The 279625-nt window shown below is 43.6% G+C and overlaps 10 protein-coding genes and 1 pseudogene across 22 annotated transcripts; 4 read left to right on the top strand and 7 right to left on the bottom strand.

The window, feature by feature from the left end:
- Positions 1 to 22404: 22404 nt before the first annotated feature.
- GNE (glucosamine (UDP-N-acetyl)-2-epimerase/N-acetylmannosamine kinase) lies at positions 22405 to 74596 on the top strand. Of its 7 annotated transcripts, none has more exons than XM_080671337.1 (12): positions 22405 to 22541; positions 36937 to 37142; positions 42273 to 42724; positions 49515 to 49667; positions 53843 to 54055; positions 58717 to 58804; positions 60101 to 60311; positions 65405 to 65534; positions 65873 to 66094; positions 67931 to 68113; positions 71014 to 71130; positions 71947 to 74596. In XM_080671337.1, exons 1-12 carry the CDS (start codon positions 22491 to 22493, stop codon positions 72180 to 72182), a joined length of 2262 nt encoding a protein of 753 aa, XP_080527463.1. In that variant the 5' UTR covers positions 22405 to 22490; the 3' UTR covers positions 72183 to 74596. The 7 variants fall into 7 exon arrangements, with proteins under 7 accessions (XP_080527463.1, XP_080527465.1, XP_080527464.1 ...); XM_080671342.1 differs by lacking the exon at positions 22405 to 22541 and adding an exon at positions 30941 to 31101; XM_080671339.1 differs by lacking the exon at positions 65873 to 66094 and having other exon boundaries at positions 22438 to 22541.
- Positions 37478 to 38444, bottom strand: LOC308249557 (zinc finger protein 42 homolog; annotated as a pseudogene). Its single transcript has one exon. The product of its transcript is annotated as a zinc finger protein 42 homolog (transcript).
- Positions 74597 to 80358: 5762 nt separating the features above from the next.
- On the bottom strand, positions 80359 to 103376 carry CLTA (clathrin light chain A). 5 transcript variants are annotated; one of them, XR_013960762.1, is made up of 8 exons: positions 103014 to 103376; positions 95392 to 95429; positions 92936 to 93053; positions 87659 to 87770; positions 82934 to 82987; positions 82687 to 82767; positions 81761 to 81796; positions 80359 to 80804 (listed from the first exon to the last, which is right to left on the bottom strand). XR_013960762.1 is itself a non-coding variant. In XM_080671332.1 (7 exons), the coding sequence occupies exons 1-7, from the start codon at positions 103222 to 103224 to the stop codon at positions 80633 to 80635; spliced, it is 741 nt and encodes a 246-aa protein (XP_080527458.1). In that variant the 5' UTR covers positions 103225 to 103376; the 3' UTR covers positions 80359 to 80632. The 5 variants fall into 5 exon arrangements, 4 of the variants coding, with proteins under 4 accessions (XP_080527458.1, XP_080527459.1, XP_080527460.1 ...); XM_080671332.1 differs by lacking the exon at positions 82687 to 82767; XM_080671333.1 differs by lacking the exons at positions 81761 to 81796; positions 82687 to 82767.
- Positions 103377 to 113094: 9718 nt separating this feature from the next.
- Positions 113095 to 114861, bottom strand: CCIN (calicin; the record flags this gene model as incomplete). Its single annotated transcript, XM_080671463.1, has 1 exon — positions 113095 to 114861. The coding sequence occupies one exon, from the start codon at positions 114859 to 114861 to the stop codon at positions 113095 to 113097; it is 1767 nt and encodes a 588-aa protein (XP_080527589.1).
- A 7859-nt stretch (positions 114862 to 122720) lies between these two features.
- Positions 122721 to 140480, bottom strand: GLIPR2 (GLI pathogenesis related 2). Its single transcript, XM_080668624.1, has 5 exons — positions 140115 to 140480; positions 131447 to 131555; positions 131022 to 131125; positions 129151 to 129228; positions 122721 to 123401 (listed from the first exon to the last, which is right to left on the bottom strand). Exons 1-5 carry the CDS (start codon positions 140125 to 140127, stop codon positions 123241 to 123243), a joined length of 465 nt encoding a protein of 154 aa, XP_080524750.1. The 5' UTR covers positions 140128 to 140480; the 3' UTR covers positions 122721 to 123240.
- A 10902-nt stretch (positions 140481 to 151382) lies between these two features.
- RECK (reversion inducing cysteine rich protein with kazal motifs) lies at positions 151383 to 221618 on the bottom strand. 2 transcript variants are annotated; one of them, XM_080668667.1, is made up of 22 exons: positions 221443 to 221618; positions 210964 to 211022; positions 203873 to 203947; positions 202916 to 202952; positions 198684 to 198769; positions 196902 to 196949; positions 194895 to 194936; positions 183586 to 183619; positions 181090 to 181287; positions 179805 to 180072; positions 175548 to 175727; positions 175042 to 175254; positions 173069 to 173205; positions 169811 to 169951; positions 168146 to 168337; positions 166231 to 166353; positions 163473 to 163644; positions 157454 to 157646; positions 156042 to 156252; positions 154761 to 154834; positions 153857 to 154012; positions 151383 to 152940 (listed from the first exon to the last, which is right to left on the bottom strand). In XM_080668667.1, the coding sequence occupies exons 1-22, from the start codon at positions 221540 to 221542 to the stop codon at positions 152731 to 152733; spliced, it is 2949 nt and encodes a 982-aa protein (XP_080524793.1). In that variant the 5' UTR covers positions 221543 to 221618; the 3' UTR covers positions 151383 to 152730. The 2 variants fall into 2 exon arrangements, with proteins under 2 accessions (XP_080524793.1, XP_080524792.1); XM_080668666.1 differs by lacking the exon at positions 194895 to 194936.
- Positions 221619 to 229766: 8148 nt separating this feature from the next.
- LOC308248982 (cerebellar degeneration-related protein 2-like) lies at positions 229767 to 231088 on the bottom strand (the record flags this gene model as incomplete). The annotated part of the gene is given in 3 exon segments (XM_080669496.1): positions 229767 to 230972; positions 230975 to 231022; positions 231026 to 231088. Coding segments are annotated over 3 exon segments (1317 nt in total).
- Positions 231089 to 234484: 3396 nt separating this feature from the next.
- On the bottom strand, positions 234485 to 235435 carry LOC308248084 (olfactory receptor 13C7-like; the record flags this gene model as incomplete). The annotated part of the gene is made up of 1 exon (XM_080668070.1): positions 234485 to 235435. The coding sequence occupies one exon, from the start codon at positions 235433 to 235435 to the stop codon at positions 234485 to 234487; it is 951 nt and encodes a 316-aa protein (XP_080524196.1).
- Positions 235436 to 247162: 11727 nt separating this feature from the next.
- LOC308249451 (olfactory receptor 13C7-like) lies at positions 247163 to 248119 on the top strand (the record flags this gene model as incomplete). The annotated part of the gene is made up of 1 exon (XM_080670952.1): positions 247163 to 248119. The coding sequence occupies one exon, from the start codon at positions 247163 to 247165 to the stop codon at positions 248117 to 248119; it is 957 nt and encodes a 318-aa protein (XP_080527078.1).
- A 4925-nt stretch (positions 248120 to 253044) lies between these two features.
- On the top strand, positions 253045 to 254004 carry LOC308249450 (olfactory receptor 13C7; the record flags this gene model as incomplete). Its single annotated transcript, XM_080670951.1, has 1 exon — positions 253045 to 254004. The coding sequence occupies one exon, from the start codon at positions 253045 to 253047 to the stop codon at positions 254002 to 254004; it is 960 nt and encodes a 319-aa protein (XP_080527077.1).
- Positions 254005 to 262385: 8381 nt separating this feature from the next.
- Positions 262386 to 263345, top strand: LOC308247790 (olfactory receptor 13C7-like; the record flags this gene model as incomplete). Its single annotated transcript, XM_080667386.1, has 1 exon — positions 262386 to 263345. The coding sequence occupies one exon, from the start codon at positions 262386 to 262388 to the stop codon at positions 263343 to 263345; it is 960 nt and encodes a 319-aa protein (XP_080523512.1).
- Between the last annotated feature and the right edge of the window lie 16280 nt (positions 263346 to 279625).

Here is a 279625-nt window from a genome sequence, read left to right as displayed (position 1 = left end):
CTTAATTTTTTGAGGAAACTCCTTACTGTTTTCCATAGTGGCTGCACCAGTCTGCATTCCCACCAACAGTGCATGAGGGTTCCCTTTTCTCCACATCCTCGCCAGCACTTGTTTGTTGATTTGTTGATGGTAGACATTCTGACAGGTGTGAGATGGTACCACATTGTTTTAATTTGCATCTTAGGAAAACATTATTTTCATGGATTTTAGATTTTCGTTATGTTTCAATTTTTTATATATATATATATATTTTTGATTTTTTAACAGAGAGGAAGGGAGAGGGATAGAGAGTTAGAAACATCGATGAGAAACATCGACCAGCTGCCTCCTGCACACCCCCTACTGGTATGTGCCCGCAACCAAGGTACATGCCCTTGACCGGAATCGAACCTGGGACCCTTCAGTCCGCAGGCCGACACTCTATCCACTGAGCCAAACCGGTTAGGGCATGTTTTAATTTTTTATAATAAGAATGTTTTATTTTTAGAAGCAGAAAACTATCAAAGACAGCCATAAATGAATGAATGAATGAATGAATGAATGAACGAATGGAAGCTACCAGAAAACAAGTTTTACCTCCCTCTTCTCTTTCATTGAAACACAGGACTGACTAGTTGGTAGGTCTGCAGCTAGCAATTCATTCCTCTGCTGCAGGAGAACTGCCAGCACCACATGCTTCTCTTCTCTGGCTGCCATGCCCAGGAGTGCAGGGAGGACGGGGAGCAGGACTGTGGTTAGGACCTCCATTAGTGGGACACAGGCACCTTGAGAGTCCTGTCTGTCCCTGGTGAGGCGTGCTCAGACCTCACTGCTCCCTCAGTTCTCCCTGTCTGAGCGCAGCTCCCAAACCCTCACCTACCTGCCTCCTTGTTCAAGCTTCCTATGCCTCCTCCTTCATCCCCATCCACTGATCTTCAGTGGTTGGTTCACTTCCCAGTGGGGAAACTGAGGCACACTAGGACAAGGGCATTTACCCAAGGTCAGCCAGGGGCTACAGGCAAAACCAGGGCTGGGACCCAGATTCCTAGTAGCTGGTACCGTGTTCTTCCCATGTGTGGTTCATGCAAGGGGACCTTTTCTTCCTTCACCCTCCCCCAACCAGCAATGCACCTACTAGCACTTCAGCAAGTAAATGGGGCGTGGGGGCGGGGGGCGGAAGAGGGCTGTTTTATTTGTTTTGGGCTTTTTTTCCCCAATATTTTATTGATTTTTTTTTTTTTTACAGAGAGGAAGTGAGAGGGATAGAGAGTTAGAAACATCGATGAGAGAGAAACATCGATCAGCTGCCTCCGTACTGGGGATGTGCCTGCAACCAAGGTACATGCCCTTGACCGGAATCAAACCTGGGACCATTCAGTCCTCAGGCGCTTTATCCACTGAGCCAAACCGGTTTGGGCTGTTTTGGGCTTTTTAAAATATATATATTTTTATTGATTTTAGAGAGGAGGGGAGAGGAAGAGAGAGATAGAAACATCAGTGATGAGAGAGAATCATTGATCCACGGCCTCTGCATCCCCACACGGGACTGAGTCTGCAGCCCGGGCATGTGCCCTGCCCGGGAACTGGACCCTGATCTGGCTCATACAAGTTCGACACTCAGCCGCCGAGCCGCCAGCCGGGCTAGGCTTCGTTTTGTTTTGCAGCACTGGGTCCCTAAGAAGAATGGAGAGCGCACTCTTTCACCTCTGGCCCTGTGCCAACCTCCGCAGAACCTGGAGGCTCTGCCACATGGCAGTGATCTCCCCACACAGCCCACGTCTCCTGATCCACACGTCAGCGGGGGGCGAGGGAAGTCTTCCTGGTGCCGCAGACACGGTGATGGAGCCCTAGGCCCACAGCTTGCAGTCCCCAGAGGTGGGCCGTCCAGGGCGGTCCCACGGCAGACAGCTGCCAGCACCGCCTCTCCCCTCTGGCCCACACCCCTTCCTCTTCACTCCTGCCCACACCCTTCCAACCCCCAGGACCGACTTAGAGAAATGGGGTGGCTCCAGAGTCAACATGTCCTTGACACATGGCCAGTCTTCTTAACGAAACAGGGAAACCGCAAAGTTCAAGTGGATGTTTAGAACTGAGCTTTGGCTCAGACACTCCGTGATCAAATAGCAGCAGACCTTCCTGGGGGGAGTTTGTCAATAGGCAGGGCAGCTCCCGGCAGGTGTTAGGTGTGAGGGACAGGCAGGAAGGAGCCAGCTGATGGCAGAGTGAGACACACCTTAAGGAAGGAACAGGTGTCTCCAGGCCGCTGCTGGTTCAGCTCTCACTGAGATCTGTGTGCTGAGATCTGTGTGCTGAGATCTGTGTGCTGAGCTCTGTGTGCTGAGATCTGTGTGCTGAGATCTGTGTGCTGAGATAGGGTGTACAGTGAGTTGGAGATGGGGGTGGGGAGTGTCAGCCCTGGCCTTCCTTTTCTCTAGGTCTCCAGGGCCCTCCCCACATCCTTCTCCCTGGCTCCATCCTGTTCTAAGTTGGCCCAGGGCAGCACACAGCAACAATGGGCGTTGTGTCTTCTGAAAAGGATGTTGAAATGGAACTCCACAAATCTAGTGTTTTCAGAACCTGCCCTTTGCTGGCTGGGGTTCTGTGTTCTTAGCCTTTCTGTGGGCCATAAACTCACTCCTCAGGCAGGACGGTGAAGCGACAGACAATGGACGCTTCTCAGAATGATGCTTCTAATGCATCAAACAAGCACACAGACTTTAGAGGGAACCAGTCATGTGGAAATACAGTTATTGAAATATAAACACATTTATGATATGGGAAATAAATGCTACTTTATTAATGCATTAAATGCCAAGATCTAGCAGTAGGCCTAATAATGGCTGTGATTTTTTAAAATATTTTTTTATTTCAGAGAGGAAGGGAGAGGGAGAGATAGAAACATTAATGATGAGAGGGAATCAATGATCGGCAGCCTCCTGCACGCCCCCTACTGGGGAATGAGCCTGGAACCCAGGCATGTGCCCTGACCGGGAATGGGACCATGACCTCCTGGTTCATAGGTTGATGCTTAATCACTGAGTCACACTGGCCCATCACGACTGTAATTTTGAAAAAGGGATGAATGTAAGTGAAATTTCAAGACCTCTGCAACAACTGTAACATAATAGAAAAGTATCTGTGATTCTAATTGTGACAAAGTGACAGGTTCTCTAATACAAGATGGTTTGTGGCCTACATTCTTAATGGAAGGAATATCTAAATGGTAGTTAGAGGTTAGTAAAAATCAGGGTGTAATTTTTTCCTTACTGCATTTACAGACACTCTCAGTTCTATCTGTGGGCCCCCAAGTCAAGGCTCCTGCCTGCAACACGCCCTCTGCTGGGTAGTGCTGGCCTGGGCCCCACAGCCAGGCCCCCGCCCCCCTTCGTCTCCCCTCCCCCGCTCCCTCTCCCCAGTCCTTTGGCCTCTCCTAGGTGCTATTGCCACAGCACTGAGGGCTGACATTTTCAGAGTAAGATTGACTTGGCAAGATGCTGGGATTGTCTATAACTCCCCCAGTCCCCCGCCCCCCTGCCCCCCCCCGACCCCCCTCCCTACCATGACCCAGCTGGGAGACAAGCAGTGTCACACTCCAAACCCAGGCCCATCAGCATCCACCAGGCCAGGGACTCTCCCAGAATAGCAATGACTGCCTCTGCCTCCCTCAGCTCCAGAAAGGGTTCATGCACAAAAGAGCAGCCCGTTGGGCCTGTGATCCAGGAACTTCCCAAGCGGCCAGTGTCGGGGAGGAAGGAGGCAGCAGAGCGCTCCCCTGGCCTTCCTGTCTGTTCCTCAAGGGCTCTGCCTGGTGCTCCCCGACATGAGGGGCTTCAAACGTCATTTGGCAAAGATGTAAGGGTGCCTTCCCCATCACAGGCACTGCTAACACTGGAGAAAGAGGATCCAACGCGAAACCTCTCCCTGCCCAGGTCAGACGCTGGCTTATGTTTATTGTCTCTCTGTCCTTTGAACAGTAATCAGAAAGGCTCTTTGATCAGATACAGGGGAAATAAAGGTCACGCTATCTCCTGCCCACAGACCTCCGAGGTGGAGCAAATGCTGACCCACAAAAGGCAGATGTCTGCTTCGGCTTTTTTGCAACAAATTTAAAAACCTGACCATAAGACAGACATCTTTCTGGATGGCTCATCTGGCCCCCAGCCCACACCCTGGTCACCTTGCACCAGACCTCTAAGGGAATCAAGGCAGGGAGCCTCAGGTATTTCCTTCCTTCCTTCATTCATTCATTCTTCGCCCATTCACCGAATGCTTGTTGAATGCATAGGTATGTGTTTGACCTGGCACTGTGTATGTGGATGCAACCAATCTCAGCTCACAATCATTGTATTCCTTTTTTTTTTTTTTCTTTTATTAGTATTTATTTTATGCCATAAGTTTTTTGTTTCTTCTGAGATATCTTTTTCCTTCTGTGTAACCTCCTCTTCTGGTTTAGGAACAATCTGCTCTTTTTCAGTAAGGCGGGAGAGCGCGTGCATGGGTTAGTCCACCCATGAGCTCGGTAAGTTCTTCGCCACGTCTTGGGAGCTTTGCTCCCCTGGATGTGCTCAATGGCCAGAGAATCTGCGGCTAAACCTTAAGTTAAAAATAAATAAATAAATAAATAAAAGGAAAAGAAAAATAAACGCTTAAGTTCAGCATTACTTACTGCAATTTTTAAGCATGTGCAGCACTCATAATGTGACTGACTCTGTGTCCAGCCCCACTGTTTGGCCTGGGCACACTTACCAGCTCCACATTGTAGTGGAACGGCACACATTGTCTATAAAACGATATCCTTAGATACTTGATGGCTTTTCGGACATGCATACCCGTGATGGCCTGGGCAGGTTCACTAGTGTTCTGAAAGTGAACACGAAGAGTTTGCATGGCCCTAACCGGTTTGGAAGAGTGTTGGCCTGTGAACTGAAGGGCCCCAGGTTCAATTCCAGCTGAGGGCATATGCCTGGGTTGTGGGCTCGATCCCCAGTGGGGGTCCTGCAGGGGGCAGCTGATCGATGCTTTTCTCTCATTGATGTTTCTAGCTCTCTATCCCTCTCCCTTCCCCTCTGTAAAAATCAATTAAAAATATTTTTTTAAAAACAGTTTGCATGATTTGCATGACTTTGTGAGGTTTTCTGGATCTAGCGATCCATTTTCAGAGCTCACCTCAGGCTGCTTGCAGGAAGAGGAAACGTGTTCTCTTTTTAAATGGTCTTAAAGCCATCATCTTGTGATGCTTTTTGTTTTTTCTAGAAATGCTTCTCAAAAGAAGGTAGCTTGTATCAGAAAGAAATTTATTGGTAAGCCTGTGGGTTTTGGTTGGTTGTTAAAAATACAAACAGCCAGAGCTTTAGTTCTGGCCTGAAGAACTGAAGGGCGGACACCTGCCCTCCTCTCCCAGTGGCCGGGGCCTTCTGGTCAGCAGATGGGACCATCCTAACCTGCTTTCTCAGGACCGTCCTACGGAAACCCTGGCTTCAGGAGCCTGGTCCTCCTAGTCTTATACCAACTCCTGAGCAGGAAGTGTGTCCCTGCTTCAGCCTTGAGAATGTTTGCCATGCTCTGAGGCCCGTGGGTGCCTTTCCTGCCCACAGTGACGTGACTGCCCTCTCCCCTGTATAGGCACTCCATTGTTTATGCTTCTGACCTGATTATGACCATGTGCATTTTTTTTTAAAATGTATTTTATTGATATTTTACAGAGAGGAAGGGAGAGGGATAGAGAGCCAGAAACATCGATGAGAGAGAAACATCGATCAGCTGCCTCCTGCACACCCCCCACTGGGGATGTGCCCGCAACCAAGGTACATGCCCTTGACCGGAATCGAACCCGGGACCCTTCAGTCCGCAGGCCGACGCTCTATCCACTGAGCCAAACCGGTTTCGGCGACCATGTGCATTTTATTACATGTAATAAATACATATATCTCAAAAAAAAATGGCTGCCGCCACAGAGCAAGCAGAAGGCTTGGCTCCGCTCCAGGCCACAAAGTTTCAATTGTAGAAGATAAATAAACCCCAGATACCAGGGCCTCCGCTTGGGTCTCCAGGGGGCGTGGCTGGCTTGCAAACCACCACAGGCCCCTCGCCCAGGCCGCTTCACGCCCCAAGGGAACCCCCACCCTGATCCGGGACACCCTTCAGGGCAAACCAGCTGGCCCCCACCCGTGCACCAGTCCTCTATCCTATCTAATAAAAGAGTAATATGCAGATTGACCATCACTCCAACACACAAGATGGCTTCCCCCATGTGGTCAAAGATCCTGCCCCCATGTGGACATAAGATGACCACCACAAGATGGCCAGCAGGGGAGGGCAGTTAGGAGGGACCAGGTCTGCAAGGGAGGGCAGTTGGGGGCGATCAAGCCTGCAGGGGAGGGCAGTTAGGGGTGACCAAGCCGGCAGAGGAGGGCAGTTGGGGCAGACCAGGCCTGCAGGGAAAGGCAGTTGGGAGGGACCCAGGCCTGCAGGGGAGAGCAGTTGTGGGGGACCAGGCCTGCAGGGGAGGGCAGTTAGGGGTGACCAGGCCTGCAGGGGAGGGCAGTTAGGGGTGACCAAGCCTGCAGGGGAGGGCAGTTAGGGGCAAACAGGCTGGCAGGGGAGCAGTTAGGCATCAATCAGGCTGGCAGGGGAGTGGTTAGGGCAGGGGTGGGCAAACTTTTTGACTCGAGGGCCACAATGGGTTCTTAAACTGGACCGGAGGGCTGGAACAAAAGCATGGATGGAGTGTTTGTGTGAACTAATATAAATTCAAAGTAAAGGAGTGGAGGGGAGAGCAAGAGAACCCTCCACTCTTTCGGCTCCGCGGGCCGGATAGAACAGCCGAATGGGCCGGATCCGGCCCGCAGGCCGTAGTTTGCCCACGGCTGCGTTAGGGGGTGATCAGGCTGGCAAGCAGAAGCAGTTAGGGGCAATCAGGAAGGCAGGCAGGTGAGCAGTTGGGAGCCAGCAGTCCTGGATTGTGAGAGGGATGTCCGACTGCCCGTTTAGGCCCGATCCCACCAGGATTGGGCTTAAACGGGCAGTCGGACATCCCTCGAGGGACCCCAGATTGGAGAGGGTGCAGGCTGGGCTGAGGGACACCCCCCTCCCCCGTGCACGAATTTCGTGCACCGGACCTCTAGTTGATAAATAAAATTGTACAATATTTAAAGTGTACATTGGGATGATTTGGTATATATATAAATTGTAAAAAGATTTCTGCCATTTGAGTGAGTTAACACATTCATCACCTCATATATTTACCTCTTTTTTGTGTGTGAGACCGCTTAAGTTCTACTCTTTTAGCAACTTTCAGTTATATAATACTAGAGGCCTGGCGCATGAAATTCGTGCACGGGTAGGGTCCCTAGGCCTGGCAGGTGATCATGGTCAATTGGGACCTTCTGGCTGCCAGCCAGGACCTTCCTTCATTCTGCACTGCACCCTGGTGGTCAGTGCACGTCACAGCGAGTGATCGAACTCCTGAGGGGACACTTTGCATATTAGCCTTTTATATATATAGACTAGAGGCCCGGTGCATGAAATTCGTGCACAGGGGGGGGGGGGGGGATGTCCGTCAGCTCAGCCTGCACCCTCTCCTATCTGGGACCCCTTGAGGGATGTCCGACTGCCAGTTTAGGCCCGATCCCACTGGGATCGGACCTAAACTGGCAGTCGGACATCCCTCTCACAATCCAGGACTGCTGGCTCCCAACTGCTCGCTTACCTGCCTGCTGATTGCCCCTAACTGCTTCTGCCTGCCAGCCTGATCACCTCCTAACCACTCCCCTGCCAGCCTGATCAGTACCTAACTGCTCTGCTGCTGGCCCGATTGCCCCTAACTGCCCTCCCCTGCCAGCTTGGTCACCCCTAACTGCCCTCCCCTGCAGTCCTGGTCGCCCCCAACTGTCCTCCCCTGCTGGCCTGGTTGCCCCCAACTGCCCTCCCCTGCAGGCCTGGTCGCCCTTAACTGCCCTCCCCTGCAGGCCTGGTCCCCCACAACTGCCCTCCCCTGCTGGCCTGATTGCCCACAACTATCTTGTGTCCACATGAGGGCATCCATCTTTGACCACATGGGGACAGCCATCTTGTGTGTTGGAGTGACAGTCAATTTGCATATTACTCTTTTATTAGATAGGATAGTGTTTTCAATATAGTCACCATTAGATTCTCAGACCTTATTCATTTAATCACTGAAAGTGTGTACTACTCTGTTTCTATGAGTTTGACCTTTTTTTAAAAAAAAAAATTCTACATGTAAGTGATAACATTTAGTATTTGCCTTTTTCTGTCTGGCTTATTTTACTTAGCATAATACCCTCCAGGCTCATTCATGATGTCACAAATGGCAGAATTTTTTTTCTCTTTTAAGGCTGAATAGTAAGTATATGGCACATTTTCTTTATCCATTCATCCACTGACAGACACTTAGGCTGTTCTGATACCTTGGCTATTGTGAATAATGCTGCAATAAACAAGGGAGTACAGATATCACTTCGAGACAGTCATTTCATTTCCTTTGGCTATCTACCCAGAAGTGAGATTGCTGGATCATATGGGAGTTCTATTTCTACTTTCTTGAACCTCCATGCTATTTCCCATAGTGGATGTACAAATTTATATTCCCATTAACAGTGTTTAAGGGTTCCCTTTTCTCCACAACCTCGCCAGCATTTGCTAGCTCTTGTCTTTTTGAGAATAGCCATTATAACAGATATGAGGCGATATCTCATTGTGGGTTTGATTTGCATTTCCCTGAGGATTAGTGATGTTGAACATCTTTTCATGTACTTGTTGGCCATCTATATGTCTTCTTTGAACAAATGTCTATTCAGGTTCTTTGCTCATTAAAAATATATGTATTTATTTATTTATTTATTTATTATTGAATATATTGGGGTGACACTGGTTAATAAAATTACATAGGCTTCAGGGATACAATTATATGAAACATAATTGTATATTGTATTGTGTGTTCACCACCCCAAGTCAAGTCTCCTACCATCACCATTTATCCCCTCTACTGTCTTCTACCTACTTTGCCCATTTTTAAAACTGAGTTATTTGTATGTTTTGTACTGAGTTGTACTTCCTTGTATATTTGGGGTATTAACTCTTACCAGATGTATGGTTTACAAATATTTCCTCCTTTTCCGTAGGTTGCCTTTCCATTTTGTTGATGGTTTCCTTTCCTGTGCAGAAGCTTTTTGGCTTGATGTAGTCCCACTTGTTTATTTTTGCTTTTGTTACTTTTGCTTTTGGTGTCAAATCCAAAAAATCATTGCTGAGACCAATGTCAAGAAACTTACACCCTATGTTGTCTTCTACAAGTTCTATAGTTTCAGGTCAAGTCTGTAATTCATTTTGAGTTGATTTTTGGTGTGTTATAAGGTAGTGGTCCTATTTAATTATTTTGCATGTGGCTGTCCAGTTTTCCCAACACCATTTATTGAAGAGACTGTCCATTCCTCATTGCATTCTTAGATCCTTTGTCAAAAACTAATTGATTATATATGTGTGGGTTTGCTTTTTTTTTTAAGTTCTTGAGGTGACATTGGTGATTTCAGGTATATAATTCTACAATATGTGTGAGTTTATTTCTGAGCGCTCTATTTTGTTCCACTTGTTTATATATCTGTTTTTATGTTAACGTCATGCTGTTTTGGTTACCATAGCTTTGTAATATAGTTTGAAATCAGAAAGTCTGGTGCCTCCAGCTTTGTTTTTCCTCAAGGTTGCCTTGGCTATTTGGAGTTTTTGTTGTCTCATACAAATTTTAGGATTTTGTATTTATTTCTGTGAATTTTGTATTTATTTCTGTGAATAGGAATTGCATTGAATATATATATATATGGCTTTGGGTGACCCATTAGAAACTGCTTCTTTGGTATAGTGCTATGGGACTCATGGATGCAGGCCCCCTTGGCTATCAGAACTAGGTGATTTGGGGCCTGTCCTTCACATGACAGTCTTAAAAGTTGGGGTGCTAGATGTATGGTCCAAACTTTTTGCTCCTCACAGGTAGTGAAATCACCCCCATTTTTAAATGAGGAAATAGAAAACCAGGTTGTGGAAGTGAATTGTTCAAGGTCACATAACTTGCTAGGCGTAATGATCCCTCTTCCTAACCTAGAGCTTTCATTTGGGAAAAAAAATAACTAAATGCGTGGTTTATAGGAAAAAATTAACTGCAGGTGTGAATTTTAGAAAAAAATTAACTATACATGTGGATTTTAGAAGACGAGACAAATTGACTATCAAGTTACTACTCTGACTCACACCCAGAAAACAAATATGCCCACAATGGTTTATGTAGTAAAGATTTTACATAATCTTTACTGCAGGAGGTGTCAGGGCTATCCAAACATTACACTCCAGAGAAGCAGTCTCCAACCTTTCGGACCTCACAGACCACCAGTTTTCCGATGGTCTTAGGCGACCCTGCTAGCGATTCGCGACCCACAGGTTGAGAACCGCTGCTGTAGAGCCTAAGACCATTGGAAAACACAGATATTTACATTACGATTCATTAACAGTAGCAAAATTACAGTTATGAAGAAGCAACAAAAATAATTTTATGGTTGGGGGTCACCACAACATGAGGAACTGTATTAAAGGTCGTGGCATTAGAAAGGTTGAGAACCACTGGTGTATTCCATCCCTGGGAACTGCTTTCAAGGCAGAAGCAGATGCAGTCCATCAGGATGAGACTTTTCATCTAAAAGGAATCTCATAGCTATGAGACAATAGAATAGCAGCAGTGGTGAAATGTTAGGGGCAAAAATAGAATACTGGGGAATAGCTATGGTTATGGGAAATATTAATCAGGCTCTGTTAACCATGATTGCCTGTGTTGGTTAAAGAAAGGACATTCTGACCTGGATGGGAGTTGTATGCCCCCAGGACCTGGGAGTCAACCTTGGACCTGGGAGTCAACTTTGGACGTGGGAATTAAGAACTGCCTGTCAAGCCTTAGCTGGTTTGGCTCAGTGGATAGAACGTCAGACTGCAGACTGAAAGGTCTCCAGTTCGATTCCAGTCAAGGTCACATGCCTGGTCACAATAAAAATATATTAAAAATAAAAAACAACTGTCTATCATCGTGGAAAGATTAACAACTTTGGCCCAAACAATGGAGTCCCATCCCAGGCTCCTACTTCACCGTGCTTGTAATTCCTACTTTCCCATGTAGTCCGTGTCCTACCTTATATTAGCATCTGGCTTATGGGGGGCTGAAGAGCAGAATTTTGTGGATGACCAACTGCTCTCTCATACTACCGACAGTATTGGAATAAACACTCATATAAGATTCAAAAAAATTATGACACAAAATAGTAATATTGGGGGGGAAGAATTATGACAGCACCCCAAACATTGCATTTTATTGCATTTGGGTATCAACCTGTTATGCATGTACTAGAGGCCTGGTGCACGAAATTCATGCACTGGGGTGGAGGGATCCCTCAGCCCTGCCTGCGCCCTCTCACAGTCCGGGAGCCCTCAGGGGATGTCCGAATGATGGCTTAGGTCTGCTTCCTGCAGGGAGTGGGCCTACACTGGCCGTCAGACATCCTTAGCACTGCCACGGAGGCAGGACAGGCTCCTGCTACCACGGCTGAGCTCGCCAACCATGAGCCCGGTTTCTGGCTGAGCAGTGCTCCTCCTGTGGGAGCGGACTGACCACCAGGGGGCAGCTCCTGCATTGAGCACCTGCCCCCTGGTGGTCAGTACGTATCATAGCAACCGGTAGTTCCGCCATTCGGTCGATTTGCATATTAGCCTTTTATTATATAGGATTAGCAAAACCATTGATCTTTCCTCATTACCTCTCTGTTCCTCAAGTTCTCCTTCAACACAGTCCTTTTTAAAATATATATATTTTTGTATTGATTTCAGAGAGGAAGGGGAGGGAGAGATAGAAACATCAGTGATGAGAGAAAATCATTGATTGACTGCCTCCTGCACACCTCCTACTGGGGATTGAGACCACAACCCAGACATGTGCCCTGACAGGGAATTGAACCATACTTTCATACTGTTAATTCCTACAGGTTTTCCAGCATCTTGGTTAATCAGAAGAAGGGAAATGCCACAATTTTCATTAGTGGACCAAAAGTAGTTTCCAGAAATTCTAACCGGGGATCCTGTTGGCAACACTTTGAAAATTCTAAATGGAGTTTTAAACGGATGCTTTATGAGAATTTAGAAAGGAAGGGGAAAACCATTCACTATGTATATTGTCAATTACTGTGCTGGGTGACTTACATGTATTATCTCAATCCTCAGAGCATCTTGGACATGGGTGTTATGTATTGTCCTATTTTTGCAGGTGAATAGAGGTACTATTTGAGTAAGTATGGCAACACCCATCTGTACATCAAGTCACATAAGTAGAAAATTACAGTAATGATTCATGAGCCAAGGCGGTTAAAAGGTTGCACCGTAAACACGGATGTACAATTCAATAACGATATTAATGAAATGACAGCCAGCGAGATTAAAGTCATAAACAAGAAAAACTGGGCCAATGCTTGGGCAGGTGCTCTTAATTACCTAAGTTCATCTAGAAGGCTTCTTTAGATCCCCGGTTTGTTTAGGCCTCAGTTCACAGCCAGCCTGCCAACACCCCACCCTTCCTGGGCAAGAGAGAGGGAACTCAGTATTAAGTTTAGTCCCCGTCGCTCCTGCCTTCCTACATCAGGACCTAAATACCGTGGCTCTCAGAGGAATGCATGCTCCAGGCTGGAAGGCAGCCCCACAGCGGCACGGCGAGTGGATCCCTCCGCTGCATCTGTGATGTTTACATTCCGATGCGAAAGGGCACGATGCCCAAAATTAAATCTGGGTTGTATTCTCCTTGATCCTTCCACTGTATTCCATAAGAATGAGTTTCTTGTTAAGAGAAAGAAAATAAGACCTGGGGGGAGAGGTTTACATTGTCCTGCTCTCTAACAGCAGGGAGAGAAGGCAGCCCAGGCGGTGCCGGGTCTTCTCCACCCGCCTCGCCTCCTCGGGGTCTGGGCTGGCCCCGGGCTCCCACACCCGGGCTCTCCTGTCAGCGTCTGGCCTCCCCGGGCCTCTTTGTCTTCCACTTGCCCGACACCTCCTCCGCTTGGACACCATCTCTTGGAAAAGGCAGAACAGCCCATTGCAGATCCTGCACATATCGGCTCCGCTGGCTCAGCCCTCGGAGGTCTCTTCGGGCCTTATTCCCCCTCTGGCTCTCTGGTCCTGACCTCAGTGCTCACCCTACGCTGCCATCCTGTCTTCGCCGCCTCCCTCGGTGTGCGTGCTTTATTTTAGTGTATGGATTCATAAACATATTCCCCATGGAACACACACACATGCACAGACGGCCCAGACCCGCATGTTAGGGTTCTGCAACTTGTGAACCAACATCCATTGGTAATAAAGCAGAAGCTGGGGTTCCTGCCTAGCTCTGCGGGGTGCAGACGCACCCACTCCGCCTCTGAGAGCAGCGGCTGTGATTGACAACCAGGCGGTGGCCCACCTGCTGCTCCCACTTCACCTGCTGCCAGGCCCGCCCGAGTCCAGCAGCACTTGGGGGCAGCGCTAGGAAAGCACCCCTCACTCTTTCCTAGCGCCCCTGTTTTCAGAATAAGAGAGAGCTTCCTGCCGGCTGCAGTCAAACCCACTGGTGTTTGAAACAGGTTTTGTTATTGCCCCACGAGAAGGACCATGCCGAGGGCCCTGCGGCTCTGCCCTGGAGCATTTCCGGGGCTTTTATCGCCCCTAACATTATCTGAGGAGCTTCCGGTCACTCCAACAGGTCGCCCTGCTTCAAGAGCCCTTCTTCTCCTTGGTTTATTTTTCAAATTATAAAAGAGAGTTTCAGAGGTAGTAAAGTGAGCCAGCCAGGAAACAAGCTACATAAGCAAAAGAGGCGCCTGGAGCTTAGGAGAAGGAAAGGCTTGGGGGGGGGGGGGGGGAAGGGTTGGGAAAGGTGTGTGTGTGTGTGTGTGTGTGTGTGTGTGTGTAGGCGCGTCAAGGGCCCTTCCTTCTCCTTAAGTCCTCTGGGTAAGTGGTTTTACTTCACTCTCACCTGACCCCCAAGTCTCCTGCTTGTCTGTAAGTCTAGGATGCTAAGCTTTGTTTGAGTGACATCTCTCTGAACCCAGGTCCCTGACAGCTGACTAGTCTGCTTCCTGCCAGTAGAAAGCAAGGCGGTTGGTCTGTGTCTCATTGTATGAATCTCCTTGTTCTCCTGAACCGCCTGACTCCCCCGGGATCACACTTCCTTTCTGAAACCCCAGTTGTTCCCACTGACCTTCCCAGGGGCCTTGTCATAAGCTTTCGACATTTCTATTTTTAGTTTTAGGCTCCCAACGGAAATGAGAGGGAATCAAGCTAGGCAGCCTTGCCCTCTTGCAAAGACTGAAGGTGCCCTGTGTTGAAGGGCAGAAGGTGGCACAGAGGGGTTGCCCGGAGACAGGACAGATGCAGGGAGAGAAGGAAAGAGGCCAGAAAGCAGCCCTCTGGGCGCCCTCATTCTGGGGGAGGAGAAGGTGAGGCAGGAAAAGCATTGAAAGGAGCCACACAAGACCATCGGTTGCAGGAGCCACGGGAGGGTCCCTGAACCGGAGGTTGTAGAGGTGTATGAAGTTCATGGGAAGGTCCCTACTGACTTTGAGGATAGCAGTTTCAGGAGGATGGTGGGGCTTGAAGGCAGTCTGACTGGACAAATGAAGGAATGAGTGGGTGAAGACCCTAAGCGTAAACCATTCTCCCGGTATTATGGAGCGAAAGGAAGAGATGGCATTGACATGGAAAGAATATACAGTGGAGAGGTCTGGTGTGGCTTGCCATATTTATTTGTGCCACGGATGAACATGTTGGTACCCAGAGAGGAAGGCCCTTACAGAAAGGAAGAGACTGGAAAGGCCAAAGACAGAGAAGATAATTGACAAAGCCAAGTCCCAGTGAAGGAGGAGCCTTGGGGATTCATACTGAAGGTGGGAGCCCTTGTATTAATTGAAGCAGCATGTGGTGTCCCCTGGTGCAAAGCATGATAACATATGGTAAAACTGGGTTGGAGCTCTTGGCTTAGCCTAAAGGTGGCATCTAAACTATCCCCAAATCTGAATCTTGCCATCTTGGCCTCCGGAGCCCAAAGCGATGTTATGAGAAAAAGAAAGAGGATGAGTGTGGTTGGCTGGCCCAGGTGCAGTAGGGCCTGAGACAACTTACTTATAGAGCAGCCTGGAAAGAGGAAGTGAAGGGGGAGAACACACACACACACACACACACTCTGAGAGCAGGCTTGAGTCACTTTTTCTTTCAGTCACCTCTAAGGACAAATTAGACAGAAAGCAAGAACAAGATGCTCAGGCCTTAAAGCTGCTCCCCTCCCCTTCCAACCTTCCTCCCATTGCATGCAGGCAAATGAACAGCTGAAGAAAGCCTCACCCCAAGGCCTGGGGTTGAGTGCACCCTGTTTGGGCTCCTTGATAAACATGTAACAAAGCTTCCTAACCAGTGTGGCAGGTTATGGATCTTCTTAGTCCTAGGAAGGAGTGGGGTCTGGGGTCAGCTGCCTCAGCATGGGTGCTCAAGAGCCTAGAACCGTGCAAGGTTATTCTAACATAAAAAGGCACTCTACTATGTGCTGAATGAATGCCTACCTGAATGTATTCATTATATGTACATTAGGCCCTTGCCTGTTGGCTCAGTTGATTAGAGCATCGTCCCAATGTACAAAGGTTGCAGTTTTGATCCCTGGTTAGGGCACATACAAGAATCAACCAATGAATGCATAAGTACCATATTTTTCTGTGTATAAGACACCCCCCACTTTTCCAACCCAAAATTAAGAAATCAATATTTTAAACATTTTGCTGGTTTTCCTCTTAAGGTCTTCTTCTTTTTTGGGACCTTAAGGAGCTGTTCTTCCTGTTTTTAAAATATATTTTTTATTTTAGAGAGGAAGGGAGAGGGAGAGAGAGATAGAAACATCAATGATGAGAGAGAATCATTGATCGGCTGCCTCCTGCACACCCCCTACTGGGGATCGAGACCACAACCCAGACAATGTGCCCTTGACCAGATTGAACCCAGGACCCTTCAATCCATAGGCTGATGCTCTATCCACTGAGCCAAACCAGCCAGGGCTGTTCTTTCTGTTTTCTCCACTGTCTGATCATACACTCAGTGGGAGGAGGTCCAAATTGTCTCTCTGCAGCTCTGTTTCCATGCTCTTTTGCATAGCTGATTACATTCAGTTTCAATTTTGTAGAGTAAGACAATCGCTTACCGGTATTTATCTTTTTATTTTTTGACATCTTTATGGGCTCAGAATGCTGCGGTCCCTGTTGCATCTGCGCACTCTCCACTTCCACCTACAATTACAGCATCAGCTGAGTCAGTAACAGTAAGGCTCGTGATTGGAGGAAGCCTGTTTGACAAGGTATGGGCAGCTATGCACCCCCCACCTTCCCTCCTCGGCTGATTTCTGTGTATAGGATGCCCCTCGATTTTCAATCTAACGATTTTAGGAAAAATAGCGTCTTATACACGGAAAAATATGGTAAATGGAACGACAAATTGGTGTTCTCTCTGTCTCTCTCAAATAAAATAAAAAATATCTATAACTACTATTGGGAGCAAAAAAGTCACCCTAAATATCTCTTAAGTGACTGACTAAATGCATTTAGTGTGCATTGGAAAAATATATAATTAGAAAATTAAACCTGTGATTTCACAAACATTATTGGTTAGGACAAGGCTAAGTTAAAAAAAGAATTAATGTTGATTTCAGGAAAAATGTAAGTGACGGTAACATTACAAGCAGATATGCCAGTCATCAGACTGAGATACACTGTCTCCCCCATTGCCCACATCACCCACGGGAGCCTACATCAGTCTGGGTTGGGGGAGAAGGGAACTCACTGAGTGTCGGGTGCTGGGTGTACATTTTTCATAGGTGTCTCCAACCTGGTTACAGCCCTCTCAATATTATCTCTATCGAAGGATCATCAACCTTACAAAATTTATGTAATGTGTCCAAGATCAAGCAGCTGTCAATGGCAGAGCCTGAATTCAAACCCAGCTCTGGCCGACTTCACAGCCTTGCTCCTCTCCCTGAGTGCAAGGAGAAGAGTGAGCCCATGTGCAGGGAATGTTCCACTCGGGGGAGGAAACACGAGGGTGTTTCCTTGGGAAGTTCTCTGTCTCAGGGAAGCCGGGTGAGCCCACCTGCTGAGCCACTGTGGGGGATTTGAAATCACCCTCTCCTGGCCAGCTTGGCTCAGTAGTTGAGCATTGACCTATGAACCAGGAGATCACAGTGTGATTCCCGGTCAGGATACATGCCTGGGTTGTAGGCTTGATCCCCCGTGTGGGGTGTGCAGGAGGCAGCCAATCAATGATTCTCTCTCATCATGGATGTTTCTATCTCTCTCCCTCTCCCTTCCTCTCTGAAATCAATAAAAATATATTAAAAAAAAAAAAGAAATCGCCTTGTCTGCAGCTTTCATCCTAATCTGATAGAAAACGGAAAGAAATGAAAGCACTGGAGCAGGAAGACCTGTAGAGAGCAAGTCTGCCACTACCGATGGCACCTCATATTGGGAACTAAAACTATGGATTATTCATTGCAAGATATTTTTACAAGAATCCCCATATTTGAGGGACGTCTCAAGTTTTCACAATCCCCCCTCCCACAGGGATCTCTAGCCCCTTGCTACTCTACGTGAGGAAATTTAGCTCAAGCCTCCTCTATCTGCCTAACCATGACATAAGCATTCATTTCATTACTGCAGCCACCCCATGTTGATAGGGCAAGGGTGAAGGGGGCCCATCCTGTGAGGTACTGTTCTGAATTTATGTTTGTGTCTCCTGACCCAAATTCATATGTTAATCCCCTAACCCCTTCTGCCCCCCCTCCAATGTGAGGGTATTAGGAGGTGGGGCCTTGGGGAGGCAATTAGGAGTACATGAGGTCGGGAGAGTGCAGCCCTCTTGGGATGGGATTGGTGCTCCTATAAGAGAGGCCAGCATCGGCTTTCCCTCTGCTCCAGCACATGAGGAGACAAGAGGTCAAGATGTTCACAGTCTGCAACTCGAAAGAGAGCTCTCGGCAGAACTGAACCCTGACCTCGGACTTTCCGTCTCCAGAACTGTGAGTAATAAATTTCTGTTGTTTACAAACCACTGTGTGGGGTGGTAGTTTGTTACACAGCCCAAACAGACTACGACAAGAGTCACAAGTGGCGAAGGAGGTAAAATCCCCTTTTAACCCATCAGCACCCCACAACTACGGTCCAGATTTCAGCCTGGGAGGGTGAAGTACAGTCATGCTCACCTGCTCCCATTCTCATCTCCCCCCGTGCCACGCCCATCTTCCTCCCACCCCTCTACTGGGCTGGAGGAAGTAGATCTACTCTCTCTTTGCAAGAATTTTTCTTGCCTCATCTCCTTGCTGTGGTGGCATTTGACCTTGTCCCTTCTCTGGGGTCACAGTGGGGATGCAGTGAGGGAAGGCAAGGGAAAGTGAGTCGGGAGGTGTTTCTGAGTTTTATTTTATGTGTTGTTGCATTCCTCCTTTGGGAAATCTTGGTATCACACGTTGGCACTGGCCAGGTGCCCCAGTTTGGGAGGTAGGTTGGGGTGGCAGTAGGTTCTCCCCTTCGCCTAGAGGTGTCTCTGCTTGCTTCCCCCGTGGCTTCCTGGGCTTGCCTGGCGGCCTGAGCCTGGGGCTCCTGCAGGACCCAGGGAGTGCTTCCATGCAGGAGGGAGGAAGTAGTCAGAGTCCCGGAGCTGGATTCTGGGGTGCTGGTAACAGTCCATTTTTCTGATCTGGGCAATGGTTACACGGGGTGTTTGCCTTGTAATAATTCATTCATCGTCTGATGATTTGTGCCCTTTTTTGGTATGTGTGTTATTCTTTTTTTTTTTTCTTTTTTTTTAAAATATATTTTATTGATTTTTTTACAGAGAGGAAGGGAGCGGGATAGAGAGTTAGAAACATCGATGAGAGAGAAACATCGATCAGCTGCCTCCTGCACACCCCCTACCGGGGATGTGCCCGCAACCAAGGTACATGCCCTTGACTGGAATCAAACCTGGGACCTTTCAGTCCGCAGGCTGACGCTCTATCCACTGAGCCAAACCGGTTTTGGCAGTAAAAGTAAACTTTAAAATTTCCTTTTGTATATTGACAGAACTCCAACCTTAACTAGAAGTTAGTGTCTCAACCTAATGGAATTATACAGCACTGCCTTCCCAAACTCTAAATATTGTGATATTTTCTTTTATTATTTTTAACAATGTCTGTTATTTTATTATAAAGCTATATGCAAATTGTAAAAAATTTAGAAAAGCACAAATGAGAAAATAACAATCTGCAATTTTACTACCCAGACAACTACTATTATTTTTTATTTCTTTCTTTGTGTTCCGTAGGTATACATAAAAATATATATACACAGCTTGCAATAGTAGAGTCATTTTAAATTTTGAAGCCTACTTTTTTCACTTAGTATCTTGTGAACATTTTCCCATAATTAACTATACTTTGAAAATAAAACTTTTAATGCATACAAAACATTTTATGTTGAGTCATATGCTATTCATCTGTTCATTCATCCAACCATTCTGCAAATATTTGTTGAGCACTCACCATACTCCAGGAACAAAACAGACATGCCTGGCCGGTGTGGCTCGTGAACAAAGGGTCGGCTCATGAACAAGGAGGTCAGGGTTCGATTCCCAGTCAGGGCACATGCCCGGGTTTCCGGGCTCAATCCACAGTAGGGGGCATGCAGGAGGCAACTGATTGATGTTTCTCTTATCAATGTTTCTATCTTTCTATCCATTTCTCTTCCTCTCTCTAAAAAAATAAATTAAAAATATTTTTTAAAAAGAACACAACAGACATGATCTCTTGTCATCAGGAACTTTTAGTCTATAGGGACAGAGAAAATGTAAAAATTAATTAAACCAATAAAAATTCAAATTGAAATTTCTCATAGAACTTGGCAAGTTGATTCTAAAATTTATATGGAAAAGCAAAGAATCAAGGGAAAAAGACCAGTAAAGAGCATCATAATAGTAGAATAGTTAAATAGTAAAGACCATATATCTGAATTCTGTAAGTTATTTTTGTTTGTTTGTTTCTTTTAAGATTTTTCATTGATTTTCAGAAAGAGAGGAAGGGAAAGGGAGAGAGAGAGAGAGATGGATGTCAGAGCAAAACATCTATCGGCTGCCTCCTACACACCCCTCACTAGGAATCAAACTGGAGGCCTTTCGGTACACAGGATGACACCCAACCAACTGAGCCACATTGGCCAGGGCTGAATTCTGCAGGTTCTTCTTAAAAAAAAAAAAAGAAAATCTGTTTTTTATTTATTTCACCGAAAGGAAGGGAGAGGGAGAGAGACAGAAACCCCAGTGATGAGAGGGAATCATCGTTTGTGGAGGTGGTTGAATGGTGCTTTAGTGTGGTCCAAATGTACTGGTTCTGGGGCTTCGTGAGAGGTGCAGCCAAGGTCAGCTGTTGCTTGTGCCTCGCCCTGGGCCCCCTGGTGTGAGCTACAAAGTCATCTGCAAGTGGTTGCCGCTTACGCTGGGCCTGGAGGTGCCTGGGAGAGGCTAAGCTGCCAACGGAGGCCAGCTGCCACTACTGCCAGGCTTGGGCTGCTGAGCAGGAGGTACGGGGCACGCTGAGGCCAGGTGCTGCTTGTTGGGAATTCGTGAACCTGGAGGGACTTTAGTAAAGTCCACAGCGTGAGCCAAGACAGGCCGTTAGTATAGAAAGGCAATGGGAAGTGGCTTGGGTGGGTCCAAAAGTTGGGTGGAGCAGGGTCTCAGGGAGTCACCAGGGAGAATCAAACGATGTTGGCCAGGTTAATAGAGACTCATATATGGCTCTGGCCTGTGCATGCAGCTAGGGCTTAGCAAAGGAATAGTGGCTTCTGTTAGCACTTTCGTCTGGGAGAAAGCTGCCCCTCCAGTCCTTGCCCTAAAGCCAGGCAATTCAGTTCCTTCCATATGCCCCTGGCACCTTTTGAGCTGCTGCCCCAGCGCTAAAGCTCAGAGCAAATGAATCCATCAGTAAGTCCATGTGCCAGCCCTTTAAGAGGAACCCCTGGAACTCCAGCAGCCCTCCTTCCCCCTCAGCCACCAACCCCACTGGTTTGAACAGCCAGAAGTTAGGGGACTTCTCTTCCAGGTACTGGAACCCTTGGCTGGGGATCCAGTATGGGGCTGAGACCCCCTGCTCCTCATGGGGGAACCTCCATGCCACTGAGACAGCCTTCCCAATTTTTAACTGCCACCGTTAGGTGTGGGGCCAGCCGTTGAGTCTCCACCCCTCCCACCAGTCTTGATGTGGCTTCTTCTATATATCCTTAGTTACAGGACTTCTTAGTTTAGCTGGACTTTAGGCAGTCCTCCATGATGGTTGTTCCGTAGTTTAGTTGCACTTCTGATGTGGTGAGAGGAGGTGAGTCCAGCGTTTATCTACTCTGCCATCCTGACCAGAAGCCCCATTCATCAGTTCTTAAAAACAGCAGTATAAAGTGTTCTCTTCTTAAAAATTGATTACTTTAAAATATATATATTTTTTTATTGATTTCAGAGAGGAAGGTAGAGGGAGAGAGAGATAGAAACATCAATGATGAGAGAGAATCATTGATCAGCTGCCGCCTGCACACCCACACATGGGGATTGAGCCTGCAACCCGGGCATGTGCCCTGACCAGAAATCGAACCATGATCTCCTGGCTCATCAGTCTATGCTCAACTACTGAGCCACGCCGGCTGGGCTGACTTTTTTATTTTAGCTTTCCTTAGGTAGAATGTAAAGCTGCAGGGTATATAAGGCTAAGCTGGTGATGTGTTTGAACAAACATATAGAAATAGCAGATCGTTAGCCTGTACCCCTTTGCCACCAATCTGGTCATGGGAGGTCCCCTGAGCACCAAAGTGCAAGGTACACCCTTTATAAAATGTAGAAACAGTTTTCTTTTAATGTAGCTTAGATAAAAATGCAGCAATATTAATTTTTTCCCCTTCAATCTCATGAAACTAAGGGTTTTCAATATGTCGAGGTCTGTGACTTTTAAGGAAACTTGAATCCCTAGTTTAAAGTCTTTATTTTACTTTTCGGCTCAAGATGGTATATTAATAAATATTTTGAATGGGTCATGTGTGAAAACAACGTGAAAAGACTATTGAGACTTTGAATGTAGATTTTTGTTTCTGTCTTCATGAAACTCAGAAGAAACTAATTTTTCTAGTGGAAAATAAAATCATCCGGGAGAAATATCAGAAACAGGGAAGTTCCACTCAGACACTCAGTGTCCTCTTCCTGGCAAGCTACTGTCCAGGAAGACAGGAAGAATTCAGAGCCACACATTTTTCCTTCCTTTTCAGAGAGGCGGGGCTCAGGATTCAGTCGGGGAATCAGAGGCTTGTTAATGACTGCTCTGTTGCAGCTAAACCAACAGAACAAACAGCTGCCCTGCTCCTCGACTCAAACAACCCTGCGTACAGCGCTTGTGCTGCGGCATGGAAATCGGTGTGTATTCTTACCAGGAGCTGTGCTTTCCAGGGCCTCACGTAAGTAGCTCAGCTGTTGGGGAGAGCTTTACCATGGAAACTGCAGTCGGAAACAAAGGGGGGCATTGCCAGGGAGAAGAGGGACGCGTTGGTTCTACACCGATCACATCCATCATCACTGCTAACTCATGCTGGTCATTTTATGGTTCCTATTTGTTTCTGGGTTGCTGTGAGAAACTCACGGTCTCCTAGCATTTCTAAGCCGAAAGCTGAAAGCGAACTCTCCCTTGCGGTCCTCATGCTGTCGTCCAAGGAGTGGATCTGCTCTTTTGAGCCTTCTGCTTCACAAATGTCATTTATTTCCAAAAAGGAAAGTTTGCTGCAACTCTTTTTACCTGCGCCTTTGCTTTTGAAACATGGTACGTGGAGCTGCCTGGTTTGTGCTTTTTCTCCAGTTGTTCAACTACTAGCTAACCACGTTAGGGAGGGGAGCGCACTTACTCTGCGTTATACAGTATCCGAATCTCCAAATAAAATGGAAATTACCGTGCTTATCAGTATGTCAGATAGTGTGCTCTATTATAATGTCATTTATTTAGCCTAAATTTTTGTTGAAATGTGGAAATGCAGATGTTTTAGGAAATCATCATCACATTTCAATTTGGTGGTTAAATATATATATATATATGTATATATTCAATTTATAGATCTATAGTTAAGGAAAGGCTTATAAGCACTTTTCAATCAAATATCATTCTTGCAATTATTTTCAATATAGTCTACTTCTAGCTATACTGTTAAGCCTAATTTCAATTTGCCTCCTTCAATGAGAATTTATTTTTATTTTTTAGTAGCATTTGCACTTACATTTAAATTCAAGGTCAGATTTTCTGAACTTCTAGTTTGAACTTCTTAGTTTTTTCCGCATGTCTTCAATAAAATCTAAGAAATGGTTGTTTCTAGTTACAAGGGTAATATTTGCTCTGACTTCCATTTTTCAAGTGGCTGACTTTTTAAAAATGTGCCTTGAAATGACCATTTCACCCACCTGCTGATATTTGGTGGTTCTATGACCACATCAACTCTGAAATACTGTGTATCGCCTTTAAGGTCTGTTCCGAGGTGCCCTCCCACTTGATATTTTTCAATATTCCTCAGCAAAACTTTCCTCCTGTCAGGCTCGTCCTCCCCTTTTCATGTTATTCTCGCCCCCTTCTTGTTCCCTTCAATCACACCATGTTCTCTTCTAGGAAAATGCTCATTTAAAATCTAAAGTTGATAGGATTTCATGACAGACTGATTTGGGAGATAAAGATGGAGAGGTCAGGATTCCTCCCAGGTTAGAGGTGGATGATAATGCCATTCACTGAGACTTAGAATGGAGAAAGCCCAAGTTTATGGAGAAGAAAAAAACTTCATTTTAGCGAGCTGACTGGAGGGCCTGGGCAACACATCCACGTGACGTGCCCGCAAAGGAGTTGGATGTTTGCGTTTGGACAGAGAAGACTGGGCTAGAGATTCAGATTTAGAAACAAATTTCAGTGGTTGTGGTAAGCCATGCAGGTGGATGCGGTCACACTAGATGTTTCCTAAAATGAGAGGAAAGAAAGGCTAAGTAGGGAATCCTAGGAAACATTCATTTTTAAGGAGATGTTTGAGGAAGTATAGAGAGATTTGCGGTAGATGGAAAATCAGGAGGTGTCATGGAAACCCAGGAAAAAGGAAGTTTCGAGAATGAGACAGTGGCCAGAAGTGTAAAGAAGGGGCTAAGAGAAGAGAAGCTAGAGCGTAGGAAAGACTGGACAGTTGGAAAAAGTGAGCTGGCAAAGAGGGCACGTGCCCAGGAAAGCACCACCGAGTGTCAGTCACAAAGCACAATAACTGGCTTCCCCGGGGTTTCCGCAGAACTTCACATCCTGTAAACGTCAGTGTGATCGTGTCTGAGAGTCCAACTGTCTGAGACTGAGGTAACCGCTTTGTGTAAAGTGTTATAAAAAGAGCTCTGAACTGGCCAAGAGTAAATGTGTAACAGACCGGGAGTCAGGGGCCTAGAAAAGCTGGTGGGACAGGTAGGACAAGAAATGCAGTTGGGTGCCTTGGGCTAGAAGTAACAATGGATTTCCAAATAGATATAAAGTTTGGGGGATGAATTATGCCTGATCACATATCTTTCTCCAGGCCCTCGATCTTATGAAAATGTCCTTTAGGTGCTGCAAATTCAGTATGTCCTCATCAAAGCTCACCTTCTAGGCTCCTCTAGCCCATCCGCACCGGCTTCTCCTTTCTTTCAGATGAGAGCATTGCCAGTCACCCAGTTTTTTGAAGTAGAAACATCAGTCATTCTCTTCCAGCACCATCCCTTCTGCCATCAAGTTCTGTCCATTCTTTCTCCACATTCTTTTGATTCTGTCCACTCACTCACTCACTCACTCACTCACTCACTCACTCACTTTTCATTTCCATGTCCATCACCTTAATTCAGGTCCTGAAATATTATTCCTAACTGGCCTCCCTTCTTCTAGTCCTTCCTCCTCTTCCCAACTCATCTTCCACAATTCTAATGAAGCAAATTTGACCATGTGACTCTCATGATTAAAAAAATCTCCCAATTCTAGTGAGGAGAAAGTCTGACCTCCTTAGCATGACATCACTCAGGGCCCTCACTGACCTGGCCTTACCCCACATCTTAGCTGCATGTCCAGTTGCTTTCTGCCTCCACACATCTATCTTATAACACCACTAAATTTCTCTTTGTTCCTCAACTCATCATGCTCTCTTACACTTGATTCACTATAAAGATAAGCAACCTTGTTGTACTACTATGATCATTAGCTTCAGTGCTAGAGGAGGGGAGATGGGGGAAGTTGAATGCAAGTGAACTGGACTAGCCAGAGGGAAAAGAATGGGGATGGAAATGACTCTTTGATAAGAGTTGTGATCTCCTCATTTGACTCAATGCTTATGAGACTGTATTTCTTAAATAAGTCATGATTCAAGGATAAGGATATATCAGGGAGACAAGTATACCTAACAGAGTTAACTTCACAACAGAGATAGTCTGAGTAAGGTGTAAGCAGCTGGAGGAATAGCCTTCTAATTGTGGGGAATGACATCAACAGAGGACAGCGATCTGTACAGGGCAGAAGGTCCTGGGTAGGGGAGTAATGTTGGTAAGGCCGGGAAGAGGTCAGGGCATGATTGTTGGAGACTTTCAATGCCAAAGTTGACACCCTAGGCATACTTTACTCAGCAGGGAATGGGGAGACATGGAAGTTTTTCTTAGGCAAAGCAATGACTTAGTGAAGGCAGGCTTTTAAGTAGATTAATCAGGCAGTAGTGTGCAGGACAGATTAGAGAAGCAGGGAATGCAGGCTGGAAGAGCAAGGTGAAGCACAGTAATCTAGGTCTGAGATGCCATATTTGCTTAGTTACAAGAAAAAATGCTACATTAAATGTGTCAATGATTAAAAATAAATCTTGAGTTTAGGTATATAAAATCTCGAAAATATAGACATCTCAGAATTAAAGAAATAAGAAGATGAAGATCTGAATGAACTAAGGTGGTGATGTTAGAAATGGGAGGGAAGAGTAGATGCCAAAAAAAAAAAAAAACTCCCACAAAACACATTTTGAAGAATTTGAGAGACTGAATGTTAAAAGTTAGAGAAAGAGAGACCGAGAGAGAGAGAGGAGGAGAGAATATTACAATATGACTCCATGATTTTGAGTCTGAATGAAAGTGGCAAGGGATACCATTAAGAGAAATGGGGAAGTCAAGAGGAAAAACACCAAGCTAAATTTTATATATTGAGTATGAGGTGAGGAAATGTCTAGCAGGCAATTGAAATGATGGACCCAGAACCAGAATGAGTATGCAACCAAGGAAGTATCTACACAGAAGTCAAAATGGAAGACTTGAGATTGAAAGACATTCCAAATGATGGTGTATGTAGAGGACCAGAAGCAGAGGTGTAATCGTAAGGGACTGGCCACATTTAGGGACAGGAAGCAAGGTAGGGAAGAACAACAGAAATGATGTGAAAGGTTGAATTAGATTCATTCCAGAGGAGGGGAATGAAGACATGAGAAGAGAGAGGTGGAGGCCTTTTGTTCATGCTTTGGACTTACAGTTATTAATTATGTATCTTTGGATGTGTCTTAAGCATTCACAGAGGTATCAAGCCCACTTCAGTACTCCAAAGGAAAGGCATGTGGGACCCCATCTTCACTGTTAGCTGTACGCCAAATACTAATTGACTATTTATCAGCTCCAGGAGTCCTGGACCAGTACCTTGGCTGGCTCCTGGCCTCTGTGAGAAGGCATGAACTTTTCCCAAAGGCTTATTGTTGGTACTGAATGCTGTTGATCTCAGCCTGATCCTTTGAAGTCCGAAAGAGCATACTTCCTACATAACTCCTCCCCCGCCCCACTTTGTTCTTTCCTCCCCACGTAACTCTTTAATGAGCAGTTATTTTAGAACATAATTTAGTTGATCCAACATTTTATAACAGAGCCAAAGTTAAAGGCAAACTCCTTTTTAACACTTTTCCTGTTCTGCTGGAATTGCTGGGCCAATTAAACTTCCTGAACTCCTATTAGTCAGGGGTGACTGGACACTCTGGCTTACCTCATTTCCTTAGCAGGTAGATAAGTAATACAAGTATTTACTGGTTTAAAATATAATACTTGCATAGCCCATAAAATACATTTAAAAATCCCAATAAAAGGGCAATACTTTACACAGCCATTGCATTTATTTGTACTATTGTTCTATAATTGGGAAAGCTAACACAGGTACAGCTCACCACCACAGGTCCTCTAAAAAGCTGATTGGCTGATGTGATAAACTGATTAGTAATTGGGGATATGAACAGTGATTAATGGTCCTGAAATACAAATTTCAAAAAAGGCTTCTCTTCTTGTTATGAGTATCTATCTATCTATCTATCTATCTATCTATCCTCACCAGAGGATATTTTCCTCATTGATTTTTAGAGAGAGTAGAAAGGAAGGAGGAGGAAGGGGAGGAGAAGGGGGGGGGGAGAGAGAGAGAGAGAGAGAGAGAGAGAGAGAAAGAGAGAGAGAGAGAGAGAGAGAGAGAGAGAGATCCACCCTCTGCCTCCTGCACCCACCCTGATGGGGGGCCAGGATTGAACTTTCGACCCTTTGGTTCACCGGCTGACACTCTAACCACTGAGAAAACTGGCCAGGCAGTTTTCATTGTTTTTTAGAGAGAGAGGAAGGGGGAGAGAGAGAAACATTGCTGTGAACGAGAAACATTCATTGTTGCCTTCTCTGCAAGCCCCTACTGAGGATGGAACTGGAAACCTGGATGTGTGCCCTGACCGGGAATGGAACCTGCAACCTTTTGGTATATGGATGACGCTCCCACACACTGAGCCACCTGGCCAGGGTTGTATTACCTATTATCAAAAGTATTTATGCCGAAACCGGTTTGGCTCAGTGGATAGAGCGTCGGCCTGCGGACTGAAAGGTCCCGGGTTCGATTCTGGTCAAGGGCATGTACCTTGGTTGCGGGCACATCCTCAGTGGAGGTGTGCAGGAGGCAGCTGATCGATGTTTCTCTCTCATCGATGTTTCTAGCTCTCTATCCCTCTCCCTTCCTCTCTGTGAAATATCAATAAAATATATTAAAAAAAAAAGTATTTATGTTCCTAGTTATAATCTGAAACAATGTTTAAAAAACATATTGTACTTATAATATGCGTACAAAAACATGCACAGCTTAAATGTACAATTAAAATTTTTATAAACTAAACACATTCATTTAATAAACATCCAGATTTTAAAAAAACTGAACATCAACACTGTTTTTAAAATTAATTTTTCTTAACTTCAAGAGAAAAAAAGTGACATTCTGTTCTGGGTATTTGCTGGTATGGCATGTAACTTTAAAAGTAATATGCCCTGCCCTAACTGGTTTGGCTCAGTGGATAGAGCGTCAGGTCGGCCTGCAGACTCAAGGGTCCCGGGTTCGATTCTGGTCAAGGGCATGTACCTTGGTTGCAGGCACATACCTGGTACGGAGTGTGCAGGAGGCAGCTGATCGATGTTTCTCTCTCATCAATGTTTCTAACTCTCTGTCCCTCTCCCTTCTTCTCTGTAAAAAATCAATAAAATATATTAAAAAAAAAAAAAGTAATATGCCCAGCCCTGGCCGTTGTGATTCAGTTGATTGAGCACTGTCCCATGAACAGAGAGGTCACCAGATCCATTTCTGGTCAGGTCACATGCCCGGGTTTCAGGCTCCACCCTGGTAGGGGGCATGCAGAAGACAGCAGATCCATGTTTCTCTCCCTCCCTCACTCTTCCTCTCTCTAAAATCAATAAGACATTTTAAAAAATTATATTCCCCTCTTGAACATCTCCTGGGAACTTTTAATACCACTTGTGGTAGGCAAAATAATACCCTCCCAAAGATGTCTACATCCTAATCCTCAGAACCTGTGAATATGTTTCCTTATGTAGCAGAAGAGACTTCCCAGATGTGATCAAATTAGGATTTTGAGGGAAGATTATTCTGAACTACCTGAGTGGACCCATTGTAATCATAAGGGTCCTTTTTTTGTGAACAAGGGAAGCAGGGGTGTCAGAGATGTGGCAAGGGAAAGCAGGTCAGAGGAGCCACAAGTCAAGGAATGTGGGCAGCCTCTAAAAACTGCAAAAGGTAAGGAAACAGATTTTCCCCCTGCAGCCTAGAAAGGCAGACCTACTGATTCCTTTTTTCTTTAAAAAAAAAAAAAAAAGAAAGAAAAGTAAAGAAAAAGAAAAAAAGAGATATATTTGGCATACATTACATCTGTTTTTGGTGTACAACATAATGACTCAATATATGTATACAGGATGGGCAAAAGTAGGTTTACAAACAGTTGTGAGTACATGAAACAGTTTATTCCTGTATTCATTATTTATTGTTTATTGTATTATTTTCCACACATAAAACTATAACCCTACTTTTGCCCCACCCTGTATATTGCTAAATGGCCACCACAATAAGTCTAGTTCATCTCCATCTCCACACATAGTTACAATTTTTGTGTATGTGATGTCCACACTGCTACCTTGATTTTAGCCCTGTGAAACCCATTTCAGACTCCTAAGTCCCAGAACCATAAGATAAACAATTGTGTTGTTTCAAGCCACTAACTTTGTTACAACAACAATAGGAAATTTATACATCATCTGGACTGGTGGATCTGTGTTCAGATTCGTATATCTTATTGCCTGTTTGGTAGCTTCATGTGGCCATCTTATAGGTATCTCCAACATAACATATCCCAAATTAAAACTACTGTTAACTCCCCACACCTGGTCACACTCCTAGCTTTTTGAATCTTGGTAAATGGCACCATTCACTCAAATACTGATGCCAAATACCTGGATCATCCTTTTCTTTTTCTGTCATCCCTCACATCTAATCCATAATTTTCACCTATTCCATTTCCAAACTAAATCTCATATCCATCCACTTCAACTGAGTTTCTCTGCCACCATTATTTTTCAATTAATTTTATTACCTTTAATTCGGATATGTGCATATACTACAAAAATACAAAAGATACTATAAATAGGAATTTAGTGAAGTCTGACTCCTCCCAGCCCTATCAGATGCAATCAGTGATACCACGTTTGTTACGCCTCCTTCCAAAGTGATATTTCAAAGTGACATTTGAAAAAGAAAGCCAATGACACTCTCTTGCACAACATCCCTTAATGTTTGTCTTTTTGTGCCTGATGTGACCTTTTAGTGGCTCCAAGCTAGCTGCAGGGCAGCTTCGGCATTAATAGAAAAATCAAGGTGCAAAAGTTTGAACTTTCAATGGTTTGTTAAGACTGTGTAGTTTCACTTGTGGTAAATCATTTAATGGTTGGAAAAAAAGAATTTTTAAAAATGTTTTGTTATCACCAACTCAAAGCTTGTCAATGGTGAGTCAGGATCCTTAAAAATGCCCCATCAGGAGCTGTGTGAGCGCTCTGCCACCACTGTCTCTGCCACAGCTTTGTTCTCCTGGGGCCGCGGTGGGCCCGACGGGCAGGGAGGTCGCTGCAGGCGAGGCCCAGGCGGAGCTCGCGATGCGATCGGCTAGTATTTGCCATCAGAGCCTCCTAGCAGGCAGGGTTCCGGACCCGCTACACGACAGTACGGTTTGGTCCCGGCCTGTGGAATGACTGAGGGCTTGGAAGGCCAAAACAACGACCCGAGCGAGGACTCGGATTCCCAGACGTTCGGGTGGCCGGCGGGGCGAGAGCAGGGGCTGGCGGCTCCCACAAGGCCACGACCACGGAAGGCAGCGGCCGCCCCGCCTCCCCAGATATCTTTAGCGAAGGAGGTGGGGCGTAGAAGGGCCCAGCCAATCACGGGATTGCTCTCAGGTGACGTAAGGGCGCGCTCGCCGATTCGCGTCGGGGTGGGTGTGCGGGGGGTGCGGGCTGGGGTCCAGCGACGCGTCAGCGGCCCGTGGGCCCCGTTGCGGAAGCCGACGGCGGGCTGTGCACAGCCTGCGGGCGGGCGCTGTCTCTGGCTCTCCGCCTCGAGGCGTGGCAGCGGCGGCGGCGGCGGCGGCGGCGGCGCGGGAGGGAGCCGCGGACCAGCGACTGGTGAGAGCCACGCATCCGCCGGGGACGCGGGACGCGGGCTCGGGAAGAGCATCCTCCTGGCTTCTAGGGCCTCCTCCTCCGGTCCCCAGCCCGCGGCCTCGCACCGCTTCCCCCACTCTCCGGCCCACACCGGCCCGGGCTCGCCCCCTCTCCCGCGGGCCTACACGCCCGGGCCCATCTTTAGTCCCCGTTATAGGCCCCACCTGGCGGCGGCTGACGCAGGCAGGTTCAGTGCGGCCCCGGGCAAGTAGCGGTCCGGGAGGCTGTGTGTGTGGTTTGGGGATGGGGGCGGTGAGAGGGAGGCCGGCACCACTGTCCCGGAGCAGTGCTATCCAGTAAGAAAACGGGCAGTCCTGAAAGATAATGCCCCGTTAACGACATCAGAGGGCGGAGAGCTACTTGATAGGCAAGTTGCCCTGGGTATAAAGGTTGAAGTAAAAGATGTCTTGGAAGGTCTGCGCCCAACCCTGACTACATTCTGAGTCTGGGCTTCCTTGGAAGTTTGATAAGCTTTGTTACACACACCCGTGCACGCACAGACGCACACCCCGCCTGAGCACACTTGTAAACTTGTTACAGCACGAAAAAGTATTCTTTGCTCCTCTGATAGAGAGAGGCGGGGTGGGGTACAGCTTAGCATTATAGACAACTGATTAACCGGACTGTAGCAGCTCTGGAAGAAGCCAAACAGAATTACAGCTCAGGAATAGGGTTCTGAAGTTCAGAACACTTTTAGATAGCCCTGTCCTTTTTATTTCTGAGTCTCATCCTTTCTGCACTGAGGAAAGAGTAGTCCCCCCCTTATCCATGGGGGACAGGTTCCAAGATCCTCAGTGGATGCCTGAAACCAGCAGTTAGTATGGAACCCTGTTCCCCCATGTATACATATCTATGACGTTTAATGACTTCAACTATTTAAGCACTTACGCACTGTGCTTTTAACTTTTGCAGTTTGAAGTGCGACAGCAAAACTAGCACGAATTTTTTTCCCTTCACCCATAGAAGATTCATTCTTACTGTAGATTTTAGCAACCTCAGTATATATCTTCTTATTGAGTTGAGAACTTTCACGTTTTCATTTAGAGGAAGCACTTTACTGCTTCTCTTTGGCATATTTGTACTGCCAGCATCACTGCTCTTACTCTTTGGGACCAATATTAAGTAAAATAAAGTTTGTTTGAAGAGGAGCATTGTGATACCGTGACAGTCGATTAGATAACCTAGACTGCTACTAAGTGCCTAATGTTGGGGAGCACATATATCATGGATTCAATACTGAACAAAGGGATGCGTCATGCTGGGACAGAAAGGGGTGAGGTGAGGTTTCATCACCCTACTGAGAACATCGTGAAATTTAAAATTTTAGAATTGTTTATTTCTGGAATTTTCCATTTAATAGTCCCAGGTAACTGAAACCGCAGAAAGGGAAACCTGGGTGGGTGGGGGTGCTCCTACAGTATCATGTTCTCTTGGCAGAAAGTTCTCACTCATGGAAGTTTATGAAATGAACAGACACAAGACAAACCCTGGATGTGGGCAGTGTTCTGAATGCCAGGTTTGATTGATTGATTTGAATGAGAGAGGAACATGGATTTGTCGTTCCACTTATACATTCATTGGTTGATTCTTGTATGTGCCCTCACTGAGGATCGAACTTGCAACCTTGTCGTATCAGGATGATTCTCTAACCAAGTGAACTACCCGGCCAGGGCCTATTATTTTCTTTTTAAGATTTAACTTCTTTCCTTAAAAAAGTTTTGGCCTAAGTAACTTTTTTTTTTTCCAGGACGTTATCTTTAATGTCTATGCTAAATAAATAACATTTACACACAAGACAAAACCATCATGGGCTTTTGTATGAATCCAAAGTATAAGAATCCAAGATAGCCCTAATCGGTTTGGCTCAGTGGATAGAGCGTCAGCCTGCGGACTGAAAGGTCCCAGGTTCGATTCTGGTCAAGGGCATGTACCTTGGTTGCGGGCACATCCCCAGTAGGTGTGCAGGAGGCAGCTGATTGATGTTTCTCTCTCATCAATGTTTCTATCTCTCTATTCCTCTCCCTTCCTCTCTGTAAAAAATCAATAAAATATATTAAAAAAAAAAAAAGATTCCAAGATAGTGGGCACACGGGGCAATATACAGGTTTTGTAACATAGAAACACACACCTGAAATCTATATGTTCGTGTTGACTAATATCACCTCAATAAATTTAAAACACACAAAAGAATCCAAGGTAAATGTGGAGGTGCATCAAGTATTTCAAAATCTAGAATCAAGCATCTGCATATAAGAAATCACTTTGATTAAAATTTTCAAGCTTATTTATTCCTCAATTTTAAATTCTGCATTGGACAAAATAGATATGAATGTATTTGTGCAAATTAACTTTAAAAATATAGTATGGCTTAAAAATCAATTATTTCTGCAGCAACACACTATATAAGCACACCTGAGCATTGCTCTACTTTAGCCATCATTCTTAAGTGAACACACTGTATACAGCTACAGGCAATAGAAACCTAATTAATTTGCCCCAAGGATGCTATTGAAACAAGTTAATTTCCAGGGGTTTGGGTAAAGACAATAAACATTAATGTAATTCAAGAAATAAGATTTGCAAGTCTTATCTATTCCCTTTATATGCTAGACATTTCTTGTAGAAACCTTATCGGATTGGCCTAAGTAACTTTGTATTTTTCATAATTTATTTATATAGCTAGTTTACTCTCAGTTTTGGTAGAATAACCTCTGAGTTACCTGGTAAATACTAAGCATTTTAGTGTTGCCAGATGTTTACTGTTCTTTTAAAATAAATACAAATTGACCAACCATGAATGATTTGCTTTGCCTCACCCAGCAAAGTAAATATCACCAACAGTGTACTCATCTTAAATGTAATGAGTGGAAAAGGATTATGTATAAGAACATCTAAGACGACCAGTTTTAGAAAAATATGTTTGTCTCTTTAATTATAAGGCAGTGCTTAGATCTTGTTAATATGGCAGCATTGTTTTCTTATAATGTTAATGAGATGCCATAGGCCAGTGATTTTCAACTTGTGTGTTGCAGGAATGTTTAAAACTTGAAATATCTGAGTAAATAAAAATTATACCAATTTTTTGTCAAATGGGCAAAAAAAATATATTTTTTGTTGTTTCGCAGAATTTTAGTAGTTTATGTGTGCCATGAGTTGAAAATTGCTGGCCCATGGTAATATTGTTTTGTTTCACTTAGTCACAGCAACTATTGACAATATTAAGTGAGGACTTGCTGTACAATTCTTGACAGAATGCTCATTATCTTATAAATGCTTTCTATTAGGTGGAATTAGCTTTTACTGAGATTGTAAATTCAGAATGGCCCAGTGATGGGCAATTTGTGTGATCACAGAAGTTCTAGCCTAAGAGAAATGAGATACCAATGACAGAGGGCTACTGATAGGATTTCCACTGAATTTCAGAGTTTACCCTGATCTGAAGGGAGCTCCCTTAAAAAAAATTTTTTTTTTATTGGTTTCAGAGAGGAAGGGAGAGGGAGATAGAAACATTAATGATGAGAGAAAATCATTGATCAGCTGCCTCCTGCACACTCCCCACTGGGGATTGAGCCCGCAACCTGGGCATGTGCCCTGGCCAGGAATTGAACCGTGACCTCCTGGTTCATAGGTCAGCACTCAACCACTGAGCCACTCCGGCCAGGCATCTAAAAGGTAGCTCCCTTTTTATTGGCATCTTTACTCAAGCTTTTCTGGATTCCTAAGTGCAAATTCTAAACATTGGTACACTTCCTGAAAGATAAACATTGAGATCAATCTGTGAAGTGAAATTTTATCCCTTGTCCCTGGTTTTTACTTTTTGAATGAAGGGTATAAAGTGGTAGGGAGACAGGAAGGCAGAAGAGTAGATCGATAGGGTGTATCTGTATGGTAGGGCCACAGTGCTCGGAGGCAGGCAGCAACTAAAACGGCTGGGGTGAGGAGGAATGAGGTGTATGCGAAAGCTTTCCAGAGGAAGTGACATTTAGGCTGTTTTGAGGTATGAGGAAGTGTTCAGTCAAGAGGGAAAGGAAGTTTTAGGGAGAGGTACTTGCATCTAGAAAAGCATAGATACAGAGACCCACTGGCTGAACTTCAGGCTCTTCAGCCCAGAGTAAGAGCATTTGAAATGGATGGAAGGATGGGCTAGGTCCAAATTAGAAATGTGGGCTTTGTCCATAGGTGATGTATCCTGGTTAGCATGATGATCAGATTTATGAACTTTAGAAAGATCACTTGGAAAGTCTGTGGGAGGCAGGGCAAAGCTAGAGACAGGCAAACTACTTTGATAGCTGTTACCATAGTTCAGACCTAAGATGAGGGATTGGGATGGAGAGGAGAGAGATTTGAAAGATATTCAGGAGGTGTAATTGATTGGGCCTTAGGAGGCACACTGTGACGAACAGAGGAGACAAGTATATCAAAGCATTTGGATGAATGGAAGGCTCATAACTGAGTGAGAGAACAAGGAAGGAGAAACAAGTTTAGGAAAGAAAATGAGTTTGGTTTGTGACAGTGACTTTAAGGTGTCTGTGGACAGGAAATTCTGGTGGCATTTGGAGTTGTGAAGTTTGTAATCACTGGCTACAGGTGCTAATGAGGCCTTAAAGGTAGTGTTGTTTTTTCTTTTGTTGTTGTGTTTTAATCTTTGTCTTATTCATCTTTCTATTCCTCAGCACTGATCACAGTGCTTTGTATATCAGGGGGTGTATGGTTTGAAGTTGAATAGATATCATCCTATATAATAAAACCCTAATATGCAAATTGACTGAACACGAAATGACCAATCTCTATGATGCACACTGACCACAAGGGGGCAGACACTCAATGCAGGAGCTGCCCCCCTGGTGGTCAGTGTGCTCCCATAGGGTGAAGGCTGCTCAGCCAGAAGCCGGGCTCACGGCTGGTGAGCACAGCGGTGGCGGGAGCCTCTCCTGCCTCTGTGGCAGCCCTAAGGACCTCTCAGCAGATGCGGCAGTGCTAAGGACCCCACGGGGAGTGCACCTAAGCCAGCAGTTGGACATCCCCTGAGGGGTCCCAGACTGTGAAATGGCACAGGCCGGGCTGAGGGACCCTCCCCCAGTGCATGAATGTTGTGCACCGGGCCTCTAGTCCCTTATAAGATGTGATACTAAATCTTGGGGAAGTAATTTCCCTCTCAAAACCTGTGTTTTCCTTTTTGTTAGTGAAAGAGTTGAACTAGATCAATAATTCTCAAAGTTTTGCAATAGTCTGGTATGTTGGGATTGTGAGGTATGGCAAGTAATTTTAACTAATAAAGAGCTGATGTTTGCTTGCCTTTTAAATATTTGATTTATGTCATTCTTTTTTAATTGCATTCCAGTATTTTTTCTTTTCTTTTAATCCTCACCTGAGGACATGCTTAGAGGGAAAGAGAGAGAGAGATAAAGAAAGAGAAACATTGTTGGTTGCCTTCTGTATGCCCCCTGACTGGGGATCTGATGGAGCTCCCAACCCAGATATGTGCCCTGACAGGGAATTGACTGGCAATCTTTTGGTGCATGGTGCACAGGATGACGCTCAACCAACTGAGCCACTCAGGCCAGGTGTTTTCCAGTATATTTTCTTAATTGTGAGAGAAAGGGGTGGAGTTGTAATTAGTCAGCTGGAATTTCATAACTCTGGATATATCAGTGGCTGTGTCACACACAGTACGGTGGGAAAAAGGTTAAAAATCAACATACTAAACGGTGGATAAGGACTTACAATCGTAAAATTCTGTTTATATCTAGGACCTTTCATTCTGATCATAAATCGTTTTTATTTTTGTAACTTTAGGAACTCTATTTTAAGAACCTTTCAAAAAGAAAAAATCAAGTCATGGAGAAGAATGGGAATAATCGGAAGCTGCGGGTTTGTGTTGCTACTTGCAACCGTGCTGATTATTCTAAACTTGCACCGATCATGTTTGGCATTAAAACGGAACCTGAGTTCTTTGACCTGGATGTGGTGGTGCTTGGCTCTCACCTGATCGATGACTATGGGTAAGATGAAAGCATTTTCTTATGATACTCTTCATTGCAACATTGTGTACTGGAGAGAGCTTGGATCCAGGAACTACAATGTGGATCTAGCTTTAAATCCTAGTTCTACCACTTAGGTTTTTTTGTTTCATTTTGTTCTGTTTCACTCTTTTGAAATAAGTTTTTTACTGACCTTCCTGTTGGAAGCACATTGTCATTTTGTACACAATGTTCTTAGAATGGTATCACAATTAATAGGAGCATCTTAGTAACATTTAAAAATATGCCTTATAGGGTTGCAACATTGATTCAAATATTCTTTCCTGAAATAATCAATGAGGCATATTTGTCCCCAATCACTCTTTTGTTAAAATGCTTCCCCTGTTTAAAGATTGTTTTCCCATCTTCTTTTTATTGATTATTTTTTGTCTTGCATGAGTTAAGATGTGAGATTTCAGGTTATTTGACTGGACAAAGCTCCTGTGACAGCCAGCCTTCATAGGAACACACAAAAGCCCTCTCCCCGGTGTGGATGTGCACATGTATATGCGTGTTGAAGGCCAGAGAAAAGTGTTTTCCGCACCCTTTAATAGTGCACTGAAGAGGCCTCCTCCAGTATGAACCATAAAATGTCTTTTTAGTTTGGAGCTCTCAGGAAATGCTTTCCCACATTCCGTACACATGTGGTTGCAGGGGCATGAACGAGGTGGAGATGCTTTCTCAGAGAATTTTTCGTCTTCAACTCTCTTGCGCATCCACTCTGAGGACAAATTTTTCTGGAGCATCACATTCTCTATTTTTTCTTGGCTTATTTCTAGAAAATTCTACAATTCGGGTAGGATCTACCAGGCCTAGTGTTGGATGTTTCTCCAGGAGGAGGCTTCTTGCCTGTCATGTGCTCAGAATGCTCAACAAGTGATTTCTCTCCAACATTCTGTTGAGGAAATTTTTGTTTTGCTTCTTTTTCCATGTAATGCAAGGAACATTCAGAAAGTGAGTCTGCATCATCAAAAACCTGTTGAGAAAACTCTTGCTCTGACCCTCCTCTCAGGAAGTTGAAGGACTTAAATATGTCCTCTTCCAGGGTGGGTTTGGAAAACTCTCCTCGTATGATGCACTCTATGTAACAGTCAGAGAAGGGATCCTCTTCATCAACCTGATAGCTAATCTCGTGGTCCCCATCTTCATCCCACAAGGCCCTCATCATGATGAGGGGCTCCTGCTGGGCTCGCTCTGGTGTGGCTGGATTTGGCTTATTCCCACCGAGGGCCCTTCTGCCCTTGGTCCATGAGTCTTTGTCCTTGTGTTCAGTTGCTGCTCCATGCTGTCCTGTGATTCCTCCTCCAAGGTTTGCACCAGGGTATATCAACCATTTCCAGGTAGCAGTGATCTGGGTAAGTCTTCAGCAGGCACCTGCAGACTGTCAGAATATGAGAGCAAGGTCCTCTTCTGTCCTTTTCACAGGTCCCAGCACTTAGTACAGTTGTCCCTTGATATTGTGTCACTCACTCTACTTCCTATTCCATTTCCTTTCAGAGCAAAGACGAGGAGGAAGGTACTTGTGCTCCCAACAGCATTTAAAATCTCTACCACTTAGTTTTTACGTGGCCTTAGAGAAGTAGCTTAGCATCTCTGAGCCTCAGATTCCTCAATTATAAAATGAAAACCTCTGATGTAGGTTATTGTGAAGAATGGAGATAGTGATATAGAGAATTCACCACAATGATGCTGCTTAATGGATGCTTGATAAATAGCTATTAATATTATTATTTGTTATATTAAGGAGAAATGGCACTTATATATTGTGTGATATAATAATGTGATTCCATGTTATATGTTTTGTGAGTTCTAATGGTAATTCGATATTAAAACTGGTATATAGATCAACAGCATATAAAGTAGTAGATATGGAACAAGATTTAAAAAATCTTATTTACTAGGCAAAGTAAAATGTTATATTACCATTACCATTGATATTTATTTTGATGACATTAGGTTTGTTGTTGATCAGAGGTGAAATATGAAAAATGAAAATTGGGAAATCTTTGAAGGAGCAGAGTATATAAACCAAAGGTGAACATTCATTTTGTTATATGTAATAAAGTAGCAGTTAGTGCACCCTTGTGGCATGAAAATATTAATGCAGTCTCCAGAGATGGTCAAAAATACAATACTAAATGTGAAAACAGCTTGTGTTAAAGTAAAATTGTTTTTTTATCAGACTGTTCTTTAAAAACTAGATAATAACAATAGCAAAAACAAATAAATAAAAACCTGCCTCCAAAAACCAATTTAGCAATTTTCTCCAAGAACTTAGAGAAGAAATTTATGGACAGCTCAAAATTTCATAGCTTTTAAAAATATGAAACTCTGCCTAAGAAAACCCACGTTAGGGTTCAATTTGGTGGTATAAATTATGTGGGTTTGGACAAATCTGTAATGACATGAACCCATTGTTACAGTATCATACAGAGTTGTTTCACTGCCTTAAAAATCTGCTCTACATATCCACCCTTCTTTACCCTCACCCCAGGAAACCACTGACTTTTTCTTTACCATCTCCATAGATTTGCCTTTTTCCAGGATGTCATATAATTGGAATCATACAATATGTAGCCTTTTCAGATTGGCTTCTTTCATTTAGCAATATGCATTTAAGTTTCCTTCATGTATTTTAATAGCTTGATAGTAATTTCTTTTTAGCGCTGAAGAATATTACTATAAACATCTGTATTGCAGCTTTTTGGGTGGATTGTGGACATAAGTTTTCCGCTTCTTTGGGTCAACAGAGGAGCACAATTGCTGGATTGTATGACTAGAGTACATTTAGTTTTGTAAGAAACTGCCAAGCTGTCTTCCATAGTGGCTGTATCATTTTGTTTTCCCTCAACAACGAATGAGAGTTTCTGTTGCTCAAATTCCTCATCAGCATTTGGTGGTATCAGTGTTCTGGATTTTGGCTAATATAATAGGTGTGTAGTGGTATCTCATTGTTTTAATTTGCATTTTCCTGATGACATAAGCTGTGAAGCATCTTTTCATATGGTTTTTTTTTTTTTGCCATCTTTATAACATCTTTGGTGAAGGGTCTTTTAAGATCTTTAGCCCATGTTTTAATTGGTTGTTTTATTTATGAGTTTTAAGCCATGGGCTAAATAAGAAATCCTAAGGGAAATTAGAAAATATTTTGGCCCTAGCCAGTTTGGCTCAGTAGATAGAGCGTCAGCCCTGGGGACTGAAGGGTTCCGGTTCGATTCTGGTCAAGGGCACGTACTTTGAATGCAGGCTCGATCCCCGGCCCTGGTCAGGGCGCATGCGGGAGGCAACCAATCAATGTCTCTTTCTCTCTGTCTCTCCCCCTCCCTTCCTCTCTCTTCTAAAAATCAGTGGAAAAATATCCTCGGGTGAGGGTTACCAAAAATTAAAAATTTATGTTAAAAAAAGAAAATATTTTGAACTGTATAATAAATATTACAATATACGAAATCTGTGGTTGTGAATGAAGCAGTGCTTACAGGGAAATTTATAGCTTTAAATACTATACTAAAAAGAAGACAAGTTTAGAGTCAACAATCTGTTTCCACTGTAGTAAACAAGAAGGAAATAATAGAGTGGAAATCAATGAAATATAAAAATAGATTAAACAATAGAGAAAATTAACAGTCGAAAGATATTTCTTTCAAAGTATTACAGCCTTTAAAAGAATAAAAGAGGGAACATATGTAATACTTCCAACAATAAAGATTTAAAAAAGAGAATTAAAAAAAAAAGAATAAAAGGGGAATATTAGGCTAAGAAAATTGACAATCAATTTAGATGAAGTGGCAAACTGATAATACATTACCACCAAGTGGACTTATCTCAGAAATTTTAACATCTGAAAATCAGTTATTATAATTCACATCTCAACAGAATAAAGGGGAAAACCCAAATAATCATATCAGTACATATTAAAAAATATTTGATGAAATTAAACAGCTAGTTATGATAAAAACTTGTAAGCTTGGATAGAATGGATAAAAGGCACCTGTGAAAAACCTACAGCTAACATAAAATTTATGCTTTCCTCCTAAAATTGGGAACAAGGTAAGGACTTCCACTTTCACCACTTCTCTTCAATTGTACTAGATATAACAGCCAGTATAATAAAGCAAGATATATAAAGACATAAAGATTGTCTTTATTTACAGGCAACATAGCTTGTATAGGAAAATCCAAAGGAATCTATGAAATGAGTACTACATGTCCATATAATGTACAATGATGTATGTAAAGAAGCCGTCATGATCTGAGAAAATTAGTATTACATGAATTAAGTAGATTACAAAATTGTATGTAATCTCAACCAGATTAAAATATTATGCATAAAATGGCTAGAAAGAAAATCAAAATGATAACACTGTAGGTTTATGAATGATAATTTTTAGTATTTTCCAATTTTTAAATAATAAATGTATTATATATTTGAAAAAAAAAGCCATATCTTTTAGAATCTTATCATAACAGACAGGAAACCTTAAGGCATTGAGAATTACTGTTGTTACTGAAGCCTGAAACAAACTGAAACTGCATTTCACAGCCAATTTAATGCTGTGAAACTTACATTTTTACTCCAATCAGAACTATAATGCATTAATAGTACCATTCAAGGAAAATTCAAGTGATAATTTCCATCATTCAGAAATTGGTATTGTGATATGTCTGGTGTCCTGGTTCCCTACTATATTTTTTAAATGAGCTTTGCTTTTATAAGTAACATTTTTTCCTATTAAGTAGCATATTTGTTTTTAAAAATTTATAAATATAGAAGAAAAAAAAGAAAATGTCATGACCAGTGTAAATTTTGGTCTCTTTTTTCCTAATAAAAAAAATTCTCCCTCAGATAGTTTACCCTCCAGGTACTCACTGAGAGGGGCACAAATGAGATTCCAAGATGCTGGATGGTTATGTCTTAATCTGGGTGGTGGCTACAGGGTAATGCAGGTAGAAAAATTAATCAAGTGATGTATGCATTTATGGTTCGTTTTTAATTTTTTTGTAAGTTATACTTCAATTTATTTAACAAGGAAATTTTATAAAATATTTCTCCCTTCAGAGTTGATTTTAGATAGCTTTTCTCATGTTTTTGTCTTTATTTCTCTCTTGCTTCAGAAATACATACCGCATGATTGAACAAGATGACTTTGACATTAACACCAGGCTACACACGATTGTTAGAGGGGAAGATGAGGCAGCTATGGTTGAGTCAGTAGGCCTGGCCCTAGTGAAGCTACCAGATGTCCTTAATCGCCTGAAGCCTGATATCATGATTGTCCATGGAGACAGGTTTGATGCCCTGGCACTGGCAACATCTGCTGCCTTGATGAACATCCGAATCCTTCACATTGAAGGCGGGGAAGTCAGTGGGACCATTGACGATTCCATTAGACATGCCATAACAAAACTGGCTCACTATCATGTGTGCTGCACCCGAAGCGCAGAGCAACACCTGATATCCATGTGTGAGGACCATGATCGCATCCTTCTGGCAGGCTGTCCTTCCTATGACAAACTTCTCTGTGCCAAGAACAAAGACTACATGAGCATCATTCGCATGTGGTTAGGTATGTATCAGACTTTATTCGGTCTTAATGGTTGTATTTGTCAGTATTGGGTATGTTTTAGCCCTTCCAGAAACTATCATGGATGGAATATTCCATTAGCAATCAGAAGGCTAAGGTTTTAGTTCATAGATCTTACTCTATGATATGACTTCACCTCTCGAGACTCACCTTTTCTGTAAAATAGGCTTAATGGATTGAATCTATGATATGTTTATACAATGGAATGCTTTTAATCCATTAGATATAATGTGATGGGTGAATATTTAGTTACAGAGATAGATCCTGACATAGCAAAAGGGGGGGGGGGAAGCAAGCTACAAAAGTTATGTATAATATGCCATTTTTATGAAAACAGTAACATAATGGAAAGTTCAAGAAAGTATGTACACCAAGTCACTTATAATATTTATTTTTGGTTAGTAGCATTATGGGTGTTTTTATTTTTGTTTTCCTTTATTTTGTTTTTTAGTACAATGAAAAATGTGTTATTTTTATTTCTAATGTTTTTGTTACATGATTGTTGGAATACTCATATGAGATAATGAATGTTGAAAGCAGTTAGTAAACCATAAGTACTTATGAAAAAGGATTATGATGATGATTATTAAAAGCAAAAGTCATAGTTGTACCACCAGTTTGTTATATCTGTAAGTAAGCATTAAGGTCTGAAGTCTTCAATGTTCATTGATATAGCTTCCTGGAAATTACCTTTTGTTAATCAGAGGCAAAGAAAATAGGGTTACAGAGAGAAAACCAAGATGGCGGCATAGGTAAACACCTAAACTGCTGCCTCGCACAACAATTTCAAAACTACAACTAAAAGACAGAACGGACACCATCCAGAACCACAGGAAAGCTGGCTGAGTGAAAATTCTACAACTAGAAGGAAAAAGAAAAGCTCACAGAGAATTGGAGGTACCGCAAAGGGGCTTTGTGCGCGCAGAGAGGAAGGGCGGCTGAGAGCCTGGCTGACTTTCTCTGGCGGAAGGGGGAAGGAAGCCTCCGACCGCACTGAACCCCAGTTCTGACTGCACTGAACCCCAGTTCCGGGCAAACCCCTGGGGACCCACGCTCTTACGGGGGGAGTCTGGACTCTCGGGCGGAGACTCGAGCTGGGAAAGGCAGAAGTCTGAAGGCGCGTGCGGGCCAGTGCGCACAAAGGCTGCGGAGGTTGCCACAGGCTTTCCCTAGTGGAAGGGAGTCAGAGGATCCTGACTGCACTGAGCCCCAGTTCTGACTGCAGTGAACCCCAGTTCCAGGCGAGCCCCTGGGGACCCACGCTCTTGTGGGGGGAGTCTGGACTCTCGGGCGGAGACTCGGGAGCTGGGGAAGGCGGAGGACTGAAAGTGCGCACGCGCGCGCGTGCCAGTGCGCACAAAGGCTGCGGAAGTTGCCACAGGCTTTCCCTAGTGGAAGGGAGTCAGAGGATTCTGACTGCACTGAGCCCCAGTTCTGACTGCAGTGAACCCCAGTTCCAGGCGAGCCCCTGGGGACCCACGCTCTTGTGGGGGGAGTCTGGACTCTCGGGCGGAGACTCGGGAGCCGGGGAAGGCGGAGGACTGAAAGTGCGCACGCGCGCGCGTGCCAGTGCGCACAAAGGCTGCGGAGGTTGCCACAGGCTTTCCCTAGTGGAAGGGAGTCGGAGGCTCCTGACTACACTGAGCCCCAGTTCTGACTGCAGTGAACCCCAGTTCCAGGCGAGCCCCTGGGGACCCACGCTCTTGTGGGGGGAGTCTGGACTCTCAGGCGGAGACTCGAGCTGGGGAAGGCGGAGGACTGAAAGCGCACATGCGCGCAAGGGCAAGGCTGACAGGAAGCCAAGACTGAGACTCCACCCCATCCAAGCTGAGCACAGAGGCTATTGCAATTTGGCAAGTCTAATCCTATAAGGCTGTCTCCAGCACCGAACTTCTCCCAGCATAGACACAGCTGATCCTTACAGCCAACTGGCCCGGAGGTCAATTCTTCCCAGTGATACCAACAACAATAAAGACTTAATTACAACAAGGCTGTACACACAGTCCACAAAGGGGTGCACCAAGAGTGTCCACCTCAGGTTAACTGGGGAAGCAGACCCACTGGGCCATATTGGAAACCTAGCACAAATATCTACCTTACCAACTCAGGGAATCAGTGAAAATGCGGGGTCAAAGAATCAGATCACAAACGAAAGAAATGGAGGAAAACAAACGACTGGATATAGAATTCAAAACCACGGTTATAAGACTTTTTAAGAATATCCTAGAAAAGGCCGATAAATATAACGAGACCCTCGAAGATATGAAAAAGGACCAACTAGAAATTAAACATACACTGACTGAAATAAAAAATATTATACAGAGACCCAGAAACAGAATAGAGGAACCCAAGAATCAAGTCAAAGAATTGAAATACAAAGAAGCAAAAAACACTCAACCGAAAAAGCAAAAAGCAAAAAAAAAAATCCAAAAAGTTGAAGATAATGTAAGAAGACTCTGGGACAACTTCAAGCGTACCAACATCAGAATTATGGGGGTGCCAGAAGAAGAGAGAGAGCAAGATATTGAAAACCTATTTGAAGAAATAATCACCGAAAACTTCCCCCACCTGGTGAAAGAAATAGACTTACAAGTCCAGGAAGCCCACAGAACCCCAAACAAAAGGAATCCAAAGAGGACCACACCAAGACACATCATAATTAAAATGCCAAGAGCAAAAGACAAAGAGAGAATATTAAAAGCAGCAAGAGAAAAACAGTTAATTACCTACAAGGGAGCACCCATACGACTGTCAGCTGACTTCTCAACAGAAACTATACAGGCCAGACGGGAGTGGCAAGAAATTTTCAATGTGATGAATAGCAAGAACCTACAACCAAGATTACTCTACCCAGCAAAGCTATCATTCAGAATTGAAGGGCAGATAAAGAGCTTCACAGATAAGAAAAAGCTGAAGGAGTTCATCACCACCAAACCAGTATTATATGAAATGCTGAAAGGTATTCTTAAAGAAGAGGAAGAAGTAAAAAGTAAAGAGAAAAATTATGAACAACAAATACATATCTATCAACAAGCGAACCTAAAAATCAAGTGAATTAAAAACCTGAGGAACAGAATAATCTGGTGAATATAATAGAATCAGGGCATAGAAAGGGAGTGGACTGATAATTCTCAGGGGGAAAGGGGTATGGGGGGTTCATGAAGAGAATGGACAAAAATCATACACCTATGGATGAGGACAGTGGGGGGGAGGTAAGGGCAGAAGGTGGGGTGGGAAATGGGTGGAGGGGAGCTATGGGGGGAAAAAGGAGAAATAATTGTAATAATCTGAATAAAGATTTATTTAAAAAAAAAAAAAGAAAATAGGGTTACAAACAGAATTTCATTTGGTTAATTTATAGAGTACTATCTAGAGAACAAATCAGGATTAATTATCTGTTGAGATACTTAGGACTCTCCTTTTTAAAGAGGTAGAACTATTGAAAAATGAAGTTAATGAATAATAGCTGATTGTGTACTTAAAGTGATTGTGTATATTTTAAATCAGATCACATTAAAACAGGAAAGGGATCAGGCTTTCCTTTATAGAAGTTAATCCATTCTACATATTTTTTATTCTTGGACAGATTTGTAGTTATTAAGGAACCTGTCTAGATAATGCTAGTGGAAGAAACTTGTCTCTTTAATCTCTCCTTTTTATATGCTTCTAAGCAAACATTCTTTCATTCTGTTCTGATTATATTGTTAGCTCTTATATGTATTCTGACAAACTTTGGATTTTTGAAAAACTTATAATGAATAGAAAATAATCCTTATAAAGCAGAATGTAGCAAGCTTGTACTTGTAGGGCTTAAGATTCTATTTGGAACCACTTGAGCAGTTTATGAAAAGAAAGATGACAAAAGAGCTAAAACTTGATTAAAAAACAACAGTGTGTGTTTTGGGATGGGGGTGAGTGATAACAAGACAATAAGCCCAGCCACCTACCCCTAGCAATGATACCTTGTGCAATGTCTGTACCTGCTTCTTCTGATGTCTATCACCTTACTTACAGGAAAAAATAGTGTTGCAACTTTGTAACCAGAACATTAATAAATAACAGTCCTAATAAAAATTTAGCAAAGTTAAAAAGACATGTTAAATTCCCAATATTGAAAGAAATGCCACAGTAAATATAGAACTTGAACACAAAACAAAATGATGGTACCTTAACAGAAAGGGTTGTATGGAAGGGTTGAAGCTGCTGACTGAGTTCCGGGGATAAAGGCAGAGTGATAATGTCAGAAGTTGTGTGTTGAGAAGCTTTGCACAAAATGTATTATTGCCAGAGATGGGTAGCTCCAGCTTATTGTCCTATGTTTTCTTTTTCACTAGTTTTTGCTCTGTAGCTATCCTTCTTTTATAAAGAAACTAGCTCCAGCTAGAGTCTGGAGTTGCAAAGTGCAATTTCGCATTATATGGTTATTTTCTATATAGTGCAGATGTTTCTTAATCACACTTAAAGGAGAGAATACTAGTAAATGGGAAATGGAAGCTCTCCTGGGGTTAACTGCTGGAATTTTTCTTCATCTCCCACTTGCCCCTTAGCAGTAAGTTATGTAGAATGATCCTCTGCATGGGACCACAGAACCTCTCTGACATCTTCACTCTCAAAGTAAAATTGCCACACACACACAGAGCCATGGTCAGAAACACTTGCCTCAAAAGTGTTCTCAAGACAGAGTACATGGGCACACTGAACCAAGAGAAAGAATGGGGCCCTCTGACAGGTGCTGTCTTTCTCCTAACAAAAATATGAGCAACATTGTGTACATTTACATTAAGGTTCTTTGTATCCAGCCATGGGGAATCATGTATGAATAACTAAACTATACATTAAAGGCTGACATCATTCCTTTATTTACCAACCACAGATGAGCTAATTCACATTATAGAAATGTGCATTAAGGTGGGACCAACTTGTACCATATCTTTTATCTCTTTCATTGCTGTTTCTCTCCCCATAGTTTGTTTTTTATTTTTTTTTTTATTGATCTCAGAAGGAAGGGAGAGGGAGAAAAAGATAGAAACATCAATAATGAGAGAGAATTGATGGGCTGCCTCATGCATGCCTCTCACTGGGGATCGAGCTGCAACTTGGGCATGTGCTCTGACCGAGAATTGAACCATGACCTCCTGGTTCATAGGTTGACGCTCAACCACTGAGCCACGCTGGTCCAGCTCTTGTCATAGTTTCTAAAGGCCCTGATCTATATCTAGTGAATTACTTAAATTTATGTTGACCTCATCTTCCTAGACTTTAGATTCTGATAGATTCTCTTAGGCCTTTGCACACAAAAAATTTCTACTTTGCACAAAAGTTTAATAATTAGATCCCCCTAACCTTTGGGAACATAATATAGGATCAATAATTTTTTAAATATTATTTGGGGACCTATAGTCTTTTAAGTCAGTTACTACTGAAGATTCTTAGTAAAAATTCTGTTACCATTAAATCATAAAAATAACTGCTATTGTTTGAATTTGGAAATTAATAAATAATGCATTATAAAATTGATCATTAAAATTAATATCACAAAGAAATACAGTCTCATTAAAAAATAAGTGGAGCTCATTTTATGGGATAATATAGGCCCTATTGATAAATGTTCTGTGTTCTTTGGCATAGCACTGCCCATCTGACCCATTGACACTTTTAAACCTTTGCTGAGGAACTGTCCTTGTGATCCCAGCATTGGGATAAGTGAAGCCATTCTAATCCTTTGAACAGATTTAGAAATATTTGCCATTTGTTGAATCTGGTGGGTGATAGTATGAGGAAGCTCCTATGTATTATATGAAATACTAGAGGCCCGGTGCACGAATTCGTGCACGGGTGGGGTCCCTCAGCCTGGCGGGTGATCAAGGCCTATTGGGGGGCCAGCTGGCCGGGGGGTGGGACCATGGGAGGTTGGCTGGTGGGGTGGTGGGAGGCTGCAGGAAGTTGGCTGTGGGAGTGCACTGACCACCAGGGGGCAGCTCCTGCATTGAGCGTCTGCCCCCTGGTGTTCACTGCACATCATAGTGACTTGTCGACCAGTCATTCCGGTCATTCTGGTTGTTTGGTCATAATGGTCGCTTACTCTTTTATATATATAGATATTTAATGCTCATCTAAACTCTGAATGTCCTGATTTGTAACATATTGTTATTCATTGATATTGCTGATAATTCATTAAAAACACTACTTTGAAATTGGGAAAATTCACAGTTTTCTAATGATTTGGAATATTTTGTACTTGAAACAATGAATTCTAGTTAGTGTCTTCTATTTAAAGTCATATATTTTGCCCTAACTGGTTTGGCTCAGTGGATAGAGCGTCAGCCTGCGGACTGAAAGGTCCCAGGTTCGATTCCAGTCAAGGGCATGTACCTTGGTTGCAGGCACATCCCCAGTGGGAGGTGTGCAGGAGGCAGCTGATTGATGTTTCTCTCTCATCGATGTTTCTAACTCTCTATCCCTCTCCCTTCCTCTCTGTAAAAAAATCAATAAAATATATTATAAATAAATAAATAAATAAAAAATAAAGTCATATATTTTGTTTGTGGTAGCAAGTACCTTTGTAAAATGTTAAATTTGTCGAATCCTTGGACTTTTTGCTATAAGTTTTTATCATTTGAACCCAATTTGGATTACTGGCTTAAAATGTAACAAACTTTTTTCCTTTTCATTTGTAAAAGCACAGACTGGGATCTGCATTTGGAATTTTCTTCTTCCTCCTTTGAGATTCTTAACTAATGAAGCAATGTGGTTTGATTTTTTCTTTAAACAGGTGATGATGTAAAACCTAAAGATTATATTGTTGCTCTTCAACACCCAGTGACCACTGACATTAAGCATTCCATTAAAATGTTTGAATTAACATTGGATGCACTTATCTCATTTAACAAGCGGACCCTAGTTCTGTTTCCAAATATTGATGCAGGTAATTGGACTTAAAAATGAAAGTATGCCACCTAGCTTTCCAGTTGTATGTTTCTGTTATGTCTTCTTTTGACTGCCCTTTCTATCTTGCTCATTTTATATTGAAGGCTGCTGTATTCTGAAATGCGTTCCAGTTTTCAAAGGATCACCAATTTTGTAGTAGATTGAAGATATTATGATGTTTTTATAAAGTCTGGTAGAAACTTAATACTAAAACAAAACAAAACTCTCTAATCTTCATTCTAGTTTTATATTAAATCTCTTCCCTCCAGTTTACACCAGTGAGAGAATGCAATAGCAAAGAGACAAACCTTAGAAGTTGAAAGAGTGTCTTTATTAAAGTTATGATTCCACTGATCACAGTAAAATAGCCATATTATTATTTCTTCTCTATATTAACTGTACCTTAAAGTAATCTTGAGCTTAAACAATTTAGAGCTAGAGTCCCCAGTTGATCCTCAAGCCTGACCTGATTGATCACCTACCAGTGGATGGTACTGTAGGCTTTGGTGCTAGTGAGACCTTAACCATGTTAATGGGGATATGAGATATGAATGAGAAGTGCCAGAGCAGGGCCTGACACTAAGGAATTTTCAAATATTCATTATTAGTTGACACCACTCATTGCTGAGCTCTTAGGCACTTTGTGGAAAAGGAGGCAGGACCGTTTTCTGCAATGTCAAGGTGTCATCATCTTTCTCTGAAAGAATCCTTGTCTTAGTGGGGGTTTTTTTGTGTTTTTTTTTAATTTAATCTTTATTGTTCAGATTATTACAATTGTTCCTCTTTTTTCCCCCCATAGCTCCCCTCCACCCGGTTCCCACCCCACCCTCTGCCCTTACACCGCCCCCCGCACTGTCCTCATCCATAGGTGTACGCTTTTTGTCCAGTCTCTTCCCACACCTCCCACACCCCTTTCCCCCCAAGAATTGTCAGTCCACTCCCTTTCTATGCCCCTGATTCTATTATATTCACCAGTTTATTCTGTTCATCAGCTTTTTTATTCACTTGATTTTTAGATTCACTTGTTGATAGACATGTATTTGTTGTTCATAATTTTTATCTTTACCTTTTTCTTCTTCTTTCTCTTCTTAAAGAATACCTTTCAGCATTTCATATAATACTGGTTTGGTGGTGATGAATTCCTTTAGCTTTTTCTCATCTGTGAAGCTCTTTATCTGACCTTCAATTCTGAATGATAGCTTTGCTGGGTAGAGTAATCTTGGTTGTAGGTTCTTGCTGTTCATCACTTTGAATATTTCTTGCCACTCCCGTCTGACCTGCATAGTTTCTGTTGAGAAATCAGCTGACAATCATATGGGTGCTCCCTTGTAGGTAACTGTTTTTCCCTTGCTGCTTTTAATATTCTCTCTGTCTTTTGCTCTTGGCATTTTAATTATGATGTGTCTTGGTGTGGTCCTCTTTGGATTCCTTTTGTTTGGGGTTCTGTGCGCTTCCTGGACTTATAAGTCTATTTCTTTCACCAGGTGGGGGAAGTCTTCAGTCATTATTTCTTCAAATAGGTTTCAGTATCTTGCTCTCTCTCTCTTCTTCTGGCACCCCCATAATTCGGATGTTGGTACGCTTGAGGTTGTCCCAGAGGCTCCTTACACTATCTTCAAATTTTTGGATTCTTTTTGCTTTTCTGGCTGAGTGTTTTTTGCTTCTTTGTATTTCAAACCTTTGACTTGATTCTTGCGGTCCTCTAGTCTGCTGTTGGGTCTCTGTATAATATTTTTTATTTCAGTCAGTGTATGTTTAATTTCTAGTTGTCCTTTTCCATATCCTCGAGGGTCTCGCTAAATTTATCGGCCTTTTCTGGGAAATTCTTGAAAAACCTTATAACCGTGGTTTTGAACTCTATATCCAGTTGTTTGCTTTCCTCCATTTCTTTCATTTGTGATCTCTTTCTTTGTGTCCGCATTTTCACTGCTTCCCTGAGTTGGTGGAGTGGCTTTGTGTGGTAGGTGTCCTCTAGGGCACAGTGGCTCAGCCTCCCCAGTTACCTGAGGTGGACACTCTTGGTGCACCCCTTGTGGACTGTGTGCTCAGCCTTGTTGTAGTTAAGTCTTGATTGTTGTTGGTATCACTGGAAGGAATTGACCTCCAGGCCAATTGGCTGTGAAGATCAGCTGTGTCTACGCTGGGAGAACTTCTGTGCTGGAGACACCCTTAAGGGACAAGACTTGCAAAACTGCAAAAGCCTCTGTGCTCAGCTTGGATGGGGCGGAGTTTCAGGGTGGAGCTGACAGCCTTGGCTTCCCGTCAGCCCTGCCCTATGAGGCCCCTGGGTTTCAGTGTCCCTCAGTAGTTGCTGCAAGCACCTCTGAGAGAAAGCCGCCCTCGAGTTTCACCCACTGCCAGACAGTCCAGATTCTCCCCAAATGAGTCTGGGTTCCCAAAAACTCGCCTGGAACTGGAGTTCAGCGCAGTCGGGAGCTTCCGTCTCCCTCCCGCTTTAGAAAGCCAGCTGTGCACTCAGCCGCCTGTGCACTCAGCAGTCAGTCCTCTCTGCGTGCACACGCCTCCGGACCTCTGCCTTCCGCAGCTCCCGAGTCTCAGTGTGCTTTCTCTTTTTCTGACAGTCCAGATTCCCCCCAAATGAATCTGGTTTCCCACAGTCTCGCCTGGGACTGGAGTTCAGTGCAGTCGGGAGTTTCCGTCTCCCTCCCGCTTTAGAAAGCCAGCTGCGCACTCAGCCGCCCGTGCATTCAGCTGCCCGTTCTCTCCGCACACGCGTCTCCGTACCTCAGCCTTTTGCAGCTCCTCTGAGTCTTAATGTGCTTTTCACTTTCCTTCTAGTTGTGGTATTTCCAATTAGCCAGCTTTCCTGTGGTTCTGTATGGTGTCCGTTTTGTCTTTTAGTTGTAGTTTTGAAATTGTTGTGTGAGGCAGCAGTTTAGGTGTTTACCTATGCCGCCATCTTGGTTTCTCTCGTCTTAGTGTTAATTGGAAAAAAAAAAAGTTAACCCACAACCCTGATATTGTCCAGGTAATTTAACAATATTTCAAAAACCTTAATATTTTTTCTTTCATAATCCTTTAAACTTTTGTATAAATATTTGTAATTATATATCTCTCCTGTTTAATATTCATTGTCAATTGTGTTTTTTTTGTAATATACTTTCCTGATTGTATATACCTTAAATTAGAAATATTTTTCCCCTCTGAAAGTAAAGGATCCCAGGAATGCCTAAATCATGCCTATCACTACCTTTCCTTCTCACAGAGTTTTTGATAAAATATACACAAGGAACAATAGGGAAATAAGAATCAAGGCATCACTTTCTCATTATCTGTTTAGTGCCCAGTTCCCTAATATAGAGCCCTCTGGAAAACACGATTAGTACCGGTAATCTAGGCTTAAGGCCAAAAACAGGCCTTCAACTGAGTCCACACCACATTTGAATCTTGGAATAACAGCACCTTCTGGCGTTCTACAGTGACTATAGGCGTAGCTGGGCCTGTGCTAAAGAGTAGACCCTGATTCTATTATCTCACCACACAGAGAAAGTTAAAATGAGAGAGAACGCTGTATTCCCAGCTTTTGTTAAATCAGTGGGGAATGCAGTGTGGTTGCTGTCCTGCCTTCTAACCAACCAGATTAGCAACTTTGCCACCCTTGGTAGCTGGGGAAGGGTGACTAGAGAGGCAAGCAGAGAGGCCTCTCCCTCATATATCTGTAACATATTTTTTAATCACACATTTAAAATAAGATATCAGCCACAGTATCAGAATCTATCTGTATTTTCTTGGAGCTTAGTCCACATAAGTGGGAGTGCTATCCCATTGAGCTGTTGTCAGCTAGCTGACCTTTGCATTTAGAAACACCCAGCTTCAGAGATAGAGACTAGTGTCCTGTCTTGAGCCTTTTATTAATTGTTGTTTAAGGTAAAGACTTTTACTGGGGCATTTATAAAAGGTATTTGCTTTGCTGAGTGCTGTTTGAAACGTCCCAACTGTTGCTGTTTAAAGTTTCTAGATGAATTGAAGCAAAAAGCTAACCAGACAACTAGTTAGTCATCACTCATGAAAAGATCAACAATTAAAATGACTATTTCCTGAATAACTGTTATGAGTATTTATGGGAAGATTTCTTTAAGTGGGATTATACTTGCCAATGAAAATTGCTTCTCTCATAAACCATGTAACAGTTGGTTCTTTTCATTTTCACAGGGAGCAAAGAGATGGTTCGAGTGATGCGGAAGAAGGGCATCGAGCATCATCCTAATTTTCGGGCAGTTAAACATGTCCCATTTGAACAGTTTATACAGTTGGTTGCGCATGCTGGTTGTGTGATTGGGAACAGCAGTTGTGGGGTACGAGAGGTTGGAGCTTTTGGAACACCAGTGATCAATCTAGGAACACGGCAGATTGGAAGAGAAACAGGTATCTACCTTTGCTTTTATTTCAGCTGACTAGGCTTAATAGATATGTATGAGTTATTATAAAATGTGTGCTGACATAATTTTTATCAACAAGTGAATGAAGTTAATGACCAACTGTAGCTTAAAATCTACATAAAGCACACTGTGATTACCAAACTTTTTAAGGCTCTACTTAACATTTTTATTGTCTTTGTCTTTTTTAAAAATATATATATTTTTGAAAATATATTTTTATTGATTTCAGAGAGGAAGGGTGAGAGAGGGATATATATATATATATATATATATATATATGTGTGTGTGTGTGTGTGTGTGTGTGTGTGTGTGTGTGTATGTGTATATATATATATATATATATATATATATATATATGCGCCTAAATGACTGTTACAACCCAACGACCTGAACTATGACACGCATTGACCACCAGGGGGCAGATGCTCAATGCAAGAGCTGCCCCCTGGTGGTTAGTGCACTCCCACAGCCAACCTCCTGCAGCTCCTCCCCCCAGCTGGCCAACCTCCTGTGGCCTCCCCACTCCCCCCACCAACTGGCCCCCCAATAGGCCTCGATTGCTGGCCATGCACGAATATGTGCACCTGGCCTCTGGTAAAAATATAAACATCAATGATGAGAGAGTATCATTGATCAGATGCCTCCTGCACGTCCCACACTGGGGGTCGAGCCTATAACCTGGGCATGTGCCCTGACTGGGAATCGAACCATGATCTCCTGGTTCATAGGTCAACACTCAACCACTGAACCACACTGGTTAACTTTATTGTCTTTGTAATATCAGTTAGAGCTAAGAGTTTCTTAGTTAATTGTGGTCTTTGATGGCTGTGTTGAAGGGAGAATGTGTTATCAGTATATGAATGCTAGTCTTTCATTTTCTGGGGCTAGTAGAGTCCCTTTAGTCAGTACTTCAGACTAAATGGCAATTCTAAATAAGATGCCTCCTTAATAACTAAAGTATAAGTAGGATTATTAATGAATTTGCTAACTGGGCTTATCCTATCATTAATCATTTGTACGCCATAAGCGTCTATAGATGCAAGCGGCAGACCTTTTTTAATTAAATTAAAAATATCATGGCAGTTAACTGGTTAACATTAGTCTGAGTTCTAATACTGTCTACATGCAAATATATTTCTATAGCTAATGGAAAAAATATATGTAGTTCATAGAAAAAGACTTGGACTAGAATCAAGGACATTAGTTCCAGCTCTTTTTCCCATTCTTCATAATTGCCACCCTAACTGTATTATCTTCATTTTTTATTTTTATTTTTTGGCCCTTTTTGTATATTTATTTGTAAAACATTCTTAACCTATACTTAGTAGTATTTTTTTAATTTTTAAAATTTTATTTTAATTTAAATTCTTTATTGTTTAAAGCATTATTCTGTATTATCTTTTGACCTTCCTTTTCATTCCCAAAGTATTATTTTGCTCCCTACTTCACAGAGAAAATTGAAGCCACCAGATGAAAATTCTTTCAACTTCATTAATTCATTCATTAAGAAAACATTTAATAAGCACCTACTATGTGTTGGGCATTAGGATTCAGTAGTAAACTAGTCTAAAATGGGTTGAGCTCTCATGTAACTTCCATTCTAGTGGGAGGAGAGATGATAGACCAAAAAATAAATAAATTCAGCTGTGTGCTGTCCAGACTATAACAAAAGGTAATGTGTGGGCTACATTAGATTAGGTAAGGGAAGTCCTTGTTTAGGAAATGACACTTAAGCTAAGATATGAATGACAAGGAATTAGCTATGTGAGGAGTAGGGAGAAGAAGAGGAAAACCCTACTATGAATACCCTAAGATAGGAATAAGCTTAATGTGCCTGAGAAAGATGGGCCAGGGTAGCTGTAGAGTATTGGGCAAGAAGAGTAGATACAAGATGATGTTACAGAAGGAGGCAGACCTAAGTCAGGGTAAATAATTGGGATTTTTTTCTAAGTATGATGGGAAGCCATTTAAGAGAGAAGGTGACAGACACAATATTTCTTGCATTTTGGAAAGATCATCTGGCTGCTATATGGAGAGTGGAATGTGGTGGGTGGGGCAGGAGTGGAAGCAGGGAGACCAGTTAAGAGGTTTTCAGTTCATATTCGAGATGATAGTGGCTTAGACTATGTGGTATTAGTGATGGAGAAAAGTTAGATTTGGGGTTTGCTATAGTACTTGCTGATGCTTGGATATGAGCAGTGAAAGGAAGAAAGGAATCAACAATAACTCTTAGGTTTTTGGATGAGGGTACTCTTCCTGATACGGGGACACTGAGGGAGGAGCAGATTTGGGAGGGGTGGAATTGAGACTTCTCTAATGGCCATGTTAAGTTTGAGAAGCCCAAGTGGACATGGCCTGTAAGCAGCTAGATAATTCCAGGGAGAGTTGGAGTTGAAGATATAAATTTGAGAGTGATTGGCATACGGGATGGTATTTAGTTAGGATAACAGGTCAGCTGCTGAATCAGGGAGACCCAAAACAATAGTGCCTTAAATAAGTCAGATTTTTGTTTATTTCTTACTGGTATGGCAGAGACTTAGCCACCACCTATCTAACTGTCAAGTTCACATTTTAGCTATTGGGAAAGGGGAAAGGGAAAAGGGGAAGATGTCCTTACCTTTAAAAGCACAACCTGGAAGTTGCAAATATTTTTTCACTCATCCTATCAGAATGTAGTCACATGGCCACATCTATTTGCAAGGAGGCTGAAGAATATCCTCTTTAGCTGGATGATCAGATGCCCAGATAAAGATTGTATTGCTAGTACAGGGAAAGGATATGGAGGATAATGGCACACTCTACTTGAGATAGTATTTAAAACCAATGGGATTACCCAGGGAGAACATATAAATAGGGAGGAGAGTGGAGCCCAGGATCAACTCTAGAGCTCTTCAGCATTTAGTGTTCTGGTGAGGAAGGGAAAGCACATCAAGGAAGACTGAAAAGGAACTGCCAGTGAGGTCGAGGTACCAAGAGTGGGGTGTAATTGAAGCCCAGAAAAAAAAGGGTTTCCAGAAAATGGTGTTGAATGCTGCTGAAGGTTCAAATAAGATGTGAACAGAAAATTTAATATTGGTTTGAGCAACATAGTCTTATGTCAGAAGCAGTCTCTGTACTTTCTGCCACCACACTTTATAAACACAGGCCCAGCCCTAGCCATTTTGGCTCAGTGGATAGAGCATCGACCTGTGGACCAAAGGGGTCCAGGGTTCGATTCTGGTCAAGGGCACGTACCTTGGTTGCAGGCTCCTCCCTGGCCGAGGCTCTGGGAGGCAACCAATTGATGTGTTTCTCTCACATCAGTGTTTCTCTCGGTCTTACCCTCTCTCCTCCACTCTCCCTAAAAATCAATGGAAAAATATCCTCAGGTGAGGATTAACAATAACAAAAACCACAGGCCCTTGCCCTAACCCAGTGGTCAGCAAATTGCGGCTCGCGAGCCACATGCGGCTCGCGAGTCGCGGTTTGCCGCTCTGTTGACTAATGAGTTTGCTGACCACTGACCTAGACTCTCGATTCCAATAATTACAAGCTGTTGTTGTTCCTTGTGATTAAGCCCCTATCCCAGTGGTCGGGAAACTCATTAGTCAACAGAGCAGCAAACCGCGGCTTGCGAGCCGCAGTTTGCCGACCACTGCCCTAACCGGTTTGGCTCAGTGGATAGAGTGTCAGCCTGCGGACTCAAGGGTCCCAGGTTTGATTCCGGTCAAGGGCATGTACCTTGGTTGCGGACACATCCCCAGTAGAGAATGTGCAGGAGGCAGCTGATTGATGTTTCTCTCTCATTGATGTTTCTAACTCTCTATCCCTCTCCCTTCCTCTCTATAAAAAAATCAATAAAATATATTAAAAACAAACAAAAAAACCCCATAGGCCCATCCATCCTTCCCTTCTTTATACTGGATGATGTGGGGTGTGGGGTTTCTCTTGCCTGTCCACTGCTAGCCTTGTGTGTTCTAAATCACCCCTCCTGCCTTCTCAAGGACTTACCAGTTATCCTTTTCTCTTTCATGTATCTTTAGCTTCCTCATCATCTAAACATGTCTAAGCCTCGAATATTTTAAAACAAAACAATAAAAATATCGCTTCCTTGACTCCATACCTCTCTCCAGCCACCACCCTTCTGCTCTTCTCTCTTTAGCCAAGTTTATTGAAAAACATGGCATTTTCACTATATTTACTCCTTCATGTTGGTCAGAAACTACATGGAGAGAAGGTGACTGCATGAACAGCTGATGGCTAACTGACTAACTGACCAACTTGTCCTGACCAGCTGATTGAACAACTGGCTAAGTAGATAGGAGGGAGGGCAGACTGAAAGAGTGGACATGCTAGATGACTAGATAAATGACTTGTGGATTCTAGATCAATCTACCTTATTTATTTCAAGAAACATACAAAAATTTGATTTATTTTATTTGGGAATGAAGGACGCTAGTGCCCTTAAGTATTTGATATATGTATACTTTTGCTGAGAGAGCTTTAAAAGATAAACAGTAGAAAAGTTGATGTCTTTCTAAAAGAAGAAGACTTATTTGAGACCTCTGGGTTTCAGGGATAATTATGAGGATAACATACTGCTAATTTCTTTATTCTTTGACTATTCCTGCTTCTGAATCATTGTACTGTGTCACTGGATTTTCCTAGGGGAGAATGTTCTTCATGTCCGGGATGCTGATACCCAAGACAAAATATTGCAAGCACTGCACCTTCAGTTTGGTAAACAGTACCCTTGGTGAGTACATACCCTCTTTTTTAAAAGTGATTTAAAAGAGGAGATGCCTTAGTCACCATTTCCAAGCTGTGGTCACTGTTTATTTATTTTTATTTATTTATTTATTTATTTATTTATTTTGTGGTCACTGTTTAATCATCCAGAGCTCTCATTCTCCATCCCTCGGATCCCTAGCTGGTGATGAGACAGAGCTTGCTAATATATACCCCCATTACTGTACCAAGGATTCTGATGGAGAATAATTTTTTTTATTTGTCTCAGTTAACACAGCTAGGAAATACTTCTTTAGCTTACTTTGAATTTCCATAAGTATTATATAGCAATATAACTGATTTTCTTCTAAAATAGTGTAGTTTAGCCTGTCCAGTGTGGCTCAGTAGTTGAGTGTCAATCAAGAGGTCGTTGGTTCGATTCCGTTCTATTCCAGGTCAGGACACATGCTGGGTTTTGATCCCCAGTAGGGGGCATGCATGAGGCAGCCAATCAATGATGTTCCTCTATCGTAGATGTTTCTATTTCCCTTCCTCTCTTCCTAAAAATCAATAAAAACATATTTAAAATAAAAATAATCTAGTTCTGCCCTAGCTGCTTTGGCTCAGTGGATAGAGCATCAGCCTGTGGACTGAAGGATCCCAGGTTCAATTCTGGTCAAGGACACATGCGTGGGTTGCGGGCTCAATCCCCAGTAGTGGGTGTGCAGGAGGCAGCCAGTCAATGATTTTCTCTCATCATTGATGTTTCTATTTCTCTCTCCCTCTCCCTTCCTCTCTGAAATCAATAAAAATATATATTTTTTAAAAAGTAAAAAAAAAATAAAAAATCTAGCTCACCCTGAAGGTACAAGTTAAAAAAAAAAAGTCTGGTTCAGCATTTTAATTTAGATTGCCCTCCTTTCTATTTTAAATTAATGAGTTGTCCCATGTATTTGAATGTTTTTTCCTGAAAATAACTTTTCCCACGAAAGTAAAGATAAAAACTGAAAACTAAAAAATTCATTGTCACAAACTGTTATATTCTGATATTGGCTTAACAAAACTAATTTTTCTTTGATAATATAGGTATTTTTTAATGGTACCTCAGGCTGGAAATAGTTGTATTTCAGTCAACAATGGAATTCAACATTGCATTGGTGACATGTGCTTACTTACTGTGTTGCTAAAGAGATCCATATGTTGTTATTTTCAAAGGAAAAAGTACCAATTTTATTACCTCAAGTCTGAGATTCCATTAATATGTCTTCAATATAGTTTAGCATGTCTGAGAGAAGCATTTAATTGGACTTTTTGGATATTGCAGCTCAAAGATATATGGGGATGGAAATGCTGTTCCAAGGATTTTGAAGTTTCTCAAATCTATCGATCTTCAAGAGCCACTACAGAAGAAATTCTGCTTCCCTCCTGTGAAGGACAATATCTCTCAAGACATTGACCATATTCTTGAAACTCTGAGTGCCTTGGCTGTTGATCTCGGCGGGACAAATCTCCGAGTTGCAATAGTCAGCATGAAGGTAAAAGAACTCCTAAGGTCTTAACTTTATATCTCATATGAGTAATTGATTTTTAAAAAGCATGGTCAGAAGGTAAGACTAGAAGTATACATGAAAGCTTGTAATCATTTGCCCACAGTATTGACTTTTTGGATCCATTACAGTATTTGTCATTTTACTAATCATTAACATTCAAAGAAGTAAAATTCTTGGGGAAGCCAAGTTAGGAGACTTAAGTTGACAATGGGAGACCACTTCAGCCCCAGACAGGGCTTTGGCCACCCAGGAGACCTGAAATTCTGTATTTGGTTAATAGCTTAGATTATGGAGTATGCTGACTACTTACCTAAGGAGGGTGTCTGTAAATGTGATGGGAATGGTATCTCCTCTAGAATATGATTTTGGTTGAGTACAGCATACCTTCACTCCCTTAACCAAACCATCACCACAGTGTTGACAGAGGTTGAGAGAGCCTTCATAAAAACACCAAATTGTCTGTGTTAAAATAATCTCTGATGATTTAACAAGGAAGAATAAACCTACCAGAAAAATATTTATTTGAAATATTGTTGTTACATAAAGTTTCAGGAGTTTATTAGAAATAACAAAGATTTTTTTTTCTTTTTTTATTTGGAAATAGCAAAGATTTTAAACACAAAGTTGTTTAGGTCAGTAGAGAAAAACAAAATATGATTTCTCAAAAGAAGCCAAAGGCCTCTTTTATTAATACTCTTTACAAAGTTCTAATAAGAGAATATTTTCTTAACATGAATATAATATATTCTACATCAGTGGCCAATACCCTTTGTCATGGTGAAATTCTAGAGGCATTATTACTGCAATCAAGAGGAAAAGAAGGATGTTTTCTATAACATTACTGAACATAATTCTGGAAATTATGAAGGGAATAAAACATGGAACAAACTGCAGAAATGGAGAATGTGGACAGGATAAAACAAATATTATTTATAGGCAATGTGAATAAACAGCCTTACATAATTAATAAGACAATTGAGTAAAATGGCCAGATATGATAAATATATAAATATTAATAACTTTCTACTTATATGAAATTGAAGGCAAAGATTTTAGTTCTCCTTTAGGTGAGTGAGTGTTTCTCAACCCTGATTGCACAATAACATTACCTGGAACCTTTAAAAAATATACAAATACCTAAACCCCCCCTCCCCCAAGAATAATTAAATTGGAATCTCTGGAGGTGGAGGCCAGGCATCAATATTTGTTGAAAGCTGCCCAGGTGATTCTGATGCACAGTGAAGGTTGAGAATCACAACTTAGGTTTTATGGCAATCACTAGTGGCCTGGTGCACGAATTCATGCACATTGAAAGGAAATTAGCCCTAACTGGTTGGCTCAGTGGATAGGGCGTCGGCCTGCGGACTGAAGGGTCCCAGGTTCGATTCCGGTCAAGGGCATGTACCTTGGTAACAGGCACATCCCCAGTGGGGGATGTGCAGGAGGCAGCTGATTGATGTTTCTCTCTCATTGATGTTTCTGACTCTCTATCCCTCTCCCTTCCTCTCTGTAAAAAAAATCAATAAAATATTTAAAAAAATTTTTTTTTCCATTATATGTTTACTAGTAGCCCTGCGCACGAATCCATGCGCCAGTAGCTCTCTGCCACCCTCCTGTAGCTCCCCCCCTCCCCACTCCACCCTCCTCATAGCTTGCTGCCCTTCCCCCTCCTATAGCTCTCTGCCGCCCACTTGTAGTTCATTGCTCCACCCTGCTGTAGATCCATGATCCGGTCGTTACATAGTCGGTCGTTACGCCTCGTGGCATAAGGGATAATTAGCATATTCCTCTCTTACTACATAGGATTTTATTTAGTTAGTTTTAAATATTTAGTTAGTTTTAAAAATATTTTTTATTGATTTCAGAAAGGAAGGGAGGGGGAGAGAGAGATTGAAACATCAATGATGAGAGAGAATCATTGATCAGCTGCCTCCTGCACACCCCCCACTGGGGATCAAACCTGCAACCCAGGCATATGCCCTTGACCAGAATTGAACCTGGGACCCTTCAGTCCACAGGCCGATGCTCTATCTGCTATGCCAAACTGGCTAGAGCTAAATGAAATTTTTAAAAGTTTAACATCATTATTCTTAAATTTACTTAAAATAATGCCCAAGTGAGAACAAAGAAAAATTAAAAACAAGAATAATAAGGAGGGAGGAGAAACCAAGATGGCGGCATAGGTAAACACCTAAACTACTGCCTCGCACAACAATATCAAAACTACAACTAAAAGACAAAAGGACACCATTCAGAACCACAGGAAATCTGGCTGAGTGGAAATTCTACAACTAGAAGAAAAGAGGAAAGCACATTGAGACTCAGAGGAGCTGCAAAAGGCTGAGGTACGGGGACTTGCACGCAGAGAGGACGGGCGGCTGTGTGCATGGGCGGCTGAGTGCGCGGCTGGCTTTCTAAAGCAGGAGGGGGAAAAAAGCTCCCGACTGCACTGAACTCCAGTCCCGGGTGAGACTCTGGGAAACCAGATTCATTCGAGGGGAATCTGGACTATCAGGAAAAGAGAAAGCACACCAAGACTCGGGAGCTGCAGAAGACAGAGGTCAGAAGGCGCGCGTGTGCGCGCGCAGAGAGGACTGACTGCTGAATGCACGGGTGGCTGAGTGCGCAGCTGGCTTTCTAAAGCGGGAGGGAGATGGAAGCTCCCGACTGCGCTGAACTCCAGTTCCGGGCAAGTTTCTGGGAACCCAGACTCATTCGGGGAGAAACTGGACTGCCTGGCAGTGGACGAAACTCGAGGGCGGCTTTCTCTCAGAGGTGCTTGCAGCGATTACTGAGGGACACTGAAACCCAGGGGCCTCATAGGGCAGGGCTGACGGGAAGCCAAGGCTGTCGGCTCCACCCTGAAACTCCGCCCCATCCAAGCTGAGCACAGAGGCTTTTGCAGTTTTGCAAGTCTTGTCCCTTAAGGGTGTCTCCAGCACAGAAGTTCTCCCAGCATAGACACAGCTGATCCTCACAGCCAATTGGCCTGGAGGTCAGTTCCTCCCAGTGATACCAACAACAATCAAGACTTAACTACAACAAGGCTGAGCACACAGTCCACAAAGGTAGGCTGGACACCTACCACACAAAGCCACTCCACCAACTCAGGGAAGCAGTGAAAATGCGGACACAAAGAAACAGATCACAAATGAAAGAAATGGAGGAAAGCAAATGACTGGATAGAGTTCAAAACCACGGTTATAAGGTTTTTCAAGAATTTCCCAGAAAAGGCCGATAAATTTAGCGAGACCCTCAAGGATATGGAAAAGGACAACTAGAAATTAAACATACACTGACTTAAATAAAAAATATTATACAGAGACCCAACAGCAGACTAGAGGACCGCAAGAATCAAGTCAAAGAATTGAAATACAAAGAAGCAAAAAACACTCAGCCAGAAAAGCAAAAAGAAAAAAGAATCCAAAAATTTGAAGATAGTTTAAGGAGCCTCTGGGACAACCTCAAGCATACCAACATCCGAATTATGGGGGTGCCAGAAGAAGAGAGAGAGAGCAAGATACTGAAACCTATTTGAAGAAATAATGACTGAAAACCTCCCCCACCTGGTGAAAGAAATAGACTTACAAGTCCAGGAAGTGCACTGAACCCCAAACAAAAGGAATCCAAAGAGGACCACACCAAGACACATAATTAAAATGCCAAGAGCAAAAGACAAAGAATATTAAAAGCAGCAAGGGAAAAATAGTTACCTACAAGGGAGCACCCATATGATTGTCAGCTGATTTCTCAACAGAAACTATGCAGGTCAGACGGGAGTGGCAAGAAACATTCAAAGTGATGAATAGCAAGAACCTACAACCAAGATTACTCTACCCAGCAAAGCTATCATTCAGAATTGAAGGGCAGATAAAGAGCTTCACAGATAAGAAAAAGATAAAGGAGTTTATCACCACCAAACCGGTATTATATGAAATGCTGAAAGGTATTCTTTAAGAAGAGGAAGAAGAAGAAAAAGGTAAAGATAAAAATTATGAACAACAAATACATGTCTATCAACAAGTGAATCTAAAAATCAAGTGAATAAAAAAGCTGATGAATAGAATAAACTGGTGAATATAATAGAATCAGGGGCATAGAAAGGGAGTGGACTGACAATTCTTGCGAGGAAAGGGGTGTGGGGGTGTGTGGGAAGAGACTGGACAAAAAGCGTACACCTATGGATGAGGATAGTGGGAGGGAGGTAAGGGCAGAGGGTGGGGTGGGAACTGGGTGGAGGGGAGCTATGAGGGGAAAAAAGAGGAACAATTGTAATAATCTGACCAATAAAGATTTATTAAATTAAAAAAAAATAAAAAGAATAATAAGGAGGGACTATCCCTGATGGTATTGAAGCATATCACAAAACACAGTAATTTAAACATCGTGGTACCATACCATTACTGGCTTCAGTTATGGGAGATGATTAAAGCTTAAGTACTTAAGGATATTTTCTTAGTTGCCTCAGTATTTAAGCAAGGAAAATTTATCAACCTGAAAAAGTAAAATAAGACCTTTTAATGAAGATTCAGATTAGCCAACATTGACTTTATGCTTAAGAGCGGGGCCCACCCCGGCTGGTGTGGCTCAGTGGTTGAGTGTCGACCCATGAACCAGGAGGTCATGGTTTGATTTCCACTTAGGGCACATGCCCGCGTTTCAGGCTTGATCCTCGGAGGCGGGTGGCGGGTGGTGGTGGCGTGCGGGATGCAGCTGATTGATGATTCTCTGTCATCATTGATGTTTCTATTTCTCTCTCCCTCACCCTTCCTCTCTGAAATCAATTTTTAAAAAATTAACAAAAAGAGAGACGGGGGTGGGGAGGAGGGTGTCATTTGGCTGGCTCTGGAGTTGTCATTACTTCAACAGTCATATTCCAGACTGACTTCCCAGGAAACGACTTTGGTGTATCCAAGGGCTGGCCCTAGCCAGACTGGCTCCCTTCTAAAGCAGTCATTGAAATCTGTAGAACTGTCCTATTGCGGTGTCTGATACATTGTGAAAAGGACAAAAAATTCACTGTGTATGCTCTTTAGTGAAGACCAGTGAGACAGAAGGTGTTGTTTTTTCTCTTTTAGGGTGAAATAGTTAAGAAGTATACTCAGTTCAATCCTAAAACCTATGAAGAGAGGATTAATTTAATCTTACAGATGTGTGTAGAAGCTGCAGCAGAAGCTGTAAAACTTAACTGCAGAATTTTGGGCGTAGGTAAGATTGTGAATTACATGTTCGAAATGTTCATTTTAATATACAAAACTTACTGAGTCCTGCTGCATGACCGAACATCAAGTCCCTGTCTATAGATGGCTCCAGGCCCTGTCTATGGCCACCAACCAGCGTTATGGGAAAAGCATTTGTTTGTACTGTATATCTGGGAACTATAGATTTAGCTCAGGACTGTTTGTCATTTCTTTGCAATCCTTGGTAATGTTTGTCTTAGGATATGTTGGGTGAATTTGTGTTCCAAGCCCTGAAAGTCAGCACACTTTTCTAAGATTGCTAATTAGAGTTATTTTGCCTGTGTTTGTGTTTGTGGTGGAGCTCAGGTATTTCCACAGGTGGCCGTGTAAATCCTCGGGAAGGAGTTGTGCTGCATTCAACCAAACTGATCCAAGAATGGAACTCTGTGGACCTCAGGACTCCCCTGTCTGATACTTTGCATCTCCCCGTGTGGGTAGACAATGATGGCAACTGTGCCGCCATGGCGGAAAGGAAATTTGGTCAAGGAAAGGGCCTGGAAAACTTTGTGACATTTATTACAGGCACAGGTAAGAGTAGGGGTCGGTTGCTTCAGGAGCTAGAGTGTGTGCTGGGGCACACCTTTAACACTTAGCCAGGCAGTTTGCAACTTGCTTTAGCCTGCTTGAGTAGGGCCTGAAAGTGAGCCACACAGGAGAGCTGATGGTCAGTTCAGGTCATTTCTGAGCCTTCTAAAATCTCAGGAGCTTGTCAGAGCTATTCAAACCCCTTACTCCCCAAAGTTTCAACCCATACTCCCCAAAGCTTCTCATTCCCCAGCTTTTCCTCCTAGTGTGTTTGGTTAGTATATTGTTTAACCCGTTACCCAGTTCCCTAAGCAGCAAAGACCTAGTATATTTTGCCTTTAAATGCCTTTGACAAATGCCCCTTGCGCAGCCCCCTGGGCCCTGGGTGAGTTCTGAGGTAGGTGAGATAAAGGCAAGCCCTTTGAGCTGGTCAAAACAAACCACCACAATTCTTTAAGAATAAGGTTTGTTCAGCTCCCTCTAGTACTGCCATCTGTACTGGGAACGTGGGCTGCTATTCAAGACCACTGCCAACTTGTGTGAGTGTGTGTGTGTGGGGGGGGGAGCGGCGGGGGGAGGAGGCTGAGGGATTAATGGGACCAGAAAATGCCAGGAAGCTCTTACTAATATTCAGATAAAGCATTACCCTGGTTGTTGCAAACTTTTGCTTTAGTTTCCAGAGTTCCAAAAAAGTTGCCAGTTTAGTCATTGCTTTAGTGCAGGGATGCACTTTTTTGGAGTTGCCTACTCTGCCATTTTTGCTGATGTCCCAATTTGTTTTTTAAATGAGGAAACCTCAGCTAATACATGGTCTAGCCAGCATTTGATCCTAGATATGCCCAACTTCAGCACTTGGGTGCTCTTAAACTTACATTATACTGCCTCCCCTTTAAGCTCTTATACTTCTTCTCTTAGTCTTGAACACAGTTTCACAAGTCTGGCTATCATTTCCTAGCACAGAGCAGTAAATAAGCTGCAAATGAGAGGGGTGGGAGTTGAAGAATAGGTGCCACCAGAAGTAATAGATGGCGGGAAAACTAAAACGCAAAGCCTGCTAAGGCAGAATGGCCTTTACTCCTCAGTAACTCCTAAACTCCATAACAAGACAGTCATTGATAGTCATAATTCCTGAATCAAACATTTTTAGACACGGTATTAAGAGGCAAAATCATATTCATATTCTGTTTAAGAAAGCAGGAGTTATTTGATACCTTAGAAAGATTGTCTGCCCCCAAAGCAGGGTCTGAGACAAGGATTTAGGTGTGGGTATTTTATTTTGGCAGTGATCCCGAGAAGCAGGAGTGAGTGAGTGGGAAGAGAGTAGGAGGAGAGTCACTAGAGGAGATATGATCAAAGTTGTCTTGAGGGCAGTGGGGGCTGAAATCTACTGGAACCTCCCCGAAAGCCTGCAGAATACCGTCCAGAATTGTCCACTTGGATCTGCTGGCTCCTGTCTTGCCTTGGTTGAGGGTTGCCTGTGGGCACTGTGCCTACATGGTCGACTGAGTCCTTTAGTGTTGGAGAAGCCTTGGGGAGAACAGTGAACAGTGTGTACTTGAAGTGGTCTGTCATCACAAGGTGAGGCTGAGCTTGCCAGAACTGTCCGCTACAGCTGTGGTTGAAATCATGGTGAGTCAAGCAGATGCAACACAGGGTATCAGAGGACCTGCAAAAATTATTCCAAATAAAGTTTTGGTACTTAGTAAGTTTCAGCTACTAGGAAAGTAGGCACTGTATAGAACCTCACATTCCAAAGCTTCCCTTAACAGATGAGGCATTGCCGCATCAGTATTCTGTCTCAAATGAAGAGCCACCTCAACGATTGCTGTCTCTCTGTAGGAATTGGCGGGGGAATCATCCATCAGCATGAATTGATCCATGGAAGTTCCTTCTGTGCTGCAGAACTTGGCCACCTTGTTGTGTCTCTAGATGGGCCTGATTGTTCCTGTGGAAGCCATGGGTGCATTGAAGCATATGCCTCTGGAATGGCCTTACAGAAGGAAGCAAAAAAGCTACATGATGGTTGGTTTCTTTCTTCTGAGGGATTAAAGAGCTGAATGATAGAAAAATACTTCAGAGTAGGTATTCCTAAGAGGCTGAACACTGAAACCAGAGCTCTTACCCTTTTCCCTTCCTAGAAGACAGGCGGGGCTCTCTCATACTGAAGCTCCAAAGCCTCCTTAGTCCTGACCCATGTCAGCACTCTTCCTCTGCGGGGGTGGAGGTGGACAGGGGTCCTGAGCTCCAGGGGAGTGGGGAAGATGTCTTTCATTTAAAAAAAAATTATATATATATATATATATATATATATATATATATATTGATTTCAGAGAGGAAGGGAGAGGGAGAGAGAAATAGAAACATCAATGATGAGAGAGAATCATTGATTGGCTGCCTCCTGCACACCCCCTACTGGGGATTGAGTCCACAACCCTGGCATGTGCCCTTGACCAGAATTGAACCCGGGACTCTTCAGTCCTCAGGCCAACGCTCTATCCACTGAGCCAAACCAGCTAGGGCTGTCTTTCATTTTTGTTTTCTCAGCCCCTAACATAGGGGCTTAATACATATCAATACACATTTTAATGAAGAATTAAATGGAGGAACATATTTTAGTTTTTGAATTCTAAAAGGTCTATTTGAACTAATGCTGTTTCTGGATGTTATAAAAAGATGGTTTCCATTCTAATGCACGAGGGATTTAATATTATATTATAGTGTCTCAGGTGCAGAGAGAATGATGGCCAAGAAATGTAGATGCATATAAAGACACCAGTGTTCCCTCCCACCTTCTCCATACAGTGAAGAGAGTGTTAGGGTGCTGTACTGAGAGGTCGAGAGTCAGAGGGTAAATAGCACTAGGGATGCGAGTTTGAATGGGCACGGGAACATTTCCAAGCTTGGGAAACAGTGGTGTTGGTGCATAAAGGCAGAGTATCATGTAGTAAGAGGTAAGCCAGAACTAGCAGCTAATGGAGAAGCCACTGAAAAATTTTAGGGAAAAGATACAGTCAGATCTGAATTTTAGATTCTTCACTGAATTGTAAAGTTTTGTTTCCTGGGAGGAAAATGGGAGCTGAATAGAGGATAGCTTTAAAGGGGCACTTCTATAGAGTGACTTCCAGTTTTCTGGTTGGACAAGATGGGGTTGTGGATATAAGACAAAGAACAGGTTTTGAAGGAAGGTAATGGTTGTGTACCAGTGGGATATCCATATGCAGGTGGAAATGCATAGGAGGCAGCCAGCTACAGGGGCCTGATGCTCAAGAGAAAGGACTAGACTAGAGGTAGGGATTTGGGAATCGGCATGGAAGTGATAGTTAAACCTCTGAACGGGAACTGAATGATGCAAGAGTCAAGAATGGAATCCTGCAAAACGGCATTGCGAGTAGGCGGAAAACCAGGAAAGGGTCAAGTCACAGAAGCCAAAAGGGGAAGTGTTTCAGGGTGGTTGTAGTCTGTAGTGTCAAATGCTGCTCATGAGTAAGAAAAAATCAGGAACGTTCTTTGGTTTTGGTCATGAGGACATTGCTTGAAGCCCTGAAATATTTTTTTCAACCTTGTTTTTATCACCCCTGACAAGGAACCTGCCTAGATGTTTTTCCTAGTCATCTCACCCCATGAAACTGTAATACCACAGATATGTTCTTTGTTTATGTTCTCTCTGTATAAAAAGATTCTTTGCCCTTAAGAATCAATTTCTGCCACCTCTTCCCCCGGGGGGCAAATGCCTATCTTGAAGTTCAATCAAATAGTGGAGGCAGAAGCGTAACTACACCGAGGAAGAGGGAAGAAGTGGAATCTGTTAGCACGAGAAAGGGAATGGAAGTAACAGTTGGGAATGCAGGGGAGAAAGGATGGTCCCTACAGAAAGGCCCTTGAAGAGGGGGGAAGAGATGAGTGCAAAGCCTGGCAGAGGACCCAAAGAGAGGGAACGAAGGAATGAAGGTGTGCGTGTACAACCTGCTTATAGTTGGGGGCTGAAAAGTAAAGGAATTCCTGCCTGTCCTTTATTTATCCAAGAGGTCAGAAATATGGAAATGTCTTGGACAGGTGAGAGTAAGGGGTGGGCAGGGAAAGAAGATCTGAGGAGGTGAAGCCTTCGAAGAGGAGCTATGAGGGCCTCCAGGAGATAGGAGACCACCAGGTGATCTTTAGTAAGCAGTCTGCATGGTTTAGCTTTTCTCTCATCAGAGCCCATGTGTAATAGAGAAGGAGGCAGGATGATCTGAGTTGGTGACTGGCAGAAAAACAAGGACTATAGATAACAGAAATACCTACTGTTGATTTAGCATTTAGTCTGGCGCCCTTTTAACTAAAAATACCTTATGGTCCATTATGTCATTTAATCCCTACAGTAATCCTGCTAGGATAGGTATTATTATATTACCCAGTCTCACAGAAAAGAGAAACATATGGAGGTAACATGAAGTGGACAGGGTTGTGCAGCTCAGAATGACAGAGCTGGCAGCTGAACCAGGTCTGTGCTATTTCTTAGGTGCTGCACCTTCCTGCCATGGAAAGCGGGGCCCTGGCCAGTTACACCACATTGCATCTGGGTTGGATAAGGAGGGAGAGGAGTGCAGAGGAGTCTGATGAATTTGCTGGGGGGCAGCACTTCAAGGACTGCTTCATATGGAAGTGAGACGTGGGAATGCTAGAGGGGGAGGAGGTGGTTCTGGTCAGAACTGAGGATTTTATAGTGAGGGACGTTTTGGGCAGTGTATAAGCGGGCAATGAGAGGGCAGCAGAGGCCTCTGGGGAATGCTTATGGATGTTTATGAATGATGAGCTTTACAAATGTGAAAATATTGTCTTCTCACTTGGGGGCTCGCTGCCCACTGGCACCGCTGTAGTCTTGGCCTCTCACAGGGCTGCCACAGCTCATTATTGACTGTCTCTCCTCACCTCTGCTCAAACAGAAGACCTACTCTTGGTGGAAGGGATGTCAGTGCCAAAAGACGAAGCTGTGGGTGCACTTCATCTTATCCAAGCTGCGAAACTTGGCAACGTGAAAGCCCAGAGCATCTTGAGAACAGGTGAGTGTCAGCTCCTGGCAGCTCTGCCAAAGGGGACAGGGCCTGAAACCACCTGGGGCTCCCCCAGAGGCTCACCTTCCCTCAGGACTGGGCTCTGGAGTGTTTATTCAGAGGTGTTTTTCCTGTTTACTGAGAGAGAGAAAGGGACTTCAACCTATTTGGCAGCATTGTCTTTTTAAAGCGGGTTTTTTGTTTCTTAGTTTAGTTTTACAACTATGAAGAAACAACTTGTTCATGTTATAGGAAATTTAGAGAAATACAAGTAAGGAAAAGTGTCACTTTCAGTTTTACTGTTTCAGAGATATCAACTATTAACATTTCCTACCAGTATTTCTATTTTTTTAATAGTTGAGACCATAAAGTACAGTACATATACCATTTTATACCCAGCTTTTTTCCAAAGTATCCCATGATTATTTTCTCAGAATAAATCATGAGCTTGGCCAGTATGGCTCAGTGGTTGAGCATCGACCCATGAACCAGGAGGTCTTGGTTCGATTCCTGTTCAGGGCACATGCCTGGGGTGTGGGCTCAAACACCAGTGTGTGTGTGTGTGGGGGGGGGGGGGGGGCGGGGAGTGCAGGAGGCAGCTGACCAATAATTCTCTCTCATCATTGATGTTTCTATCTCTCTCTACCTCTCCCTTCCTCTCTCTGACATTAAAAAAAAGAAGTCATGAATAGCTTTAAAAGTACGCTTCAGGTACTTTTTGTTATATAGTGTGGATGTTCCTGGCTGCTGGCTCTTTTCCATCTTCCTCTTGGGCATTTTTAATTTAGTTCTCTTCCTGAAACTTATTTTTTTATTTTTCTGTAGCTGGAACGGCTTTGGGTCTTGGGGTTGTGAACATCCTCCACACTGTGAATCCTTCCCTTGTGATCCTCTCTGGAGTCCTAGCCAGTCACTATATCCACACTGTCAAGGACGTCATCCGCCAGCAAGCCTTGTCCTCGGTTCAGGATGTGGACGTGGTGGTTTCGGATTTGGTGGATCCTGCCCTGCTCGGTGCCGCCAGCATGGTTCTGGACTACACAACACGCAGGGTCTACTAGGCTTCCCAGGAGTGGTCACTGACAGAGACTCTCAGGTTGTCTTTTAGATGTGCATTTCTTAAAAAGCAAATCTGAGATTTAAATTTGGTATTTGGCAGGTGACTTTGCAGAGAAGTTTGCGCTTGTAGTCTCCTCTTCCAAAGTCACCGTTCCCAACCCCCATTTTTGTAGATGCTGCTCTTCCTGGGGTCATTTCAGCTCACACCCTACAAATATCACTCACAGTTTTCTGTGTCAAAAGGAGCTACAATAGCCTTAGACCTCTAGATGTACCCCTCAGACTGGCAGGTCTTGCTTGGGAATGTGACTTTGATACTAGAGTTTGGATTATTAATCCTTCCTCCCTAAACTTAGATGATTGAAAGGGATCTAGTCAGCACAGAAAGAAATCTTACTATGAAAGGCTTAAGTGAACTTTTTAAAAAAAGTTTTATTGAGGTGTTTTTAAAGTGCCCAGTTTGATAAGCTTCAGTATATGTATGCACTTGTGAAACCATTACCACAATCATGATACTGGACATATTTGTCACCCCCAAAAATTATTTGTTACTACTCTCACAGAACCTTGAGCAGCTTAGACCCAGGGATCTAAATTACAGTGGCCTTAGTGACCTTGTCTTCTTAAGGACAGCTGAGAAACCACTAGGACTCTTACAGTCTCTGAAGGAGATTAACCATCTCTAAAGGATTGTTGCTACTGACAAGCAGACACCTCTCCCTTCAGTAGCCTTTCATACTACATTGAATATGGCCCTGGAGTGTCTTATCATGGCAGTGTTTGCGTCAGACCTAGAGCCCACATCTGTGAATCTGGATTCCGGCTAAATAAGATTCCATGCTTTCACGATACAGAGGCCACGGTTCTTGCTGTCAATTACATCCTGGAAGAAAAACTAATAGCCACCACTTATTAAGTGCCTACTGTATGCCAGGCTCTGAACTAGGTGTGCCTCAAATACATTATTCTAAATTCTTGCAGCCTGTGACATAGGTGTTTTAATTCCCATTTTAATAGAACCTCAAATTGTCTTAATGTTTAAACATACCTAAAACTATGTGGCTAGTGAGTCTTAAGAGACAGGGTTTGATCCCAGATCCCCTGTGCTTTTTCTGCTAAGCTATATAACCTCTATCAAAAAGCTTTCAAAATGTGAATATATTCTAATTCACTGCAGGCTATCAAAAGCTTTATTTAATAAGAATATCTCAGTAGTAGTAACTTGATTTATTCGTGGCATTATGTGTAAGCAGTGAATTGAATCAAATATTCCTGTGCTGTGTACATTTTAGGAGCACAGTATTTGGACTAGTGATAGGTTTCATGGGTACTTTTAGATGAGCTAGAAAAGCATATACATGTTTTTCAGATTGTTTTATTACTTTAGGAGAACTGCAAGGTTTCTATAATATATTGTTTCAGTATTAGCAATATAAAATAAAGTGAAGTAATCCATGTTACATTTGTCCTCCTTCCTAGTGGATTAATGTCAAAGAAAAAAAGTAGATTGATTAATTCTTAGAACTCTACCAGCCCTGAAATAGTCCAGGTCTTGGTTATTGTTGAAACATTCCCAATGATTCCTGGGAGGGAAGTAGTCTGCTCAGCCATCAGTGTCTGGGGTAAGATGGTGTACCGTAAACAGGCATCAGTTGTTCCTTCGTGAAATATGTAACCACTCTATACATCAGACAATTGCATTGCTACCTAAATATATGAAGGATGGTACTGAATCTAAAACCAAATCTTAGTTTTTATTAAATTCATGGGGAGACTAATATATTCCAACGTAATTATTACATATGGTTAATAATCATATCTTAATTTATTTTAATGTAAATATTTGTTACTGAGCCAAATTCTAAAGAAAAAATAAATACACGTCCTTGTGGAAATCCTAGCACTTTTATTGTTTTGTTCTTAAGTTAACTCACTACTTAAAAAACACTTGCCTTCCCAGAAGAGATTTACATTTTTGCATTGCTTACTTTCTGAAGGTCATGTAACTTCTTTTAGTCATCTAATATGGATTTCCTAACCAAAAGAAAAATAACTTTGATAATAGAAAGCATTATTAGGTAATATTTTAAAAATATATTGTGAAATGATCACAGTCTGTCACCATATAGAGTTATAGCATTTTTTTTCCCTTGGGAAGAGAACTTTTAAGATCTACTCTCAGAAACTTTCAAATATGTGATAGTTGCCGAGACCAGTTTGGCTCAGTGGATAGAGCGTCTTTCCTCCCTGAAGGGTCCCAGGTTCGATTCCGGTCAGGGGCATGTACCTTGGTTGCGGGCACATCCCCAGTGGGAGGTGTGCAAGAGGCAGCTGATCGATGTTTCTCTCTCATCGATGTTTCTAACTCTCTATCCCTCTCCCTTCTTCTCTGTGGAAAATCAATAAAATATATATTAAAAAAAATAATAAAAAAAAATAAAACCAAAGGAAGAAATGAATCCTTTAATAAAAAACAAACAAACAAACAAAAAAACAAATATGTGATAGTTATTAACTACAGTCGCCATACTGTATATTACATCCCCAATGAATTACTTTGTAACTGGAAATTTGTAACTTTTGACTCTCTTCACCTATTTCACCCACCATCTATCTACCCCCGACCCCTGGCAACCACCAATCTGTTCTCTATACCTATGAGCTTGGTTTCTTGTTATTTTTTAGATTCCACATGTGAGATCAGACAGTATTTTTCTTCTCAGTCTGATTTATTTCACTTAGCATAATACCTTCAAGGTTCATCCATGTTGTTGCAAAGGGCAAGATTTCATTTTTTTATGGCCGAATAATAATCCATTATCCTATATAATAAAAGCCTAATATGCAAATTGTCCCCTTGGGCGGTTGTTTGACCGGGAGTTCGACCGCTTGCTATGACGTGTGATGACCACCAGGGGGCGGCGCGGAACATGGCAGGTGTCACGGTGCTGGTAGCAGGCAGCAGTGGAGGTGCTGCCGGTCCTGATGGGCCCCGATGAGAGTGGGACTGCAGCGGGATGGTGGAGAAGGTGAGTGGGCAGCACCAGGCCAACACAGGTGTGAGTGGGGGCCCGATTGCCCCGCTGATCACCCCACAGATGGCGACCAGTGGCAGTGGCGGGGGTTGGGGCCCAGCTCCCTGGCACTGAGGGAGCTGGGCGGGGGGGGGGGGGGGGGATTGCCCAACAGGTGACGCCATGGGTGACGCCAGAGCCCAAGGGACCCCACCTGTGCACGAATTCATGTACTGGGCCTCTGGTATGTATTTATGTGTGTGTGTGTGTGTGTGTATACTGGGTGGCCAGATTATGTATTCAGAGATCATCATAATCTGGCCACTCAGAGAGAGAGTGTGTGTGTGTATATACACACACACACAAGCAGCTGGAGGAGGGAAGCCTGGGTCCCGTACATTGGGGCTCTAGTAAATAATGATGCAATGGACCCAGGGCGCATGTATCTTTTTTGAGTTAGTTTTCTATGGACACTCAAAAATGGAATTGCTGTTTTATGATTGTTCTATTTTTAATGTTTTGAGGAATCTCTACTATTTTCCAAGTGGCTGCACCAACAGTGCACAAGGGTTCTTTGCTTTATATCCTCTCCAACACTCAGTATTTGTCTTTTTGATAATTGCCATTCTAATAGGTGTAAGGTGGTATCTCATTATGGGTTTGATTTGTATTTCCCTGATGGTTAGTGATATTGAGCATCTTTTCATGTACCTGTTGGCTATCTGTATGTTTTCTTTGGAAAAATATTTATTCAGATCCTCTTCCCATTTTTTAATTAGATTGGCTTTTTTTTTTTTTTTTTGCTATGGAGTTCTATGAGTTCTTTAAACTCGGTTTTGGATATTAACACTATCATATATGATTTGTAAATATTTTCTCCCACTCAGTTGAATGCCTTTTTATTTTGTTGATCGTTTCCTTTGCTGTGTGGAAGCTTTTCAATTTGATGTAGTCCCACATGTTTAGTTTTGCTTTTGTGACCTCTGCTTTTGCTGTCAAATCCAAAAAAAAAAAAAATCACTAAGACAGATGTCAAGGAGCTTAACTGTGTATGTTTCCTAGGAGTTCTGTGGTTTCAGGTCTTACATTCAAGTCATTAATCCATTTTGAGTTAATTATTGTGGTATATGGTATAAGATAGTGGTCCAGTTTGCTTGTCAACACAATTTATGAAAGAGACTGTCCTTTATTGAATACTAGAGGCCCAGTGCACGAAACTCATGCACGGAAAGTGTATGTGTCCCTCAGCCCAGCCTGCACCCTCTCCAATCTGGGACATCCCTCTTACAATCCAGGACTGCTGGCTCCCAATCACTCGCCTGCCTGCCTGCCTGCCTGCCTGATTGCCCCTAAACGCTTCTGCCTGCTAGTCTGATCATCCCCTAACCACTCCCCTGCCAGCCTGATCGATGCCTAATAGCTCCCTGCCAGCCCGATTACCCCTAATTGCCCTCCCCTGCTGGCCTGGTCACCCCTAACTGCCCTCCACTGCCGAACTGGTCACCCCTGTCTGCCCCTGCGGGCCTGGTCGCCCCTAACTTTCCTCCCTTGCCAGCCTGGTTGCCCCTAACTGCCCTCCCCTGCCAGCCCGGTCATCACCAACGGCCCACCCCTGCAGGCCTGGTCTGCCCCAACTGCCCTCCCCTGCAGGCCTGGTCCCCCACAACTGCCCTCTCCTGCACACCTGGTCACCCCTAACTGCCCTCCCCAGCTGGCCTGGTAACCCCCAACTGCCCTCCCCTGCAGGCCTGGTCCCCCCCCCAAGTGCCCTCCCCTGCAGGCCTGGCTCCTCCCAACTGTCCTCCCCTGCAGGCCAGATCACCCCCAACTGCCCTCCTCTGTGGGCCCGGTCACCCCTAACTGCCCTCCCCTGCAGGCCTGGTCCCTCCCAACTGCCCTACCCTGCCGGCCATCTTGTGGTGGCCATCTTGTGTCCACATGGGTGCAGCCATCTTTGACCACATGGGGTGGCCATCTTGTGTGTTGGAGTGATGGTCAATTTGCATATTACTCTTTTATTAGACAGGATTGTTGGCTCCTTTGATGTAGGTTAATTGACCATACATGTATGGGTTTATTTCTGGGCTTTCTATTCTGTTCCATTGATATATGTGTCTGTTTTTATGCCAGTACCATACTGTTTTGATTATAATAGCTTTGTAATATAGTTTGAAATCAGGGAGCTTGATGTCTCCAGCTTTGTTCTTTCTCAAGATCGCTTTAACTATTCAGGATCTTTTGTAGTTCCATGTAAATTTTAGGGTGGTTCTATTTCTGTGAAAAATGCCAGTGGAATTTTGATAGGGATTGCACTGAAGCTATAGAATGCATTGGGTTAATGTTAAGTCTTCCAACCCATGAGCACAGATTATCTTTCCTCCCTAGCTGGTTTGCTCAGTGGTTAGAAGGTTAGCCCGCAGACTGAAGGGTCTCAGGTTTGATTCCTGGCACCAGCTGGGGCATGTGCGGTAGGCAATCAATTGATGTGTCTCTATCCCATCAATGTTTCTCTCTCTCCCTTTCCATTCTCTCTAAAAATCAATGGGAAAACTATCCTCTGGTGAGGATTAACAAAAAAAAAAGAGTATCTTTCCATTTATTTGTGTCTTCTTCAATTTCTTTCACCAGTGTCTGATAATTTTCAATGTACAGTCTTTTACTTCCTTGATTAAATGCCTAGGTATTTTACTCTTTTTAATATTGTTGTAAATGGGATTGTTTTCTTCTCTGGTAATTTATTAGTATATAGAAACAAATTTCTGTATATTGATTTTGTATCCTACAATTTTACTGAATTCATTTATTGTAACAATTTTTTGGTGGACTCTTTAGGGTTTTCTATATATATCATGTCATTTACAAATAGTGACAGTTTTAGTTTTTCCTTTCCAATTTGGATGATGCCTTTTCTTTTTCTTGCCTAATTGTTCTAGCTATGACTTTTAGTACTATGTTGAATAACATTTAAAATTTGATATAAAAAGCAAAGTGGCTCCAAGAAAGCGGTTTGAAACTAAATGTGGAGCACTTGATGAGACCATGGGAACAACTTCTTCCTTTTTACGTAGTCCCATGTGGGTAATGTAGGCTTTAGAAGCAATCCCAACTTACTACTGGTTGCTGTGTCACAAGCCACCTCAAAACTTAAAGAGGCTTAAACAATAATCGCTCTGTCATGGTTTCTAAGGGTCAGGAATTTGGGAAAGGCTCTGCTTGGCAATTTTAATGCAGGGTGTTTGATGCACTTACAGTTAGTACCTGGAGCTGGAATAGCAGGACGCTGGAATACTAGCGACTGGCCAGGCACCTCTCTCTGCTTGTAGTTTCAGGGCCTCTCCATGTAGGTTGATTTGGGCTTCCTCACAGCATGGCAGCCTCGGGGTGATGCTCAAGGACTACCAGAGCTTGTGTGTTCCAACAAACCAGCTGGCAAGCTGCATGCCTATTATGACCTAGCCTTGGAAGTCACATGGCATTACTTTTGTCATATTATCCAGTCACCTCTTGATCTGAAGAATGTCAGAGACTTTACTGACATTTTACAACTGTCACATCCACCTTAAGAAGCCCATTTGGTATGGAAGGCAAGACCAGTCCAGATGGCACCACCAGAATAACACCAAAGGTAAGCTGTGGGCATAGAGGGCCATGGAAGCTCAGGGGAAGGAGTAAGGGAAGGCATTGTAGAGGTGTCCTTTAAGCTAATTCTTAACCTGGATTTTGACATGTTGAATGGCATTAACAAGGCTCAGAAATAACAAATGATTGGTGAACAACAGTGAGTGATTGCTCGATGACAATCCAGTGTGGCTAATGGGAAGAAATGAGTAAAGAGGCCAGGTGGGCAAGATCAAGAATGCCCAACTAAGAAGCTTGGAAAGGGGGAGGTAGGCAAAAAAGTAATGACGGTTCCTCTCCCCTTCAGACATAATTGATGGACTTTCCTTCTTGGCAATGGCAAGACTACCCCCTCCCGAGTGTGGTATTAACAGGAGTTTATGTCAATCTCCAACTTGGAAATAATATCAGGTAAATAAGCAGATTTCTTACTTGAATCACCACCTAAAACAGGGGTGGGGAACCTTTTTTCTGCCAAGAGTCATTTAGATATTTATAACATCCACAGGCCATACAGAATTATTGGCTGGTGTGGCTCAGTTGGTTGAAGCATCGCCCCACACACCAAGAGGTCACGGGTTCCATTCCCAGGCAGGGCACATGCTCAGATTGCAAGCCTGATCCCCAGAACGGGGAGTGCACGAGGCAGCCTATCAGCATTTCTATCTCTTCCCCCTCACCCTTCCTCTCGCTCTAAAATAAAAAATATATACATTTAAAAAATTAGCTTGTTATATTTGATCAAACATTTGATTAACTCACCCCTAATGCCTTGGCAGGGCCAGACCAAATGACTTCTTGGGCCTTATACAGCCTGCAGGCTGGACGTTCCCCACCCCTGACCTAAAATGTGACAGATTCTGAGGGTACATAACAAATGTGTTGATGCTTGAATAGAACACAGTCTCCTAGAGGCATCTGTTGTGTTGATCAGTGTGGTCTAGAACTTTCTGTGCTGGAAATATTCTATAATCTGTGCTGTGTCATACGGATAATACCTAAGCACATGTGCCCCTGAGCATATGAAATATACTAGGACTAGAATGTGTTTTTAATTAACTCTAATTTAAAAATAGTCACATTATCTACTGTATTAGCCAGCAATTAGATAAGTATTTGACACTAGAGATATGAGCAAAGTGCTAGGGGGATCCAGAGTAATGGGGCTAGTCACACACTAATGCCATCCTGACTCAGGTTTACTGGCTGGATTCAAAGGAGTAAAAGGTCTCACTACAGTCTATGTACCCCCAGAGACACCGCCACTGAAATATACCATCCAAGATCCTAAAGTAAGGGACTGACAAGAGCCATCTGGGAGAAAATATATAGATTGGTGAGGGGTTAACTTTTAGCCCTGGAATTCCCTTTCCAAATGGAAACTTCCAAAGACAATAGAAACTTGGAGCTATTTTAGTTGAAAGCAGGGGTGAAGGCCCAATGACTGTGCTGCCTCGGCCCTAGAAATCACAGAAGTAAATTCCTCATTCCTTTGAACCTCACTCCAAACTGCAGCACATCTTGAGATCAATGATGAAGCTCCATGTTTATTGTTTGAAACAGAAATTTATTCCCAGAATACACAAAAAGCACAGGTTGAGGCTACCGTGGGAGGCTTCCCTCTCCCTGCTGCCACCTCCCCCTCCTCTCTGCCGGGAGAACACAGTTGAAGGAAGAAACATGCAATCACAAACAATGAGTAACTCTAAAGACAAAAGGTTTGGTCCAAAAGAACTCAACATGATTAATCCAATTAGGTGAAGAGCTTCACTGAGTAGGATTAAGATATTGCAGATGTAGTGTTTCCACAGCGTGGCTCTTCAGTGCACCAGGGGGGCCTGCTTGAGGGAGATGAGGACAGAGCGCATGCGGGAGACGTCTTTGGCCTGCTTGCTGGACTTGGGGTTAAAGTCACACAGCCGGGCCACCCGTTCCCACTCAGTGCCTGGGGATGACTCGTCAATGTCATTTACAAAGGCTTCTTCTGCTGCCCTGGAAGCAACAACAAAATATGTTGGTTTAATGTAGAACCCCCTGTGAGCTACCTGGTGGCTGCCTTGTTCTAGAAGCGACTGCATCTTCATGCCTGACTTAATGGCATTCTGGTTTTCTAAAGAATCGCAGCCCTTGGCCCAGGTCAGAGTCAAGAGCAGACACGTGGCCAGCTCTCCTGGGCACAGGGTGCCTGGACTGCTGTGTAAAATGTTGGAATACAGGTGTTTGGTTTCAGGGCTCTCTCTCTGTCTCTGCTGATGCAGAGCATTAAAAAAGCAAGTCCTTAGCCAGCTACACAATGCCTTTAACAAAAGCAAAGCAGCAGGCTTGTCAAGAACTTGAACAGTAGTTTATGTTGGGCTGTGCTAAGTTTCAAGTAAATTTAGACTTCTAAAAAGCCCACAACTCATAGCGCTACAGCTTCTGGATTTATTCCTAAGACTGGAGAGAAACAGGGTAGATCAGAGGGAATTCAAAACAAGCTCCCATGCTAGCAGGCATTAGAGACTAGAGCCATTCTGGAAGGGGTTTTGTTAGGACATTCTCCAGTTCAGCCATTTTTCCCTCCAGCCAGGTACTTCGGGCCACACCTCGGGCACACGTGGCAGGGGTGGGCACCCAGGGGCTGGAGAGCCAATCAATGTTAGGTGCTTTTTGGTAGGATGCTGCTCCAACATTCTTTCAGTCAAGGTCAGCCCACCACCACTTGGGAACCTGCTGGTGGGAGCTGTAGCCCAAAAGGACAGTGGTTAAGAAGAGGGAAGACACACTATATTCATCTACTTCAACAAGCATCACGGGCAAAGCAAAAGCAATGGAGATGACTGGTCTGTGGGGACAAAGGGTTGCACTCACAGGGATGGCCGTGGCAGACACTGCTGAAGCCAGAGCCACTACAAGACTGCAACTGCAGAGCACACACAGTTAGGGGCAGTGAGAAAGGTTTACTTAACTGTTCTAGGCTGTAGCAAGGATGGCTTATGTTTGTGCTTAAAGGTGAAGAGAAGAAACAAGGAGAGAAACTTTAGGTCAGATATAGAAAATGAGAATGAGCTCAATGCAGATGGTCAGTAAGCTAGACATGCCCTTGCCACTCTATGATTGGGAACGTGCAGCTGGCTTTGCTGGGCCACCCTGCTGCCCAGCAAACCCAGATTCAACCTTTCTAGTCTCCATTTCTACTCCAGAGAGAATGGTCAAAAATCAAATCCAACACCACCTGTAAGTCCAGCATTTCACAAGTCTCATTGCAAATACATCTGGGGGCCCAGGAAACCCAGTTTTGTCTTCTACCAGGATGAACATCTCAAGGCTCTGGGCCTCTCAGCCTGTTGTCCACCCTTCCCACAAAGTCCTCTTTTCCTCCATTTCACTTTCACGTTTCTTCACTCAAAATCTAGTCCTAATATTTAAGGAGGAAACAGCAAGAACAGTTTCCAAGTCTTCAGCAACACTGCTTTAATAACATGAACCCCTAAAAAAAAAAACACTTCCTGAGTAGATGCAATTTTCTTTGGGGAGAAAAGCCAAAGTGGCTTATATCAGACAGCTTTGGCTATCTTGATCTCGAAGCTGGGGCCTCTGTGTGCAAGGGTGAGGGAACAGGGCATCACAAGTTGGCCACTAAACAATTTCTGACATATAAGACCATAGAGAAACCATTACAGGCCCCCATCGGAGACAACCCCCTGTGCCCAAGGGAGAGGCAACCAACTCCACATTCTTCGAAGAAACCAAGTGTAGAAAAGCTGCCCTGACTGGTTCCTAACTAGGACATCCACCTCTCCTTCCCACCAAGGGCAGGGGCATAGTGGTGGCAGCAAGAGGTCAGAGCCCTCCAGTCCCAAAGCCTTCCCAGACAAGAACACAAATGACCCACATTTTGAAAGGGAGTCAGCTTCCTTCCGTCCAAAACCCCGAATATGAAAAATGGCAATCAGAGTTGTAGGAAGTCATGATTCTGCAAGACAATCAATGGATCATACCCCCAGGTTATCACCTATTAGCCCCCAAAGTGCCAGTTTGAAATAATTTAAAAAGCAAAGCAACTTGTGGCATAAAAGGTGCATTAACTCTAAATGAGAAGTAGAATCAAAAAAGGAAAAAGAATTAGTTTTGCAACATACACATAACCAATCACGTCAGCGAAGGGTTGTTTGTAGAAAGCTTCATCTGCCACCCTAGACAGCAAGAGATCCAAAAGGCAGGCAAGCAGGCAGGAAAAAAGAGAGAACATTGAGAAGCAGAAACATCTCAAATCCACAATAGAGGCACAACTTCTCTGGGAAAGCTGTTCCCAAGGCTCTATCCTAACCCAGCAAGGGTTCCAGCGCTGGAGATTCCAGCAGGCACTGTTTTCTGCTGGCCTGCTCCACGGGAATTCTCCCCTTGCCTTACCTCAGCCACAACGAGCATTTCTTAACCTACTTCTGGGCTAAGCCCTTTTACAGTCACTATGTTGGTTCAGTTCTCAACCCCAGCAACCTAGGACACACTAAGTGTTCTCACCTCACTTTACAGATGAGGTAACGGAAGCCTATAGATGAAGCAACTTATTCAGCAGTAAGAGGCAACGGGCAGAACCCCCAACCAAAGCCGCCTGGCTCTTTTCACTGCATATTAATACTTTCCAGCTGATGTGAGCCATGTCACCCTCCTGCCAGCCTCAGTAACTATCACTGGGTGTACTAGACAAGCTAGGTCCAAAAGCCAGTTTTTTTCTTGGATTATCCAATTACTGCTTCCCCACACTGGCTGGGTGGGATCAATTTCCAGTATCCTAGGAACCCATATGGCCACTTCAAAATTCCCACCTTAAGAGAAAAAATCAGCTGGAGGCAAGTGGCCTGGTGGAAAGAACTGCAGATTAGGGTTCTGGCTCTGGGTTACTGTGTCCCTGAACAGACTGTCTGCCTGTTCAGTCCATGCCAGACTTGACTGCTTTAACAAGGTGAGGCCCAGAAGCCAGCACTTCATTCTTGCTTAACTCTCACTCACATCAGGAATGTATCAGAGTGGCAGGGCTCTGGAACAAAAAGGAAAGGGCAGGATGCTGAGTGAAGGAGTTTACACCACAGAGGACAGGCTGGCCTTCGATTCTGTTGTCCCAGGCTGCCCACTTCGTCCACTGGGGGTGGGCGGGGAACCTCCCTTGAGGAGCCTTACCCTGTCCTTTGCCAGGTCGTTTGGGACACAGGAGTGGAAGGGAAATTTTTTTTAAAGGACAATAATGCCTGGTTATTAATAAACTCATATTTATTTGAAGGGAAATGCTAGTGATTTAATTTCAGTTTATTTTTAAACTCACACATACCCTTTCTTACCATTTTGGTTTATGCATAGGAAGTGTTCTGTGGAAATTTAAAGAAAGCAAAAATAGCCTGATTTTAACTCATACTGAGTCAGTAGGAAAACAGCAAATTGTTTATGGGCAAAATGAGTGGGAGGGAAAGGAAAGGCAGGCCAGCTTGTAAACCCATAATCCTTTTAGTTTACACAAGGACTAAACCTAATCAATTTCAACTTGTGTTTTGCTTCTGCTGGAAGAAAATAAAGATTTAATGACTCCTGTCAAAGCATCACTAAGATAACAAAAGCCTGAAAGGCTTTTGCTCCTTTTGCAGGTAGCCCCAAAAGAGCTTGTCTGTGACAGCACTGCTCCATCATGATTACAGACCCAGGACAAATGGAAAATCTCATACAACAAACAAGACGGCCCTCCAGCTGTTTGTTCTTCACCCCCGCCCCCCCTGCAGATAGAGGGGCCTGAGAGCAGCAATCCTCAGGCAGGAAGGGGCTCAGGGAAGCCTGGGAGAGGGGAGGAGGAATGCTTTCAGGCATCTTAGGAGGCTGATACACACGAAGGCATGGAAAAAATGTTTGCCTCACTGAGCATCATGGATTCCCCAAACTTTTATAAGCCTTGAGAAAAATGAAAAGTCAGCACCAAAGCTACCTGTAAAAGGGGAAATGTTTCTGTGATGGTTTAGGAAGGGACATGGTCTGGGGTTGTTCTACAGGAATCAACTCCTCTGGCTCCTATGAAAAGAGAATTCTTTCCCATGTGTTATCCCTTAATTCATGGCTCTTGTGCAGTGACATTTAGGCCCCAACTCAGGATAAAAGGAGGGAGATGCAGTCTGAGGACTGACAGACTAGAGATGCTGTGACAAGGTCTGTTGACTGTTGTCTGCCCCCAGCACAGTGCCTGGCACAGATGTGCTCTGAAGGCTTCAACGGAGGGCATCTGGAAGCAGGAAGCCTGAGATACTCTCATTAAAATAGGCCCTTGCTATCCCCAAGTCTCCTCTTTCAAACTTCCCTGCCTTATCTTTGTGGTCCCCCTTAAAACATCCAGTTGCTGCAAGAATCACCCAGTAAGAATGACATTGCTTGAATCGAACACCCTCATTTTCTTTCCTCAAAATATTCACTATTTAGACAATGAGAAAGATAAGTCATTTTAAATAGATAATTGGGACTTCTTTGGTCCCATGGGACTGTAATGTTTGAGTCAAACTTAAATGGGAGAGGGAGAACCATAAGCAATGTCGAAATCTCCAGGGGAGGGTGGATGCCATTGGAAGAAGTCCCCAAAGTGGTTCTATAATGGCTTCCACCTCCACCACTGAAGAATTGGCGTGAAGTGTAAAAACCATCCCTGGATCCTTGGTGACAGTGGCTTAGTGTGGGACTAGCTTTACACACTCAGGGTCAGCCCTATCTGTGCTGCAAGGTTTCTACAAGGCAAGTGATCTGCTTTCTAAACAGTTCTACATTTTGAATGAGTGGTAAGTTTAACTCTCTTCTCCTCTCCGGTACTTGAGGTTCATCTCTGAGACTATCCAACCCAACATCCTCAAATTCTACATAAAGAAAAGCACACCAAGCCCTAAATCAATGCCCAGACAGACTAAACCTTTAAGACTCCGCTCCTAAAAACAGGGATTCAGTTTAGCAAAGCTGGCTTGAAAAAATTTCTACAATGGGAAACCTATCCCCAACATATTTTAAGTCTGATAATCTGAATGTCAACTTGCTTAAGCCTCAGGGACCCTGAACAGGGAGGGTCAGCCCAGTTTACCAAGTACTTCAGAGCAGACTTATAGGCTAAGGCAACACACTAGGGCCGTGGTCGGCAAACTGCGGCTCGGGAGCCACATGCGGCTCTTTGGCCCCTTGAGTGTGGCTCTTCCACAAAATACCACAGCCTGGGCGAGTCTATTTTGAAGAAGTGGCGTTAGAAGTTTGAAAAATTTGGCTCTCAAAAGAAATTTCAATCATTGTACTGCTGATATTTGGCTCTGTTGACTAATGAGTTTGCCGGCCACTGCACTAGGGTAAACAGCGTTTTATACAAAGCATCCACTCATCTTCCTTTAGAGCTGTGAATTCACAGCTGGGGAAACCATCTTAAATAAGCAAAAAATAAAGAAGCCTGGCCTGTCAGCACTTCAAAGCTCAGCAGAAGCCCTGGACCTGAGAGCAGCCCCCACCATACTTATCATAGAACTTAAAATGGAACCAGTAAGCACAGAGAATGCATCCACCACAGCAAACTGGCCAGAACAGAGGCTCAAACCTGGCATCTGAGGGGCAGCTGGCAGAACCAAGGATGGCCAACAGGAGATCACTGAAGACTGCTATATAAACAGTCCATCTGTTCTACCAGGGTTGCCCCACAATGGCACAGGCTGGCTGGCAAAACCATCAGCTCCCTCTTTTCTGGCAAATTTCTATATAATAGAGATGACAGAGAGAAGGGCACTTAAACCCACTTCTGCCTCTGAGGATAGAAGCCTAAGGCTCTTTACCCTGAAAATTAAAACTATCCCCCAAGAGCCCTAACCGGTTTGGCTCAGTGGATAGAGCGTCGGCCTGCGGACTGAAGGGTCCCAGGTTCGATTCTGGTCAAGGGCATGTACCTTGGTTGCGGGCACATCCCCAGTGGGGGGTGTGCAAGAGGCAGCTGATCGATGTTTCTCTCTCATTGATGTTTCTAACTCTATTCCTCTCTCTTCCACTCGTAAAAAATCAATAAAAGATTTTTTAAAAAAAGAAAAAGAAAACTATCCCCAAGATCTGTCTTTATACTGAAGTGAGTAAAGTCAATCCAGCAGGGAAAGCAAGCCCACGGACACTGAGGCAAGCAGCGTTGCCTCTGCCTCTCTGAGCCAATTCCACATGGACGCTAGGCATGCAGCATTAAGGAACACAGCTACTGATACAAGAATGTTTCCTGCCACGACTATTTCGCCTTCAGTGAGTAAATTCTGAAAAGAGCATTTTTTTAAAAATCAACTCAAGATCTTTTTAGACAGATACATACCCAGAGAACCCTTAATTCTGACGTCACTGTGTTGGACGACCTTCTTTGGCTACCTAATTACAAATCGCATTTTCCTGCTAACAGACTGCTCTGTGAAGCAGCTTTCAGAGGGCAGGGTTGTAGTTAGGGGATACAACATGACGAAATTTATCATCACTTCCAGTGGACTGAGATCCTGGTATTATAGTCATAAAACAGCCTTTCATTTCAGGGTTACATCTTATACATGAACTTGATCCATTAAATAATTTTTCCTTTGCTGTATCATATCATTACAGGTGGTACATATGAATCAAACTCTTGGTTGAAGAGCTAAACTCATTGTAACTAGGAAGGCTAACAGGCTATAAATTATGCTCACATGAACCAAGAGACTTGCAACCCTTGTTTCAAGCACTTTTTCGAAAACCTGCAAACACATTTCACACTGAAAGAGTTAGCAGCTGAGAACCTAGCCTGACTGTTGGAAATGGATGACTCAATCTTGGAATACAAGCTGTGCCAAGAAGCACCATGGACTGACCTGTTGTTTGCTTTTGTTTTCTGTAGCTGCTCATCCTGCCTCGCATACCACTCTTCCAGCTCCTTTATTGCTTTTTCTTTCCACTCTGCTTCTTGCTTCCGAGAGTTGGCATCTGAAAGAAAGGAAAAACTATACAAATGAAACAAAACCTGTGCAAATGTATATTGGGAGAATAGGGGGGAAGAAAAAACTGTTTTTCCTTGTTTGTACATCCAGCTCTTGACCTCAGCGATTCTATCCAAGGTGTTTCACCACATTTTATCCCAGTCCACTGACACTTTTGTGATCACTAGTTGGTAGTTTGTTTTTGTTTTTTTTCTTTAGGAGGGGCGGGTGGGGGGGGCACAAGAGTGCAAATACTGACTTTTATTAGAAACAAGCCTTTGGGGGGCACCAACAAGGGAAACAGCAATTAGAAATTTGTTGTTGTTAATCCTCATGGAGGATAATTTTTCCAGTGATTTTTGTGAGAGAGAGGAAGGGAGGGGGACAGAGAGAAAGAGAGAGAGAGAAACATTGCTGTGAGAAAGACACATCAATTGGTTGCCTCCCACAGAAGCCCTAAAACCAGGATTGGGGATCGAAACCACAACCCAGGTAGGCACCCCTGACCAGGAATCCAACCCACGACCCTCTGGTGTGCAGGCTGACACTGTAACCACTGAGGCATACCTGCCAGGGCTACAGATGATTCTTTAACAATGCTGCCAATATCAGTTCAGGGTTGGCTATTCATATTAGATAATCCCTTTTTGTACAATATATTTTTTATTTCAGAGAAGAAGGGGGAGGGAGAGAGAGAAATAGAAACATCAATGATGAGAGAGAATCCTTGCTCGGCTGCCTCCTGCACGCCCCACACTGGGGAACGAGCCTGCAACCCAGGCATGTGCCCAGATCAGGAATTGAGGCATGCCCTCCTGGTTCACAAGTTGACGCTCAACCATTGAGCCATGCCAGCCAGGCCATATTAGATAATCTTTTAACAAAATCTCAAATTTATAGTCCACACCTTAGGTTGACAGTTAATGGTTCTATAAAACACAAGATGGCACTCTCTTAACTAAATATGGTAGAAGCACCTCTATGAAGCAGGATGCTATTCGGAAAACTACCAGAGGTAGAGAAGATTCACGAACCAGGGAACAGGATATAGATGTTCGAGTTAGGAAGACTGCAAAATATTTATCCCTGCTTAGACTGCACAGTGAGTTTGTGACAGAGCTGAAGAGATACTCCAGTGGAGGGAACTGCAGGGAGTTGGGGATCATTATTAGCAGTTATTCACAAAGATTCCAGAAATTAGAGAAAATGCACACCCAGCAGGAAGTTTTTCAGGTTTAAATATGGGTTTTCCTAAGACATTTAACTAAAATAGACACATGTCAGTAGATAGTGGGAGAAAAGGCAGCATGTCCCAGCCACTGCTGCAGTTGACACCTCAAGTTACCCTGACACTTCACTTGAAACATGCTCTTAAGGACATCCGTTCTGGTATCCTTTCTCACTTAATCTTTACAACAATCCCAAGAAGGTAAACTGTAGTCTCCTAGCAGTGAGAAAAACTACAGCTCATGAAGTGAAACATCTTTATAAAGGTTACAGTGAGTGACAGAACCAAGACTCAAACCCAGGTCTGGCTGTAAAGCTCACATATTCTTACTTTACTAGAGGCCTGGTGCACAAAATTCGTGCACGGGGGGGGGGGGGTGTCCCTCAGCCCAGCCTGCACCCTCTCCAATCTGGGACCCCTCGAGGGATGTCCAACTGCCTGTTTAGGCCCGATGCTCCCAACTGCTCACCTGCCTGCCTTCCTGATTGCCCCTAACCACTTCTGCCTGCCAGCCTGATCACCCCTAACCACTCCCCTGCCAGCCTGATTGATGCCTAACTGCTCCCCTGCCAGCCTGATTGCCCCTAACTGCCCTCCCCTGCCATCCTGGTCACCTCTAACTGCCCTCCCCTGTAGGCCTGGTCACCCCTAACTGCCCTCCCCTGCAGGCCTGGTCACCCCTAACTGCCCTCCCCTGCAGGCCTGGTCACCCCCAACTGCTCTCCCCTGCAGGCCTGGGTCCCCCCCAACTGCCCTTCCCTGCAGGCCCGGTCGCCCCCAACTTCCCTCCCCTGCTGGCCTGGTCACCCCCAACTGCCCTTCCCTGCAGGCCCGGTCGCCCCCAACTTCCCTCCCCTGCTGGCCTGGTCACCCCCAACTGCCCTCCCCTGCAGGCTTGATTGCCCCCAACTGCCCTCCCTTGCAGGTCTGGTCCCTCCCAACTGCCCTCCCCTGCTGGCCTGATCCCTCCCAACTGCCCTCCCCTGCTGGCCATCTTGTGGCGGCCATCTTGTGTCCACATGGGGGCAGCCATCTTGTGTGTTGGAGTGGTGGTCAATTTGCATATTACTCTTTTATTAGATAGGACTATGCTGCCTCCAAGAGCAGGACAGAAAGGGAAGCAAGCCTTGAATTAATTGTAAGATGTGACTGAAGGTGGTAGCCATTGGTCCCGACTAGAGTTTGGGCAGTGTAGAGCCAGAGCCCACCCTGTAATTAGTATCCTCAAGGGGGAGAGTATAAAGCAGTGGCGACAACAACCATTCAAGGGAAGAAATGAAGCATTTGAGGGCATTTTAGGGACTTTGCAAAAAAAATTGTCTTGTAGAAACAACCTGCAGAAAGCAGTCTGTAACTGCTAGAAACAGACTACAAACATCTAAAAACTCCCAAGTTTCACATTATAAAAGAACTTTTACCGTTATCTAACTTATCAGAAGGTGACCTATTGCTCAGAGGATAATTATTTTACTCAGATTTCCCACTGATGACTCAAGTATACAGAGTAAACTTCTGGTGCACGTCTGTCCACGTCACTAAGTGTATGCAGAATGGAGGGCGCTATGATGCAATGGGAGATGCTGAGGGTTGCCAGTGCCATGTGGGCAAGAAACTGGAAAATTCTATCTTCAAAATGTAAGGTCTCCTTTTTTAAGACTGGTGAAATTACTTCCAAAAAATTACCCTTTGATCGAAGAGTATTTTCTTTCTGTGTAGTCTGATAACTTTTTAAATGTTATCATATAGTAGGAACAAAATATCATGGAAATTTACTCAAATTTTTGTCTAAATAAAAATTGTTACCATCTGTACAAACTAGGTTCTGCATAAAACAGTCCCTTTAAGTTGTCTTCTTTTATGGATTTATGAAGTGACAATGGCAATAAGAATTTAGAATTCTTAAACGTTTAGCTTGATGAGACAACTATCCAAGCCATAATACAATCTCTTTGATTATGGAAGGGAGAAGAGGGCGGGGGAGGGAGGGAGGAATAAAGAGTCCCCTTAGAAAGCAGGGCACACTGACAGTTGTCTCCTCTGGTCATCCTCATTACTATTTACAGAAAAGCAAATTATTTAAGAACAGCCAGTAGCTAAGCTGCAAACCACTGACACTCGTTCTCTATTCTTAGCATTTTGTGCCTTCTCACATTTCTTGCAAAGAAAAAAGGTGAAACTGAAGAAACACCTATTTCAGGATCAATTTAATTCCACTCAGAATGTAAGGTCAAATGTTTGACTTCCCTCAGGAAGATATTGAGTTAAGAAGACAATACTTCATGGGATATTTCCCAAATGTTCAGTTTGATAATTGAAGAAGAAAATGCAATTTTCACAGATACTAAAGTGAACTCTCTCCACGAACAAGACAACTTTGCTAAACTTTGGGAAAAGAGAAGGATAAAGCTGAGTTCTGTAACATGAAAAATACCTAGTAGTAGTAATACCAGTTAAGTCCTGCCTCTAAGCCTCCTAAGAAGACATATACAAAGAATAAGCAAGGCCTGAGGCTGCTGGCACCATGAAGACCTATTTTCATCTATCTAAAGCTGTACTCTCCAGTAGAGTAGCTATTACCCAATGTGGCTATTTATTAAAATTAAATGAAATTTAAAATTCAGTTTCTCAGTCATACAAGCCACATTTAAAGTGCTCTATAGCTACATGTGGCTAGTGGCTGCCACACTGGACAGCACAGATACAGAATATTTCCATCACTACAGAAATAACTAGTGGATAGTGCTGTAAAGGTTCAAACCTAAGTATGCCCAGTATTTTGAGTCACATAAATTGAGCTGGAGAGGCAACAGATTTTACATTAATTGGCTGTGTTATCAGGGTCACGTCCCTTCCTATTTCTAGGTGTCAGTTACCCCATCTGAAAAATGAGAGTCATATTTTTACTAGGTCAGTGGTGTCTAAGAAGGAATAATGCTGACACTGGTTATAGAGAAGAATGTTCTATTGCTAGATTTACAATAAAATACTTAGGCATGAAGTATATGATGTCTGTCTCTTAAAATGGACCAAAAAAAGTATGTGATTGTATATTTACAATACATGTATCTTCTTTCAACTATTCTGTCTGAAATTTTAACAAAAAGCTGAGGAAAAAAAATACCCACACTCTGCCATACCTCTCTAACCTACATATACAGATACCAAGTCTCTCCTGATCTTGCCCAACAGCTGACACTTCATATACACAGACAGCCCTTCACATAAGGCCAGGCTGGCTGGCGGTGATCTTGGGTTTGGCCTGCCCAACGAGATGGTGTATACTAAATGCAATGTGGTTGAAGCGATGGGTATGGACTCTGAAGCAGGACCAACTTAAGCTGAAATTCGGACTCTACTTCTTAGCTGTGTGAATAAAAAACTTACTCTACCTATGCTTTTCACTTTCCTCGCCCATAAAAGTGTATAAACTTACCTTTCAAGGGTATCAGGGTAATAAAAACAAATTGTATGTTTTCTAACAGCTCACATTTTCCTCTTAAGCACTACTTCAAGTTTACAAAGCGCTCCCATAAATACCATCGCAGAATTCCCGGGGGGTTGGTTAACACTGATCTTATTCCTCTCAGATGAAGAAACAGACTCTGCAAGGTTTGTGCAAGCAAGTGTGCACAGTTGGTAAGGGTTAAGGGCTGAGCCTTGAACCCAGTCTTCTCACTCCAAGTCCACGGCTCCTTTCCATAGCACCACTCTGCTCTTCTTTAGAGGAGAGGATATACTTGGTGGCTTTCTGGGCTGCCCTAATCCTTACACAATGGCCTGTGATTAAGTATCTCCTCATTAGTAGCCTTGTGACCTTCAGGTTGATGTCCCAAACACCAGACAACGGCATAAAGGCTAATTCAAGTGAAAAAGGAATAAAACGAGAGTCAAGGTCAACTATTCCACTGAAAACAGATACCCGAAGACAGAAAGGGATTCCTTACCAAGGGCTTCCAAGCGTTCCATTTGCTCTTCTCTCCATTTACGGATACTTTCAGGCTCTGATTGCAATCGATCCACTTGTGAAATAGCTGCATAACTGTCTGTTGGGCCATTACTCTCCTTAACACAAAACACAATTGTACTCTATCAGTACCAAAAACTCCTTCCTGAAATGCATTTCATCCAAGTTAGAACCCCTGGGTATGTACAGCACTGAAGATTGTTAAAATGTTGAAGGATGACCTTAATAGCAATAACATAACCTGATAGGGAGCTTTCAGCATTACCACACTTAATCCTTACAGCCCAGGAAGAGGCCGAGTAGTTGTTACCCTATCTGTTAATAAATGGGACATGAGTAGGAGATAGGAAAGTCAGGGAGGTGAGTAATGGAGTTACTGGGAAACAGTGTTATCAGTTTTGGTTTCCTCACTTGACAAAGAGATTATGTGATATTTTCAAAGTAACAAAGATGAGTACACAGTAGAGCAAGGCTTAGAACTTAAGACCTAAATGCTATTATATAATGCAGGAAGTAGGTCACTTAATAGCACCTTATCAAAATATAGTGAATTTGAGGAGAGTCCAAAAGAAAATGTATAGTTACACATCAAGGAAAAAAATAAAAAGGCAGGCAATCATGAAGCATGCGTGCGTGTGTGTGCATGCACGAGTGCAGACTGCTCTTTATAGTGGGTTAGATTTGGGAGCTAACAAACTGTCAAAGACTCAAACAGAACTTAATCTTTAGAGAATTAATTCACTGCTTGAACTAAGCATTACCAGTGTAACCTAACTAGACTATCTACAAAGGTGGAAAAAATTATTTAAATTATTAGTAACTAACTTACTAGCATTTTTTATGTATCAGGCACATAAAAGCTCTCTCCCCCAAACACCTTGCAAAGCAAATTTTTATTCCCATTTCACAGCTAGGGAATTAAACTGAGGCACAGAGAGATGACAGGCCCAAATTCATAGCTAGTTAAGCAAGGGTGGGGAATGTTTTTTTCTGCCAAGGGCCATTTGGATATTTATAACATCATTCACGGGCCATACAGAATTATCAACTTAAAAATGAGCCTGCCGCCTGGCTGGTGTGGCTCAGTTGGTTGAGCATTGCCCCATGCACCAAGAGGTCACATGTTCCATTCCCAGTCGGGACACATGCCCAGATTGCCAGCCTGATCCCCAGTAGGGGGAGTACACGAGGCAGCCCATCAGCGTTTCTCTCTCTCCCTCTCCCTTCCTCTCGCTCTAAAGTAAAAACATATATATATATATATATATATATATATATATATATATATATATTTTTTTTTTTTTTTAAATATATATTTTATTGATTTTTTACAGAGAGGAAAGGAGAGGGATAGAGAGTTAGAAACATCGATGAGAGAGAAACATCGATCAGCTGCCTCTTGCACACCTCCTACTGGGGATGTGCCCGCAACCAAGGTACATGCCCTTGACCGGAATCAAACCCGGGACCCTTCAGTCCGCAGGCCGACGCTCTATCCACTGAGCCAAACCGGTTAGGGCTAAAAACATATTTTTAAAAATTAGCCAGCTATATTTGGTCAAACATTTAATTAACTCACCCCTAATGCTTTGGCAGTGCCAGCTCGGGCCTTATATGGCCCGCTGGCTGGATGTTCCCCATCCCTCTAGTAAGGATAAAGCCAGGATCTAAACCCCATTCTGTTTCACTCTAAAGGCCAATCTCTAAACCAGGGATCGGAAACTACAAATCAGGAGGCCTGCCACCTGTTTTGTAATTAAATTTTACTAAAACACAGCTAAGCCCATTTGTTTATGTACTGTCTATGGATGCTTTCATATTGCAGCAACGGAGTAGTTTGACAGACCTTATAACTCACAAAGCTTAATATCTTTACTATGTGACCTTTTATAGAAAAAGTAAAAGTTAGTTCACCCTTGGTTTAAAAGGTTATGCTGGCCCCACCACATACTTACTGCCTTTGTTACTTTAGACCAGCGGTCGCCAACCTTTCGGACCTCGCAGACCACCAGTTGGCGACCGCTGCTTTAAACTACTAATTTAACCTGTGTGCCTCAATTTACTTCAATTTATTCATCTGTAACACAAGAATAACAACAGTACAGGTCCCTCAGATTGTTGTGAGAATTAAATAAGTATAAACAGTGCTTCACAGCACAGAGAGTGTTTAAATTCGCCTCCATCATCATCACCATCATCGGTCATTTCTTGAGAATAAAGCTGGTTAACACTAGGCCTGGTCAATAACATTTTAAAAGAAAGCTCTATAAGTGTCACTTCTCTTTGAATCCTTTTACTTTGGCAGGTAACATACCAGCTACTAATATATCCAGGAAAATCAAGGGAGTGGGGTCCTTCCTAAATCAGTCCATTCAAATTACAGGAAAGGAAGACTCTTGACCACTATCATTCAACATAATTAAGAGTATTCTGTACCTGGTAGTACTCGCCATTCATCACTCCATCAACAGCATCTGCAAGATATAAAGATTGCAATTTGTCAATCAGGGCTGATAAAATGCTGAGCCAAAGGTTTACAGAGTAAAATATAGTATTGTATGTGGTAGGTATTATAAGTTACTCAATGTTATTTATACACACACACACACACACATATTATTTCAGAGAGGTAGGGAGAGAGAGAAACAGCAATGATGAGAATCATTGATCAGCTGCCTCCTGCACTCCCCACTCTGGGGATCCAGCCTGCAACCAAGGTATGTGCCCTGACTGGGAATTGAACCATAACCTCCTGATTCATAGGATGATGCTCAACCACTGAGCCACAATGGCCAGGCTACAATCCAGTCTTACTGACACAATTATTCATTACCAAATGAGAAAGTCTACCTCAGAAATATAAAAAATGCCTAAGTAAGACCTAGAGACTATCAATCCACATCGTACAAAATGGTGGTCCACATGCTGAGCATATTTTATTTAAAATATAAAGTACTAAGTTAAAAAATTCCACAAAATCAGGATTTCCATGTTTGGAGGGAGGGGCAGAGAGACAGAAGATATGGCAATAATGGGTCTGCATTCCTGAATTGGTAACACTGTTGGAAATGAGAGTAGCCTTTATATGGAGCATGCTCTGGACAATTTGCCAGTCCTCCCTAGCCCCCATTTTTTTAAAAAGATATCCAAATTGATTTTAGAGAGAAAGGAAGAGTGAGAAACACTGATGTGATAGTGAAACATCGATCAGCTGCCTCCTGCATGCCTCCTTCCGGGGATGGAGCCCAGGATCAAACAGGCAACCTTCAGGTGCATGGGGAGGTGCCCAACCAACTGAGCCACACTGGCCAGGGCCAGCCCCACAAACCCATTCTGTGTTTCACTAATTTAATTACCTGATTAGTCTGATAAGCATGTGTTCCTAACCTAACCTTGCCATGAGGCAGTCTCTACACTGCAGGGGTCCTCAAACTTTTTAAACAGGGGGCCAGTTCCCTGTCCCTCAGACCGTTGGAGGGCCGGACTATAGTTAAAAAAAAAAACTATGAACAAATTCCTATGTGCACTGTGGGCCCGGGACGAGTCGGCTGCTAAGCAGGACAGGCAGCGGCACCCGGCAGGCTGGATAAATGTCCTCAGCGGGCCGCATGTGGCCCGCGGACCGTAGTTTGAGGACGCCTGCTCTACAGGGTTGCACACCATTACTATGGAGTAGCTGCTCTAATTTACTTCAAAAACCTCAAAAAAATTTAGCTTCCACCTACATAATCTGTATTCTGTATCTGTTGGTTGACCCATGTTTACTAGCTAACTAGAGGCCCGGTGCACCAGTGGGGACCGATCAGGCTGGGCAAGCTGGGGGCAGGGACCGCAAGAGGTTGGCCGTCTGGCCCTGCCCCCGACTGGGCAGGTTTACTGGTTGCAGCGCGCGTCATAGTGACTGGTCGCTTGGCTTTTATATATATAATGTAGAACTTCCATTATTTTGACTAATATTTTTCAAACTGCAATGACATTTTATTGCATGGAGTAGGAGAGGAAAACTGAAAGAAGAGATGAACCTAAATGACTTAAGAACTCAAGTAATAAAAGGAATGCCAAGCACTTAGTATGGGCCACCATCAGGAGGCCCTCAGAGGGCGATATATGAAAATATTTTGCACAGCTTTCCTCTAGGGGCAGGTGCTCTCAGCCTCATTTTTTCCTTTTAACAGGCAAAGATTTCATCAAACCACTCCTCTGGTCTTGGTTCCTAACTAATTACAGGCATACCTCTTTTTTATTGCCCTTCACAGATAGTGTTTTTTACAAATTGAAGGCAAGACCCCCAACGATAATAAAAAAAGATTACAACTCTCTTCATTGTAATACTTGCTTTATTGCAATGGTCTGGAATCGAACTGGCAATATCTTCGGTGAATGCCCATAAACCCAACTTTAACTTCCCATTTCCAAATCAACACTAACATTTTATCCATTCTTTTAGTTCTCTTGCTTCTCCCAATTACCATCCCCTTGGCTTTGAGAGTACTGAAAACTTTTATAGATCATTTCCCCAGCATGTCTTCCTGATACCAAAGCATTCTGTTTTTTAAAAAAGGAAAATGGAGAAAGAAAATACCATGTAATTTCATTACTCAACCCCTTGGTTTCTATCCTGTTAGTTTATCTAATGTGTATAGATGAAATTTTTCAGGAAAACTGGACTTCTAAAACATAACCTTCTTTTTTTTTTTTTACTTATCCATTCTTCTATATCATTAAATTCTCAACTTTATTAGGAAGAAGACACCTACTACTTATCACTTCCAATGTGCCAGGCATAGTATTAAACACTTTATATACATTGTTTTAATCCTCAAACTTATATGTATCAGCACTTTACAAATGACCTCAGAATATGCATAGGGTTCCTTGAAGTGAATAAGGTATTCTTGAAGGGCCAGATAACTGATGACACTATTTTCTCTTAAATTTATTTTTTATGTTTAAAGATTTAAGAAAAATATTAAATGCATGTATTATGAAATAACCAGCCTTTAAAAAGTGGTGCAATACCTAAGCAAGCCAGAAGTCAGAGGAAATATCATCTGATAATTTGATACATGAACACAAACTGCAGGATCTAAGCATTCAGCTTTACTCTGTTTCAACTGCTGGCTATGAATCTGTAGGAGAAGGGCGAGGGAGATACTGATGTGAGAAACATCCATCCTCTGTAAATGCCCTGACCAGGAATCGAACCAGTAACCTAATTCTTTTACTCCTATGCTTTATTTATGATAGTACAAAAATCAGTTTCTCATATTTTTTGTCATGGCTTTTTATACTCTAAGCTGCTTGTGCGTCCACCTACCCATATAATTTTTAAAAATACTCTATAGCCCAGGTAGCATGGCTTGCTCAGTGGTTGAGCATCGACCTATGAACCAGGAGGTCATGGTTCAATTCCCAGTCAGGGCACATGCCTGGGTTGTGGGCCGATCTCCAGAGTGGGGTGTGCAGGAGGCAGCTGATCAATGATTCTCTCTCATCATTGATGTTTCTCTCTCTCTTCCTTCCTCTCTGAAATCAATAAATAATAATAATGATAATGATAATAAAAGTACTCTATAAACTTTTGGAATATAAAACTTCACCAAAAAACTAATCTAAGTATTTGGGAGGGGGTGGGAGGATATTAAACTAAACCTCAGTAATAAATTTATTGATGTAGAATTGCTGGGCCACAGGATATACATTTAAAATTTTAAAGGTTTCTAAACACCAATCAGGTGCCTCATTTTTCTCAGACCTTCACTGAGACAGTTTTATAATTTTTGCTAATTTGATAGCAAAAAAAACACACCTTAAGGTGGCTTTGTTGTGCCAATCTTATTTCCTATGAGGTAATTAAAAATCTGACACTTGATTTTCTTCTTTACTTATCTGTTTTGCCCATTTTTATCTCTAAATATTCTCTGTATGAATTATTCCTCTCATACCACAAGTGTTTCCCCATTTGCTTTTTATATGGTTTATGATATTTAACACCTAAAACTTAACTTGTATGTAGACATTATCAATTTTCCCTTTATGATTTCTGTATCTGCTTTTATGCTAAAGGCCTTTCCTATTCCAAGATAAATATTCACTTTTCTCCTGGTACTTGGGAGGGCGGGGGGGGGGGGGGGGGGGATCCTCTCTTTAATCCACCCAGAATTTATTTTTGTATAAGACAGAAAAGAGATAATTTTAAATCCTAGAGCCTACAAGCCAGATAGACTTTCTGGTTAATAAATTACAGCTAACATACCAACAATTCAGTTAATATATTCCAGCCCAGGGTCATTCCCAATAGGAAAGTCTTTGATCACTATTCCATCACAAAACCAGAAGCAGTTCTCATCCCATTCCTCCTAAGTCACATGCTATCTGTCCTTTGGGTCTGAAGGCTCTTCGAAACCCACTGGCAAATGCTTTGAACTCTGATACCCTACCATTGTACTTACATTCAATTAGCCCAAGTCAAAGAATCGTCTGTTGCTACAGAAACATGCAGAAAGGACGTTAGGGCGCCTTGACTTATTAGGACAACTAAGCTAAGCAACCTGATGCTTCAAAAGGAAAGCAGTGGTCAGCAAACTCATTAGTCAACAGAGCCAAATATCAACAGTACAACGATTGAAATTTCTTTTGAGAGCTGAAAACCGACTTCTGCGCATGGGCCATGAAGTTTCAATCGCACTGTATGTGCGCGCCCGCACGTGGTATTTTGTGGAAGAGCCACACTCAAGGGGCCAAAGAGCCGCATGTGGCTCACGAGCCGCGGTTTATTGACCACTAGGGCAGCGGTCGCCAACCTTTCGGACCTCACGGACCACTGGTCTAGGGCATCCAAACAGAAACAAGTGTCAGAATATGATTCCAGAGATGAAAGACTCTTGTCCCAAACCCACCTTCAACCTCCCCGACCTTTGAAATCAAGCAGACCAGGGTTTGATTCCAGTGGAGCTATGTATTAGCTTAAATGCTGTCAGGATCATTGTTTAAATTCCATAAGTTTTCATCTGAAATAGGATGACACTACCACTTAGTAACAGTAAATGGGTAGTACTACTAAACAGTAAATGGGTAGCATACAGTAAATGGGTAGTACTACTAAATACCATGCATGAGATTTCCTTGAACTTAGCTTCACCACTACCAAGAAAATTATTCTCCCTTCTCCAGCTTTCCTTTAAAATTCATGTACCTCCATTTCCTTCTCCTCCAAGAAAGAACCTGACAGAAACATACCAAATAGTGCCTCACTGCCATACTCCTTTAGTAGCTCCTTAATCACCTCTTATTTTCCTCCCTCCTGACTGCAGGTTTTCAACAGCTCTAGAATTAGGCTGCCTCTTCCTAACCACTTGTTCTTCCTCAGTATTCCTGGAGCCACTTTACCTCCCATCTTTAAATCTATGTATGTATCTTTTCCACCTCTCCTAGTAACTGAGGGAATCATCCAGGGTTCAAGCCTAATCTCTCTGGTTTTTGCCTACCCCCATCCTCCATGGGCCTTTCCCCCAAGGCTGGGAGGAGTTTAGGTATGCTCCTCTGTTAAGAGCCTCCTGCCTTTAGGAGCGATACAAAGCTCCCTCCTAAAATCTGTTTCCTCAATACACTCCCTGAAAGCCCACAGGCCTGTAACACCCTCCTCTCCCTACTCCCAAAAAATAATAGTAGCTAGGTACTGTGTGTAGTAATAATATACTGTGTGTAAGCACCTTACAGGTGCTTTCTAATGTAATCCTAGCAACCCTACGTGGTGTATGTTTTGCACCTTTTACAGAAGAAAAAACTCAGGCAAGGCAGTGGGGGCTATATAAACTGCCAGGAAAGCTATAGTCACACAAGCAGTCTAGGACAGCACAGAATCTTGAGAGAGACAGTGGGAGAGGAAAGAAGGAGGGAGAGAGGTCAAAAGAGGGGCGAAGAGAGAGGAAAAGAAAGAGAAAAAGAGGGTGAGGAAGAGAGAGAGAAAAGGGAAAAAAGTTCTCTAATCCCCCAAGGAAGTGCTGACGGCTGCACTATTACCAACTCCAACTACACTGTCAGAGATCAGGCTTTAAATCACTAAATGCTTAGTTCACTAAGAAAGTCCTTCCTAGGAACTAAGTCAGCAATCATCCCTTCCTTCCCTTTGCTGAAAGCTTAATGCACAAAAGACCCATGAGTCTAACTCTATTTTCTCCCTTTTACCTTTCAAACTGCCAATCACCAAAAATGGACATTTTTGCCCATTTTTCTGTGAGTATCTATGTCCAGACGCCCTGCTAGGCATTGTGGATACAACAGTGAGCAAGAGGTAACACTGTCCTTGAATCAGGACAGTCTTCTAACTATGGGTCCTAATTCTCCCAACATTGTCCTACACAGGACAGCCACAACTGCCTTTCAGAAATGACAATCTCTTATCCCAGTACATCCCTGATGAAATTGCAACGGAATATTATACAGTGGAAGAGTGGGGAAAGGGCTCAGCTATTAACTTGCCCTTAAGCAAGTAATTTCTCTGTAGGACTCATTTTCTCTTCTATTAAATGAGGGAGGTAAACTAAGGACCTAAAAAATAAGTTATGATTCCTAGGCAAATGTTAAAGACCACACAAGAACAACAAAAGAACACCTGTATCACTTAAAGCCAACTTCACCTCCCAGCCACAAACCAGTTCAGTCTAACCTGCTAGCTATAAATTGCATTTTCAGGTATATTACACATTATCACACATGGGGGACAGATCCCAGAGACTGCAAACTAGCAGTCTCCCCACGTCCACTCCCCGCAAAACATTCTGCTTGGGTGGCATAGTAATTTGAGATTTCTGAGTCTGAATGCTTTTCTGAAAAGCACCATTCTAATGCACCAAAGCCTCAGTCTCCAACACTCATTATCTCACACCAGCATGTTTTCTCATTTATGTTAATTGCTTGGCCCCTTAAAGTAACTCCCATTTGCCCCACGAGTGCCTTATTTTCCTTCAATAAGAATTTTAAAAAAGTAAATGAAAGCCCTGACCACGTAGCTCAGTTGGTTACAGTGTCCTCCTGATATACCAAGGTTGCAGGTTCGATCCCTGCTCAGGACAAATACAAGAATCAACTAATGAACGTATAAATGGAACAACAATCAGTGTTTCTTTCTCTAAAACCAATCAATTAAAAAGTAAATGAAAAGTCACGTTTCACTTCTAGCTAATTTCCTCCTTCCCTATATAATTGAAAAGATTTCTGCCACTCATCCTTTCCTCCCACCATGACAATCCTAAACATCACACAGATAAGGCATTAAATTAAAAGGTCAAATTGGCATACCGCTTTTTGCTTGCTTTTCCTTCCTTGAGCTTGGCTGGGGAAAGGCCACACATCACTGTCTATTCGCCTCCTTCTAATCTTTCGTTCTGCTTAGGCAACACTGCCTATCAAAGCCATTTCCAGAGGAAGCAGAGTTCCTGCAGTCCTACTGTAGTACGTTCGAAAAATGGCAAAACTCTCATCCCTCTTTGGCCGGCTTCTTTCTCCAAGGCTAGATCATCTTTCTCGAGTTTCCTATTCACTCCTCCTTTCCTCCCCATAACCCAACATTCTGTACACCTTCGGTGCTTAAATGCATCACTGCCATTTTTGTCTGTATGTGTCTAAAACGATACTATTTTTTTTTTCTGCCCTCCTTTCCTAATAACTGGTCCCGTGCTGGGCTCAGACTTGCCTGTTAAGTCTGGCCAAACTGCGCCAATGCGGCTGTGCTTCCGAGGCCAGGCTCATAGCAGAGCAAGTGATCAATGAAAAGTTGCGGAATTGAACGAGCTTCTTCGGGCCCCTCAGCGTGACTGTCACCCTATTTGCTTTGCTTTGCTTTCTTCCCAGCTCGCGCCCAGGAGCGCTCAAACACACCCACAGATCGGAGTAAGCGTCTCAAGCCTAGGTTTCTTACATGACTGGGCCGGGGTCTCGTTTCCTCTCTGCACTCAACCTCCCGGTTCAGCAAAGAACAAGTTACATAGAACTCTCAGAGCCACTTAGGGCCCAGCTTCCAGACAAGTCCTCCCGCCCCAAATGCGCCGCACTCTCACCCGGACTCCCCGGCGGCTCGCCGTGTGGCTGGGGTCCAGGGGCGCCGCCGTCAAGGATGGCGAAGGCCTCGTCGTTCTCGATGCCCGCAATCTCGCTCTCCTGCTGAGCCAAGAAGGCCGCGGCCGGGTCTTCTTCGCCGGCCACCCCGTTCCCCAGAGCGGGGCCGCCGGGAGTGCCGGCAGGGGCACCGAACGGATCTAGTTCAGCCATGGCGGGCAGTTCAACGGCACAGACACCGACGCTGAGAGACAAACCAACACACCCAGCGACACCTCTCCCGGCAGCAGCCTCTGTGGTGGCGTCTACGCTCCGAGGACAAGCTGGAGTGAGAAAGCGGAAGCGGAAAACCTACCCCCATATCCGGTTGGTCTAGACAAGGTTGGAGAGCCGAAAAGTTAACAACCAATCAAAGGACGGAAATCGCTCAAGAGCTACCCAATCAGCAGAAGGAGGGGCGGGCCTCCGAGGAAAACTCGTGACTTGAGTAGCACGGGGGAGGAGTGTGCGTGTGGCAAGGCGGAAGTAGCGCTTGACTTAAAGCAGCCATTAAGACTTCGCCGACTTGGTGCCTACACCTCTGAGTGGACGCTAGTGCTGAACCCGACGTGAGGTGAAGTTAGGACAGCGATGATATCAGACAGAACTTTCTGGAGCTGTTAAATTCTGTAGCGATCACCTGGTTCATAAGGAAACTGAAGCCCCTGTGTGGGAAGGGAGTCAGTGGTCAGGAAACCCAGGGCTCCTGGCGCCTCCCTAGTGGTACTAGCCACAACTCTTATATGCACACACCTTTCCCGGCTAGGGACTTGTTTTTGAAGTTCCTTCCGTATTTTAAACCAGGGACATGTTTATAACATGGTTAGTTAATCTTGTCTACACCATAGGAACGATAGTGATTCCAGTTTATCCTGCTCATGTTGAGGAGGGAAGCTGATGCAGTAGCCTACACTCCGCTACCACCACCAACCTAGAGGGGAAATACCGAACACCAACCACAGAGGCCAAAGATGTCTCCAGAAGTAGTCAGCAAGGGACAAGAAACTGGCTTTTAAAAATATACATGCATTTTTTGTTTTTATCTAAAGGTAACAAAGCTATTATAATCATTATACACCAAGAAGCTAAATTACAGATAATAGCCATGTGCCTCTGTAAGAGGTGAGATGGAGGGGAAGAGAGGCAGAGGGTGGTGCTGTGCTCTGGGAAGTGATTTGGCTCGATAATGGGAGAATCAGGAAAAGTACATGCATATACTAGTAGGTGAAGAAAGTGTGGTGTAGTCAAATCATGGAGGGCTTGAGTGCCCAGGTGAGGATTATTCCTTAATTGCAAATGCTTCAAGGAGCCTTTGAAGGACTTGAAACAGGCAATGACTTGATGAACCTTGTTCTGGAAGAATCTCCTGGCTTTGAAAGAGGGTTCTGAATGGAGGAAGAATAGTTAGGGAAGACACAGAAGCAGTCATCAGGGGGGAGATGGGGGAGGGGGACAAGGATAATATTCTAGGGCCCTGGTATGCAAACTGCGGCTCGCGAGCCACATGCAGCTCTTTGTCCCCTTGAGTGTGGCTCTTCCACAAAATACCATGGCCTGGGTGAGTCTATTTTGAAGAAGTGGTGTTAGAAGAAGTTTAAGTTTAAAAAATTTGGCTCTCAAATTTCAATCGTTGACTAATGAGTTTGCCGACTACTGTTCTAGGGCATGGAGCATTGGGCTCAGGTGGTAGGAAAATAATGGAGGGAATGTACACAGTGCTTGGTAAGTGATAGCATTTAGGAGGCAGAGAGAGAGAGGAGTTACAGATAACATTTATAGCTTGGAAACCCCTGGACAGAAATAGCCACAACAGTAAAAACCAGATGAGTAGAATGGGGCAGGAGATGAGAGAAAGGAAGAATTCCATGTGGACATATTGAACCCAGGGACCTGTGGGATAGTCAGAAGACACTCAACAGGCTATTGGAAATCTAAGTCTGAAGTTCAGGAGAGTGGAAGTTTTAATTCCACCAATGATGGGCAAAGTTGTGTAGGGCCGACTCTTCTGCTGAAAACAACTAGAAGAGCTTGGGGGGAAAAGGTTTTTAAAATCTCTTTGAAGGCATCAGAGGATGAACAAAGCAGTGAGGAATTGTGGGCCCAAGTTCTAGGAGAGGAGGGAAGCCAAGAACAGTGAGCCTACTATTTGGAACCACTTTTCCTCTCAAGATGATTGGTATTTCTAAAAGCAGAATCTGAGCCCTAGCAGGTTTGGCTCAGTGGATGGAGCACTGGCCTGGGTATTGAAGGGTCCCGGGTTCGATTCCAGCCTAGAGCACATGGGGCTTGATCCCCAGTGTGGGGTGTGCAGGAGGCAGCCAATCAATGATTCTCTCTCACCATTGATGTTTCTATCTCTCTCTCCCTCTCCCTTCCTCTCTGAAATCAATCAATCAATCAATAAAATAAAAAGCAGAATCTGAGAAGCTGAGTAGAGAATTCAATAAACAAGGCTGGGGAGGAGAAAATAGTTGAGGACCTACCAAGAAGGGGCCCTGATAAAATGCCAGGCTTTTTGTTGGAACCCTGAAGGCTACTGCACACTAGGGATAAAGGTGAAAATAGACTAAAGCCCAACTTAACTAATATAGATCCTTGATTGAAGTGATTCAGGCTTTCTAGTGCCCTTAGCCTAGCACTGCCTGCCAAAAGCAAAGGTAAATTCTCTCTGATGGAAAAAAATGTCATGCAAAAAATAACCAAGCATGTAAAGACAAAACATACTCAGAAACATTCTCAGGGACAGACATAGAGTAGAAATCCCAGGGGATTCAAATAATGGAGTTACCAGACCTAGACTTTAAAATAGCTATGATCAATGAGTTCAATGAAAAGCAAATGAGGATTTCAGCAGCTTGACAATTTGAGAACTAAAATTTACAGTAGCTCATATTAAGAATTCAGTGGATACATTTTAATAATGGATTGGACATAGCTGAAAAGAGAATTAGTGAACCAGGAGGTAGAGCAGAAAAATATCCAGGTTGAAACTCAGAATCAAAAGGCTGAAAAAAAAAAAAAAAAACACAGGAAAGAGCATAAAAAAAACATATGGGATATGAAGAATACGATTTATAAACATGTAATTTTAGCTAGGAGAGGAGAAAGAGAATGAAGCAATGTTAGGAGAGAAAATAGCTAAAACTTCCCAAAATTGATGAGATAAATCAAGCTTAATATTTAAGAGTCACTATAAATTCCAAGCAATATAAAACATACCCTCCCTAAATGAATATTTTAAAAATCTGTGTCTCTTGTGCACTTTTAAATTGGCATCTAAATTTTTCATAATACTTAGTTGCCAGGGATGTAATTTATAATATATTGTAAATATTGATCCCTTTAAATAAACTTGTTTCAATGCTCTTTTCAATGTATCCAATGGCTTCAAAAACAGTGATTTGATACTATCCATTTAAAAAATACACGACAGCTTTTCATTAACCTTAAGAAATTTGAGATTCTTACTTTTGCTTCATGATGTACACTACCATTCTAATACTTGCCCCCTAAGTTCTATCCTATTAGAATTTTGTGCTTGAAAGACTTATTGATCGTAATAATACAGTAGCATCAACAAAAATCACTGATATAAAATCCATAGGGAGAATGTGTATATTTCTAGAGCTGAAATTCATGAATTTCAAAAGCAATTCTGTTGGGGTGTATATATAACCTTTTGTAATAACCAAGTGTTGTCAATTATAATTTACAGAATGCTATAATTAAAATTTTTATTTCAATATGTGGAAAAAAGACATCAATTTATACTTCTTTGTAACAAAATATGTAATATAAATATAATTGACTTTTAAAAATATCCCATGATCATACGATTCTGAATGTTAAAATTTTGTTTTGGATTGACATCATTGTAATTATTAACAGTATAAGCAACAAAAATACACCTGAACACTTTGTAATTATTAAATATAAAAGCTAAAATTTTATTAGAAATTTCTGTCTTAATGAGATAGGCTTGTGTTATCTATTGCTGTGTAATAAATTATCTTGAACTTAGCATCTGAAAATAACAGACATTTATTATTTCACACAATTTCTGAAAGTCAGGAATCTGGAAGGGCTTAACTGGATGTTCCTCACTGTTGTTTTTTAAAAAATATATATTTTATTAATTTTTTACAGACAGGAAGGGAGAGAGATAGAGAGTTAGAAACATCGATGAGAGAGAAACATCTATCAGCTGCCTCCTGCACACCCCCTACTGGGGATGTGCCCACAACAAAGGTACATGCCCTTGACCAGAATCGAACCTGGGACCCTTCAGTCCGACGCTCTATTCACTGAGCCAAACGGGCTAGGGCAGTGCTTGGCAAACTGCGGCTCGCGAGCCACATGCGGCTCTTTGGCCCCTTGAGTGTGGCTCTTCCACAAAATAGCACGTGCGGGCGCGCACGTACAGTGCGATTGAAACTTCGTGGCTCATGCGCAGAAGTCGGTTTTTGGCTCTCGAAAGAAATTTCAATTGTTGTATTGTTGATATTTGGCTCTGTTGACTAATGAGTTTGCCGACCACTGGGCTAGGGTCTCACTGTGGTTTTGATGTGCATTTCACTGATGACTAATGATATGGAGCATCTTTTTATATGATTTTTGGTCATGTGTGTCTTGTCTCAGGTCCTTTGCCCATCTTTTAATTGTGGGGGTGTTTTATTTTGCCTTTTATTGTTGAGTTGTAAGACTTCTTTATATATTCGACTACAAGTACCTTGTCAGAAATGTGGTTTTCAAATATTTTCTCAATTTGTGTCATTTCACTTTAATGGTGTCCTTTGAAGAACAAAAGTTTTAAATTTGAATGATGGTTACTTATGTTTTTAGAATATTATCTAAGGAACTATTGCCTATTTGAAGTCATAAAGACTTACACTTGTGTGAGATTGATAAAAGTTTTCTAAAAATTCAAAATCAGAAATAAAAATGGGATCACTGAAAATTTTAAAGACATTATAAAGATCATAAGAGAATATATGTTAATGACTTTGAACATTTTAATGAAACAGAGAAATTTCTAGAAAAATACAACTTAAAAATAACAGGAGACATAGAATTGAATATTCCTAAGATTAGTAAAAACAATTTAATAAATTAAAATCTTCCTACAGCCCTTGCTGGTGAGGCTCAGTTGGTTGAAGTGCTGTCTGGTACACCAAAAGGTGTTTTGATTCCTGGTCAGGGCACATACCCACATTGTGGGTTCGATTCCTGGTCAAGATGGGTGCTGGAGGCAACCAATCAATGTTTCTCTGTTACATCAATGTCTTTCTCTCCTCCCTCCCTCCTTCCCTCTCTCTTTCCCTTCTCCTCTCTGAAATCAATTAAAAACAAAAACAAAACACCTTCACACACACACACACACACACACACACACACACACACACACACAAACTCAATTTGGTTTCATTAGTAAAAATTCCAGTCTTTACAGATTCTTTCAGATAATTTTAAAAAGGAGGATATACTCCTCAACTCATTTTATGGGAAGCATAATCTTGTCATAAAACTTAACAAAAACAATAAGAGAAAGGAAAATTATTGGCAAGCTTATTCGTGAATAAGGTTGTAAAACCCTGCGTGGGAGTGGAATGGATAAGCACATTCCTCCTGGTCTTTCCCAGTGAGTGCAGCCGTGAAGCCTAGCCGGAATGCAGGAAGCAGAAGCTATTTGAGAACTTTGAAAAGTACACAGTGGCAGGTGAGTTGGGGAAGAACCCCAAAATATGAAGCACTGAACTGGTAATGAGTTCACCATTTTTTTTATCCTCCTGCCACTTGGCCTCAGACATGGGCAAGGTTAAGAAAGTACGTGGCGGCCCTGACTGGTTTGGCTCAGTGGATAGAGCGTCAGCCTGCGGACTGAAGGGTCCCAGGTTCGATTCCAGTCAAGGGCATGTACCTTGGTTGCAGGCACATCCCCAGTGGGGGGTGTGCAGGAGGCAGCTGATCGATGTTTCTCTCTCATTGATGTTTCTCTCTCATTGATGTTTCTAACTCTCTATCCCTCTCTCTTCCTCTCTGTAAAAAATCAATAAAATATATTTAAAAATAAGAAAGAAAGGAAGTATGTGGCAGAGTGGGCTAAGTAAAGCTCTAGCTTTCTGGCTAGAGAACTAAGAAGAGGAACCCCGGGGAACTGAATAAATAGTATAAGGGAGATAATAGAATAAATAACATAATATTATTTATAAACTCCTTTAGAACTTTACACCTTTACAACTTTTGGTTGATCTGGTCTTGATCAGCATATAAAAGTCTTGGAGAACTGAATTTACCATCATCCAGGTCCCAGACTAGCCACTGGGTGGCGCACACATGGGACAGGTCAGAACCCCATTGCAGAGTCTTTGAAAACTAAAATGAAATTCTAACCACAGCTCACAAAAAGTCAGTTGGAACTACAGTAATGGCCTGAACCTAATTAGGTCAGTTGCATACTAATACAAAAATATCAACATTCTTCATAGGATTTAAACAAGACCCAAAGTCTCATGTCATAATGTTCAAAATGTTTAAGATGCAATCTAGAATTACTTGGCATATGAATAACCAGGAAAATTTCCATTCACAAATAAAGAGACAGCACATGTCAATATCAACATGACTTATATGTTGGAATTATCTGACAAAGACTTTAAAGCAGCCATTATAAAAAAGCTCTAACAAATAATTGCAAACACCCTTGGAACAAATGGAAAACTAGAAAGTTTCAGCAAATAAATGGGAGATATTTTTATGGAAATATTAGAACTAGAAAATAAATAAACACATACATAAACAAATAACTGGATAGACCCCCAGGAAAATTGAGATGTCAGCTAAGCCTGGAGGATTGGGGACTGGGGCAGCTGGGAGGAAAGGAGATGTATGGGTGGGGAGGGAGTGGAGGAGAAAAAGAAGAAGGAGAAGGAGGAGAAAAGAAAAAGAAAAGGTGGGAAAACAAATAATAAAATAGAAGACTTAAATCCAAATATATCAATAATTGCATTAAATGTAACTGTTTTAAACATACCAATAAAAAAACAGAGGTAGTTAGAATGAATAACAAAACATAAAACAATTATATTCTGCCTACAAGAAATTCACTTCAAATGTAATGCTACTAGTATAGATAGGGTAAAAGTAAAAGAATGGAAATATTAATACCAGACAAAGTAGATTCAAAGCAAGTAAAATTATAAGGGATAAAGGCATATGTTACATAATAATTAAATAATCAATTCACCAAGAAAATATTACAATCCTAAATGTATATGTAAGTAGCAACAATGACCTCAAAATACATGAAGCAAAAACTGGCAGAACTTAAAAGGGAAACACACAAATCCACAATTATAGTTGGGGACTTTACCTCTCCTATGACAAAAATCTATAGAACTAGCCCTGGCTGGGTAGCTCAATGAGTTGGAGGAAGGAAGGACTACATTGGTAAATATATCAAATTATAATTCCACTGTGCTAAAGATCCATTTTAGCAAGCACCCCAGTGATTCTGCTGCAGGTGGGCATGGTCAGTACTGCCTGGTATGGCAAGGAAAAGAAATAATACTGAGAAAAGGCCAAAAAGCACAGTGTCATCATTAGGCAATCTGGTGGCATGGTGGGAACAGAAGCCAGCCTGAGTGGGTTAGAGACTGATCTGGAGCCAGAGAGCATAGACAACATTTAGGAAGCTCAACTGCGGAAAGAGATGGGCAAATAGCAAAAGATAGACCTCAGAGCTGAAGTGGGTTTGTTGTCAGGATCAGAGAAACTTGAGTATATGTATGGGATGGAGAGAAGAAATCAGGAAGGGGGTGTAGAGAGGGAATTGAGGAGCCTGAGAAGTTGTTAGGGGACAGAATGAGGAGACAAGAGGGATCAACATCAAACTGGGGAAGGGCACCTCTTCATCTGAGGCACAGAAAAGAAGCCAGAGCTCTGGAGAGATTTATGGTGCACATGGGATTGTTTATGGAGATCAGGTCATCAGAGCTCTCTCTGGAGTTTTGGTGGCAGGATGAGAGATAAGTGGCTGAGAAAGAAGAGAGGGAAGCCGTGGGGCTCCAGGACACAAGAGGGTTGGAGAATCAGCTATGGGGAATGGCATCCAGAGTCAGTAAGAGGTGACTCCGTGGTCAGCTAAGCCTAGTGGGCTGGGGACTGGGGCAGCTGGGCTTAGTTGCATGGATCTATAAGACCCCATTCCTCTAGCTGGGGGGATGCAGTGAGGTGAGCAAAGGTGGGGGCTTCCCAGGGTTAGAGAAATGAGAAATGTGGGACAAGTTCCAGGGGAGAGGGGGTCAGCAGTGAAGTCCAAGGTTCTGGCCTAGAAAGAGGACTCACTGAATATGTGTGTGTGTGTGTGTGTGTGTGTGTGTGTGTGTGTGTGTGTGTGTGAATTGAGTGGCTAAGTAAATTCATGAATGGATGAGGTGAATGGATGAATGAGGATTGTATGTGGTATTCAAGGACTTGGTCAGTTTCTTCTAAATTGTTGAGTATTATATGTAAGTACATAAATGAATGAAAGGGAAACAGAGGTAGTTAGAATTGAAGGAAGCTCACCAAGGCTTTGAGATAGGAAGTTTCAAAAAGCATTTTATGGAACCTAATTTAATATAAGGGCCCAAGAACCTGGACCCTTGTCTCACTCCTTTATAGAAGCAGCAAACAGACTGACAAATTTCAGAAGGAAGGTGGCAATGGGGGTGGGGGAGAAGATTAACCAAAGAACTTATATGCATATATGCATAACTTATGGACATAGACAATAGTGGTGGTGAAGGCCTGGTGGGGGCAAGGAGTGTGGTGGAGGGGGTCAATGGGGGGGAAAAGGGGACTGTAATACTTTCAACAATAAAGATAATTTTTTTTTAAAGTCCTGCTGTAGCACTTTTTAATATATGCCAGGGACTGTCCTAAGCATTTTGTATGTTTTAACTCATTTAAACTTCACATCATCTTGTGAAGCTGGCACTCCTATTATCTGCCTTATACAGATAAGGAAACTAAGGCATAGAGATGTTAAGTAACTTGCCCAGGATTACCCAGTAAGTGATGGAACTGGTATTTGAACTAGCCCATCTGTCCCCAGCGACCATAACCAACTGCTATACCATCCTGTCTCTCTTAGCCTGTCATTTCGCCTCTTCCCCAAGCTTTTCTGCAATAGATATGTTTCTTTCTTCTCCCTTTACTGACTTCTCTTCCGAGTCCCTCAGACCTCATATTTCTGGAGAAAGTTTTCAATGAACCTTGCTTACTATAAGTAATTGTAAGTAACCCCCAACATTCCCCCCAAATGATACTCAGACATACCATAATTTCATAGTAAAAAACCCTGCCTCCCCCTCCCTCATCTTCTGCACTTCATCTGCCACTCCCAACCCATTTCCTATGCCCCATCCCTGAGCCAGGCCCATATCACCTTCTTCCTCCCTAGCCCAAGAGGCTTTTCTCCCTGATCTGGACCACCCTTGCCTTCCTGGGCAGACTCTAGGGAAGTGAGTGTTGGAGGAGTCTAAGACCTTCCAACTAAACAAATGGTTCACCTGTCAGTCTAGCACAACGGTCACCAACCTTTCAGACCTCACGGACCACCAGTGGTCCGCGGACCACCGGTTGGCGACCACTGGTCTAGCAGATGCCTGCAAGTTGACTACAGGGTTATAGAACAGGGGGCTTTCCAGATATCATCTTGGCCAGTTCCCAGGAGCTGTCTCAATCTCACCCACTAGCCTCAGGTTGGAAACGTACAGTGACAAAGTGTCCCTGAATTTCTACCCACTGGGAGCCAGTGCCCAGGACATGCCTCCATGCTACCCACCAGGGATTCCTTCTCAGCCTCAGCTTGCATCCCTCCAGTGACAGAGTGGTCCTGAATTTCTACCCACTGGGAGCAGCCCTAACCCAGGATCTCCACCTTCAGGATGAACACAGACTGGAACACAAAGAAGGAGCCAACAGGCCATCTTCCTTTCTTTCCCTCTCTCATTAAATTGCGAATAATAATGCATTTACTTATTCTCCCACTTAGAAAGTGGTTTAAATCCTTTGAAGAATCTTGCAAGGTAGCTTGGCTAGACAGCAGGCAGGACAGTCCAGTGCCTCTGGTGGGGGGGCCACGATCTTCCATTCGCCTGTCTTTTGGTCCAGCAAGTAGGCATTTGGATTGATGGTGTAGTCCTTTGTCTGGACATCGCTGGCTGTGGTGATGCCCCCACATACAAAGACTTTGCTGTCTCCAATGGAGCATATAGCATGGGACACATCCAAGGGACAGCAGTTTGGCAAGAGAGGCACTGTGGTGGTCGTCTTGTTGGCCTTTATCTTCTGCAGGTTGATTTCCACACTCTGCCGGTGGCTGTGCACACAGAGGTTGTTGTCTTGATCAAAAGAGAGCAGGGGCCGGTGGTTGAACTCAATGGGGAAGGTGATACACTGGACTACGTCCCCAGTGTTGGTGTCAAAGCAGTCCACCACCCCGACCCGAGAAATGTAGCCCTTCACCAAGCACCGTCCAGTGACAATGTACAGGTTCCGGTCGCCCTTGGTGATCACGGCTGTACCATCCATCGGAATGCTCATCTTTCCTGCCAGGTACCAGGCCTCCTTGCGCTCATCATAGCGATAGATGTTAGAGACATACCGCCTTGGGGCAATGCTTCCACCCACTGAGTACACTGTCCCCCCGCAAGTCACCATGGTGTGGAAAACAAGCCCAATTGGGAGGTCAGGCAACTTGGTCCAGGAGTTGTCATCCATGTCATACCGCCAAGCTGTCTTCAGCCCTGAAATCTGCTCAGTGGTGCCACCAGAGATGTAGATGTAGCGACCAGCCGAGGTGGCGCTAAGTGCTGCTGCCCGGTAGGGCATCTCTGAGAGCTTCAACCACAGGTTCTCCTGTATGATATAGGCAAATACTCCATCATTGAACTTGCCCTGGGCCTTCTGGCCACCTAAGATGACCACCGAATCAAGCAGGGCCCCTTTCCGCTGGTAGCTCAGCAGGCTGCATGGTTTCTCCTGCTTGCGGTCCACAAGGACACTCTCAATCATGGTTGCATGAGCTGAGCTGTTCTCCATTCCCATCAATTTATTGCAGGCAAATGTCAGTGTCTTGTTGGAGACGGCATTCAGATTGATGTACATGAAGAACTTCTTGAAATACTTCTCCCGCTCATCTTTTCGAAAGTACACCCAATTGATGAGTGCGCTGAGAGCCTGGTCCTCATTGAGCACATGCAAGTTTTCATCTCGAAGTAGGCGGCCAAAGATGATAGGTGGACAGCGCATGAAGTGCATGGAGCCCTCAGGACTAACCCAGTAGTGGAAGTTGTCACGAATGCCGGAGTAGGCCAAGTCTGATACCTCTTTGAGCTCAAACAGCTCGGCCAAGAAGAGGTAGTGCAAGCAGTTGGCACGACGGATGGACTTAATCAGAAAGTCACTGCAGTGGATTCGAAGGCGTGGAGTGTTGAAATACTGGGCCCCACGAAGGAGTTCCTCCACATTCTGCTCTGAGATCACCACCTTGCCACTGTAGAAGTAGTCCAGGAGCTGCTCCACTGTGGTTGGACTCAGGTAGTTGGGGTCAATGGTGATAAAGAGCTCATTGGTGGTCTTCATGTCGTTGCTGGAGATGAGGCTCTTCACCAGTGGAGAGACAGCAGCCAGCACATTTTGATGTGCAAAGAAGACGTGGTGATCCACAGTCAGGGCCATGTCCCAGTACTCTTTGCGTTTCCTCTGTTTGTTCAGGTTCTGCAGCACAAAGCTGTTGTAGTTTTTCTCAGTGAATTCCAATTTCATGGTGCTTTCTTGCTGTCTGAGGCAGAAGAGCAGCAGCAGGTACTGGAGAACAGACTTTCTCAGGCCTTTGGGATTCAAATTGATGGTTGTTTGTAGAGCAGTTGATCAGGGAGGAGTGGGTGTGGGAGAGAGGATGATGTCATAGAGTGCATGAGGTCATCACAATGCAGGTCCCCCCCTGAGGCCTTTCTCAGAGGCACACTGCCTTTCTCCCCTCTTACAGCTCCAACCTGCCAAGAGTAAATACCCTACTAGGACCTGGTGCCGAGGGCCCAGTGCTCAGAAGGAAACCAGGGTTGCAACTCCTACCTGGGACCTTCAAACCTCAATTTAAGGCTGCTTCTGGAATGTCAGAGCCACTTTGGATGGGGGTGGTATAGGGAGGGATAAGGGAAGTTGGGGGAAGGAAAAGGATTATTAGATCGTCTAGAACAGTGGTTCTCAACCTTTCTAATGCCGCGACCCTTTAATACAGTTCCTCATGTTGTGGTGACCCCCAACCATAAAATTATTTTCGTTGCTACTTCATAACTGTAATTTTGCTACTGTTAATGAATTATAATGTAAATATCTGTTTTCCTATGGTCTTAGGCGACCCTGCTAGCGGTTCGCGACCTGCAGGTTGAGAACCGCTGCTGTAGAGCCTAAGACTATCGGAAAACACAGATATTTACATTACGATTCATTAACAGTAGCTAAATTACAGTTATGAAGTAGCAACGAAAATAATTTTATGGTTGGGGGTCACCACAACATGAGGAACTGTATTAAAGGGTCGTGGCACTAGAAAGGTTGAGAACCACTGGTCTAGAAAAGTCCTCCCATTGTACAGAGGGTAACAGGCCCAGAGAAGAGAGGGGACTTGCCCAAGATTAATAGCGAGTTGGAAGCAGAGCAGGACCCAGAACCCATCTTCCGTAACTTAGGACGCTTTCCACTCTTCCAGGCAGCTCCTAACTACTCAGCTTTCCCCGTCTCTGGTTCTTAGGCCTTGAAGTGTCTTTCTTGGGCAAGGCTCCTGGGCATAAGAGAAGAAAAGCTCTGACATCTGTGGCCAGAGATGCCATTCCTTAAAACAGAGGAAGAGATGGGGGCCACTCACTGGATGCAGGAGTTGGCCAGGTACTGGGGGATGAGAGGGCCTCTGAAGCTCTGATTATTTCAGCTCCACAGCAAACTGGGACATTCACCCCACATTTCCAAGTCTCTAGTTGTAAAATGTTGGGGTCTGTAACGGGTCAGCTCTTCCCAAGTTGCCCATTCATGTGAGATGGGAATAAGAGTATTGAGTTAAAATGAGAAGCTCATTTAAATGAGAATATTAAGCACAGTGTTTGGCTGGTAGCAAACGTTCAATAAATGCTAGCCGTCATTATTTTATTAACATTACGTTAGTCCAGCCAAGCACGGCAATCCTGGCTCCTTCCTGCATGAATACCGTCAGGAAGTCTGTGGCCACACGGTGGGGCTGGAGGGTCATCTCCCGCCTGTGTGGGCACCAGTGGGAGGACGCTACCGGCTCTGTCACCAGAGCGTGCCACCTCCGCTGCACCCTTCTTGGGGGTGCGAAGAGCCGTGGGGGTTCCCCTCTTCCGCTGGGCTGCCAGGCGCCTGCGTCCCCTGGGACAGAGGCGCAGGGCAGGTCCGTCTGCTCCGACCCTAGAATGGAAATGCCTGGGCCTCTTACGCTCACCACACACAGGCCTGTGTCCACTTTACAGATGGGGTACCGAGCCGCAGACGGTGTGCAGGACCGCGAGGCCAGGGAGGAGCCGTCTCAGGTCGAGGCGTCCACCCTCCATACGCCGCCCGGCGCGCGTGTTGAGCTGGGAACCCCCAAGGGCTGGTCCGGGTGCGGCCCTCAGAAGGTTCGGCTGACATTGATCCCTCCTTATTATAGACGCTGCGGGAACTCGGGAGCCCCACAGCAGCCCAGAGGCGGGGTGCCAAGCTGGTTGAGTCTTCGAGGAGCAGCATTGCGAGATGGCGCAGAGAGGACCTGGACTCACGCCCCGCCTCGGATCTCCTCCAACCTGGGCTGGAGCCCCCCACTCCTGACCCTCAGCGTGTCCTGAGCGCCCCCACTAGGAAAACTCGGTGTCGCCGGGAGCCTTGGGAGTGTGAGCAGGTCAGCTCTTCCTTTGCCTGGCGTAGTCAAATTCTCATTATTCACTGTCTCTCCCTCATCCTCTCATTCCAGACTTGGCCTTTTCTTCATTTTGGCACTTGATAATTTGAAAATTACTTAAAAGTACCTACCTTTTCATGCCGAATTCGTTCGCCTTAATCCCTGGTGGGGACAGAGGCACGCAGTTTCCTGAGATACCTGTCTGCACAAGGCTAGGCACTTCTGTTTTCCGATGGGAAGACAGCTGAGACTTCAGCCCCTCCACCACAGATTCATTGTGTGGCCTTATGAGCTCCTCCTGGCTCCGTTCTCTCCCTGTAAGAATAATTGAGCTCTCATTGTTTCTCCAGCCCTGATCTCGCAAGACTCGGGTGGAGGATGAGGCCTCTTGGTGTTAATGCCAAACACCTTCTCACTCCAATTGGCCCCCAGGCCTGCCCTTACCTCCTGGGGCATTTGTACCCAAGAGTAGGAGTTGAAAGGGTCAGGTCCTACTGCTTCACCTGCTGCTTTGCCCCCCATACCCTGCAGCCTTGGGGGCATTTTGGTGAAGGTGGTTGTTCCCCTTTGCTTTTGTTTCAGGCCCCCTGAACACCAGGGCAGGTAGGTCTCTCATCAAATGCTTCCATCCACTAAAGAAAACTGGGCCTAGGAACGTATCATGGAGACCTTAGTCCAGCCGTGGGCAAACTACGGCCTGCGGGCCAGATCCGGCCCGTTCGGCTGTTCTATCTGGCCCACGGAGCCGAAAGAGCGGAGGGTTCTCTTGCTCTCCCCTCCGCTCCTTTACTTTGAATTTATATTAGTTCACACAAACACTCCATCCATGCTTTTGTTCCGGCCCTCCGGTCCAGTTTAAGAACCCATTGTGGCCCTCGAGTCAAAAAGTTTGCCCACCCCTGCCTTAGTCCATGTTCCAGACGTTGTACAGCTGGGCAAACTGGGGCTCAGAGAGGACAAGGACCTTGATCAACTCAGACTGCACAGCACTAGGCTTGAACAGAGCCAGGGCTCCTGACTCCTTCGGCTGCCCTCTGGCTGTAAAGGAGAACGGAGTCTGGCCTCTCTTCCACTTGTATTAAACTTGTGGGAGTTGTCATCTTTAAGAAGTCCAAGCCCTGACCAGTTTGGCTCGGTGGATAGAGCGTCTGCTTGCGGACTCAAGGGTCCCAGGTTCGATTCCGGTCAAGGGCATGTACCTTGGTTACGGGCACATCCCCAGTAGGGAGTGTGCAGGAGGCAGCTGATCGATGTTTCTCTCTCATTGATGTTTCTAACTCTCTATCCCTCTCCCTTCCTCTCTGTAAAAAATCAATAAAATATATTAAAAAAAAAAAAAGAAGTCCAATAAAAGGCGTGTGAGGTTAGTGCCCATCTGCTCAGTGGGCTTTTTTGTCTGGCCTTTCTTCACTTTGGAAAGCTCCTCTGGTCAGCTGTTTCCTTACTCCAGCCAACTGAGGACTGGGGCCTACAGGGGCTGGCTGCGTGCCAGCGTCCACGCCTGGTTATAGATGTGTATGTGCTGGGTGGAGGGTGTTTCTTAGGAAGTTCAATAACTGGTCTCGGTGAGCCCCTCTTTCTCATGGTGGCTGCCTAGAGGTGGCCTGAAAAGGACCTCGGCCCAAGGCCTTCCATCCATCTTTAGCTTCCTGCCCAGCTCGGCATTTTCTGTTCATGAAGGCTCCCTAGAGGAGGGGACCCTAATATTTGAACTTTCTGGGACCATCAGTTGATATATCAATTTGTTGGGAAGCCCTGAAGAAAATGAGGTGCATGTTTTAAAGATACACAGACCTGACCTGGAAATAGAAAACTCAGGAACAGGCTTCAGTATCTCTACCTCTTTTGTACTTTTAACAACTGGCCTTTTCACTTCTTATTCCGTATTTCCAACTCATAATTTGGCTTGCATATAACTAACTTCGGCTTGCCATGGCCCTAATTCAAACTCATGGCATCCTTATTTTTTCAGTTCCACTGGTAAATTCTGTCATATTTCTTACCAAATTCCTGGTCCATGACCAGTCCAGGGATTGGCTGCTTTTGGATCACATGTCCACTCTAGTCCAATCAGCTGTGTGGTGGCCGGTCACATGGTTCACACCAAGGCAGCCTAAGGAGACCATCTACAGGGGAGAGGCTGGAAATATTCAGAAGCTTGAATTACAGGGACTCGCAGTTATGGGTTACCTTAGTCACTGACTCAGAATGGGGCGGGAACCACACAGGAAAATTTACCACAAAAGACAAGATCTTATTTTTGTCTTCGTCAGTATCCCTGGATGAAATGGAGGGCACAGCATGAAACTGTGTTCACAGTGCAACATAGACCTTCAGGAAACATGTTTCAAAGACTGGCCTACTCAGACTCCAGTCTCTAAGCAGGCAACCCCTAACGCCTGCCCCTGCTGTCTTACCACCTAGCAATGCCATGATTTCAGGGACACTCAGCTTGGCATCTGGGTTGATCCCTCCCACATGGGCCGTGAAATTATCTAGCACATCCACTGACCACGTGGCCCCGCCCCCTAACCACGTGCACACAGCCTCTGTCCATATGGCCCCGCCCCCTGATCACGTGCGCACCTCCGGCTCTCCACGTGGCCCCGCCCCCCTGTGCACCTGCCCACAGGTGAAGCTAGGGCAGCACAGAGAGGGCGAGGGGCTTCTTGCTCCGAGGGTACACAGCAGTAAAAGGACAGAGATGAAAACAGAAGCCTCCGCTGCCCAGAACCTCTGTCCCCTTGACCTGTGACCTCTGTGACCTCTGCGGAAGCGGCCCTTCACCCTGTGGACATTTGCTCTGGTGGGCTTCACCCTTCCCCTCACCCCCCTCCTCCACCGCAGCAGACAGGGGTCCTGTCATGGCACCAGTGCCTCTGGGCGGCTGCTCTCTTTTGTCCCGAGGTCCCTCCCAGCTGTGAACTTTGGCAGAGTCCCGCTGCATTGGGGCGAGGGCCTTGCATGGAGAACATCCCGCCTCCCCTCACCACCTGTGGCTTAGATTACAAAGTGCCATTCTTTCCCCCCTCTTCCCCCCCACCCCCCGCACCGGTCTGGTTTACGCCACCAGATTTTGTTTTACCTCGAAATGAAATTGATTCGGGGTCCGCAAACCAGCAGACTTCCTGCATGCGCTCTGTGAGACGTGGCTCTGCCCCGGCGCCTCCTGGTCCACCCCACCTCCGTGGCAGCATCTCTCATCCCCTGGCCCCCCAGTCAGCACACGGCACCCTCGGCGCTCCCCTGTAGCTCCAGGGACCTGCTGAGCCCGGGCCCCAGCTGGTCACCAGTTCCCCAGGTCCTGCCTGCAGCCCCAGGGTCCTCAGACCAGTCTGGGAGGGGTGGAGGGGAGGAGGTTGACCCAGCTCCTGGAGGGCTCAGCCTGAGCACTGCGGCCACCAGAGGGGACCCGTCTGCGGGGTGGTTAGGCAAGAACAGGCCTCCCAGGGCAGCTGGATGCCCAGCTGGCTCCAAAGCCATCCTTCAGCCTCCCCCTTAACCCTCCTGAAGGGGAACCAGGTGTGGTTTCCGCCCAGCCCAGCCTCCTGCCTTGGGAGGCGGCAGGGGCTGTCGCCCTCTGCTGGCCAGTTCCTGTTACTGCAGAAAGTAAGAGGCACCCTGCCTGACCACTGGGAGCCAGCCCAGCACGTGATTCCCATTTCACAGGTCAGGACCAGGCCCCGGCGCTCCCCTCAGCTGGGAAGGAGCAGAGCTGGATGGGGAATCAGGACGGTCTCTGCAGCGGATGTGTGTGGGCCCCATTTTCACGAACCCAGGAGGCTCCAGGGCCCTCTGTGCATTTGTAACTGTCGCTGTATTACCAGAGATGCCTTCGGGGCACAAGCCGGGACCTGGTGGCCAGGACCTGTGCGCAGCATCTAGGACTGGAGTCCTCTGCTCTTTCCTCCACATGCTGCAGGGACACCCTACCACTCAGATAGCAGAGGGTACCTTGCCTCCAAAGGGGCAAACGACTCAGGCCTGCGGCTATGGAGGCTGCCTCTGAGCCTGCTCCAAATGGGATGAGGCAGCAGGTGCTGAGCCCAAGCTCAAGTGGAGGCGGCAGGAAGGGAGTGGGCTTGGCTGTGCCATCTCCTTGGGACCCGGAGCTACAGGGGAAAGGGGACTCTGGTGCCCTCTCCCAGGCGCCCTCCACACACACCACTTTGCCCCACGCAGCTTAGTTTCCACCTGTTTTATGTCATGGCCATCAGGTAAGGCATTGTTTGCAGAAAGTACTCACTGTGGAAACCTTTGAAGTCCCCTGCTCAAGGTCAGCCCTCAGGCCCTCGCACGCATGCATAGTCATGGTCCTGGATTTCGGAGAATGGAGGCCTTTCTCCCAATTCTCCCAAACACACCGAGCTCCTTTTGAAGTCAAGGGCATGTCTGTATCCTGATGTGATTACCTTGCATCCAAATGGACAACAGACGTAGGCCTGTGGGTACAGAGAGGACCCCTGAGCCGGCTGCAAATGGGATGAGGCAGAAGGTGCTGGAGCCCAGGCTCAAGAGGAGGCAGCAGGAAGAGAGTCGGCTTTGCTCCGTGCCCAGGCCTGTGTCAGGTGCTCACGGTCCAGATCGTCTCCAATCTTATGAGAGATGTTTCTTTGCTTCCCTCCCTCCCTCCTTCCCTTCCTTCTGGCTTTACTGAGCACCTATCTGTGCCAGGAGCTGGGGTACAAAGGCAAAGCTAGCATCCCCAAGACCTCACTGCCGTGTGAGAGCATCATCGAGAAAATGGCTGTGACCCCGGTGGGCGCAGGATGCAGGGGGAGCCCCGAGGGACTCGGGGAAGATTCTTCAGTGGAGTGAAAGCCGGCTGGGACCTGAAGGCTGAGGAAGGGCATTCCAGATGGAGGGAACTGCATGCGCGAAGGCAGGGAGGCAGGAAAGAGCCTGCCTGGTCTGGGAACTGTGGGAGGGCAATGGAGCCCAGGTCCAGGAAATCTGCTGGGTGAGGTTGGGGTCCCAGAACCCACTCCCTGGACCCTCTGCCTTCTTGACTTCCTTTGCTCCCGCCTAGGGACAGGCCTCGGCCCAGCTGCACAAATGGATGTTTTGATATCAGAGAGAAGGAATGAGGATTGTGAAAGGTTTCTCTGAACAAGTGACATTAAGACTGAGGCCTAAGGGACAAGAAAATGTTGGTTATCAGAACCAAATTATCGACTCTAAGCCCAGCATGGGATATCTCCAAGGAACATTTGGGCCTGTCACACATTCCAGGAAGGAGCAGCAGCACAGCTGCAGCCACAGCTGCCAGGAACAGCCTGGCTCCCGCCCTGTGTGTCGGGGAGGGCAGGGGCTGGAGGGTTTCCTCCGGGGGCCCTGAGTGAGCTCACCCTCACCCGAATGCTGACTTCATCCATCCAAGGCTGTTTGGCTTAGAGCCCAGGCAATGTGAGGGGCTCTCTCCCACACTAGGCCCTGGGCCACCTAGCAGATTTGGGGGGGGGGCAGGCGGGGGGATGTGTTTCAGGCCTAACCCAGCTCCCCAGAAATCAGGGGATGCATATTGAACTATGAAATGTCAGGGAGCTTTAACAAAAAAAGATGGGGGGGGGGGCGTCAAGGGGTGGTGGTGGTGGGAACTTTGTTTTTTTAAGGTAGGAAAATGCAAGGAAGTGAAGCTTTTTTCTCCATTTGTTCTTTGGCAATCCCATCCGAGAATTTCAGGGGCCATGCAGATGACATCATGTCTTATAACAAAGAACTCTCAGTCATTCTGTGAAATGGAACTCCTGCCTGCACCGTGTTTCTGATGGAAGCTGCTTTATTAGTTATGTGTTTAAAGCTGTGTTTTATGTCACATTTAAATGAGGGTTTAATAGTCTTCAATATCTACCACAGGTAGATTCTAAGGCATGAAGATCACAGGAAATGAACTTCACTTCTCAGCATCACAAACATTTGGAGTACAAAAAGTCCAGGGATGGATATTATAAGAAAGGTACAAAAGAAGTTTGCTTTAAAAATAACCCCCAAAAGTTTAAAACTTGATTTTTCCCCAAAGTCCAAATAATTGTGGTCTAACCATCAGAGTAAAGGCTTCATTGGCTCAATCCTTTGATAGGAATTAGTTCATGCACAACTGTATATCCAGGGTGTGTGCAAGAGACACGCACATGCATCACACACGCAAGCACATACACCCACAAAGACAGACACACAGCTGAGTTTGTGGTGTTCTAGGCACTTCATATCCATGTTGTAAAGTCTGCCACCTGCCCATTACATTTGGCAAGTTACTTCTTTGGAGGCAGGACATTTTCTTCAAAGAAGCCCTGGTTGACGACATTCCCTGCTGGGAAGTATCTAGCCACCACGAAGGAGGACCCATCACTTGCAGATGCCTTTCCCACTCCCATCTTCTTTGTATTCTTCCATACCATGGCCGTGAAGTGCCCTGTAGGAGAGCAGACGGGGGGTGGGGGAGGGGGGGGACACAGGTTAGTTAGCAACGTCTGGAGAAGGATGTTGCAAGAGATTCTTAGGCTCCTGCACCATCTTGCCAGGCTCAGGGCAGCTTGATCTTCACGGACACCAATCAGAGACATGGGACACAAAACATACCAACTGCCTGATTTTCTAAAGCATCAGGTCCTCTCTGCTCACCTCACCACGTATCGATGCCCAAAGGTTTCGTGGCCTCCCAGAGATCGTGACAAATCCAAGTTACCCCAGCAATTAGGATACCACCCTGCCTCGAACCTGCCTTCAACCCTCCCCCAAACTGCACTCTTCAAAGTCACCAATGATCTCCATGTTCCTCTCCAATGGCCCCTTTTTGTCTTCATCTTACTCGACATCTCAGGAACCCATTGAACAATAACTCCCATTAGGGTGACTCCTCTCCTTTTCAAAGCACTTCCCTCTTGGGGGTTCCATGATGCTACCTCTTGCCATTACCCCCATCTCACTGCCTCTTCCTCCTCCTCTTGATCTCACTTGTAAATGCTGGAGGACTTGCACTTCCCTAGACTCAAATCTGGGCTCACTGTTCTTGCTGCACTCCTTAGGCAATTTCATCTTTCCCTGGCTCCTAAATTTATTTCCCCAGCCCAAACCTCTCCTCTGTGTTCCAAACACAACTACTTACTTGACATTTCCACTTGGATGACTCACAGACATCTCAAATTTAACCTCACTCTTGATTTTGGTCCGCCCAAAGTTATCCTTCTCCCTACCCTCCCATTTTCTTTCATGACAATTCTATGCACGCAACCTTAGGGATAGGTCTGTATTCCTCACCCTACTTCATTTCCCCCCAACAACCCAATCCTGACAAATCTAACTGTAAAAGACATCTCAAGTCCATCCACTCCCAAATCTTTGGTCCCATCCACAAACTTTTCTCACTTGGACCATTGCAATAGTCCCCTGACTGGTTCCCCAGCTTCCACCTTTGTCTTCTCCAATTCACTTTTTGCTTAAGTAGCCAGAGTGATCATTTTGTGACTAAGTCAGATCTGTTCCTTCCCTGCTTAACAATCCTTTGAGTGCTTCAATTGCACCTAGAATGAAAGTGAATGCTTTGGATCAATGGCCTCTCTTCATTCCTTGAACACCCCAGGTTACTTCCCTCCATGGAGCCCTGGCACACACTGGTGTGGAATACGCTTCTGATGACCAACGTTTTCTTGTCCCTTAGGCCTCAGTCTTAATGTCACTTGTTCAGAGAAACCTTTCACAATCACTTTAATTTCCTGAACATCTCCCTCCCAACACAGTCTTATCACACCTGTTTTTTCCCTTCCTAACATTCTTACCATTTGCAATGTTAGACTTGATTCCTGGCTTATTGCTTGGCTTCTTCATGAGGCTAGAGAGCCCCACACGGGTAGATGTCAGATTGTTTTTTTCACCAAAGTATACCCAGTGCCCTGGCACAGCCTGCACATGCCACTTGTACTGAATGAGCGAACGGAGTGAGTGAGGGAATGAATGAATGAAAGGCATAGGAGAGAATCCTCTTGGACTCAGGCTCGGCTTTCACTAGAAGTGCAGGCCTGCTATGAACTCTTTGAGACCTTAACAAGGTAGAGCCTCCTTCAATTCCCTCTGCTCTCAGTCAAACAGACCAGTTCTTTCTCAAGGACTGAATAGCCAATGGGGGGGCGGGGGGGGGAGTGGGAAAGGGATGAAACTAAATGTCCATCAATAAATGAATAGATAAATAAAATGTTGCCTATACATACAATGGAATATTATTCAGCCTTAAAAAGGAATGAAATTCTAACATGTGCTACAACCTGGATGAACTTGAGGACATTATGCTAAGTGAAATAAGCCACACAAAAGAACAAATATTGAATGAGTCCCACTTTTATAAGGTTCCTAGAATAGTCAAATTCATAAAGACAGAAAATAGAATAGTAGTCACTAGGGGAGTGGGGAGGGAGGGGGTTATTGTTTAATGGGTTCGGAGTTTCAGTATGAGATGATGAAAAAGTTCTGGAGATGAAGAGTAGTGGTGGTGGCACAACACTAGGAATGTATTTAGTCCCACTGAGCTCTACACTTAAGAATGGTTAAAACGATAAATTTTATGTTAAATATATTTTTAACCACAAAATTAAAGCAAAAAAGAAAGGAATAAATGAATGAATAAATAGATAAATAAATAAACAATGGTAGCTATACCTTTCCAATTCTCCAGGGACGAGAAAACATTGATATCTCCCCTGTGTATCAGAAATGGTAAGGACTGAATAAATCAATGTTCACTGATTAAATTGTGTGTTTCCCCCTACAGCTGAACTCTATTTTTAAATTTAGGTATACTAGTAGTTTATTTATTTGTCTACATACAAAAAAAGATTTCCTTTCTGAAAATAACCAAACATAAACACCAATCAATAGCGTTGATGTGATACGGTCAACGCAGGAATGAAAAGAAAGCAAACCTTAAGTACAACTATGCATCTTTTCTGCTAATCCTTCCACTTGTATTAACCATCGCCCAACAAAACTCTGATTTTCACCTCAGAACAGAGAAACACGTCTTGCCGATTCACCCTGGTCCTTACGGTTGTGAGTCGCAGCTCCAGGCTTTTGGCAGCTTTGCCAGGTGTCACCGCTTCTGTGGGCTGTCTTTTCATTAAGTCCTTTCTCAAGCAAGCCTTTTCTCTCCACAGACCACATGCTTTGGCCACAGACCCACCCACGCCCCCTGTCACCCAGAAAAGGAAGAAAGAGCTGCTATTTACCCACTGGTTGCCAAGAATCTGATTACAGACACAACATGAGCTTCTGCAGCATGAATGCCTGTGGAAGCCTTTTCCAAACAGATGAGACCAAGTTATCTTCCTTCTGGCCGGGGAGGTTTCTGTCCACACAGAGATAACCGAGCATGGTATTCAGAGATGAATTAAAGGACACGACTTCCTTAGCAACCATCAGATACACACTGGTTTCTAACTCTAAACTACTAACAGCTTGCTTTTTCTTTTTCTCCTAAATAGATCACATCCTCTTTCCTGTTCTGGACCCAAACTTCCTAAAATATACACTTGAAAAACACACTAAGTTACAGTGTAGCTTTGCAAGGAAATCATGCGTAACAGCAAGGAAGAATGAGAAAACTCTTTTTGTATCGACAGGGAACAATCTCTGCCAATCTGCCGTGTGAAGAAAGGCAGCGCAAAACAGATCACTATCTGACACCAGAGCATAGAAAAAGAAAAACACACACACGTATTTACACAAATGCCGGCAGAAGCTCCGAACACCTCTAGAACGATGCATAGGAAACTGGCATCACTGGCTGGCCAGGGATGGAAGGAAGGCTTTTCCCCGTATACAGCTTACACGTATCATGCCATGTGAAAGCATTACTAACTCAGAATACACAAACAAACAGACCTGCTCATTAAAACAGAATATAACCAAGGAATTGCAAGAAGCCATTTCCCTCCACTCAGCACTTGGCATAGAACTGTGTTCTTTCTTCTTCTTCTTTTTTTATTGTTTTAAGTATTACAAACAGTAATACATATGTCTCCTTTTTTGTGTTCTTTACCACAAGATGCTGACAGGGGTGGCGTGGCTGAGGGGAGATTATAGATATTTCAAAGTTTTTCTTTCACCTACACCATGAACTTAGGTCAGGGGATCCCAGAACAATGGTGCAGCTCCGGGGGAGGCTGGGGTGGGAGACGGGCCTACAGATCTTTAAGGGTCTTGCGAGCCCTGATTATAACTCCCCCCAAATCTGTGCTCCTGTCTTAGGATCAGGCTCTGTCTATCCCCAGGCATTGCCCACGGACACCTGGGATGACATAGGGACTAGTTCTTCTGAGGCTTTCCTCTTTAGGGGTGGGAAGTATGGAGCAACGGCTGAGACGGGTGGTCAGTGATCATGGAAAGCTGAGTCCCGTTCCTGGCTCAGCTTTTGTATTCCGTATCAATACAAAGAGAGCTTTCTCATTCTTCCTTACTGTTGCTCATTATTCCCTTGCAAAGATCTACTACATCCCCTGCACAGTTCCTGCCTTGGAGCAGGGGCCGTGGAAAGAGCATCGGACTGAGGACGGAAGGTGTAAAGAGGTCTCTCCCCGTTCCTGGGGCTCAGTGTCCTCCTCTGCAAAAGGAGTGGCAGAAGCCCCACCTCCAAATGGTGTTGCAAGGCTTCCGTGGCCGAGCACCGGTAGCAAAGCGAATAACTGGCTTTGACACATGTCCAGTTGCCTGTGAATCTTGCTCACGGCGGAAGTGGATCCAGACGCTATAAAATCAAACGGCTCCTAGACACAGATCTTCCTGAAAAGGACACCGGGTTCTGCTAACACTTTTAATCACTGGAAGGAGGTGGTGGTTACTATTCCCTCCCTCATCGAGGGAACTGGGTTGCCACAGAGCCATCACTTCTCCCTGCGGGCCCGGCAGCAGCCTCCTCGGGCTTGAGTGCCCAGGGAGAAGCACCTCAGCAGATGTTTCCATTCCTGCCCCGTGGTCCTGCCCACAAGGTTGCAAGAACTCCTGCCTGAAAGGGCGAGCAGAAAACCACAGGAAACAGTGACTGGTTCTGAGAACATGTCACTTCCTGCTTCTGAAGAACTTCCAGAGGGTAGGAGGCAGTAAGCGGCTCCACCCATGGGTGGGGTGGGGAGGAGTAGAGGGGTAGGGTGGGTAGAGAATCCCCTTTTCAGTTTTTCTGGTGCCTTCTGGTCAGAGAAACTCACTGCCCCTTCCAACCCATCCTGGGCCGCCTCAGGTGCATCTGAGGAAAGACAGGAGCCTGGTGAGGCCTGGGGAGGGGCCAGAGGGAGCCCGGAGCTCAGAGATGCTGACAGGGGTGGGGTGGGGCTTGAGTGAGTTAAATGTTTACCCCTCACAGTGGAGGCCTACGAGAAAGGCTGGATGGTCCCCCAGTCAGCTCCTCCTGCATCTAAACTCCACCTCCAGAATGTCCTGTGGAGACCCCCACCTGCCCCTCTCCCTCTAAGACAGGGAAGGACTGGACGTGGACCCAAGTTCACACAAATAGCAGTGCCAGGGTGGAGACTAGCTCCAGGGGTTCTGCAACCCAAGCTCACCTGCACCTCATACTGCAGCATGAAGGTGAAAGGAGAATGCCTGGGAGGCCATGAGGCCTGGGGTCGTGGCAGGAAGGAAGCGGGGCGGGAAGGGAGGAGGGGGTTAAAAGGTTAAAACCGAGAGACAAGCGAGCATGGCCCTTTCCCTGAAGGCCCCAGGAAGCCACTGGCCGTTTACTCAGGAGAGCAACATGGGCAGAGAGGGTTTGGGAACATTCTGGGTGCTCGGGAGCAGGCTGGATGTAGGGAGCAAGACTAGAAGTAGGATGACCGGTTACAAGTGCTGAGGCACCACTTCTGGAAAGAAGCACTCGGCAGCTTTTAAAATGCACAGCCTCTTACGACACACGCCAGTCATTCGAAGAACTTAGAGCTGGCGGGGCGGACAGCATCAGCCTGGGAGCTTAGCTGGAGGGCGTGTGTGTGTGTGTGTGTGTGTGTGTGCGCGTGCGTGCGTGTGTGTGTTGGGGAAACAGGGTTCTACCCTTTGGGCAAAGTCAAATCAGAGAAATATGGGAGAGGTAAAACAGGAGGGAAATGATTGGTTTTCAGAGCGTTAGTTCCTCTCGGACACCCAACTGTCCAGGGCGAGGCCAGTGGTGCGACCCAGTCACTCACCCGTCCCAGAGGTGAAGCCAGGCTGCTGGAAGTTGTAGTTCTTAATTTCACTGTACCACCTATCGGCCACCTCCTGTCCTGTATGGAAAAGACAATGAGACTCAACAGCAAAATCAACCCACGCCCTACTCCTTCCATCTGCTCCCACCAACCGCAAGCCACTCACCCATGAGAGGTCTGATAAAGCACCCATGAGCTGAAACAGGACCCCTGCCCATGGGCACACCCAAGCTGAAGAGGTGGCCTTGGGGGTTGAGGAGCCCTGGCCTGGGATCACCCGCATCTGTTCCTCGCCCGGCCACGAACTCGCTGTGGAATCCTAGGCAAGGCCTTCCCCGCCCTGGGCCTCCGTAAAGAGGGTTAAACGCAATGTACTCCAAGGGCTTCTGATGATGCTCCTAGTCTTCCAGAGCCTCCCCTCATCCCACCCAAGCCTGGCCCCTGGAGTAGCCAAGGAGGAAAGGCAATGGGCTGCTGGGCCTGGGTCTCCACGGCTGCAGAAGGGTCCTCACTTGGAGCATCCCCGGGCCTAGACGTGCTGATGGGAGAAAGCGCACAGCATTTCCCTGGGGGCGGCGGATCTCAGGGCCAGAGCTAGAAGGAGCCTCGGAGCTCAGAGCAGAACCGCAAGCCTGAATGTGTGCACGAGTCACCTGGGGCTCTTGCTAAAATGCAGTAGGTCCAGGGGGCAGCCTAGGAGTCTGCATTCCTAACGAGTGCCCAGGTGCTGCTGCAGCCCATACACTACGCTTTGGTGGCAAGGAAGGCCTTCGAGAGCAGTGGCCACACACTGGCCTCGTTGGGGAACATGTGAAAACTGCTGACGCCTGGGGCCTGCCACAAACGGATGGCACATGTTATCTCTGGAGGAGAGACCCAGGCACCGGTGTTTCTAAAAAGCACCACAAGATCCCAATGTGCAGCCAGTGTGGGGAACCACGGCCTTAGCGACCCCTTACCCAGCCCCCTCTCTGGAGAGATGGGAAACTGAGGCCAGAGAGGGGAAGGACTTGCTCAAGGCTCCCTAGGGAGCCAGTTCAAGGCTGGGAGGGAACCAGCCCTCCTACTGGCTCTTTCCCATCCCTCTCCCTCCTCCCCCGGGCCCACCAGGCCCAAAAGCAGGCCTGGGAGGCGGCTGCAGGCTGTGGACTCCTGCCTTCCCGGGGAGCACACGCACCCCTCTCCTGGAGCAGCGGGAGCTGGGGAAACCAAGAGGACACTTGGGCCTCCCCAGGGAACTCCCAGGAATGTGAGGCCCGGGAGGGAGGAGGCATTCTCCCACTGGGTCTGGAGAAGGCTTCAGAGAGGGAGGCAGTGCTCGCCAACATTTTTCCTAAAAAGCCAGGCCAGGGCTGTCAGACCAGGAAGCTCAAGAATGTCTGGTCAGTGTGGCGGGGCGGCCACTCCAGGCTGAGCCCTCAGATGAAGGGTTGTCTTGCCCATGATTATGATTTTCTTTCTGACATGTTAAAAGCTCTATTGCGCCTTTCTGGTGAAAAAGTTAATACACCGGCACTGTAAAACAATTTTTTTATCAGGGTGTGACAAAAGTAAAATTCTTCTGTAGCTGGGGATGCTGGGGAGCAGGGTCAGGCGGGGCCTGCACAGAGGCCTGTGGCCCGCACCCTGCTCCTGGGCTGGGAGCTCCTCTGTGTGCCTGGCAGCAGCACGGCCTGGCCCCACCAGGGACACTGCGGGCGGCTGCCCTCCGCCCGGGAGCGGGAGCTCTGGGTTCCTCTCCGGCTCTGCTCTGCGCCTGTGGCTGCCGCATGGCTACCCACGGAGGGCGAGGGCCCAGGAGGGGCTTGAATGCCGGCTGCCGAGGCCGGGCAGAGGGTAGGGGAGGCCGGGCGAGGGCAAAAGCGACCCACCTGGCTGATCGTAGGATGCCCAGGCCAGGTTCTCCCCGCACTGGCCGCGGCTGGACTCCGGGCTGTGCTTGAGGATCCTCGTGCTGGCCAGCGCCTCCGAATACCTGCCGGACGATGGTGTTTCCTCAGAGGGGACGCAGCGCAGGGAGGCCCCGAGCATGAGCCCTAAACCGGCGCGGCCACACGTCCTTCCCTGGGCTCGCAGCGCAAACCGGGAGCACCACTTCTGAGCAGCTCTTCTGAGCCGCCAACAGCCCATTTTACAGAGGGGCAAACCGAGGTTCCGAGGAACAAAGGGACCTGCAGAGTCGTTATTCAGCCTGACTGATTCTGCCCTCGAAACTCATTCCCTCCAGCCCCCCGGGCCCCCCTGACTGCAGCAGCCGCACGGGAAAGGGCCCGGCACCCGGGGGCGGGGCACTCACTGCTGAGCCTCCCGGTTGAGCTTCTTGCACAGCTTCAGCGGAGGGACGCCATGCTGCTGCCGGTACTCGTTGTGGGCCCGCAGGACCTCGTTATTAAACTGTTTGGAAGCTGTAATGATTCCAAAACGGAGACTGTCTCAGTGCAGGGAAGAGACCCACTGGAAGTGTGAGGGCAGCCTTCGGAGCAACCCAGGCCTCAGCCAATGGCCGGGCGCCCCCTCAGTGCCCCAGCCGAATGGACAAGTGAGGGGGTGCTCCACACCTCTGCCCACCCTCTGTCCCTCCACACCTCTGCCCACCCTGTCTCCGTCCCTCTACACCTCTGCCCACCCTGTCACCGTCCCTCCACACCTCTGCCACCCTGTCTCCGACCCTCCACACCTCTGCCCACCCTGTCTCCGACCCTCCACACCTCTGCCCACCCTGTCTCCGTCCCTCTACACCTCTGCCCACCCTGTCACCGTCCCTCCACACCTCTGCCACCCTGTCTCCGACCCTCCACACCTCTGCCCACCCTGTCTCCGTCCCTCACACCTCTGCCCACCCTCTGTCCCTCCACACCTCTGCCCACCCTGTCACCGTCCCTCCACACACCTCTGCACATCTGCACCCATGGATTATGCAGGGCCCTATGGGCATGTGAGGGATCTGGGTCTTTATCCAAAGCAATGGGAAGCAACTGATTGGGGGCAGAGGAGTGAGCTGGTGAGATCGGTGTTTCCGAAAGTTCCTGCTGGCCGCTGAGTGGAGGATGGGCCAGGGGTGCAGAGCAGATGTTGGGGGGGGGGGGGCGGGGGGTGCTGGGCAGTGAGCAATGGGACTTCTGAAAGAAAATGTTTGAGGGAGACTGGATATCTCAGACTGGACCTATGGTGCCTGGTGGGCACTGGACAGGACTGGAGGTGGGCTCTCAGAGAGAACACACCTGGCTGGGTGGAGGGGTCCCCACACTGGGCTGGTAAAATCAAGAAGACAGAGGGACAGATGAAGAAAGAAGGACCAGGAAGGACAGCACTGGGAAGTGAATGAGGGGAGAGTGTGGAAAAGAATGTGTTGGTGTTGGGTTCAGAGATGCACTGAGGGATGAAATGGAGCCTGTGCTCAGTGGGGTCATGACCATAGAAAGGGCAAGGTCGGGGGGCTAGGATTAGGGAAAGAATAAGTGGGTGAAGCCAGGTCAGGCAAGGTCAATAGTGGACAGAAGTCACATCAATTTGGATCTGAAATGGAACCCCACCCATCCGACACCCCCCCGTTCATCTCTCCACCATTCATTCATCCATCTATTGATCTATCCTCTCTGCAGCAGCAGCATCCACCCAACCCCAGCCCATCCCTCTGCTCCTGTGCTCTCGGAGCACCTCCTGTGCCAGGTCCCGTATGGTGTGCGAGGTGCCCAGGGACAAAACAGCCACGTCCTGCCTCAAAGAGCTCACACACAGAGGGAGACCGCCTGCAAACAGGGTGATGGGGCCACGGGCCGAGGAGCACAGGTGCAAGAGGAACTTGAAAAGCAACCTCACGTGGTCTGGGGACTCAGGAAGGAGGTGACCCCAGGTAGGAGGCCCCAAAAATGTCTGGACGTAGCAAGCCAAGCTTGGATTGTGAAGGCCCTGAGTGACAGCTGCAGGAATCTGGGAGTGCCCCTCCGTGGAAATGGGGTGAACTGGGTGAGTTAGGAGTGAGGGCTACAGAGAACCCTTAAACTGAGCTAGTTCCATTTGGCAGGAGCCTGTCCCCAAGGCCCGGCTGAGGGCAGGAAGGGAATAAACTGGAGAATGAAAGAAGCATCAGGAAGCATCAGTTATTCCTGCCATTACCCCAGGTCACATTCATCAGCTGTCCTTCTCCTAGGCTGTCTTTTCACCCCAGGCGAGGAGCAGATAAGCCATCAGGGAATCCCTTCCCCTCTCTCAGCCAGATCCCTGCATCTCCTGGGCCTTCAAATCAAATTCTCTGGGCCTGGGAATAGACTTGAGGGGAAGAAGGCCAGAACTTGCCCTCAGGAGCTTTTGGCCAGATGCCACCCCAGGGGAGATGACGGCAACTGCCAGTTGTGGGGGCAGAGCTGTCCCAGGGGCTTTCGATAAGTTGTAATGAGTGGTGCCGACCCCGAGGACGGTGGAGCCCAGCAGGGCAGTCCAGTGAGGTCCAGGCACAGGGATGTGGGCAGGACAGGGACGCGAAGCCGTGAACAGGCAGCCCTGAGAGCCAGGGCCAGGCTGCACTTGGCCCGTAGGCTGTGGGCCTGCAGTCCCCTTGGCAGAGGGGTATGTACAAGGCTGCTAAAAACTAGGTCACTGCACTCCCAGAACATGGGAAGCTAAGAGAAATAAAAGTGAAAGTTCCTGTGCTCAACCCAAGCTCGCTGCCCAGAAGCCAAAGCCAGTCATTGTCCCCACCAGGGCCAGTTCCCTGGGGCAGGGTTCCCAGGAAGGGGTCAGGAGAACTTCCAGGTAATCAGGACGGGAGCCCTGCCTCCCCACCCTCTGGGATGCATCCCCCCACCCCCTCCCAGGAGTCCCCTCCCAGCACAGCAGCCATTCCCAGCCCAGGTGGCTCCTCACAGCAGGGCCTCAGCCTCAGGGAGGCAAGATATCACTGGTGTCCACACCCAGCAAGAGGCACACCCCACTTCTGTAGAAAAGCCCAAGGACAAAGATAAACATAAGGAAAAAAAGGGTCAAAGGAAACCTACCCATCCCAGCATGAGGCAGGGAGAGCCTCACAACCAGCCCACAATGGGGAGAGGGATTATGTCCTCATAGGAGGGCCCTCGGAGGCTTTCGGGGTGCTGGCCCGGAATGAGGGAGGTCCTGTCTTCTGCATGTTGGCCAACCACTGCTGGGTGCTGGGCTGTGCACCATCTCCTTTACGTCTCACCACCATTTGTGGGAGCTGTCCGTTTTTTAAAATGAGGAAACTGAGGCTCAGGAAGGGAGGTAACCTGTACACATTCCCACAACTGGTTCAGGGGTGAAAACGCTGTCCTTCACCCCACACCATGTCCAAGGGATACAAGTCAAAGGAAGTCACAGAGACAGAGGGATTGACCAGACCTGGAGGAGGGTCGGGCTCAGTGAGGTTGGCAGCTGCCTTCAAATCTCTGAAGGGAGAGAGGAAGGGGAAGAGGAGAAAAGAACTAACTAAGGTTTCAGACCTGCCTAAGGGGCCTCAGAGGAGAATCAGGGGCTGCAGGAGTAGAAGCTCCAGGGGCAGGTCTGGGGCTCAAGGTCAGAGCTGCTGGAAGGTGGAGGGGGCTGGCTCCCTGGGGCTGAGGGGAGAGGGAAGGGGCAGGGCTAAGCTGCCTGCGGGAGTGGAGGGCACAGGCCTCTTAGGTGGGGCTGACCTGGGGACTCTGGAAGGTCCTTTGGGGCCTGGGCTTCTAAATGCCAAAGACTGCAAGGAGGTCTGTGCCCCTCCACCGGCCTGGCTGTTGGCTAGCACAGGCTCCTCCCTCAGCATCTGTCCTCATCTGAGGCCTCCCAGAACCCAGCCTGACTCATTTCTCTCCCACTCCCCACCAGAGGCCCAGGACTGTCAGAGGCCAGGGCAGAAATTGTAGACAGGCCCCTTCTGCCCCTTGGCAAGAAGCTGGTGTTAAACTCTTTTGCCAAGTCCCCTCACCAAACCAAAACTTAGTAACTAACCCAACTGCAGTGTCAGCCTCTCCCAGGAGTGGAGTTTTAAACCAATCAGTCTCGAATTTCCTGATCACTGATGAGGCAAACTGCCTGAGAAGACCTGCTGCTTCCCTCTAAGGGGCCATGACCCTGCCTACAGTAACCCACCCTTTTAACTTCTCAGTCCCACCCTCTTTATGCCTAGAAAAACCTTCCATTTGTACAGCTCATCGGAGCACCCTTCTAGTTGCTAAAAAGCAATGAACCCCATGAACTGCTGACTAAAGCCAATTAGATCTTCAAATGTACTCGGATGAATATTGTTCTTTAACACTGGAAACTGCCCTGGTCCCACCTTTGGAGTAAAACTGGTTTATCAGGAAGAAAGAATAAAAAGTTGAGAGGGAAAAAAAAAGCAGATTCTGTTCCAGGCTTCCAGGAAATTCAAGAGGCAAATACCAGCTCTGCCTCTGACTAGCTGTGTGATTTTGGTCAAGTTGCTTAATCACTCTATGCCTCATCCCCCTACCCCCCCACCCCCTTCCCCCGCCCCATAGAAAAATGGAGATGGCAGTATCTACTTCACAGGGCTGTTGTGAGAATTAAAAGAATTAATCTATGTCATTGCTTTAGAAGAGTTCTGGAACACAGAGAACAGTTATTCAGTGTCGATTATAATTATATTATTACCAACAAAGCCTCTGGCTTTGGGAGACATTGTCCCATTGGATCCCATCCCTGATCTTCTTGGGAGCAGAACTGTCTTTTTAAAAAAAATGTATTTTTATTAATTTCAGAGAGGAAAGGAAAAGGAGAGAAAGAAACATCAATGATGAGAGAGAATCCTTTCTCGGCTGCCTCCTGCACGCCCCACACTGAGTTTCGAGCTTACAACCCGGGCATGTGCCCTAACCAGGAATTGAACCGTGACCTCCTGGTTCATAGTTTGATGCTCAACCACTGAGCCAGGCCAGTCGGGCTATATCAATCTTCGATGACCTCTTTCAGCACCTCTGAGCTCAGATATTTGCTGAGTGAATGAGTAAGCAAATGAATTAGACCATAGTCTTCTCTTTACAGATGAGGAAGCTATAGTCTTTGGGAGGACATGTGAATTTCACAATTTCACACAGTGAGTCCACATTCGAGCTAGACCTAAGAGCAGCCTCCTCTGTTTCAAATCTCTCATACTTTCCACTTTACGTGTACTTCCCTTTCCCTAGGCAAGATGATGGTTAATGGTTCCAGGCTGATCCTTTGCAGATAACAGTCACCGAGGGATTGAAGGAGCCAGGGCAGCCAGTGTCCATTCTCCAGCCCTGCCTGTGGCCGGCCACTCAGGCCTGCCTGGAGCTCTGGGGAAGTCCCTGCCTCGCTGGGTTCCACATCCCCATATGTGTGAGAAGGAAGTATGACATCTATTTTTTTTCAAAAAAGCAGGGAAACCCTTTCTTTGAACTTTCCCCCCCAGCAAAATCAACAGATGAAAATGGAACAGCTGGAACGGATGTGGCCCTCACAGCCACGCCCTGCAGAGGTGTCAGGCCCCCGCTCAGTAGAAAATTCCTGGGCTAGTTGGTCCCTAAATGCTTTCTGCTCTGATGACAGAGGTGGGTGGAGGGGACATTAAGATTTTCAGAGGTAATCAGAGGGATGCAGAAGTCCCTACTGAGCCAGAGTCCAGGCTGAGGAGGAGGCAGGAAGCAGGCGGCAAGTGATCAGTGTGATAGGGGAGAAAGCCCACATTCGGGAAGTCAGAGAGCTGGCTTCAAATCCCAGTTTGTCTACTTACTGGTCAAGGTCTGAGTTTGGGCATGGTACTCAACCTCTAAAAATCTATACAATTGACAGTAAGTAGCTCCAAGCCTGGCATGCACCAGGAGCTTAACGATTGGTAGTCACTATATTAGGGACTAGAGGTTTCCACTGAGCCCAAGGCCTGCGCTGAAAGCCCATTGTCTTTCTCTGCCCCATCACAGTTGCTGCAAACTGAAGCCCAGCAAGGTGGGCGATGGACCTGGAAGTCTCTGAACACTGGGCTGAGCATCTCCTGGAATTAAAGCTGTGTTAGCTTCAGTAACAGTTTTCCAGCAATGCCTACCAACCCCAAGTAGCTCTGTGGTATCTCTGAGATTTAAGATTAAAAAGAGTCGAGCTCCTATGAGGAAATGAAGGCACAGAAGAGGCAGGGACTAGCTCCTTATAACGGTCTTTATGAAACCACATCAAGCCCCTTATGGCTACACATTTGTGAGCGCTACCGGCCCTGCAGCGCAGACCTCCGGCTGGTGGCCTGGAGCTTCAAGGGTGGGCCTGCACTGAAGGCCCATTGGGCCTGGGTTACCCAGAAAGGTCATTTTCTCTTGGAGACCCTTAGGGGAGCCAGAACTGTCCTGGGGGCTTCCAGTTTTGGGGAGAGACAAATACAATGCATGTGGCTATGAGGGAGAGAGGCCTGAGCCAGGATTCTGGAGGTCCCTGGTGTGTGTGTGTGTGTGTGTGTGTGTGTGTGTGTGTGTGTGTGTTGGCGGGGGGCGGGGGGGTGGCACCTGCCTGAACCAGCTCTAACCTGCCCTCTGCCACTGTTCCCTTCCTCGGAAACCTGCTTGATTCTGTATCTTCAGTCCTAGAAGGTGTCACCACCATCTTGCACCCAGGCATACCTGTGGCACTTTGCTCTCATTTACAAGTTAGTCACCAAAATTGGCTTGAGGGTACCACCTCCCAAACCCATCCTTTCTCCTCTCCATTTCCTCAGAGCCTCTGTCATCGATTGCCTGAATAACTGCAGTACCCTCTTCCTGACCCCCCACCTCTGCCCTCTTCCCCGCTGACCCATTCTCTTGCCACTTTCAGTTAACACCTTTCTATGGCACTCTAGGTCTCAGGAATAAAGTCCAAATTCCCAAGACTCTCTGGGATCTGAGCACCTCCTCCAGGAGCCTCCAACAGCCCTTTTGCAAAGGAGATCTCTCCTTCCCCTGAGCTCCCACTGCTCTTCACCTGCACCTGTCTAGTGGTTTCCCGTCTCTGATTGAAGCATGTGATGGCTGTCTCTCATGCCCAGATGATTTGATTCATTGATTCATTTCACAATCCAAATAAACACTCCTGAGGACCAGGCTCATGCCCTCCACAGCACTGAGTCCACAGTACAGAGCTGACAGATGGTGGAATGGATGGAAAAAAGGGAGGGAGAGAAGGGAGCAAGAAGGCAGGGGGAGATGGATAGATGAGTGAACAGACAGAAGAACAAGCACTCAGCTGATAGCAGGGCAGGAGAATTGCTCCTCAGGGGAGGAGCTAGAAACAAATGATTAAAATGTGGCTTTAGAGAATTTGTGGATTTTCTCTTAATCTACAGAGAAAGGAGTTGATTCCTTAAAATGCTTGCTCACATCTGCCATGCTCTTGCCCCATCACCACCTACCATCATTTTAGCTTCATGACAACTCCTTATGTCACCTTTCCACACTGTGAAGGACCCAGGGGATCATTTGGGCCACCTCATTGTCCAGATGGGGAAAGAGCCTTGCTCAAGATCACACAGCAAACAGTGAGCACAGCCAGGGCTGAAGGCAGTGTAAGACCAATGCCAGGGGGAGGCATGCTCCCAGCGCGGGGGCCCCATGAGTCTGGATCTGGAGGACAGATTCAAGAAGGGACCCAGCTTCACCCTCCTCAGGCTGACACCCCAGCTGCCACACAGCAGGACTTCTGACTTCTGTCCAAGCTGTTCACTAAGGGCCTCCTGTGAGGCAGTAGCCATGCCCAGATAGTCAGGGCCCCTGTCTGGCGGCCAGGAGTGAGGTGTCTGTGGGAAGCAGGTCTATAGCTGGGCAGTGTCCCAAGCTGACTGTTCGGCAAACTGCGGCTCGCGAGCCACATGCAGCTCTTTGGCCCCTCGAGTGTGGCTCTTCCACAAAATACCACGTGCGGGCGCGCACGTACAGCGCGATTGAAACTTTGTGGCCCATGCGCAGAAGTTGGTTTTCGGCTCTCAAAAGAAATTTCAATCGCTGTACTGTTGATATTTGGCTCTGTTGACTTATGAGTTTGCCGACCACTGGTTTAGGGGGAGGGGGGCAGTAGCCAAGAAGAGACCTGCCCTCCTTCTGGGAGGCAGGAGGGGAAGCCAGGGGTGGCCTCTCAGCCCAGAAGTTGAGTCTACAAGGATGGGGAAGATTTTTAAACCTCAGAGAAGTGCAAGAGGCAGAGTGATGGTGGTGGGTGCTGGGAAAGGGAGCCCGGGGATGGGACCAGCGTGCTCGCCTCAGGATGGCCGAGTAGAGGTAAGAGGTGAAGAACACCAATTCCCAGGGGACTCCAAGTTGGGGCTGAAGAATGTACACTCTCCCACCTGCAGGCAATGGAATGGAAGGTGTTGGGAGTGGCAGGGTAAGATCTGCATTTTAGAAAGCTCACCTGGGGCAGCCACAGTGCTGAGCACGGGCCACCAACAGGTCGGAGAAAAAGGGGAAGCGGGAGTCTGTGCCCTGGTGGAGCCTGACACCCTGGCACATACTAGTAGCCTGGCACACACCCTGGCACAGAGGGGGCCTCAAGGGAGGAGGGACAACGACAGAAGGATGCTCGAGCTGTCCTTAGGAGGGCTGGTTGGAGCACGCCGCTCTGCAGGGAAAGATGCTGTCACAGTTTGGCTTTTCCCAACTTCTAACTCTGTCCGCCAGAAACAAAGCAACAGCCACGCCTTGGCCGGACCCTGAGCGCCTGGAAGCCCTCCCAGCTGCAGTCTCTGGCTCCCAGCAGGGGGTCCCTCCCTCAGTCTCGCCTTCCCTCCCTCTCTCCGGTGGCCCCACGGCCACCCCGGCTTCCTGGCTGCCCCGGAAACTGCCCTTGACGCGCCTCCGGGCGCTTCGCCCCCAGCGCCGCTCCATCCCCGCCTGGGTCCCCGCCTTGCAGCCGGAGCCGCATCCCCGCGCCGAGGCGGCCGCCCAGCTCGGGAGATCCCGCCGCGGGGGAGGTGACGGCGAGCATCCCAGAGCCCGCGGCTCCGAGCCATCCCGCATTTCCGGCGGCCTCACCTGACTTGCCCATGGCCGGTTCGGCACGCTCCTGGGCTCCCGCTGCCTCTGCGCTCCCGGGCCGCGAGCCGCGAGGGTAGCCTAGGAGGGGCCGGACCTCCGCAGCCCCTCCCCGGCGCCGCCCGGCCCCCGCCTTATAAGGCAGCAGCAGCTGCAGGCCAAGGCGCCTGGGGGCACCCGCCGGCTGCCTGGAGGAGGCGCTGCGGGCCCTGCGAACCGCGAGCCTCCCCAACCGGCTCCGGAGGACCTGCCCCGCGTAGGGACTCCAGGGACTCCAGGTGCGGAGCCGGAGCCCGGGGCCTTTTGGGTCTCAGCCCCGAGCGGTACCCTCACGGGACTCGGCATCACGCGCCTCCCAGCAGGTTCTCAGTAGCTATTCAGCGGCTGACGGGCCGCAAGGACCATGGTGCTCACCCTTGTGGCGTTGAAGGACGAATCTGGCGCGGAATTGGAGCTCTCCCCGCCTCCTCCCCGAGTGTGCCGCCTTGCCCTATCCAGTGACACCGGGCACGTCCGTCCTCTCCCCCGGACATACCCTCTGGTGCGAATCCGGGTTGGAGTTGGAGTGCTGGCTCATCTCTGCCGGTTCAAGTCCTACCCATCCTTCAGGGCCCTTTGTCCCTTCACCTTCTTGACCTTGGGGGCAGTGGTCGGTACACTCCTGGCACTAGGAAGCCTTGGTCCCAGTTATGGCCCCGCCCCTGTGTGAGAAGGGCACTAGCATGAGGGCACAGCCTGAGTGTGACTCCCCAGAGTAACTTCTTTCTGGGGAAAGAGCTCAGTAAATTCTAATTAAAGGACGCTGGTTTGCAAATCTTCCAATAAATGGGCACATTTAGTTTTAGCTTGTTGACTATAGGGCAACAGTAAGGCTGGGCACTGCCCTGTCTACCCCCTCACACTGTTATCAGGCAAATACTTACTAATTTGAGTACTTTCAGTGTTAGAGTGTTAGGAAGCGTGGCTCATTCTGAATCAAAAGGGACTTCTGGTGCTAGGTGGGCATCTGAACGTTTATATTCAATTCTCGTTCCCACTGGCCAACAAATCCCCACGGACGTGGCCAAATGAACCTGGCTGGAAGAAATCCATGTCACCTCTAGCATCTCTAGAAGGTTGCTTCCATCTTAACCAAAACTTGGAGGCTCTAGGGTGGAAACAGCTGAGCTCTCACTGCACAGAGGGAAGCACATCAGGGACCAACAAGTTCCACTCACATCTCCTTGGACAGAGGTGGAGGCTGAGGCTTGAGAGAGCCTGAGCGTGGGTGGGGGACAAAATCTGAACTTAGTGGCATCTTCGGAGTCTATAGGCCTTAGAGCCGGCCTTAGCAGCAGGCACGTGGAAGGGACAGTGTGCGGAACAGAGTTAGGGAAGTGCCAAAGTTGTCCCCTATCAAGAGCTCTGAGCAGGCTGGAGGGGGAGTCACTGCCCAGCGGGTCCTAGCTGGTACCCAGGCAGCAGAGACAAGAGAAATGGCAACAAAGAGAGTGTTTGACCCAAGTTATCATTTCTTTTTGGTTTAATGTCCTATTTAAAAACTCCTTACCTATTCTAAGATCATTAAAAGTTTCTGTTTTCTTCTAGAAGTTTCACAGTTTTAGCTTTTACATTTACTAGTAGTTTTAGCTCCTACATTCATTTTGATTATTATGGCATGTGGTATGAAGCCAGGGTTGTAATTCTCTCTCTCTTTCTTATTTGGCATATGAATATCCAACTGCTCCAGTGCCATTTCTTAAAAAGATAATTCTCTCTCAATTGGCCAGATATATGTGGCTCTCTATTCCATTCCATTGATCTATGTATTTTTACACTAATACACACTGTCTAAATTACTGCAGCTTTATGTAAGTCTTGAAATCAGGTAGTGTAAGTTCTCAATTTTTCTTTTCAAAGTTGTTTTATCCATTTTAGGTCCTTTGCATTTTCATATAAATTTTAGAATCGGCTTATAAATTACTGCAAAACAAACAAAAAGCCTGCTGGGATTTTGATTGGTATTGCCTTGAATGTATACATAACCTTGGGAAAAACTGACCTCTTCATAATATTGAGCTTGCTGACCCATCTGCATGGTGTATCTATTTATTTATCTTCTCTGATCTCCCTCAATTATGGTTTTGGGGATGTTGCTCTCTATTGAGTTTTCTATTCTTGCAGTGTCTTTTTAGATTTAGGAATCAGGGCAATGCTAACCTTAGAAAAGAAGTTGAAGAGGGTTCTCTCTTCTAGTACCTGGAAGAGTTTGTAAAGAATTAGTATTATGTTTTCTATGAACATTTGCTAAATCATCAACGAAGCCATCTAGGTATGGAGGTGTTTTTTCATTTTTGGGGGGGAATGGGAAGTTTTAAATAATAAATTTAGCTTTATGAATAGATACAGACCATTTAAATGATCTATTTCTTCGAGGGAGCTTTGGTAACTTGTATCTTAAAAGGAATTAGTCCATTTCATTCATCATGGAATTTATAGGCATAAAGGTGTTGATAGTGTGTTGTTATCCTTTACTGTCTGTCTGTATGCTGTGTGGTGGTGCCCTTTATCTTTTCTGATATTGGTAATTTGTGTCTTCTAGAGGTTGATCAATATAGCCAACCCTCATTTATTTGTAGCTTCTGTACTTATGAAGTTGCCTACGTGCTAGGATTTATCTGTAATCCTAAAATCAATGCTGTCAGTGCTTTGACAGTCACCTGAGGACATGTGCAGAGCAGCGGAAAATTTGAGTTGCCCAACACACGGTTCCCAGGTGACGTTGGAAAGGAGACGCTCGTCTTGTTTCGGCTCCCATACTGTCAACAAGTGACCTCTTCCCAGTCTATTTAGTGCCAGGCTTTTTGCATTTGTATCTTTCTGTGTTGGTGATGTTGCTGTTTAAAATGCCCACACGTGAGGTGTGGAGGTGCTGTGTGGTGTTCCTAAGTGCAGAAGTCAGTGATGTGCCTGGTGGAGAAAATGTGTGCTAGATAAGCTTCGTTCGGGCATGAGTCATCGTGCTGCTGGCCGGGAGTCCAGTGTTCCTGAACCAACAATATAAATGAGGCAAAATCAAAACAGATGTGCAGAGATGAGTGACAATTAGAATACTTAGTTATGACCGTGGGGCAAGACTGGAAGTCATGTGGCTCAAGTCTAAGTTCTGTCCCTGCTGCCCAACAACTGATTCTGATCCAGGAGCTTGAAATGAAGACAGTAATACCTATCTTAGAGGATTTTTTTTAGATTGAGATGACACTTAACACATTGCGGACGGATCACGAGAATTCTCCTGTTTTCTGTTCTAAGGCTTGTGGCCAGTCATACATTAAAAAGAGATTGGTTTGTAAGAACAGGTAATAAATAACTTCAAAATGCAATGGGTATTTAATTTTAAAGCGTGCCGTTAACATTTATGTAAAATGTTTTTTGTACTTGTTCAATGGAAACTTATCTGGCCACTGGGTAAAGCTAGCAATAAAACTACTGGTCCGCTATGTGTTAAAAAGCACCCTTTAAATGTCACATATTTTTGTCTGTGTAGTATTTTACGGTCACAATTTTTATATGTAAAAATGTACCATTGTTTCTCTGTTTAGATCAAGGCAAAATTCTGCTGATGGTAGAAAACTTAAACTTGCTCATTGAAGGGAACTTGGCGACATCTACTTTCATCTCTTGGGGATAAACACTGAAGCATTCTAGAATCTTTCCCAACTCCACTCCACAGCTCTGGGTCAGCCCCTCCAGATCCAGGTTCTTGGACAGAGCATCTGTTTGGCTGAGCCTGGGTCACATGCCTTCACGCTAGTGCACAGTTAGGTACAAGGTCTTCTGTACTGAAATGGAGAGTTCTCCGCATGCCGAGCAGCCTCACACAGCAAATGTCTCCCCATTTCTCCCAGTTCAGGGGTGGGGGGAGGGGGATGTTGTTTCTGTCCTCCATGGTTCCCCAGAATGTTCCACACTCCATGACTCAGCCCTTCTCAGTGTCTAAGCTCTGACATCATTATGAATTCTTCCCCAAAGTATGGTTTAAGGCAGTGGTCGCCAACCGGTGGTCCGTGAGGTTGAAAGGTTGGTGACCACTGGTTTAAGGTACAAACTATGCTTTAATCCCTTCAGGCTTTGGCTCTTGATCTACAGAGGTTTTGGGAATAAAAATTAGTTGTAATAGCTCAATGAGTGGAAGGCCATGGAAACTAGAAAAGCAGAGGAAAGAAAAACCTTGGCAGAAAATCTCCTTATTTTACTATGTTATGCTCTCTTTCTTTAAAATTTTTTTTTTATTTTTTAAATATATTTTTATTGATTTCAGAGAGGAAGGGAGAGGGGAATAGAATCATCAATGATGAGAGAGAATCATTGATTGGCTGCCTCCTGCATGCTCCCTACTGGGGATTGAGTCTGCAACCTGGGCATGTGCCCTTGACCAGAATCAAACCCGGGACCCTTTAGTCCGCAGGCCGATGCTCTATCCACTGAGCCAAACCAGCGAGGGCTATGCTCTTTTTCTTACTGCTTTTGGAAAATATATGGAATGGGATGAAGCCAAAACTGTACTGAGAGGCAAATACACTGTATAATAAATATAAACATAAGCTTTGAGTTAGACCTGGGTTCAAACTATCCCTGCTCTGCTACTTACCAACCATGTGACCTTAGAGAAATTATTTAATCTCCCAAGCCTTAGTTGCATCAACTGTGAATAGTGTTAATAATACTATTTGTCTCTATGGAGAGGTTGTGAGCATTGCATGAGGTAATTCATTTAAAGCACTTGGTAGTATGCTTATATGAAAGAAATTCTTGCACAATTTTCAGTAAGTGGTCCAGGAACCTCCTTGGCCATTTGTCACATGACAGTTCTTCCAGTGGGGACTGTCTGTAGAAGAGTGTGACACACAAGGCTTAGGCTGTTCTGGTCCCATGAGATCATCGATGTAAGATATAACTGAACATGGAGTATTTGGTAGATTTCACATTTTGCTGATATGTTGTCTAGTATTCCTGTTAGCATATAGACCAAGTTCATCTGTCAGAGTCCAAATGGGAAAGAAAAGCTGTAATTAGATGTCATCACTGTCAGTCTTGGATAAGGAAGAGGGAAGTAGGAAGCTGGAAGGGAGCAGGCTTGTCACCAGGTCATGTCCATGGAACTAAACTGTTGATGAGTCTCTTATTGTCCCTCCTTCATAAGGGAGGGGCTTCTCTGACTCTGCCCCGAGCTTAGAAACCAGGAAGAAGAGAGGCGTCACTGTCAAAGGGCTGAGAAAAATGTATAGATAGTGACTTATTATTACTTAATACTTCCTTGATTTGAAAGTAAAGCACTTTAATGAAAATTCCTTTTAATCGGTATCTGTATTGCTATGGATGGAATGTTTGTGTTCCCCTAAAATTCTTACGTTGAAACAATCCCCAATGTGATGGTATTTGGATGAGGGCCTTTGGGAGGTGGTTAGGTCATGAGGTGGGAGCCCTCACGAGTGGGATTAGTGTTCTTATAAAAGAACCCCAGTCTGGCCATTGTGCCTCAGTGGTTGGGCATCAACCCATGAATCAGGGGGTCACAGCTTGATTCCCAGTCAGGGCACATGCCTGGGTTGTGGCCTCAATCCCCAATGGAGGACGTGCAGAAGGCAGCCAATCAATGATTCTCTCTCATCATTGATGCTTCCATCTCTTTGTTCCTCTCCCTTCCTCTCTCTGAAATCAATAATAATAATAAAAAAAACACTTTTTTTTTTAAAGAAATAAAACCCTAGAGACCTCCCTCTCCCTTTCTTTTCTTTTTTTTTTTAAAATATATTTTTTATTGATATTTTACAGAGAGGAAGGGAGAGGGATAGAGAGTTAGAAACATCGATGAGAGAGAAACATCGATCAGCTGCCTCCTGCACACCTCCTACTGGGGATGTGCCCGCAACCAAGGTACGTGCCCTTGACCGGAATCGAACCTGGGACCTTTCAGTCCGCAGGCCGACGCTCTATCCACTGAGCCAAACCGGTTTCGGCCTCCCTCTCCCTTTCTACCATGTGGGGATACAACTAGAAATGAGCAGTCTGCAACCCAGGAGAGTGCTCTCACAGAACCCGATCATGCAGGCATCCTGATCCAGACTCTAGCACTGTGAGAAACAAGTTTCCGTTGTTTATAAGCCACCCAGCCTATGATATTTTGTTATATCAACTGGAGCTAAGATATGTATCTTAGACTGAACCTTACATATATTGACTTACATTAAAAATAATCTATTACCTAATTTGGAGCCTGGAGGGAGGAGACTCTCTCCTGATATTTGATTAAAAAAAAAAAAAATGAACCCTAGCCGGTTTGGCCTGCAGACTAAAGGGTCCTGGGTTCAATTCCAGTCAAGGGCACATGCCCTGGGTTGCAGGCTCAATCCCCAGTAGGGGGCATGCAGGAGGCAGCCCATCAATGATTCTTTCTCATCATTGATGTTTTTATCTCTCTCTCCCTCTCCCTTCCTATCTGAAATAAAAAAAAAAGTATTTTTAAAAAATCAAAATAAATGAATTTGGGAGAGGTCCCCTAAAGTGGCCTGAAACATGATTGATATAGTCAGTATATCTTAAATGTTATTATACTACTTATTTAAAAGCAGAAAAATAAACTAAGTGTTGAACTAAATGAACTAGACAAATTACAAAATGTAATTAAAGAATCATAAACAAATACTGCATTCTAGTTAATGAATAAATGCCAAAATATTTAGAGATGCAATGTATGATGTTTGCAACTTATTTTGAAATGCATAAAAATGGATTCAAGTTACTTTGAAATACATATAAAATAAGGTAGCTGGATAGGAGAGATGGATAAAAGTGAAAAAAGTAAGCACAACAAAATATTCATTAAGAATCTAGAGGGTGAGTATATGGATTTTCACTTTAAAATTGTTTGTAGATGTCCTAGTCTGTTGGGTCAGTGGTTAGAATGTTGGCCTGCGGACTGAAAGGTTGAGGGTTCAGTTCTGGTCAAGGGCATATACCTCAGTTGTAAGCTTGATCCCCCCTCCCCCATCCTCCCCCCCGCGTCGGGGCCGTGGTGGAGGCAACCAATTGATGTTTCTCTCTCACATCAATGTTTGTTTCTCTCTCTGTCTCTCCCCCATCCTTCCACTCTCTCTAAAAATCAACGGGAAGCCGAAACCGGTTTGGCTCAGTGGATAGAGCGTCGGCCTGCGGACTGAAGGGTCCCGGGTTCGATTCCGGTCAAGGGCATGTACCTTGGTTGCGGGCACATCCCCAGTGGGGGGTGTGCAGGAGGCAGCTGATCGATGTTTCTCTCTCATCGATGTTTCTAACTCTCTATCCCTCTCCCTTCCTCTCTGTAAAATATCAATAAAATATATTTAAAAAAAAATAAATAAAAAAAAATAAAAATCAACGGGAAAAAATATCCTCAGGTGAGGATTAACAACAACAACAAATAAAAATAAAATAAAATTGTCTGTAGGTTTGAAATTTCCCATAACAAAGTGTTTAAAATTAATTGAATAAATTAATATAGATAAAAGCAGAAAAGTATACATTAGAAAACAGAAAAGAACAGAATTGAAAAATATAGCCAAGGGCTGGAAGACATATTAAATAGACAAATCTTTACAAAACCAAACAGATAAAATTGTCCATCTAAAAGGAGAGAAAAAGCAAGTGTATCACATTAGTAATAAAAAGGGGATGCAATTTCTTCTTAGAAGTGTTCAGAAAAATATAGACAATTCTCCACTAGTAGTTTTTCTGAACTGGACAGTTTTCTAGGAAAATACTAATTACCAAGGTTTATTTAAGGTGAGAAAAATATCTAAATGAACCGACATAGCCTTAAAAAAAAGAAAAGAAAATATCACTGCTTATCTAAATATAGCTGGACCGAGCTAGGTTTGCAAGCAAGTTCTATCAACCTTTTGAGAGACAGAAGATTCTGATACCATTTCCATGTTCTAAAGCAGTAATTTCCCACCAGGGTGCCATGAATATTTTTTTCTTTTCATTTTTTTGCCATGAATATTTTTAAAACATGCAATACCTGACTAGTCAGGGGTACTGACCTCTTTTTCCTCAGATTGTCAAATTAAAAAATGACAACAGCTAACAGAACAATAACTGTCTGGTTTGAATGAATCAAAATTATACCTTTTTTGTTGTTGTTATATTGGCAAAAAACACATTTTTGGTGTGCTGCAGAATTTTAGTAATTACTTTATGTGTGCCACGAGATGAAAAAGGTTGACTATCACTGTTCTAAAACATAAAAAACCTCCCCTGTTCAATTCATGAAGCTAGAATTATCCTGATTCCAAAACCTGAAAAATATCCCAAATACAAAAAACCATAGTGAATATAAATACCAAATCCTAGATAAAATATCAACAAGTTGAATCTAGCAGTGTACATCATGGCCAAATAAAGTTTATTTTAAGGGTGTAGGGATGGCTTAATATTAAGAAATATATCCAGTACTTATAATAAGACAAAGAAAAAATATAATGTAAATGCATGCTGAAAATATCTTTGATACAATTCAATATCCATAACTGAGTTAAATTTTTTTTTTTACTTTTTCTTAGCAGAATAAAAAGAAGCTTCCTGAGACAAACAGTAAAACATATCAGACTGCTTAACAGTAAAACAATGGGACATGCCCATTAAAATCAAGAGCATAACGAATTTTCTTGCTGTCACCACTATTATTCAACATTGTTCTGGGAGTTTTAGCCAATACCAGGACAACAAAAAGAGAGAAGAAGAGTAAATATTGGAAAAGGAAGAGCATAGTTTTCATTATGACTCCTCCCTGGAAAAACCTAAGAAAATCTATTAAATTAATATTAAAAAATTTTAATGATAGCCAGACCCAAGAAAAATATATAAAAAAAATCAATAGCTTTTCCCACATAGCATCAATAACCAGTTAGATGATATCATTGGGGAAATACTGACAATAGCAACAACAACCCATTTTAAAAGCAACCAAGTACAGATTCATTTCTCTAGACGCACAGCCAAAGGTATTCTATTCTAAGCATGATATCCCGTCCTCGTGTGTCAGCCTGGGCTGCTTTAGGAAGAAAAGGAGCACTCACCGTGATGAGGGGTGCTGTCCTTGCTGATGGGGAAGGTGTTCTGACCCACAGCGCCCGCCTTGCCCACGCTTGGGCCAGAGGCTGGTCCTGCATTTCAGAGCCAGCAAAGCCTGAACGGGAGAGGCTCCTGCCACAGCCTCAGCGGGCAGCCTGGAGTTCTGCTCTGGTCTGAAGCACTGGCCACGTTTGTGGGACTCAGGAGCGGAAGGGCTCCTTCTCTAGGTTTGGAGGGTGAGGATTCTCAGGGAGCTGGGGAGAGACTGGAAACGTGGGCCCGGAGAAGGCCTGGGAGAGAAGATGGAGAGGAACTAAGGAGGCTGAGTGAGGTCCGGAAGGAAGGAGTGTTCAGTGGAGCATCTCCAAAAGTTTAAAGCGAGAGGCCTTCCCCACCTTGGGCCATGCGCGGGCATGACTGGCACGTACTGTCACATCTCCTGGCCCTCCTACTTGGCACTGCCCTGGCCTGCTGTGCTGGCATCTTCTTTTTGCTCCACTTCCTTCCCTAAATTGACTCTCCACCCTGCTCTCTGCCCAGAAGGCTGACCTGCAAGGTTACTGCAACAGGTTCCCTTTTCCTCTGGTTTCCGACTGGCTTCAGTGATGGGACGAGACCGAGGGGGGAGAGAGGGAGGACGTGCCGGCTCCATGCAGCGCCTCACCTCACCCCTTTGGGCTTAGGGGAGCTCATGCCGGCACACTCCTTGTGCTTTCTTACACCTGCTCACACCCGTGTAATTAGTCTCATTAGTAAGCCTTCCTCGAATTATCCTAATTTGGGTGGCCCACCTATTTTCCTGTCAGACCCTGACCAAAATAAACGCTTGCCTGACTGCTCGGTAAAGCGACTGCTCACGTTTCCAGCGGAATTCGGAGGGAGAGTGATCTGGGGATAACAGGTGAAGTTGTGCTTCGCCTGATTACCTGGTGAGATTCTGGCCAAGGTGGGGCTTCCACCTGTGAATCATTAGGCAGGCACGTGCCAACCAGCAGAGGCCATCCCAAACATGAAACCCTGTTCCTGAACTTCCCCTCACAGGGCTCCCACGTGGACAGAGGAGGGGCCCTGTCCCAGTTAATGCAGGGATTAATGCACAGGGACGGCTCTCCTAGGATTCTGCACCCGCTAGTAGAGTCAGGTGCACTGTGGGTGACTTTATTCTTTGCTTATGTTTCCAGGTATTTTGGGGAATGCACATGTTATTTTTATAAGAAAACAATAGTTTTGGAAAAAAGGACAGAAGGTGGAGGCGTGGCAAGGGTGTTAAACTTCCCGTGTGGTGTGAAGGATTCCTACCTTATCCTTACCCTCACCAGCCTACCTTCCTGAGAACTGAACTCGACCTTAGACTTGGCATTTGTTCTCTCTCTGCACCATTTTGCTCTGGGCCAGTGAGAGGACAAGGTGAAACGCGCCGTGTAAATGAAAGTGCTGGAGAGCTGATCAATGACTTTTATGATTCCTGTTGCTCTTTGGTCCTGCTGATAGTCAGACCCCACCCAGCAAGCCTGCCTTGTTGGTCTGCTGAGCCTATTCCCCTCGGCTGACCCCTGGGACTCTCTGGCAAGGCTGGCTCCATCCCTGAGAAGCACTCGCCCTGCCCAGCTGCCCGTGCCAGGGAAAGTCCAGACCTGGCTGCAGGTGTTGGCTCTGCCCTACTTACGGTGGGAACTTGAACTAGAACTTCTGCTCTCTGGGCCTGGTTCCCTCAAGGGACAAAGTGGAACCTAGCCCTCCAGCTTCAGGATTGTTGGGTTGGGGAAAGGAATTTCCCTGTTTCCCTTTCCCCTTCCCTCAAGCCCCTTCAGCAGCTGAGAGAGGGGGAAGGCTGGGGCAGAACCTCAGGTCCCTTTGAGAAATAGAGCGCCCCCTGTGGGAGTGTGACCTAGGAGCCTGTGGCTGAAGGAAAATCAATAATTAAATCAAACGAAGGAAAATATGTTTTCTATGGATTTTGTTTCAAGGTTATTAGTGTTGCTGGCAGGTGTGACTTCCTTCCCACAGTGGAGCTGAAACAGACCCAGGCTACCCCTGAGGGAGGGGACCAGGCCCAGGGGAGGCCCGGCACCAGCCTGACTCAGTTGACATGTCCTCAGTAGAGTCCAGAGCAAACGACAAAGCTCACCCAAGAGTGAGAAATGGCTTCATTTTAAATGTCCACATTGCCTGGAAGTACACACATAACCATATAAAAATCATTTTTATTAAAATATAAAAGTTTTTCAATATATTGCATTGAAGACATTTATATAGAAAAAGCAATTGCAACAAATATGCTACATTGGCATTGAGATATTCTGAAAGCTTAAGTGCCCACTTTTAAACAACTTTTTGGTATAATAAGCATATCCTTATATATTTTAGAGGGTACATATAATACTGAAAAATACTTCATGTAAAATCTAAAGTTTATGTGCATACAAAAAAGTATTACACTGAATAGCTTATTTCAAACTGTGAAACACATTCAAAGTATTCAATTTCTTAGACAACATGCAAACGTTTTAACATTTATATTGACATTTTAAATATATAAACCATAATTCTTTATAACTTTATATCAGAAAAGAAAGTCAGACAGAACACATATCTTCATTGTGCATGCCACAAATGCGAACGTGTCTTCAAAACGGAAGTACTGGGTTAATACACATGATTGTCACTTTACAAATATGGCTATTCACCTTCTTCATAATAAAATAGAAAAATCATGTATTATTTACATGAACTAATTATTTCATTTTTGGCAATTATTTAAGTAGCAGCAATTGGTTTAAAGATTGATGTTTAAAAACTCTAAATTTACCTCGATGAATACTGAAGAATATACATCTGGTTAACATAAAGATGCACAATGCAAGATGCTTTGATGTGATAGAACTTCTCCCTTTCATCAAAGTCACAGACACACGCTTGTAACCATTGAGACTGTGAATTCTATTTAGTTAGCTTGCTTTGCTTATAGAGGGGTTCCTAAATTAAAGCTGTAAGTTAAGGTTGCCTGATGTTCTACACAATAGTTCCAAAGATGCTGTATCTCCATTTCATACTTTAATGCAGGGGCTCTTCACCGTGCCCCCAGCTTCTACACAGAGTAGGTAATTGTCTGTAAACAAACACACACAAACTAGGGGCCCCTTAACACTTACAGGAACTCTAAAATGAAGTTCCTGTGATACAAAGCCCACAGTTGAGTGAGTTATCTTTCTAAAAAGTGATCATCTCATTCATCAGTGACACTGAACACATTTTAGAGTGAGGGACCCACCTAATGAACAACCTGTAAATTGGAAGGCAGTGATCCACCAGAAGAAACATCCTCTTTTCGTTAGTATTTGGAGGAAAATTTTTTAACATTTATAAAAACAAAACCAAACCCCTACTAATATTGGCAGATTTAAGGAAAAAAATACTGTGTGGTGAACAGAGGTGATGAATGCTTTGACTTGGCCACTCTTCAACTTCGAACCTGAAATTAGACTGAGGAACATTCTGCACGTTTCATGGGCAGTCAGCTATGTGCCTAGACTATGTGCAAGGCGAAGCCCAGGGTGAGGAGGAAGAGGCAGGAGTGGCAGGGAGCTCCGGCTCGGACACCGGCCGATGGCATGCTGCTGGAGACCTGCACCTGAGATATGATGAGGGCAGAGAGAGGGACGTGGGATGCCAGGGTAGGGCTGTCGGAGTTGATAAGGGATTCGATCTTCTCGGCTTCTTTATTGCAGGCCTCAATCTGGGAGAGGAAAATCATATTCTCTTAATATAAAACCACAGAACCCATGAAAAGGTCAAGTCAAATTCCACATCTACTCCCCATAGGGAATATGCTTTCACTTTGTCTTTTTCTTAGCTGAAGTAGCCTTTAGTTATAGTCTTAATGTATTACATAAATAATAACAGCATCAATGGAAATCAAATCAGAAATAAAAGGATCCACAATGCCACTGTCCTTTCTTATCCACTGTCACTACTTATTCACATTCAGACAATAGCTTTACATGGTTAAACACAGTCATAGAGAATGGACTTTCATGCCTGTTCACACATCAATTAGACTGAAGGAGCAATTAGAGGCAAGCAATTAGACTGAACGAGCTTTCTAATGATGGCAGTGTAGAGGCCGCTTGCACTCCCTCCTTGGCTTAGGCCCTCACTATTTTGGTGCTGAAACTTGGGGGTCTATGTGAGTGAGGTTCACCTTGATATTGTAGGGAAGAAAAACTGGGGCCCAAAAGACCAGCGCCAGTGGGTCTCTCCTCCCCAGTGGGAGCACAGACTCAGGAGACAAGATTCTGTTCTGCTTTGTCACTGTGCGACCTGTCACTCCTTTGCCTCCCTGGCCCAGCTGCCTTGTCTGTAGGATGAGCAGATGCATTCCATCTGTCCACACTTAGAGTGACAGCATCTCAACCTCTCCCCTCCCCAACTCAGCATCCTGCTGTCAAATGTGTACCTGGCCTGTCACCTGGCAAAGTGCTCGCGGGTGCAGCTCTGTCCCTCAGAGACCGCCCAGCTTCTCCCTCCTGCCCTGCCGAAATGCCATTTCCTCACCACCCGATCCTCCCCCATGCTGGTCTGTGTCCACCCCCTGCCAAGTCCACCACACTTGAAGTTGACAAGATGCTGCACAACTGTATGCTGAAGCCCACCTGCAGAGCTTTTGGATAATGATCGACAGGAATGATCAGGATCACTATTTCGGATTCAATGCTGAAGTATCCAAATACGTCACACTGTGGGACGGACACATGCATGCGGATTTTCTGAAGTATGTCCAGAACTGTTATTGGCTTTTTGTTCGTTACCTAGAAAATTAAAATAAATTTCTATGATCAGAAAAAAAGAATTTCTCATTACTGCCTAAGCCAAGGAGGCTGTTTTGGCCAAGGAACCTGTAAGTGCAGGGCCCTGCCAGCTGGATTTAAAATGGATGCCAATGGGGTTTTGCCTGACATGGAGCTCTATAGCTAAAATAAGCACTCTCACCAGAAGTACTGTTTAAAAGTGACTGTTCTGAGGATAATGGGGACATGGGGGTAATTTTCGAGGTAGTGACAGGTACTGGCTGCTACATGTCTGGGAGCCCTGTCTCCACAGCAGTGGGCAGTAAAAGCGATGATACAGAAAAGGAAAAGAGGCAAAACTCTGATGGGACGGTGGCTGGCTCTGGAAGCAGCCCACAGAGGAATGGGACTGTGTGAGGGCAGGCAACCCTGAAACCATCTGGCATCTACCAGTCTCTGGCTGCTTGGTTTTGCCTCTAGCACTAAACTGCTTCCTGTGCCAGGAGGGGACCTTTCCTAGAAAGGCTCGGGCTGTGCTGCGCGGAGCAAGGTCGCCACCCAGCCAGGGTGTGGAGGAAAGGAGCCCAGGATCGGGAGCCAGACAGCTGGAGTTCACACCCTGCTTCTACCGTTTATGAGCTGAATGGCCTCGGGCAAGCTGCTTCTCTGCAATTAGTCTCTTCATCTATAAACGGGACAACACACTCTACTCTGTAGGATTACTGCGGTTTACCAATAAAGTTTCCACCTAGCATATAAAGCAATTTACCTTGGCAATTGTATCCAGTTTTTCTTTGTCAAATAAAACTCTTAACATCCCAGCACATAATGGGCAACAAGCACCTGTGCAACAGAAACCATATCATATGTGGTCAGAAGTAGAAACAAGAACACAAAACAGTTGGTGACATGACCAATCCTTTGCTTTGTGCTAGGAGAGTTACAGCTGGCCTCACTGATGACTGCACTTTAGGTCCCCTGACCAACCTGGGGTCTTACAATCTATACTTTTACCCAAATCCTTCCTCCACCCCTGCTTCGCCCTTTACCACTTCTCAGGGTGAGGTGCTGTGGTGTGAGGCAGCACAGAGAGACACAAAACCTAGACCTGCCTCACCTCAACCTCACTGTGACCTGGGCAAGTGCTCTCCTGGGCTTTTGATTTCTACTGGCCAAACAAGGGAGCAGGTACTTCAGGGATTCCATGGGTGTTTAATATAACTTTAAAAATTATTTTAAACTGTTAAAAAAACAACAAAATATCAGAACAAGGTCTCCAGGAGGAAGGGGGCTTTGGTTTACTCACTGCTGAGCCCCCAGTGCCTAGAAGAGTATCTGGCACATAGTGGAAGCTCAAAAAACAATTGATGAATTCATGGGTGGAGGAATGGACTTGCTAGTCTCCGCACTAATCTGTTCTGACTTGGGATAAAGTCTCTTCTGCCTGCTCTGTTTAACTGAAGAGTAAGAGACTGTAAGGTAAGGTATTTAAGAAAACTGTTATCGCTTATAATAGTCTTTTTACAAGACTTCCTCCATTATATGCAATTAAAACAACTAAATTGGATCCTAAGGCCAATCTAAGACAAATGTCTTCTGTTTTCATCCTGAATCATGTGGGCTAGGCTTTCTCTCAATTTCAAATGTGTGTGTTCATCAAAACTACTTCAATTATTCATTTGTTAATTACTAATTCTTTGTTCATTAACTTTATGGTAATATATATTTTTAAAAGTAAACATGCATTTGAACTAATAATCATACTTTTAGTAATTAAATACTGCTTTATCTGTTTACATATAGGCGTTTGGTATAAGATTTTGCTTGAAAAAAGTTTGCCATATTGTTTTAAAACCACTGGACCAGATGATGTCTAAGGTAATCCACAGCTTTTTAAGGTCAACCCAGAGTTATGCACCTAATCAGTATCAGGTAGAGTTAAGATTTTTTGAAAATTTTAAATAAGCTAGTAACTCTCTCCTCAGGGACTCACTGTCTGGAGGCAGATAATCAAGGCTTCCCAATCCCGCCCCTGCCCCACCCGACATACCAGGTGGGACGATGGGTTTGCACTCAGCAGCCGAGAGCGAAGGACACCTCACAGCAGCACACTCGGTGACAGAACTGTGCTCTGAGAGGACGCCGACGGCCTGGCAGGGCCCATAGTAATCGACTGCCACGCGGTCCGAATAGGCTGCACACACGCTACTGTAGGTCTCCCCATTGTGCCCACAGACGGGCTCCGTGGCTCTGCAGAAGGGCTGAGGGCAAATAAAGCACACTTAGCCTGGAAACCTTATGGTGCACTTTTCCTAACCAAGACTACATAGTAGGTCTCCCTACTTTCAGGAAGGAGAAAAGATGCAGATATAAGTTCTGGGGACCCTCTTAATCAAGCTCCTGAGGTGGGCTACACCTGGTGGAGGGGGACAAGCGGGCTGTGCCAAAACGAACTGAAGAGATGACTGTTCTCAGCTGTTCTGGGGCTTGGTGCTCACTCATGTGAACCAATATGAGATACAACTCCCACTCCCTCAGACTTCTATCATTCCAGAAGTGCCTGTTTGAAGAAAACAAAATCCATCTTCATGCAAATATGGAGGCTTTATCATTTCACACTTGCGTAAGAGGTAAGGAAAGGAAGAGTGGAGAGATCTGTGGGGCAGAGAGACTCGAGACCCATCAGCAGGTGAGGACTCTGTGAGAGAAAAATAGCCAGGAAGAGGGCACAAGAGAAGAGAAGACTGGGAATTCAATAGCAGGTGTCAGAACACAAGCTCCCTGGGGAGACAAACTGAGGAAGGGATTTTCCTGACAATGAAGAGCAGGAATGAGAAGCAATCAGGCAGGCGTTAGCTGGCTGTGGGCAGAGGATTCCCGGGGAGAGGGGCCAGCACGCAGATCAGTGGTGTGTGTGGGAAGCCTCAGCGGGGTTGTCCTTGAGGTTATTCTTAAAACATGAATACAGATTCCACAACCTTACAAGACACAAAGATACACTGATATAAAGACACTGTCTTAGAGAAATTTTTGATTAATTTCAGTGATGTGATAGGGACTTCATTGGAAGAGTGTTCGGAAAAGAACTCTTTTCTTGGTTGTTTTAATGCCCATTCTTCCTGATTTGTTTTCTAGTGAGGGCCCACAGAACTACGGAAAGTGAAAATGGTGCTGACTCGTGCCGGGGGTGTGAAACTTTAAATTCTTTTCCTATAAGAAGCCACTCTCTTTTCTTGCTTGTACACTAGATGGGCAAAAGGTACACACACTAGCAAGGAAGTCCTCCGGAGTTGGGAGAAAAAGCCTGTCTTGGGATGGTTCATTTTAGTAAAGGGCTGAGTTCTCTGGATGGGACAGGGTTCATAGAAGACCTTCGAGTGGTCTTACTGCTGATTCATCTGTAAAAGACCTTAAACCAATTTTATGCTCTGGTTCTTGCGCTTGTCAGCTATACACCTGTACCTGGCACGGGCCTTTGTACAAGAGGCTCTTCCCGCGCTGGTACAAAGTGCAGAGATTGCTGTGCTCCATGTGGTTTGTGTCACAAACAGGATCTCGGACCTGGTCGCAGGTGAGCTGTCGTGGCAAACACTCGAATTGGCTACACCCAAATTTGTCAAAAGTCGTCAGGCAGACTTGTGGTTTGGGTATGCATCTGGAAAACACAAATGTGCACCAGGAGTCAGGAAGGACTATGGGGAGGGGGCGGCAGAGCACTGACAAGGCACAGGAGGTCAAGGAGAGAGCAGGAGAGAAACTGAGAACACTTCCTATCCCCAAGAGCTTATGGAGAGCAGGAGAGTCAGGCACTCACAGAGTAGCTATCAGGGAGAAAATCACACACAAAATGCGAATGGGAATCAGTCATCCTGACGGGGAGCCTGGAGAAAGCCTGGGGTGGCTTGGTCCCTGGCTGGACCTGGAGGGTAAGAGGGCTGCACTGGCCTGAAGGCTGAGGAAGCAGCATATGCAAAGGTGTGATGCTCGAGACTCTGGTGCTGAGGAAGGGCAGGTGATCCTGACGGCAGGAGCAAAGAATGCACAGGTAGGAATGACCTGACATGAGGCCATCAAGTGGGGCTGATGCTAGTAGCCTTGTAGTCAATAATAAATGAAGCATTTTCAGGGACTTAATTTTTAGCTTGGCTAATATCAGTCTATCTTAGAGAAGGCTTCACAATGTGTGCTGAAAAATTCAGGTTTCTGTGCTTACGAGCTGAGGACCTGATGCTGGCTGGTTTCGAGTCACTGAGAGAACATCACTCCATGAAGCTGGATTTCCCAGAAACACCTGGACCTTGCTTCATTCTCAACTCCTGAACTAAGGATTAGGGATGATGATTCTTTTTTTCTTTAGACTTTTCTGCTTCCCTCATTTTTATAAATAGTATTTATAACTTTCTACAGGAAGATAAAATGTTTAGCTTTCATTGGGTCTTTGAAGTAACAGGACATACAAATATTAGTCTGTAAAACAAAGAAGAATAGAGTAGCCAGCATTACTTAATTTCAAAGGAAATTACTTCTATCCTTTTTAGGGATGAGCCTCCTGCACTGAAACCACCACCACCACCATCACTACTACTATGTATGGTTGTCTTTTCTCATGGGATTTAAAATTAGATTGTGTGCAGTTACGGAAATTTAAGATATTTGAAGGGAGATAATGGAAAAGAATATTTAGAACTTAATCACTTATTAACATGGAAGGAATGAGAACCAAGACTATTATGAGAAAATTGGTAATTTTACAAAGAAAAACTTTTCAATTTGAGTATCTATAATAATAAAAGCGTAATATGCTAATTAGACCGGACAGCCGAACGACTTTCCGGACAAAGTCAGGGCTACGAGGGACAAGGCAAGCTAGGGCTTCGAGGGCTGGCCCCTTGCATGAATTTTGTGCATCGGGCCTCTGTATAGAAATAAGAGGACCAATAGGAAAAGTTGAGAACTGGGGGGTAAATTAAACATGGGTTACTGTCTTGCTTACTATTGTGACCTGCCATTTAGGAATATGCCTGGTACATCAGTACATACTTTATGAAGGAATACTTTTTATTTTTTTAAACAATTATTTTTTGAACAGATAATACAAGCCCATGGTGAAACTGAAAAAGTGTGCAATTGTATATAGTGAAAAATAAGTCTCTCTCCTATTTTTGTGTCCCAGTCACTGAGTTCCCTTCACCAGCAGCAAACACTATTACTAAATTTCTTATTTATTCTTCTAAAGGTAGGTTATGTAAGTATAAGCATTTAGATATGCTGATTCAAAGAGCATGTGTATTTCAAAATTTGGCAGACTTGGCCAAATTGTCCTCCATAGAGGACATACCAATCTTCCTTCTAACCCGCTCTTGTATGGGAGCGCCTGTTTCTCTATATTATGTTATCAAACTTTTTATCTTTGTCAATCTGGTAGATGGAAAATGGTACACCTTGGGGTTTTAATTTAATTTACATTTCGCTTAATATAAGGAAGGTTAAGCATTTTGGTAGATTAGTAGACATTCATCAAATTCATTTAATTTTCTTCCTGGGCACACATCTAGATTACGCTTCCTAATCTCCCTGGCAGGCAGTTGTGGCCAAGTGACTAAGTTCTAGACAATGGAATGTGGCTGGAAGTAGAAATGAATGCCACTTTTAAACCTGTCCCATAAAAGCTTCTCAGGAGCAATCTCCATCACCTTCCTTCTCATCTGCTGGCCTAATGCAGAAGATACAAAGGACTAGGAGGCTGTAGGTCAGAGCTGGCAGAGTCACTAGATGGAAGGATCCTAAGTCTCTGAGTCACCACGTGGAAAGTCACCTGCTGAACATCCAAATGGACTGTATTTGAACTTCTGTTATGTTAAAGTAATGACATTTAGGGGTTTGTATACAGTAGCTAGAGTTACTCACCCCAACTATTAAAAGCATCTTTTCTTTTTTATTTTTATTTATTGATTTGAGAGAGAGAGGAAGGGAGGGGAGAGATAGAGATAGAGAGATTTGTTGTTCCACTTATTTACGCATTCATCGGTTGATTATTGTACGCCCTGACTGGGGATCAAACCCACAACTTCGGTGTATCGAGACATGCTGATTCAAAGAGCATGTGTATTTCAAACTTTGGACAACACTAACCAACTGAGCTACCTGGCACCTTTTCAAGTGTTTAAGAACTATTTGTTATTTCTTTTTCTATGTTTATGTCCTTGGTCCATTTTTCTTTTTTTTAAATAAATCTTTATTGTTCAGATTATTACAATTGTTCCTCTTCCCCCCCCCCCCATAGCTCCCCTCCACCCGGTTCCCACCCCACCCTCTGCCCTTACCCCCCACCCCACACTGTCCTTATCCATAGGTGTACGATTTTTGTCCAGTCTCTTCCCGCACCCCCCACCCCCCTCCCCCCCCTGAGAATTGTCAGTCCACTCCCTTTCTATGCCCCTGATTTTATTATATTCACCAGTTTATTCTGTTCATCAGATTTTATATTCACTTGATTTTTAGATTCACTTGTTGATAGATATGTATTTGTTGCTCATAATTTTTATCTTTACCTTTTTCTTCTTCTTCCTCTTCTTAAAGAATACCTTTTAGCATGTCATATAATACTGGTTTGGTGGTGATGAACTCCTTTAGCTTTTCTTATCTGTGAAGCTCTTTTATCTGACCTTCAATTCTGAATGATAGCTTTGCTGGGTAGAGTAATCTTGGTTGTAGGTTCTTGCTATTCATCACTTTGAATATTTCTTGCCACTCGCGTCTGGCCTGCATAGTTTCTGTTGAGAAATCAGCTGACAATCGTATGGGTGCTTCCTTGTAGGTAACTAACTGTTTTGCTCTTGCTGCTTTTAATATTCTCTCTTTGTCTTTTGCTCTTGTCATTTTAATTATGATGTGTCTTGTTGTGGTCCTCTTTGGATTCCTTTTGTTTGGGGTTCTGTGCACTTCCTGGACTTGTAAGTCTATTTCTTTCACCAGGTGGGGGAAGTTTTCTGTCATTATTTCTTCAAATAGGTTTTCAGTATCTTGCTCTCTCTCTTCTTCTGGCACCCCCATAATTTGGATGTTGGTACGCTTGAAGTTGTCCCAGAGGCTCCTTACACTATCTTCATGTTTTTGGATTATTTTGCTTTTTGCTTTTCCAGTTGGGTGTTTTTTGCTTCCTTGTATTTCAAATCTTTGACTTGATTCTTGCAATCCTCTAGTCTGCTGTTGGATCTCTGTATATTAATTTTTATTTCAGTCAGTGTATGCTTAATTTCTAGTTGGTCCTTTTTCATATCCTCGAGGGTCTTGCTAAATTTATCAGCCTTTTATAGAAAATTCTTGAAAAACCTTATAACCATGGTTTTGAACTCTATATCCAGTCATTTGCTTTCCTCCATTTCTTTCATTTGTGACCTGTTTCTTTGTCTCCGCATTTTGGCTGCTTCCCTGAGTTGATAGAGTAGCTTTGTGTGCTAGGTGTCCTATAGGGCCCAGTGGCTCAGCCTCCCCCAGTTACCTGAGGTGGACACTCTTGGTGCACCCTTTTGTAGACTGTGTGCACAGCCTTGTTGTAGTTAAGCCTTGATTATTGTTGGTATCACTGGGAGGAATTGACCTCCAGGCCAATTGGCTGTGAGGATCAGCTGTGTCTACGATGGGAGAACTTCTGTGCTGGAGACAAGACTTGCAAAAGCCTCTGTGCTCAGTTGGATGGGGCGGAGTCTCAGGGCAGAGCAGACAGCAATGGCTTCCCATCAGCCCTGCCCTAAGAGGCCCCTGGGTCTCAGTGTCCCACAGTAATTGCTGCAAGCGCCTCTGAGAGAAAGCCGCCCTCGAGTTTTGCCCGCTGCAAGACAGTCCAGTTTCTCCCTGAATGAGTCTGGGTCCCCAGAGTCTCGCCCAGAACTGGATTTCAGAGCAGTTGGGAGCTTTTGTCTCCCTCCCGATTGAGAAAGCCAGTCGCATACTCAGTTGCCAGCCCTCTTCACGTGCGCGTGCGCGCCTCTGTACCTCTGCCTTCTGCAGCTCCTCTGAGTCTCAGTGTGCTTTTCTCTTTCTTTTTAGTTGTAGAATTTCCACTCAGCCAGCCTTCCTGTGGTTCTGGATGATGTCTGTTTTGTCTTTTGGTTGTAGTTTTGAAATTGTTGTGCGAGGCAGCAGTTTAGGTGTTTACCTATGCCGCCATCTTGGTTTCTCCCCCATTTTTCTATTAGTTTATCACTCTTTGCCCGTTTTTATATTAGACTGTTGATCTTTTTCATATTGATTTGCAGGGACTCTTATAAGGACATCAGCCCTTTCTCTGTGATATTCTTCCCAGTTTGTTATTTGTCTGTGACCATGAAGAACATTTTCATTTTCATATAGCTGCATTTTTCAATCTTTTATGTTGATTTTGTATTATACTCAGAAAGGACATCCCACTTTGAGATTTTATACATTTTTAAATTATAAAACCAAGACAATCTATTAGAAAGATTAGCAAATAGAGGAAAACAAATAAGCAAATACAAAACAACCCTCAAGTCTACCTCCCAACACAACTATATTATCCTTTTGGCTTATTTATCTTTTTTTTTTTTTGCACCCTGTCTTCATTCCATAGGAACTTTATGGCCTTAGTTTTCATGGTACAAACTTTGCCAGATGGGCAACTAATTCTCTTTGCTATTTCTTTTAACACATCAGAAAATCTTCCTCTCCCTCCATACTGCACAGAGTTTTAAGGATGGAGAGAGGCAATTTCTTATTTCCCACAAAATCCTTCATAAGGAAAGGACTGTGGCACCGGGATGTGCCCTGCTCAGGTCCATGAGGTGCCAGTGAGACCCAGTTCTAGAAGGCTGCAATCTCAGAGTCAGCAGGACACTTGCCCTGTGGCCACCACATATAGAAATCCATGAAGAATAGGTCAACTACACCCTGAACTCATGAGAAAACTGCAGAGAAAGGGGCCCTAAACAAATAATTTCAAATAATAATGAAGTTGATTTCTCACATTCAGTTCTTAAAATGGAGGTAGGTAAGTAAAAGAAAATTTCCCATTATTATCGGGCATAAATAGCTAATAATTAGAATACATTCATTTTTCTCGTCTCATGTTACCCCTCCTTGCCTCACACTTTCTGTTTCTGTTTTTACAAAACTGTTGCTATAGCTCCCAGCATATACTGTGCTATCTCCTCATTTCCAGCAGTCAGGATCTTTGCTCTCTCTGCCTTCACCACCAACACCATCTTTCCTCCACTGTAAACCTTGCCCACAATGTCCCACTCATCTTTCCAGACGAATGTCACCTCCTATAGGCTTTCTTAGCCTCCCCCAGGCTGCACCAGCTGCTCCACTCCCAGGCCCCCAATCACACAGCATGTTACCAACCAGCTTTCCATGACTCCAACCAGGGCGGAGTCATCTTTGTATTTTCACTGTCTGTTTATACTAGATGCTTAGTAAGTGCTCGTCTTCAGTGAAAAGGATGAGGAGCCATTTGACTTACCTTTGGTTTTTTGGGCAGGGGTTAGGATTACACGGGTCCTTTGAGATGCACGACCCAAACTCAAATTGCTGGTCTTGGAGGCCCACACAGCGAGCAATGCACGCACTGGGGTAGGTGCGTCCATTCTGCCCACACACGGGGACAAACTGGTCTGCACAGTTACAGGGCAGTCCTGAAGAGAGGAAACAGTCTTAAGATGTGTACTTGTATATTCCCCTTTTCCTGATATTTCCTTAGGAAGACAAACCACTACAATCATGTAGAGGTCTCATGTTAAGATAGATTGAAAATTAAGTTTAAAAAAAAATCCCTACAATATCTGAAAGGCAGCAGGCTCTGAAAAGCCATTTGCTGAATAATCGCTTTCCTTTGTACCATTTATTGCCAGATAATTGAGGGCCCCCAGACTTTGATGCCAGGGTTAGAGACCCCTATAAACAAAGGTATAGGTAGAAAAAGTAAAGAATGTTCCTCCCAATCTGGAGTATAAAATATAGAATTTAGAAGTTTAAAGTCTGGCTTGAGGGGTTTCTAGAATGTACCCACCTTAGATTTTAGGTAAGCAGAATATGGACCAACAAGTACAAAAAAACAAGACAAAGTAGAGAAGGTTGTAACTCCTCACATAGGCTCTTCCCATCTCCTTCCGGAAGGGGGAGAACAAGGTAAGTCGGGAAATTATTGTAGTTTTGAGGCTTAAGAATTTTTATGAATGTCTCTCTCTCTGAGTCATGTTTGGACTGGAACACTATCTGGGTACCAAGAAATGTACATTTTGGGGCCAGTAAAATCTCCTGAGAGTCTGCTAGCTAAATAGTCATTAACTTAATTTATCCCAGGACATGAGGGGCTGCAGGGAAAGGGGTCCTGCTAATTGTAAAGTCCATCTTTCAAAATCATTTATATATAAGCAAATAACTAACTAACTAACTAACTTAATTAATTAATTAATAAAAGTCTTCTGGCTAAATCCTTAGTTCACTCTTCATTCCTATGGAAGTTTCATGGTTTTTCTAAGCAGAATTATTATCCTCAGCAGAGCAGAGCAGAGCAGAATGGGTAAGGGATAATAATAAATAAAGAACAACAATTAGCAATGGGGGCTGGTGCTTATTAGGGTTGATAGAGGATGGGGTGGAGTTCATCTTGCCTATACTTCCCCATCAGCCTCCTGTTCACTTCTCATTTCCAAAGTGCTGGAGACACAATGTAGGTAAACCCTATCCTGTTCTCCCCAACCCCACGCCAGAGAAAGAAAAATCAAATTGCTGTAGCAGTATGAAACAAGACAAGGGCAACCACCTGGTTCCTTGTTACCCAGAACCAGTGGTATTTCAGATCTGGGAAAGAGCAGAGGCCAATAGATACCAGTAGACTGTGCTGCTGCTGTTGACAACTGCAGCTTCATCTCAAGAAAAGAGCATCTCATCTCACCAACATTTTCACCTACTGTAGCTGGTGTGAGCATTCCAGTAGCAGAAAGCATAGGAAAGTCAAGAAAGTAGTATTCTTAATTGATTGTTTGGAAAAATTCTTGTCTCAAAATTAAAATAATTTTCCAGGTTACCTTCTTGGAGAAATCCCTAAGAAACAAGTGGAAAGAACCCTGTGAGGAGTTTACAGGCTTCTGTCTTGTTTTTGGTATTACCCTTTAACTTGCCAGAAATCCCCCAGATTTCAAACATCTAAATTCTAGATTTTATAGACCATGTTGGGAGAAACAGTCTTTACTTTTCCTACTTATAGCTTAGTTTATAGGGGTCTCTACCTTATATGAACCAGTGAGCTAAACTAAGGTAGGTTATGGAATAAAGTGGTGAGCCTGGCTGGTGTTGCTCAGTGGTTGAGCAACGACCTATGAACCAGGAGGTCATGGTTTGATTCCTGGTCAGGGTACATGCCCGGGTTTCAGGCTCGATCTCCAGTGGGAGGCAGCTGATCAATGATTCTCTCTCCTAATTGATGTTTCTATCTCTCCCTCTCCCTTTCTCTCTGAAATCAATAAAAATATATTTTTAAAAAAGTGGTGAGAAAAACATCTATATATATATATAAGCCAAGGGACAAGAACAACCAAAACAACCGGTTTCTATGACATGGACTACAGTGGCCAACCGTCCTGATCGGAGCCCCGATTGGCCCCCCGAATCTCCCGCGGCCTCTCCCCCTGGCCAGCCCCACCCCAAATTGGCCCCCCCACCCTGGCTGGCCCAGCTCCGATTGGCCCCCACACCCCAATCAGGGGCAGGGCCAGCTGGCCAATTTCCCACATCCCCTCCCCCCCGCCGGCCTGGCACCAATGGCCCCCATCGGGCAGGCCAGCCGGACCCCCTTCCCCCTGCCCCGTGCACGAATTTGTGCACCAGGCCTCTGGTGAGAACAAAAACAAACATAGAAAATACACAGACATTTTAGATCATGACCATACTTGCAGGGGTCAATGGGGTATTTTAGCAGGTAGAAAAGTTCCATTTAACTAAAACCCATCCCAATCACTGACCCTGTTCTTTTTGCATGATATTCCAGAATATTAGTGCTGGAAGGGCCCTAAGAAACCATTTTGTTTAATGCCTTCAATCCATAGAGGAGGAAACAGACCCAGAGAGGAAAAGTATCTTGCTCTCATATATAAAGATTATGCATTCATTTTACTGTGTACTTTTGCAATTAAGGCAAGACCAGAGAAGCTGCCTGGAAGGAAAAATGGGTACAGAGGGATGCTGGCCTGCTGAGGACAGCTCTGAGTGACCACGGTTACCTGTGAAGGTGCGACGGTCATCTTCTGAACTGTGTTCACTGAGGCACAGGCGGGTAGAGCACACCAAATTGCCAGCAAAACACGAACAAACATTGCAGTCGATATTAAAGGATGTTCCATGACCTGAGAGAAATAAAATGTTGTTCCATATCATGCATTTATAAATAACTAGAGGCCCGGTGCACAAAAATTTGTGCACTCGGGGGTGGGGGGAGGGTCCCTCAGCCTGGCCTGCACCCTCTCACAATCCAGGACCCCTCAGGTAGGGTCCCAAAGCCTGGTCTGAGATCAGGGCCTATCGGGGCTTTTCTTTCCCCGGCTGCAGGCAGCTGGGCCCACCCCCACCGCTGCCACTGCTTGCCATCTGTGTAGCGCTATCCCCCCTCCCCTGCCACCGGTGGCCTCCCTCTGTAGGCGACAGGCATGGGGTGCGATGGCTTGGCTGGCCTGGGCCTCTCTCTGTGGGGTGATCACTGGCCAGCCACACACCTGCCACAGAGTTGCCAAAGGTGGCCTGGACCTCCCTCTTTCTTTGCTGGGGGGCAGGGCCAGCCCTGCCAGGGGCCATCTGCCTACCTGATCGCCCCTAACCGCTCGCCTGCCTACCTGATCACCACTAACCACTTGCCTGCCTACCTGATCACCCCTAACTTCTTGCTGGGGGGGAGGGGCCAGCCCTGATCACCCCTAACTGCTGGTCTGCCTGCCTGATCACCCCTAACCACTCTGCCTGCCTGCCTGATTGTCCCTAACCACTTGCTTGGGGGCAGAGCCCTTCCAGGGGCTGTCTGCCTACCTGATCACCCCTAACTGCTGGCCTGCCTACCTGATTTCCCCTAACCACTTGCCTGCCTACTTATCACCCCTAACCACTGGTCTGCCTACCTGATCATCCCTAACCACTCTGCCTGCCTGCCTGATCGCCCCTAACTGCTTGCTTGGGGGCGGGGCCAGCCCAGCGAGGGGCTGTGGTGGTTCTGGTCTCTGGTTGTTCTGATCGTTTTGCTTATGGTGGCTGGCCTTTTATTATATAGGATCATAAATCTAAAGTTTAATAGTTTTAAAACAGAAGTTCTTGAATTGACTTCTGAATATACAATTAGGGAGTTAATCTGTATATTTATATTTGTGTATTTCTCCCCCACCATATCCCCCAAAGCCCTAAAGGGCTGGCCTCACCAGACTACTCCCTATTCTCTGAGGATGTTTCTGGCTGCTCTTCTGCTTCAAATGCTCTCCTCCTTCTGGAACTTCACTCATCTCTCCAGGACCAGCCCTGATGCCACCTTTGGACCACAGATTCTCCCAATGCCCTGGCAGAAATAACTAGCTCCTTGAAGAGTGCTTGGTTTGCTACTTTTTGTGACTCACATTCTCTCCCCTCTTATCATGGAAAGCTTGACCTCAACCCCTCCTCTCAGTCTCAGCTCCACGAGGCACTGGCATGCTCTTTTGTATAGAATAGGTATTAATCAGTGAAAGTTTATGGAAGGAATGAATTTGTTTATCCTTAGATATTTTCTGTGATACAAAGTACCTACTTGACATTTTTTTTTTAGCTAAGTAGAATATGGACTAAAAATGAATACCTGAATTGCTCTAGGGCAGAAATTTGCAAGCCAAGAGCACGCTTTTTTCAAATAAGATCTCACACATAAAACTTAGCATAGTGCATGGCATACAGTTAAGAGTTCAATAAGTGTTAATTATTATTAGCTTTTAGTCCTTTCTTGAGGAGGCTTCTAAGAGAATTCCTCAGAAGTCCTAGTGTCCTTGTATAGTTTGAAAAATACTGTCATGGAGTATCAGATTTGTAGACTTTGGTGAGAATCCATTCAATGTTCTTCCTACAAAGTTAAGGTAACTAATCTCATATTAAAAACAAAAAAATAAATAAATACAGTTCAAAACTCACTTTTTCTTTTTCCTCCAACAATACAAGACTTCTGAAGGTCTATACAGTGCATCTCCATGCAGTTTTCTAAGAGTCCACTATGTCCACATGAGCAAATTTTATAACAACCAACTTCCGAACCTGCAGACGATGGCACCTGGATTAGTGTCCCTTGACGGACGATGAAATCAGAGGCTTCTCCCAATTTGCAACCTGTATAAACAAAAATTAGCTGAGAGAGATGGTCTTGTTCTATGATACTATTTTATGCATTAGATACACTTCACATAAGTCTTATAGGTTCTGTGTGTCTATTAAAGATTAAGAGACTTTTCACCAAAGTAAGTTATTGTTTTGATTCGCTGGCCAAAAACATATTCTTGCAAACAAAAATTCCATGTTCTGTGAGATGGTGGTGATTAAGGACCTATATCCCAAAGTTAGCTATATTTTGTTTAAAATTGCTAGAAGATATGCAGTTTTTTTTAAATTTTGAGAGGCTTATCAAAGATATTTTAAAATCATAGATATTTTAAAAATAGAGTATAAAAACTGATAGCATTTTTAGAATAATCTTGGTCAGAAAACTTTTAGTGATGGAATGTTAAGTATACCTTAAATTTAAAAAAATTGAATATTTGATTGGGCTTAAGGAAAACCCATTAATTTCAAATTTTAACAAGATTTGTTATGACTCTATAGCTGGTATATTATGGTATTATACAAATATTATTGATGATCCTTTGAGACATCATGCTTATTTAAATTTATCTTTTGTTCCTTTGTATTTTACACACATTTAAAATGTTAAGTCTAACATGATATAGAAACATTTTCAACTGGGAAATAAATAAAAGAAAGCACAATCTTGCCCCAACTATATTCTAAAGGAACCGACAAAGAGCTAAAGACTACCAAAATTCTATGGGCTAAAAAATCTTCAGCCTTAAAGTCATATACATTTCTATACAACATTAAATTTATGGAGTTGCCCTAGCCGGTTTGGCTCAGTGGATAGAACATCGGCCTGCGGACCCAAGGGTCCCGGGTTTGATTCTGGTCAAGGGCAGGTACCTCGGGTGCAGGCTCCTCCCTGGCACAGGCCCTGGTGCAGAAGGCAACCAATTGATGTTTGCCTCAATTTTTCTCTCTGTCTTTACATCCAATATTTCTCTCTGTCTTTCCCTCTCTTTCCACTCTCTCTAAAAATCAATGGAAAAATATCCTCAGGTGAGGATTAAAAAAATAAATAAATAAAATAAAAATTTATGGAGCAATTACACGTCCCACTGAGAATGCCTTTTCTCTAAATATTAAAAAAAGGAAGAAATACCACAAACAACATGCAGTACATATTCTCAAACATTACAACACAAAGTACAAAGTACAAAAAGCTGGCACAAAGTTCTTTTTTCTTCTGTTGTCAAGAACCGTATAATCATTATGAGAGCCATTAAAGGTTTTGGATCAATATTAGTTTATAATCTAAATGACTACTGAAAATTACATTTGTCTTTGTCCTTCTCTGTTTACATAAATAACATGTTTACTAGGAAAACCACAAATAATATAGAAAAACATAATTTAGAAAATAAAGTCTCTTGTGATCTTATAGGATAACTCCTATAAAGAAATGCCAGCAACACATCCACAGTCATTACACTCCCACCCCCATCTACCTCTTACCTTGAACACAAGAGTATGGAAGGCAGGGATCTCCAGATGGACACCCTTTCCGGTTTACCTCACAGAGCTCATTAGCAGGGCAAGGATTGGGGTTACAGGGATGAGTCACCTCTTCTACAATGTTACCTAAAGTACTTGGCCCTGAAAACAAAAACACAGATCAGTTTAACCTAACCAAAAGAGTAGCAGAGGTCTGTAATTTATCTGAATTAATTATGTCTGAAATAAATAGACAGCTGATAAGCATAAAGCAAGGCCCGATTCTAGTAAGCTATTAAAACACCCAGATTTTCTGGTCATTTGTGAATTTAGTACAAACATACGTTCATTCATTTATTTATTGGGTATATATAATACTAGAGGCCTGGTGCAATTTGTGCACTGGGGGAAGGGGTGTCCCTCAGCCCGGCCTGTGCCCTCTCGCAGTCCAGGAGCCCTCGGGGGATGTCCGACTGACAGCTTAGGCCCACTCCCCGCAGGGGACATCCTTAGTGCTACTGTGGAGGTGGGAGAGGCTCCCGCCACTGCCGCTGCGCTCACCAGCCGTGAGCCCGGCTTCTGGCTGAGTGGCGTTTCCCCTGTGGGAGCGCACTGACCCCCAGGGGGCAGCTCCTGCGTTGAGCGTCTGCCCCCTGGTGGTCAGTGCGTGTCATAGCGACTGGTTGTTCCACTGTTCGGTCAATTTGCATATTAGCCTTTTATTATATAGGATGCCTGGCAAGGTTCTAGGTACTGGAGATATAGTAGTGAATAAAACAGACACACCTGAACAGAGTTTATATTCTGGTCTGGTCAGGAAATAGACAATAAGGAGAGAGAGAGAAAGAGAGAGAGAGAAAGAATATGTTGTGAATACATTCGTTTTGCTTACTTGATTTTAGGCCAGACTCAGACTTTAAGGTTAATAGAGGTAGAAGGGCTCTTGGAGTTTATCTCATCCAGCCCAATCTTACATAATAATAGAGAAACATGTAAATTTACCATACCTCCGCTACGCCCATAGCCAATCAGGGTGAGTATGCAAATTAATCCAACAAAGATGGCGGTTAATTTGCATACATACCTGGGTCCCGGGAACCTCCTCGGCACCCAGGTCACTCCCAGCTGGCCATCGGAGGGGCGGGGGGCCCCTTCCCAAGCATAAAGCCTGGGGCGGAGGCTTTAGACTTGGGAAGGGGCCAGCCTGTGACCAAACGCAGACCATCCGGAAGTCAGCGCTGGGTTGCCCAGCTGCAGCCTGGCAACCCAGCACTGACTGCTCAGGTTGCTGAGACCCAGAAAGTGAGTCAGGGTCTGATCTGCAGCCTAAGTGGAAGCTGTTGATCAGTGTACTTACCTCTCTCTCTCCCTCTTTCTTTCTGATCTTCGCTGGCAGCCAGGCTTTTCTTTCTCTCCTGGCCTCCATGGGGGCTGCTGTTAAGCCCTGCCTCTTTGATCAGGCCCAGAGATAGGCCTGGAGATGCTGACTGGCATAGGAATCGACCAATCAGAACCAAAGATGGGTGCTATGGGGAGCCAATGGCTGTCTAGGAGGCGGAGCTTTTGACGCTGACTGGCATAGGAACCGACCAATGAGAACCAAATCTGGGTGCTGTGGGGAGCCAATGGCTGCCTAGGAGGCAGAGCTTTTGACGCTGACTGGCATAGAAACACCAATCAGAACCAAAAGTGGGTGCTGTGGGGACCCAATGGCTGTCTACAAGGCGGATCTTTTGATGCTGACTGGCATAGGAACCAACCAATCAGAACCAAAGGTGGGTGCTGTGGGGAACCAACGGCTGCCTAGGAGGTGGAGCTTTTGACGCTGACTGGCATTGAAACCAACCAATCAGAACCAAATCTGGGTGCTGTGGGGAGCCAATGGTTTCCTAGAAAGTGAAGCTTTTGACTCTGGCATAGGAACCAACTAATCAGAACCAAATTGGCCAGCAGAGGAGGGCAGTTGGGGGCAACATCAGGCCTGCAGGAGAGGGCAGTTAGGGGTTATCAGGCTGGCAGAGAGAGGCAGTTAGGGGCAATCAGGCAGGTGAGCAGTTAGGAGCCAGTGGTCCCCGATTGTGAGAGGGATGTCTGACCCAGTTGGACATCCCGCAAGGGGTCCCCAATTGGAGAGGGTGCAGGCTGAGTTGAGGGAACCCCCGCTCCGTGCACGAATTTTGTGCACCGGGCCTCTAGTTATTTTATAAATAGGGAAGCTAAGTCTCAAAGATGTGGTCTGCTCAAAGTCACAGAGGTCTATGATTCTAGTCTAATGCTTTCATTTTTTGCTATACTAGTCACAAAGGCTAAGGGAAATAGTTTTTGGTCTTGAGAAAATATGGCAGATATTTTACTAGAACTCCAATTTTACTTAGGATGGCAATTGACCCACAGCTAAAAAGATAACCTTTCCCAGTTTCCCTTACAATTAGGGGTGGTTTTCCCTTACACTAGGATATGGTGGTGAGAATTCCAGTAGCCATGTTGTGATGATAAAGTACATGAAGTAATTTTGATGATGGAAGCCAAGCGCTAAAGATGATGCAGAAAGAAAAAGGAACCTGGATTCCTTATGATGGAATCATCATAACAGCCCTAGACTATTTCTTTCTGGGCTTTCTTTTACTTCTGTCTGTTGTTCTGTTATCTGCAGTGGAACTTAATCCTATCTGACACAGGAAAACAAAGCAGGAGCTAAGTTCACTTTCTGGCCAGTTCATGGCACTAACGCCCCCTGGTGGCAGCCTACACACTCCTTGGTGTGCAGGCGTTCTACTTGTTACCCCTGGTTTCCTCCATACAGTCACCTCCTGCCAGGAAGCTCAGATCCAGGATCCCTCGATGGGATACCAACATATTCTTCTAGCTCTCAGCAGGAGTATTTGGCAGAGAAAAGTTTCATTCTCATGTACTAACTCAAATCATCATTCGTTACTCCCTATTTGGTGGGTGAGTCAAGCTAATGCCTGGCTCGGGGAAATTCCACTTCCTAGTAAATCATGGCAAGGAGACAGCAATGACATGGAGCTGGTTATCTGAGAATGTTGGCCCCTGACTCACTGCTTAGAATTCCTGATTGCAACAGCTCACTACCTCCTCAGTCTGATATGATCATTGCTTCTGTTTATATATTTTAAGATGACAATTATTTCCAAAAAGGCCTACCAAGTAAGATAAGAGTCACCAATTGAGAAGTAACATTAAACCACTTGTTCATCCAAAGCAAACATTAAGGGCAGAGATAGAAGGGAGAAGTGTTTGGAAGTTTAAAAGTCTTACTGAGGTATGTATCCAAAGGTATACAACTCTCCAGGTCATCTGTAGGTGATAGAAGCTCACATATACTTTCAGCTGTATGGTCTTCAGGGAATTTGTTCTGATCCCCACATTTCTTGAGAATTTCCACACAGTCTGATCTTAAAAAGGAAAATACATACAAATTTAGGGTTCAAGGAACCTCCCCATATTGTCTAAATCAGCGGTTGCCAACCAGTGGTCCGCAGACCACTGGTGGTCCGTGAGGTATGAAAGGTTGGCGACTGCTGGTCTAGTCAATATCAATTCTTTTTCTGAAGCTTTCTAAAAAGTGAGTTTTATTTTATTTTTTTAAATGTTATTTTATTGTTTAAAGTATTACAAATAGTAGTACATATGTCTCCTTTTTCCCCCCCATTGACCTTCCCCTGGCCTCCCTTACCCACCCTCCTCCAGCACATGCCTTCACCCCCCGCAACCCTCAGTGTCTTGCATCCATTGGTTATGCTTATATGTATGCATACAAGTCCTTCGGTTGATCTCTTACCTCCCTCCGCCCCCCGCTAGCCTTCCCACTGTAGTTTGACAGTCTGTTCGATGCTTCTTTGCCTCTGTATCTATTTTTGTTCGTCAGTTTATAATGTTCTTTATATTCCACAAATGAGTGAGATCATGTGGTATTTTTCTTAGAGAGTGAGTTTTAATAACAATGTTTCACACTTGGTTAGGTGTAAGTATGGCAAAAGAGAACAGGAATCACAGCAGACTTTAGGTTGAATAGTAAGCAATGTACTATGGAAGCATCCCTAACTTTCTCTTAAGAACCTGAGATCAAAGGCCTTGCTCAAATTTTGTAATTATACTTACTGTTACTACCAGCAGTGTGGCTTTTCACTCTTTGAAAGGAAATTAACTTAGGTTAGTTGACTTGCTCTTTGCGAAGTTATACATCCTTTCTCTTAGGACCTTATGCATGATTGCTTTTCCCCTCCATTTCTTCTTTTTTAAAATATTCTTTTAGTTATAAACATTAAGGTGTTTGGTCTATAACAATTAGAATGTACACTACTTTAAAATTTTCTCAGTCTTCATTAGGGATTTGACTCCTATAAGTTTTCTATGCTAAGAGTCTATAAATTTCCCACCTGTTGACACTTGCTTGTCATTCAATAGTTACCCTCATCTCTCCCCTAATCAGGTCATCCCCAAATCATGTCAGAGGATAGATCTGGACCCTGTTTAAGATGGAAGTAATCGGCAATCAGTCATTAAGTGCTCAGCAGCACCAGCCACACAACAATTTAGGGGCTGGATATTAATTTGGTTATGGAAAAGCTTTTAAAAAAGTGTTTGCAGAGCAGCTGACATTGAATACAATGTAGTTAATGCTTTTGGCTTCACCCACCATAGCAGCTTTCATCTTTATTTTGTCCTAGATCTCCTAAGCAAACCACTCATAAGTGTTTACTAGGAACAGGCCCTAATGACTATATGCACTAACTCCTTCACTTATCAAACATGTGTCAGGATTACGCTAACCCCCAAAGAGGAGAAAGAGGATACAAGATAAAACAGCAGGCAAGAAGAATAAACTCAAGGAGAGCCATGTTGAACAGAATATAAATACACAATTGAAATATAAATATATAATTGTGCATTGAAGATACTCAATAAATGTTTGTTGAATCATTTAAGATAAGTAAAAATAAAGATCTACAGAAATCAGTAGTAAGGATAAACTACTATCAGCTGGAGAAAAGTGGGAAAATTCCATGGGAAAGACAGGTATTTGAGATGGGTTAGGAAGGACAGGCTATGGGCAAATGGAGATGTAGGAAGAAATTTCAAGCAGAGGAAGAAAAAGTGGGAAAGCCTGTGACCTGTGGGGGTGATGGGCAAAGGGAAGCAGTGGGAGAGAAAACTCCAATAGGCTATGAGTGAAGATCATGGAGGGTCTGAACCCAAACTGGAGAGCCTTTATGATGAAAGAAACTTACTTGCAAATAATACTCCCCCGGGATTTACTATGACAAGGTTTAATCTGCAGGGAACAAGCTATTGCTTTCCACATTTCTGGCTGGCACTTTTTAATGTCAAGAACAGGTATGTTGATAAATGGCATCTTTATGCTTCCTTTTTCCCACAGCTTCATGTCATTCATGGCTCCTTGATCTGACTGAGCATTACAACTCCTGAAAAGCTCTGTTGGCCTGAAGAGAAAAAAAAGCCAGATGGAATCAAGAGGCAATTACTTTATAGAGAGAAGCAATGGGTAAAATTCTAATCAGGAAATCCTCCTAGATTAGAAGGAACTCTGTTACAGTGCATCCTTTCCCAGAGAGGATTTACCACATGGAGTATAGCATTTAAAGATGAAATCATAAAGAAAGACTACTTCCTTTTAACTTAACAAAATCAGAATATAGTGGTCTTTTCACTTATTTAAAAACAAGAAAACTAAGGACAAAATATTTCCATTCCATGTACAGTAATTTGCTCCTACCTGTTGTTAAAATTAGTACAGTAAGTAAGGTTTCTACAGCCCAACTGGCAAGGTTCCCGAACATCTGCTAAACAGGTCAACATGGACACTTCCACTGGATTATATTCACAAAAGCGATCAAACTCTTGCCAACTCTGTGTATTGCCCCAGCTCATACTATAAAGTTTAGTGCACAGTTCCCTGAAACAAAAGCACAAATGCAGAAACATATAGGTAAGGCAAATGAATAAATATTTGATTTGCATAAAATTCAAACTCTATGAACTGCATTTTAGAATATGTGAGAAAAAAATACAAAAACCAAAAGACTAAGATCTATCTTCTAGAATTTAGAGCCAGAAAAAGTGATCTTTTTCATGAAAGAGTAAGCCTTCTTTTATCACCTATCTCTTTCCTTTTTGCTATGGTTGATAGAAAGCTCAGTGCTAAAATTAAGGTTTAATTATAGTATTTGTACATCCTCGCTCTTGACAAAATTTTGCCCTCCAAATTTCTGATTTCTCTTTTACCTTTATGTAAAGTTAAAGCATACAATTTTGCCTCCACAAAGATATATCCTAATATATAAAAACCCAGGGTCTGTAATGACCAACGGAAGGCTTGACCGAACACTGGAAGTCAGTCCTGCAGTCAGTGCTGGGTTGCCGTGGTGATCCAGCACTGACTGCCGCTGGTGCGGGCATGGGGACCCAGCACTGACTGCTGAGGGGGCTGCGGATCGGCCTGGAAAGAGGCCTGATGAGAGAGGCAGGGTCTGATCCGCAGCCTCTGTGGCAGCTGTAGATCAGCTGTTGCCTCTCTCTTTTTCTCGGGCTTCACCAGCAGCTGCACCTCTGTTTCTCTACGAGCCTCTGCGGGGGCTGCTGATCAGCCCCACCTCTCTGATCAGGCCTGGAGATAGGCCCAGAGATGCTGACTGGCATAGAAACTGACCAATCAGAACCAAATCTGGGTGAAATGTGAAGAGCCAATGGCTGCCTAGGAGGCAGAGCTTTTGATGCTGACTGGCATAGAAACTGACCAATCAGAACCAAATCTGGGTGAACTGTGAGGAGCCAATGGCTGCCTAGGAGGCAGAGCTTTTGATGCTGACTGGCATTGAAACTGACCAATCAGAACCAAATCTGGGTGAACTGTGAGGAGCCAATGACTGCCTAGGAGGCGGAGCTTTTGACGCTGACTGGCATAGAACCAATTCAGAACCAATCAGAACCAAATTGGCCAGCAGGGGAGGGCAGTTGGGGGCGAGATCAGGCCGGCAAGGGAGGGCAGTTGGGGGCGAGATCAGGCTGGCAAGGGAGAGCAGTTTGGGGTGATCAGGCAGGCAGAGGCAGTTGGGGGCGAGATCAGGCCAGCAGGGGAGTGCAGTTGGGGGCGAGATCAGGCTGGCAGGGGAGGGCAGTTAGGGGCGATCAGGCAGGCAGACAGAGGCAGTTAGGGGTGATCGGGCAAGCAGGCAGGTGAGTGATTAGGAGCCAGTGGTCCCAGATTGCGAGAGGGATGTCCAACTGCCAGTTTAGGCCCGATCCCTGTGGATCCCAAGGGGTCCCCAATTGGAGAGGGTGCAGGCTGGGCTGAGGGAACCCCCCTGCCCCCATGCACAAATTTCGTGCACCGGGCCACTAGTTTCACTATATTTATCTGTTCCAATCACAGAAGGCAAAACTGTTACATGGTCCTCAGACATCTTTTAATAAGCACTATAGATTTAGGGTTCACCAGTTTCTCCCTAAAAAACTATCCCCAAACCACTTATATTTCTGAAGATATATGAAGACATTCTCTATGTAAAGGCTTATGAATTCCAAAACTTCTATCTCCTATTGTAGTTAATACATGACATTCTTATTTTCAGTAGTCAATGATTACAATGCAACTTAAATACATATATATATATATATATATAGCTAAAATAATATCATTATTTCTAAAGTGCTTTTACACATTATATTCATTAGTTTAATTTTTTAAAATTTATAAATATAATAAAAATGTAAATACATGTAGTACAAAACTTTAATACTACTAAAGTATGCAAATTCACAAGTAAAAAGTCTCCACTCTTGTAACATTTTATTTGATTTTCATAATTACTCCTATGAGGAGGTTATCTTTAATTTTATGTTTGTTCATTCACTCTATTAATGTTTATTGAGTGCCTAATTAGTGTGAGGCCCTGTTTAAGGCACTGGGTATGCAGTAGCGAATAAAAGAGACAAGGTCTCTGCTCTGAAGGAGCTTACACATCATGGGGATGAGGAAGGTGAGATCACATTACATTGGGTACCTTGATCTGGAAATCAGTCCTTTCTCTAGTACAGACCAACTTAACTCCTCATTAAGCCCTTTTGTTAACATTCTGTATGACCTTGAGGGAATTGTTCAACATCTCAGAGTTATTTTTCTATATATAAACAAGAATTATACAAATTGAGATACCAATCAATCATTTTACAAAGTTTAATGAGGACAAAATAAGATGGAAGTTAAAGCATTAGTTAACAGAAAACCTTACATCAAAGTAAGAGAGGGCAAACAGTGTTTCTTACTGAATTTCTTTGAGATAACACAGCCATTCCAATCGCCAGTGACTTTAGGGCATAAACTCTTTTGTGGACATTCAAAGATTACTCAGCATCCCTCCCATAAATACATTTATCAGCTCCTTCCAGCAACCCAATCTCCTTAATTACAGGACCAACTTCACTTCTCTTTAAGTCCTTCTATTAATTTTCTTTGGATATTTTTCATCTCTTTGGTAAAGTTTGATGAGCTATTCTGGGCACACTTTTTTGCTAAAGGCCCATCCAATTTAGAAACCACAGGAAAGATGGTTTTACTCCTGTTATGTCAGATTCACTTCAGGATATTCTAGTAATATTTGGTCCCTTCTCACCCAAAATATCTCTAATAAAGTAAACTTCTTTTTCACCTGTGTTCCACCATGACATTAGTTATCTCCATTTATTTTTGTCTCTAGCTTGTGTTTCCTCCATCCTGTATCTGTACTGTCAGTTTTTTATCCTTTAGTGTATCACCCAAATGAATGCCTATACACTGCTACCTAACTTTGGGTATAAGTGTCAACCCAGGCTATTTACTAATATATATAAAATGTTAGTTAAGTTCAAAGTGTCATAATTTAACAAAGAGAATATCCCTTAGGTGACAGACATATTAAAATATATTCTAAATTATAAGCTTACTTAATATTCTCAAGTGTGGAATCCATATTGCATTACTTAAAAATATTTATTGCCCTGCCAATACTAACCCTCTATACCCCCCAAACACAGTGCTTTCACCACTCAATGTACAAAAACAATGTTGGGTATATAGTAGTCCCCCTTTATCTGCAGGGGATACATTCCAAGACCCCCAGTGGATACCAAACCCTATAATATCCTATGTTTTTGCCTGTGCATACATACCTTTGATGAAGTTTAATTTATAAATTAGGCACAGTAAGAGATTGACAAAAACTAATAATAAAATAATTATAATATACTATAATAAAAGTTATGTGAATGTGGTTTTTCTCTCTCTCAGCAAATTAGCATGAATTTATTTTTTCTTCTTCATAATTTCACTGATCAAAGATTTATTTTTACTGTAGTTCTTAGCAGCCTCAGAATAGGATTTTTTCCTTCCTTATTGAGTCAAGAACTTCCACCTTTTCACTTAAAGGAAGCACTTTCTGGCTTCTCTTTGACATATCTGAATTGCCAGCACCACTACTCTTGCTTAAGCTTTGGGACCATTAAGTAAAATAAAGGCTATTTGAACAGAAACACTGCAATACCTTGACAGCTGATCTGATCACTTGAAGGTTACTAAGTGGCTAATGGGCAGGGAGCATATACAGCCTGGAGATGTTGGACAAAGGCATGATTCACATCCTGGGAAGGACAAAGCAGGATGGATGAGGTGGATGGTGTGAGATATCATCACACTACTCAGAACAGCATGCAATTTAAAACATGAATTATTTATTTCTGGAATTTTCCATTTAATATTTTCCGACCATGGTTGATGCAGGGTAACTTGAAACCATGGGAAGCAAAACTGCAAATAAGGGGAGATTACTGTATATATGATACTTAATAAATATTTGCTGGATAAAAGAATGAAAGATTTTATATCTTCTAAATTCAAGTCTACACAATGCAAGAGTATAATAGATATTTGTTAGACTTAAAATCATTAGTTAAAGTGCTATTTTCTAATGGTTTTAATAAAGGAAAATGAGATACTGACCTACATGTTGAAGTGTTTGCTTTAGAACAACAATGCAATTTAGCCCCATCAAGGCCTGTAGAGGGAGGAGGGTGCAGAGTGACCCCAGGGTGAACAGACTGTGAGCTTTCAAGAAAACACTGCCAAAGAGGATCCTGAGGCAAGGGCTGGGTCTTACAACCCTCGATGAGGCCGTCAACAATCTCCATTTCCGTTTTCTTAGACATTAGAATTCTCTTGCAGGCACTTTGGCAAGCATGGTCTTCAGCTCTGTCACAGCAATATAAACCTACATTTTCAGGATATAAGTAGCTAAATTAGCTGGTTTTATGTCATGTACTACTCAGAACATGGTGCTATACTAGAAATCATTATTTCTCTGAGTCATATATCAATATCTGCAGTATACAGGGCCCAGCAAATTCCCTCTCCATTACTTTGCAGTATAGTAAATAAAGATATTTACCAGGTATACCTATAGACTAGGTATCTATTACTAGAACTCACCAGTATAAATAAAAACAATGGCATCTGGCTTATAAATCCTATCAGTTTTTTGTCAGTTGGTTAATTAGTCAGCTTTTTAAACTTTGATAACCTGAAGAAAATTGATTACAGGATGTACAAGCTGACATTTTGAAAAATATCAGGATCTCATCTCATTTAATGTTTCTATAATATAATAGTAGTAACTGTTTATTAGTAAAAATCCAAACATTACAGATACATAAATATGGAACAAATACGTATATACTAAAAATGTATCATATACATTTAGTTCTGCAACTTTTTTTGCTTATTATATATTGAAATTCTTTCTATGTAAATAGATAGTTGTTATTATATAGCTATGTGATTTAGTTAATTACTTTTAATCAATACCCTATTGATGGATGTTTAGGTTTTTATAATTTTTCTCAATTATCACCAGTGTTGTAGCAAATATCCTTTATATGTGTAGATAAATTTTTGCCAATCTGTAAGTGTTGTGGAAGGACAAAATCTGATAAGTGGATTTGCTAGATTAAAAAGTAAAATTATTTGAAATTCTCATGGTTGTAACCCAGCCTCCTCCCCTCCTCCCCCAAATCTATACTAACATGCTCCCACCTCAGAACAGAGAGTTCCTGTTTTTCATACCCTTGCCAATTCCGTCTTTCTGGCATATTTTAGCTGTGACAATGATGTCCAGTCTGTAAAGTCTAAACAAATGCCCCAGGCTGCAGATATCTACAAAATTTTACTTCCCTTTTATAAGTTATTTTACAAAAGATTGAAATGAGAGAAATATGTCCCTTTTACTTACTATCTGTTGGGTTCCTCATTGGGTAAGATTGGGTATAATTGTTCACACAGTGTATTAATTGTGGACTAATAGAGGCACAATAATTTTCCACTGCTTTGATCTGAGATGGGCCAGGAGAAGAGTCTGTTCGAAAAATGGCTTGACAGTATTCTCGGCAGTTTGTGTGATGGCCTGCATAGCTGCAACACACTGAGCCCACTGCGGGGAAAAGAGGAGAGGACATTGAAATGGATCAGCTATTTGCTAACAATAAATCATCAGAATAATGACAAAACAACATTGTCTTTTTGAATTTTGGAAATAAAACCATGCCACAGAAGACAGTACTTAAAATCAGCACTACTGTAGGCATAGCCATTGGGACATTCAGGTGCTCACCAGTATAAGAAAGTCACTATTGGTCAACTTATAGTCCAATGGCTTTCAGCAGGAGTAATACCATCCCCCTGGGAGAATGTGAATGCATATGTTAATGTTTCTGGTTTTTGTGACTTGGGGAACACTGATGCCAGTTAGTGCATGAGGGTCAGGACTAGTAAATGTTCTGCAACATACAGGACAGTCTCACAGCCAATGTTTCCCGAAATGCCAATAGTGCCCATGTTGAGAACTATTAGAACAACTTTCCACATTAGATTTGTGGAGATTTATTTGTAAACAAAGCAAAGCAAAACAAAATGAAATAAAACCAAAATAAAACAAAACCCCAAATGTCTCACATTTATAAAATAGGACCATTAAAAACTAAGAGATAGCCAAGCTGGTGTGGCTCAGTGGCTGAGCGTCGACCTATGAACCAGGAGGTCACAGTCCAATTCCCTGTCAGGGTACATGCCCAGATTACAGGCTCCATCCCCAGTAGGGGGTGTGCTGGAGGCAGCCAATCAACGATTCTCTCTCATCATTGATGTTTCTCTCTCTCTCTCCCTCTCCATTCCTCCCTAAAATCATTAAAAAATATATTTTGAAAAAACTAAGAGGTATCAGGATCATTTCATAAGTTTGATTATTATATAACTATATATTTTGAAACAAATCCCCAAAGTTCTACAATGTTTGAACATCTGCAAGAATATGCCTAAATTAAAATAGTCTTCACCTCACAACTGATATAACCTTTTCAATTTTGAAAAGTAAAATCCAGATTTGATTCTGGATTTATGTATTTTTGAAAATCAAGAGTACCATTTAAAGTATCTGGGAAGAGCTAGATGAGTGACCGGGTAGTGCAAGTGTGGAATTTATAATGGAAAGCGCAAGAGATATTCATAGAGAGGCTAAGGAATCTGTGGGAAGCTGAAGAAAGACAAGACATGGCAGGTAGGAAATCTCTGATAATTATTAGAGATGGTTATGGAGGACCCAGAATCAGATTTCTGGTGAATTTGCAGGGAGTTCAGGCAACTTCCAGAAATGATAATGATAATGATAAGATCATATATAAATTAATTAAACTAGGACTGAACTAATGCAGGACAGGCCTCAGTTCCCTGGGCAAGGACATTGTTTCATACCTATTGTGCCACATAAGTTTTTGACTTGTAATTACTACCAAATTTACTGTGTTCACTGATGCATTTTTGCATCACAAAGAACAATTATTAATGGCTACATTTATCACATTTGTCAATGTCAATGAGGATAAAGTGGGGACTTTGGGGGGATGCTGAGGACAGAAGAGAAACGTGAGAACAGGATAAGGATGCCTATCTTCTGATTCCCCATTATGCTGGCTTCCTCACCAGTGTAGGAGGACATAAGATTATGTGCCAGAGAGGTAGAAGAAAGGGTAGACGATAAAGTATAGACAGCTAATGTTTCTTATTATTCTTTGATACACCCCACTGCCAAGCTAATCTAGACAACTCTGTTCCTCAGATGTGTTTCGTATCTCTCACTGCTCTCACTATGCCCTTCATTTGGAATGCCCTTCCTCCAACTCCACTGTTCACATCTTGCCCATCCTTTAAGGCCTAGCGCTGTCACCAACTCAGTCACCTCTAAGCACCCCTGCAGGATATGTTTCCTCCTTCCTCTGAAGTCCCACAGCACTTTTATCAGTGATACTATCCAAAAGCCACCACGTCCCAGAGTTGTTTATCTACAGGGTTTGCCCCTATAGATGTGTATTTGCTCCACACAGAGGAAGTAGTGAAAGTCTGCTGACTGAACTGAGAGGCAGCCCTCGGCAAGTGCAGCATTGTATCACGTGGGAGTGCTTAACTTCTGAAAGTGATCCTATTTACTCAAATGGGGTAAATACACGATCTCCCTCTAACACATCTAGCACTAGTATAGGACATGGGAATGAATGGCCTAAACACTCCAGAGGAAGGTGCCTATCAGGATCCTGCGGGGCACATTCCTTCAGATGGTTTACTAAGAGTTTAAGTTATAATGCCAGGGTCTTGGCAGTATTGATAACAGCTAAATCATAATCTGTAAACTGTGCTTTGCCCTTTGGACTGCTTGTATAACCATCAATAATATACTTACTTTCATTTCTGCTAATGCAACTGAAAAGAGCATTCTGTAAATTAAAAACAAACAGAAATTAACAACCACACTGAATTTCTAATTTTATTTCACTTATGGTTATATGAAAATCAGGATATCACAGACATTTAATTCTTTCTAAATGCAAGACTAAAAACAAAAAAAGCTATAAGATGGCATTCTAGTGAAAAGGGAGACCATCTTCTAATATACATTAGGGATCAAGATTGTCATCTGAGCCATAAACTGACCATGTTATGGCAAACCAAGTTTATGTAAAGCTGTTCCAATGTGTGTATTTGGGGGAAACTACAATATATTAATCTCAATTATTTCTTGCAGGAATATATAAAAGTTTCAGAAAATAATATATAGTAAAGGACCTATAGGAAATTATATATATTTCATATAACCACTGCATTTTAGAGTTGCAAGAACCTTAGAGGTCATCTTTAATTGTTATCAAACTTGGCCATGCACTAGTATCACCTGACTACAGAAACAGACTCAGGAATAAGGCACAAAAATTGAAACAAGGCTTCAAAGGTGTTTCTTACATAGCCATCCTGTGGACAGATGGGGAATCTCTCTACCATTTTACAGATGAAGAACTGGTTTTCTCAGCAGGGGATAAACTGCCCAAAGTCACAGAGCAAGTCAAAAGCAGAGCCTGAGACTCAAATTAGTGTTTATAAAGCTCTTAGATCACTCTTAGATAATATCACACTGTATTAAAGTCAATGTAAGGAAAATAAGAAGTGAAAAAGACAAAAACAAAATATTCCTATACATGGCCATTTGGATATTCAGGGCTTGTCCGCTATGATTATTATCACTCACAGTTGGAAAAGAATGAATTCTTAAAAGAAATGATATGGGCATAAATAAAAGGTAAATGGAAATCAAGTGCACCCTGTTGTTGAATAGAGATGATTTAGCTAAATCACAAGCAAGCCATGTGATCTGGACTTGTTAAAGGACCAGCTTTACTGATATTTAAAATCTAGCTTCAAGCCCGGCCGGCGTGGCTCAGTGGTTGAGCATCGACTTATGAACCAGAAGGTTGTGGTTTGATTTCCAGTCAGGGCACTTGCCAGGGTTGTGGGCTCCACCCCCAGTGCAGGGTGTGTGTGTCTGTGTGTGGGTGTGTGTGTGTGTGTGTGTGTGTGGGCAGAAGGCAGCCAATCAATGATTCTCTCTCATCATTGATGTTTCTATCTCTCTTTTCCTCTCCCTTCCTCTCTGAAATCAATAAAAATATATTAAAAAAAAAATTTGACCTTACAAATAAAAGAAATATCACTCTGGATTAGCCTGTGGCAGGGGTCCTCAAACTTTTTAAACAGGGGGCCAGTTCACTGTCCCTCAGACCGTTGGAGGGCCGGACTATAGTTTAAAAAAAACTATGAACAAATTCCTATGCACACTGCGGGCCCGGGACGAGTCAGCTGCTAAGCAGGACAGGCAGTGGCACCCGGCGGGCCGGATAAATGTCCTCGGTGGGCCGCATGTGGCCCGCGGGCCATAGTTTGAGGACCCCTGGGCCCTGTGGGATCACTTAGCTTGAGAGAGGTACAAAACGACACAAAATCTGAAAAATGTCAGAGATGATCTAATCTAACTCCTTATTTGACATGCCAGAGACAGGCCTAGAAAGGAAAATACTTATAGACCCTAGCTTTTACCCACACAAAGATGGTAGAATTGGGTAGAAAGAAAGCATATGGCCTGCAAGCCTAAAGTATTTGCTGTATGGCTCTTTACAGAAAACGTTTGCTGACCCCTGATTTAGAAGAACCAAGCAAGACATGTAAGAAAAAGGTTTTGTTTGGGGCACAGCTGTCTCCCTTGACATCATTTCCAGAGTTCAGAAATATTCCCTAAGTATCTTTCATTTCTCTTAATGTCTATTGATAGACCCTTCACAAACAGATTCACTCTAATTTGTTGAACAAAAAACATTTATATTTCCTCAGTGTTAATACTGTTTTTATATCTCTATCTTTGTCTTTACCAATTTTAATGTCTAAAAGAATGGGCCTTCAGCCGAAACTGGTTTGGCTCAGTGGATAGAGCGTCGGCCTGTGGACTGAAGGGTCCCGGGTTCGATTCCGGTCAAGGACACATACCTTGGTTGCAGGCACATCCCCAGTGGGAGGTGTGCAGGAGGCAGCTAATCGATGTTTCTCTCTCATCCATGTTTCTGACTCTCTATCCCTCTCCCTTCCTCTCTGTAAAATATCAATAAAATATATTTTTAAAAGAATGGGCCTTCAATCCTTCTCTTGCTTACTTTCCACTCATCATGATTACATAGACTCTAATCATGTCACCTTTTGTGATAGAAGGTTTCTAATCTTAGGTAACTATATTTAGGCATAAATTATATCTTAGGTAACTATACCTTAGGTAACTAAATGATAAATAACTCTACATTTCACTGTTTAATTACTGCTGATTAGTTTGACAGGGCTTAAGATATACACATAATGAGTCACAGCATTAATTTATATTTCCTCATTTATTTTTTTGTTTTTTATTTATTTTTATATATTTCAGAGAGAAAGGGAGAGGGAGAGATAGAAACATCAATGAGAATCATTAATCGGCTGCCTCCTGCATGCCCCACACTGGGGATTGAGCCCACAACCTGGGCATGTGCCCTGACCGGGAATCGAACTGTGACCTCCTGGTTCATAGGTCAAAGCTCAACCAGCCTGGCTTTTCTCATTTCTTAAGATAGCCAATCTTGAGTTATTAGTCAATTAAGTCTTTCAAATGTCTGATCGCCATCTGGTGGCAAAAACTGGAAGTAACTGAGAGTTTATAATTATTGGCATATGATAAATATATTAAATAGAGCCTCTTTTGACATTCTGCCACCAATATTATACCCAATGTGCCTTCCTATAACAGTTCCCTCACCACTCATTTTACTCTAGACTAGATCAAAGTTACAGTGTTACTGAGGTAAAGATCTACCACATCAGAGACCCAAAGAACATGTGTATACTGGAGTTGACAGGGTCTCAAGAGATCTTCAACTTCACTACACATCTGGACAACATTATTGTGATAACAGCTACAATACAGTAAGTCCTCACTTAACATCATTGATAGGTTCTGTGACTTTCACAAAAGGACATATAATGCTATTTTACCATTGGCTAATTGATATAAACAAGAGTTAAGTTCCTACAGCATCTCTCACCAACATCATTACTAAACAATGTTGAACAAAATGTTATTCAATGATGTGCTATATTCAGTGCTTTCTCTACTCATCCAAAGAATGCCTAATTTATAGACATTTATACAAGTGTTATTTATTCTGAAACAAAGAACCAGTACAAGTCAGCTGTCCAGAGTGAAAAAAAAATTGTTAAAAATCCTATAAAAGGCTAATATGCAAATCAACCGAATGGCGGAATGAGCAGTCGCTATGATGCACACTGACCACCAGGGGGCAGACACTCAACACAGGAGCTGCCCCCTGGTGGTTAGTGCGCTCCCACAGGGAGAGCGCCGTGCTCACGGTTGGTGAGCACAGCGGCAGTGGTGGGAGCCTCTCCCGCCTCCATGGCAGTTGGACACCCCCCGAGGGCTCGCGGACTGTGAGAGGGCGCAGGCCGGACTGAGGGCCCCCCCCAAGTGCACGAATTTCATGCACCTGGCCTCTAGTTCTATCTATAAAAATACTAATTGTAGAGCCTTTTTACAGGCAAAAAATTTTTGTTCATCCTTTAAGTCTTACCTGCTCTGTGGAGATTTCCCCATTACCCTGAACAGGGATTGATTTTTTTCCTCCAGGCACCAATGTGTCTTGTACAGTCTTCTAGCAATGTACTTGTCTTACTGTGTAATGAACTATTTGAATTTCTCTCTTCTCATGAACTAGATTATGAGCTTCTAATAGATAGTGGCTAAATCCTTTCATCTTTGTACCCTGAGAACAGTGTCTGACACCAATTAAGTCTATTAGTTTGGTGTGTATAAATTCAATGAATGTTGAGTGAATAAATGAATGATAGATGAAAAGACAAAAGAGACACAGACTCTGCCTCCAGGAACTCGAGAGTGTAGTATTAAAAAGTGACATGTGAACAGAATTATCCTATGACAAATACTATATAATAAAGCATGTAAAGGATTTAGAAGTAGCAATCAATTTTATGTGTGTGGAGGCAAGAGAACTTGGCAGGAAAGTTTTTAAATAGAAACGAAGTCAAAATTTGAAGCAAAGTTGCTAGTTGGATAGGGGTAGTGATGTACTGGGATCAGCTTTCAAGGGAATTTGGGGAGGGGGGGAAAGAGTCCAGATTTTGCCGTATTTGCCGATGTCCATGGCATTAATACCCTAATCATAGCTGCTTTCAAATTTAAAACTGGTTTACAAAACTCCTGAATATTTAGTAATCAGTTCTCCCTAGCTAGTAAGATGCCAATTCTATCATGTCACTGAATGGGGTGTGATAGGATGGAGTCAGAAAGAGGGACTTCCAGGTAGAACAAACAGGCTGTACAACTACTATTAACAACACTCCTCAATGGCTCACCTACAGGATAAAGTTCATGTTCCTCAGTCTGATATACAAGCTTTTCTCTATCTAGACTCTGACTCTTCCCTCCCTTATGCAACTTATAATTTTCCGAGATTGACCATGTATTTTATTTAAGGGAGTGATATGACTACATTTGGTCTTTCAAGAAACCATCCTAAGAGTACTGAAGGTAGTAGATAAAAGGCGAAATTAGAAGTAGGAAAGCTAGTTGAGCAGCTATTGTCCAGCAAGTGGTTTAAAGGCCTCAGCTAAGACAGTAATTGAGGAACTGGAAAGCAGACTGATTTAAGATGTATTTCGAAGGCAAATTTTTAGTGCTTGATAGCCAGTTATTTGTGGGAGATGGTGAGAAAGAGGAAAAAATAGACAATACTTCTTAGGTTTTTAGTTTGTGTGTCTGGAACAACCAAGCAAGACATGTAAGAAAAAAGTTTTGTTTTGGGGCGCGCGCGCGTTTGAAATGCCAATTGCACATTAAAAGTACACATTCAGGAGTGATTCAGGAGTACTTAAACGAAGCTAGCAAAGAAGATTCTGGGTTTGTCATTATATAGGGGCAATGAAGTTATGGGGGAGTAGATGAGATTGCCTAGTGGGGAAAACCTGGCCATGGAGATTAGACCAGGTCATAATATAATCTGAATGATTAGATTTCCCTTTTGGGATGATCTCATTCAGGTGACTTCTCAGAAAAATGGACTAGAGAGGAAATACACTAGCACTGGGAGACTAAATAGGAGTTATTATCTTCCCCAAACTATAATATAAAGTATGACAAAATGAAGCAATATACAAATGGAACATAATCAAGGTTTTATACTATCTTAAGCCAGTACTGCAGGACCTAATCGGTTTCGCTCTTTTTGGAGCTCATCAGCTGCAGGTAACGGCTCAAATCTACTCTGATACAGTACACCTGTATAGCATTTTACCATTTATCAAGCCTCCCATTCAGTTTTCTACTTACTATATCGCGACAATTTCCGGAGTTTCCTTATCTTTACATTTAGGTCCCCTGCAGGCTTTGCTGGGGCAAAGTACTCCAAGATTCTTTTTGTTAAAATCCCCCACAGCTGACTATCTCCTCTATTCTGAGAACCACTGCAGTACAGAGCCAATCACACCGAGGTGCAGGGGGCCTCCAGCTATCCAGATAATCCTGCTGGTGCTGACATCCCTGTAATCCTATCTTTAAATGGGGCTATTTTTCATCCCTTTTCTTTATGCTTCTGGTAGTAAGTCTAGAATCAAGGTTAATTTGAGAGAAAATGAAACAAAATAAAATACACAGAAATCTTTAGAACATTTTGAATTTCCTGAGGATATACTGTATAGCCCATGCAGACATACATAAATATGCACCGAACACTGGCTTCCAGAGGTAGGTCAAAGTGTATGGCAGGCTACCATTTGTGTTACAGGGGGGCAGAGGAGGAATATATGTACATATTTGCTTTTATATGCATAAAATATCTCTGCTAACTTAAGGAACTGAGTGGTTGCAGTACAAGAGGTGAAAAAAAGACTTTATTGTATAACATTTTGAATTTTGAACCATGTGAATATTCCAAAAATAAAATTTAACACATACCTGCACCTTTCTCTTATGCATTTAGCAGCATGTTGACAGAATGATGCTGAAAGAACTGAGCCTAAAACTCACAAGGCCAACCATCTTTGTTATTGAGCTTCTTAGAGCCTCTTTTTAACACCCTTAACCTTATTTTATTTTAGTATTCTTATAGAACCAGAGCTCCAGGACAGAATTTTATTTTAGTTTTGTTTAGCAACTGTTGAGTTTAAAACTTAAATGCCTGAAGATTTTAAAAAAGTGAGTCCTCACAAAAATATCTCCTATGGACTTTCCTTTACAGTTTCTCATCTTCCTTATAAAATAACATCAAATAACCGGGCTGAACAAAGCTAGGAAAGAAAGAAGAAAAATGAAGATGAAATTTCTGAAAATATAAAGGAAAGCACAAAAAAGAATCTGTGGATGAAGTAAGTCTGATGACAAATTTGTAGCATTATACTTCAGTGGGTCATGCAACAAATGGAAAGGCATTTATATTTATGGCCATTATGTTAAGAGAATGGCAGGTAAGGACTGACAAAAAGGTACAAAATGGATTTATCAACCTGAAACTAAAATTTGTGTCATCAACCATTGCCAGGTCCCTGGAAATTTACCAGCCTCAGATCATCTTGATGTTTATTATGACGTTCAAGGAAGAAAATAACTATCATCAGACAATTTTTAAAAATTACACCTGTATCACAATTCATAGAAAACATAGATTCATTTTACTTTAGTTCTAATCAGCCAATGTGCACTAGTATGGCTACACTGATGGCTTATAGCCCGCATTTGTTCTGTTGGTGCCTATGGGGTTTCAGTTATTAAATATTGTAAGTATCATCTCTGGTTCTAGCATCACATATTCATGAATCCGGTGGCCTGACCAATACTTCTAGGTGGGCTAAGGACCAAGCCTGTGAAAATGCATGGAGAACCTGGAAGTGAGCATTCTCATGACACTTGAACCTGTCCATACCACAGTTATCAAGCCAACTGGTTGATTTTGGTGGCCCCAACCAAACAGATGTGATTCTGAAAGAAGTACTCTTAAGTACTGAAGGAAGTACTCTTTCTTAAGTTTTGGTCAGAATAAGAGAACTGTAGAGTCAAATCTCCTGTCCACTGCAGAAATCCCCTCCACAACAGGTGAATCCAGTAAGCCTTTGCTTGAACATTGCCAGGTGACAGGAAGTTCTTTTTCTTGGAATATCTCATTTCATTTTGAACATAGGTCTGGTCCTCTCAGATTAGTATTTGGCTCCTTCTCTTCTAGTTCCCTAAAGAAGCAATTTTCAAAACCCAGCTCTCTCCCTTTTTCTATGCTTTTCTTTCATAGTTTTCTTTCACTCTTGAAGTTCAAGGTTTACTTCACAGTTATCTTTGGGCATGATATCTCTTCTCTTCTTTAGTCCTGCATTCCTAACTACCTCTGAGATACAGGTATTAACATTTAAAAAGACCTAACACTCAACATACTTCAATTTCTTTAAACAACCTTCCCAATGTATATGCTATTGTTGCTATTCTCTTTTTAAAAAATTCAAAAATACATTATTTTTTAAAATTTAATAAATCTTTATTGTTCTGATTATTGTAATTGTTCCTCCCCCCTCCCATATTCCCCACCACCCGGTTCCCACACCACCCTCCCCCCACACTGTCCTCATCCATAGCTGTACAATTTTTGTCCAGTCTCTTCCCGCACCCCCCACACCACTTTCCCCCCAAGAATTGTCAGTCCACTCCCTTTCTATGCCCCTAATTCTATTATATTCACCAGTTTATTCTGTTCATCAGATTTTTTATTCACTTGATTTTTAGATTCACTTGTTAATAGACATGTATTTGTTGTTCATAATTTTTATCTTTACCTTTTTCTTCTTCTTCCTCTTCTTAAAGAATACCTTTCAGCATTTCATATAATACTGGTTTGGTGGTGATGAACTCCTTTAGCTTTTTCTTACCTGTGAAGCTCTTTATCTGACCTTCAATTCTGAATGATAGCTTTGCTGGGTAGAGTAATCTTGGTTGTAGGTTCTTGCTATTCATCACTTTGAATATTTCTTGCCACTCGCTGTCTTTTGCTCTTGGCATTTTAATTATGATGTGTCTTGGTGTGGTCCTCTTTGGATTCCTTTTGTTTCGGGTTCTGTGCGCTTCCTGGACTTGTAAGTCTATTTCTTTCACTAGGTGGGGTAAGTTTTCGGTCATTATTTCTTCACATAGGTTTTCAGTATCTTGCTCTCTCTCTTCTTCTGGCACCCCCATAATTCGGATGTTGGTACGCTTGAGGTTGTCCCAGAGGCTCCTTACACTATCTTCAAATTTTTGGATTCTTTTTTCTTTTTGCTTTTCCGGTTGAGTGTTTTTTGCTTCTTTGTATTTCAAATCTTTGACTTGATTCTTGCGGTCCTCTAGTCTGCTGTTGGGTGTCTGTATAATATTTTTTATTTCAGTCAGTGTATGCTTAATTTCTAGTTGGTCCTTTTTCATACCCTCGAGGGTCTTGTTAAATTTATCGGCCTTTTCTAGGAAATTCTTGAAAAACCTTATAACCGTGGTTTTGAACTCTATATCCAGTCATTTGCTTTCCTCCATTTCTTTCATTTGTGATCTGTTTCTTTGTCTCCGCATTTTGGCTGCTTCCCTGAGTTGATAGAGTAGCTTTGTGTGGTAGGTGTCCTACAGGGCCCAGTGACTCAGCCTCCCCAGTTAACCTGAGGTGCACACTTTTGGTGCTCCCCTTTGTGGACTGTGTGCACAGCTTTGTTGTAGTTAAGTCTTGATTGTTGTTGGTATTACTGGGAGGCATTGACCTCCAGGCCAATTGGCTGTGAGGATCAGCTGTGTCTATGCTGGGAGAACTTCTGAGCTGAAGACACCCTTATGGGACAAGACTTGCAAAATTGCAAAAGCCTCTGTGCTCAGCTTGGATAGGGCGGAGTCTCAGGGTGGAGCAGACAGCTTTGGCTTCCCATCAGCCCTGCCCTAAGAGGCCCCTGGGTAATTGCTGTAAGCACCTCTGAGAGAAAGATGCCCTCAAGTTTCACCTGCTGCCAGACAGTCCAGTCTCTCCCCGAATGAGTCTGGGTTCCCAGAAACTTGCCCGGAACTGGAGTTCAGCACAGTCGGGAGCTTCCGTCTCCCTCCCGCTTTAGAAAGCCAGCTGTGCACTCAGCGGCCCGTGCACTCAGCCGCCCTTCCTCTCCGCGCGCTCGTGCATCTCTGTACCTCAGCCTTTTGCAGCTCCTCTGATTCTCAATGTGCTTTCCTCTTTCCTTCTAGTTGTAGAATTTCCACTCATCCAGCTTTCCTGTGGTTCTGTATGGTGTCCTTTTTGTCTTTTGGTTGTAGTTTTGATATTGTTGTGCGAGGCAGCAGTTTAGGTATTTACCTATGCCGCCATCTTTCTACATTATTGTTTTAAACAATGTGTATATTGTGACTTACCCGCTTTGTATTGTCATCATTCTTTTTTTCTTTTGCATTTCAATAATTATAGCTATTTTAGAACTTCCTTTAGAGAGTAATTCTTTCTATAAAGGGTCCAGTCATGGCAATTCTCTGTTTTTGTTGTCTGGAAATATCTTAATTATGCCCTCTTTCTTGGAAAAAATTCTTTTGCTATTCATGGAATTCTAGATTAATAGTTATTTTCTTTCAGAGCAGTTTAGGTATCATTCTGTCTCTGGCCTCCTCTGTTGCTATTGAGAAATCAGGTGATGGTCTCCTTTAAAGGTGATGTCCTTTTTTTCTGACTGCTTTTAAGATCTTTGGCTATGAGGTGTGTCTATAAATATAAATTTTTAAAATCCTGCTGGGGATTTGTTGGGTTTCTTTAAACATTGAATATACTCCATATTCTTTCTTCTTCTAGTATTCCAATTAGAAGACTTTCTCTATCCACCATTTCTCTTAAACTCTTTCAGCCTGTCCCTATATGCTGCTATGCCAAATAATTTCTTCAGTTCTATCTCCCAATTTACTGATTCACTAATAATTATTTTTTTTATATTTTCCTGAATATCATCTCCTATATTGAATCCATCTACAAATTCTGTGGATGGATTCTGCCTTCAAATCTCTCATTTATTCCTGAATACTCAACTCTATTGCTATCAGCTACTTTGGGGCCTCATCTGTTTTGGTTCAGTGGTTGATGTCAACCTATGAACCAGAAGGTCATGGTTCAATTCCCGGTCAAGGTACATGCCTGGGTTGCAGCTTGATCCCTGGCGTGGGGTGTGCAGGAGGCCAATCAATGACTCTCTCTCATCATTGATGTTTCTATCTCTCTCTCCCTCTCCCTTCCTCTCTGAAATCAGTAAAAATATATATAAAACAAAAAATAAAAAAACAAAAATCTCCTGCCTCTCGGTATTCAATGTTTATTGATTTGTGTAAGAAACCAGATGTTATAAAATCAGACATAATAATGTCTTACATTTAACTGATTTATCTTAGCTTCATTGAAAACAAAACTCAGAATCTTAAATGTCATTAAAATGTTTTAACTTTATTCAATTAAGTAAATTCTTAGGAAATCCCCTCAAAAGCGATTCTGCATCAGCTCACCAGGAAAGAGAAACATTAACTCCTTTGAATATATTCTCACTCTCTGAATCTCTAATCAAACTATAAAAAACCATCCTTTAGGATAAATGCTAACTCCTAAAATTGTAAGCCTAAAGGAAAACTTACACAACTAGAAGTTCACCCCAGGGACCACTCTAGTGTTAAGGAAAAGATACTAAAAGCCTAATTTTATAAATTATTCTAATGTTGATAAATAACCAATCTAGTTAAAATAGGTTCCACAATACCAAATTTATCCAATTCACTTTAGCCATTATCTTTAAACTAAATTTCAACTATCATGAGAGTGATTATTTGAGGTTTATAATGCAGAACCCTCTTTCTGTATTAAAGTGCTCTTGTCTCTCTTTTTATTTCTAAATACATATAAGAAATCAAACTGAGTTTTGAACTATCTTGAATTATTTGTAGGTTCAACTTTTTATATATACAAAATGAACTCTCTCGTAGCTTTTTGGAAAATAGGTTCTTAATTCTAAGCCAAGTAAGAGAGGATAGACTGAGAAAAGCAAACTACTAAAAGTAAACTACTCTTAGTATTTCTCTCATAGGACAGTGTTTATCTCTCTTACCTTTCCTGTCCCGTCCTTCATCAACACATACTGGCAGACTTCCTAGGGCAATGCGGAAATCCAGACAAGAGAAGGAAGCACACTAAAATAATGGAGGACAGGCTATAGGAGATGGACAATGTCAGACATCATGTGGGAGAAAAGAAGGAATTATAGTTAGCCACTTTGTTCAAGAGAAACTAAAACTAGTTATTTCAAAGGTAGAGAGACAAAAAAAAAAAAAAAGATCTTTTACTTCTTTGTAGCAAGGCTCCCTTCAATAAGAACAGAGGAAAAGTTACAGTTAATTTGGAAATTTGTCTTCCGAGGAACAGAGGTAAGTTAGCAAATAGTACAAAGAGACAAAAGATAAATAAGATTCTCTAATTTAAAAATATTAATCAAGAGGTAGAATTATAAGCTTTGAGAAAAGAAAAAAAAAAGGAAATCAGAACTATAATCTAGAAGCAGTTAAAAAAGTTGTCCTATCTTTCTTCTCCAAGAGCACACAGACTATTAAAAGCAATAGGGCCCTGGCCAGGTGGCTCAGTTGGTTAGAGCATCGTCCCATATGCTTCGAGGCTTTGGATTTGACTCCTGCTAAGTGTACATACCTAGATTGTGGGTTCGATCCCTGGTTGGGGCTTGCACAGGAGGCGACTGATGTTTCTCTTCTCCCTCCCCACCTTTCTCTCTCCAAAATCAATGAACATATCCTCAGGAGAGGATGAAAAAAAAAGCAATAGGAATTCCAATCCTATATAATAAAAGGGTAATATGCAAATCGACCGAATGGCAGAACCACCGGTCGCTATGACGTGCACTGACCACCAGGGAGCAGATGCTCATCACAGGGGGAGCGCTGCTCTGCCAGAAGTTGAGCTGATGGCTGGCGAGCACAGCAGCCGTGGCCGTTTGTGGCAGAGCTAAGGATGTCCGACTGACGGCTTGGGCCTGCTCCCCTAAGCCGTCAGTTGGACATTCCCCGAGGGCTCCCAGACTGCGAAAGGGCACAGGCTGGGCTGAAGGACCCCCTGCCCCTGTGTGCATGAATGTCGTGCACCAGCCCTCTAGTGTTTATATATTAAAACTAGAGGCCCAATACACGAAATTCGTGCATGAGTAGGCCTTCCTTCCCCTGGCTGCCGGCACCGGCTTCCCGCTGGCACCCAGGACCCGGGCTTCCCTCTGGTCGCTGGCAGGCACCCAGGACCCAGGCTTCCCTTGCAGCCCTGGCTTCGTCCGGAAGATTGTCTGGTCTAATTAGCATATTATGCTTTTATTAATATTGATGGTGAATGAGGTATATGCACTTAAGTATCCTTAATTACATGGTCTTATACTATGAAAAAACATTAATACTGTCACATTTAACCATGAAGTTCTAGAAACAAAACAAAGTAGTCCCAATAAGAAACCTTTTCACATCAGGGACACTCGTCTGTACATATCTGCATGATATGGAACACCTTACCTACTCCTGCCCTAATAACTCTCCCATCTAGATACCACAGTGCTTGAAATACCACTGTTGGGAGACAAGAGTCCTTCAGATTTAATACAGCCTTTGTAAGTTAGTACTTCCACCCCATCCCACCCAAATGCAAGATCCTAGGAAAAATTGAAGCTATTCACAATAGCAATATGGGTTTGTTCCTTTAATTTTTTTTTGGGGGGGGGGGGCGGGGGTCAAGGGATAGGAATAGAAGAAAAGAGAATATGGATCCTAAGAAAAACTATTTTACAACTTTGGATACAACCAATTGCTTTGTTAAGAAAACATTATAGGTTAAACCCTCTGTATATGTGATTTAGGCATTTATTTAAAATTAATGCTTAATTTCAACAAAAGTCAATTAAAGTCTTAAGATTTCTAAACAAGGTAAATGATATTTTTGTCAAGGCTGTATCTTCTGAAAAGTAAAAGGCAATTTATGTAAGAATGAATTCATTTTAAAATTTAAGTGATTCTATCAATTTTTATAATATCTGAATAGTCTATCCAAATTTGTTAAATAATATACATACCTCATATTCTTTTCTGCAAACTTTGGAAATATCATTTTTTGAAGATGCCTAAATTAGACAACAAATTTCTCCATTAATTTTATTACACATTGCTATTAAGCACAGAATAAAACAGGAAAACCTTATGCTCAAATATTTTAAAGTTCCTTATATACAACAAACACATTTCATGCAATTTCTCTTAAACACCAGCCCCAGAACCTATTGGATATGCTAGAACTTCACTATAACCTTTTATGGCTTTAATCTCACATAATAGCACAGTCTTTTTGTTATTTCAGAAACAAGATAACTTTGAAGGAAATGTAAATCAGAAGACTTTTTTTTCAGCTGAATTCCACTCTGCAGCAAATTTTCTTGTGAAGCTCTGCCAGGATATTTATATTTTGCTTCTTCTTTAACCTTTCATATTATAAGTTCTCATACTGACTTTTCCTCAGAAAAGATCCATATATAACAAAAAGGGCATTTAAAGAGGGGAAGGCTAGGCCTAGAAATTAACAAGTTATTTTTATGTAATTCTCTTAACAAGTTAATGGAGATATTTTCTCTTATACAGATGAAGAAACTGATGCTTAGAGAAATATTAAGTTTTTACATAGAAAGTATGTACTTTCTGTATAAAACAAGCCAAAACAAATCTGCTGAGGGGTGGTTATTCTTCCACATGATATCAGTCCCTATTCAGAGACGTTTTAGAGCCATGGCCTCTGGTCTCTTGCTCTATTTCCTCTGTTCTATCACCTAAGCTCATGTAATTTTCAATAGGCTAGCTGAAGAGGATGGGCAGAGCAAGAAGCAGAATGAATAGGCAATTGTTTTATGTCCCACTAGATCCATTATAGTTCCAATCTTCTGCAACTCAGCTTCATCCCAATGCCTGGAGGAGAGCAGCAGACAGCCAGGCTGTATACTGCCCAAAGGGTGTTGCAGGGGTATGTATGAAAGTGAAGGTAACACTATGTCTCACATACCCCTGTCCAGAGGACAGTAACTAGAAGCAGAAAATGAAAGAGGCTTTCCAGCTGTGGTTTCAGGTCCACCTAAACTTCCCAGTTAAGTCTACTCCCACCACTTGGAGTGTGAGGAACCAGACTAGTTTTCTGACAACACTCTGAGGAACCACTATGAAAATAAACGTAATGCGGAATAACTCAGGGGCCTAACCTGAACTGGACTAAAGATATATCAAGTAAAAAAGAAGTCATAATTCACTGTAGGAGTCATGCTCACCTTAGGAGTGAGAAGAGATATAAGAACATGCTCAGGGAAAACCCAGGATGAAAGACAGAAGGGAAGATGAAAGCAAAATAAGCCAACTGTATCAACTGCTCGTACCCAGGCATAGCCCAAGTTCACATGACCATTTGGAGTCATTCAGCACTGACTAAGCATGACCATAGGCAAAGTACAAAAGGCCTCAATATTCATTGTTTTTGCTTTGATAATTTTTATTTTTCAATTACAGTTGACATGCCATAGTATATTAGTTTCAATTATATAACACAGTGATTAGACATTTATATAACTTATGAATATTCTTTCTTTGTGTGGCAGAGAAGTTGAGAAAGAATAAGAGAGGGCTGGGGGTCTTATATGCAGCAGCCATAACTGAAAAAGCAGCGAGTCTAAAGGGAAGTGGTCTATGCAAGAAATACTAAATTTTCAGCTTTTATAGGTCACCTCTCCAAAGGTATGAGGTGGGCAAGGTTCAAGACATACGCACAACTATAACCCAAATTGCACTCCATGCTTTTCAAGAGCCTGACTGCTCAGTATTACCTGCTTGCAAGCCTGTCGACACTCCAAGGTAATAGCCAGTTCACAGCAGCCTAAGCCAACCCAGCCATCAGATTTCTTAAACACACCTTAAAAACAAAATGTTCAAATGTTTTAGTCATAAGCAGTGACAAATACAAATAGCATGTCAAATTGGTTTATGGATACCACTAAAAATCAAAGTGTTTACAGAAAAACTAGCTCAGACAAAAGAGCCTCAAAATTATTAAGTCTCTCCCCTCAGCCTTATTCCCAATGCTATCAGTCTTCTGAGGTACCTCACAGCGTAATTATCAGGTCCTTTGTTTTTTTCTCTCATCTCCCTGCCCACCCTATACCCAGGGTCATTCTCATTCTTGGGTAGGTAGCATCTTTAGAGGACATACAGGTTCAGGAAAGCATGGCGAGGCCTTCCTCACCTTTAGACTGTAAAGCAGAGGCAAAGATTACAATTTAACTTAACAAAGAGGGGCACAAGTGGTATTGAATTCAAACATATTAAATACCTACAGTAGTGTGAAACCCATGACACCATTTAAAATCAGTACTTAGTAAACAGACAGGACCATCTCCTATGAGCCAGGACTAACTCTGAGGGGCAAAATAACTCTTCTGGTTCAGTTTATGTACAGCAGCTGTTTCTCCAACCAAATCACTGATAACAAGTTGTATCATAATATCACCTTTTTATAAAATTATAAAAAATATTTTAGTGTATTTTTACATCCCTTTTTGTAAATCAAATGTCAATGAATGACTCCTAGAATAAAATTAGGAGATATAATAATTATGAAGAGGAAAAAGATTTATGCTTGTAGAAATGATGCAAATTCCTTATATCTTTTTAAAAATGTTTTATGGCCCTGTTGGTGTTGCTCAGTGGTTGAGCACTGGCCCATGAACCAGGACAGGAGGTCACAGTTTAATTCCCGGTCAGAGTATGTGCTCGGGTTGCAGGCTGGATCTGGGGGCGTGCAGGAGGCAGGCAATAGATGATTCTCTCTCATCATTGATGTTTCTCTCTATATATACCTCTCCCTTCCTCTCTCTAAAAATGAATAAAAATATATTTTAAAAAATGGTTTATGTTGCTTCCATATAATACATGGGTCTTCAAACCCACATTTACATTAAATTAGATTATTATTTACATCTGAAAAAAATGTCAGGGATTCAAAGGCTATAGGTAGCATAGTTCTCCAAATCAAAGTAGGACTTGACACAACAAACAGAAGCATTCTGCTAAACAACAAAACAAACAAACAAAAGCAAAAAAAGTGGCCCACAGATAAAGTTCTAAAAATATAGGGTGGAGCAAAAATAGGTTTATAGTTGTGAGGACACAAAATACAGCTTATTGTTGTATTATTATTTATTAATTATTGTAGTATTTCCATACAAACAACTGCAAACCTACTTTTGTCCAAACCTGTATAATATAAACCATCCCAATAGTTACAATTGGCTAAAAATACTGAATATCATAAGCCTCTATATCCCTACATGTTTTAAGAGTGAAAAGGGCAACAGACTCTCTTCTAGCCCCATTGCTTATAGTTTTCTTTAAATCTTTGCTATTGAGAATTACTCACATTTTAGATATAATTTTGAATGGAATCACTGTAGGTCATAAATTCTGTGAACTTTTATATCATAATGCCATATATTGCTGTTTCCACATACCCAGTGGCCTCTTAGAAAATATTAAATTACTCCACAAGCATATTTGCTGAGCCTCTACTATGTACAAGGCACTCTATTAGATATTCTGTGGACTATGAAATAGATAAAATATATGGTTTATTCCATTATAGAAATCACAGTTTGGTAAAAATAATGTGTATGTATATGTATGTGCATATATATATGAATGAATAAAATTCCAAGACATTAGAGGGATAATTAGGAAGACAGGTAAGAATGTGGGCAATTCCAGGAAGACAAGTGTTTGAAATGCAAATTTCACACTGTATGACAGCCTTTAAAGTTCAGAGATATGCAAGGTTTATTTCCGTTTTTCAAGGCACCGGCTTTAACTAAGACTGGAAGTAAGCTTTAATCCTAGGAGACCATGAATACAAGGCTGGGGGTTTGGCTTTTATCTCAATGGAAATGGATACCCTTGAGGGATTTTTTTTGAAAGGCTCAGAAGGACAGCTGTGATGTGTTGAAATACCAGTTACAAGTTTATTACAATACCAGAGGCCCGGTGCACAAAATTCGTGCACGGGGGGTGGGGTGTATCCCTCAGTCCAGCCTGCACCCTCTCCAATCTGGGATCCCTTGAGGGATATCCGATCCTACTGGGATTGGGCCTAAACGGGCAGTCAGACATCCCTCTCACAATCCAGGACTACTGGCTCCCAATTGCTCACCTGCCTGCCTTCCTGATTGCCCCTAACCACTTCTGCCTCCCAGCCTGATCACCCCCTAACCACTCCCTGCCAGCCTGATTAATGCCTAACTGCTCCCCTGCCAGCCTGATTGCCCCTAACTGCCCTCCCTTGCAGGCCTGGTCACCCCTAACTGCCCTCCCCTGCAGGCCTGGTCCCCCCCAACTGCCCTCCCCTGCAGGCCTGGTCCCCCCAACCGCTCTCCCCTGCAGGCCTGATCCCCCCAATTGCCTTTCCCTGCAGGCCCGGTCGCCCCCAACTTCCCTCCTCTGCGGGCCTGGTCACCCCTAACTGCCCTCCCCTGCAGGCCTGATCGCCCACAACTGCCCTCCCTTGCAGGCCTGGTCCCTCCCAAATGCCCTCCCCTACTGGCCATCTTGTGGTGGCCATCTTGTGTCCACATGGGGGCAGTCATCTTTGACCACATGGGGGTGGCCATCTTGTGTGTTGGAGTGACGGTCAATTTGCATGTTACTCTTTTATTAGATAGGATAGAGGCCTGGTGCACGGGTGGGGTCTGGTTGGTTTGCCCTTAAGGGTGTCCCGGATCAGGGTGGGGGTTCCCTTGGGGCGTGGGGCGGCCTGGGTGAGGGGCCTGTGGTGGTTTGCAGGCTGGCCACGCCCCCCGGCAACCCAAGCGGAGGCCCTGGTATCTGGGATTTATTTATCTTCTATAATTGAAACTTTGTAGCTTTGAGTGGAGGCCAGGGTGGGAAGCTTGGCTTCCTCCATTGCCGGGGAAACCCAAGCCTCCTGCTCGCTCTGTGGCCACAGCCATCTTGGTTGGGTTAATTTGCATACTTGCTCCTGATTGGCTGGTGGGCGTAATGGAGGTACGGTCAATTTGCATGTTTCTCTTTTATGAGTGTAGATTCTATTCCAAGAATGTAATAAGAAAGGCTTGCCTGGCCGACGTGGCTCAATGGTTGAGCTTTGACCTATGAACCAGGAGGTCCCTGGTTCAATTCCCAGTCAGGGTACATGCCTGGTTGTGGGCTCATCCCAGTGTGGAGCCTGCAAGAGGCAAGCCAAGCAATGATTCTCTCTCATCATCGATGTTTCTATCTCTCTCTCTCTCTCCTTCTCCCTTTCCTCTCTGAAATGAATAAAAACATACTAAAAAAAAAGGAAAAGAAAAAAAGTCTTGAACTAGGAGTAGTGAAGACAGATGCAAGATTTTATAAGCGGAGAGTCAATGGAGCTAAAAAAAAAAAAGCAACCAAAGATGACCTGGTTTCCAGTAGTATCATTCACAAGAGAGACAATCATAAAATGAGTTTGGTTTTGGATTTGCACTTCAGATACCACCTAGATGCAGAGATCCACGTAGAGATGTCTAGAAGTCACAAACAATTGACTAGGATTTGAAAGTTACCTTCCCAGACCTGATTAGTTAGCACAGTGTGTGGAGAGAGAATGGAAGAGGATTGCACTCAGGAATAACCACAGTCCTGGGGCAGTGGTTGGTCGTGGGAAGTGGGGAAAAGGTAAGAAAGGGTAAGATACAGCCACAAGGAGGTAAGTGGTCAATAATATCAAATGTCACAGAGAAATCAAAGAGAGTAAGTACTGAGAAAAAGCTATAAAGGTTTACAAACCAAGATCCTAGTGATCTTTCAAAAACCCAGTTCTACCAATAGAATGGAAGAAGTACAGACAAGAATACAGTTAAATATTTAGTGAATGAGAAGAAAGTATACATTTGAAAATTAGAGTGCCTATGGGAAAGAGAGGATAGAAACTCAAGGGTATATATTAAGTTATAGGGCTAGGACACAGATTTTACAATCACAGTAAGTTTTTAAAAATAAAAGTGCTAAATGTTACACTTCTATTACTTACCTGGCAAAGATGAATTCATACAACTCCAAATTTCAACCTAAAATTGTAATCACCAAAAGGCTTTTATGTAGATAACCAGATCCTAAATACAACACTTAATTTCTACAGAGACTATGTACAGCTGATTTTATTACGTTTGTGTCTATAACAGTCAATGTTCTAGTACTATATGAGTATCAACCAGCTATATTTATGGGGAAAAATAAAACAGATGCAAAATATTGCTTGCTTTTTTCCCATCTTCCCATCTAAGAGCACTGAAGATTAGTCTGGTTACTCTAGCTGCTTAGTGGAATCACGTTTCTAAGTACAAAGACAAAAGTATAGAGTGACTAAATGAAAATGTATCAGTCAGAATTGTGTGATCTCCATCTCCCCCGTCACATAACCCAAGCTACTGTATCATATCTAAAGAGACTCACTCATGGCAAGCTCAGATTTTTTTAGCCTGGTTTATGAGCACCTCATAATGCTGAGGATGATGACCCAAGCATTAGAGACATTTTAAGTTACATGATTCAGGCAGGCAAGCAATACATTTACTGTATACCAGAAAATGGGAAGACAGGAATAATGAAAAATCATACATTTTCCCTTATCACAAATACAACTTTTCAAAGTCAAAATAAATATAAAATTTAGTTAATATAGTTTTCATTAAATTGTCAAAATATAATAAGTACAATTCCAAATTCCAGATAACTATTGTAATGAAATTTAAAGACTACATTTGTATTTAATATTATTTTTTCATATATCAGAGAATAAACAATAAAAATAAAAGATATTTTATCTAGCAATTTGTGTGAAGATCTTTTTAAAGTACCTAGATAAATCTAACATTTTACTTTGACCACAAACCTTCTTCACATTGAAAATTTTGCTAAATCTAAAGGGAACTCATTAGATGACTTCATTTAGACAAAAGCTTCCATAGTTAAGTTAAACAAGACCTACCATTGTTTCGGGGCAATAATCTGGGGCTCGCTGCAACAGATGTTTTAGTCGGGATTCACTTTTTGAGGAGAATATCTATTTGACAAAAGAAAAAAGTTTTTGGGGCATTTTTTCATAAGAAGCAGTAAAATGTATTATCTTCTGGATTTATCAGTTGTCCAGAATATCTTCCTTTTATAAATGAAAAACCTTTGAAAGGATCTCCATTAAAATGACATTTCTTAAAAGGTTGGTTAATTTGGCAAATAACCAAGAAAATGCAAATATAGCAAGTCTAGACCCTATTTCCTAATGACCAGAAACAGAGAAATTCAGGCTACCAAACTGTAGCCTGGGAGAAAAAAAGAAAAAAGAAAAAAACCCCAATAAATTTATTCTAAACTGTTCTACAAACTGCTTAAGTCAACTGACCACAATAAAAAATACACTACATTATACCTTGATATTGGTGAAGAATAAATTTGTGAATAGCATTATGGCATAAACTTCTCTGCGAAGTGACATAAAATAGAAACAAAACTGTTTTTTAATATAGATGCTGAGGAGTTGACAGTTCACTCACAAGGCTACCTGGCTCACTTCCAAACAGAACTTTAGTTAATGAAATTAACTCTTTGATGACTCAGTAAATTAAAAATCATGTATATCAGACAGACCTTCATGGTTACAGTTAAGACTATAAAATCCATAAATGCTAAGGACAGTGAAAAAAGATTTATCTCGTTGGTTTTAGTAGCCTTTTCCTCCCAAACTACTACCTACCTATCTATATCTATATATCTATATCTATATATCTATATATATCTATATATATATATCTATATATCTATATCTATATCTATATCTATATATCTATATCTATATCTATATATGGCTAATATGCTAAGTGTCTATCCAACCGGTCGCTATGATGTGCACTGACCACCAGGGGCAGATGCTCAATGCAGGAGCTGCTGTGATGTGCACTGGCCATTTACAGAGAAATGGCACTGTGGACCTGGCGCCCAAAAAGCAACACTCGGCTTCCCCCAAGTGGGACACAGGCCCCGCCACCACCCTGGCCGATGCTGCCGAGATCCCATGGTGCAAAATGCGGCCCACAGCCCAGCCCAGCCTGGAAACAGTGGCTGTGGGTGCCAGGTAATGATGTTACGTAGCAACGCCTGGCTTCCTCTCCCTAGCGACTAGCCTCCTTGGAGTTTCTTCAGCCCAGGAACAAGACTTGCTTTATAGCCATGGGCAAACATTTAACCAAATGTCTGTGAAGCATTTTCCTGTGCCTCATCTCATTTGATCCTCACAGAAATCCTGGAGTAGGTAGATAGGAGACTTGGTGGAATCCTATTTTCTTTTCATTAGCTGGAAAATGGAGATTTAGAAAGCTTAGAAACTTGACCTGACTGAAAAGAAGAAATGGTGGACCTTGAAAATGACTTCAGGTTCTCTCACTGCGCAGAATATAGTCAAACACTGCTGCCGTTAAATATTTTACCCTTTGCTCTCCCTGCGTCTACAATATAATCTGCTTTGTGTTTATATTTACTGCTGTGTTGCTGACAATTACCTAAAAGAGAAGTTGGGGTGCTTCACTGGGCTGGAAAAAAGTTTAGCTAAATCAGAAAGCAGGTCTAATTAAGCAAGTTTATTCTATATCTTCTATATCTATAAAAAGCTAAGTTGACTTGTGCATGTGCGATACATATAAAGCTCTCACTGGCGCCAATCACATGTGTGTGTTTCAACCTGTCATTGTCGATCGTGAATTTAGTTGACACTTATATTATAGAGAAAGGGCGAATAGTGGTATTAAAATATATCTTCTAATTAATTTCCTCTCAATGTGCACAAATTCATGCACCGGGCCACTAGTAATTAATAAGTGAAGAGAGCTAGAATATCACCATTTTGCAACCCCTAGTGAGTTAATGCATTTAGGCGATTATCAATAATGACTGATAATATTATAAAAAGAGACAACCAGATACAATACTATTTACGAGGAAGACTTAACAAATAAAACCTAACCTAAATCTGGTCAAGCCTCTGGATCTGTTTCATAAGGTAGCTGCTAGCCATGTGTGGTTATTTAAATTTAAACTAAAATCATTACAATTAAATAAAATTAAAAATTCAGTTCCTCAGTCTCTTTAGTCATATTTCAAGTGTTCACTTGGCACATGTGGCTAGAGACTACTGAACAGGATCACAGATATAGAATATTTTCATTACTGTATAAATTTCTATTGAATAGCTCTACTCTAAATCTACCTATTAATTGCTAAGAAATATAGAGAAAAGAGGAACAGGTTAAAACCATGGCGATGTGAACAACATAATTCAGACCATGGGAAACACTACAGAATAAATGACCATATTTGTTCATCAAATTGTAAGAAGAAACCCATATATCAAAAGAAAAAATATATAACCAAAAGATATATAACCAATATATTTTACTTGGATTCTGATTCAAATTAAAAATAAAATTATGAAACAATAAACTTGGAAAAATAACTAGATACTTGAATATTACATTGTAAAAGAAGTGATAATGGTGTTTTCATTTTTATACTACTTTAATGAGTATTTAAACAAATTGAAAATTTATAGATCAAATGATATGACAACTGGGATTTGTTTCAATATAAACTTGTCTCAATATAATTGGGGGTGGAGGAGTGGATGGGTGTATAAATGAAACATACTTAACTCATAGCCTTGACTTAATAATGCTGAAGCTGAATATGGGAGTTTATTTACATCTATATCTAATCTATATCTATATCTATATCTATATCTATCCATCTATCTATCTATCTATCTATATATAATTTTTTATTGATTTCAGAGAGGAAGGGAGAGAGAGAGATAGAAACATCAACTATGAGAGAGAATAATTGATCAGCTGTCTCCTGCACATCCCACACTGGGAATTGAGCCCACAACCTGGACATGTGCCATGACATGACCTCCTGGTTCATAAGTCGACACTCAACCACTGAGCCACACCAGTTTGGGGGGGTGGTTATTATATCTTCATTTCCCTTTGTGTGTATGTATGTGTGTATATATATACTGAGTGGCCAGATTATTATGATCTCTGAACGCATAATAATCTGGCCACTCAGAGTGAGTGTGAGTGTGTGTGTGTGTGTGTGTGTGTGTGTGTGTGTGTATGTTAGAGGCCCGGTGCATGAATTAGTGCCTGGGTGGGGTCTAGCCAGTCTGGCCAGGGCGAGGGGACATGGGCGGTTGGCCGGCCTGCCTGCTGGTCGAACCCCTGGTTGAGGGAACAATTTGCATATTAGCCTTTTATTATATAGGATATACAGTGAGTGGCCAGATTATTATGCGTTCAGAGATCATAATAATCTGGCCACTCAGTGTGTGTGTGTGTGTGTGTGTGTGTGTGTGTGTGTGTGTGTGTGTGTGTTTGTGTTTCCCATGATAAAAAGATAAAAAAGAAGAAAAGAAAAATAAATGAAAAAGGAAAGACAAAGGCAAGAAGAATAAAAACAGGTAGAAAGAAAGAAGTAAGCATATGGCATTGGTAGTGGAATGGGAAGAAGTACAGAGAAAGCTATGCTTTCACTCATCCTCTTTTGCCTCAACTTTATCTCCTCACAAAACAGAAACAAACAAAGCAAAAAACCTACAATACTTGAAACAGTTTAGAACAGCAGAAAGAACAATGTACTGAGCGACCTACTTGGCCTCAGCCTAGTGGCTAAGAGCATGGACTTGGTAATCAAACACACTTGGGTTTGAGCTCCTGGTCCTTTAGTTATTTCCTTAGAGACCTCGGCAAGTTATTTACCTTTCCCATACCTCAGTTTCCTCATCTATAAAATGCAGACAATAATATTATCTCCCTCAAGGACTTAGTGTGAGAATTAAATGAAATAATACATGTAAAGAACCTGGCACACAGGAAATAATACTTTTTAAAAAATTTGTTTCCTGGGTTTCAGATTTTTGAATAGCTAACAAGCAAAATTAAGAAGTTAGACAATCGTCCTGGCCAGTGTGGCTCAGTTGGTTGAAGCATTGTCCTACACATTGAAAGGGGAGGATTCGATTCCTGGTCAGGGCACATACCAGGTTGTGGGTTTGATCCCTGGTTGACAACCAATGGATGTTTCTCTCTCTCCCTTCCACTCTCTAAATTCAATAAAAAACATATTCTTTGGTGAGGATTAAAAAAAAAAGAAAAACGATAATCTGTCAGGCCACTCTTGTCTCCAAAATTATAATTCTATAAAGTAGATTAAATTAACCAAGAAAGATAGTTCTTAGGAATATAAATAACTAAGATAACTTATTAGAAATGTAAATAACTAATAATAATACTAGGAATATAAATAAGTTAAATAACTAATTTAGCTTAAAGAAGGCAGCATGTACATATTTTTAGATAAGGTAGACTTGAACAGAAGCAGTTACTTTTCTCACTAAACTGATAATCACACTTAAGAAAGATGCATACTTACCCAGTATATCAGAATATGTACTATGATTACACAAATCATTTAAGAGCAAAAAACTTAATAACCAAAACTGTACCCCATTCAAGGCAGAAATAATCAGATCGCAGAGCTTACAATCCTGATCTTGAGAGGTTTTTAACTCATACTTATCTCTTCTGTCATAACTCATTTAGTTTTGTCTTCAAACAAGCAAAGACTCTCTTCCTGAAACAAATCTTAATTTCCTGCACTGACTTACTGAATTCCCCAAATAATATCCTACATTTTCCTTTCATTGCATCCATGTCTTCACCAAACAACTTGCACACATTCATTGATCAACTTCCTTAAGCAATGGTATGATATGAGTACAACGAAGATGAATAAAATAGATTACAATCTCTATATTCAAAGAATTTATAAGAGTTGGAAATATATTGATATATATATGTATATATATATATATATATATACGATACATTTTTTCAAACTTGAAATATTACATAATAAATTTAAATGTAAAAAAAGGTTTTAAATCTCTGCACTATGACTTTTGAGCCCCACCACTCCAGTCAGTCAATCCAGAAATATTTATTGAGAGTTCTTCATGTGAGGCACTAGTCTAAGCAGTGAGTGAGGGATTCAGCATAAACAAAGCAAACAAAATCCCTTCTCTAGAGTATCTCTCCTAACAGTCTTCTTCTTCTTCTTCTTTTTTTTAAAAAATATTTTTTATTGATTTTTTACAGAGAGGAAGGGAGAAGGATAGTCAGAAACATTGATGGGAGAGAAACATCGATCAGCTGCCTTCTGCACACCCTCCACTGGGGATGTGCCCGCAACCAAGGTACACGCCCCTGACCGGAATCGAACCTGGGACCCTTCAGTCCGCAGGCCAACGCTCCATCCACTGAGCCAAACGGGTCAGGGCCTAACAGTCTTCTTTTAAAAATTAAGGGCCTTTTCTCAGATCACAAACTCCTTGACATCTAATACCTTCTTTCGTTGACTATTATAAAACACCAGCCCTGACTTACCTAAATTCAAATTCTAAAGTTTTAATTCCAAATTTCCAACTGTCTTCACACAGTGGTTTTCACTGATAATTCAGCAACTCACCTTCCCCCGCAAACCACAATGTTCCCAACCTCCCAAAACCGTCAGGGATACTACTATTCACTCCAACTTAAAACCTAAATGTCATCAAGACTCCATCCTTTCTTCATTCTCTACTGAAGAAATAATTATTTCTTACTCCAGGTATTTCCTTTCATTTTGAGTAAGCTCTGCTAGTTTTAGCAGCCTGGCTTCTCTCCACATGGCTCACTCACTCACACCTCCAAGTGACTGTGAAGACTAACTAGCTGACTGACTTACCTGACTGTTGAGTTTGGTAGGAGAAAGTGAACATATGTAACCCAGACCTTACTTCTCCTCATCTGGGAGTAAATCTAATTCTGCAGTTTAGTGTGTACCTGGAGATAAAAGTTACATTTAACATTTGTGTAACTAGTAATAAGAGCAATATCTAGGGTCCAATTTGCCTTATTTCTTTGCCTAATTTCTTAATTAAAGTGAAACGAGGTCAGGGAAGAATGTTCTATATTAGGGTAACTATAGTATTCATTTAATTTACTAAGTTATAGAATTTCTAACATTTCTGAGTTTAAGAAATTAGAATTTGCTGGCTCATAAAAATCATTCACCCTATTAGAACACCTAGTGGAAAAAAACAACAAGAAACAAAGCAAAAAGTCAGGAAAGCAGTGTTTCCAAAAGTAGCAGAGCTTCTTTAAAAACTCCCTTATGGTGACAGCATCAAAGGGCCATTTTTGCTTTTAAAAACTATTTTTCTGGCAATAAGTTTGTAGAAAACTTAATCTGCTGTAGTGTTTCAACATGAATTCTGAGGCAGCTATTTAGATAAGCCGAGTCACCGTCTTGTTTTATAATTAGGAAGTATCTTGCAAAATCTTTCTAAATTCACAATATTGAGAGTACTTTTAATTCCTGTTAGATAGCTTTCTTGTTTTTAGGCAGTGACAAAATCCAGATAATTACTTGAGAACTCAAAAAGATGATTGAGGCTATTACTTTTCAAGCACTAAAGCTAGAACTACACAACCAAGATGATGAAAGAAAGGGAAGACTTTAAGACTTTAGGTATTGTTTCAGTAGAACTTGCCTGAAAAGGCTCAACAAGAAAAATTAAAACCTACAGAAAAGTTTCAAAAGTAGTACAGTGAACATCCAGTCTTCATCTAGATTGGCCCACTATTTTGCAACATATGGTTTAACTTTCTGCATAAACACATATTATTATTACTATTATTTTGATGAAACATTTTAGAATTCATTGCAGACACATTATTCATTCCTAAATTCCAGTATGTATCCCTTAAGAACAAGGACACCATCCTACCTGGCCACAATACAATCACCAAATTCAGGATCAGAGCAAGCACTGATCCAATATTATTACAGTCTGTGTTCAAATTTCACCAATTTATCCCAATAATGTTCTTTTAATTCCTGGATCCAATCCAGGATCATGCACTGCATTCAGTTACGTAACTATAAACAATTACATAACTAATACCCTCTAGAATTATTATGTAAGCTTACCTGTTCACATACATCATGGCACATTTGGTTATCCTTGGAATGATCACAACACAATGCACCTAGGAAGAAAAAATAAATACCCAAAGTTGCCCACTTTAAATAAACAAGATAGTTAAGCTAAATTGAATGGTTACAACAAACAATTTATTCAACCGGTTATTATTATTCATTTTAACTCAACAAAACTTTACTGTGTATCTAGCAGAAGCCAAGGACAATGCTCGGTTGGTTCTTGCCCTCAAAAAGCTTGTAGTCTCATAGGGAGACTGTCATGTAATAATAGCTAATGTACTGTGTACTTTCCATGTGCCAGAATTTTACTAAGTTTGCTTTATGCAGTATCTTATTCAATGCTTACAACTGACCTATGGACTCTATTCTATTACTATACTTATAATGTAAGGTTAAATTAAAAAGAAAAAAAGAGTGAATTTTGTTTTGGACATGTTAAATTTAAGGTTCCTATAGGACATCCAGATAGAAATTCCAGTAAAGTCAGAAATTCAAGTCTGGATTGCAGGTAAAGCCAAGTCTAAAGATCCAAATTTGGAAACAGCATAAAGAAGGTATATGGAAATTAGTGACATTGCCTAAGGAGAGTTTCTAGTGAGAAGTGAACACAGCATCAAATTCTAAAGAACAGCAATATCTGAGACATGGAAAGAAACAAAGACAGAGATTGAAATGGAAGTTAGAACGGTAGCAAGAAAGTGGCATCACAGAAGAGGGAGTAGCTAGTGTCATACACCAGAACAGTCAGGTTAGATTGAAGACAAAAAAAGAAATGGGTTTACTAATTAGGAGGCCACTTAGTGACCACAATGTACTTTCTGTGGACTTGGCAGAAGTGAATGATATTAAGAAGTAAACCAGAGATGAGGAAGTATAAACAGCAAATAAAGTTAGCTCTCAAGAAGTCTAGCAGTAATGGAAGGGAAAAAGAGAGTGGTAGTTATACGTGGATACAGGATCAAGGGAAGATTTTTCCATTTTTTTAGAGTGGCCTTTGTCCATGGTTCTGGGGAAACTCTAAACCCCTGGAATTTCCTGAGTAATAGGAATGCCTCTGTTATGTTTATGAAGTGACCCAAGGTCTCACCTAGATATTTTCAGGTACAGAAAGGTCAGCCACGTGATAAGAGTTGCTTTGATCCTCAGGATATCACCTCGATCTCTCAACCTCCAGCAGGAGAGGGGAACTGAAGACTGAGTTCAACCACATGGCCAATAATTCAATTAATCATCTATGTGATGAAATCCTAATAAAATCTCTAGATACCAAAGCTCAGTGAACCTCTCCTGGCTGGTGAAGACACTGATGTGCCAGGAGGATGATGCACACTGATTCCATGAGGAAAGGACACAGAAGCTCTGCATTTCCTCCCAGACTTGACCATGAATGTTTCTTCATTTGATTGGTCCTCCTGATTTGTATCCTTTATAATAAAACTGTAATCATAATTATAGTACTTCCCTGAGTTCTACAAATCATTGCAGTGAATTATTTATTCTGAGGGTGTCATGGTAAATCTGGATTTATAGCCAGCTGGTCGGAAGTGTGGGTGGCCTGAGGACCCCCAAAGTGTGGCTGGTGTCTGAAGTAAGAGCAGTCTTGTTGAGGCTCATGCCCTTTAACTTCTATGGTCTGTTCTAACTCTAGGTGGTCAGTGCAGAATTGAATTGCTGTATACCCAGTTGCTGTATACCCAGAATATAAGATGTGGGTTGTATTTTGGACTAGGGATACAATAATGAATAAATATTATGCTCTCTGGTTACAGTCTGATGGTAGAACAAAGTCTAGACAAGAGGAAAGGATGAAAGGGCACTCATAAATCAAGAGGGAAATTGACAACCTCCATTTTCTCAGTGAAATAGTGATTAGGTCTAAAAACAAAAAGGGTTGAGATGGGGTTGGAGGCTTGGACTGAAATCGTAGAGGTCTGGAACAGCCACTCTGAAGAACAGAGAAAGAAGGTATGTAAATATGTTTCTCAAACTTGTGTTCTATTAAACACTGTTTCGTGAGTTGTTATTATCTATCCCTCAAGAGAAAAAGTTCCATATACAAATAAATTTGGAAATGATAAAGAGATTCTTCACTGCAGGACTTCACGAATACTTTAAAATGCTTATATTCATCATTAATCTCCTATAAAGGGATCTAAGTAGACTGATTTCTCATAGCACAGACTTTTTTAATGCCACTTACTAACATTTCAGAGTGTCAATTTGAGAAATATCAAATTAGAGAAAAGAAAAAATGTTGCCGAACAGCATTATGGGCCCAGAGAAATTCATAAATTGGCTATAGAGATAATCAGGAGGGGCATGCTACTATTCTAGAGCAGTGATTTTCAACCTTCTTCCTCTAATGGCACACATAAAATAATTACTAAAATGCTGTGGCCACCAAAAATATATATTTTGCTGATCTGAAAAAAATGGCACAATTTTTTAAAGATTTAAAAAAATTGATTATTAGAGAGAGAGGAAGGAAGAGGGAGAGAGAAATATCAATGTGAGAGGAACATCAATCAGCTGCCTCCTGCATGCATGCCCCCTACCAAGAATGGAGCCCACAACTCAGACATTTGCTCTGACCAGAATCTAACTGGCAACCCTTCTGGCAACCCTTCCATGCACAGGATAACCCAACCAACTGAACCACACAGGCCAGGGTGGCATAATTTTGATTCATTCACAGCAGACAACTATTGTTGGCTTCCTCTCTCTCTAAAATCAATAAAATATTTCCTCAGGAGAGGATTTTAAAAAATGACCTATGCTCTCACTGTCCTGCTAGAACCTATGTTAACATTTTGACACATTTTCTTTCCAAATGCCTGATATTTCTGACAAAATGGGATTAAAGAGGTCAGCCCGAAGTCTTCCGGCAATAACTCCCTTCCCCCTCACAACCAAGCATTCCTCTATAATAGTACATTTCCTCCCTGGAGAAAACTGCCACCCTCCCTCGAACAGGCTAGGGAACCTACGCTCCATCACATTTTCCACACTCTATTCTTAACTTTAACCATTACTATGTTGGTACACGTTTCTTCCTCTGGGACAACAAAAAGTTGTTAGAATCTTTAATAACACATATTTTTCAAGAAATAAATATCTACAAATAGGCATCAATTCATATGTCTTCATTAAGAATGGAGAGAAGGGTTTCAAACGCAATTAATGTGGCAATTAAAGTTCTTTGTGTTTTTTTAGAGCTACTAAATGGATTTATTGGGTCAGTCAACTATTACAGTGCCAAAAACTATCCAAGGCCTAATGTTTTATACAAAAGACAATGAATTCTAGAAATTTGCGTTTATTATTTGATTCTAATCTAATTTCTTGTTCTTTAAGAAAAACTCTTATTCTCATAAAATGGAATTGAATAAAGGTAAATTAGTTCAAAATAAAAATTGATATTGACATAATGAAAAGTGTTATTCTCATTAAAGACATAAGAATGAATGTCTTATTTTGCATTCTTATTCCAAGAGTCTGTAATTATAAAATTAATAAAGATAAAAAACTGATACTAAAGGCCATGTATCTTGCGTTTAAGAAGGTATTAGTGTACCCCAGAACTATGCAAGCCGAATTATCCAATAATTAGAAACATCAAGGTTTGGCTGCTGGTTTGGGCCACATGTGTACTAAAGATAGGCAAGTAAGCAGGAAGCACATGCTCCAGCCACAAGGGAAAAATGCAACTTCTAAGACCAAACAGCATTTAAAAAAATAAATACACACCCTAATTTAAACTAAAATATTCATAGAATTATAGGATTTTTGAAGTTATATTCATAGAATTATAGGATTTGCCACAGAAACCTCTCAAAAGCTATAATTCAATTTGGTTAATGAAAAGCCATTCTTGTTTTCTTTTCTAAAGAAAATAAAGATTCTCTCTAATTAATGCCTTCCTAAAAAATTACTAAAACAGAACATATGTATCCCAAACCAGTGGTCGGCAAACTCATTAGTCAACAGAGCCAAATATCAACAGTACAACGACTGAAATTTCTTTTGAGAGCTGAAAACCAACTTCTGCGCATGGGCCACGAAGTTTCAATCGCACTGTACGTGCGTGCCCACACGTGGTATTTTGTGGAAGAGCCACACTCAAGGGGCCAAAGAGCCGCAGTTTGCCGACCACTGTCCCAAACTATTGATGGGGAAAATCTAAATCTGAGCTGATACTGGAAAAAGGTCATTCTAAATAAAAAAGACATGTTAATAAAAAATCTGTTCTTACTTTTAGTCAAATCTTTATTTCTAAAACAGTCTGGAAATGGACAATCACTTTTAAAATGTTTAAATGACAACTGCAACTTTAATTTATAAATGCATTATTGCAATTGTTGCATTTATCCCTTTAATATACATGTTTGTGTGTGTGTGTGTATCCTATCTAATAAAAGAGTGATATGCAAATTGACCATCACTCCAACACACAAGATGGCTGCCCCCATGTGGTCAAAGATGGCTGCCCCCATGTGAACACAAGATGGCCACCACAAGATGGCCAGCAGGGGAGGGCAGTTGGGAGGGACCAGGCCTGCAAGGGAGGGCAGTTGGGGGCTATCAAGCTTGCAGTTAGGGGTGACCAGGCTGGCAGAGGAGGGAAGTTGGGGGTGACTGGGCCTGCAGGGAAGGGCAGTTGGGGGGGACCCAGGCCTGCAGGGGAGAGTAGTTGGGGGGGACCAGGCCTGCAGGGGAGGGCAGTTAAGGGTGACCAGGCCTGCAGGGGAGGGCAGTTAGGGGTGACCAGGCCTGCAGGGAAGGGCAGTTGGGGAGGACCAGGACTGCAGGGGAGGGCAGTTAGGGGCAAACAGGCTGGCAGGGGAGTGGTTAGGGGGTGATCAGGCTGGCAGGCAGAAGCGGTTAGGGGCAATCAGGAAGGCAGGCAGGCGAGCAGTTGGGAGCCAGCAGTCCTGGATTGTGAGAGGGATGTCCCAGATTGGAGAGGGTGCAGGCTGGGCTGAGGGAACACCGCCCGCCCCCGACCCCCCCTGCCCCGTTGCAGGAATTTCATGCACCAGGCCTCATATATATATATATATATATGGACTATATCAACAGCCAGTGAAGAACCAAACAGTAAAAACAGTAAAATGATTATCTGATTATCCATATACCCAACCACCTGGATTCAATATTGCTAACATCTTATCATCTTGTTATACTGCTTTACCTATCTATCTGGACAGATATATATTTTCTATTTCTTTCTGAATCACTTGCAAGATACAGAAAAACCTTCTCCATTGCTTGCCTCATATTGCACTGCTGCAAAAACCAATTATATTCATTTAATTCTATTACCAATATGACTGCCAGATTACTATTATTTTTTTGTTAATCCTCACCAAAGGATATTTTTTCCATTGATTTTTTTAGGGAGAGTAGAAGAGAGAGGGAAAGACAGAGAGAAACAACAATGTGAGAGAAACACATCGATTGGTTGCCTCCTGCATGAGCCCCAACAAGGGCCCGGGCCGGGGAGGAGCCTGCAACCAAGGTACATGCCCTTCAGCAGAATCAAACCCGGGACCCTTTGGTCCACAGGCCGATGCTCTATCCACTGAACCAAACCAGCTAGGGCTAGATTAATTTTTTAATAGACCTTTCATAAAATTACTCTTCTAATCAAGAGCCTACAATGGCTTTCTGCTATTCTAATTCTAAATTTTGCAAATCTTCTAACCTTTCCTGCCCTGACATTACATTATTTTTTAACAAGGAAAGCCTACATTTACCTTGAACACAGCTTTCTGCCTGAAATGCTCAAGTGCCCTCTCCTGCTGACCTAACCTAGTAAGCCTTTCTTTCCAATAACTCCAAGCCATGTTGTTGTTTTTACTCTGTTTTCTTGGCTATTTAAAGCCTTACTATTCTAGTCAGGACTGGAAACTTTAACTTAACTCTTCTCTCATCATTTCATGTTTGTACTTATGGTATCCCCAGACTAGCTGTAAACTTCTTGTACCCATTTAGCACAGTCCTCAGCTCAAAAATTTTTATTCATTGGTTACTGAGTAATACCTTTCTACTTATAAAATGCCTTTGTATCAGGAAAAAAAAGTACAAAAAGTTGTATTTCCCTCACTGTACCACTTCAGTACCACATTTCATATGGTCACCAACCCATAATTTAACAAACACAAGTTTTTGTCCTAGGTCAAAAGATAAATTGATCCCAATCATATACTTAGGCACAGAGGTATGCAACCAGTTGGTGGTGGGCTCTGCAGCTATAAGGTCAAGAAGAGATGGGTGGGAAAAATGGAAGTTTCATGGTGGTACAGTTAAAAGAGGAAGCTGGTTGGTGGAGAGTAGGAAATACAAGAGATGCATGGGAGAGAACCAATCAGAGGTAGAGAGAGACTGTCTCCAAAAGCAGTCTTGATTCCTGGCAGCCTTCTAGTTTCCAAAATAGTCTCTGAGATTGTGTTGTGCTGAATTTTCTACCCTTTGATTTCTATGTGCTCCCCTCTTAGAGGCCACATAACCCCCTAATCCTGAGCCGCCTTGGTTTCTGTTCCTAAGGACAGCACCTTCATGTCTTCAGATCTTAGTTCTGAACTTTTACCTTCTAAAAGAGACCTCTCGTCATCACTATATAAAGAACCACTCTCCCTCTACTCACAGAATTCTCTGTTATCATCTGGTTTCCTTCATCGCATACTTATCACTACTAGAAATCATCTTATTTATCTGTTTATTGTCTATCTCTCCACTACTAGAATGTAAGCTCCTCAAGAACATCAATCTTACACCTAGAAGAGTACCTGACATAGTAAGCAGTAAGCACTCAATAAATATATTTTGAATAAACACCTCTAGTATCTGTTTTGCTCTTTTAGAACCCACATTTTTAATATATAAAAACCACCTCTTGACATTATTCTACTTTTTTCCATTAAGTGGCACATGGTGGAAAGTATAATTAATGAAAGGTTGCTTAAATCTATGGATATAAGAGGAACTTTTAGCAGTATACCAGAGTCAACTGTCATATCTGGTCTATCACCAACTCCAGCTCTTTCTGCAGTGTGTGGGCCAAGATACTTCTTTGGAAATAAAATCTGCTTCTTATTACTTTCCTCCAGATAGGCGTTTGCTTTTTCTAACTTAAAATTTATTACATTCTTTTTCAGGATTCTGGGTTGACTATTACAAAATTCCTCAAATGTCAACTTATTGAAACCTAGCCCGTAATTTCACTCTTTCCCTCTTTTGTTCTATAACAAAACATCTTAAACAGAAACAGAGCTATTATCAGGTGCATGACAGATCCACTGTATTTTAAGGTCCCATCCCATCCTTCAAAGGGAACACTAGAAGTGTGTTGGAGTGTGGGAGGGGGAGGACAGGGGTGGAAGGAAAATGCATTGGAATAGAAAGTGTGGTATTACTCCAATGTAGAGGGTGTGGTCAAACTTCCCAAGAGATGATAATCATTGAGCAAGTAATATCACTCCCGCACCTTCACACCCTCCCCAGAATAGGAATGAAAATCTGTGTCAGAACAGATAAGACTTGTAAAATCTTATACCAGAGTAAACAGGCGTATCCAATCTTGAACAGGGAAAGGACAGGGGAAAGAGCAGAAATACAAGCTCAGCCTTCACTGAAATACAATTTAATACTGTGTTCTCAACTTTTGCTTAGGATTGAAGAACATTTTCCACACTTTCTGCAGATACACAGAGGAAGCTTTTGTCCATTGTAGTACTCAATGGCCTTTATGTAAAGAAACAGGTAATAAATGTTTCCTAGAATTTAGTACAAGGGACAAATCTCACATTTAGATCAAACTGCAATTTTTCTTTTTAATCAAACAATGCAAACTCTATGCTGTCATGGACTTTTAGAGCTGGAAGGGCCTTTAGAAATCACCTAGCCCAGGTGCTAGGAAGAAAAAAGAGTTCTAGAAGCAAACAAATTTTTATATTTCTACTAGAGGCCCGGTGCATGAAATTCATGCACTAGGGTGGGGGGGAGTCCCTCAGTCCGGCCTGTGCCCTCTCGAAGTCCGGGATCCCTCTCGCAGTCTTGGACCCCTCGCTCCTTACGGCCAGCCTGCTCGCTGCTCCTAGCATGGCCAGGGAGGCAGGAGACATTCCCACCACCGCCACTGCCACTGCTACCGAGCTCGCCAGCCATGAGCCTGGCTTCTGGCTTCTGGTTGAGCAGCACTCCCCCTGTGGGAGCTCATTGACCACTGGGGGCAGCTCCTGTGTTGAGCGTCTGCACCCCTGCTGGTCAGTGAGCATCATAGCCACCAGTCCTTCGGTTGGTTGCTCTGCTGTTCGGTTGATTTGCATATTAGGGTTTTATTATATAGGAGGATAATAATTTTATTGATATAAATCATGATAAATTGATTAAACAAGGCCATTAGACTGAGGTGGCTTTACTGCTTTCCTTAATAGCCTACCTAAGCAATCCAAAACCTAACCTTATAATACCTTAAGGCTAAGGAATTGAAACCTAAGGACAATCAATCACAAACAGCCACCTAGGCTTTCCTGAATAAGGTATCCACTTAAACTATCGCCAAACAAATAATTTCTTTTCTTTGCTTCCACCTCTTCTCTATGAAAGTCTTTCCCCTGAGCTCCTGTCATATCCCGTTTAGTGCTGCCCATTTGAATCATTTGTTGCCAAATGAACTCTTAAATTTTTAATGTCTCACTTTATATATTAACAACCACGTAATACAAAATCCTCCTTTTAAAGTGTACAATTAAGTTGTTTTTAGTATATTCATGGAGTTGGGCAACTATCACCACAATCTAACTTTAGAACACTTTCATCACCCTAAAGAAAACCCCATATCCATTAGCACTCATTTCCCCATTCCCCCAGCAAACAAGTTTCTTTACCACAGGAATCCCTGGACCCTTTCATGGGATTCTAATATGCTTTTTGAATTTATAAGAAAGGGGGTACAATGTGCAGTGTTACTCAAACTCATTTAATAGCTAACATCTTAGTGCTTACTATATGCTATTCTAAATGCTTTTCAGGTATTACTTCAATTCCCACACCAAAAATGTATTACATAAATAGCCATATATATATATATATATATATATATATAAAATAAATGTGGATATTAAAGAACAAAAAGACTGAGGCTAAGTAACCTGTTCAAGTATTCTTAACTACTTCACTCTACTATCAACCACAGAACCAATTAGTTGTGAGATGAGAATGAACCATGGACCATAACTTTGGAAATGCTTTAGTTCAGTATCTTTAACTTAATGAGACAAATGAGGCCCAGAAAGGTAAGCTGATTTAGCAAGAACACAAAGCATTTTCTCTCTCTCTCCTTTGATTACCATCTAATTGATAGCTAAATTTAGAACCCAATGCAATGAACTAATCCCAGGTTCCTGACATAATTCTCTCCCTTCTTTAAAGACTTTCTTGCAAAAAAAAAAAAAAAAAAAACACCACACAACAACAAACAAACAAACAAAAACAACACAACCCCACAAAGCTTTAACATTGTAAGCTGTCGGGGTTGATGTTGCTCTTTCTAGGTGTAAGCTCTCGCGGTAAGCAATGCACTGCCCCATCACTTTTGCATGTATAGTGCCGAGGTGGAGGTCCGCTCTCTCCCTCTGTGCACCCACAGCCCTTCATCTCCTCTGGACACTCCTGCCTTGAATTCCACAGCTTGTGTCCTGTTGTATGTACCCCACTTTCTAGCCAGAGAATTACTGGAGGGCAGGTGTTCGCATCAACTCCTAAAGCCCAGCAAAGGAGGCTCAATAAGTACTGAACACTTTCATATCCACTTTTGGTTCAATTCCTCCGGAGCAAAAACAGAACTCTGCTCAAGCCTGCCAGCCCTCAGAGACTGAGGCTGACTGTCTTTTTAGCGTCCCTAGTCGGAGCCCGGCGCCGTCTCGGACACGGCGCACCGCAGCGCAGTCGGATTACAAGGCTTGGCCCATTCTCTTCTGGGACTTGGAACCGGCAGCTGTGGGGCCCGTCCACGCCCGCCGCCCGAGGTCTGCCGTTCGAAACCCGGCGAGGGTCCAGTAACAATAATGGGTCAGGGCGGCGGTGGGCTGGCTGCACCTCCCAAACCCATCCAACCCTCGCGACGATCCTCGGCGAAGGCATTTCACCCTTTCGGGACAGAGACCTGACCGAGCCTGGTGAGGAGCTAAGGGACGAACTGGAGTCCCCGGTCCGGTGGGTGACAGAGCAAGGCCTCGAACCTGGGTCCCTGCTCCCAGCTCAGCTGCCCTTTAGGGCGGGGAGAGCGAGGGTGGAGAGGGGTCCTCGCTCGTCCCTCTTCGGCACCCCTTCCCGCCAGCTGGGACCTCTGGCCCTGGGTCACCGGACGCGGCTGGGTCTGGGGGTCGCGCGCCCCCCCTCCCAGACCCGCGCCATCTTGGAGCGCTGAGGCGGCCGCCCCGGACCGCCGCTCCAGCAGTCACTCACCCGCACTGCCCGGGGCCAGGCCCCCTGCCACTTCCGCGACCCCCGCCACGGCCAGGAGAAGCGGCAGGGCAGCGAGCGGAGAGGCCCGGACGGTCGCCATGTCCTGGCCCGGAGGTCCGCAGCCGCGGGATGCTCGGACCCAGCCCCGCCGCCGCCGCTGCTGCTTGCGGAGGCCCCGCCCCGGCTCCCAAGGCCTTTGATGATTGGCTGCGGCGTGATCAAGCCCCGCCCCTCGATCTGAAGGAGTTTCCAAAACCTGCTGGGGGCGGGAACGTGGCCGCGACCCCGGCTCTTTGTTACGGCCCAGCTGGGAGTCGGCTTCCGCAGCGGAGACCCCTTGCCTGCAACCTCCCGGGGGGGAGTCAGAGGATGTCCGAGCTGAAGGGCCCTTAGAACTCCTCTACCACCTCCCGGGGTTTGCAGATAAGGTCACTGAGGCTCAGAGAGGGGACGGACCTGCCCAAGATCACACCGCAAGCACTTTTATGAGAACTAAGACTAAGTCCAAGGCTGAACCAGAGTAACTTACCCTTTTCGCGTACCCTCCATAACCCTCTTAATATCCTTTCTGCCCAGACACTGCCTCACACCCAAAGAAGGCTTGTCAACCAGGACAACTCGGCCCCCGCTCAATCTGAGGTTTCCGCCGCAGACACGGTGCCCTGACAAGGGCCCGAGGCACAGATTCACCTCCAAAGTTCTTTGACACGCGTGGCTTCTAATCTGTCATCGATGTACTATTAAGTACCTAATCCTATCAGGAAAAGGTTGGGGGAGGAATGCTTGTGTGTCTAGATATGGAGAGCCTTGAATGTCAGGTTTAGACTTTAAGAGACAGTTTGGATGTGGGACCCCACTTCACCCCTTACCTCTCCTTCCCTGCAGTTACTGGTGGGGGAATGTTTGAAAGGGTACAGTGGCCAGCAAAGCTCTCGGTCTTCCTCTCTCAGTTCCTGAATTAATATCTTTTCCCTCTCCCTTCCCTTAAAAACAACAACAACAACAAAATATAACCAGAGTTAAAAATGCTAAATCCCTTAATATCATTAAATATGTAGTGTTTACATTGCCCTTATTGTCTCATAATCTCCTTTCCCAGTTTTTCAAGTTCCAAACAAAGCCCATATATTGAAATTGGTTTGTATGTCTTTGGGTCTCTTTATACTTATTGTCTCCCTCTCTAAGTTTACAAAAGGAAAACATGAATAAGTTATGATAATCTTTCTAAAGCATCTGCTCTGATGGCAACTCTCTTGTTTCAAACTCTCTGAGAGGCCACCTTTTTTCTTACAGGATAGAATGATGTATGATTATTTAACATGGTGTCAGAGGTTCTTAGCAATTGGACCCAAACAGCTTTTTCCACTTCATCTTCACACCCTCCCTGTACCCCTGCCATCATCCTCTCAGAACCTCTTATCTTGTTCCAGACTTCTTAATTGCTTTCACTCCTTTCACAACATGTATCTCCTCTGCCCAGAATTCCCCAATTCTTGTGGGAACCTGGCTCAGATGAGGGAACTAAGATGGTTGCTCTGGGCCCAACTGGGCCCTAGAAGGACCGGAGCAGAAAGAGGGCTCGTGTAAAATGACGGACACATCTTGCTTTGAAGCATAGTAACTTCCATCTTGTATAAAAAACTGCTTTTTAAAATTATCTGCTATTGTTAGATAATCCCTTGTTCTGTAAACTCTGTCATTATAAACTCTGTCACTTTAAGACAGTCTGTTGTTCTGTAAAATGGCTTTGTTTTTTAGTTTAAACAATAGAAAAAGATAAACTTAACTGTCTGACCTTGCAAGCTAGCCATCTAATATAATAGCCTAAAATAGACTAATACTGATAATAATTCCAAGTACTAATCATCATGTATTCAAGGTTACAAACTAACTGTAACAATAACCTACACAGAGGTCTTTGTGAAACCTGCAAACAAAGCTCAAAAGGTATAAATACTAGACACTTCCTCTATGACGGGGCTCAGAGATTTGGGAAACACCTCCCTCTGGGCCCGAGAGAATAAAGACTCCTAATTAATTGGCTCATTAAGGCATCTGGTATCTATCTCGCTGATTTATGATACAACAGCTTTACCTTGAGTTGTCCTGGTTTTAAAACTGAAAATCCTATATCCCAGGAACTTCATTAGTCCCAGGCAAAATGGGACAGTTGGTGTCCTTACTTCTGTGCACCTCAGAAAATGTCATAAGCGAAGCCTATAAGGGGGTTTCTATATCGAAAAATGGGGTCATATAGGTACCTGATACCACTCCCAAGGTAATTCAATAGGTGGACTGATTGCTATAAGCCATTGAGATGGGTCATTCAACCATTGCTCCCTGTATTAGTTTCCTAGGCTGCATGACAAAGTGACACAATCTGGGTGGCTTAAGCAACAGAAATTTATGTCTCAAAGTTCTCGAAATTTATATCTCTAAGTTCTTGAAACCAGAAATCAGAGATCAAAGTGTTGGCAGGGCTGGTTCCTTTGAGAGCTGTGAGGAAATATCTGATTCATGCCTCTCCTAGCTTCATTGGTTGCTGGCAATCTTTGGCATTCCTTGACTTGTGGATGTGATGTATCATCTTGATCTCTGCCTTCATGTTCATGTGGGATCCTCTTGTGCGTACGTGTCCGTCCAAATTTCTGTTTTTATAAGGACACCAGTCATATTGATTTAGGGGCCCACCCTACTCCAATATGACTCATCTTAACTAAATACATCTGCAATAATCCCTATTTCTAAATAGGGTCTGTTGAGGAGTGAGCGCGAGTGAACGACCACTGGAGTCCAGACCAAATTAAAATTTAGGGAGCCTTTATTAGCCTGCCAGCTGGCCGGCCAGCCGGCCGGCGACTGCTCTGCCTTTCTCCACGCAGGGAGTCCAGAGAGCAGCCCCTACCCTTTGTGCAGGACCACTTTTAAGCACATTAACCACATCCTGTTTTTGCAGAGCAAGTAACCCAAGACAAAACAGTTTTTCCTAAGCAATGTCAGGATCATGCCATTGACAACCATGTTATTCACGGGGTCATCCTGTTCTTCAGAAAGCTGACAAGTGTTCTATTAAAGAAGGCCTATCTATGTTCTGGAAAGGGGCCATGAGACCGTATCTCAAGGCCTGGCCTGGTGTCAGCACTGACAACTCTATCTGGGGCATAGTCCACGGTCTCTCTGGAATGGGCAAAAATTCCCACTCTCCAACAGGTCACATTCTGAGGAACTGGGGGTTAGGAATTCGGTATATGAATTTGGGGAGGGCAGCACACAATTCAACTCATAGCCATAGCAAATGAATGACCATCCACCTACCCCTTCCGAAATCATTGACTCTGAAGGAGAGGCTGAAGAAGGAAGAAAAGGATAAAGGATTGCCCAGTTGCTGTTCAAAGATTCTAAGTTCCCCAGTAACAGTAGTTGAGCTCACCTTGGTTGACTCACAGAAGTGATACCTGAAGTCTTATGCACAAAGAGAATGCTTGAATACTTGAAAATCTCATAGCTGTAGAATCAGAAATGACTTCATTTTCAGGTAACTCTCATGAGGTATGGCAGCAAAGTTGCTCTGGATGAGTCAAACAATGTAGTTAAGCTGAGGGGCTCTCTGGTAGTAGAGACAATTTCTCTACTACCAAGATGTGTAATTGTAACAGACATGTTAGGAGAATGGCTAAATCTGAGCTGTGGAGACACTAAGTGGAAGCTGCTTAAGATCCTCCCACCCAGAATGATGGCTGACCAGCTCCTGTATCCTGGGGGAAGTCAGAAAATAGGGAGACTGAGGTACTTCTTGGCCAAGCATTCTCTGGTTCAATATCTGGATCATTAATCCTCCTGTAAAGGGAGCCAATAAGCAGATGGGACCTGGAGACTCTATTGACGGTTATTGCCCATTGAGGCAAATAGTTGGACACTGGCCTCAGGCATGGTCAATAGGCTTGAACAAATAGCACATCCATTTTAGATTATCTTGCTGTTTTGTGATGAAGCCAATAGCTTATTTCCAGTTTCCCTCTATTAAGACAATCAGAACAGTTAGCTTTCCCATGAGATAGAAAGCAGCAATGTAATTTACCAATAGTGGAAAGAGCATGGGCTTCAGATACACCTGAGTCCAAATTGCACTCTACACTAACTAGCTGTGTGACCTTGGGCAAAGTCTTTTGACTTCTCTTCCTTTATTTTTATCTTCAACTTCTTGAGAAGATTAAAGAAGACATTATAAATGTGTCTCACATTCCAGTAAATCTAAAATTTGACATATCCACAAGTTTACTCAATATTCATGCAACTACACCAAATTTTATATGCCACACATGGACTTTTATATAACAGAATTTGGCCTTTATAAACTAGCTTACACATAAAGTAACATTCATAATGTGGCATTATTATTGTGTGGTCATTACATGTTCCCTTGTTATTGTGCAATTGGTTGTGACACCATGAGGAGAACATGCACCAAGCAGATGATTCTGAGCCTCGCCCGACACTTGATTGAGAACAGTGCACATGTGTACCGCCTGGTACAATTATAAGTAAGCAGATGTGCATAGGCTTGGGATTAAAGAAAAGATCGGCGCAGAACTACATTTTTTCTAATCAAGGACATATTTTAAAAAGATAAAATAAATGCACGGAAAACGGCATGAAAATATTTATTCTGAGGACTATTCAAGAGGCAGTCACTTCGCCCCACCAGTGTGGCTCAGTGGTTGAGCCTCAACCTATGACCCAGGAGATCAAGGTTCCATTCCCAGTTAGGGCACATACCTGGGTCGTGGGCTCCATCCCAAGTGGAGGCAGCCGATCAACGATTCTCTCTCATTGATGTTTCTCTTTCTCCCTCTCCCTTCCTCTCTGAAATCAACAAAAAAATGTAAAAAGAAAAAGGGGGGCAATCACTTCAACAACACATGGTGGTAATCTCTAGAGTGTCAAAAATCAAAGCAGAACAAGTTTGTGTGTGTCTGTTGTCTTACTACATATTAAAAGCTATTTAGAATATCTATAAAAGAAGCTCAAATAAAAAACTTGAGGAGCCCTGACCGGTTTGGCTCAGTGGATAGAGCGTCGGCCTGGGGACTGAGGGGTCCCAGGTTCGATTCCGGTCAGGGGCATGTGCCTTGGTTGCGGGCACATCCCCAGTGGGGGGTGTGCAGGAGGCAGCTGATCGATGCTTCTCTCTCATCGATGTCTCTAGCTGTCTATCCCTCTCCCTTCCTCTCTGTAAAAAAATCAATAAAATATATTTTAAAAACAAAACAAAACAAAAAAAAAAACTTGAGGGACCTCCATTTGGGAAGAGCTTGATTTTTGCTCTATCAGACTATATTATTCAAGAGTTTTTTTTTTACAATGTATGCTTGAACATGTCTGTTTTAATTCTGATACCTCCTTTCACGCTCTCTTCCACAGCTGGAATAAATATGTCATTCTGTTCTTTTTTAGCTTTTTGTAATCATGATGATGTTTTATGTTTAATTCTAATTCATCTGAAGTTTATGGTAACGTATGGTGTGATGTATGGATCAAAGGCAAACCTTCATTCAATTGAATATTGTTGTTGTCCCACTAATTATTAAAAAGTGTTTCCTTCTTTGTGCTATTAATTTTGATCTGACATGTACATATTAAATTTGAATAGTTGGAATTTTCTGTTATCTTTGATACCACTGATTTTACAAAACTTAATAAACAACAGTGGTGTATAGTTTAGTAGTTGATACTTCATAATAAGTTCAAATCTGATAGGAAGAATCTAACATTGTTACCTTCAAAAGAGCCTTGTATTGTTCAATTGTTCTTCACTAGCAATGCATGTAGTTCAGTAGAGTCTTGGGGGATTATAAACACTAATTAACTATGTTTCTAAGCCCAGGTTTCCTATTGGCCTTACCTCAGACATAGCAAAATACAAATTTTGGGGGGTAGAGCCTTAGAATAAGCATATTAAAGAAGTTCTTCTGTTTGTTACAATTTGAGAGCTTCCACTGTAGAAGTTGAGGTCATTTTTATTGTAGTATTTCTCCTTCCAAGCCCTGGTCAATCACTCTGCCTTACTTCATATTCACATAACACAATTTTTTTTTAAATTGACTCCATCTGTCATGTCTAGAATTGTGTTTGTTCCAAAATTTTTGATACTTACTAGTGTAAATATGGTATTATTCCTGTTATTTTTTTTCTGTCTATTGATGATATGTAGAAACACAATTGATTTTTGAGAAGTTATTTTTATCTCCTTAACTTTTCTGAACTCATATAACTGCTAATAGTTTTCTGGTTAATTTTTAGAAATACAAGAATAGTGTTTTCTGCAAAATTTGACAGTATTTCTCCCTTTGCTATATGTATGCCTCTTATTTTGCATTTGAGCACATTTTTATATCTATTTGTACTTGTGCGTTTTAGAGCTACTTGAATAGGAATGCATCGTTTCTAGTCTAGCATGTAAGAAGCTTGGAGTGGCCACTCTGCGCTAGCAAAAAGATGAACATGTTGGTAAAGCAACAATTCTTCTTAGATCCATAAAAGAAGTGAGGTCAAAGGGCAAACTGTTGCCCTAGCATTGGAGAGACCAGGCTGGGTTGCTGATGCCTGAGGAGTTGGCACACAGCAGGGACTTCCACATGGGAGTTGCTTCCCTGCCTCTTCCTTCAGTCCCTCAGCCCTGGCCCAAAGTCTTCCAGGACCTGCTGCTCAGAGTGTGGCCTGCAGAGCAGCAGCATAGGCATCACCTGGGAACTTGTGAGAGATGTAAAGTCTCAGATCCCACCTCAGATTCACTGAATCCGAATCTGCATTTTTCACAACATCCTCAGGTGACTCATGAGCACATTAAATAAAGTTCAAGAAGCTCTGATCTCAGGAGCTTGCAGAAATGACCACCAGATGGCAGGATTGCAGCAGGCATTAGCAGCAGAGCCACAATCAGGCACCAAGTCTCCTTCGAATAGTACCCTAAATGGCACTAGAAGTTTGGAGCCATTGCCCACGAACTGTGGAAAGCATGAATGGGAGAGCGAGCCCAGAGGAGAACCCTATTCAATGAATGGCGGATTGTGGCGTGTGAGCCATGAATTCCCCCTCTCTGGGCTTACCTCAGGTGTTTCCATATACATTGTCTAGTGAGAGGGATGGAGTGATACATCTCATTTTTACAGACAAGGAAACCGAGGCCCAGACACTTAGCCAAGCACTCAGCAGTGGCAAATGGTGTTGGAGACAGAACTGGAAGGCAGTCTCTGGCTGCCTGGCCTAAGCTGAGAGCACCTCTAGAGAGACATGGCTCAGGTGCTGACCTGGGCCACCTGCCTACCCCACCCAGCTGCTCTTTGAACAGCTATCTTATTTTCTTTGGGAGTGCTAGAAACAGCTGTTGTAATAATTCAATTTGGAATGTTAATGGGCTTTCCACAATACGAAAGGTACTGGACTTAACCTTCGAGGGAACAAAGCATCAGGTGTAATTTGGAACTAACAGGATCAGCCCTGGTCCCCAGAGGGTCCTCTGGGAATTTTGATGGTCCTGAGTCTATGGCCAGTACCAGCTGTGAGCCTCTGACTCTTCCATCAGCTTTCATCCCAACCTATTTACTTTTGCTGTTTTCATTATAAGAACAAAGATTGACTTGCACAAGCTCAAGTAAATTTTTTTTCTCTTATATATTTTTTCCTAAGTAAGAATTCATTTGTATTAATTAGGGAAATCACACAGAATTCAAGAATAGAAGTCCTTTTTTTTTCCCTTCATTTTCAAAGGTAGTTTTATTTGGTTTTTTGAAAAAATATATGCAGTTACTGGGTTAATACTGTTTCTTTGGATTAGACCCCTACTTTCTCCTGAACGGTCTTCTTCATGAATTCAGTCTCCAACAGTGCTTGGGAACAGTTCAAGTTGGCGGCTGACTTCCACATTTTCGAGAAGCCAGGAGGCAGCAGGGGTTGCCTGAGTTTTGTTTGTTTCCCTTGCCCTTTCCCAATGCAGTATGCACTGTGCATATAAGTATGGAAGCTCCAGGCCCACCTCTCCAGGAGCACAGCTCTGCCCTCACTACTTCTGGGGCTTCTCAAGGAAGGGCAGCCTAATGAGTGGCAGCCAGAAGCCAGTGTGTCATGAGAGGGACTTACTGCGGGGCTTAAAGGGACCTGGGTTAGGAAACTGATACCAGGAGCCATCCTCTTTCCTCACTGTACACACACACTTCCTAAGTAAGCAAAGCAGTGAGCAGCTTCAGGCTTTGGGGTCTACAAACACATGTCTGAGTGGGAGAGGGGTGATGGGAGATAGGAAATGAGCTGGGGAGCTGGGGGCCCCATTAAGGAGAGGGGAGAGAGCAGTATTTCCCTCTCTGCTTGTCGATCTGCTTCCTCTTTTGGATGCAGCTGAAGATCTCCTTAAAGAGCACTTTGTATTTGGGAGGTGGTGTGCTGGTGCTGGCACCAGCAGTGGGTGGGGGCCTGGCAGCTGGGGCCCTGGCCGGAGCCCTGGCTGTCTGCACAGCCTTGTGGGACGGTGAGTCCCCCATCTGCTGCTCGCACTTCTTCAGCAGCTCCTCGTACCTGGCCTTCAGGGTGCTATACTGTGTGTCGAGTTCCTGCAGCCGGGACACACCCCTCTGCTTCACAGCCTTGGCCTTCGGGATGCAGGTCCCCTCGTGGCTCTTCCGGATGTCCCCGCCCGCCAAGCTGCTCAGCACCGTCTCACTGCTGCTGCTGCGCTGGAGGGACCTCCGGAGGGGCCTCCGCTGGGCCTCGGGCACCGTCAGTGGCAGCTCTTCCAGCAGGCTCTGGCAGGGCTCTCTGAAAGGGACAAATAGGGAGCCGGGCACCACCTTTTCGACCACGAAGGGACGCTCCAACTGCAGCACCCGCCGAATTTCAGCCACCGCGGCCTCCAGCTCCAGCGCCCGGGCCCGGTAGACGCTGGCGGCCCCCAGCTGCTGCTCCAGCTCCTCGTTCTCCTTCAGCACGAGCCCTAACTGCTCCTCCAAGGCCCCCCGCCTCTGCTGCTCCAGGCTCAGCCGCGCCCGCAGCGTCCTCACTACCTTCTTCAAATGCTTATTTTCTTCTGTGTAGGGGCTTGGCTGACTCGGCAAGGAAGCGATCTTTTCTGCAAACACGTGGTCATACACACAGTGTTGGTGTAGCTCATACAGCTCTTTCCCACTCCAGAAGATGGGTGAGGACTTTGGGCCACGCTTCCCCTGGCTCCTCCTCCCTTGGCCAAATGACTTCAGCTCCTCCACTTGGCTCTGGAGGTGATGGGTGCTGGCTTGCAGGTTTTTGATCATTTCAGTCAGACTCAGAAACTTCTGCTGGGAGGCGGTGCTGTCAGCAGCAAGCTGTTGGTTGGTTTCTTCCAGCTCCCTTGTTGCGACCACTAGGTGCTCATAAACCTTCGCTCGCTGCTCCTTCACCTGCAGCGGGAGCTCCATCTGCTCGGCCAGGTCCTCTGTTCCCTGCAGCTGCTCCTGCCTGGTTGTGCGCGTCTGCTGGAGAGAGTCCTCCACCTCTGCTCCGACCCAGCGGTCTTCCCAAGCTCAGCAGCAAGTTGGAGATCCTGCTGGAGGTCTTAGTGGTCGCACCTGGGCTCGTCCTCCTCCTTCTCAAACTCCTCCGCCACGTTTCCAGCCAGCATCCCGGCTGGCCGTGTCTCCCAGGGGCTACGGCCCCGCCGCAGTCCCGCCTCAGCCACTGCCCGGGGTTGCTCCGCCGGCCCCTCAGCCCTCAGCCAGAGCTGCCGTTAGCCTCGCGCGGCCCAGCACCCTCCCGCCCCGCCCCCGCCAACGGCCTCAGTTCTATTAAGACTTCTATTCTTGGAGGGGCTGGGTCGTGGCTCTGGCTGGGGCGCTCCCGCCTGGTACCGGCCGTTGGGGGCCCTGGCCGGTGCCTAAGTGGGTTGGAGCATCATCCCATTCATCAAAAAGTTACGGGGTCGTTTCTGGGTCAGGGCACATACCTAGGTTGTGGGTTTGATCTCCTGTGGGGGCGCATACAGGGGGCATCCCATCGCTGTTTCTCACGGAGAGGATTAAAAAATTGGGGAGGAAGCAAAGGGTTATAAAAATCTTCATTTCCAACCCTGTTGTTACTATTTTATTTTCTTTTTTAAAATCCTCACCCAAGGATATTTTTCCCATTGACTTTTTTTAGAGAGAGAATGGAAAGGAGGGAGGAGGGGGGGAGAGAGAGAGAGAAAAAAAAAACATTGACCTGAGAGACATGCAACCGAGGTACATGCCGTCAACCGGGAATCGAACCCGAGACCTTTCCGTCCTTAGGCTGTGGCTCTAACCATGCAGCCAAACCAGCCAGGGCCCCAATCCTCTTATTAGCCATTAATAAGACTTGCTTTAACCACATTATTAACAACGAATTAGATGAGGTGGAGACCACAAAACAAAGATAAATGCAGAGACCCCAACCAAGAGCCCCAGACCTGCCCAGTGTCCTGTTGCTCACCCCTTCCTGGGCTACAACCACTTTTCACAGCAGAGGCCCCACCCACCTTTGGGTGGTGAGGCGGATGGGATTGTGGTCAACTCAGGCCCACATGGAACTTTCTCCAGGATAGATCACATGTTAGGTTATAAAACAAGTCTTAACAAATTTAACTCTGAATGAATTCACACCAAGTATCTTTTCTGATCACAGGGGAATGAAACTAAAACTCAATAGCAGAAGGAAAACTGGAAAATTCACAAGTATGTGCAAATTAACACACTCATGAACACCCATTGGGTCAAAGAAAAAAATCAAAAAGGAAATTAGAAAATAAATACATCCAGACAAATAAAAACACACACCACAATACACCAAAACTTATGGGATGCAGCAGAAGCATCCCATCAGAGACAGCTCATTCCAACAGCTGAAACTGACATGCTGCTGATAATGGTCTTATTGCAATCTTTGACTAATTGGAGACAGATTAAAACTTCCTCAGATTACCTAGCCAAGGATTACACAAATGTGCTGAGGTAAATTAAAGCAAGAGAGGCAATTTTAAATCTTTTTTCCCCCCCAGTTAAAATAGCGGTTAATATGCAGTGTGTGCCAAAGGGCTCCTTTTATAGAGAGGAAATATTTGAAAGCATTTTTGGATATTAGTTTATCAGACATGGTTGTGAGAGATTTTGGTTTATTCATGTATTCTTTTCACAACAGGAAGTCGAAATGCGGGAAATGACTGATTAAAGTAAAGGTCTGTGTACAGGAAATAATTGAGTTATGTTAGTAAATTGTGGGAGAAAGCTTAAATTGGGCAGCCATAAATCAACACATTGTTATTAATCTTTTCCCATTTAAATTATAAAACCACACGTATGTGCACACACATATGTACAGGATGGGGCAAAAGTAGGTTTACAGTTGTTCATACAGAAAATAATCCAGTAATAAATAATACAAGAATACACTCTGTGTTTTGCATACTCACAACTGTAAACCTAATTTTACCCTATCCTGTACACCATTCTTAAAAGAGATGCCATTTTCAATACAAAGATTTTTTCTGATATTTTAGATAATACAATTACATTAGTAGGTAATATGGATTCCAAACATCTTTTTTCCCCTCGATTCAAATAGGTTTTAAATATATAGACAGCAATAGAAAATGAATATAACTTTGGAGGTACCTATCAACCAGTAAGAGGAGGGAGCTGATTTTTTTTTAATTATTTTTTAAAAAAAATTTATTTTTATTATTGAGGGTATCACCGATGTCCCTCTTTTTCCCCCTATTGACCCCCTGGGGAGGGAGCTGATTTAACATGGGGATGAGGAAAAAAGAGGGAGAAAAGAAGAAGAGAAAACAACCTGCTATATACTGGTAATAGTTAAAGGACCGAAATTTGGTCATAACAGACTTTTACAAATATAAATTGAAGAGGATTAAAATGATCTCTGTAATACAGTAAACACATGCTATTTCAATATGTTCCTGGGGTGGAGAAGAAAGTTGTGGACTTAGAGCTCCGGGAGCTACGCTGCTCCAAGGCCAGTCTTTCCTGTGCCACTGGTGGTAAGGCATAATTATTACTGCTGGCCTCTTATTCGTTGTGGAATTAAGAATGCTTTTTGCATTGGCTTCCCCACAATCTTTTTGGGGTTTCATCACAGTGTGGCATTCATGGAGTGTGTGCTGGGTGTATGTAACTGCCACCCAGGTGGCACATCAGCTGCATGGATGAAAGCTGGGGAGCTGCTGGCACTCAGTCATGTAGCCCTCAAGTAACTGCTGCAGTAAGGTGGCATGTCTGCCTCTGAGCTTCTCTGCACTGACAATAAAGAGGAGAATATGGCCCAGCTGGCGTGGCTCAGAGAGTGAGCATCCGTCTATGAACCAGGAGGCCATGGTTCGATTCCCAATCAGGGCATATGCCTGGGTTGCTCAATCCCCAGTGTGGGGCATGCAGGAGGCAGCTGATCAATGATTCTCTCTCATCATTGATGTTTCTATCTCTCTCCCTCTCCCTTCCTCTCTGAAATCAATAAAAATATATTTTTTAAAAAGAGGAGAATATGGTGAATGACAAGATTCCATTAGATCAAAACCAAGCAGCTGCTCAAGATAAGTCATGCTAATATATGAATGGCAGATGACTAATATACGTTGAGGCAGATGACATTTTTTAATTGGTCCCTGTATCATATAGAGCAAAGGTCTTTGGAATGAGACCAGAGCAGAGCAGAGTAAGCAGCAGTTCTACACAGGGAAACATAATATACTCTAAGGCCCTGTACTACTCAAATTTTTGTTTGTTTCTTTTGACCACATCTGTAACTCTTTATAGCTATTCATCAAGTTCTGGTATCATAGGATTTAAGATTTGGGCAGCAAAATATAGCTATTATATGATACAGTGTAGTTTTGTATGAAGCCAACAAACTAATCGGTAGTGCCAGAAATGAAAAGGCTCTTTCCACTGATAGAAAATGACCTCCCTGGGTTACCATTTTCCCACAGGTACAATGAGATGTTTGGAGGTCTTGCATTCTGACAGTCTGGGAAACTGTGACAGTCACTTAGTTAGGTATTTCTGTGTACCAGGTTCTTCACAGCAGCCTTCACATCCTTGTTCCTCAGGCTGTAGATGATGGGGTTGAGCATGGGGGTCACCACCCCATAGAAGAGAGAAATAAGCTTGTCTGAAAGGTCCTGTTTGTCTGCTCCCAATGGGTCCTTGGATTTGGGTTTCCCATACATGAAGAGGATGGTCCCATAGAAGACGACCACAACTGTGAGGTGGGCAGAGCAGGTAGAGAAGGCCTTTCTCCTTCCCTCAGCTGAGGGGATCCTCAGGATGGTAGCAATGATGAACACATAGGAGACAAAAATGAACAGGACTGGGATTGCAAGGAAGATCATGTTGGCCACAACCATGCTGATCACATTGATGGAGATGTCAGCACAGGCTAACTTCAGGACAGCCAGGATCTCACAGGTGAAGTGGTTGATGATGTTATCGCCACAGAAGGGCAGCCTCATGGCCTGGGATGTCTGAACTACTGAGTTGGTGATACCAGCTGCCCAGGAGCCAGCAGCCATGGGCACGTAGGCAGCCTTGCTCATGACCATGGGGTATCTCAGGGGGTTGCAGATGGCCACATAGCGATCAAACGCCATCATGCTCAGGAGTACACACTCCGTGGCTCCCATGGCAAAGGAGAGAAACATCTGCACAGCACAGGCTGAGAAGGGGATGGTTTTCCTGGGGGTCAGGAAGCTGTCAAGAATGAGGGGAACCGAGGAGCTTGTGTAGCAGATGTCCAGGAAGGAGAGGTTCCCCAGGAAGAAATACATGGGTGTGTGCAGGTGGGAGTCAGAGATGGTCACCAGGATGAGAACCCCGTTGCCAAGCAGGATCACCAGGTACATCAGCAGGATGAGCACAAAGAATGTTTTCTCCAGTTTTGGGTGGGCAGAGAGGCCCAGGAGAATGAACCCCACCACTGGGGAGGTCTGATTGGACCTGTCCATGTTGTAACTACTCTGTCACTTGCAGTAACTCAGAAGGTCAACCTCAGCACTCTCTGACTCCAAACGTGCCTGGGCAGCCAGGCAAAATCCCCACCTGGCTGAGCAACTGGAGAATAGCGCTGACAATTTGGTCATCTCTACAGGATTCTAGGAAAAATGTAGTAGAGATCAATATTTAACTTCTGCTTTCAGTAAGAACAAACGCGTTAATTTGGACTAACTTTCCTGCAGATGGCAATTATAAACACTGGACAAACTATATAAAACATCTGTGTAAAGTATTGGCCAGGTAAATAAAACAACAAGGAATCATGGGGTCATGATTCTGGGATAAATAAGAACTCAGAGAAGTAAGATCAGCATTTGAGGCTATTTTCAACTGGGGCATTTGCAGCTTCTGGAGGTGGTCACCCAGAGGCCAAGAAGCACTGCTGACAGCCTCCTGGAGGCGGGGAGCAGGTTTTGAAGTGCAAGGCCCACCATGAAGTTGTTCCTAATTAAACTTCCTTCTTTTGGGGGAGGGGGGCCCGACCCCCAGGGCAGCTCCATAAGAATAAGAGTGAATCAGAAGGAAACACACATTTACAGGTTTTGTAGCTAGCTTCAAATTTTCCCAAGCCCTGAAATTGGATTGAGGCCGTCCCAGATTTTTGGTGCTCCCAAATATCAAACAGAAGCAAACATAAATCCACTCTGAGGGAAGGTAACATCACTGCAGTCTCTAAATCATTTCCACAAAAATTTTGCCAATGCAACATCTGATATATATTTTTTAAAAATATGGCACGCAGGTGACAAGACAACATAAATGAAAATCCACAGGGTGATTCAGGTTGCAGCTCGTGAGCTTGTGAAGGTTAGCGCTCTCGTGGCCACGGTTGTGCCATGTGTGGGCCATGAAGCACTGCGTCGTGGGCCTCGGGCCAAAACGGGCCACCAAGCTGCATTATTCACGGTGGTCAAGACAAGGAAACAACTGAAGTGCCCTTCAATCAATGATTGGATAACGAAGATGTGGGACATACATACAATGAAACAGTACCCACCCGTAAGAAAAGATGAAATACTGCCATTGTGACAAGGTGGATAGATTTTGAGAATATCATGCTAAAGCAGCAAAATCAGTAGACAGAAAAAGTCAAGAACCGTATGATTTCACTCACTTGTGGGCTATCAAACTGAAAGCAACAAATGCCAAAACAAGACAAACAAAAACACAGACAACAGTATGGTAGTTACCAGAGGGAAAGCAGGACGGGGAGGTAGTAAAAGGTAGAAGGGGTCCTACATGGTGATAGGAGATTTGACTTTGGGTGGTAAACACACAATGTAATATACAGATTATGTATTATATATAATTGTACACTTGAAACCTATATAATTTTAATAACCATTGTCATCCTAATAAATTTATTTTTTTTAAAGATAAGCAACAGGTAAAGAAAATGAAACTCAAGTGTCCCTTTCCTTGGGGCTGGTGGGAGCCAAGAGCCTCTGCTGTGGTGTTACCTGTTGAGAGAATCAGCCCAGACCACAGTGTCAAGGTCTGAACAGGCTGTTGATCCTTTTGTACAGTTAGCACAGCAAGTGGGCCGTGCTGAGGTTGAAGGAGAATTCTGACTGATCATCCCTTCTTGTCATTCTCTGTCTGCCTGCACGGGAGGCACTGGCGTCTCCCGGACACTGTTCATAGAGCCCTAGTCCTGCTCTGTCAGCTCTTCTTTCTGGGAAGCTTGAATCTCTCCTCAGACTGCTAAGTGCTCCCCAAACTGGGGTTTACTAGTATGCTGGAGCAGTAGAAAACGTTAGGCAACATTGAGGGTGTTGGGCACTAAGTTTCATTTGCTCTGTATCTAAAATACTCATGAACTTCCCACACGTCCATAGTTCCAAGTGTTTTCAGTTATCGGGCCCCTTCCTCGGTGTACAGGGGCACTTCCTTCCTGGAGAACGAGACACTCCCCAGTTGGTACTTCGCATTATAGCTGTTACCAAGTCGGTCCCATAATAATTCAATTCAGATTGACAGACATGTATTGTGCATCTGTTCTGGGTCAGGCAGAATTCTAGGTGCCAGGATCACAGCAATGAAAGGCATAACCCCTAACTCAAAAAGCTCAAAATCTAGTGGGGAAGTGGTGATCGCCATTATTAATTACGTAAGTAATTACATCGTCATAATTGTCCATGTCATCATCATCATCATCATCCTGGACTATAATAATCGCTCTCATGCTACTGACAATAGGCCTTAGGGTCTATTTCGCAATCTGCTTCCTTTCCAAAGCAGAAAGCCCCTTACTGCACTCCTCACAGTCCTCCCGCCTGGCCTGACTCCCTGAGTGATGTGGGGTGCTATATTAACTTCCTGGCCAGGGTCTTTTCACTTGGAAGTGGTTCCCCTTTGATACTGAGCTAAAATATGCTCCTTTGCAGCTTTAATCCCTCTTCCACAGAAAGCCCTCGAAATATCCAGAAATAGCGTGGCTGGCATGGCTCAGTGGTTGAACACTGACCCATGAACCAGGAGGTCACAGTTTGATTCCTGGTTGGGGCACATGCCCAGGTTGCGGGCTAGATCCCCAGTGTAGGACATGCAGGAGGCAGCAGGAGGCAGCCGATCAATGATTCTCTCTCATCATTGATGTTTCTATCTCTCACTCCCTCTTCCTTCCTCTATGAAATCAATAAAAATATATACATTTTAAAATCCAGAAACAGTATGGCTTCAGCATGAACATAAACAAGAGTAGTCTCTATTCTTCTCTGAGGGCCTAAAAAAAATCAATGTATCTCTTAGAGACACATGCACCATCTATTCTCTCTCTAAAAAAAAAGCAATGGAAAAATATCCTCAGGTGAGGATTAACAACAACAACAAAAAACAACGACAACAGACAAACAACCCAACAAACCTGCGCTTACCTTTATCAGAAAAACAGTTAGTAATAATGATTTGTTTCCTAAGGGCTGGGAAGAGGCCACATGTCAGACATAGTGACACTGGGTCTGAAGCTCCAGGGTAAGAGTTCAGAATGTGTGACAGATGAGGGGTCCAGCCAGTCCCTCCCCTCCGCCTGCCTTGTGTGTTTAAGGGCATGTTCTCCAAAGGACTGGACAGTGCCTTTAGATGATAATTTAAACTCCAGTCTGTTCTTTGGGACCATTTTTGTCCCTAAAGTCATTTAAAGTTTGGAAAGTGAGTTGTACTCAGTTTAGAAAGTCTGTATTCTTCTGGGATAAGATCCCCAAGATCCAATTAGGATGAAGGCACTGGAGAAGGTTTGCTGCCTGCTTCCTCTCTCCCTGCCTCCTTTTCGCCCCTTCTCCTTCCCTTCCTTCCTTTTCTCTGAACACTGTAATTCCATTCAGAGTCCAGAAGCCCCCAGTCTTTTCTCCTGTGTTGTAGCCAAGCCCCACCACTCCAAGTCTGTGCTTATAGTTGGTTTTTGTTTGTTTGTTTGTTTTTGTTTATTTATTACCAGAGGCCCGGTGCACAAAATTCGTGCACTCGGGGTTGGTGGGGGGGGGGGACGCCCTAAGCCTAGATTGTGAGAGGGCACTGGTGCACGATTGAGGCCGGGGAGGGATGCGGGAGGTTGGCCAGCCGGGGAGAGACCGCAGGAGGGTTCCAGGGCATGTCCGGCCCATCTTGCTCAGTCCTGATCAGCCAGACTCCCGCAGCAAGCTAACCTACCGGTCGGAGCATCTGCCCCTGGTGGTCAATGCATGTCATAGTGAATAGTCAACTATCTACCCTCTGGTGGTCGTCACAGCAAGCACGTCATAGTGAGTGGTTGAGCGACCTTAGCATATCATTAGCATATTATGCTTTAATTGGGTGAACGGATGACCAGACACTTAGCATATTAGCCTTTTATTATATAGGATTGATTTCAGAAAGAAAGGGAGAGGGAGAGAGAGAAACATCAATGATGAGAGCATCATTGATTGGCTGCCTCCTGCACGCCCCCTAGTGGAGATTGAGACTGAAACCCGGGCACGTGCCCTTGGCAGGAATCAAATCTGGGACCCTTCAGTCCGCAGGCCAATGCTCTATCCACTGAGCCAAACCAGTCAGGCCTTATAGTGGTTTTTAGAAGGTCTGAATGAAAGAAATACTTTCCTTTTAAATTTTCAACTCATTGCATTAGGCCCATTGAAGTAACCTGCCCTGTTCTTCCTCAGACTTCACTTGAAATCTATCTAAATCATTGTCCTTCCAGCGTCCTATCATCTGTGCATGTGCTTTGAGAGCTCTTGGAGAGTCACTGACAGAATGTGAACCAGAACAGGAATGGGTCCAGAGAAGGGATATATTCCTTTATTCAGCAAGTGATTACTGCATAAGATGTGATAAATATTCTGCCTTTGGGAGTGCACCCTCTAGTGGTCAGAGAGAGTCACATGAAAGAAAATTACCAAACAAGGTAAAAAGTGTAGGACAGGGAGAATGCCCACACTGCTATGAAAGCCCAGAGGGAGGCTGGGGCCAGACTTCCTGCAGGTGATCTGAGGTCCGTGGTGTGCTGGAGCTGGCTCATCAATTGTGCAATCTCCTCCCAATTTCCGTTTAGCGATGTTATTGGGAATTTGAAATTGGATATTGTGGGAGTGTTTACACCGCAGAAATCGGCAAATGATCCAGATCAGGGCTTTTTTTGTTCTGGAGATCCAGTTGTTACACATTTACAGCGCACCACTGGAATGGATGAGTGGCAGTTTGCCTGAGGAAGGGGAATTGGGAAGCACCCCAGGCAGAAGGGGCTGCATAAACAAAGGCACAGAAATGAGAAAGAGCTCAGCGATGGGGAGTGATCAGCAGTGCGGTATTGCTAGAGCAGGAAGGGGCAGGTGCTGCTGATGGGGAGGAAGGCAGGGCTGGACCTGTGGTTGGTCTTTTGGGCATTCTGGGGAGTTAGGACTTTCTCCTGGAGGGGAAGAGGAGGTGCTTAGGAGTTTTAAGTAAAGGTCTGACATGATCAGATTTGCATCTTAGGCTGATCCTTCTGGGCACAATGTGGAGGAAAGATTGGGGACAATGCATTTGACAAAGGCCGGCCGGGGCACACGGGAGGCTGGCGTCATTGCAGGCAGGGCTGAGGAACCCCCCCCCCCATGCACAAATTTTGTGCACCAGGCCTCTAGTTATTCCATAAGCATGATTTGCTAAATTAATGCAGCGCACTATAGCCCAACAAAGGAGGGTCCCTCTACCTACTCATATCCAAGTATCTGTCATACTTGGATATGAGTAGGTATCCAAGCATTATATAGGACAAGGTTTAGGAAACAGTTGTAAATTAATGGCAATGCTTATTAACATTAACATCTCCCTATTATCTCAAATATAACAAATTCCTTTTGTTCATACAAAGAAAGAATCCTATCTAATAAAAGGGTAATGTGCAAATTAACCATCACTCCATCACAAATATGGCAGCACCCATAGTGACCCAGGTGCTGGACGCTGGCGTGGCATCGCCCTGGTGACAAGCCCACTGTCCTGTGCACCCTGGCCCATGAAGGGAGGGAGGGCGGGCAGGCGGGCCTGTGGCCAAAGGCCGGCCGGGGCACACGGGACGCTGGCGTCATTGCAGGCGGGGCTGAGGGACCGCCCATACACAAATTTTGTGCACCAGGCCTCTAGTTATTCCATAAGCATGATTTGCTAAATTAAATACCTTTACTTTTCCCTTCTATAAGCGGATCTTAGTTTGTATTTACTGTGAAAGTGTTTTTATTCCTTTTAGCAGAGGCCAATCTGGGCTGTTTCACCCCTTGGATGTGAAGGTACAGTGGTCAGGTCTATGGGGTTTTCTTCTCCAAGGACAAAGGTGTTTAAGGTCTGGAAAACATGTTGCTCCTCACTACAAAAACAAACAAACAAAAACCCAACAAAAAATCCCCCTAAACATATCGTCACAATTATTTATTTACATGCCTACAAAAAGGGAACATGGTGTCAACCTCAGCAATGGATAAATTTGTATATTCATGCATCGTATTTCAAAGCAATCTGTAGTTAGGTACCTTCACTTTGCAAGAATTCCTGAGTTTTCATGATTATTGTTGAGACATCATAGAAAGATAAATGAAGTGAGTCACTTGTAAGTCAAATAATTTCAATAACAGAAATAGGAAAATTATTTCAAATTTACCACAAAATTATACTTAAAGTGAGCTGTAGGTGCACTTTGACATGATGTGGGGTGGGTGGGGTCTCCAAAAGTAAGAGTTCCCAGGCCTGGGACGGTCTCGAAATGGACCTGATAGCTCCAGACATATTTGTCTGCAGCACCTAGAAGAGAAATGAGCACACAGTGCCTCTCCCTAATTACCTTTCAGCTTTCTTTTGCCCTCCTCCACCCCTTGTGCTCAGAGAGATGTGGCATGTGGGACTGCTAGACTTCTAGAGAAGGTCTAAATGAGGGCTCAGATGGGTGAAACTTTTCCCTAAGAGGAAATCCAACTCCAGCCTGAAGCCTGAGGTTGTCTGTGTACAGGTCTCTGACCAGGGGTTCTCAGGGCTTCTTTTCCTCAGTGTTTAGGAAAATGACAAAAGCACTGTGCAGAGGGGCTGGACCCACACTCTGTAAGGAGAACTCTGCATTTTCCCTGGGATAGGGTGAGCCGTGATGCCTGCATGAATGACAGAGCATATAAAGAACTCTGATACCAACTTCCATCTTCTTACCAAAGAAGAATTATTGCCCAGAGTCTTTTTATTGGTATGATCAGTCAAGCAGAGGAAAGAATCAGTTAACTTAAGGAGAGGTCATCTGAGATTATCCAGTAGGAGGAGAGAAAAGGATTTTAAAAAAGTGAAGAAAGCCTACGGGATTGATAGAATACCACAGAAGTCCTAAAAGGAAAAGCAAGACAGGGACAGAGAGCTTATGGTAAAGAAAAAAATAACTGAAAACTCCCTAAATCTGAGGACATAGACATCCAGAGTCTGTAAGCCCATAGTATCCCAAAAAATTGGACACAAAGAGATCTACACTGAGTCACATTATAATTAAACTATCAAAGTCAAAGATAAAAAGGCAATGTTGAAAGCAGCAAGAGATAAGTGACTCGTCCCATGCAAGGGAACTCCCATAAGACTATTATGCAAGACTAGATGGGTAATGTTTGTAGAGAGATGGAAATTCTAAGAAAGAATACAAAAGAAATGCTAGAAATGAAAAACACTGCCGTTGATGGGGCTCATTAGTAGACTGGAGGACACAGCTGAGAAAAGAGTCTCTGAGCTTGAGGATATATCACCAGGTAGTTCCAAAATAGAAAAGAAAAAAAGACAACCTCTCTCCCCCAAAAAGTAGAGTTTCCAAGAACTGTGATAAAACTATGAAAAATGTAACATAATGTGTAATGAGAGTACCAGGAGGAGACAGAAAGGAACAGAAAACTACTTGAAGAATGTAAAGGGATCCTGAGATGGAAAAGTTTGAGAACCACTGCCTTAAACATTTCTTTTAATTTAAAACAAATAACTGGATTTATTTGCCAAACTCTTTTTTTTTTTTAAATGTATTTTATTGATATTTCACAGAGAGGAAGGGAGAGGGATAGAGAGCTAGAATCATCGATGAGAGAGAAACATCGATCAGCTGCCTCCTGCACACCCCCTACTGGGGATGTGCCCGCAACCAAGGTACATGCCCTTGACCAGAATCGAACCCGGGACCTTTCAGTCCGCAGGCCGACGCTCTATCCACTGAGCCAAACCGGTTTTGGCTATTTGCCAAACTCTTACTGCAGAAAGAGAGCCTTTTCTTTCCTATAAGCCCACAATTTGGACTCTTAACTAACCACACCTATGATACATTGTCTACAATTCTCTATTTCAACTTTCTTAAGGTGGAGTAAGAACTCAAAGACTTTTTTTTTTTTTCCGCAAAAGTACCAAAGTGCAGAATCTGTCTAGGATTTTACAGCGATCTCCCTGACATCTGACATGACAATAATTTATTTTAACAACTTGCCTTTAATGAGTCTCTCCAAAGCATTCCACTTAGTTTTCATAAAAGCAACGCTTTTCACCCTTTTTAGCTCAGTGTATTTAGTTTAAATGAAATTAATATAACTACAGGATTAACAACTGGCTTGAGTAACCAGAGGAACATTCATAACGGCCTCTTAGTGTACCTCCCAGCTAGTAGGCGCAGACCTGCCTGACAATCCACCCACCCTGAGCGGGTGACTTGCCGCGGATGCTGGTGCACGCATTTTGCAGAGGGAATGAGTATTGTTAGTTTATCTGGGGAAACAGTTAAAGGGAGGTGGATTAAAAGCACTCTGTTCTCAACAAGTGGCAACAACTACTAAAATTCGCATCTCACTGTCAACTCAAACCCTCCGCGTCTACTTGATTACAGAAAAGATTTTTTATTTATCACCTTAGCCTCAGTGCTTGGCTGAGAATAAGGAGATGGGCAGAGGAATTCACTGTTTTGACTGAATGTCAAAACAACCTTTTGGTCCCCAGTCTCCTGCGCTCCCTCCTGTCTCCTGCTTTGTTCTGTTTTTCTTCTCTTAGTGTTGGACTCCTACCCTCCTTTCAGTCTTTTTCTTTAATCCTGACCTGTCCCTAAGCCTTATAATTTCTTCTCCTGATAGGTCTCTCACATTGGTGCCCTCACACTCGCCCCTCTGGCCTCCCACCTAACTCTTCCTTGCTTCTGGGCTCCCATATAACTTAGGCGCACTTGACAATCACCTCACAGACTGTAGCTGTCACCTGCCCTTGTCATTTCTGCTCTCTTTCTAGTGCGTGGTGCTGGCCCTTGGTCCATGTCTCGCGCTTCCTGTTTTTAAAGGCAGAGGCCTGGCCTGGGCAGCTCTGGAGGGACAGTGTTGAGGGACTGCAGGGAGGGCCAGCTTGCTCAGGAAAAAGGCCAACCTTCCGCCTTTTGCTTTGACACTTAGCCTTGCAAAAACAAGTACAGAGCCCCGCTAACAGATACCATTGTGGTCAAAGCACATCCAGATCTTAGTTATCCCTGTACTTCCAGGAACGTCTGCAAAGACATTTCTTTGTTTTTTAAATTTGTATTTTATTGATTTCAGAGAGGGAGAAACAGATAGAAACTGCGATGAGAGAGAATCATTAATCGGCTGCTTTCTGCACATCCCATAGTGGGGACCGAGTCTGCCAGCTGGGCATGTGCCCTGACCAGGAATCGAACCGTGACATTCTGGTTCATAGGTTGACGTTCAACCACTGAGCCACCGCGGCTGGGCTAAGGAATATTTCTTTGTAGTGAGAGGACTTACATAGAACTGTCTGAATCTTAGCTAATTGGGTTTACAGGACACAAGCCCTAAACTCCTGTGAGGACTATCACCAAACTTTAAATTGCTTCTGGGATTAAAACTGGTCCCAAACAACCAGAGCTCTAAATTGCTCCATGGCTCTGGGACGGAGCCTCTGGGGAGAGGGCGAGGGGCAAAGAGCAGGGGGTGTCTGCCCTGCACATGCAGGCTGGGCATGGCTGCCAGGACCCCCGGGAAGCAGGTTCTCAACCTGTCCTTCCTCTTGTTCGCTTGCTGGGCATGGAGGAGGCCACTGAAAGGGAGCAACCAGAGCCCCTTCACCTATGGTCAACCCTAAACTTTCCTTACCTGGCTGTGTAAGTGAAGGGACTGCTGAGCCTCAAAACAACTAAGCAGGATTTACTTCCAGGCACAGCTGCAGCAGGTAGGGCTATACCAGGGATGGTCAAACAGGGCAGCTGAAGCAAATCACCTCCCAAGCCAGGGCCTTCCAGCATCCTCCCTGCCATGAGACCTCTGTCCAGGTGAGCTCCTGTCCCCACCATGGCTCATCCCCACACGGAGTTCTCTCTGTGGCTAAAGCTTCTTCAGGTAGGTGGGAGGAAGAGAAGAGGTGGTTGTGAGGGAGACTTGGTCACAGCTTCCATGTCTGAAGGGTTTTTCTAGGGGAAGGGAGCAGGCATGTCCTGGGAGCCTAGACCCGTGTGGGGGCAGTCAGAGTGAGGAATGGGGAGGACATTAGAAGAAGGAAGTGTCTCCTTAAAGTAGGGGGCACTTTCCCACAATCAAGCCTGCCTGACAAAGGAATGGGAAGCATGCACTCACAAAACTCCAGATTTTCAAAGCAGGAATGGGAAAATTGTTTCATAGAAGGTATTCATACAAGGGCGGTGCAAGAGGCAAGGCTGGTTGTTTTACAGCATTCCTGCCCAGTCTGCGAATCTCGTCAATAATATTAATATCTCTAAAAACAGATTTCTTTTCCCTAAATATTTCCAATGTCCACAGCTAACCTCTGAAAACTGCATGAGGATAGCTTCCCAATGGCTTCTCCTATTCAATCGCCCCCAACCAGCAACAGTGCAATAGTCACAGATGCAATATGTGAAGCCCAGAGACGCGCCCCCAGCCCCCCACCAAGCCCTGCTCTGAGGCAGATACTTTGGAGAAAGGTGTGACACCTGTCTCTCTCATGAGTGTCCTAGGGAGAGTGAGGAGGACCACGACTTCATCATTGCTCCTCTGCTTCTCCGTAAACCTGCTCTGGCACAAATGGAGGAGCCAGAATACAATCAGGGTGGTGAGGAAGGAGCCCTGAGGAGAAGGTCGGGAACCAGGCTCCAGGCCTGGCCCTGTCTGCACTGCCTGTGACCTCTCTGATCTTGTTTCCTCATTTTAACATGAGCAATCAAGGCTTGCGGTTTTCTCTAATGTAGTGGACCATTCTGTAGTGACGGAAGGACATCCTAAATGCAGTGCCTCCTTTGAGTCACCTCTCTGCAAGGCTGGGTAGAACTGTCTGCTTTCCTGTGGAGAAGGCATTACTGTGGCGTTGCAGTGGTTAGAATGGTCAACTAGATAGAGAAGGGTCTGAGCTTGGAGTCGTGACATAAAACAGCTCCAGAAGCATAGAGCCTGGTCACAATGTCACAGATGCTCACAGTGGGAGGCACATAGGACACTTGTCCTTGGATTCTTTTCCTGCTCCCCAACTCCTAGGGCTGGAGTAGACTGAGGAAACGGCAGTGCCGTGGACAAAGGCACGGGTAGAGAGGGGGGGATGTGGAAGTGCTTCTGTTAGGGTCTCCATAGTCTACCAGCCAGAAACTCCTATTGACAGTGTCTTGAAGGGAGATCACCAAACATAAGAAATGAAGTATAAACCAGGCATCGAGTAACAAATGTAAATGCTAGGCAGACCCTAGTCAGCACATTCCTTTTGTGCAGGACTCCAGGGGGAGCCAAATTACCATCAGAAAGATTATCACACAAGCACAGAATTAGAACCAGGGGAGTGAGGTAAAGTCAGTGGTCAGCGTCACTGAATGAGACAACCTCCCAGGACACTGGAGGGACAATTTGGGAAAAGGCAGGGCTGACCCTCTAGGTTTCTGTTTTATGGTCTTCATGTAGGTTTATTCTTATGCATCCCTTTCCTCAAGTGTTAACACGATTGAGCCGGCTAAAATTCTTTCATATATCATCGTTTCATTAGATTACCAGGCTGTCCCTTTCCTGATTTTGATGTGATATAGCCTGAGATTTAAGGTAAATTTAGTAGAGAGTGAATTTTGTCCCTTAGATACTGATATTACAAACTGGTGTGTCAATGGGTACATTTAATTATAATTGCTGGAAGCATCTCATTATAATCCCCAGTATGGATCCCTATAAACGTGTGTTTGCTGTTCTCAGTTTTCCTGAAGGTAGAAGAGAGAATTTAAAATGGAAGTGGCCAACCAATCCATTGTGGCAGAATTTGTCTTGCTGGGGCTTTCAGATCAGCCGAAGCTGGAGAAAACATTCTTTGTGCTCATCCTGCTGATGTACCTGGTGATCCTGCTGGGAAATGGGGTCCTCATCCTGGTGACCATCTCTGACTCCCACCTGCACACACCCATGTACTTCTTCCTGGGGAACCTCTCCTTCCTGGACATCTGCTACACAACCTCTTCCATCCCTCTAGTCCTGGATGGCTTCCTCACTCCCAGGAAAACCATCTCTTTCTCAGCCTGTGCTGTGCAGATGTTTCTCTCCTTTGCCATGGGAGCCACAGAGTGTGTGCTTCTGGGCATGATGGCATTTGATCGCTATGTGGCCATCTGCAACCCCCTTAGATACCCCATGGTCATGAGCAAGGCTGCCTACGTGCCCATGGCTGTCAGCTCCTGGCTGGCTGGTGGAGTTAACTCTTTGGTGCAGATCTCTCTTGCAGTACAATTACCCTTCTGTGGGGACAATGTCATCAACCATTTTACCTGTGAGATTCTAGCTGTCTTGAAGTTGGCTTGTGCTGATATCTCCATCAATGTGATCAGTATGGGTGTGGCCAATGTGATCTTCCTGGGGGTCCCAGTTCTGTTCATTTTTGTCTCCTATATCTTCATCCTCACCACCATCCTGAGGATCCCCTCAGCTGAGGGTCAGCGAAAGGCTTTCTCTACCTGTTCTTCGCATCTTACTGTGGTGGTCATCTTCTATGGGACTATTCTTTTTATGTATGCAAAACCCAAATCAAAGGACCCACTGGGGGAAGACAAGCAGGATGTTTCAGACAAGCTCATCTCTCTCTTTTATGGAGTGCTGACTCCCATGCTCAACCCCATCATCTATAGCCTGAGAAACAAGGATGTGAAGGTTGCTATGAAAAACCTAGTGAGTCAGAAATGCTTCACCCAGTGATAATAGGAGGAAGCAGTATAGTGTCTTGTGATTCTGTGCACACAGGGGGTCCCCTAAGAAATGACCACATGATAAGTACAGACTTGCTCGGTTTTATCACAAAACTGCCCAAACAATGTACATCAGGACGGGACTTTCCTGAGTGATTAACAATGCAACATCAACTCTCTAGAATGAAGAGGGGTTGTGCTAAATCACGTAGAACCAAGAATAAGTGATGTTTAAAATTTATTTTTATTTTGAAAAAATAAGCAATAAAATTACAACTTTGTAAAAAATTACACTTCTTTCTTAGTTCATGTACAGACCAGCTGCAATTTGTATATGCCAATCATGTTGTTCTCTGCTCTACTGTGTAATGGGGAGCATGGCAATGAGGAACAGTTACTAGTTAAGTGATGTCCAAACTAAAATCCAGTCTGCATTTTGGAAAGTTACCAACACAAGACATGCCAAATGGCACTATTTAATGCCTCTTTGACTGTAGGAGCTCAGAGTGTTTCCAGTTTAATTATTTCCTGTTTAATATTCTAGAGCCAATTTGGGGGAATGCCTCTTGCTGTACATAGAGCATATCTATTCCTACCCTTTCCCCTCATTCCCCAACTAACCTAATCTCTGCAAAGAGAAAAAATAATTTAAGCCATTATAACTTTACTCCAGAAGGTAAAGGAAAATATAATTATAATGTATGAATAGATAGAAAAATAGGGAAAGTAAAAAAGGATAACATGAAAATTCTAGAACTAAAACTGAAATATTCAAATTAAAAATACAAGCTGGGCTTTCAAATTATTGGAGATTACAGAAGGAAAAGTCAGCAAAATAAACCAATAAATTGTATTCAATCTGAAAAACAGAGATAAAAGATTGAAACAAATGAGTCTTTGTGAACTTTGGGACCATAAAAATGGTCTAACATATAAATTTTAATCACAGAAGACAAAAAGAGAGAAAGAATGAAGCAGAAAAATATTTCAAAAAATAAGAGAGAAAAATATCCCAGAAGTGGTGAAAGACATAACAATGCAGATTAAAAAAAAACAACAGAAAATTTTATAATAATACACAAAAATAAAAAGAATAAAATATATCATAGACACACCATAATCAAACTGTTGAAGAGGAAAAATAAAGAGAAAATCTTAAAAGCAGATTTGAATGACTGGTAGCTTTTCATCAGAAAAACAACAAGCTAGAATATAGTGAAAAACATTTTAAGAATATTAAAAAAGAAAATAAACCATTCTATAAGCAGCAAAAAATTTTTAAGAATGAATACAAAATAGTGGTTCTTTTAGATAAATAAAAACTAAGAGTATTTTTTTTCCAGCAGATGTGTATAACAAGAAATATAAAAGAAGTTTTTCATGTTGAAAACTTATGATATCAAATGGAAACTCAGTTTTTTAAGAAGGAAAGAAGAGCACTGGAGATTGTAGATATGTGAGTAAATAGAAAACTCTATTTTTCTTTTAATTTCTTCAACATTTACATGAGCATTTAAAGCTGAAATTAAAACATCATATGGATTATGGTTTATGTATATCTAATACAGATTATGTAGACCTGAGCACATATTATCTAGGTTCTCTGCTACAGGGTCTTTCACAGGACTGCTATCAAAATGTTGGCTAGGGCTGGGATCTCATCTGAAGGTTTGACTGGGGAAGGTTTACTTCCAAGCTTATTTACATGGATATTGGTGAAATTCAGTGCCTTGAGGGTTGTTGGTCTGAGGACCTCAGTTCTACATTGTCTGTTGCCCAGAGACTTCTCTCAGTTCCTTGCCAAATGGGTCTCTCCAATCTGGCTGTTTGCTTCATCAAACCCAGAAAGAGAGTGTAGTCTTCTGGTTAAAAGCAAGTCACTAATGGGGAGGAAATTACACAAAGCCATAAATCCCAGTAGGCAAGAATTACTGGGGCCATCTTAAAGGCTGCCTCCACATTTCAGATTCTGCCAAAATAGAATGGCCTCCCTGGACTGTGTTTGATACCTTCTAGTCTATGAAGTTAAAAAAAAACAAAAACAAAAAAAACTTGAGCCCTAACCGGTTGGGCTCAGTGGATAGAGCGTTGGCCTACAGACTGAAGGGTCCCAGGTTCAATTCCAGTCAAGGGCATGTACCTTGGTTGTGGGCACATCCACAGTAGAGGGTGTGCAGGAGGCAGCTGATCGATGTTTCTCTCTCATCGATGTTTCTAACTCTCTATTCCTCTCTGTAAAAAAATCAATAAAATATATTAAAAAACAAAACAAAACAAAAAAACAACTTGTTAAGGCTGTGGAAGAAATACTCAAGCCCAAGACCTGTGCCAACCTCTGTCCCCAACATGGTTTTCCCCTTTCCTCCATCCCTTGCCTATCCCTTTATTTGTAAATTATCCTTCATGTTTAATGCCTGGCCAGAAATTGCCTCCTCCTTGAAGTCTCCCCACAGCTCTAGAGCTCTAGGTGAAAGTCTCCCCAAGTCATGACCTTGAGCACTTGGTTTAGAAGCATTGTGCTCACAGCTGCTGGTTTCATGTGTCACAAGCATAGCATGTTTATAAATAATTCTTATCTTCCCAGCTGCTCTTCTCAAGAATGATAAGCATTTTGAAGTTTGCAGAAATTCAATCAGGACATGGAAATGCTTCCTTTGATGTCCTTCAGTGGCTTAAGAGTGGAAAGTTCCATCAGGAACGAAGGAAGGAGAAATATGTCTTTTTTGGAGTGCTTTCAGCAATAATTGGATCTTGGGGACATTGCTTCAGAAATATAAAAAGTTTTCTGACTTTCTATGATTCCATTTCCAAACTTTTAATCACTCCAGGGAACACAGTAGTTCTAATTACAGTATTGCTTTCAATTTTTCTTCTACATGTGCTAGTTGTTCCTTTGGGTATTTTGCCTAAAACACAGAACCAAGGCAGAGTGGGGGAAACTGGCTTTCATCACTTCTTCAAATAAGAGGTGGACATCTCAGCCTGGGCCTTTCAAACTGGTGTTGCTATTTCTGGCCCAGGTCTGTCCCCTAAACATAGCGACCCTTTCTCAGTAGGTTCCTGATCAAGGTAAGTGAGAGTTCTTATAAGAGTAATCCTTAACCTTTCATTAACACAGTAATATTTTTCAGCTTCTGGATTTTTTTCCCCAAAGGGGTTAGGGCTTGAGAAGGGAATAAGTGAAACAACTTCAGTGGTTTCACAAAGATTGAGGGCCATACAGATCTCCTTCTTCCTGGGTCAAAAAAACTGAGATGGCAAGAAACCTATGAAACTTTCAATCTCATGTTATGAACTCACTAACTTCAGAGACACCTTGAGAAATGAGAGGGTCACATGGTTTCAAAGCCTCCCCTTGTACAACTCCAGGGAGCACCATTCACATTGTGGCCATGGAAATGCCTGGAGTTGTCCTGGAGTTATGTTTCAGAGGATATCGTTTATGTTGTCTACAATATAACCGGGGTCTCTGGAACCCTATATCAATGTGGCTTGGAATTGAATTGGCCTCATGGCCTGAGCAGCCCATACTTTCTGAGTCTTCCTTCCCCACTTCCAGAGCAGCTCTGCTTTATTTTTGAGGGTTCTGAATTTAAGAAAACAAAATTTCTCTTTCATAACATCATTGCTCTCTTCTAGTCCCAATTCAGAAGAGGGTAACTTGAGGGTTGAAGAGAGGAAAGGAGTTCAAACTCTACATAGCAGGTTAGAAGGTTAAGTAGAATATAGCCCAAATTTGTGGCTTACAGGCCAGGTGACTTTCCACAAATTCAATGCAATTCTGGAAGGAAGCTAAATAAGAAAAACTTAGAAAGCTGCCGGCTTGGTTCAATATAAAGAATTTTCTAATACTCCAGAGCTCTGCAAATAACGGAATACACTGTTTGGTAATATAGTGACTTCTTTATCATGAGAAGAGATAAAGCCTAAACTGAAAAGCCATGCTCCAGTGTGGTGCAGAAGTTCTAGGATGGGAGTGAGGGTTGGACTAGATTAACTGGGGAGCATAATTAGTGACAGGATATTAATCTGGGTAACATATCTAATAAGCAGCTGAGCCAGAAGAACTGTTAATATCCACTGATTCCTGTGTGGACACTCACCAGGAGGGAAGGTGACCCAGTAGAATGATAAATAAAAAAGCACCAAAGTAGCTTTCCATAACTCCTATTCCTACTAATACCCTGAGTGCCCTTCCAGATACTCTGGCCTCTCCTAAACCTTGTGTTTCCCCTCCCTGTCAGACTCTGATCCCATTTAAGCTTGGGCCATGGGCCACCCTTGTTCTTCATAGGAATTGTCCTTCCTACATACTAGGTTATTAACAAGTGTTTTGATGGATGGATGTTCAGACACAGACAAAAGGATGGATGGATGATGGATGGATGGATGGATGGATGGATGGATGGATGGATGGATGGGTGGATGGATGGATGGATGAATAGATGGATGGATGGAGAGCCCTGGAGATGGATGGGCAGCTCATGGTGCTGCCCATGAGAAAGGAGATCTTAGGAACGACAGGAGTATGTTTTCTGTGAGAATGATCTGGAGAACAGAAATAAAGTGAATATTCACAACTAATCATATCACTAGTACCTGGCACAGTGGAAGTACATGGAGCAAACGTAAAGTCATTTTTATGATCAAAGTTTAATGAGGTGAATTGTCATATAAGACATGGAATCACTAAAATAAATGTGCTGTCTCTGATTAAATGCATTAAATGATTAGAATCACCATTTTTAAACATTGTAAATTTGATGTCTTATTGCTTCTTTTTCTTAGGAAGAAATAGAGACTGTGAACTCTCAGAACTATTTTCTAATAACTCAGCCTGACTGAACTCAAGACCAGATGGCCTGCACCTATGTGAGGCAAAGAATGTTGAGTTTGGATTTCAGTATTTTCTTCAGTTGAAAGAGGAGACCTACCATGGGAAGTGCCAACCAGACAGCCTCTGTGACAGAGTTTATTCTCCTGGGCCTCTCTGCCCACCCAAAGCTGGAGAAGATGTTCTTTGTGCTCATCCTGTCGATGTACCTGGTGATCCTGATGGGCAACGGGGTCCTCATCTTGGTGACCATCTTTGACTCCCACCTGCACACACCCATGTACTTCTTCCTGGGGAACCTCTCCTTCCTGGACATCTGCTACACAAGCTCCTCGGTTCCCCTCATTCTTGACAGCTTCCTGACCCCCAAGAAAACCATCCCCTTCTCAGCCTGTGCTGTGCAGATGTTTCTCTCCTTTGCCATGGGAGCCACGGAGTGTGTGCTTCTGGGCATGATGGCGTTTGATCGCTATGTGGCCATCTGCAACCCCCTTAGATACCCCATGGTCATGAGCAAGTCTGCCTACGTGCCCATGGCTGCCAGCTCCTGGGCAGCTGGAAGTGCTGCCTCCATAGTTCAAACATCCCTTGCAATGAGGCTGCCCTTCTGTGGGAACAACATCATCAACCACTTCACCTGTGAGATCCTGGCTGTTCTGAAGTTGGCCTGTGCTGACATCTCCACTAATGTGATCAGTATGGGAGTGACAAATGTGATCTTCTTGGGGATCCCAGTTCTGTTCATTTTTGTCTCCTACATCTTTATCCTCACCACTATCTTGAGGATCCCCTCAGCTGAGGGGAGGAAAAAGGCCTTCTCTACCTGCTCTGCCCACCTCACAGTTGTGGTCGTCTTCTATGGGACCATCCTCTTCATGTACGGGAAACCCAAATCCAAAGACCCTCTGGGAGCAGACAAACAGGACCTTTCAGACAAGCTCATATCCCTCTTCTATGGGGTGGTGACCCCTATGCTCAACCCCATCATCTACAGCCTGAGGAACAAGGACGTGAAGACTGCTGTGAGGAACCTGGTGAGTCAGAAAATCTTCACCCAGTGATGTTTGGAGAACAGATATCCCTGTAGTTCTGTTCCCCTTGGCTGCTTTCACCCACCAATCTCAAAAGAATGTGTCCCCCAGAGAAGGCACATGTGAACAGTAATGAACCTGGCTGAAGTGGCTCAGTTGGCTGAGCATCATCCTGTCCACCAATGGGTTGCCACTTTGATTCCAAGTCAGGGCATATGACTGGGTTGCAGGTTTGGTCCAGTTGGGGCACTTGCGGAGGGCAGCTGATTGATGTTACTCTCTCACCTCTCTCTCTCCTTTTTCCCACCCTCCCTCCCTTCCACTCTATCTAAAAGCAATGGAAAAATATCCTCAGATGATGATTAAAAAAATAAAAGAAATGACCAGAAAATCAAATGACACATATAATGGAAAATTTTACGGGACCTATTTTTGTTAATGTAAAACCTGATGGGAGAGTGACTTGAGGGAATGGAAGTGGAATGCTGCTAAACACACACACACACACACACACACACACAGTGAATTTTCTGATTCTCTACTGGGAACATCTGAACTCATCTTTGTGAGTAGGTTGCTCCATTTTGGGGAGAAAAACAGTTTAATGTACCTTTATGTTACATAAAGATCCAAAATCCTACTCTGGAGACAGTGTGGGCAAAACTTCATGACATCTATAATAATAAAAGCATAATATGCTAATTAGACCAGATGTCCTTCTGGAAGTCCTTCCCTCTGGACAAAGCCGCGGTGGGCAGGGGCCGAGGCAGAGGCGGCTGCTGTGGTGGCAGGGGCAAAGGCCCTTGCACAAATTCCGTGCATCGGGCCTCTAGTAACAATATAAAAAACGGTCTTCATTGTAGATGAAATGGCACATTTTCAAATTTTATTTTTCTTGAAGGCAGGGCTGACATTGGAGATGAGAATGAAGTTGGTCTTCTTCCTTTCCCTGAGACTCAAAGGAGTTGGAACCATGCAGATTCCATGTCAGGCATTTCCTTTGAGGGCAAGTAAGCCAGATCCTGTAACACAGGTGTGGAGGGTCTTAGCTTGGGAGCACTCATAGCTGGAATAAGTTAATTCCATCCAGTTTTAAGGTTAATTTTCCTGCCCTCAGCAAGGCTTGTTTAAGTACAGAGTCTGGCTCTCTAGTCTGGAGAGTTGAAGGGTGGACCTACTGGGAGGGAGTAGAGCAGGGTGCCACTGCAGCCTGAGAGAAGCTGGAGTCAGAATGGTGAGGCGTGACCAGAATGAGGTGAAGTAAGGTACCTGACAAGAGATCCAGAAGTAAAATGTGTGAGGCTCTCAATCACTAGAGAAACTCAACAGGGCAAGCTATTGCAACACAGAGAACTTTGAATATCTCTTTTTCCTTGAAGCAATTGGATGTCCATTTTTTTCCCTGAGAATCAAGACTTTCTAATGAAGAAGAAGAAAAAAAAAAAAGCTCCTTGCTTGGGTGCCTGGAGTTCCTCCTGCCTGAGACATGGCCAGCAACTCTCTTTGGCCCCATGGTGCTTTCCTGCCCATACTGGGCAGAAACATGGACCCCAGTCACTGCCTGTGTGACCCCTTCAATAGTCTCGGGCTGTAAGAGTGAGCACATGGGGCATGTTCCTGTTTCACCATCTCAAAGACAGTGTTATCTGTGCCACCCTGGTGTGAACTTTTCTTGCCTTATTGAGCATGGAGTCATTCCGTGCACTTTTTAGCTCATTATAGAGAGGATGACATTAACTCGGGAATTAATTCCAACCTTTATAAGTCAAGAATTGACTTAAAAATGAACATCCCGCCTGGTTTAGTGTCGACCTATGAACCAGGAGGTCACAGTTTGATTCCTGGTCAGGGCACATGCCCGGGATGTAGGCTCGATCCCTAGTGTGGGGCATGCAGGAGGCAACTGATCAATTATTCTCTCATCATTAATGTTTCTATCTCTCCCTCTCCCTTCCTCTCTGAAATAAATAAAAATATATATTTTTAAAAAACGAAACATAACTGAAGAGCAAAATTCCTTTTCAACAACTTTATTTCACTAGTTTTGACTTGGAAAACTGTGCCTAATTCCCACCCAGATCTTTCTATGGGACCGAAGGAGGTGTTCCTCCAGCTGCTGAAAGTACTGCCAGCAGACAGCCTTCAGCCCTCAGTCATCCTCAGGAATTACTAAAGAGGGCTCTTAAGTAAAAAGAGCGGATTCACCCAACATCATGCCCCCTTCCTCAGGGTAGCCCATATCCAATGACCGATTAATGAGGGATATAAATGTCTTGCTCCCACTGGGACAATTCTGCAGGGCCATCCCAGTTCCATGGGGTTGGCCAAAGCCTTTGCTGAAACTGCATCACAGCCCAACTTCTCCCTCTGCCCAATCCTGCTTCCTTATCCTCCCTCCCACCAGTGTTGATCTCAGTGCTTTCTAATGAACCTCCTGCACTCCAATCTCCATCTCAGAATTTGCTTCCCAGCAAATTCAAACTGTGACACCACACAAACTCCAATGCTCAAGGAACACATGTTCTCTTTTCATAATCTATGAACACTGGAAATACTTAGCAAAAATCATGTAGGATAGTTGGGTGAGGCAGTCTAGCGTAGTGTTAGCATCAGAAGTTTTGGAACCAGACCTTGGTTAGATTCCAGCTCCCCTATTTATCATGCTTGTAACCTTGATTTGTTTTATATTATAGACAACTTTCTCTGGAATCTGCCCTCACCCTGCCCACTAGTTCAGTATTTCCCAATCTTTTCCTTGGCAAGAAATACATAGAAAATAATGGGATTTGAATGGCACCCTGGGGTAAGTGGGGGCTTAGGTCACTACATGTCCTACTTAGTGACCCTGGGGGGGGGGGTACTGAGCTTGGCACATCTGGAGCCTGTAGCATACCAGCTAGAAAGCCTACCAAAGGCAGACTGTCTTCTCCCTTAGCACCTGATTAAAGGACAGTCATGTCTCTTCTCCTGACCACAGATGGTTGGACTCTTGACCAAAATATGGCTCACCATATTTTTATCTCCAAGGAATTTAGGATTTGGATATAGAGACCCTTGTTAGTTGGCATAGGGATGGGGAGTGAACCCACAACCTTGGCATATTGGGATAATGCTCTAACCAACTGAGCTACCCTGCCAGGGTGGCACAGGGCTCTTAAACTGAGAGACCACATAAATCCAGGACTGATGTGGCCATGGGTCTTATAAGACAGAGAAAGCTGGTCTGCAGAAAGAGATGACACATCAAGTGCATAAAGAGAACTAAACCCACAAGAAAACAGAAATAGAAGCTGCAATACATGAGCTAAGACTTGAAGTCATTTTTCTTTCATTTTATGAGAAAATTAAAACTTATAGAAAAGTGGAGAGAATAATAAAATGAATCCTTTGGTATTAATCTCTCAAATTCAACAATCATCACTTCATGGCCAATCCTGTTCACCCATACCTCCATGGATTACTTCTCTCTCTCCTGAGTTATTTTGAAACAAATCCCAGATTATTATTGCATTTGTAGTGCAGCCTAGGTATCTGGGGCCAGGGGCCTCCTAGGTTTTAAAATCATGCTTCCTTACCATTTACACTGTGTGCTTATTTATTTATAAAATGTATAGATGTTTTCCTGTACCAACATGTTATGCACACTCTAAAATGTTTACAAAAATAGAAATTAAAATAGATAACAAGAGGTAATATGGGGCAAAGAATAAAACAGGAGTAGGTAAAAAATTCATTTATTAATTTAGTCAGCGACTCTTCATTAAGTTGCTGCAAGCCAGGTCCTACTTTTATACTTAGGCTACATCTGTTAACAAAACAGGAAAAAACCCTGCCTCTGTGAACCTTGCGTTCTAGCAGAAGGGAAACAGACAAGAAACAATAACTAAAACAAATAAGAAAGCAAAAGAGGGTGTTAGAAACTGCATGGGCTCAGGACTGAGGTGAAAAGGAGGGCTGAACACATGCGTCCATTTTTGCTCCTTTCTGAAACCCACGAAAATGACAATAAAGCGTTTTTTGTTTTATTTTTGCAATGACAACATGTATAAGGTGAAGGAGAAGGAGACATCAGAGTGATAACAGTTGGAAGGCTGGAAAAATGCCTGGATGAGGAGTCATTTTCATAGTAGATTTGACGGAACCAAATCCTAAGCCATAAACTAGGAGGGCTGAGCAACAACCAGATTTCTAGCACAGAAGAAGCCATCGTACCAGGTCTATTTGGACCCGGAAGAAGGGGGTACAACTAAGATAAGAAGGATTCGATGAAAAACATATTTAAAAACACAGTCCCTACAACCCCTCCCCCATTCTATGATACTGGTCAACTGTCCCTTACCTGTCCCAACAAAAGGTTTATTCTCGCCCTAACTGGTTTGGCTCAGTGGATAGAGAGTCAGCCTGCGGACTAAAGGGGCCTCGGTTCAATTCTGGTCAAGGGCATGTACCTGGGTTGCGGGCACATCCCCAGTGGGGGGTGTGCAGGAGGCAGCTGATTGGTGTTTCTCTCTCACCAATGTTTCTAACTCTCTATCCCTCTCCCTTCCTCTCTGTAAAAAATCAATAAAAATATATTTTTTAAAAAAGGTTTATTCTCTGCAGAGTATAAAGCAACAACTTTCTGCACTGAGGGACGGCAAGCACAGTTGAGAGCATGGGTACTGTATCATTCCGGGGAGAAAAAAACTATCATTACAAAGGATCAAGAATTAGAATAGCTTCTGACTTTGCACCAGTAGTAACTTCAAATTCAGAAGGAAGATGATTTCCAGTAAGTTCCTAGAATTCCATACCACACAGTGATGATTAATTCTATGTGTCAACTTGACTGGGCCATGAGGTACCCAGATCTTTGGTCAAACATTATGTTGGGTGTGCCTGTGAGGGTGATGAATATTTGCATTGACAGACTGAGTAAAGCAGATTGCCCTACCCAATGTGGGTGGGCCTCATCCATCAGCTGAAGGCCTGAGTAGAACAGAAAGGCTAAGAGAGAACCCCTCCTTCTTGACTGCCTTTGAGCTGAGATATTGGTTTTCTCTCTGACATTCTTTCCTATATTTGCCTTATCTTGATCATGCACCGATAAAAGTCCCTCTTCCCTCTCCATGCCTTGCTGCTTGGATTAGCTGAGGACAGTCATTTCACCCCACAGAAATATTTTACTTTGGCCTGTTCCTAAGAGTAGGAAATGAGCCATAGTGAGAGCTTAGAAGCAGAAAACACAGCAACCACTTCCTCTGATGGTATTTCTGTCAAGGGACTGGTACCTGACCACACTACAGCCGTGCCCGACTTCTCCTGAATGGGCTAATACTATAAGGTTATATTCTCTGGTGAGTCTTCCCCCAGATAGTGGCAAGTTTTTCCTTTACATAAAAAGCTAAGTTTTACCAATGGACACAGACACTGGGGCGGTAAGGGCTTGCCCAGGGTGGGAATGACTGGGGGGCGGGGCGGGGGTGTCAATTGGAATAAAGGAGACATATGTAAAACTTTAGACAAGAAAAAAATAAATAAATAGATAAATAAATAAATCTAAATTTTTAATTGTTCATTTTTATAAAATGGAACATGCTTTGTAGGCAGATACATTTGTAGGTGGTAAAACTATGAAGAAAACCAAGGGTGCATATTCACTTTTTATTGCTGTATAACAAACCACCACAAAATTAACAGCTTAAAACAACATTCAATTATTGCCTAACAGTTCTGAAAGTGAGCTGTCTCGGTGGGCTCTGAGAAAATGCAGATTGTTGGCAGAATTCAGTTTAGGGGGCTGTTGGCCTAGGGTCCTGGTTTCCTTGCTGGCTATTGGCAGGGACCATTCTCAGCTTCTTGTGACCGTTCTCAGGCCCTTGCTGTAGTCCCCTCCACCCTTACAGCCAGAAACGGCAGGTGAAATACTCCCTATGCTTTGAATCTGTCTTCTACTTCTGCTATTAGCCTGAGAAAACTGCGTGAAAGGGCTCCCTGATTGGGTCTGGCCCATTTGGATAATCTTCTAATCTTGAAGTCAACTGACTTGGGACTGTAATTACATTGATAAAATATCTTCACAGCAGCACCTAGGTGAGTGTTTGACTGAATCCTCAGAGTAGAGGGATCATGGGGTGAGATAGAGATCATTAAATTCTGCCTAGAATAACATGATTTCCATGAAAGTCAGAATAGTGATTACTCCTGGAAAAGAGAGAAGGGACTTTAATTGCAGCGAGAAATAAGAGGGGAATCTAAGGAATTGAAACATCCTAATTCTTAAGCTGTAGTGGTATATAACGTATATTTTATTATTTTTCCTTAATTATTATACATACACTTTTTACATTCTTCTGTATATGTGATATATTTTGCAGAAAGAAAAAAATCTGTGCAAGGCATAATGATTTGTGGTCATGAATGTAGCATATATTTGATTCTAAGACTTTTAGAAGCCAATGCACAATGCAGGTGTGTGACATTTGTAAAAGAAGTGGGAGGAATCACTCAAGTCTTTTATTTGTTCCTGACATCGGGCAGCCTCCTCTTGGACACCAAGGACATCTGTGGAATGAGAGCTCAACACGTGTGCCACCCTTTATGCCCAGCGTTAGTGTTAAATAGAAGGGGGATACCAGAACGTGGTTGAGCTATGCCAGAAAACAGTATTCCTGGTTTAAGATGCTTCTCTCTGCTGTTTGGGTGGTCACGGCTCTCAGTTGGGATCTTGGAAGTGGAGGATACCAGATCCCAATGGTAAACCAGCCATGCTTTCACAGAAGCACAGGTATGGGATACTCATGCATCCACACGTAAGAAAGACTTCAAACAATAGGATATCACTTTTGCCATCAAAGGGCCTTTTTTAAGCTCACAGCTGCTGTGAAACTCTCCTGGCAGGAGCCCAGACCTTTCTCATTTATGACCCTCCCAATGCCCTTTAAAGGCCTGGCCTATGGTAAGAGCCCAGAATCTATTTGGCGGGACACAGATAAAAGGGCACCTTCTAGGTCACTTGCTTCTTTCCAGCCCTAAGATCCTGAATTTGGAAATGGCCAAGGATACTACTGAGCTGCAAGATTTGTCCTGTGCCATGGGTTTCACATCCTCTTACGAATATCATAGGCTCTGGGTGAGAGTTCTCACTGACTGAGGGTTGATGTTAATTCTGGCAGGACCAGAATGACCCTTCTTCACTGGAGCTTTCAATAGCTCAGCAGGATGGGTACAAGGGAGGGAGGGGGAAGAAAGTATTTCTGGCAGGACTTCAGAATAAATTGGATCTTGGGGACATAATCCCAGGTGTATAAAGTTTCTAAACTTTGTCACTTTAGTTTCTAAACTTTAAATTACTTCAGGGACTTGTATAATCCCAATAGGAGGGTAGAATTTAAATGGCTTCATATATGCAATGGATGGTCCTTTGTGGATTTTACCCAAGGACAAGAAAGCGTAGCTTTAACATATTTCAGGCTCCAACTCCTCTAGCTGCTACTTCAGACCAGATTGGCAATTTTCTGACCCTGGACTATTCCCAGACCTCAAAGAAGTAATTTTCTTTATCAATTTATCTACCAAAAAAAAAAGGTAAGAGAGCAATTTTTAAAGAAGGTGTAGACTCTAGTGGTCTTCATCCCTTGACTAAGTGGCATGGGGATAACTTGAAGGAAAGAGAAAAGGACATCTCATTGGTATGAGAGAAAGTCCAAGAACGAGAAGTTCATGAGATCATTGAGGCCCTGGGATGAAATACCATTAAAATAATCCATTCCAAAGTAAGTGTCAGGGAAACAAAGCCCGGAGAGCAAAGGGGACTTAATGATTCTCAAACGCTGAGTGATTGGTGAAGGCCCACTTCTTCTGACAAGTGCTCCAGAGGAGTTTGTCAGGCAAGTGAAGGAATGAATGAAGGAAGGAATGAAAGAAGGAATGAATGAATAGCTTAGGGGCCTTTAGACTGTCAGACAGAACTATAAATGAGGAAGAAAGTCATATCCAAAAGTATGTAGAGAGGGGAACTGTCAGCAATTGAGGATAAAGGAGACCAGTTAGTTCCCCAAGATCTATGACCCAAAGTGGGGAAAAACATACAAATGAAATATAACACTTCTCACAAAATGCATTAAAACGAATCAGCCGCACATGCTATAACTTGAAGTACATGAGTGGAATATCTTGAATTTGATTGGAATATTAAATTAAATCAGGTGACATTTAAAACATCTCCATGGGGTGGCCAAATAACTTCAAGTATATTTTGATCTAATTCTCTGCATTTTACTTAGAACAACACAGAGAACCATCCACGTTGCCAGAGCAGTTCTCCAGTGGCTCAGCAAGGCGTTTCCCCACTGGCTTTCTGACCAATTTAGGCATCAGAGAATCATGAAGCTGGCTTTCTGAGTTCTTGAAGGTGACAGAGTAAATGCACCATGGACAGGTCCAATCAGACCTCCCCAGTGGTGGGGTTCATTCTCCTGGGCCTCTCTGCCCACCCAAAGCTGGTGAGTACATTTTTTGTGCTCATCCTGCTGATGTACCTGGTGATCCTGCTTGGCAACGGGGTCCTCATCCTAGTGACCATCTCTGATTCCCACCTGCACACACCCATGTACTTCTTCCTGGGGAACCTCTCCTTCCTGGACATCTGCTACACAAGCTCCTCAGTTCCCCTCATTCTTGACAGCTTCCTGACCCCCAGGAAAACCATCCCCTTCTCAGCCTGTGCTGTGCAGATGTTTCTCTCCTTTGCCATGGGAGCCACAGAGTGTGTGCTTCTGGGCATGATGGCGTTCGATCGCTATGTGGCCATCTGCAAACCCCTTAGGTATCCTGAGATCATGAGCAAGTCTGCCTACATGCCTATGGCTGCCGGCTCCTGGGTAGCTGGAAGCTCCACTGCCATGGTACAGACATCCCTAGCAATGCAACTGCCCTTCTGTGGGGACAACATCATCAACCACTTCACCTGTGAGATCCTGGCTGTCCTGAAGTTGGCCTGTGCTGACATCTCCATCAATGTGATCAGTATGACAGTGGCCAATGTGATCTTCCTAGGCATCCCAGTTCTGTTCATCTCTTTCTCCTATGTGTTCATCATTGCTACCATCCTGAGGATCCCCTCAGCTGAGGGGAGGAAAAAGGCCTTCTCTACCTGCTCTGCCCACCTCACAGTTGTGGTCGTCTTCTATGGGACCATCCTCTTCATGTACGGGAAACCCAAATCCAAGGACCCATTGGGAGCAGACAAACAGGACCTTTCAGACAAGTTCATCTCCCTTTTCTATGGGGTGGTGACCCCCATGCTCAACCCCATCATCTACAGCCTGAGGAACAAAGATGTGAAAGCCGCTGTGAAGAACCTGATATTTCGCAAACATTTCGCCCAGTGATGGAGGAAAAGTTCTGATGGTTCTCTGCTCTCTAGCTTCTCTCACCTGAGACTCTCAGAGTTCAAGATGAAGGGCCAACTACATCAAAGGTTACACAGGCAAGTCTAATTCCACAGAATGGCTATGTGTGAACAGAAAACGTTTTATGAGACTTTTTTTTTCACCTCATTCTACAAGCAATTCTACAAAAGTATGTTCCTGTTGGTAAAGCCTTATAGTTCTCTATCTCTGTGATGTACAGTGAACAAATTGATGTCAAGAAAAAGCAGCACTTCAAGTTTTATTGTTTAACTTATAAAAAGCTCTAGTCTGATGGTCTCTAACTCAATGGCTCTTTGGCTTCTTTCTTTGAATATATATTTGAATGGGTCCTTATTTTATGCTACCGTTCAACTCTTCCTGTTCCATATTAAATAGAATATTTTTATCTTTATCCTCATTGTTTCTTTCTCCTTCTTAGTTCTTAAAACTGTTTCCTAAATTGTTCCCTCCCTATGTCTCCATAATTAATTAATCCCTTTCCCTTCTCCTTAATCAAGGTCCCCACCAGAAAATCAGCCATACTCTTGGAGCAGAGAGGGTAATGAGGAAAGTGTAGCAAAACAGATGCAAAAGTCAAAGGTTCAGGCTTCTTGTCTTTTCACTTTTTAAAAATGTTATTCATCTCTGGGTTCTGTTCCTAGATATCATTGGCCTCCGATGGGTCATCAGAGTAATGTGGGAACTGATATGTGTCAAGGAGATCAGGTTAATCCATTAATCATCTGACCTTGTTTGACCAAGCATGCAGCCAAGTGGCAATCATCACTCACTTTCTACCTAAGAATCCCCAAAGCCACAGACAGGTCAGAGGGAGATGGAAGTGATGCTCACCAAGAGACATCTAAGAATCACCGCATAATTGGTGAGGAATTCCAAGCCAGCTCCCAAGAGTAATCAATCTAGAACTCCAAAGAAAAGAGTGAGCAGAATGGAAAACCTCTGATAGTTCATCTAGATTTTTAACCCAATAGAGAAGAAACAAACTAACAACCCAAACAATCAGTCTTTGCTGAAAAAGAGTTATTGCAGGAAGATGGTGTAAATGTTGAAGAAAATTCTCAGTGAAATTCAAGATAAACTGTTTTAGGGGACAGGAATACTATCATATTATTACACTTATTCAAATGTATTATTTCAACTTCACAATTTGAGGTCAGTGATGTTTCATGCTTTTATTCAAGTGACTAAAACCCCAATGAAATCTTTAAGCTGAAATTCTGAATGGAGCCAGAACGGAGGTAGAAGATGGTGGAGGGAATAGGGTTGTGCCAGCTCAGACTGCCCTTCATCTCCACCCCCCCAAGGGTTCCTCAATCCAGAGTCACCACCCAACTCAAATGGGATCCATACCACTGTCGCCAAGAATACTAGAAATTTTATAAGAATATTTTTGCTCCATACACAGAAATAAGTTTGAGAATCTAGGGGGAAATTATAAGAAAAAATAAATTACCCAGTTAATCATTAAAGAGATAAACAACCTAAAAACACCAACTACCTACTAAGAAATTGAGAAATTGTCATGCCAGGCCCAGAGTTTCAGAGATGAATGTTATTAAATATTCAGGACACAGGTTTTAATACTGTTCAAATAATTACAGAGCATACAGCAAGATTATCTTCCAAATTTCCTTAACCATCCAACAAAACATTGATGTTAAAACATGAGAAATATGTACTATACTCATGCTTCTTCTTGTGATTTTTGCGAGATGATACAATGCCTATATGATGAGATGAAGTGAGGTGAATGTCGTATGCATCATGATGTCGTGTTAGGTTATATTGACTTTCTAATGAAAGATCAGGAGAATCAATCATCTGCTTTTGATTTTGAGAGTATATGGGTTCTTCACTCTGTACACTACACCTGGCTTCAGCATATGCCCTGCAGCATTGCCACATAGTACCAGAGTTAATCTATCCTTCCATGTTTTATGCCTTGGTGCCTTTGTACTTTATTTTATTATTATTATTTTTTAAATCCTCACCCAAAGATATTTTCCCATAGATTTTAGAGAGAGTGGAAGAGAGAGGGAAAGACAGAGAGAAACATCGATGTGAGAGAAACACATCGATTGGTTACCTCGTGCATGCGCCCTGACCAGGGCCCAGGCTGGGGAGGAGCCTGCAACCCTGGGCATGTGCCCTTGCCTGGAATGGAACCCAGGACCCTTTGGTGAGCAGGCCAATGCTCTATCCACTTAGCCAAGCTGGCTAGGACTGTACTTTAATGAATGTAGGTTCTATTAGGCATCTTCTTCAGAAGAGCCTGGTTTTATCACAATTATACACTGAGTGGCCAGATTATTATGATCTCTGAATGCATAATAATCTGGCTACTCAGTGTATATCCTATATAATAAAAGGCTAATATGCAAATTGTCCCTTTGACCAGGAGTTTGACCAGCAGGCAGGCCGGCCAACCACCCATGTCCCCTCCCCTGGCCAGGCTGGCCGGACCCCACCCATGCATGAATTCATTCATTCATTCATTCATTCATATATACTAGAGGCCCGGTGCATGAAATTCGTGCCCAGGGAGGGGGTGTCCCTCAGCCCAGCCTACACCCTGTCCAATCTGGGACCCCTCAAAGGATGTCCTACTGCCGGTTTACAGGGATCGGGCCTAAACCGGCAGTCGGACATCCCTCTCGCAATCCGGGACTGTTGGCTCCTAACCGCTCACCTGCCTGCCTGCCTGCCTGCCTGATTGCCCCTAACCACTCTGCCTGCTGGCCTGCTCGCCCCCAAATGCCCCCCCCACCAGCCTGACCACCCCCAACGGCCCCCCCGTGCCAGTGTGCTCGCCCCCAACTGCCTCCCCTGCCAGCCTGCTCACCCCCAACTGACCCCCCTGCTGGCCTGCTCACTCCAAACTCCGCCCCCCACCCCGCTGTCCTGATCACCTCCAACTGACCCCCACTGACAGGGTGAGGGGCTGATGGCTGTTTGCAGGCTGGCCAAGCCCCCCAGCAGGGACCCTCACCCCATGGGAGTGGGCCAGCTTGGGTGAGGAGCTGAGGGCTGTTTTCAGGCTGGCCACACCCACCGGCGATCCAGGCTCCCAGCCCCTCCTTTTTTCTTTTCTTTCTTTTTTTTCAGTGCCTCCTTGAGCAGAGGTCAGGGCCTGTTGAAAGCAGGTATCTGGGATTTATTTATCTTCTATAATTGAAACTTTGTAGCCTTGAGCAGAGGCCAAGGCCAACCAGGGTGGGTGGGAAGCTTGGCTTCCTCCATTGCCGGGGGCAACCCAAGCCTCCTGCTCGCTCCAGCTCCGTGGCTGCTGCCATCTTTATTGGGCTAATTTGCATACTCGCTACTGATTGGCTGTAGGTATAGTGGAGTGATGGTCAATTTGCATGTTTCTCTTTTATTAGTGAAGATATACTGAGTGGCCAGATTATTATGCGTTCAGAGATCACAATAATCTGGCCACTCAGTGTAGACTTGCTTTGGATGCTATCCTGTCTACTTAGTCAACTTCAACTCAGCAGCCTTTAGCAGATGCAGTCTTTCTCTCCAGTAATTGTTATAATTTCAGTCCAAACCTATTCCTGAGTCTGTAACCATCCCTTACTTGCAGTAAAGCAGTGATCTTGGTGTCACTCCTTTCAGGGGATCCTTGCTGAAGTCTCTGCATAGGCTCCGTGCTTTCTGGCACAACACATGGTTGTCAGTCGAAATGCATTTTGTGTTTGTCTCTTTCCCAAACATTTCATGCCTTTTCTATCTTAACTAAACACATATTGCTCACTCTGGCCATAACGTTTGCAGTTTAAGGTTCAACAGCAAAACTAGCAATAACTTCTTTGTCCTTCTTCACATTTTCACCCATTGAAGATTTGTTCTTAGTGTAGATCTTAGCAACCTCAGCATACTATTTATTTTTCTTTAAGCTAAAAACTTTTACCTTTTCACTTAAAGGAAGCACTTTATGGTTTTTCTTTGGCATGTCCAAACTGCAGCATTACTACTTTTGTGCTTTGGGGCCATTATTAAGTAAAATAAATTTGTGTGTTGTTTTTTAACACAAGCACTAAGAACTGTGACAGTCCATCTGATGCCTGAGATGGCAACTGTGATTACTCAGTTGGGTCCAATGTCCTGCATCTTTCCACATTGTATTGTAGATATGCTGAACTTATCGCACTACTCAGAAGGGCACACAATTTAAAACTTATTAATGATTTCTGAAACTTTCCATTTAATGTTTTTGGACTGTAGTTGACTACGGGTAACTGAAACGATGGAAAGTGAAACTGCTGATAATGAGGGAGGGACTTCTGTACGCAGCTTTATGATGCTGGACTGGAATTCTAAACCATTATTTCTACTTTGCCAGTTGGCTCCCTGAGAGTGCTGCTCATAGTGGGCGCTAGCGGGAGAGTGAAGGCTGGAGTGGGGAGGGAGGGACTTGCTCCTTCCTATTGCTTCCTGTTCCTGCCCAGGTTGCCCCTGCAATGCCCTGAGTGAGACCCAGGAGCAGCGGCAGTGCTTCCTACTCAGTTGGGTCCAATGTCCTGCATCTTTCCACATTCTCAAAACCAGGCTCATTGTTCTGGGTCTCGGTTCCAAAGGGCCCCTCCCCAAACACCCACATAAATTCCATAGGAATCAAAGATTAAAACATAAACAGTGAAAAAAACGTTCTGGGTGAGAGGGAAGGGTGAGAAGAATTCTGAAAAAGGGCAGCTTATTCTGTAGAATCCACGATGCTTTACGACCCAACCTCCATCCAGCTACTCTATTTTCCTAAAACAAGCAGCTCAGGCTCAAAGAATGTGGGTGGTGTCCTGGCTCAGTTAGGGCCCTAAATGATGGAACTGGTACAGGAATTTTAAGCCTCTGTGCAAGGAGGTCCTGGAGACAAGCATCAGAGTCTTAGGGCAGGAAAAAGAAGGAATGCTGTGGTACCTAAAGGGTTAGATTGGTGATTCCGGGCCATAGAGGGGCAGGACTGTGGCTTCCATGTCAAGGTCACTGGAAGAGCTGGGCGTTAGGGGAGGCGGTTTTCTGGCCCTGAGCAGAGGGTGCCCCAAGCTTCACTAGCCTTTGCAGCTTAGGGCCCATTAAAGGACTCTCAAGTGGCTGCTGCCTCACACCCCAATCCAGACAGGCAGATTGCAGTGCCTGCCCACTCTCAGGATGGCAGCTGCCTAAAGAGTGCCAGCTGCAGGGCACCCAGCAGCTAGACAGAAGAGCAAACAGAAGCCAGAGAATCTAGTGTAGTCGAACCACTAGAGGAACAAAAACACGCCCAGAGCATTCCAGGAGATTCAAGTCCAGCACAAAAGTCTTTCTGATAAGAAGGCAGATTGGACGCTTGTACACAGTGAAGTTTGGAAGCAAAACATGATCTGATGCAATTGGAGGAGAATGCAAGATCAGAGGAAGATGGAGTGGGGAGTGAATAACAAAGACTTGAAAGTGTTCAGTGAAGGAAATGCCAGGATTTGAATCCAATCTGCCCAACTCTGAAACCCACGCCCTCAGGGCTCTAGCAGCACCAGGCTAGGCTTCCAGTGGGAACCAGGGGTGGGTGAGAATGCGAACAGACCCAGCCAGCACTCAAGAGACTTCAGAAGAAAATGGAAAGACAAGCAAGATTCTCTTCTTTCTTCCAGAAAGACGTCTACTGCCCAACCGGACTCAATTCCTCCTTTAACACAACAGACGCTATGCTGACGCTGGCGGCAGAGGCAGGCCTCAGTCCTGTTTCTTTATAAGTCACCAAGTAAATGCCACTTCAGAAAATCCTGTAACAGCTTTGTGGAAGCACTAAGACGTTCAGCCCATCCTGGGTCCCTCAAATCTGGCTGAAAGAAAACACGGAGAGAATTTAGGCTCAGGGCCCTGGCAAAAGGGTAGGGTGTGGCAGAGGCCAGGCTCGCATCACGCTTCATAAGGATTTAGCTGACGGTTACCAAGCGTGGACCCCTGTAAAGGTTTTTGGTTTGCTGCCTCTTCCTGATCCCTCCCCGCTCAGCTATGCACGTCGCCCACGTAATGACAGTTCAGTAATGACTTGCTGACCAATGGCTTTGAAAGATTGTACCACTTTTCAGACCGTGACTTTTTTTTTCCCATAGGACCGTGTTTTCACCCAATGACTTATGCTACAAGAAGCTGTATTTTAACTTTATGGTTTCAGGCAAAGATACACTCACCAGCTTATTCCTCAGCACGGCAGTTTCTAGTGGGAGGATATCATATGGAACAAATAGGAATTACTTGCCACATACACATGAATCCAAAACATACAGCCAAGTGAGAGGGATGAAGAGGCAGGCTTAGTGGGCTGTGCACACACACTGTTTTTCCCAGGTTTTGAAGCATTCATGTATTTATTTTTATTTTGCTCTGAAAGAATTTTCTGTGATGTAACTTTATTTTTACTGCAGTTTGAATGCAAGATTACCCCTGAAATGTTGAAATATCGTTGAAGAAAATGGTGCAGAAAGAAGACAGAACCTTCCAAAGAACCACTTTTCCAGCAGTCTCACCCACTTTGGTGAGGACTATAAACTTTACTATATTACATCTAATTGCGACTTGTTACATAAACTTGTTTTTATCGTTCAATTAATATTTTTGTATCTGTGAGTACTGTTAGGGAACATTGGGACAGGATGAAATACATCACTTTTTTTTCATTAAAATTAATAGGTCCTAGCTGGTTGGCTCAGTGGATAAAGTGTCAGCCTGTGAACCAAAGGGTCCCAGGTTCGATTCTGGTCAAGGGCACGTACCTTGGTTGCAGGCTCCTCTCCGGCCCGGGCCCTGGTTTCTCTCACATCGATTTTTCTGTCTTTCCCTCTCTCTTCCACTCTCTCTGAAAGATCAATGGAAAAATATCCTCGAGTGAGAATTAACAAACAAAAAAAAATAATAATAGAAAAATTTTTCATTTAATGACTTTTTCCCCTTAGCAATAAAATTTTCAGGAAAGAATTGACATATTTAAGCAAAGGATAGGAGTATTTTTTTTTTTTTGGATTAGCGATGCTCTCTGCAGAGTAAAAATGAAGGTACATTGCCTCGTGGAGCTCATGGCTACTATCTTGGGAACCAACGGAAGCAGCTGGAAAATTTAAGTCCTTGGGACTCATTGCACCTGTCACTCTTCCTTGCTGTAGACAGAAGACAACACTGTCAACATGTGGAGTTTGTGATCCTAAGGGCCAAGGTTTGGCCTCTTACCACTAAGAGGAAATGGCTAGAAACCCATTGGCTAAAACCCACAAAGACTCAAATAAACATACAGACATGGGTATGTATCCGTGCGGATGAAGTTTAACTGAGTACAGCAGAGCATCACTGTAATGCGGCTTGTACAAGAGAGCAGTTTATGCTCTGCCGTGGGCAGGGCTGCAGCGTCCACAATCCAGGGATGCTGTAGGACCTCTCTCCTCCTCAACGTCTCCAGAAACTCGAACTCCTTTCAACATTGCTTTACCACCCCAGTGGCGCGGTCCTTATCCTCACGGTCCAGGAAAGCAGCCAGAGCTCCAGCTCTCACACCGAATTACAGCAGTAGGAGGGAAAGTGACCACGAGGAAGGGGAGTGTGATGGTTCGTTTTCTCCGTCTACCTGACTGGCCACAGGAGGCCCAGATTAAACATTATATGTATGGAGGTTGGCAAAGGTGGGGGTGTAGGACATCTGTAATAGAGTCAACAATTTTAAAAAATTATACGTAGATGTGTCTTTGAGAGTGTTTCCAAATGAGATTAGCATTTGAATCTGTGAATTTAATAACATAGATTGCCCTCCCCAGTGTGAATTGGCATCATCCAAACTGTTGAGGGCCTGAATAGAGCAAAATGTAGAGGAAGGAGGAATTCGCTGGGACATCCCATCTTCTCCTGCCTCCGAATGGGATTTATACTCTCAGTTCCCCTGGTTCTCAGGGCTTTGGACTCAGACTGAGTCTTCAGGATTGTGGAATTTCCCAGCCTTTACAATTGTGTGAGCCAACTTCTCAGAATAAATCACACACACACACACACACACACTGTTGGTTCTGTTTCTCTGGAGAATCCTGACTAGCACAGGCAGCAAAGGGCACATGTCAGCTCTCCTGTAAGATAGGCGTTTAGAGGCTGTCATGCTAGTGTAATAGCCTAAAAGCCACCTTGCAGTGGAATTGGTTCCCCCAATAATGGAACACATTCCTCCACTTCACCAACTCTTGCAAAAGGTCCTCAAAGTGCAAAACTGAATCTTCTGGCAGAAAATCCCAAATCTCAAGAGGCTGCTGGGCCTGATGCTTTAATTAATCCCATTTCACCAAAGTCAGGACGTGCGAGGGATGCAGAAACCACCAAGAGGTATTCAAAGCTGGCTCTCCATCCATTTGAAAATATTGAGGCTTGAGAACTAGTCACCACTTTATTTTAGACACTCCATCCCAAAGAAAGGGGCACAGAGAAGGAATGGACAGTTTTTATCTCAAGGACTTGACCCAGAAGTTGAAAACATCATTTCCACTCAATTGCATTGGCCAACATTTAGTCATGTGGTCACACCCGGAAGCAAAGGATGGTGGGAAATATCGTGTTTAGCTGGGAAGCCATAAACTCAGTTAAAATTTAGGGGTTTCTATTAGTGAAAGGGAAGAATGAAAAATGGATATTGAAAGATTAGTGGTCTCTGCCACAATAACATTTGTTTCATGAATGACTGCTGGATCATGGCTAGTGGCTGACTAGATGACTGGGAATGTTTGGAAAAGGGGTTTGATCATTCTGGAAGGTGATCAGCTTAGGGGATATATTGGCTGCTAGAGGATGAATAAAGTTTATAACTGATTAGGTTTGAGGAAAGGAAGACCATGGAGTATGTCGAGATTGACTGATTGTATTTGGTGATGTTGATTGAATTAGTTGGTAAGATAAGAATTTTGATAAGATATATAATTCCTGGTTTAATATAAAAATACAAATAAAGGGTTCAGTTATACATTTGATTATTTTGAGACAAACATTATTTTGATTGCCAAACATTAAACGTTTGGAGTAAAAATTGGTTATATTTAGTTATTTTTTTAAAGTGTTCCATTCTCTCTCCTGCCTACCCTTGTGCATTGTATGTCAGTGTCAATATTCATTCCACTTGAGGTCCAGCTGGTCTCTTAAAAAGCTAGCCACAAATAGCTCTCAATAGCACCTCTCGGAAGACACCAAAGAAGTAAATCCGATCCTAAGTAAAATGCCAATATTTTCACCAGTTAGGAATTACAGGAATTTAGTCATAGAATTTGAAAATAAATTGAAGTCTCTTTTTAGCCATTTTTTGTTTTTAGTAGAGACCAAGATCCCATTCATTGGAAAATGTTTTCATAGGCATGAATGCTTGTGTTTGATCCAGGAATAATAAATGATTGACTATTACCCAGAAACAGGGTGGGGTGGGATTCCTGACACTTTTTTTTTTTTTAAGCAAAGGAAAAAACAACTGAACAGAAATTTGTTCTTTCAACAGCTTTTCTTGGAAATGTAGATTAAAGAGACTAGGGTTGGTTGTTGTTGTTTTTAATCTTCATTGCAATAATTAAAAAATATGATTGCATAAAGCTAGAGGGAATGCTGTTTTAAGTCAGTGTAAGTTATCTGACCTAGATGTTGCCATCAACTAACAAGGCATCTTCAGTTTATTAACTTTTTTATCTTAATGGGTTCTGAGTTCAAATGTTTTCTTTTCAAATGTAAATATTGGCTTTTGCTAATTTGAAATTCTTGAGCTTTGACTTGAGTATGCACAGAAAAGATCACTTTTGTTGGAAGTAGCTGGGAAATCCAGTGCTGGAATTTAAAAACAGCTAATGTGTTTTAAGTCATTACATTTCATTGTACAAACCTTGACCATGTAGAATAAAATCTAAAATTATTTTTAAATAAAACTTTGATGCTAAGCGTCACAAAAGAAAGGTTTCTCTCATTTAAAAAGTACTCTAAACCAGCTAGTCTCAAACTTCTGGTGATTAGCAAAAATTAAAGGATATATCTGATGTTGATGCGGGAAATAAATATTCTGTTGGTGCTAATGTGAACCGGGTCCATTTTTTTTTCCAATATAATGCTATAATATTAGGTAGACATGCAGGATAAATGATCTGAATAAAGAAAGAAAAACTCAACCATCTTCCAAGAGAGAAAACTAAGGAGCCGAAGGTTAAAAGTCCCGTTTCACAAGTGGAGTCCCCGTGCATTTGCTGTTGGGTTGCCAGATTTAGGGAAAAAAAAGAAAAGCCAATTCAATTTGAATTTCGGATAAACAATGAATATTTTTTAATATAAATAGGTCTACATACTTTGGGACATACTTATACTTTTAGAAGTACTTATTGTTGCCCAACTGGCATGGCTCAGTGGTTGAGCATCAACCTATGAACCAGGAGGTCAGGGTTCAATTCTCGGTCAGGGAACCTGCCTGAATTTCTGGCTCAATCCCCAATGTGTGTGTGTGTGGCGGGGCGGGGAGTGTATGCATGAGGCAGCCAATCAATTATTCTCTCTCAGCTATCTTCCTCTCCCTTCCTCTCTGAAATCAATATATTTTTAAAAATAAATTTAAAATTTTTAAAAAAGAAAGAAAATTCTGACACACTACATGGATGAAACTTGAAGACATTAGGCTAAGTGAAATACACCAGTCAAGTAAGACAAATACTGTATGATTCCACTTATATGATGTACCTAGAATATTAAAGTTCATAGAAACAGAAAGTAGAACAGCGGTGGCCAGGGGCTGGGAGTGGGGGATGGGGAGTTAGTGTTTAATGGATATGGAGTTTCAGTTCAGGAAAATGAGAAAAGTTCTGGAGATGGATGGTGGCGATGGTAGTACAACACTGTGAGTGCACTTAATGCCACTGAACACTTAAGTATGGTAAGTGTTATATATATTTTATCACAATAAAAACTACATCAGTTTAGTCTTATAAATAAAAAATGTTACTTTCATAATGGACAACATAAATAAAAATGGAAAATAGCAATAAAGTCTGAATCCAGGGGATTAGAAACTAATTTCTCTTCTTGAAGAATAAACACACATTTTTTATTTTTATTATTTTTTAGAATGGTATTTTTTTCAAGTTCTTTTTCTTAAAAACTTTATTGTTGAAAGTATTACATATGTCCTCCTTTTTCTCCCATTGTCCCCCTGCCCCCCACCACAGGCCTTCATCACCCTATTGTCTGTGTCCATGGGTTATGCATTTATGCATACTAGTACAAGTTCTTTGGTTGATCACCTCCCACCCATCCACCCTCCCCTGCCGTCCCTCTGAGATTCCACACTCTGTTCCATGCTTCCATATCTCTGGATCCACTTCGTTCATCAGTTTATTTTGTTAATTAAATTCCACGTATGAGTGAGATCATGTGATACTTGTCTTTCCCTGACTTATTTCACTTAGCATGATACTCTCCAAGTCCCTCCATGCTGTCTCAAAGGGTAAGAGATTTTTTTTTTACTGCTGCATAGTATTCCATGGTATAAATGTACCACAGCTTTTTTATTCACTTGTCTACTGATGGACACTTGGGCTGTTTCCAGATCTTAAATTGAACACACATTTTTTAAAGATAAAAAATAAAAATCTATCTTCTTAGTCTCCCCAGATAGTAAATTCAAGTTTCCTTTTAAATGTATTTTATCTTTGGATTTACAAAGTTAAAAAAATTAATAATAATAAATTAAAATTATCATTAGAAAATTACAGCAAGCATTGCCATCAGACAACTTTTACCCAAACCGTTAAGTGTGACAGTTTCTGTAACCCTGTGAGTCCTCACAGGCCCCAGGAACAAGATCACACAAGTCAGTCCAGAGACATTCCATATTGCAGAAACCCCTCAGCTGGGTACCCTCTATAGCACACCCAGTTGCTCTCCCACATCTGTCTTGCATCCTAGGAGATTACTTGTAATTTCAGTCCCTTTGGCCAAAAATTTCAGGAGCTTTTCCATATAAAACAAAAGCAGCAAGCAGACAAAATGATAATGCAATTCTAACAGAATCCCATTACAATCTAGGATCAAGGTGGCCAGTTTGTTGACAAAATTAAACACCTCACGCTTGGCATTCACTGTTTTTCATTTTCTATTGCTTGGAAGATAACCAACAATACCCAGTTACCTCTAAAATGTCAAGCCCCATAGAAATTATTTAATTCTTGCAGTGTCTCCTATATACCCATCCCACCATGCGTGTCTCCAACCCAGAGCAAGCCCCATGGGCTTAGGGCTGAGGTCTCCCTGTGTCCTCTGACCTGAGGCCTTTCAGCAGGCCAACCCTCCAGGGAACTCATCTTTTTTAAAAATATATTTTTTTTATGGATTTCAGAGAGGAAAGGAGAGGGAGAGAAAGAGATAGAAACATCAATAATGAGAGAGAATCATTGATCGGTTGCCTCCTGCACACCCCCTACTGGGGATCAAGCCCGCAACCCAGGCATGTGCCCTTGACTGCAATCAAACCTGGGACCCTTCAGTCTGCAGGCCAAAGCTTTATCCACTGAGCCAAACCAACTAGAGTAGAACTCATCCTATATAATAAAAGCCTAGGTGGCGTCACGCCCTCACGCAATGTCCTCACAAGATGGCTACCCTCACGTCATCACAAGATGATCGCCAGCCGGAAAGGGAAGGCAGTTGCGGGCGACCAGGCCAGCAGGGGAGGACAGTAGGGGGTGACCCAGTCTGCAGGGGAGGGCAGTTGGGGGGGACCAGGTCGGCAGGGGAGGGCAGTTGGGGGCGAGATCAGGCCAGCAGGTGAGGGAAGTTGGGGGCGACCAGGCCAGCAGGGGAGGGCAGTTGGGGGTGACCAGGCCTGCAGGGGAGAGGTTAGGGGGCAATCAGGCAGGCAGGCAGGCGAGCAGTTAGGAGCCAGCAGTCCTGGATTATGAGAGGGATGTCCCAGATTGGAGAGGGTGCAGGCCAGGCTGAGGGACATCCCCCCCCCCATGCATGAATTTCGTGCACCAGGCCTCTAGTCTTTATATGGTAGCCTGTCCATGCTGAGGCTCCCTTCATATCCATATACCTCAGGCAAACAGCCTGAGCATTGAGCAACAGAGCAGTGAGTGTGGCGAGCAAGGCCCTGCCTCCGTGGAGTTATAGCCAAGGGCAGAAGGTGGACAGTGAAGGAGCAGTTAGAAGTGTGATAAGTGCCCTGAAAGAAGGACAGAACACTTTGGAACCCAGGAGAGGCTGCCCAACCTAGTCTGGGGTGGCTGTGGTCAGGGAAGAAACGGGACGAGGGGATCGAAGTTACAGCTCATCCTGGGAAAGAATCTTCCAGTAGGATGCCCTGACTCAGGAGTTATCCAAACAGAGGGCGGAACATGAGTGGAGGATGCTGCGGAGAATAGCCCCACCCTAGATGGCATGGAAACAGGTGGAGCAGCACAGTCGTAAAGAACACAGGCTTTAGAGAAAAATAGCCCTGGGTTCCATTTCTCACTTCACACTTGCTAAGCACAAAAGTGTAGGTAAGTTACTTGGCCTTGAAATTATGAATAACTTTAAACATATATAAAACTAAAATCATTTAGTGAATAATCATGACCTATTTATCACTCAGCTTCAACAATGACCATCTCATGACCAATCATCTTTATATCTTTACCGACTTCTCTGACTCCATTATTTTTTTTCTTTTTATTTATTTGGTTTTTAATAAATCTTTATTGTTCAGATTATTACAATTGTTCCTCTTTTCCCCCCCCATAGCTCCCCTCCATCCGGTTCCCACCCCACCCACTGCCTTTACCCCTCACACACACACTGTCCTCATCCATAGGTGTAAGATTTTTGTCCAGTCTCTTCCCACACCCCCCACACCCTTTCCCCCCGAGAATTGTCAGTCCACTCCCTTTCTATGCCTCTGATTCTATTATATTCACCAGTTTATTCTGTTCATCAGATTTTTTATTCACTTGATTTTTAGATTCACTTGTTGATAGATATGTATTTGTTGTTCATAATTTTTATCTTTACCTTCTTCTTCTTCTTCTTCTTCTTCTTCTTCTTCTTCTTCTTCTTCTTCTTCTTCTTCTTCTTCTTCTTCTTCTTCTTCTTCTTCCTCTTCTTAAAGAATACCTTTCAGCATTTCATATAATACTGGTTTGGCGGTGATAAACTCCTTTAGCTTTTTCTTATCTGTGAAGCTCTTTATCTGACCCTCAATTCTGAATGATAGCTTTGCTGGGTAGAGTAATCTTGGTTGTAGGTTCTTGCTATTCATCACTTTGAATATTTCTTGCCACTCCCGTCTGGCCTGCATAGTTTCTGTTGAGAAATCAGCTGACAATCGTATGGGTGCTCCCTTGTAGGTAACTAACTGTTTTTCTCTTGCTGCTTTTAATATTCTCTCTTTGTCTTTTGCTCTTGGCATTTTAATTATGATGTGTCTTGGTGTGGTCCTCTTTGGATTCCTTTTGTTTGGGGTTCTCTGCACTTTCTGGACTTGTAACTCTATTTCTTTCACCAGGTGGGGGAAGTTTTCAGTCATTATTTCTTCAAATAGGTTTTCAATATCTTGCTCTCTCTCTTCTTCTGGCACCCCCATAATTCGGATGTTGGTATGCTTGAAGTTGTCCCAGAGGCTCCTTACACTATCTTGAAATTTTTGGATTCTTTTTTCTTTTTGCTTTTCTGGTTGGGTGTTTTTTGCTTCTTTGTATTTCAGATCTTTGACTTGATTCTTGCGGTCCTCTAGTCTGCTGTTTGGTTTCTGTACACTAATTTTTATTTCAGTCAGTGTATGTTTAATTTCTAGTTGGTCCTTTTTCATATCCTCGAGGTCTCGCTAAATTTATTGGCCTTTTCTAGGAAATTCTTGAAAAACCTTATAACCGTGGTTTTGAACTCTATATCCAGTCGTTTGCTTTCCTCCATTTCTTTCATTTGTGACCTGTTTCTTTGTCTCCACATTTTGGCTGCTTCCCTGAGTTGATAGAGTGGCTTTGTGTGCTAGGTGTCCTATAGGGCCCAGTGGCTCAGCCTCCCCAGTTACCTGAGGTGGACACTCTTGGTGCACCCCTTTGTGGGCTGAGTGCACAGTCTTGTTGTAGTTAAGCCTTGATTGTTGTTGGTATCACTGGGAGGAATTGACCTCCAGGCCAATTGGCTGTGAGGATCAGCTGTGTCTACACTGGGAGAACTTCTGTGCTGGAGACACCCTTATGAGACAAGACTTGCAAAAGCCTCTGTGCTCAGCTTGGATGGGGTGGAGTCTCAGGGCGGAGCAGACAGCAATGGCTTCCCATCAACCCTGCCCTAAGAGGCCCCTGGGTCTCAGTGTCCCACGGTAATTGCTGCAAGCGCCTCTGAGAGAAAGCCGCCCTCGAGTTTTGCCCACTGCCAGACAGTCCAGTTTCTCCCTGAATGAGTCTGGGTCCCCAGAGTCTCGCCCGGAACTGGAGTTCAGAGCCCTCAGGAGCTTTTGTCTCCCTCCCAATTGAGAAAGCCAGCCGGGTACTCAGTTGCCAGCCCTCTCAGTACCTCTGCCTCCTGCAGCTCCTCTGAGTCTCAGTGTGCTTTTCTCTTTTCTTCTAGTTGTAGAATTTCCACTCAGCCAGCCTTCCTGTGGTTCTGGATGATGTCCGTTTTGTCTTTTAGTTGTAGTTTTGAAATTGTTGTGTGAGGCAGCAGTTTAGGTGTTTACCTATGCCGCCAACTTGGTTTCTCTCCTCCATTATTATTTTGAGGCAAATCCCAAACAGTGTCTCATTACACAAATAAAATATGTGTATTAGATACACTCATATATAAAAGGCAATGACATAGACTATTATCATGTATACAATTTTTAAGTAATTTCTTAATATCATCAAATATCTAGTCATTTCCAAATCTGAAATTTCCAGTTGTCTCATAGAGTGTGCCTGTGAACGTTGCTCCCCCTTCAGCTACCTTCCACCACTTAGAACATTGTCCCTAGAGCCTTGGAGTGGAAACGTCATGTTCCATACTGAGATCAGCCCCTCTGCAGGCATCAGGCTAGATCTTCTCATTACCTCAAAGAGGGAGACAGGCTGGACTTCTTTCCACATTTTGCAGGTGAGAAACCGGAGACGCTGAGAAGGAATGGAGTTCCTCATGCTCAAAGGATGAGCCAGTGCTCTGGACCCAAATCCTCTTCTTCTGATGCCCAGGCCACGGCTAGTCTTTCCATTTCCCCCTTTTATTGCTGTTGCTTTCAATCCAAATGATGGTTTATTTTG

This window comes from Plecotus auritus (genome assembly GCF_963455305.1).
Source record: "Plecotus auritus genome assembly, chromosome: 5".
NCBI lineage: Eukaryota > Metazoa > Chordata > Mammalia > Chiroptera > Vespertilionidae > Plecotus > Plecotus auritus.
The sequence above is the reverse complement of the archived record's forward strand: the minus strand, read 5'-3'. Positions and strand labels throughout refer to the sequence as shown.

Excerpts from the sequence above, each read along its gene's own strand:
- GNE (XM_080671337.1), top strand. The coding sequence starts at position 22,491 with ATGGAAATCGGTGTGTATTCTTACCAGGAGCTGTGCTTTCCAGGGCCT. Across the intron at positions 42,725-49,514 it reads CATCATTCGCATGTGGTTAG|GTGATGATGTAAAACCTAAA; the intron begins GTATGTATCAGA and ends TTCTTTAAACAG. Across the intron at positions 49,668-53,842 it reads GTTTCCAAATATTGATGCAG|GGAGCAAAGAGATGGTTCGA; the intron begins GTAATTGGACTT and ends TCATTTTCACAG.
- CLTA (XM_080671332.1), bottom strand. The coding sequence starts at position 103,224 with ATGGCTGAACTAGATCCGTTCGGTGCCCCTGCCGGCACTCCCGGCGGC. Across the intron at positions 95,430-103,013 it reads CGAGCCGCCGGGGAGTCCGG|ATGCTGTTGATGGAGTGATG; the intron begins GTGAGAGTGCGG and ends TATATCTTGCAG. Across the intron at positions 81,797-82,933 it reads GCTGACGTGATTGGTTATGT|CACAAACATAAGCCATCCTT; the intron begins GTATGTTGCAAA and ends TTCACCTTTAAG.
- GLIPR2 (XM_080668624.1), bottom strand. Across the intron at positions 131,126-131,446 it reads CTCAACCGGGAGGCTCAGCA|GTATTCGGAGGCGCTGGCCA; the intron begins GTGAGTGCCCCG and ends ATCGTCCGGCAG. Across the intron at positions 123,402-129,150 it reads TGGCTTCACCTCTGGGACGG|GGCACTTCACGGCCATGGTA; the intron begins GTGAGTGACTGG and ends GCTCTCCTACAG.
- RECK (XM_080668667.1), bottom strand. The coding sequence starts at position 221,542 with ATGGCGACCGTCCGGGCCTCTCCGCTCGCTGCCCTGCCGCTTCTCCTG. Across the intron at positions 183,620-194,894 it reads TGAAGGACGGGACAGGAAAG|AATGCTCTTTTCAGTTGCAT; the intron begins GTAAGAGAGATA and ends TTTAATTTACAG. Across the intron at positions 169,952-173,068 it reads ACCTTTGGATACATACCTCA|GGCCAAGTACTTTAGGTAAC; the intron begins GTAAGACTTTTA and ends TTTTGTTTTCAG.